The 288,358-nt window shown below is 40.5% G+C and overlaps 6 protein-coding genes and 2 non-coding genes across 26 annotated transcripts; 3 read left to right on the top strand and 5 right to left on the bottom strand.

The window, feature by feature from the left end:
- Window positions 1–15,836: 15,836 nt before the first annotated feature.
- Window positions 15,837–31,762, top strand: TP53INP1 (tumor protein p53 inducible nuclear protein 1). 5 transcript variants are annotated; one of them, XM_061123744.1, is made up of 5 exons: window positions 15,837–15,967; window positions 22,209–22,466; window positions 23,048–23,408; window positions 25,790–25,827; window positions 26,914–27,052. In XM_061123744.1, exons 2-4 carry the CDS (start codon window positions 22,355–22,357, stop codon window positions 25,809–25,811), a joined length of 495 nt encoding a protein of 164 aa, XP_060979727.1. In that variant the 5' UTR covers window positions 15,837–15,967; window positions 22,209–22,354; the 3' UTR covers window positions 25,812–25,827; window positions 26,914–27,052. The 5 variants fall into 5 exon arrangements, with proteins under 5 accessions (XP_060979727.1, XP_060979726.1, XP_060979723.1 ...); XM_061123742.1 differs by lacking the exon at window positions 25,790–25,827 and adding an exon at window positions 18,797–18,939 and having other exon boundaries at window positions 15,862–15,967; window positions 26,914–31,762; XM_061123741.1 differs by lacking the exon at window positions 25,790–25,827 and adding an exon at window positions 18,797–18,918 and having other exon boundaries at window positions 15,862–15,967; window positions 26,914–31,762.
- Window positions 31,763–44,501: 12,739 nt separating this feature from the next.
- TRNAE-UUC (transfer RNA glutamic acid (anticodon UUC)) lies at window positions 44,502–44,574 on the bottom strand. Its single transcript has one exon. It is a non-coding gene; the product is annotated as a tRNA-Glu (tRNA).
- Window positions 44,575–61,187: 16,613 nt separating this feature from the next.
- Window positions 61,188–61,295, bottom strand: LOC133042954 (U6 spliceosomal RNA). Its single transcript, XR_009689648.1, has one exon. It is a non-coding gene; the product is annotated as a U6 spliceosomal RNA (small nuclear RNA).
- Window positions 61,296–70,237: 8,942 nt separating this feature from the next.
- CCNE2 (cyclin E2) lies at window positions 70,238–82,739 on the top strand. Its single transcript, XM_061123754.1, has 12 exons — window positions 70,238–70,305; window positions 71,324–71,363; window positions 71,460–71,556; window positions 71,637–71,690; window positions 72,615–72,766; window positions 73,659–73,794; window positions 75,898–76,044; window positions 77,122–77,217; window positions 78,904–79,038; window positions 80,081–80,192; window positions 80,882–81,039; window positions 81,443–82,739. The coding sequence occupies exons 2-12, from the start codon at window positions 71,350–71,352 to the stop codon at window positions 81,554–81,556; spliced, it is 1,215 nt and encodes a 404-aa protein (XP_060979737.1). The 5' UTR covers window positions 70,238–70,305; window positions 71,324–71,349; the 3' UTR covers window positions 81,557–82,739.
- Window positions 82,740–82,878: 139 nt separating this feature from the next.
- INTS8 (integrator complex subunit 8) lies at window positions 82,879–123,914 on the bottom strand. 10 transcript variants are annotated; one of them, XR_009689586.1, is made up of 28 exons: window positions 123,624–123,914; window positions 121,144–121,318; window positions 119,298–119,438; window positions 118,920–118,991; window positions 118,150–118,201; window positions 117,054–117,236; window positions 113,265–113,372; window positions 111,619–111,774; window positions 108,356–108,456; window positions 107,764–107,905; window positions 104,729–104,799; window positions 104,167–104,342; window positions 102,914–103,047; window positions 101,286–101,396; window positions 100,064–100,265; window positions 99,325–99,446; window positions 96,354–96,538; window positions 95,876–95,909; window positions 95,064–95,120; window positions 94,917–94,978; window positions 91,482–91,600; window positions 90,103–90,206; window positions 89,285–89,335; window positions 86,931–87,004; window positions 86,792–86,856; window positions 86,582–86,625; window positions 84,678–84,765; window positions 82,879–83,073 (listed from the first exon to the last, which is right to left on the bottom strand). XR_009689586.1 is itself a non-coding variant. In XM_061123745.1 (27 exons), the coding sequence occupies exons 1-27, from the start codon at window positions 123,751–123,753 to the stop codon at window positions 82,957–82,959; spliced, it is 2,988 nt and encodes a 995-aa protein (XP_060979728.1). In that variant the 5' UTR covers window positions 123,754–123,914; the 3' UTR covers window positions 82,879–82,956. The 10 variants fall into 10 exon arrangements, 8 of the variants coding, with proteins under 8 accessions (XP_060979728.1, XP_060979730.1, XP_060979729.1 ...); XR_009689587.1 differs by lacking the exon at window positions 86,792–86,856; XM_061123745.1 differs by lacking the exon at window positions 84,678–84,765.
- Window positions 123,915–126,287: 2,373 nt separating this feature from the next.
- LOC133042226 (uncharacterized) lies at window positions 126,288–132,186 on the top strand. Its single transcript, XM_061122764.1, has 2 exons — window positions 126,288–126,302; window positions 131,617–132,186. The coding sequence occupies exons 1-2, from the start codon at window positions 126,288–126,290 to the stop codon at window positions 132,184–132,186; spliced, it is 585 nt and encodes a 194-aa protein (XP_060978747.1).
- Window positions 132,187–143,423: 11,237 nt separating this feature from the next.
- DPY19L4 (dpy-19 like 4) lies at window positions 143,424–200,432 on the bottom strand. Of its 3 annotated transcripts, none has more exons than XM_061123756.1 (19): window positions 200,296–200,432; window positions 194,456–194,566; window positions 185,454–185,578; window positions 182,976–183,066; window positions 182,586–182,707; window positions 182,334–182,479; window positions 174,011–174,134; window positions 169,292–169,426; window positions 166,648–166,779; window positions 166,452–166,550; window positions 165,831–165,904; window positions 162,978–163,136; window positions 162,164–162,283; window positions 159,259–159,379; window positions 153,581–153,637; window positions 152,787–152,869; window positions 149,813–149,945; window positions 146,072–146,230; window positions 143,424–144,074 (listed from the first exon to the last, which is right to left on the bottom strand). In XM_061123756.1, the coding sequence occupies exons 1-19, from the start codon at window positions 200,309–200,311 to the stop codon at window positions 143,910–143,912; spliced, it is 2,172 nt and encodes a 723-aa protein (XP_060979739.1). In that variant the 5' UTR covers window positions 200,312–200,432; the 3' UTR covers window positions 143,424–143,909. The 3 variants fall into 3 exon arrangements, with proteins under 3 accessions (XP_060979739.1, XP_060979738.1, XP_060979740.1); XM_061123755.1 differs by having other exon boundaries at window positions 162,164–162,286; XM_061123757.1 differs by lacking the exon at window positions 162,164–162,283.
- A 13,817-nt stretch (window positions 200,433–214,249) lies between these two features.
- ESRP1 (epithelial splicing regulatory protein 1) lies at window positions 214,250–271,183 on the bottom strand. 4 transcript variants are annotated; one of them, XM_061123761.1, is made up of 16 exons: window positions 270,954–271,183; window positions 270,319–270,447; window positions 268,597–268,710; window positions 265,660–265,774; window positions 252,241–252,339; window positions 252,020–252,074; window positions 250,654–250,764; window positions 250,395–250,527; window positions 250,243–250,285; window positions 247,899–248,200; window positions 244,794–245,012; window positions 242,173–242,371; window positions 239,233–239,401; window positions 227,358–227,508; window positions 224,033–224,142; window positions 214,250–215,774 (listed from the first exon to the last, which is right to left on the bottom strand). In XM_061123761.1, the coding sequence occupies exons 1-15, from the start codon at window positions 271,083–271,085 to the stop codon at window positions 224,068–224,070; spliced, it is 2,046 nt and encodes a 681-aa protein (XP_060979744.1). In that variant the 5' UTR covers window positions 271,086–271,183; the 3' UTR covers window positions 214,250–215,774; window positions 224,033–224,067. The 4 variants fall into 4 exon arrangements, with proteins under 4 accessions (XP_060979744.1, XP_060979741.1, XP_060979742.1 ...); XM_061123758.1 differs by having other exon boundaries at window positions 242,185–242,371; window positions 270,954–271,180; XM_061123759.1 differs by lacking the exon at window positions 227,358–227,508 and having other exon boundaries at window positions 270,954–271,180.
- Window positions 271,184–288,358: the final 17,175 nt, after the last annotated feature.

The following is a 288,358-nucleotide window of genomic DNA, read 5'->3' on the forward strand; positions in this document are numbered from 1 at the left end:
TTAGGACTTTCCTGGTGGTCCATTGGTTAAGAATCCACCTGCCAGTTCAGGGTTTGATTCCTGGCCCCGGAACTAAGATACCACATACCATGGAGCAATTAAGTCCATGCGTCATGGCTACTGAGCCTACGCTCTGGAGCCCGAGAGTCACAACTACGGAAGGCCGCACACCACAGATCCCGTGCTCTGCAACAAAAGAAACTGCAGAAATAAGAAGCCTGAGCACCGCAACTAGAGAAAACCTGCTTGCAACAATGAAGACCCAGCACAGCCAAAAGGGAAAAACAATTTTAAGAAGAACCACAATTTAGTTGGAGCAGTAAGAGGCCTAGCTAAATAACTGCATCACCTAGCCTTCCTTGAAGCTAGGTCAAGTGACTAAATTCTGGCCAATGTAAGCAGAAATTATGGAGTAGGTCTCCTAGAAAGACTTTCTTAAAAGCAGACTCATTTGGCAGGAAGATATACTTTTCTCTTGGCCTCTTCTGTTTTCCCTCTGCCTGAAATGGGATAGTGGGACCTAAAGTGGCCGTTTTGTGATTGAGGTAAATTTGAGAAGGAAATGCACACATCAAATATGGCGAAAAGAAAAACGAGTGCCTGACTCGCTAATGAAGCCAACATACAGAGAGCCCCATCAGAACTTCTGTTATGAGAAAATTAAAATCTGTTGTCTGTAGTGGAGCTGATGTAACCCTTAATTGTGAACTTCCCCAGGGTCTGTCCTTGTCTTCTCTTTTTGTGCCACACACTTCTCCCAGCTGGTCTCATCTGCTCCCACTGTTTCAGGAACCATCTACATCATAAAGACTCCCAAAATGATGCCTGCACCTTCTGCCTATCTCCAAAGCTCCCAAGGGACTCAGATATCCCCACTGGGGGGCACTTAGAAGCAGGTGGGGACAGCATGGATTCTGCAGTCAGGCAGGTGTCATTTCCAGCCCTGACTCTGTTACTCTCCAAGCAAGCTTGGGGGAACAGCAGCACCTCTAAGCCTTAGCCTTCTCACCTGTGAAATGAACATAATACCACTACTTTCATAAGTAGGTTTTTATGACAAAAATATACAGAAACAATGCCTGGCATAAAACCAGTGCTAAAAATGTTTAGTTACCTCCTCCCCGTCACCCTTCCCATCCTCCCCTCTGCCTTCTGTCCTCTCACCATCAGGTAAATGGCTTTACTCTGTCTTCAAAGCTAGAAACCTTGGACTCTCCTTCAACTTCTCTGTTATTCCCCATTATTCCATCAAAGCCCACCAGTGACCAGATTCTGCTGCTTTTATCCCAGAACCGTGGCTGCACTTTTCTGTCTCCCTGGTTTAAACTCTCACTCGCCCTTGTCTGGCTTATTCCTGTGGCCAAGCACAGGCTCTCCACAACTTATCTTCCATCAGAGCTGCCCCTTTAAAACAAACAAGAAAAAAAGATCTTGGTGGTGCAGGGGACACAGGTTTGATCCCTGATTGGGGAAATTTCACATGCTGTGGGCATGATAAAACAAAAACAAAAAGTTTTGGGCCAACACAGCATATTGACCTTCCCTGAATTCTGATGCCTACAAAATAAAATCCAAATTCTACAAACGGTCCTCTAAGGTGTCCCCTCTCCCTTCCCAGGTATTCACCATTCTCCAGACATCTCAGGCTTTCCCTGACTCTGTCACTACACCTCCTGGGATGTGTGTGTGCAGTCCATTAAACCACAGCATCACCATTAATATGTGGCCCAATAATTGAAAACTTAAACTTTTCTCCCTGCATTTCCACTTTTGCCCTCACCCATTCTAAAAGGGTCTGCTCCAGTCTCAGGGGAACAGGGTTGGATTGTATACACTTCCCTTCCTGGCTCATCTTTCCCCAGCCCTAAGTCAGCTGAGCTGAATGGGGTGGGGGTGGGGAGGGTACATCCCTAGTGGAAACTGACCAGAGGGAGATATTTCCCCCAAACCAAGAAGAGATGGCTGGGCCTGGGGAGAGGAAAGAGGGGCTTCTGGGGCCTGCCAGCAGCAGGGACCTGAGCCCTGCTTTCTAGAAGCACTGGAGGATGTACTGGGCAGTTGGTGGAAATAGTCATGATATCTCAGGGCGATGGGGTCCTGCAGCCAGGGTTCGTGTGTCACAGAGACTGCAGCAAAGGGGGATGTAGGGCCCTGCTGGCTGAGTAACAGACCGGGATTTCAGCAGAGCCTGGGGTGCAGGGGGAAGCCACAGGAAAGACTAAGATTGAATTTCCTGCAAGCCTAACAGGATGGGGGCTGAGAGTGAAAATGAAGTTGAATGATAAGAAATCATGAAATGGGGTGTTTGGTGCCCTGAGTTTCTTACCTGCTTGAGAAGCAAATGTCTGCCCATCTTATTGGGTTCCTGCCCTGCCCTTGCCCATGTGCCCTCTGATCTCTTGCTCTGCTCTTTCAGCCCCAGATTTCTGGCTCCCTGAACCGCAACAGGGAGTTCCTGCCAATCCTGATAACTTCACTCCTGGTTCATTGGACTTTGAGTTCCCTGCATAGCTGTGGACTCCGCAGGCAGTTTGTCCCAGTATATCCGCAGCTGGGCCAGCCTCTGGCCTCCGAGGGTAAGGGTGAGAAGCAACACAGTGCATAGAGCTTTTCTTTCCTCCCTCTTCTCTGACAATTTTATTTCTCTTTCAGGACTTTGCTAAAATGTCACTTCCTAGGCACTTTCGCTGACCTCCCTAGGAAACATTCTTTGTCTGGGTTTCCAAAACATTTTGCTTCTATCTTTGTGCTTGTCATATGTTTTTGTTTTTTAAACTTTTCGGGGTATAGTTGCTTTACAGTGTTGTGTTAATTTCTGCTGTACAATGAAATGAAAGTATATATACACATATATGTTTACATACACATATATATCCCCTCCCTCTTGGACCTCCCTCCCACGTCTACCTCCCATCCCACCCCTTTGGCAGCGAACTGAGTGCCCTGTGGTATTCAGCAGGTTCCAACTAGTTAGCTGTCTTACACATGGTAGTGTAGGTATGTCAGCCCCAATCCCCCAATTCATCCCACCTTCCCCTTCCCCTCTGCATGTCTACATGTGTGTTGTCTATACCTTCATCTTCATTCCTGTCCTCGCATATGGGTTCATCTGTACCATTTTTCTAGATGCCACACATATGCGTTAACATGTAATGTTTGTTTTTCTCTTTTTGACTTACTTCGTTCTGTATGACAGACTCTAGATTCATCCACATCTTTACAAATGACCCAACATGGTTCCTTTTCATGGCTGAGTAATACTCACATGTGTTATTACTTGTGTATTTACATGGTGGCGTTTTCAACAGGAACCATGTCTCATTCACCTGGCACAATGTCAGCTACAGAATAGGGCCTCACAAATGCTTGTTAAGTGCCATTTCTCATGCAGTGCCCCAGATTCTCACTCACCCTTCTATCCTTCTTTCTCTGTATTGAGTAGGTATGCTTTTGATTACAAGTAACAGAGAACCTGACTACAGTGGCTTAAACAGAGATTTGTTTTTCTCACTTGAAGAGAAATCTGGAGATAAGCAACCGAGGGCTGTCAGAGACCTAGCCTCTTCCTATCTTCCTGTCCTTCCAGTTTCAGTGTGTTGTTCATAAATGCTGTTGTACCTCCAAGCACTCCATATAAGTTCTAAACAAGAAGTAGGAAGGGTGAAAGGCCAAGTATGTCCCTTTGCATTAGGAAAGCACAGGTTTTCCTCACATCTCATTGGCCAGAATATGTCACATGACCACCCCTAGCTGCAAGGGAAGCTAGAAGAGGAAGGCAGGGGAGAAAGTGGAGGAGCTTGGATGTGAATAACATTCTTGGCTCTCAGCCCAGACCTACTGAATCAGACATGCTGGGGGTGGAGCTCACAATCTTTGTTGTATCAAGACCCCTCAACAATTCTGATTCAGCTGAAGTTGGAGAACCACAGTCATATATGATGGCCAGCGTTCTGGAAGGGGAAAAATCCTAGACTAGAATTCAGATCACCCATTTCTTACTATAACTTTTGTTGCTGACCAGCCAGGAAACCTTGGTTTTCTGACCATTGAGTTGTGGTGAGGATCAACTTAAACAGTGTAGATGGAAACATCTTGAGAGCTGTAAGTCATGGACAGTTATACTGATTTTGAAATTATAAATTTCTTAGTTCACAGTTTATGTAGCTGACACATTCAGCAGATTGCAAATGCTTGGGAAAAGCAAAACTACCCATAAAAGGCATAAAAAGATCGAAAAGTTATGACAGTAAGGGACAAAAATAGAAATTGAAACCACAGACGTTCAAAATACACTGTTATCAAAAACAAATGTTTGCAGCAGTCCCAGTGGTTGCTGCTACAGGTGGTTTCCATGAGAGGAAGGAGGACATACGTAGTTTCAAAACAAATACTTTGGAGGATAATGAAATGGAGCATTTAGGGGAAAGGGTTGGTAAGAAGATGTGGAACAAATGTAAGGGATTTGGTGTCCTGCCGTTTGGATTAAACATACTGAGACCTCATTGTCTGAGTTCCAAGTAGAGTGTCCATGCCTCCCTGTAGTAAAACCTGCTCACTCAATCTATTTATTCCACAACAGTCTCTCATGTAACAGACTCTGAGTGGTCTTTACCAGTGAACCTGGCCAGTTCATCAGCTGCTCACTAGGCACCAGGGAAGTCACAGTCAGATCTACATTTGCCTTCAGATACCGTTCTCAGGGTAGGAACTGGCCATGATTAAAATAGCAGAGGTATACCAACACTGTGTGTGTGTCACACTGGGGGTGTGACCTGTCTGCTCAGGTGAAAACCACAGTGTCAGGAAGGAAGTGCTGACAACTCTGTGAATACAGTAAAAATCAGTGAATGTACAATTTAAATGACGGAAATTTATGACAGTTGAACTATATCTCAATAAAGCAGTTTAAAAAAAAAGAATGAAGTGTTTTCACTCAGAGACCCCGTGACATGGAGGGTATGAGCAGCTTAGAGACTGTGTGTCCATGTGTCAGTTAACTTTGTACAAAATGTGAAGCCAAGGTTTACTTACTGATTGATTTGTTTAACATCTGGACTCCAACACACACATGCTGTGATAAGAGAGCTTGTAAAAGCAAAATCACAAAGCCACCCATTCCTTGGGCTTATGAAAGAGGATAGCAATCTGCATGTGAAAAGCTGATGTTGTAACTGGCTGAAACTGGTGGTGACCTGAAGCCCAGTTCAATTCAAATAAATAGGCCAGTTCTGGGTCACAGATTCCAAATATTCAACCACGGTGAAACTGGACTTTCTGGGGGTGTTTCAGCTCATTGATCAGTCAGACAGAGCCTCACCTACTTCTCCTCCTTCCCCTTCTGTGGACCCAAGACCACTCAGCCAACCCCTGAGTGCAGGGCTAGTAGGTAGCTGGGACAGCTGTAAGTCCATGCATGCTCATGTTTACTCCATCATGATCCTCTGCTCCTTTCCTGGGGAATTCCTACAGTTATTGCTGGTATTGAAATGTAGCTGGCGAGACCATGAGTCTCTGGGTCAAGTGCAAGCCCCACCACTCACAAGTTAGTGACCTGGGTAAGTCAGTTCACACCTCTTGATCCCATCCCCTCTCAGAGCTTTGAGGACTTTGTACTGACCCACTCTCTCCCTCACAGTGGTCTCAGCTTCTCTGTCGTGCCTTTCTCACCAGCAGTACCAGTGGTTGGAACTTCTCCCAGAGTAAAAATCCAAAATAAAGACAAAACCTCCCTGTCTCCCTTGTCACCTCCAGTGCAGCCCTTTGCTCTCCTTCACAGCAAAATTCCTGAAAAGGAATTGCTTAGTGATAAGTGCCCCCTTGCCCTGAAATCCATATGCTGAAGCCATAAACCCTAGCACCTCAGAATGTGACTACATTCGTAAAAGGGCCTTTCAAGAGGTGATTAAACGGAGGCAGTCTGAGTGGGCCTCCGTCCAATATGACTGGTGTCCTCACCAGAAGAGAATATTAGGACACAACACAGAGGGAAGGCCACCACCTGCAAGTCGGGGTGAGAGACCTCAGAAAAAAATCAACCCTGCCTGCCTATACCTTGATCTTGGACTTCCAAGTCTCAAGAACTGTGAGGAAATAAATGTCTAGTGTTTAAGCCACCCAGTGTGTGGCACTTTGTTATGAGCCCTAGCAAATTAATACACTTAGACGTTCTGCCTCTGCTTTCTCCTCTCCTAGTCTCTCTCCGGATTTTCCGTCCTCTTGTGAACCTAGTCCAGTCAGCATTCCGTAGCCACCAACCAATCCGCCAGACCTGCTCACCAGACATTACCGCTGGCGGCCATCTTGCTGGATCCAGACGCCACAACACCGTCCTCATCAGACTCGGCTTCTGGGCAGTTTCTTTCCTTCCGAAGGCACTTTCAGCCCTCGTATTCCAGGTTATTTCACTCTTAAGTTTTCATTCACCCCATCGGCTGCTCCTTCTCAGTCTTCTCGGCTGAATATTCCTTCTTTCTGTCTTCTAAAAGTGAGAGCCCCTGGCCAGGCCTCAGCCCTCTTCTCGGTCTATAATCTTTCCCTCGGTCATTCCATTCAGTTCTTTGGCTTGAAGTATTAATAAAAAGCTGATAAGTCATACATCTGCATGAGCAATCTCTACCTACTTGTTCCTTGAGCTCCAGGCTCAATATTCAATTGCCTGGAACATTTTCCCTGAATATCCAAAGAGCATTTCGGATTCAAGGTGTCTGAAAATCCAGGCTTTAACTTCTCACCATATTTAGAATGAAATCGAGATTTCTCATTCCTGCTTGCAAGTTTCCTCGTTACTCTTTAGACAGCATCTTCTTCCACAGTCCCTTCCCTCACCACACTCCCTGCACTCTGCTGGCCCTCTATGCACACCTGGGGTGGTCTTTACACTTACTGTTCCTTCTGCCTGTACTCTTGAGTCACTGCCTGGAGCATCACAAGGCCTATTTGGTCCTTTGCATCACTCAGGGCTTGACTCAAAATTCACCTTCACCAGAGCCTTTTTTTGACCCATTGTCTCAGTATCACTCTCCTGAAGGTTGCAGAATTCAGTACATTCAGGTTACACTAATAACATTTTAATAAGCTCCTACTATAGTGCTAAGCATTATATTAAATGCTTTATATGCATGATCTCATTTACTTATCAGAACCACCTAATGAGACATTCTTGTCATCCTTACTTTGCAGGTGAGGAAACCAAGGCTAAGAGTGGTTAAACCCAAGGTCAAACAGTTTGCACTAAGGTCTGATTCCAGACCTGGTGCTCTTAACCATGAAGCTCAACTGCTTCTCACTTTAAACACTATTCCTGATTATGGACAATATGGCTTCCAGGAATTTACTTTCCAGGATTAATTCGTTTCCACTGCACTTGTGTTTGAGCTGGTAAAGTAACTCTGCTGTATCAGTGTTTGCCAGGGAGGGGCTTATTTTCCAAACTCTGGTTTTAAACAATCAGAAAATACAAAATGCAGGTTTCATGGGGACAAAGTCAAACATGGGTCCAGACCACCTCTGTGGTTCTTGCTTATAGACTTATTAAAGAAGATAAGGGTATTTTCCTCATCTTTCTTGTTTGGAGGTAGGCTCAAGTTCTCAGAAGCTATTAACACTTTTAAACTTTAGTTTTTTTCTCTTAAAAAACATCCTATTTCCACAAGGTGATTAGAAATAAAATCCTTAAAATAAAACTCTTAGATAAACATCAGTGTTCTGGTGAGAACAAACATTTGTCAAATACCTATATGTCCCAAGCACTTTTCTGCTATCACTGTCTAAGTAGGTATTATTTCCCATCTTTTACAATTAAGGAAACTGAGGCACCAGAAGATAAATGATCCACTATAGCACAGGAACTCTGCAATTCCTATCCCTTCCTTCTTTCCCAGATAGTACATGCTGCAAAGTGGTTTTGCCTTCCCAACATGATACTGAATTGACTCCCTGAAGCCATTGTTCTTGGGACTCTGAAATTTAGTCCCAGGACATAATGATAATCACAAAAGCCACTTCTCAGGGACCTATATGCCTTTGTGGCCAAAACCCAAAGACTAACAGAGGAATTTCAAGATCCGGGCCAGTCCTTTTGAACGCGTGGACTTACGGGGTCTATTCAGGTAACTGTCAGATACCAGGTCCTGCCAAATTCTCAGTGACACTGTTTGGTACGAGAGCAGCGCTATTCCATGAGCACGAGGACCCTTGTGCTTCCGACCTTTGCGCTGGCTCTCCTGGCTGCCTGGGCTGCCTCTTCACCTCATGTCGTTCTGTCCTCAGAGAATTCCATCTGATCATCCTATCTCCCCACCAGTTCAGTTCAGTTCAGTCACTCAGTCATGTCCGACTCTTTGTGACCCCATGGACTGCAGCACCCCAAGCCTCCCTGTCCATCACCAACTTCCAGAGTTTACTCAGACTCGTGTCCATCGAGTCGGTGATGCCATCCAGCCTTCTCATCCTCTGTCGTCCCCTTCTCCTCTCACCTTCAATCTTTCCCAGCATCAGGGTCTTTTCAAATGAGTCAGTTCGTGTCAGGTGGCCAAAGGATTGGAGTTTCAGCTTCAACATCAGTCCCTCCAAGGAATATTCAGGACTGATTTCCTTTAGGATTGACTGGTTGGATCTCCTTGCAATCCAAAGGACTCTCAAGAGTCTTCTCCAACACCACAGTTCAAAAGTATCAATTCTTTGGCACTCAGCATTCTTTATGGTCCAACTTTCACATCCATACATGACCACTGGAAAAACCATAGCTTTGATTATACGGACCTTTGTTGGCAAATTTATTCTCTGCTTTTTATTTATTATTATTTTTTTTTAACCCTCCTCCAGCTTTCCTACTTTTATTAATGGTGCTCCATACAGATTGGAAACTTCAGCCACCTCTGTCAATCATATATTCAAATGATCCTAAGCCTAATCTAGTCTCCCCAATTACACAGCTACCCTTCTAGTTCACTTTCTTACAATCCCCTTATTGGGGAACTTCTCTGAAAATATCTCCTAGTCTCTTCTGCCTCTTATTCCTTCAAACTATCCTGCACCAACCTGCTAAAATAAGCTTTCTAAAAAATCATTATTGTTACACCGATCCTCTGCTAAAATCCATTAAGTCTAACAGCTAAGTGTGAATCAAACTTACTTTGCCTAATAAGCCACTCTTTTACCCTACTCTTCCCATTTCCTACAGTTCCTGTAAAAAAAAAAAAATATATATATATATATATATATATTTCATCTAGAGATGAAACTGACTAGGTGTTTGGGGCACTATTTGGGGGAAAGGCAGCGGAAGGATTTGGGATACAGACCCTCCCCTTGGAGAGCTGACACAGGCGCTGAGTAAATAAAATCAACGAGGAGCTGATGATGAGGAGCCGAAACGCTGGGGAGCCAGAAACACAGGCGCCCGGCGCCCGGCTGTACGCGGTGGCTCTGTGACTGTAGGCCGGCCACTAGCCCGCGGGCCTGGAACAGATCTAAGACAAGGTGACCTTCCAGGAATGAGAGCGGGATGGGGGCGGGGAGGGGCGCGTCCCAGGGTGCCGAACCGAGGAACCCTGCGGTGACTTCGCCGGACCCAAGCTTACACGTTGCGCAAAAGTCTCTCCTGGCGCTTCAACATTTCCCGTAGCTCCGCCAAACTCCGCTGCCCCAAGTCCTCGGGAGTTTGGGGCTCGAAGCCGCGGGGCAGCGAGGACATTCTGCGCGGGCTGAGGCTGGCTAGGCGGTGGGCACTCGGCGTCCTCGGCAGCCCCCGCAGCTGGCGCCAGATCCGCGGCCAGCGGGGACTCCGGCGAACGAGCGGGAGTCCTATTCTCTGCTTTTTAATAAGCTGTCTAGACTGGTCATAACTTTTCTTCCAAGGAGTAAGCGTCTTAATTTCATGGCTGTAGCCACCATCTGCAGTGATTTTGTAGCCCCCCCAAAATAAAGTCTGCCACTGTTTCCACTGTTTCCCCATCTATTTGCCATGAAGTGATGGGACCAGATGCCATGATCTTAGTTTTCTGAATGTTAAGCTTTAAGCCAACTTTTTCACTCTTTTCTTTTACTTTCATTAAGAGGCTCTTTAGTTCTTCACTCTCTGCCATAAGGGTGGTGTCATCTGCATATCTGAGGTTATTGCTATTTCTCCCAGCAATCTTGATTCCAGCTTGTGCTTCATCCAGCTCAGTGTTTCTCATGATGTACCCTGCATACAAGTTAAATAAGCAGGGTGACAATATACAGCCTTGACATACTGCTTTCCCGATTTGGAAGCAGTCTGTTGTTCCATGTCCAGTTCTAACTGTTGCTTCCTGACCTGCATACACATTTCTCAGGAGACAGGTAAGGTGGTCTGGTATTCCCATCTCTTGAAGAATTTTCCACAGTTTGTTGTGATCCACACAGTCAAAGGCTTTGGCATAGTCAATAAAGCAAAAGTAGATGTTTTTCTGGAACTCTCTTGCTTTTTTGATGATCCAATGGATGTTGGCAATTTGATCGTTTCTAAATCCTCTGCCTTTTCTAAATCCAGCTTGAACATCTGAAAGTTCATGGTTCACGTACTATAGAAACCTGGCTTCGGAATTTTGAGCATTACTTTGCTAGTGTGTGAGATAAGTGCAATCGTGCAGTAGTCTGAGCATTCTTTAGCATTGCCTTCCTTTAGGATTGGAATGAAAACTGACCTTATCCAGTCCTGTGACCACTGCTGAGTTTTCCAAATTTGCTGGCATATCGAGTATAGCACTTTCACAGCATCATCTTTTAGGATTTGAAAGAGTTCAACTGGAATTCACCTAGCTAGCTTTGTTCACCTCCACTAGCTTTGTTCGTAGTGATGCTTCCTAAGGCCCACCTGACTTCGCACTCCAGGATGTCTGGCTCTAGGTGAGTGATCACACCATCGTGATTATCTGGGTCATGAAAATCTTTTTTGTATAGTTCTTCTGTGTATTCTTGCCACCTCTTCTTAATATCTTCTGCTTCTGTTAGGTCCCTACCATTTCTGTCCTTTATTGTGGCCATCTTTGCATGAAAATTTCCCTTGGTATCTCTAGTCTACTTGAAGCTATCTCTAGTCTTTCTCATTCTATTGTTTTCCTCTATTTCTTTGCATTGATCACTGAGGAAGGCTTTCTTATCTCTCCTTGCTCTTCTTTGGAACTCTCCATTCAAATGGGTATATCTTTCCTTTTCTCCTTTCCCTTTTGCTTCTCTTCTTTTCATGGCTGTTTGTAAGGCCTTCCCACCAATGTCTGTCTCATCCTGAATCCAGCTTTGTCTTCCTTCACAGCACCCATTACATTCCACACTTATCTGCTCCACTAGAGGGTGGCTTCCTGAGGGCTCAGACTGTTTTGTTCACTGTGGTTATCTCCAGTGCTTAGCATAGAGTAGGTGCTCATTAAATAATTACTGAATGAATGAATGGGTGCTGTAAACACAGCAGGCCTTAAGAAATGAGTGGGTGACGTTCAGTCTTTACAGGCTATATTATTCATATCCTCCTTCTGTCTGAGTTTCAAAGGGAGGGGCATGATGACTCCTACCAGAGGAGTACACAGGGAAAGAGGCCCCCAAGAATAGAAATAAAAAACCCTCCTGCCTCTGATTTCATGGCCAAAGCCTTGAAAAACCTGAACACAAATTAACCTTGCAGAATGTAATGGATATTTAAGGTAGTTAATTCCAGCAAAAAGAATAACCCAGTAAACAAGTTTTCCTCAAACAGGCAGACTGGCAGGCAGAGTGCAGCTTACATAAGGAGCAATCACATTGTCTATGTCACCCTCTTGGAGAAAGGCGGCAAGACACGTTCTGCTCAAGCTGTCCCCATAACCGAGTGATTCATGGTTACAGATCCCACCTGGAGCTGCCTCTGGCACATGTGGGCTGTTGGGCAATGACCCAGAAGTAGCCGTGAGAGTGAAGAGGTAGCTTCCGCACTAGGAGCAACAAAAGACCTTTGCTCACACTCCTCAGATAACAGCTGCCTTACTACTGGGACAGGTCATGTCTGCCCCTCCAGAGTGGGGGACGGGTGTTGTCTTCAGCTTCATGGTGCCCTGGTGTGTGTGCTGTGTATAGAGGGCTACTCTAGATCATGGATCTCGGTCACATCCATGGAGAGATGACTCTCTGCTCTGCTGTAAGGATACATTTTAACATAATTTTAAATAATTGGACACTTTTTGTGCATTCACCTAGAAACCAAAAAGTCTTTCAAGTGGGGACTTTACAGAAACTGGAGAAAGCACACTAGGTCTGGGGGATTGTCGCCAGTCACTCACAATCCACCCCGTGCCACCACAGCTCTTGGGGGCTCTGCTCCTCAAACACTGGCTGCTGAACAAGGTGGTCCCACCTCCCTTCTCCCTCCTGGAGCCTCAGCCAGAACACAGACCCTTTTCATTTTAAGGATTTTATTTTAATCATCATTCATTTTAAAAATGAATCTGCTGGAGTAACAGAGGTTCCAGAGTCTGAAAAGCTAGTACACAATGACTTTAGTATCATTCCTGACTTCTTCCTGAGATGATACCTGGCAGCCTAGTTGCCTGACTTTTTTTGTTTCTTTTCCAGAAAGTGGAGTTCACCAAACCTCTTGCTTCCTTCTGTTCCAGGTTTTCTGAAGACCAAGACAGACCCTTTCTTTCTCTTATGACAACAGATTTCACTGGAATTTCAAGTGATTGTTTCCCCAAAATGCACAAACAAACAAATCTTTCATCTTTCCCAGATACTTGACATCAAGCTGGACAGATAGTAGAAGGCTAGCAGACCCTGTGTTGATGGACAGATTGAAAATTACCTGGGCAGACTTCACTTTGGGAGTCTCCTCACTAAAGACTGAATGACTTGTTGCTTTGTTGTTCTGAGGTTGCCCTGAGCAGCCACCCTATGGGGTTCCCCATCTGCAGCTTGGTAGGAAACAGCATTCTTTAGCAGCCTTGACGCAACTGGCAGGGTAATGGCCGTAGCCTGCCTTTGTTAACAGGAGGCAGGGGCATTAGCTGTATTGTTTCTGGAAGTTGGCAGAAATGTGGCCCTGCCCTGTGGTCCTTCAAAACAAAACTTGAGTTTGAATTTCTTTTGTTGGGGTAGATAAGGCAGTGCATTGAGCTCCATGGAAAACAGACAGGAGGGCTCTGACAGATGGGGAAAGGGTCACCCCCACAGCAGGGGGTCAGCTTGGAAGTGGGTACTATGGCAACCCACTGAGAATTATCCTGTGAATTAAAGGAAGGTTGGATTCACTGGGTCTGCCCAGGCAGGGAACCTGGCTGGGTCTTTGTCAGCCAACAGACAAGAGGCTGGTTTGCAGCTGTGTGATTTGACAGTTTGGTTGTGTTCAGACAGCTCTGTGCTGTGGAGACGACATTACTCTGAGTCTCACTGCGAGTGTGTATGTAAACCAGCGGCACACCAAGGAGGGAGGCAATGGGAGCCACCCGTTCAGGCAACAAGCAGTGGATTTCTGTGTGTGTGAGTGGAGAGAACTTAAAAACAATAATAAAACTGATGAAAATTCTGTTTGCTTTTTATTATTTTCATGCTCTAGCAGTTCCAAACAAGGTACAGTGATAAAATACTCTTCCCTCATTGGGGCAGACTTCTCCTATGTCTCCTCCCCCCACCTTTGGTATAACACTGGGATAAACAAGCACCAGGTGGTACGATTATAAATCAGCAAGAGAGTAAACAGAGAGCAAATAACTCCTGAGATAAGATTAAAAAAAAAAAAAAAAAAAAAGAATTATCCCCCAAACTCTGCCTTGTGGAGTCTACAGAAGGTTGATCTGTATCCTAGGGGACTTTCTCTTGTTTAGCTTTGTCTTGGTTACCTATTGCTGCTTTTAAAACGACCCCAACATTTAGTGCCTTAGAACAACAATCATTTATTTGCTCATGATTCCACAGTTTTGGCAGGGCTCAGTGAGGATGGCTCATCTTTGTTCCATGTGGTATCTGCTGGCCTTGGACCTTCCTAGAGCGGTTTTTCACTCACAAGTCTGGTACCTCAGCTGAGACAGATTGAACAACTAGGGGCCAGTCAGTCATCTCTTTCCAGGTGGCCCCTCCACATAGCTTAGACTTCCTCACAGCATGGTGGGTTCTCCTTATGTGGCGGCTGGTGTTCCCCAGAATGCAAAGCAGAAACCATCAGGTTTGCTTAATGTCTGGTCTTGGAAGAACTCGAACACTATTTTTGCTACATTCTATAGGTCAAAGCAGTCACAGGGCCAGCCCCAATTCAAACGGAAAGAAAAATAGACTTCATGATGGAGATACTGTTGTGACCATCTTTGGAATCAGCATCTACCTCAGGTCTTTTTCTCTGTTGTAACAAGGTATTGTATGCTTCCACATTTTGCCTTTAATGATGATAAATCTTATCACACTGGAAAAAGGTAGGTCTCGCTGTGACCTTTTAAGAAATCAGACTCTTAGAATTACCATCATGCCTGGGTTCTGAATGACAAGACGGTCTCTTGGCAAATTCCTAAGAAGAAACGAGATTTGGGGGCATGTAATATTAGCAATGACAAGCAAGAGAAAATATGAGGATGAGCCTGATTTGCCAAAATCCAAGTTAATGCCTTGATCTACCTTCTGAGAAAAAAAGTCAAGTGGCCCCTGAATTTTGATTATTACTCCCGGGTGTCAGACAGTCCTGTGTCTTACACCCTTTAAAACTAGTATTGCTGGAAACAGACTGGCCACAGGATACCCCTGAGGGTCAGGAGGCCAGAGTCTTTCAGATCCTTCATGTATGACACACCTGTTCGGGGGTCTCTATACAAATTTCACCATGGATCAGAGAACTGCATCTCAGTCGAAACAAAATCCACCTGAGGGTGGAGATATGTCGAAATGACTACTTTGTCTTTGCCAAACAGTGTGAATCCGTCTATACCCCTACAGAGCTTTGGTTTGAAAAATATTTTCAAGCCCCCTAACATTCCACTCACTATAAATAACCGGGTGACCAGGTAGGCTTCTGGTAAACGCCCACGGTTTTGTGCTGTGTAAACACCAGAACAGAAGACTCGGCTCCCTGGGTCAGAGCAGAGCCTGGACCGGGCCCTGTCTCCTTGCCCCGGGTTCTCCTGTCTTCTGGAGCAGAGCCCCTCCAGGCTCCTGGCGTCTCTGCCTTCAAGGTCTGGTCTCATGGCCTCTTCTGCCTTGCCGGCTTGCATCCCGAGCCAATAGACGAGGTCAGTCAGCTCCCAGGGTCAGTGACCACAGCAAGGTGGGCGCCTGGCTCCTGGTCTTAAACAAGGAGGTTGGGTGGGCCTGTACCCACCGGACCCAGCCCTTCCTTCCCACGACGGCCAAGACGTGGTGGGGCTGCCTCACCGTCTTGGGCTCCCATCACTCTCGAGGCCCTTAGCTTTCCTCTCACAGCAACTCTGTGTCCCTGTGTGCCCCCGGACGCTCAGCCAAAGGGCAGCTGGGGTCAGGGTTCTTCCTCTCGGCGGCCAGGTCTGCTTGGTCCTCACCCTCCGGGGCGGGTTTCCGCGTTGGTTCGCCCTCGAACCAGCCCCAGCACCCCCGCCTTCCGCGGGCCCCTGTCTCCTCGCTCGCTGCGCGCCCGGGCGTTGTTGCCCGGGCTTGTTTCTAGCTCCGGAGCGTCGCCCGGCCCGGCCTCAGGTCACGTGCGTTAGTGACAGCCTCTCGCAGGGCGGCCCCGGGGCCCGCGCGTCGCCGATTGGTGGGGCCGGGCCTGGCCCCGCCCTGGGGCGGGGCGTCCGGGCGGGCGGGCCCGACGGGCGGGCGCAGCGGCGGATCAGCTGTTCCGAGGCTGCACAACAACAAAAGGAGCGGGACGCACCGGCGGCGGCCAGCGGCGCGGCCTCAGGAGGGCTGGAGCGGCCCCGCGCCCCCGCGCCCCGCTGTCCGGGTGCCGCAGCTACCTCAGCCGCCCGCGCGCGGGTCCCTGCCAGCTGCCTTTGCCGCCCGTCCGGCCGCGGGTCGGGCCCACGTAAGTGCGGGCGGGGCCGGCGTCCAGGGCCGCTCACTCCGGGTCGCCCCTCGGGCCGCGGTCGGTGCGCTCCCCCAACCCCGCTCTCCGCTCGCCGCCGCGGGCCGGCTGCCCACCGCCTCGGCGGCCCCGGAGGTGGGCGCGGGCGCGGGGCGGCGGTTGGGTGTTTGGTTTCTGCCTCCCCCCACCCCGAGCGCGGCCTGTTTTCTCGGGGCCGCCGCGGGACCGACCTCCTCTTCCCTCTCCTCCTCACTCGGCCTCCTGCCCTCCGCCGTTGGGCTGGGGCTGCCCGCCCGGGAGTGGGCGTCGGGGGCCCCGTGCCCCGGAGGGGCGAGCGCGGCCGCCGCCGCCGCCCCGGGGCGCAGCCCTCCGGGGCTTGCGGCTGCTCGGGCAGCCCTCCCGGCGCGCGGCGGCTCCGCTACCCCGCGACCAGCGCTCTCCCGCCCGTCGGTGGCAGGTTCCTTGACTCCTGCTTTGATCTTACCTATCACTGGTGGAGGTTGCACCTGTGGTAGGCACTTTATCTCCCATCGTAGTTAAAATCCTCATCATTTTAATCGTGCACGCTCATTGGGTGCTTAGCGTGTGCCACAAACTCGGTGAGGATTTTACATGCATTAACTCGATTCCCACAATAATCCTGTGAAGTTAGACTGTATTACAGATAGGAAACCTGAGGGCCCAGAGAGATGGACTTAACTTACTCAAGACCACACAGCCAGTTAGAAGGAAATGGTGTTTTAAGTTGAAGAGTTTTCTGTAGGGATTCTGTGTGTGTGTGTGTTTAATTGTATTTCCTAATTACATCTGCTCATTGTCTCCTGTGTTAATTCCAATTTCGAGGAGATTAAGGAGGAGGGCCTCTCCCCCTTTCCGTCACTGAGACAAGAACCCTTTCTGAGTACAAAGTAGTTTTGAGAAAGGGGAGTGGAAAGAGTCCCCTGGGGTTGTTGAACAGAGGAAATGAGGAGCCCCAAGATCTAGAAATCGCTTGGTAACTGAAACATCTTTTTCACTGCAGATGCAAAAAGCTGTAGGAAGCGTTTGCTTTTAAGGCACAGTCACTATAACCCTGAACTGGCAGCATAATTTTCGCAGGTTCCAGCCTGGAACCAGGACCTTGCTAATTTCTATGACTAAGGTCTGGTTTGTTTTTTTCTTTATCTTTTGTTCTTTTCTGTGAATGCTTCATCGATTGCTCATACTTCTCTTGGGAATGGTCCCACTTTCAAACCTCAGGGTTAACAGGCTCTGAATTACCCTTTATTGCTGTCTTTGTTCACTGTCATTCAAGGCTTCGGAGCCAACCTGGTGGATCCTGGGGAGAATAACCTCCTTGTAGCTGGCTGAGTAGGCTGGATAGAGTGGAACAAGTGAAGACAACTTTCTTAGCTTGGTTTTTCTACAGTTTAAAATTGATGTAAAATTACTTGAGTCAGCACATTTATTCTAAACTAGTGAGAGAGGGTGGGATTAAAGAGATCATTTTGAGCTGCTTTTTGATGATGATGTGTTAGTCTGGCCACCTGATATTTCGAAACTGTCAAGAAGCCACAACTGTACACATAGTTAGGAGTTAAATCATCAAAGTTGTGGGATTTTTTTTTTTTTTTTTTTTAATTTAAAATGTTTTTGGAGCCGCCTACTGGCAGCCAAAACCAACTGAAAAGTGCAGTTCTCCGAAGTTCAGAGAGCCAGAGTTGAGGCTGGAAGGAACCTGAGACATCCCATGCTGGGGATGGGGGGCAAGAGCACAGGGTCCTAGGAACCAGACAGACTTCTGCTCTGACGTGGGCCCCACCCCTGAATAGCTCTGTCACTTTTGAGCAAGTTACTTAATTTCTGAGCCTGTTTCCTTATTAATCAAACGGGACAAATAAGTACCTCAAGTCTGTCGCATACAATAAATCACAGCTCTGATGACTTTATGAACATTTTGCCAATAAAGACACTCAGACCCAAAGATGCTAAGTGACTTGCTCTGGTTTGAAGTGAACTTGGGGTTAATATTTACTGGGTGCCTGCTGTGTGCCTGCTTCTAAGTGATACACACGTATTTGTTGGCCCTATCTCCCCATTTTAGGGATGAGAAAAGTGAGGCACTGAGAAGTTACTATATATATTCTAAATACACACAAGTTCTGAGGAGCAGAGTCAAGATTTCGAACTGAGCAGGCTAACTCCAGAGCCATGTGGCCTCAAGGTTGGTTGCCTGTCTCAAAAATGAGAAAATAAGTCATACCAACAAACTCTTCCCAACCTAGTAACTCCTTTTCTAAGTTCTCAAACTAGAATGCTTTACCCATGAGTATTAAACTCACCCACCTTTCTCTGCTCACAGAGCATTTCTACTCATGTAATATGAAAAATATTGATAACAAAATGTTAAGTAACAAAGCAGGATACAAAATTGGGCATGCATTGGCCTACAATTGTGATAAAAAAGAAACTATTGGTAGAAGAAAATGCACAATGTACTAACAATGATTGCAACAAAGTATGGAGTAACAGTTTCCTTATTTATTTTCTAAACTTTCTGTAATGTGGCTTGGTTCATTTTATAATGAAGGGAGGGAATGGAGGTACTTAGAGCCAAGCAGAAGAGGCCACAGCTGCCCCCTTGAAGTGCTGGGGCACAGACACTTCGTTTCTTTTCTCCACCAGGGTGAGACTGCCAGGCCCGCAGGTGCCGGGGACAACAGCAGCGCCTCCCGCCTTGCCTTCATTCCTCTACCTCTTGGCTAAATTCCAGAGCTGTATTTGTAAATTTGTCCTCTTAGGACACTGGCCTTCTCTGGAATTTTCACCTTAGTTTTATCTTTATCCTAGAGTTGTGAATATCAAAAAGTCTGTGACCTGCTGAGGAGTGCAGTCTGAAGCCCTGCTTTCCGTTTTTTTAGCTGCAGAGGACCAGCCCCAAGGAGAGCCTCCATTCTTGGGCCGAAGCCAAGGTGAAGAGTAGCAGTGACCTGGTAGGGACAGTCTGGGTCATTGGGAAGATAGGCCATCAAGACATTAGAACAGCATTGTCCAATAGTAACATACAGTGTGGGCTATGTATGGAGGTTTGGATTTTTAAGTAGCCACCTTAAATAAGGAAAAAGAAACAGGTGAAATTAGTTTTGTTAATATATTTTATTTAACCTACTATATCCCAAATTAAATTAGGTTAAAAAATTAGTTTCTCAGGGAATTCCCTGACGGTCCAGTGGTTAAGACTCTGAGCTTCCACTGCAGGGAGCGTGATTTCAAATCCTGGTCGGGGATCTAAGATCCCTCAGATCCCACATGCCGTGTGATGGGGCCAAAGAATTTTTTTTTTTTTTTTTTTGTAGTTTTTCAGTCTAATTGCATTTCAAATAATCATTCACCTGATGTGCCCAGAGGCCATCTCACTGAACTGTGTCAGTGTACTGGGGTCTCTCTAGCAGCTCCTTGTCCTTTGTGACAGCTACAGAAGGCAGGGCTGGAGGAACTTGGCAAAGTCAGGCCAACCTCACTTTAGGAAACCAAAAGAGGCTTGACTCGTGCGGTCCTGGGGGAAGCTCCTCCAGAGACGCGCTTCCCCTGGCAGAGCCGTGTGTCCTCCAGGCCCAGGCTGGCTTCCACATTACGGAACAGGGCACAGCCAGAGGGGGCAGTTTGGAACCTGCAGCTGCCCAAGCACAGTGGCCCCAGCATGATTTCTGCCTTGTAGCTGCCGCTTAACTGGCCTGGGCCTCAGTGACTGACCGCATGTGGCACCACAGTTGGAGGATAGGGGCACGTTCAGAACGAGCTAGGGTTCCCGTGGGGTGTTCCCTCCCCACCCAGCGGCTCTTGCTGCTGCAGGGCCTGAGTCCATCCGGGCACTCGGGAGAATTCATCCAGCTAGGTCAGCAGACACAGAACTGTACTTGGGGCCAATAATTTAAGAGAAGTGGGGGAAAGATTAAAAGTATCCTTTCTCCCTCCTAGCTCATATGCTCAAAACTTTTACGTACACATCAGCCCTGGGATAGCTCATCTTTTGGGATAATCAAGTCTAGCCAACTACACAGCCCACTTCTCTTGTAAATTCTCTTACATGCAACATAAAGTTCACTTTGAGTTCTCATCCTCCAGCTCTAGACTACATGATTGGCCAGACTGCTTTCCAGAAGGGTTTTAGGGAGACTGGTTATGCAAGTGACACTTCCTGTTTACCCGTTTTTCATAATTAATGGCTGAAGATGACAGATTGTGACCACAGAAGTATTCCAGTGTCATTTATTTAAACACATACTTGTAGTACTACATGAGTAGTAGCCTGCCAAACAGTCATAGCAGTCCAGAGAACACATAAAGAGTTGAACTAGGAGTCTCATCACCAACAGATTTGAACCACATCATTTATAGCTAAGGATGATTGTTTTGAAAGTGAAATATCCAGAGTCTGAAGTTAGGGATTCAGGGCTGACGCTCCCTGTGTAATCTCACCTACTCTTACGGTTCTTATGGTTCCTGTCACCCGCTTTGTGTTGGTAACTCCCAGATCTGTGCCCTCAGCAGACACCATGCTCTTGGACTGCAAAGCCCTAGATCCAGCTCCTTGCAGACATCCCCAGGACTCATCAACTTCCCTGGTTCCTCGTGTCCAGAGCACATGGCCTACATCTCTGCTGTGTTCCTCTTCCACTGAACTGTCCTACCACCCCCCCCCCCCCCCCCCCAGTTGGCCAGGCCGAAAACCTAGGGCATCCTTGACTTTTCCCCTCCCCTTCACTTCTGGCACACAACACCCTGCAGGATCCAGTCCTCACATAGCCCCCAAGCCTGCTGTCAAGACTGTCCGCCTGGATCGTGAGCCAGATTCTCACTCATCTGCACGTTTCCATAGCATTCTTCCTCCTTCGTCCGTTCTTAAGCTCAGCCATTCACAATTAAGGTCATGATTGCAGGTGTCCTTCTGTGACCCCTGTCTGGGATTTGAGGAACCCCCAGTACTTCTCCTCACGTGACACTCATCACACCGGGTTGGTGGGCTTGCCGTGGGAGGGCCTTGTCCGCTGCTGTCTCTCCTGCCCTGAGCACTAGGCCTGATGCATAACAGGTGCTCAGCAAATATTTGCAGAATGATAGTTGACGCTGACTGAGAACTCTGTACCAAGTACCTTGCTAAGTAGGTTGCCTGCACTATCTCACTGGACAAGAGTAGGATCAGGGGAGCCATCTAGGAGGTGGTGATTGGCAAAGTCAAACCAGTTGGCTTCAACTAGGGTGAGAGAGGTGGAGAGAAGTAGGCGGATTCCAGCCATGTGTGCAGTTTGGGTGAGGGGTGCAGGGGTGAGGATGAAAGGGAGTCCAGGGTGAGGGCTGAGTGTTTGGCCTGAATAACTGCTGCCTCTCTTTCCTGAGAAGAGGGACGGCTGGCAGTGAGCCTGAGTATGTTTGTGGGGGGAAATTAAAAAATCTCCTTGCAGTTTGTTAGGTTTGGTCTGCCCAGCAGGTAACCAGGCAGAAATGGGTATATAAATCTGGAACTCTGGAATAAGATCAGGCGTGGCTGGAGTTCCTCATTAGAACTCACCAGAACTCCATGGGGTAGAACCCTTGGAGTAGTGTGACTTCCTCACCCTGGTAGGAGACACGCCACCTTCAAACCCAGGCACAGCGGTCCTTCTTGGTTCTGGTTGCTGGGCCACCTGAGTTCTCTACAGTGTGACTTTTCCCACACCAGCTGTGGGAATGGTTTTGAAGCTCCAAGTGCACTGTAGTTACAGATTTTAATGGAATTAGGTGTGCTTACAATCATACACAGGAACAGAGCAGGACAGAAAAGGTGCCAGGGGAAGCTGAGGGCTTGGCGCGGCAGTGGACACGTAGCCGGCACGAGTGCTGGGCTCAGTGGGCAGCTTCTGACCAGTTGACCATGAAAACCTAGCTTTCGCTCTACTTACATAAAAGTAGTATTTCAGTTGAAATATGTTACCCAGGGATGTTATTTTATATCCCTTACTATAAAAGCACAGATGTGAAAGAGAACTAACCCCTTCCATTGTGCATTTTGAGATATTTACAGGTTGCATTTGAGTACTCGATTATATGTTTGTAAAAAAGAGATTTTGAAAAAAAAAAAAGAGATTTTGCATCCTTGTGTTTGAAAGAAGGGAAGAACCAAGCTGTAGGCTAAGGCCTGTGCTTTTCTCTAGGGGTGAGCAGATGTACACGTTATATAAGTATGTGCTGATTTGAAATAACCTTTTTTTCTGTTTTATTTTAGGGATAATGATCCCTGCTTCTCGCCTAAGTTGAATAAGCACCTTGTGCACTTTAATCCCCTGTCAGTGGCATCAGGCTGACCGAAGACAGGTTTTGGAAATCTCAGCTACAAAGACATCTAGCCAAAGTCTCAGTCTTGCCTTAACAATGTTCCAGAGATTGAATAAAATGTTTGTGGGTGAAGTCAATACTTCTTCGAACCAAGAACCAGAATTTAGTGAGAAAGAAGATGATGAGTGGATTCTTGTTGACTTCATAGGTAAGGGTATAGTTGTTAATCATCACAGCAAAAGTGAAAACTCTTTTATCGAGATTTTGCATAAGTAAACCAATAATTCTGAAGGTTTTTAAGCCTTAAAAGTAAATAAACAAGAATTTGTCTAAAAAAATTGCAGGAAGCATTCTGTGCCAGATGATCAAGTCAGTGAAACTGATGTCAGCCTCTCCAGTATGGCAGCTCTTATACCCTGATCCAGTTAGAGGCACTTTTATAGGAAAGCCCCATCCCCGACAAGCAGTAACCCATTTGGTGCATTATGTGTGTATGCAGCAGAAGAGAAACCAGTCTTAAAAACTGTTCTGCCAAACCAACATAATCCATCCCATACAATGATACACACCGCCCCCTAACACGCACACATGCACACACACTAGGTGCTCAGAAGTTATTTTATGATCATTGTGAGTGAATATGAATGGTTTTGTGTCTGATCTAAATAAAGGGAGGACTGTGAGCATCAGCTAACAGCATCATCTCTTCTTTTTCTGTGCTCTGATGTGATCTCAATGTGTTACTCATACCCCGCGGGACTTCAACAACGTGTGTGGACTACCATCTAGACACTTGCACGGGTTTCTCAGCAGCAGAGGATGAGGAAGAAGATGACATCAGTGAAGAGTCACCTCCCGAGCACCCTTCAGTCTTTTCCTGTCTCCCTGCGTCTCTCGAGTGCTTGGCTGATACGAGTGACTCCTGCTTCCTCCAGTTTGAGTCCTGTCCAATGGAGGAGAGCTGGTTTATCACCCCTCCCCCATGTTTTACTGCAGGTGGATTAACCACTATCAAGGTGGAAACCAGTCCTATGGAAAACCTTCTCATCGAACACCCCAGCATGTCCGTCTATGCTGTGCATGACCCCTGCCCCAGTCTCGGTGAGGCCCACTGTGGGACTGAGGAATTCCATAACCCAGGCAGTCCCAGGTACGTTACTGTCTCCACCGATGTTCGTGAAAGTAGTGCCTAGTGCATAAGGCGGGTGATGGTATGAAAAGATGAACTCATTTGAGATTTTCAAAATATTAGTTCTAGCATGGTCCCAGTTACGTAATGGAGAGCTGTCTCGTTTGTAATATTCTGCTACTGAATGGAAAGAAAAGACTGGCATTTCTGCTAAGTATCTTAGAATATAACTCTGGCACTTTATAGTCTGGATTATTTGGGGTATCAAATTTGACAGGAATGGTATATCTTAAAATAAATCTCGTGATCTTCGAAGTAGTCCTAACTAGGTCACATCAAATGGTGCTTAGCCTTGAAAACCTGAGGAATCTGAAGCATGAGGTAAAGAAAATGGCAGATTTAACAAAGCATTTTGCTCAGAGAGTTCTCTTCTGCCTTGCAGAGGGAAGCTTTCACATCCAAATACTGTTTTGTGGTTAAATGGGTGCCCCAAGTGGTCTGAAAGGCTCTGCTTGGATGGTGGATGGGTTGAGTGTCTGGAACGGTTCAGGGAGGGTGTCTGGTCAGTAATCCATTCCAGAACAAACTCACAGTCTGGCCTTTATCCTGGGACTACATTCAAGATGGTTCCCACCCACTAAACAAAGCCGGTGGCTGCGTTCAGCAGCTCAAAGTCCAGCTGGTCTGTGATGCATGTTGGTGGGAGGTCCCCTCTAGCATTAAGCTGTTGGTAGGATCCTGGCACTGACTTAATTCCCTTCATACCTGTCAAGGGGACAGGTGAACTGGACTTTGGAGCGGCTCACAGTGTTCTGTGGCTCAGTGCAGTCACCCCGAGGGCCTCTTTTTCAGTTGTCCAGGCTCTGACTCTACTAACCAGGCCACTGTGTGTGTATCTCCTTCTATTTCCTGTTTGCCAAATATAAACAAAGCCCAGGCAGCTCATTAATCTGATAACTTTACCAGAGTTTGCTGCACTTTCAATATTGTAGATGTTCTTGAATGAAGATAAATATACACTTGTGCCAGACTGAGAAACATTTGCTTATATAGTTACCCAAGCTTTGTATTAGGTAGGATCTTTGATCTTTGACTGGCACTTTATTCCATATTATAAATTTATCAAGTGGTTAATGTTTCAGGCATTCCAACAGAAGTTTAAAATACATTTCTTTGAGGTGGTTTAATTAATTTATTTAATTGCTTAGCAGTTGATTCAAATTAATTTCTTCAGTTCTTAGAAATTCTTCTCACCTTATTTTGATCTCATCTCTGAGGAGTTCCACTCGAGAATTTAGAGTGATTAATTACTAGCATTTGTATATTTATGTTTTCAATATTTAAAAGTATGTGTATTTACATATGTATATTTAGCAGCTTCATAGACAATAGAAGCAGTCCATATGCACTGCAGAAAATTAGAAAGGGCAAAAATTTTTAAATTTTAAATGACATTTTTCTCACTACTGAGAGATGAATACTGTCAAGATTCTAGGGCATATCCTTCTGGGTGGTATTTTCTGGATGTGCCCATGCGTGGATATATAACACCATTTTTAACCTAAATGAGATCAAGCTATAGGTACTATTTTATAATCTGCTTTCTTAGGCAATGATCTCTTTTTTTTTCCCCAGTAAAATTTTACTTTGTGAACTATACAAACCATACTCAGATTTGCCCACTAAAGCCCAGAATATTTCATCTAGTTTGTTCAAACCAGGAACCAGTTCAGGACCTTGCATTGAACCTGGTTAAGTGTTTGCAGTTTTGATGCAGTGAGAATGTTCATTTTTTATATTTTGTTTGTCACTGTATCTTGTTATATGTTTTGATATAACACTTAGGGTAGTTAATTATAAATAAAGGATCAAATGGACACACCTAATTTTATATGAATTCTTTCTGAACATAAGAAAGTACTGTAAATTATTATAGTTTTATAATAACTAAAAAATTTTAACACCTTTATATTTGGATTTTAAATTCTTATAAGAAAGGCCCAGTAAATCAAGATAGAAATCAGATGTCACCAAAATTAGGAAGATGGCTATGTAGTAAATATCTGTATTTTCTGAGCAAGAAGTAAATCATATGCTTTTTGAAAGTTAAGATTGTTTTCATCCTGTGTATCCTTGTAGAGATTACCATAAAGTACATAAAAGTAAGGTGCGTAACAGTTAAAGATAGGCTTCAGAGTATGTACTTTATTGCATTTTATCCTTTATAAAATATTGTATGTGAAGGTTTATGTGCTATCATAATCTTAAGTACTACATGTCCCTTTAATGACCCATAGTAACCCAGTTTTAATAAAGAAAAGTTGACCACATCCTAATAGTAAAATTAAATAGCATTTTCAGCTTTACTAGTGATTTAATAGTTCACCATTTAACATTTGTAGGGCCAGGAAAAGCTGCTTATAAGACTCACTGGCACAGAGTAAGTATATTTCATTTGAGACTGTGTGATATGTGTTATCAGTCTGAGCAGGAAGGCAAAGGACTCAAGGCATCCAGCTTTTAAAAACCACTGTCTTTATTTTGTTTTAACTGCTTTCTATTAGTTTCTTAATGTGACCTGCTTTAATTCAACTATTTAACAAAAATAATATATTAAAAACATAACTGTGTTTTCCTCTAGCAGTTGTAGGCAGAATATATAACTGCCTTCCTGTGTAAAATAACCCTTAAAAATCTTAAAGTTCTTCATTACGTGTTAATGTAGTTTAGAACTATCTGATTAGCTTTTAATACAGAAAATATATAGTAATTACATGGTTTGTAGCCATATATTAAGATTATGTGTTCTCCAAGGGTCTTTAGAACATTGCTCTGCAAATGCCATTCCAAAGTGTGCCTGTTGTGATATAAATTTAAAACTTAAGAGTTATGTTTTGTAATAAGCAGATATCTTACCAAGACAAATTTTAGATGAGAATTTCCTTATGCATATTTCTATTAAATTCAGACTTAAAGCTTGTTTTCCTAGAACATTTTGCTTATAGACAGATAAAGTCTGTGAAGCTGCTGTTGGCACAATGCCTCAGTATCAACCCTGCCTCATAATCAAACCTTGGAGTGTGACTTTTGTTACATTCTTGGTTGAGTTAGTTAATGATTGTGACGTTTACCTCTCTGAGCCTGAGTTTTCTGATTAGTAAAATTTAGGAATTAAAATAGTTTTCTTTTAAGGTTATAGTGAGAATCAAAATACGTGTGTGAATGTGTTTGGTGTGTAACTGAAATTCACTCAAAGTATAAAGCATTTTTTTTAAACTACAGTCCACTCAGCTTACCACCTGTGGGTGGATTCTGTCACGTACTTCAGTGAGAGCTGGCTGCCTCTGTCTGCCATTATCAGTCAGAGTGCTCACAAAGTCAGAACTTGTGTGACGGCCCTGAGACCCTGAGCGCTCAGTCAGCCATAGACAAGTCAGTGTGGCGAACTGAATTGCCAAGTAGTTTTCTCAGTTTCCTCGATAACGCATGATGTTCTGTAATACATCCCTAATTTCTTCTGTTGCAGAGTGGAAGCTGAGAATGAGATGGGGCAGCATATTCATTGCTACGTTGCAGCTCTCGCTGCTCATACAGCTTTTCTGGAACAACCCAAGAGCTTTCGCCCTTCGCAGTGGATTAAAGAACACGGTGAAAGACAGTCTCTGAACAGAAATAGCCTTCGTCGCCAAAATCTTACCAGAGATTGCCACTCTCGGCAAGTCAAGCACAGCGGCTGGGCTGTCCATCAGCCCTGCCCACGTCAGTACAATTACTAAGAATCTGAAGCGTGTCTGGTTGGCTTCTCATAGTTTGTGCATATGTGTGGGCATGTGCATGTATGGACGGTGAAGATGCTGTCTCTTTACAGCCAACAGATGACCAATCACATAGTTTTATCGGTGTGTTTAGACACTATCTTGAAAACCAGATTTATATGCTGTGTATCACGTAATGCCTTGCTCTTAACATTTGCTTTTTTGTAAAAATTTTTTCAGAATATTTTTGGAAACATATCAATACAGTTAGTGTTTTGGGAAGGTCTTTAAATCTATTAAGGTGTACATGAGTTAGCAATTTTAAGATGTTTCTTCCCAAGTACGAGAATAGGCATCTTTCAATTTCATTTTATTGGGTATTAATCAGTCTTTTGAGTAAGCAGAAATTTATTCTCAGGGTCAGCCATACACTTTATTGACCAGTACTTGATAATCTTTTCTGTATATAATGAATACATTTTTACACACTAACATGAGCATTAACAGGTGATGTGGTTGCCACAGATATAATGGAATTATGGCTGAACTTTCTTTTGGAAGAAAACTTGATATATTTCTGTGTGTATGGGGTTTTTATTTCCCAGATTAGCCATGCAGTTCATTTTGGAATTCAGGTACATTAAGTGTTAGTGAGCAGTGCATTCAATAATTCCGATGTGACTGTGTAACGTGGTACAGACATTACGGCATCGTGGGACAACAGTGCCCGTCTCACGTGCAGAGGGATTAAATTCAACCTGTGAAATTGTATTTGGGGAAATGTGTATCTGTAAGTAATGCATTGGTCCACTGTTTGTTAGGATTCTTTCCTGCCAGCTCTGCCTACTCGCCACCTCACATCAGCTGTAGATTCAGAAGTCCGTGTCCTGCACTCTAGTGGCTTCCTATTTATATCTGCCCAGGGGAAAAGAGATAGGCTTTGTATTTCTGATACAGTGATAGATCCTCTGCTGTGGAGCCTGTTCCGCCAGCTGGCAAGCAACAGTGAAGGGGATTCCTGGTGACATCTATTCATAGCATCTAAATGAAGAGTGACAGGTTGAGTTTTTCCTTGAGTTTATATATATATATTTTTAACTTGGGCTTCAGGCAAATTCCTTAACCACTTTGGCCTTTGGCCCCTCCACCAAGGGGGGAGTAGTAACACGTACCTCCCTCCCAGTTGTGAGGACCGTATACTGATTGAAGTGGGGCTGTCCTGAACTGATCCTTGGGTGGAATTCCAAGGGCCCCTCTGCTGAGTCTAGTGCAGGGGCGGGGCCGGGGCAGCTCTTCGGCCATAACTCCTCTTCAGAGAGTTGGTGCTTGTGAGGCCAGGGTGCAGGGTTCGGGTCACACCGAGGCCAGTTAGCTCAATGAACGCAGAGAAAACCTATTTCTTTACCTTTAGTCACTTTATTTTTTCGCAGTTGGGATGGGTTTTGCTGAGCCATCTGCACTCTGACCAGTTTCCTCTGAAATTAAGTTGAACACATTTACAACCCAAAGCACATTCTACTGACAGAGCAATAATACTATCACCTTCATAATCAGATAGCTTATTTTTCCAGTCTCCTCTGCAATCCTAATTGAGTACATGACTAGACAGTGTTGTCAAGGAAAAAGCAGCATATAGTTATGTGAAGTATTGTTTTATTCTTCAGCAACCCTGTAGCAGCTGGATGCAGGGAACCATGGGAGACTTTGCAGTGAATTCTGACCAGACTGGGACGTGTGGAGTCGGGAGAGGTGACATAGCTTAGTTAGATGATAGTGGTAGGCTGTTCCTCCACCACTGGCTGTGCTGAAGGGCCAGGAATATCTCTCCAGAACAAGGGTCTAGATCCTCCTTCTCACCTTAGTCCCCTTCTGTTTCGACTACCCCTTTATTTATTTGTTTTCCTCATTAGGGGCCAAGTCTGTTAGGTTTTGTCAAACTGAGCTAGAAGTTGTTTTGTTACTATTTGTGTTTACCAGCATTGGGAGATAGAGTGTTCATGAAAGTGTGTATGTTTTATGCCATGACTGTTAAAGGGCCGTATGTTGCTAACTTGAGCATAGGTGTAAGCCTCTGAATACATGGGGGTCTCTTTTTTTCACATACTAAATGTAAGCTGTTAGTACCTCATGAGCTCCAGAAGTTCAGCCATGAGAATTTGTTTGGCAGCATGAACAGATTTGTATATAAAACTACAATGGTCTTTTTTTTAACTATTATTTTTTCAGATTTCCTGATACCTTAAATACATTTACATTTCTATCAGTTACTGACTTTTCGTTTGCCTTATTTGGGCCAGGTTTTTTATGCTTTGTACCTGGAAAACAATTGACTTCAGTCTTTTCAGTGTTTTTTCAGGGTAAGGCCTACCATACATCTGTGATATCATACTGTGGTTTCTGCATCAGTGTCTTAAGGCTTCTGTCTAAAACTGGCCCATGTAAGAACTGAAGAAAGTGGTCACCTAAGGCAGTTCTTGGTCATCACGTGTTTGTTAAGGATCGACTATGTGCAGGTTCACAAGACCAATAATAACAGAGAGTGCTATTGACCTGTTAAGTATTCTTTGAAACAGGGCTGAAATGCAGCTTATTATAAGTTAATTATTTTTGCTGTTGTAAATATAAATGGTTTACAGTGTGCTTTAGTGCATATTTCTTAAAAATTCCAGCGGTGAGAAATAAGACCCTTTTGAATTTAGCGCTCTGGTTCTAAACTGATAATATAGCATGTTACTTGGAAAAAGTCTGGAATATGTGGTGCACACAGCAGTGCTTCATGAATGAGTTTCTTAGTTATAATGCACCATGTTTCTCAAAGTTTGTGTTTTTCATTTTTAAAACATTTTATGATGTATATCTTATGTTTATTACTTTTCTTCCTCAAATAATTTGATTATGTACTGCACCATAAGTTGAAGATTAACCACCCATTATTTATCTTCTGTGGGACTTTATATGGTTGGGTTGGGGGGAGGGTAGGGAATTTTTTGCAGAAGGTGCAGAGTGATTGGGTTTATTACTCACTATTCCAGGGAGCTTTTTTTACATTGATTTCCTGTGCGTTTTTTCCCAGTTCCGATGCAAACTGTTTCTGTTTACATACCTTCTCTGTTGTATCAGTACTTTGATTCTAGTGAGATTACAGTTTACTTAAAACTTGGGAGGGCCATTCAGCATTGCCTAATGTTTTTGCTTCTCAAATCTGTGTAGTACACTGGTTTGTAATCTTTGTGTCTTCATTGAATCTGAGTATCTTTGCTGTTTCTCTTCCTCAAAGAAATATGTTGTCTTATATACTCTTTTAAGAAAAAAGAGTAAAGAAGGATATCTATCTTTCTCTCATTTTCTTTGAGTTCAAAACAAAAAAGGACTCTAGAAGATAGACATTTAAATTTAAATAGCTTAGTGGAAAAGTTTAAGAGTTTCCAGTTAACAGTCTCTGTCTTTAGAATCAGTTAAGAGACTGCTCCTTGTACTGGAGATACTAGCATGTTTGTGATGTTACCTGAAAATTATCTCTTTATTTTGTAAGTCCCATACGTACTGGTTAAATTCTTTAAAGAGTTGGGCCACTATCATGGATGGTTCACTGCCATCGGCCCTGTTGATGTATTATAAATGGCATTCTTATCTACTTATTTTAATGCTTAAAGTTTTATATAAAATGCTTTATTTAGAAAACTTACATAATATAGTGGTGTCAGCCTTGCCATGTACCAATTTCACTTGAAATTTGACACCAATTGCAGTGGTCTGGGGTGGAGAAGGCAGTCCTGGAAAGCATACAGATAAGGATATCTTTTCCTGTTTGCAACAGTATCCTTTATGTGGGAGGAGAAGTTACTATTCCAAGGAAGGCAGCTTAAGTGGATAATGTTTTGTGTGTCATTGACAATTTTTCTTAAAATATTTTTTAAATTGTGTAATTGCTAAATGCCCAATTTTTCTCTGTATTTGCCTGAAGTTTTAGTATTTGTTTTCTAGGTTGACTTCTAAAAACCAAACCAGCTTGGGGAGGTTAGATGTGTCTGTTTCCAAGCTTGGTGTGTGTGAGTGGTTTTGCTTGCTTTTTGGTTGTGTTTTCCTCCAGAGGTTTGGAAATCTTAATCAGTAATTGTGTGTATTATTTTATTTTAAGTGGCTTTGGTTTTGTTTTTTTTTTTTCCCTCAAGTAAAATTGTGAACACATTTGCTTTTCAAGGGCAGGGCGTCAGTCCTAGAGACTGAAGAGTGTTGTAGGCTGTACTCTGTGCCTTCCTGGTGTGTTTCTGGACACAGTTTTTTTGTGTTTTTTTTTCAACAACTTGAAAACTTAAAAGGGACATTTGGTTAGGTTATATACTGTACATCAATCTATGCATAAATGGCAGCTTGTTTTCTTGAGCCACTGTCTAAATTTTTTTTCTGTTTTTATAGAAAATTTTTGTACTGATTGGTTCATAGATGGTCAGTTTTATACACAGACTAAACAATACAGCACTTTGCCAAAAAATAAGTGTAGCATTGCTTAAACATTGTATATTAACACCAGTTCTTTGTAATTGGGTTCAGTGGTGTATTTTGCACTACCTGGAGTTACGGTTTTTAATCTGTCAATAAATAAAATGTCCTTTACCTTCACATTTGTCAGATTCTTTTATTTTATCTTTATGGTCATTAGCTTTAAAAACTATGTACAACTTACTTAATCAATCAGTCAGTTCAGTCACTCAGTCATGTCTGACTCTTTGCGACCCCATGAACCACAGCATGCCAGGCCTCCCTGCCCGTCACCAACTCCCGGAGTTTACTCAAACTCATGTCCATTGAGTTGGTAATGCCATCCAGCCATCTCAACCTTTGTCATCCCCTTCTCCTCCTGCCTTCAATCTTTCCGAGCATCAGGGTCTTTTCAAATGAGTCAGCTCTTCGCATCACGTGGCCAAAGTATTGGAGTTTCAGCTTCAACATCAGTCCTTCCAATGAACACCCGGGACTGATCTCCTTTAGGATGGACTGGTTGGATCTCCTTGCAGTCCAAGGGACTCTCAAGAGTCTTCTCTAACACCACAGTTCAAACGCATCAGTTCTGTGCTCAGCTTTCTTTATAGTCCAACTCTCACATCCATACATGACCACTGGAAAAACCATAGCCTTGAGTAGACTCACCTTTGTTGACAAAGTAATGTCTCTGCTTCTTAATATGCTGTCTTAAAATGAATGGTTTTTAGTTTTACTTGTCCAAAGGATATATTTAATATGCACTTTACTTTTTTAAAAAACTTGTATAAATTAATGTATTAAAAATTTTCAGCTAAAAGGAATAATCATTTACCTGAACATGAATTTGGGGATGATCCCAGCCAGAACCTTTTCCCTCCAGCCAATCTGCGTTAAAAAAACAAATAGAGAATTTAATGTACTGGTTCTTAGCCTTTTTTAAGCAAGCTTGGTAGGATTCTTCATAGCTCCTCTCCCAGATAAATGCAGACACAGTCTCACGTAAGCATCGCGGGACAGCACCCCTGAGGCCCGCGGACGTCCCGCTGTGGCACGCGCGTCCCCAGTTTTGGTCTCTGTTGCTCTGCCACGCTGCACGCCTTGCAGGCCCTTCGCTTCTCAACCAGGCATTGAACTTGGGCCACAGCAGTGGGGGCACCAAGTCCTAACCACTGGGGCGTCAGTCGTGGCCGACTCTGCCACCTCATGGACTGCAGCCCCCCAGGCTCCTCTGTCCATGGGATTCTCCGGGCAAAGAATACTGGAGTAAGGAGCTATTTCCCTCCTCCAGGGGATCTTCCCGACCCAGGCATCACACCCAGGTCTCCTGCATTGCAGGCTGAGCCTTTACCATCTGAGCCACCAGGGAAGTTCCCTAGGCACTGGACCATGAGGGAATTCCTCTGCCACTAGTTTAAGTACGCCAGTAACATTCAGAATATTTGAATAGGAAGCACAAAGAATAACTCCTGTGTGAAGGGATCTTTGAGGAAGATTGGCATTCTAGAACAGTAGCTTACTGCAGGATACATTTTTGTTATCTCTTGAAACTCTCAGCTGAGATGAAAAGACTGGGGGCAGGGGTGAAGAAAAGGGGTGACCCCAAAGATGAAAATAAGGTCTGTTTGATTTGGGATGGAGCAGCATGAAATGAAAGTGCCTACCTGGGCGGGGCAGGTGGAGGGGCGTTGTTGAGTCTTTGGCAGGCCCACTTCCCGGTGACTGGAATGTCAGGGGAATCCAGCAGCTCCATCACAGCTCAAGGGCAGTGACTGCACGGAGTCTAACGTAGGCGACTCAGAAGCAACACGGGCTTGTGAGGGATGGGTATGTCTGGGTCTCACAGTTTGACATCTGCTAAGATTATCTAGCTCCTTCATTTGAATTTATACTGACCAGAAGACTAGTCACTGCAGCATTGTCTGTAAAATGCTAGGAACAACCTAAATGTTTACACATAGGAGAAGAGTTGAAAATACTGTGGTGCATTGCATAATGGAGGTCAATGCTCATTGGTTTTAAGAAATGAGATCAACTCTATGAACTGATGAGTGATTTCTGAGGCTCTGAAGTGGGAAAAAAGCAAAGTGCAAAAGAGTATTTAAAGTAAGATACCCTCCATGCAAGAAAGAAGGGAATATAAGAAAACACATGTATCTGCTCATTTGTACAAAATACAGGAAGAATAAACCAGCAGCTAAACCTTTAGAAAGAACATGAAGCCGCTCAGTCGTGTCTGACCCTTTGCGACCCCATGGACTGCAGCCCCCCAGGCTCCTCTGTCCATGGGGTTCTCTAGGCAAGAATACTGGGGTGGGTTGCCATTTCCTTCTCCAGGGGATCTTTCCCACCCAGGGATCAGACCTGGGTCTCCTGCATTGCAGGCAGACGCTTTACCCTCTGAACCACCAGGGAAGTTATTAAACCTGCAGAGGGCAGGTAAGAAAGCTGAAGAGAGGGACTGGGACAGGTTCCTTGGGATGAGAAAAGAGCAACATGTCTCTTGAGTGTCCCTTTTGTATAGTTTTGGCTTTTAGAAACCATAGTAATGCTTCCAGCACCCCCACAAAATAAAAGATGAAAATCAACCAGAGTGTGTGAAGGAGGAATCTCAATTGGAACCAATTACAATTGGACCTATTACAAATGAGACTATAACCACACTGAAAGTGTGGTTAAGTAACTTGAAATTAGCATTTTGAATGGTTACCATTAATATAAGGCTAAGATGAAATGAACTGTAGACAAATAAGCCAAGTAGTCATCTGCTGCTCACAAAAGTATCAGTTAGCAATTCCATCATTTTGTGTGTATATTAGGACTGAATATATGAACGGAATATATGGTGGATAATGAGAGCCAGTTTCACACCCCATGACCCAGACACACACTAAGGTGACCCCGAGCAAGGTCACATCTTCTGTAATTCCTTCCCTTCCTTCAGTGAAGGCTTCTAACCAACAGAATATGGCAAAGGTAAAGGGACTTTGTAGATGTAATAAAGTCCCTAATCATCTGATTTTAAGATCAAAAGAGCCTCCTGGATGGACTGAACAATCAGGCAAGCCCTCTGAAGGAGAGTCTAGAGGTCATGGGCTTGAAGCAGTAGAAACTCTCTTTCCATTGCTGGATCTGAAATATAAGCTGCTAGGAATTCAACAGTAACAAAGAAATCAATCTGCCAACAGCCCGGGAGAGCACAGAGGTAGATCCTTCTGATCTACAGAAGCTGAAATAAAATAGGTGGTGTTCTCAGCCACTGAATTTGTGGTAACTTATTATGCGGCATGGAAAACAAACTACAGGGAATTCCCTGGTGGTCCAGTGGTTAGGACTCCACACTTTCACAGCCAAGGGCCCTGGGGTTTGATCCCTTGTGTGGTATGGGCCAAAGAAAAACGAAAACCAATTACACTAGTGGAGAAAGAAGTTACAGCTAAGGAAATGGGGAAGACTAGAATGGGCTTAAGGTGCTAAAATGGAATGAAAGGTGTCAGGGTTAACTAATTTTTAACATGCTGCTGCTACAGCACTGCTGCTAAAGTTGCATCAGTCGTGTCCGACTCTGCGATCCCATAGACTGTAGCCCGCCAGGCTCCTCTGTCCATGGGATTTTCCGGGCAAGAATACTGGAGTAGGTTGCCATGCCCTCCTCCAGAGGATCTTCTCAACCCGGGGACCGAACCCGCATATCTCATGTCTCCTGGATTGGCAGGCGGGTTCTCTACCACGAGCGCCACCTGGGAAGCCCACTTTTTAATATGTGTATAGATAAACATAGTTTACCCTGACACCTTTTCATTCCATTTTAACACCATTAGCCCGTGCTCCACAACAAGAGAAACCACAGCAACGAGAAGCCCGAGCACTTAGAGAGTAACCCCCACTCGCCGCAACTAGAGAAAGCCTGTGCACAGCAACCAAGACCTAGCAAAGCCAAAACTGAGAATTAAAAAAAGAATGTTAAAGACACATTAACATCACGTACTCCTTAGTAAGATATACTGAGAAGGACACTACATCACTTCTGTGACAGTCTTGTCAAAAAGCTAACCTTGATCCATGAGAAAACATCAGACAAATCCAAACTGATGACATTCTACAGAACACATGACCAGTACTCATCGTAAGTGTCAAGGTCATGAAAAAAAAGAAAAGAATGAGGAACTGCCACAGACTGTCAGAGAACTAAGTAGACCCAACAACTAAATGCCATGTGGGGTCCTGGAATAGAAAAAGGACATTAAGTGAGATTCCAATAAAGTTATGACCTTACTATGTTATGGCTGTCCAGTCACTGTCTGTCCAGCTCTTTATGACCCCATGGATTGCAGCACCAGGCTTCCCTGTCTTTCACCATCTCCCGAAATTTGCTCAGACTCATGTCCATTGAGTCGGTGATGCCATCCAATCATCTCATCCTCTGTTGCCCCCTTCTCCTGCCCTCAATCTTTCCCAGCATCAGGGTCTTTTCCAATGAGTGGGCTCTTCGCATCAGGTGGCCAAAGTATTGGAACTTCAGCTCCAACATCAGTCTTTCCAATGAATAGTCAGGGTCGATTTACGTGGTATTAGTGTTTATGTCCTGATTATGTTATGTTTTTAACACTAGGGGAAGTTAAATGAGTGTATTATTTTTGCAACTTTTCTGGAAGTCGTAAGATTACTTCAAAATAAAAAATGCTCCAGTGAGTGAAGAGACAAGCCATAAAGTGGGAAAAGATGTTCACAACACATAATCAACAAAGGACTGGTATCTAGAATACATATAGAAATCTGACAAAACAGTTAAAAGTTCAAAAATGTAGTAGAAAAATGGTTAAAACCCTGAACAGGCACTTCACAGCAGAGGAAACTCAAAGGGCCAATTAATATTTGAAAAGATGCTAAACTTCATTAATTATGATGGGAATGCAAATTAAAAGCATAATGAAATATGATTATATATTCACTTGATTGGCAAAAATCCAACACTGACAATGACAAGTGGAGGTGGGTCTACTGTTGACACAACCACTGTGTCCTGGCAGTTCCGTTCCAGGTGCAGACCACACAGAAATGTGTGCTTCTGTGCGTTAGGACTCACGTCCCAGAACTTTCCTTTCGGCATTTTTTTCCCAACAGCCAGAAACTGGAAACAACCCACATGTCCTCCGATGGCAGACTGGATAAGCTGTGGTGCACTCGTGCAAAACACGGCCGTGCAACAGGGCCAGTGGGCCAGCTGGAGCCACAGACATCAGACAGGAGTGAGTCTTAAAACGTGAAAAAGAGAAATCACAGGAGTGTGGGAGACCTGGGCTCTAGGAGCTGGGCTGGAGAAAGATACACTTTGCACTGTGTACATCCTTTTGTATTTAACACAAACTCAGTGAAACTAAGTAACTTTTTTTCAGCTTCTTGGTTCTATTCCAGACCTACTGAATCAGAATCTCTGGAGGATGCCTGGGAATCTGGGTTCTTCAAGCTCCCTGGGATTTTTAGGCAACTGAAGTTGAGAACCCCTGGTGGCAGAAGAGGGAAGTCAGCTGTCAGGAATCCCAGTCCTCTGTGTCCCTCCCCAGAGGGAGGGAGGCTCCCCTGGGAGCCCTAGCCCTTTCCTTGGGCACAGACATCCCAGGCACAAGATACTGAGCTCTTGAAGGCTGGTTCCCGCTGCTGCCCTGGAAATGAGGCGCTGGCCCACCCACCATAAAGCTCCTTCTTGGTCTCAGGTGACCAGCCAGAGAAGAGTGTGACTGCTCCCTGCCGCATCCTTCTATCTTGATCTCCTTCCTTCCTTTAGTGGTTCTCCCTCTGTTTTATTAGACCATGGATGATAAACAGTTGAGAATTATAGTAAGACTTGAGTTCTGTGTCTTTGGGTTAATTTTAGGTCTAAAATACCGAGGCATCCTTCTTTAGCATGAAAATTTATATTTCAAATAAAAACTTCAGATGGTAGCCCCTAGCCATGTGTGGTTATTTCACTTAGAATCAAATAAAAGTAAGAGTTTAGTCCCTCAGCCACAGCAGTCATATGTCAAGTATTCAATAGCCACATGTGGCCAGGGGATACCATAATAGGCAGTTTCAGATACAGAACATTTCCTCCACCCATAACGATCTCTATGCCTAGCAGCAGTTCCACAGCTCCTATGTAGCAGTCTCGGACCGCCGCTCTGCCAGGCAGTGTTCCCCACTTTACCAGAGAACCTGCTTTGTTCTCAGAACTACACAGGCTGTCATCCTCTCCCTTCACGGCCAACCCCCTTCCCACCCAGCCTCAACGCCATTTTGCACCATCCTTGTGATCGCACACTTAACTCTGCACCTTCTCTCTTTCCCACATGGCTCCTCTGCTGATCCCCAACCTCAGGCCAGTCCAAACGCAGGCCTTTGTTTCTACACACGAGCTGCCTAAGAGCTACTGGAGCGTCACACAGCGGTGGGGCTTGGGGCCATGAGACACTCGGGGGTACAAGCTCGAGCATCAGTGTTGGGCCATCCTATTGTGCCCCTGGTCAACCCAACACAATTCCCTTCTCTGCTCACCTCAAGACCCCTATCCCAGTGCTATCAAGCTTTAATGCATAGGTGAATCATTTGGGAGACCTTATGAAGAATGCAGGTTCTGATCCACTAGGTCCAGGGTGGGGCCAGAGACTCTGCAATTCTAACAGGCTCACCCTAGAGAAGTCTGTGAAACTGAAAAGTGGATTAACAGTTACAGAACTGACCAGGCTTTGCTGATGATAAACGAAGCCTCTAAAATAACAGTAACAGAGGCTGATGTGGTGGCTTCCCTGGACAGCTTCTTTCTCAACCAGCCTTCCCAGAACCCGCTTGTCCCTATTATCTCTGAAACTCCAGGAGGCCCTGGCCAAGGTTTCCTGATTCACACCAAGCCTGGACCGCAGGGGACAAGAACAGCACCTGGCTTTGTCTCCCTGATGAGCCTGGGCTGTGTCGATGGCATGCATCAGTAAGGGAGTCAAACGGATCAGTACATTGCACTTAGAAGTTTCTGAGTTTCACAGGTCAGGCAGTAGTTTTGGGCGGGGGTGGCGGGGGCGGAGGAGAGAAAAATTGCAAATATATACCCAGAAATCCAGAACAAGTTAGAAAGTCTTGGAACTAGGGAACATCTTACAAGAAGTTTTGCTGATCCAAAAATATGTTGCGTTCGGCAACATGTGCTGCAGAATGCATTTGCAGCCCCAGAGTTCTGCAGAAGTAGCTAAGGGATTATTAACACAAAGAAACTTCCGTTAATGCTCTTGCTGTTAAGCAAAATGATGAAGAAATGGATGTATTTCATATACTTAAAGCAATGTAAATAAACTTAAGGATTCTTTCCTGTATACCTTGTCATAAAATTGGGTTGGTAGAACTTGCGCGAGGTTGCAACGTTCAGGGGAGGACTTGACAAATTAAGATGACATCAGTTTCAGGTTCCAACTAAAACTTTGCGCCTCCCTCTTAATAGAGTCCGTACACTTGACATTTTTTCAAATCTGAAGTGCCGACACACTAAATTTCTTTGTGGAAATTCTTTGTGGCTGTATTTTCTACTTTAGGACCATAAAGTGGGGGTGCCATTGCTAAGACACTTCTTGGTAATTCAAATACCTGGTTATTATACAAAAATCACCTATTTCAGACCCAAAGATTTACTATGTTTACTGTCAGTTCTGGCAGAACTGATTTTACATCTATTTTTCAGTTGAAATACCCTCGTCAGATACTGGGAAATGTGAGTTCTAGTCACATCCCATACCAACACCTGTGCTGTGGCTGAAATTCCAGTAAGTGTGTGAAACGATCCCAAGGAAGTAAAGCTGACTTGAAGATGTGACTAAATGCCTCCGTACCTGTAAGCCGGGGACCCTGGGGAACAGGCAGAAAGCAGAGGACTGCACTCCTTGGGGTGTTACTGTAGGATTTTTATTGTAGGAACTTAAATATTGATAGTACCCGTTTCAGTGGTTTGTCTTCTAAATTCATTCTTCTGGCTGTTTTTCTGTTTGTTTCTTTGTTTGTTTGTTTTAATAGGTAAGGTAAGCTAAAATTGGGCCTACTCTGTGGTAATTTCTTTAAATGTAAATGCTAAATACACAGAAGTATCTGACAGGATGACAGCTGGGCTGCCGGAGCCGGGTCATGAACGGGCTGTGAGGGGCAGGGCGCTGGCCTCTCCCCCTCCGACGGAAGGGCCGGGGACAGGGGCTCTCCTGAGGATGTCTCTTGCTGTGGGGTGGTATCGATCCCACGGACCAGCACCTGGCTGGCCTCTGAGTGATGCGTTGTGTTGATTCAGTGTGGAGCTGCTACTGAGAAACAACGGAGGGGGAAAATATTGCGTCGGGCTCTTTCACAAGGCTTTATTTTTCTTTCATGCCATCTTGCTACTTCCCTCAGCTCCTTGAAGACTTACAAACTCACCGCACATTCCTGCCTCACTGCCTGAGCCGTATACACCGTTTCTGCTTACCTGCTGCGGCGAGAATTCCAGTTGGTGGTCTCTACTAGTTGCAAGGGAGAAGGGGAAGGGTACTTGGCCTTTCTTTCAGCGAAATAAGGGGATCTAACTACTGATGAAGAGCGAGGGCACGGACACCAGGGCGGGGTGCCTCCCCACCCGCCCACTGGAAGCCGCTCACCCTACAAGGTCTAGGACAGGCATCACTTACCCCCACAGGTCTTTCTGTTTCTTCCTAGTCCCCCTCAGCAGACTCCCAGCCACTCATTTCTCTGAAGCCCCAATTCTACTTCTGCTTGCTTTTGTGCTTTGAGAACAACGATCTATGAACCTTCTCAGGGCTCATGCTAAGTTTAAGTCCTGAGCCCTGGACACCTGTGGCTCAGCTTCATATGGGGGCTCCACATGTTAGCCACTCCGTGCTTCTAAGAACCATATGTTCACTTCTGTGTGGAGAACCTGGGACATGTGTGGCAGTTTGCAGCCTGAGACCCCGGATTTGTGGGAAAACCAGTAAAAAATCTAAGCCATTTTCAATATAAATACCGAGGCTGCAATATATATTAAGCTGACAAATCTTATGCATGGCCTGAATTGTATGCTGTTGTTCAGTCTCACAGCCATGTCTGACTCTTTCAGATGCCGTGGACTGCAGCACGCCTTCCCTGTCCTTCACCATCTTCCAGAGCTTGCCCAAACTCACATCCATTGAGTCGGTGATGCCATCCAACCATCTCATCCTCTGTCATCTCCTTCTGCTGCCCTCAATCTTTGCCAGCATCAGGGTCTTTTCAAATGAGTCAGCTCTTCGCATCAGGTGGCCAAAGTATTGGAGTTTCAGCTTCAGCATCAGTCCTTCCAATGAATATTAAGGACTGATTTCCTTTAGGATGGACTGATTAGATCTCCTTGCAGTCCAAGGGACTCTCAAGAGGCTTCTCCAACACCACAGTTCAAAAGCATCAATTCTTTGGCACTCAGCTTTCTTTATAGCCCAACTCTCACATCCATACATGACCACTGGAAAAACCATAGCCTTGACTATATGGACCTTTGTTGGCAAAGTAATGTCTCTGCTTTTTAATATGCTGTCTAGGTTTGTCATAGCTTTCCTTCCAAGGAACAAGTGTTTTTTTAATTTCATAGCTGCAGTCATCATCGGCAGTGATTTTGGAGCCCAAGAAAATCAAGTCTCTCACTGTTTCCATTCTTTCCCCATCTACTATTTGTCATGAAGTGGTGGGACTGGATGCCATGATCTTTGTTTTTAAATGCTGAGTTTTAAGCCAGCTTTTTCACTCTCCTCTTTCACCTTCCTCAAGAGGCTCTTTAGTTCCTTGCTTTCTGCCATAAGGGTGGTGTCATCTGCATATCTGAGGTCACTGATGTTTCTCCCAGCAGTCTTTATTCCGGCTTGGACCTCACGCAGCCCAGCGCTGCGCATAACGCGCTCTGCATGGAAGTTAAATAAACAGGTGACAGCGCATAGCTTCGATGCACTCCTTTCTCAATGTTGAACCAGTCTGTTGTTTCAAGTCTGGTTCTAACTGTTGCTTCCTGACCTGCACGCAGATTTCTCAACAGGCAGGTCAGGTGGTCTCGTATTCCCATCTTTTTAAGAATTTTCCACAGTTTGTTATGAGCCACACAGTCAAAGGCTTTAGCATAGTCAGTGAAGCAGAAGTAGATGTTTTTCTGGAATTCCCTTGCTTTTTCTATGATCCAGCGGATGTTTGCAATTTGACCTCTGGTTCCTCTCCTTTTTCTAAATCCAGCTTGAACACCTGGAGTTCTTGGTTCACATACTGTTGAAGCCTAGCTTGGAGAATTTTGAGTATTACTTTGTATACAAGTCAAAATATTTGTTGTTTCTATAAATGAAATTTCAGTGCCAATCAGAACCTTTGTTTGGCAGTTAGAGCTCCAAGGCTAAAGGGGTCTCTGGTTAAAAACAAACAAACAAAAATGCATTCTCACTGTCCTAGGTACTCAAGAAACATTGTTTAATGAAGGGAACTGTTATATCTTTCACTACATGAAAAATATCTTCCAAAAAAAGTAGGCCCATGGGATGTCCCTGGTATGGACAGGGACATAATGATGGACATTAAGGATGTCCCTTAATCCAACGGTTAAGACTCTGTACTGCCAATGCAGGGGGCACAGGTTCAATCCCTAGTCAGGAACTAAGATCTCACGTGATATGAGGCATGGGCAAAAGACTTTTTAAATGGGTCCATAGTTGCTTATCGGCAATTCTGAAGTATAAGAGCTCTTAAAACCAAAAGTTACTTCATAGCTTTGGCACAAAACTTATTTTGAAGCAAAACCTGGCTTGAACTGACCTAAGACTCAATTGTGTCATAACAATCCTCCTAAAATATCTGCTGAATACTGGGGTTTTGTTGCTTTTTTTGTTGGTTCTTTTGTAACTGTAAAAACGTCAAACAGAGTCAAAGATACCCTGTGGCAATAGTGAGAAGATAAAAAGAAGAAAAGAAGTGTTTCTCATTAACAACAGCACAGCACAGTGACGTCATTACAGAAGCTTGATCCTGCAGTCTGTGAGGCATCTTACTGGAGATTATGAAGTAGAATAATTATTAAATATGACTTAAAGAAGCAGGTGCTGTTTAAGGTATATAGTGATGATGGACAAAAATTAGTAAAAATAAAAAAACAGAAAACGTTGAATAGAACATAAAAGTTAAGACCTTGACCAAGTTTTGGCTCAGTGGATTCCACAAGAAGGGAATGTGTATCTGGAATATATGCCACGAAGAACAGAACCTGAAGGTATGTGTGAACATTTATTAGAACTGGCTATAGATACTGAAGAAGCGGGGAAGAGCCCTCAGAGGAAGGCAAGGCAACCACGCCAGTATTCTTACCTGGAGAATCCCGTGCACAGCGGAGCTTGGCAGGCCACAGTCCATGGGGTCGCAAAGAGTTGGATCCAACTGAAGTGACTTAGCAGGCACATTGAAGAAGCATCATTGTGTGAATGATCTGGAAATCAAGTGGAAAAAGCTTCTAATGATCAGAAAATTATACGGGTGAATCTGATAAAATCCTGCCTGGTGAAAACCTTATTCTTGAACAAATTGACAGTGTAGACAAAACAGCTCTTTCCTGGAGATACAATCTCAGAAAGACACGCACAACACCGCAGAGTGACCATAGGTTGTGGGTGTGCTGTGACCGCTGCCCCAGTAGACAACCAGCAGTGCCTGGGGGGAGCAGCGCCTCAGATGCCGGAAAGGTGCGTGTGATTTACCTGGGCTGCATGACACAAAGAGGACATAGGTAACCGGAAATGCGGTGGTGGGTCAGTGAGGATTCACAGGGGGCATTCCCTGCAGGCAGGCTGCCTGGGAAGGACTGCAAGACTTTACTTTTCCTAGAGAAGTGCTCCACAACGCCACCCTGAATTTCCTGCGATGCCGATGTGGACTTATCCTTGGTGAAGAACACGTAAAATCATTTAACAAGTAAGATAAATACTGTCCTAGATGCTTGCTTGCTGAAGTTAACAAGGACCTCAGAATCAAAGACTTTCTGAAAAATTCAATCTTCAGGATGCCATTAGGTGCTCAGGCTTGGAATTACAGTGATACATCAACATTAAAAGTGCGTGCCATCACTAATCATGAGAAAACTCAGACAAACTCAATTCGAGGGACATTTTTCAAAATACCTCACCAACACTTCTCAAGAGGTTTAAAGTTGTGAAAAACAAGGAAACAGCCACAGATTCAAGGAGAAACCAGGGAGACATGAAGATGAAAGGCACTGGGGTAAACTGAATTGGATCCCAGACCAGGAAAAAAAAAAAGGCCATTAATGAGAAAACTGGTGAAATCTGATAAAATGTGGGCTTTAAGGAATACTATGATACCATCATTAATTTCTTACTTTTGGCAAATATGCCATGGTTATTTAACATTAGTGGAAGATGGGCTCAGGGTATATGGGAACTCCATACTATCTTTGCAATTTTTCTGAAAATCTAAGATTATTCAAAATTAAAAGTCTATTTTTAATAATGCTTGTATTTTTTGGTCTACAGTGATGTTTGAAGCAAAATCCAGCGACGAATACTTTAAAGGATTTCCTATCACTAATGAGAAGACTACTTTTTGCTCAAAGTTTATGAGCTAAAAGTATGAACTGACATCAAAGAAACACTCCACGTTGATGACGATACTTCCGTTGGGCATGTCGTGAGTGAGAAAACGCTGAAGCGGCTTTGTGTGTGTGTGTGTGAATGCATTTTTTTGTGTGTGTGGTAAAATTACACATCATAAAATTTATCATCTTAACTATTTTTTTGTAAGTGAATATTTGCTAAATCTTTTTTTTTTTTAAGGACTGGTGTTTTGTTTATTTGGCTGCACCACACAGCATGCAGGATCTTAATTCCCTGACCAGGGACTGAACCTGTGTCCCCTGCGATGAAAGCACAGAGTCCTAACCACTGGACCACCAGGGAATTTCCATCTTAACCATTTTTAAGTGTACAATTCAGTGGTATTAAAATACAGTTACACTGCTGCACAGCCATCACCATATCATCCATCCCCAAAACTCTTTTCATCTTGTAAAACTTAAACTCTTTACCTACAAACACTAACTCCCCAGACTTCCCTCCTCTCAGCCCCTGGTAACCACCATTATAATTTCTGTGTTTATGATTTGGACTACTCTAAGTATCTCAAGGAATTAAAGAGTCTCTTGATGAAGTTGAAAGAGGAGAGTGAAAAAAAGCTGGCCTAGAACTCAACAATCAAAAAACGAAGATGGCAGCCAGTCCCATCACTTCATGGCAAATACATGGGAAAACAATGGAAACAGTGACAGACTTTGTTTTCTTGGGCTCCAAAATCACTGTGGACAGTGGCTGCAGCCATGAAATTAAAAGATGCTTGCTCCTTGGAAGAAAAGCAATAACAAACCTAGATGGGGTATTAAAAAGCAAAGACATTACTTTGCCGACAAAGGTCTGTATAGTCAAAGCTGTGATTTTTTCAGTAGTCATGTACAGATGTGAGTTGGACAATAAAAAAAGGCTGAGCGCCGAAGAAATCGATACCTTCGAACTATGGTTTTGGAGAAGACATTGAGAATCCCATGAACTGCAAGGAGGTGAAATCAGTCAATCTTAAAGGAAATCAATTCTGAATATTCATTGGAAGGACTGATGCTGAAGCTGAAGCTCCAATACTTTAGCCACCGGATGTGAAGATCTGACTCATTAGAAAAGACCCTGATGCTGGGAAAGATTGACGGCAGGAGGAGAAGGGGACAACAGAGGATGAGATGGTTGGATGGCATCACTGACTTGATGGACATGAGTTAGAGCAAGCTCTGGGAGGTAGTGAAGGACAGGGAAGCCTGTCATGCTGCAGTCCATGGGGTTGCGAGAGTTGGACATGACTAAGCGACTGAACAACAACAAGTACCTCAAGTGAGTGGAATCATATAGTATTTGTCTTTTTTGTGGCTGGCATATTTCATTTAGCCTAATGTCCTCAAAGTTCATGCATACTGTAGCATATTGCAGAATTTCCTTCTTTTTTTAAGGCTGACTTGTATGTATATACTACAATTTGCTTATCCATGCATCAGTGACAGATACTTGAGTTGCTTCCATGTCTTAGCTAATGAAAATAGTGCTGCCATGAAAATGGGGGTACAAATACCTCTGAGACCCAGTTTTAAATTCTTTTTAGTATACAGCCAGAAGTAGGATTGCTGGATTATATAGTAATTCTATTTTTAATTTTTTGAGCAACTGTCACACACTTTTGCAGTGATGACACCATTTTACATTCCCACCAGCAGTGCACAGGTGTTCCAATCTCTCTGCATCCTTTCCAATACCTGTCATTTGGTTTTCTGATAGTAGCTATCCTAATGACCGTGTGAAATGGCTTTAAATATAGATAATCATGAGGATAACAGTGATGATGGAGATGAATTTGTAAACACAGGTGGAAAAAAACAGCCCTACATGAGATGGTGAAAATGTGTGATTAGTCAGGGGCTAGCCTTGAACCATGCCGCATTTATCAATGAGCGTGAGCTTATGGTGGTTTTCACAATTTAAGAGGGACTGCTAAGATGGAAACCTAAATTAACAAAGCATTTGACCTGAAGAAAAGTACTTAAAATGGCCCTTAGTTCTGCTCCTGCCATCAGGGGGCGCTCCGGCTGCTGCTGGTGACAGGCACTGAGGTTCCTCCCCTAAGACGCTCAAGCAACCAGGGGCGACGGATGTTCACGTTTGTCTTTGCACAGGCATATTTAGCTGAATTCAAACCTGTGTATATTGAAAGATTTATAAAATGTTTTCTTAGAAATAAGACTACTAGAGTATTTACATTCTGTATTCATCCCACTATTTCATGTTGGTGATTTTGTTATTTAAATAAGCTACCCACTATTTGTCCTAATAAATACTTCACTACAGAAATATTAACATATTTGACCATCGTTTGCTACGTCAGACTCTGCCTCTAATTAGGGGCCTTTACAAGATTATATGAAGCATGAATTAATTTCTCCCTAATAATTCAGCATCGTCATTATGAAGACCAGTTATTCATTGTGAAAACAGGGCCTAGCCCCAGACCATCTGGCTTCCTGAGTACTTGTGTTCGCATTTTAGTCTTCCATGCACGCCTGGGCTCAGACCCTCCTGTCTGCTCTCAGGGTAACTGCCATAGCATCATTACTGGCAAAGCTTGTTCGGGTTATCTAAAGTAAGAATAAATGATCGCATAGGAGCCTGACTGTCAGACATCTGTTTTGGCTATTCAGAGGCCCTCTTCCTTCCTCTCTAGGTTGCAGCTGGGTTACTTGTAACTGAGGCACCAGGTAAATAACACCAGAGAGGCATGGCGCCATTGTACATTATTCTTCATCTCTATAAGGACTAAGGGGAGCAAGCAGAGCCACTGTATCACCCCTTTGGTAGGCCAATGCCACATCGCGCACATCAGGATAACACACACTGGTACCATAGCCAACATATTTTGCTTGTGTTTCAATATTCTACTATAAATTGTGTGTATAGAGGGAAAAACAAACTAACATTTACAGAGGGATTACAGTCTGCTTTGCATATGTTACTGCCTTTAATCACACAAGGAGATGTAGGTATTACTCCCCTTTTACAGATGAGTGAAAGGCAAAGTTGCTCGGTCGTGTCCAACTCTTTGAGAACGCCATGGACTGTGTAGCCTGCCAGGCTTCTCTGTCCATGGAATTTTCCAGGCCAGAATACAGGAGTGGGTAGTTGTTCGCTTCTCCAGGGGATCTTCCCAACCCAGGGATCAAACCCAGGTCTTCCGTGTTGCAGGTGGATTCTTTATTGTCTGAGCCACCAGGGAAGTCCTTTACAGATGAGGACTGAGGTTAAATACTTTACCTAATCTCTCACAACTATTAAGTGACAAAAACTAGATTATAAGCCATCTGTCTATGTCTCAAACCTATTCTCTCAAAATTTTTTTCACTTTATTAAAAAAAATCATAAACTCATTGCATGCTTGTTATAACAAGACAAACAACACAGATATGCTGATGTCTCCTTCCACTTTCTGTCTGCCCTCGAAGCATAAGTTTCATTAGCAGAGTTGGTATCCTGCCATCTCCCTCTCCATAGTCACCTACTGATGGTGCCTGACTTACTACGGCTCCACTGCCAACTTTAGACTTTACAGTACGGCTCAAGAGTGATAAGCATTCAGTAGAGTCTCTACTCAAATGCTGAAGGTTGATCTTTTCTCAGGTTCACGACATGCGATCTGATACTCTCAAACCACAGACCACAGCTAGTCACACCATTAGGAGGGTAAACAGCCAATGCCCTTACAATCATCCTGTACCCAGAAAACTATTCCAGTGGTCACTTTCAGTATTTAGTAAATTACATGGACATTCAACACTTTATTATAAAATAGGGTTTATATCAACTTTGCCCAACTGTAGGCTAATGGCAGTGTTCTGAGCATGTTTCAGGTAGGCGACATGAAGCTATGAAGTTCAGAAGACTCAGTTCAGTGGCTCAGTTGTGTCTGACTCTTTGTGACTCCATGGACTGCAGCACCCCAGGCTTCCCTGTCCATCATAAACTCTCAGAGCTTGTTCAAACTCATGTCCATTGAGTCGGTGATGCCATTCAACCATCTTATCCTCTTTCGGACTCTTCTCCTCCTGCCTTCAATCTTTCCTAGCATCAGGGTCTTTTCCAATGAGTCAGTTCTTTGCATCAGTTGGCCAAAGTATTGGACTTTCAGCTTCAGCATCAGTCCTTCCAATGAATATTCAGGATGGATTTCCTTTAGGATGGACTGGTTTGATCTCCTTGCAGTCCAAGGGACTATCAAGAGTCTTTTCCAACACCACAGTTCAAAAGCATCAATTCTTTGGTACTCAGCTTTCTTTATAGTCCAACTCTCACATCCATACATGACTATTGGAAAAAACTATAGCTTTGACTATACAGAACTTTGTCGGCAAAGTAATGTCTCTGCTTTTTAACATGCTATCTAGGTATGTCATTGCTTTTCTTCCAAGGAGCAAGCATCTTTTAATTTCATGGCTGCAATCACCATCTGTGGTGATCGTGGAACCCCCAAAAATAAAGTCACTGTTTCCATTGTTTCCCCATGTATTTCCCATGAAGTGATGGGACCAGATGCCATGATCTTAGTTTTCTGAATGTTGAGTTTTAAGCCAACTTTTTCACTCTCTGTTTTCACCTTCATCAAGAGGCTCTTTAGTTCTTCTCCACTCTGCCATAAGGGTGGTGTCATCTGCATATCTGAGGTTATTGATATTCTCCTGGCAATCTTGATTCCAGCTTGTAGTTCATCCAGCCTGGCATTTCACATGATGTACTCTCCAGGAGTTGGTGATGGATAGGGAGGGCTGGCACGCTGCGGTTCATGGGGTCGCAAAGAGTTGGACATGACTGAGTGACTGAACTGAACTGACTCTGCATATAAGTTAAATAAGCAGGGTGACAATATACAGCCTTGACGTACTTCTTTCCCAATTTTCAAATAGTCTGTTGTTCCATGTCCAGTTCTAACTGTTGCTTCTTGACCTGCTTACAGATTCCTCAGGAGGCAGGTCAGGTGGTCTGGTATTCCCATCTCTTGAAGAATTTTCCACAGTTTGTTGTGATCCACACAGTCAAAACTTTTGGCGTAGTCAATAAAGCACAGGTAGATATTTTTCTGGAACTCCCTTGCTTTTTTCGATGATCCAATGGATATTGGCAATTTGATCTCTGGTTCCTCTACCTTTTCTAAATCCAGCTTGAACATCTGAAAGTTCCCAGTTCACGTAATGTTGAAGTCTGGCTTCGAGAATTTTGAGCATTACTTTACTAGTGTGTGAGATGAGTGTGGTAGTTTGAGAATTCTTTGGGATTGCCTTTCTTTGGGATTGGAATGAAAACTGACCTTTTCCAGTCCTGTGGCCACTGCTGACTTTTCCAAATTTGCTGGCATATTGAGTGTAGTACTTTCACAGCATCATTTTTAAGGATTTGAAAGAGCTCAACTGGAATTCTATCACCTCTACTAGCTTTGTTCATAGTGATGCTCCCTAAGGCCCACTTGACTTCACACTCCAGGATGTCTGAGTCTAGGTGAGTGATCACACCATTGTGGTTATCTGGGTCATGAAGATCTTTTTTGTATAGTTCTTCTGTGTATTCTTGCCACCTCTTCTTAATATCTTCTGCTTCTGTTAGATCTATACCATTTCTGTCCTTTATTTCTGTCCTGAAGCTATGAAGTTCAGAAGATTAGGTGTATTAAATGTATTTTTAACTTTTTATGATGGGTTTATTGGGATGCATCATTAATCTGTCCATTTCATCATAGGTGATTAGGATGCAAAACTAGGAAGTCACAAGATATCTGGAATAACAGGTAAGTTTGGCCTTAGACCACAAAATGAACCAGGAGAAAGGCTAACAGAGTTTTGTTAAGAGAACACACTGGTCATAGCAAACCTTTTCCAACAACACAAGAGACTCCACACATGAACATCACCAGATGGTCAATACTGAAATCAGACTGATTATGTCTTTTGCAGCTAAAGATGGAGAAGCTCTGTACAGTGAGTAAAGACAAGAACTGGACCTGACTGTAACTCATATTATCAGCTCCTTATTGCAAAAGTCGGGGTTAAATTGAAGAAAGTAGGGAAAACCACTAGGTCACTCAGGTATGACCTAAATCATTCCTTATGATTATATAATGGCGGTGATGAATAGATTCAAGGGGTTGGACTCTGGTAGACAGAGTGCCTAAAGAACTATGGATGGGAGTTTGTAACATTATATAGGAGGCAGTGACCAAAACAATCCCAAAGGAAAAGAAATTCAAGAAGGCAACGCGGTTGTTCAAAGAGGCTTTACAAATAATTGAGAAAGGAAGAGAAGTAGAAGGCAAGAGAGAAAGGGAAACATATACCCAACTGAATAGCAAGGAGAGAAAAGAAGGCCTTCTTAAATAAATAGTGAAAAGAAATAGAGGAACACAATGGAATGGGAAAGACAAGAGGTCTCTTCAAGAAAACTGGAGATATCAAGGGAACATTTCATGCAAGGATGGGCATGATAAAGGACAGGACCTAACAGAAGCAGAAGAGATTAGAAAGAGGTGGCATGAATACACAGAAAAACTAAAAAAGAAAGGTCTTAATAACTTGGATAACCACAATGGTGTAGCCACTCACCTAGAGCCAGACATCTTGGAGTGTGAAGTCAAGTGGGCTTTAGGAAGCATTACTAAGAACAAAGCTAGTGGAGGTGACAGAATTCCAGCTGAGCTATTTAAAATGTTGAAAGATGATGCTATTGAAGTGTTATACTCAATACGTCAGCAAATTTGGAAAACTCAGCAGTGACCACAAAACTGGAAAGGTCAGCTTTCACTCCACTTCCAAAGAAGGGCAATGCCAAAGAATGTCCAAAGGGTGAAAGTGTTAGTTGTTCAGTCATGTCTGACTCTTTGTGACCCCATATACTGTAGCCTGCCAGGCTCCTCTGTGCATGGAATTTTCCAAGCAAGAATACTGCAGTGGGTTGCCATTTCCATTTCCAGGGGATCTTCCTGCCCCAGAGATAGGAACCAAGTCTCCTGCAGTGCCGTCAGAATCTTTACCGTCTGAGCCACCAACTACCACACAACTGTGCTCATTTCACATGCTAGCAAGATGATGCTCAAAATCTTTCAAGCTGAGATTCAACAATATGTGCACTGAGAACTTCCAAGTGTACAAGCTGGGTGTCTAAAAGGCAGATGAACTAGAGATCAAACTGCCAACATTCATTGGATTATGGAGAAAGCAAGGGGGTTCCAGAAAAATATCTACTTCTGCTTCACTGACTATACTAAAGCCTTTGTCTGTGTGGATCACAAAAACTATGGAAAATTCTTAAGAGATGGGAATATCAAATCAACTTACCTGTCTCCTGGGAAACCTGTGTGCAGGTCAATAAGCCACAGTTAGAACCAGATGTGGAACAATGGACTGGTTTAAATTGGGAAAGGAATGAGTCAAAGCTGTACATCATCACCCTGCTTATTTAACTTATATGCAGAGCACATCCTGAGAAACGCTGGGCTGAATGAATCACAAGCTGGAATCAGGATTGCTGGGAGAAATATCAACAACCTCAGATATACAAATGATAACACTAATGGCAAAAAACAAAGAGGAACTAAAAGAGCCTCTTGATGAAGGTGAAAGAGAAGAGTGAAAAAGCTGGCTTGAAACTCCACATTAAAAAAACTAAGATCACAGCATCTGGTCCCATCACTTCTTGGCAAATAGAAGAAAAAGTAGAAACAGTGACAGACTTTATTTTCCCTGGCTCCAAAATCACTGCAGATGATGACTACAGCCATCAAGTTAAAAGGTGTTTGCTCCTTGGAAGGAAAGCTATGACAAATCAAACCTAGATAGCATATTAAAAAGCAGACATGACTTGGCTGACAAAAGTTTGTATAAACAAAGCTATGGTTTTTCCATTAGTCATGTACAGATGTGAGAGTTGGAACATAAAGAGGCTGAGTGCCGAAGAATTGAAGTTTTCACATTGTGGTGCTAGAAATGACTCTTGAGAGTCCCTTACTCTGCAAGATCAAACCAACTAATCCTAAAGGAAATCAACCCTGAATGTTCATTGGAAGGATTGATGTTGAAGCTAAAGCGCCAATACTTTGGCTACCTGATGCAAAGAGCTGACTTACTAGAAAAGACTCTGATGCTGGGAAAGATTGAAAGCAAAAGAAGGGGGCGGCAGAGGATGAGAAAGTTAGGATCACTAACTCAATGGACGTGAATTTGAGCAAAGTTTGAGCAAAGTCAGGAAAACAGTGGAAGACAGAGGAGCCTGGCCTGCTACAGTGCATGCGGTCACAGAGTCGGACACAGCTTAGTGACTGATGACCACAGCAGCAACAATACACACACACAGAGATTTGGTTTTTTCCAAAGGTAAGATCAACCCATTAATGTTACTCCATTACTTTATGTCTATATTTATGTAATATAGACAGTTTTACAAGAGTATACATATAATCCTAACTCATTAAAAAATAACTGCATGCTATATTCTGTATTACAGATAAACCATAATTTATTCAACATCTTCTGACAGAAATTCAAACTGTCTTTAGTTTTTTTGCAGTCACAAAAAACTGAGCTTTAGTAAACTTCCTCGGACATAGAACCTTACAAACTGGACCCTTGATTTCCACAGGATAAATGAAACAAAAATGACATTACTGGATGTAATCTCTGTATTTTTTAATAGGTAGCTGGCTGTATGCCCCAAAAGGAACAGCAATTCATACTTAAAGCAGCAATGGATGAGCGCTCATTTTCTCACCTCTTGCCAGATACACTACCAAGGTCTCTGATATAATATTTTGCCTATTTGATAGTCAAAAATGGTATTTCATTGCATTTGTTTGATTACTGGTAAAATTTAGATCTGTGCTCTTCTGTTATCAGGGTTTGACTCATAAAAAAGAGTGACGTGCAAGGCCAAACAATGCAATCTGCCTTGAAGGCTGGTAGTTATCCCTGCAAGACAGGGGCAAGGTCTGTTGGATTCTGGGCAAAGCCCACCCACAGTTAAGACAGTAGGGTCTATACCCAGGGCATCAGAGAAAGAAAGGAAGACACAAATGGACTCTGAGGTGTGAATGGTTCAATAATAACACTAAATAAATGAAGAGGTAAGTGGGGTCATTCTTATCAACTCTCAAAGGCTGTATCAAAACCAGGTCTTACGGGGGAGGGGGTAAGGAACACTGAAGACCAGATGCCTCTTTTACAGCCTTCGCCCCTCACCTGCAGGGTAAATAAGAAAGAAGAAAAAGAAATGACAAAATAGGAAAAAAAAAAACAGTTTCCTCCAGCGAGGGCCAGGCTCCTGTAAGAGAGGGCGGGGTGTCTGGAGCCTCTGATACAAGAAAGCAGACAGAGCTCGGCCTCCCGCAGCTGGGCCCACCGTCTCCAACTGCGAGAGAAATCTGACGACCAGCCGGAGGCCAGTGTGGAGGGGCTGCCATCCGCTGAATCACGGCTCAAACCGGAGGCGTGCCTCTGGACAGCTCACAAAAGTTCTCCAAAACTTCTTTTTCCATTTTGAAAAACGAGAGAGGGGTTTGGAATTTCTGATGTGGAAGGCCACTTCCGACTCTAAGATTCTATAATTCCAATGATAAAATGTTGATAGTTTTCTGATAATTTCATCTCATCTCTAAGTGGTATCTATGAAAAAGTTGAAAGGTCGTACAATTTGCAGTCTAGGGTTCAGGTCCCAACCTGCCAGCTATGTGATCTTAGACAAGTGCTGTGATTCCTCTGAGACTTCCCTTATGTATAAAACTGACAAAATAAACCTCACAGTGTTGCTGTAAGATTTAAGCATTTGAGAGGGTACTTTTAAACTGCACAGGTTAAAACAAACCCAGCAGAACATTCTTACTAAGTCTGAGCCACTTGTTCACATTTCTTCCCTTAGTTTAAACTTCACTAATCAGATACTTAGATCATTCTTTCTGAAAATATTAAAAGAATGTCTTCTGTTTTAAGCACTGGAGATACTTTAGTGAAATGCTGGAGGTCACTGACATGACAGGACTTGGACCTGAAGATGTTCTTTTAACATCTGCATCAGACAAGGAAATCTGGACATGTAAACATTTTAACAAGATACATAAAAGGCAAACAAGCTGTGTCCAGTATTGTAGATATGAATTCAAAAAATATGTACGGAGCTCCTACTATAGCCCCAGACCTATGGACCAGGCACTGTTCTAGGTGTTGGGAGGCTGAGCTCTGCACTAGACAGACCAGGTCTCTGGCCTTCTGAAGCTTACAATCCACCAGAAGAGTTGAATCAACCAGACTATCACTAATTATATGAGTACATATGACTTCCCTGGTGGCTCAGATGGTGAAGAATCTGCCTGCAATTTGGGAGATCCAGGTTTGATCCCTGGGTTCGGACGATCCCCTGGAGAAGGAAATGGCAACCCACTCCAGTGTTCTTGCCTGGAGAATTCCACGGACAGAGAAGCCTGGCGGGCTACAGTCCATGGGGTTGCAGAGTTGGACACAACTGAGCGACTAACATATATATATATATATATATGTTTTAATTACATATGTAAGACACAGTCAGAGAGAAGTATGAGGCTGCTGTGAGAGGTATGAACATGTTCTGGACCCAGGGCTGCGGGCCTCTTCTTGGGCTACACTCAGGATGGGAGACATCATGAACTCTGCCATGTCCCCCTCATGTCTCATTTCTCCTTCCAACTATTGAGCCTGGACGAGTTAACCGCCTTTACTAAGGAATGAGATGTCTGGGTGGAGAAAATAACCGCAACTATTTTTCAGCTGTGGTCAGTTGTTCTGGCTTAATTAGATTTTCAAACAGCTTTCACCCATTCTGCTAAAGTGTGACTCAGCTTCATCCTTCTTTCAGGCTCCTCTGAATTTACCCGGTGACTCACTTGACAAAACGACTCCACAGCCAATAACACTACCAGCTGCCCTCTGACCTCTGAAGTATTGATCACTGCGCTGCACGCAGCTCTTCATTCAATAACTGTGGATTCTTTTACATGTAACACGGTACCAGGTCCTTGCTTCTGGCATCTACAATCACACTTGAAAACTTATATCAGCTACAGGTCATTTGCATCTCTCTTTGAAGACAGTGTGAGTGGATACCATTTAATTAAAGGAGATACAGGATGACATCACTTCTGGCTCGAGTTAACTAGGGAAGGGGAGGCTGCAGCTCTGATGAGAACCTGCTTCATCCGGGACATTTTACGTAGATTCTTGGATTTGATGTGTAATGCTGCACAAAGAACTCGGAGGCGGAGACCGTGAGTAACAGGAAGAATTAGGAAAGGCAAAAATGAAGTTTCAACTGAGTATTTATTGACGGCCCAATGCTGGTCAGGCACCCAGGTGAGCAGTGTGGAGCTTGCAGCAAAGGGCTTTCGGTGGGAGACACACACAAATAAACAGGCAATTACAACTATGATACGGTGTAATGTGTGCTACGATAGATAAAAACACCAGGACAATGGGAGAACACAATAAGGCATATTTGTCAGGATTCGTTCAGCTGCACTTAAGCTAAACTGTGGCGGCCTGGCTTATGTCACCAGGAACCTCGGTGGATCCAGGACTTAAGGAAGCTCTCCCTGTGTGTCACCACGTCCTGTAATTTTGCAGATGGTGTGTTCTTCCAGATGAACGTTCTTTGACACAGTGACCCCAGAGGCAAGAGGCAGGCGTCAGCTAGCTCCAGCGAAAGGAAGTCAGGGAGGGACTTTGGCCCTGTGTGGGCCATTCAGCTTTCCCTTAGACTGCTGCCCAGGGAAAGGGAACTATGATTAACATACTGGGTTTACACATCTATCCCTGTTAGTGGGTACATAGAGAGGGGGAAGAAATAACATGCTGGGACACCAAAAACAACAGCTACCATGAAGAGGTCCTGAAGGGAACATGGGCTGGAACAGAGAGCAAGGCATGTGCGCCGTGAGTTCCTGGGTTGGTGGGAGATGAGTCTGCCCAGAGCCGGGGTCACATCCAAGAGCACGGAGGGAAACTAGGCCAGACTGGGCAGGGCTTTGAATGCCTGGCCAAGGATGCTAGGTCAGCCTGATGGGTACATGGTGACAGTTTTGTGCAGAATCTTTCCCACTTTTCTGAAAATCATTCCGAGCAAGAAGAACAGAGGTGTGAAACACCAACAAGTTTACATCTTTAGTAAAACAAGGAGATGAGAAATTTCACAGACTTCGTATGGTGTGCGGTGTCGCCCCAGCCCCCAACAAACACGGGAAACTATAACGGGAGGTTCAGCAGGTGCCCCAGGGAAGGGCAGAAGCGGTCCAAGCGTCCTGCGGTCCCAGCAATGCCCAGCAAAAACTTCAGCCCAGGAGAGGGCTCGGCCTGGGGGCGGGGGGAACAGCTGGGTGAGCCGGACTAAGGAGGAAGAGGGCAGGGACGCTGGGGAGGAAGAAATAAATCTGTGAGTGACTGGGGCAGCCACAGTTGCAGCTCAGGAAAGCGAGGAGAGCAGGCGGGCAGGAAGGGGCAGGATGCCTGGGAATCAGAGGCTGGGGGAGGACCCAGGGGCGCCCCGGACTAACGACAGGAACTCAGCTGGGCCAGGTTACAGCTCTGAACTGAGAGGACGCCCCGATACACGAAGGTGCCACAAAGTCAGGATACGCTACACGACAGAGGCGACAGAGGCAGGAAGCCTTAAGCTGAGAAATGCGGAAAGCTCCCTCATTCCCGTCAAGGGATTCTCTCGCTAACAGTCATTTTAGAAAATTCTGACTCATTCCAAAATGATAAAAAGTTAGAAGTCAACATTCAATCAAAGGCACTGCCAGGAACACATCTCTACAAAGGTACCGTCACAAGAAAAATCTGAAGAGGAGCAACGAAACTTCCCTGAAGGCTAAGAAAACTCAACAGAAAAATGTGGCCGCAAAGCAGAAGCAAGTTTTATCCCAAAGTCCCACGATGAATTTTTAGAAATGTAACGAGGCAGGGGCAGCTAAGCAGGGAGCTGACAAAGCAGAAATGGTTCAAGGAGGGGATGGTCAGGTCAAGGACAGAGAGTGGGCAGGTTTAGGGAGTAAGTGTAAGAAAAATAAATACCAGACGTTTCAGAACAAAAACCAAGTTACCAGGAACACAAGAGAGAGGAGACATCACTCTGAAGGACACCGTGGAAGATACAGAGAAATAAAAGTGAAGATAAAATGGAAATGAATAAAAATCATTAGAGAGGGAGAGTGGGGAAGACAGGCTAAGGGAAACTGCACAAATGTCAGGTTAGGGTAACTGAGGGAAAAACCCAAAACAACCCAACAGAACGGATACTTTAAAATGAGCTCAATTTTAAGTACGGATTGGAGGGAGAGCTAGGCCCAGGTCACAGGCCTAAATTTAGGAGCGAGGAGGGGAGAGCAGGCCTGGCAGTCTTCCGCAAGGCTGAATTCCTGGGGGCAGGTCAGAGGCATCTTCCCTGGGGGCTCTGAGGCGCTTCCCCTGAACTGCGGGGCGCAGTAGGGACACAGTGGGAGTGGACCGAGCGTCTCTGCTCCCCTGTCCTGGCTCAGCCCCTTAGAGGTGCGCAGCGACTTAGATACAAGTTAGCAACCAGAGAACCAAAAACTACAGCGATTAATGTAATAAACATGTATCCAGCACCCAGCTTTATAAAATCTTAACACTTTACCATATTTGCTTCAGATGTTTTTAAGGAGAAAAACAAGTTTACTCATAGAGCTGAAGCCAATTATGAACCCCTGCGATCTCATTCATCTTTGCAACACCCCGTGAGATACCAGTAGCCTGAAATTGATCATTGCTTGCTGGCTTTTATGCTACTGCCGTGTAAGTGTCCATAACGATATATAATATGTCTTTCACAAGCTTTCAAGTTTGATATAAAGGTATCATACTGAACGTTTCGATCTAAAATTGGCTTCCCCTCACACCAAACATTATGTTTTTGAAATTTATATATGTCGACATATGTGGTTCTACTTCATTTTAACCATAACACAATATATCACAATGTATCCATGCATTCTTTTGTCAATGAACCTCTGGAAGAACGTCTGATGGTTATTTTATAAAACTGAAGCATATACCCAGCAATTCACCTCTTAGGTACTACTAAAAAGAAATGAATATGCTTATCCACAAAAAAGAAAGAAACCAGACACAAAATAGTGTATATGCAAGATTCCATTTCTGCGTATAATATATACAAACACATATACATTCATAGTATATATATTCATAGTATATATTCATAGTATGACCAATCTATGGTGGAAAAAAGAACAGTGGCTGCCTGTAAAATGGTGAAAATGGGAATTAACAAGAAAAGGAAACTGCAGAAGTGACAGTTATAGTCTATAATTTGTCAGGAGTTTGGGTTACACAAGTGTATCTGTTAACAATGTATACTTAATATTTGTATTTTTCACTGAAATTTTATCAAAGAAAAAACTAAACAAATATTGAACAATGGAGAAAAGACGATCTCTTCAATAAGTAGTACTGGGAAAACTGGACAACAGTATATAAAAGAATAACTTTTAAAAAATGTATTAAAAGCCTAAATATAAGATCTAAATACCTAAAACTCCTAGAAGAGAATACAGGCGGAATGCTCTTTGACATAAATCGCAGCGATATTTTTTTGGATCTCTCGCCTGAGGCAAAAGAAACAAAAGCAAAAATAAACAAGAGGGGCCTAATTAAGTTTAAAAGGTTTTGCACAGAAAAGGAAACAATCAACAAAATGAAAAGACAACCTACTGAATGGGAGAAAATATTTGCAAATGATATGACCGATAAGGGGTTAATAACCAAAATATATAAACAGCTCATACAACTCAATATAAAAACAAACAAACCAAAAAAAAAAAAAAAAAAAACACACACACACACACACACAATTAAAAATGAGCAGAAGGCTGAAAAGACACTTTTCCAAAGAAGACAGACAGACGGCCACAAGCACATGAAAAGATGCTCAAACCGCTAATCATCAGAGAAATGCAAATCAAAAATCACAATGAGATGGCAACTCACACCTGTCAGAGTGGCTGTCATTAAAATGTCTACAAATAACAAAACGCTGGTGAGGGTGTAGAGGAAAGGTAACCTAGTACATGGTTGGTGGGAATGTAAATGGGTGCGGCCACTACAGAAAACAGCATGGAGTTTCCTCCATAAACTGAAAACAGGACTAACACATGATCCAGCAATTCCACTGCTGGGGATAGACCCAAAGAAAACAAAAATACTAATTCAAAAAAGGTACAGGCAACTCCAAGTTCATAGCAGCATTATTCACAATAGCCAACATATGGAAGCAACCTAAGTGCCCATCAATAGATGAATGAAGATGGATATCTATATATACTACTACCCAGACATAAAAAAAGAATGAAATGCTGCCATTTGCAACAATGTGAATGGACCTACAGGGTATTATGCTTAGTGAAACACACCAGAGAAAGACTTATGTGGAGGAATCTTAAAAAAACAAAACAACTGAATGTGACAAAACAGAAACAGTCTGTTATATTCTTTCAGATACAGAGAACTAGTGGATACCAGAGGGGAGGCGGGAGGGTAGCGGGGCAAGATAGGGGTAGGGAATTAGTAGGTACAAACTACCATTATAAAATAAATAAAACACAATGTTATATCCCCTGTGCCCTATTGTACAGCACAGGGGATATAACAAAGGTTGCATAATAAATTTAAATGGAGTATAAGCTATAAAGAGTCAGGCATGACTGACTGAACAACAGGTTTTATTTATTTATTTTTTCATTTATTTTTATTAGTTGGAGGCTAATTACTTTACAATATTGTAGTGGGTTTTGTCATACATTGACATGAATCAGCCATGGATTTACATGTATTCCCCATCCTGATCCCCCTGCCCACCTCCCTCTCTACCCGATCCCTCTGGGTCTTCCCAGTGCACCAGGCCCGAGCACTTGTCTCATGCATCCAACCTGGGCTGGTGATCTGTTTCACTATAGATAACATACATGTTTCGATGCTGTTCTCTCGAAACATCCCACCCTCGCCTTCTCCCACAGAGTCCAAAGGTCTGTTCTGTACATCTGTGTCTCTTTTTCTGTTTTGCATTTAGGGTTATCATTACCATCTTTCTAAATTCCATATATATGTGTTAGTATGCTGTAATGGTCTTTATCTTTCTGGCTTACTTCACTCTGTATAATAGGCTCCAGTTTCATCCATCTCATTAGAACTGATTCAAATGAATTCTTTTTAATGGCTGAGTAATATTCCATGGTGTATATGTACCACAGCTTCCTTATCCATTCGTCTGCTGATGGGCATCTAGGTTGCTTCCATGTCCTAGCTATTATAAACAGTGCTGCGATGAACACTGGGGTGCACGTGTCTCTTTCAGATCTGGTTTCCTCAGTGTGTATGCCCAGAAGTGGGATTGCTGGGTCATATGGCAGTTCTATTTCCAGTTTTTTAAGAGATCTCCACACTGCTTTCCATAGCGGCTGTACTAGTTTGCATTCCCACCAACAGTGTAAGAGGGTTCCCTTTTCTCCACACCCTCTCCAGCATTTATTGCTTGTAGACTTTTGGACAGCAGCCATCCTGACTGGCGTGTAATGGTACCTCATTGTGGTTTTGATTTGCATTTCTCTGATGATGAGTGATGTTGAGCATCTTTTCATGTGTTTGTTAGCCATCTGTATGTCTTCTTTGGAGAAATGTCTGTTTAGTTCTTTGGCCCATTTTTTGATTGGGTCATTTATTTTTCTGGAATTGAGCTTCAGGAGTTGCTTGTATATTTTTGAGATTAATCCTTTGTCTGTTTCTTCATTTGCTATTATTTTCTCCCAATCTGAGGGCTGTCTTTTCACCTTGCTTATAGTTTCCTTTGTTTTGCAAAATCTTTTAAGTTTCATTAGGTCCCATTTGTTTATTTTTGCTTTTAAAAATATGGAACGCTTCACGAATTTGCGTGTCATCCTTGCGGAGGGGCCATGCTAATCTTCTCTGTATCGTTCCAATTTTTAGTATATGTGCTGCCGAAGCGAGCACTGAACAACAGGTTTTAAAAATATTGAGTCACTATGTTGTACACCACAAACTGATACTAGAAATCAACTATATTTCAATTAAAACAAAAAACAAATATTGACGTCTGTTAATGCTATGCATGCTGAAGTATTTGGGGGAAGTAAGTAAGTAAGTGTGAGTCACTCAGTTGTGTCTGACTCTTTGTGACCCCATGGACTGTAGCCCGCCAGGCTCCTGTGGGTTGTATCCAAGCAAGTATCCAGGCAAGAATACTGGAGTGGGTTGCCATTTCCTTCTCCAGGGGATTGTCCTTACCCAGGGATCGAACCCAGGTCTCCTGCATTGCAGGCAGATTCTTTACCATCTGAGCCACCAGGGAAAATGTATCCTAAATACTAAAACTATCCCAAATTGATATCCCCCATTTTTTTTTTTTTTTTTGAAAAGCATCAAAAAACAATATGGAATGATAGATAGAAGAGGCATGGAAAGACCAAGCCTAGCAAAATGTTGATGAAATTTAGGCAGTGAGTATATGAGTGTTTATTATAAAATCCTTTCAACTGAACATTTGCTGAACATTTAAAGTTTTCCTATTAAAATTTCCTCCCACATTTTAACATTTAGCTTGTCTAAAACCAACTCTTGATTTCATCCTTCCCTGAAGCCACTTTTCCCTTCACCTTCCCCATTCCAGTAAGTGACAAACATTCATCTAGCTGCTCACCTTTGGGTTGTCCTGTCCCACACATCTAATCCATCAGCATATCCTTTCAGCTCTACCTTCAGCATATGCCCTGAATGCAACCACTTCTCCACAAGCCTGCCACAATAGCCCTGTTCCAGTCCACCATCATCTTTCACCTGGACCTACTGGTCTACTAACTGGACTCCCTGCTTCCACTCTCCCCCTTAGAATCTTTTCTCCACACAGCAGTTGCGCTGATCACTTTAAAATGCATCCTCCTGCTGTCTCTTCTCCCACTCACTCTATTCCAGCCATCCTGATCTCCTCAATGTCTGTTAACTATGCCAATGTTCCTCTGCTTGGAATTTTTTCCCTCCTCATCCACAGGGCTTGTTCTCTCACTTCATGGTTCTCCGCTCATGTCACACCAGACAGGTTCCTGAGGATCTATCTAATGCAGTATTTCCCATCACATCCCCCATGCTGCCTGTATTTTTCCTCTGAGTTTTTACTACTATCCAACATGTTTGTTTCCTATGTGCCCCCACTAGAATTAACCTCCGAAGGACAGCAATTTTTATGTTATTACATATTATGTCTGCAGTTCAGTCGCTCATTGCAACCCCATGGACTGCAGCACACCAGGCCTCCCTGTCCATCACCAACTCCCAGAGCTTTCTCAAACTCACGTCCATGGAGTCGGTGACGCCATCCAATCATCTCATCCTCTGTCCTCCCCTTCTCCTCCCTCCTTCAATCTTTCCCAGCATCAGGGTATTTCCTAATGAGTCAGTTCTTCACATCAGATGGCCTACTGTTTGTTGAATATATGAAATAGATAAAATAGCACCTTCTCTGAGTCTATCCCATATCCCTCCCCATCTTCTACTGCTAAAGTAGTCCCCTCTCTCATATTAGAATATTTTACTTTTTCCATATAGCTTATTTTTTTCCACAATGTTTTAAAAAATTTTTTTATTTTTTTTATTTTTAAAAAATTTATTTTTAATTGGAGAACAATTGATCACAATATTATGCTGATTTCTGTCATACATCAACATGAATCAGTCATAGGCATACATCTGTCCCCTCCCTCCCCCAGCCCACCCCCGTATGTTGTCACAGAGCACTGGGTTTGAGCTCCCAGTATAGCAAATTTCCACTGGCTATGTTTTACATACGGTAATATATATATTTCCGTGATACTATCTCAATTTGTCCCACCCTTTCCTTCCCACACTGTGTCCACAAGTCTTTTTCTGTCTGCGTCCCCATTGCCGCTCTGCAAATAGGTTCATCTGAACCTCTTTCTAGATTTCATATATATGCATTTATAAGCGATATTCGTTTTTCTCTGACTTATTTCACTCTGTATAATAGGCTCTAGGTTCATCTACCTCAACCTAAAAATATTTATTTGGCTACATCCAGTAATTAGTTGCTGCTAAAGTACCTGAGGCTACAGGGAAGTCCCCATGGTGCTTAGTAACAGTTACTTGTTACACATGTATTCTCAGTCCCTGAGTTCAGTGCTCAGTCACGTCCAACTCCTTGCGACCCCATGGACTGCAGCACGCCAGGCCTCCCTGTCCATCACCAACTCCCAGAGCTTCCTCAAACCCATGTCCATTGAGTCAGTGATGCCATCCAACCATCTCATTATCTGTCGTTCCCTTCTGCCCTCAATCTTTCCCAGCATCAGGGTCTTTTCAAATGAGTCACTTCTTCGCATCAGGTGGACAAAGTACTGGAGTTTCAGCTTCAGCATCAGTCCTTCCGATGAATACTCGGGCCTTATTTCCTTTAGGATGGACCGGCTGGATCTTCTTGCAGTGCAAGGGACTCTCAAGAGTCTTCTCCAACACCACAGTTCAAGCTCTCTGTCCCCAACTCCCCAAAACGTAAGCTCTTGTGGACAGTTCAGGTCCTGCAGTTAACAGCGCCTGGCCCAGAGGGGGCCAATCCAACCCTCACCCTCCTGCCTGTTTCAACCTCCACGCAGAGCCTCTGGATTTCCAAGGCTGCCGTTTACCCCTGGTCTTTCCCTGCACTGGGAGGGGGGCCGGCCCGCCGGCTTCAGAGCTTGCTCGCGGTCTCACCCCCTAGAGGCCGTCCTCCCCACGGCCTGCCTCCCAGATAACAGCCGCGGGCAGTGCGACCGAACGGGCGCCCTGGGCTCTGACCCCGCGGGGCTGCAGGGCCCCCGAGCCCGGGAGCAGCTCCGCCTCTACAGGGCGGTGCTCAGCCGCGGCCCCGCCGGCCCTCCCAGCTGCCCGCGGCGAAGCGCTTCCCCCGGGCGTCCGCCGGAGTCTCGGGAGGAGGGCCGCCCCGGGCGAGCACAGAGGCCGCGGTCGGCCAGGCCCCCGGCCCAGCGTGAGGGGCCCCCAGAGGCAGCCTCCGTCCCCGCAGCCCCCTGTAGCCTGGGAAGGGCCGTGGGGGAGGCCGAAGGCCGAGGGTTGAAGGGGCGCCCTGCCTCCGGCCGCTGGGACACCTTCTAGAGGAGGCGTCTCTGCGTCTGCACGGATTCCTGGGAGGTAGCTGGGGAAGACCGTGGAGGTGGGGGGAGAGGTGCAGGCGCAAAGGTCGGAAGTGAAAGAGGCAGGGCTGTGCAGGACGGCACCCCGTTGAACTTCCTGGGTTCGAGAGGCTGTGTGTGTTAAGTAGGGGCCTTGGCCTTTAACCCAAAGTGATCCACAACAGGCCCTTGGCTGGGTGGTTAGATCTATGCTTTAGAGAGCCTGGGAGATACACTGGAACACAAAATAGAAGGGGCCACACATGTCAGGAAAACCAGTTAGGAGATTACCGCAGTATTTAAGGAAAGAATGGAGTCCTGAACTAAGGAGGTGGGGGAAAGAGAATTTGGAAATGATGCGATGGTCAGTTCAGTTCAGTTCAGTCGCTCAGTCGTGTCCGACTCTTTGTGACCCCATGGACTGCAGCACGCCAGGCCTCCCGGTCCATCACCAACTCCCAGAGCTTGCTCAAACTCACGTCCATTGAGTCAGTGATACCATCCAAACCATCTCATCCTCTGTCGTCCCCTGCTCCTCCCACCTTCAATCTTTCCCAGCATCAAGGTCTTTTCCAATGAGTCAGTTCTTAGCATCAGGCGGCCAAAGTACTGGGGTTTCAGCTTCAACATCAGTCCTTCCAGTGAACACTCAGGACTGATCTCCTTTAGAAATGCAATGGTAATTAGAAGACAATACAGCACAGCGGGGCTGGAATCAGACTCCACTACAGGACTAAGATGACGCTCAGCATTCTGATTTGGAAACTAGGTCTGCTGTTTTCAAAGTGTGTTCCATAGATGTCTGCAGGGGTGGGGATCCCGAAGACCCTTTCAGAAGGACCAAAAAGTCACAACTATTTTCACAAAAAAATTACGATTACGACATTTGTCTTTTTCAACACATTACTGTTGGCTCTGATGATGCAAATGCAACGTCAGTTAAAACCCCTGGTGCCCTAAAACAAATCAAGGCAGCAGCAGCAAACTCTACTAGCAGTCCTTGTATCACCACTCCCCGGGTCAAAAATAAAGCCGGCGTACTGAAAAATGTCTATAATGAATAAATATAAAGAACAGTCTGATGGGTAATCCAGTATTGCAATCTGGAAGGATTGCTCTTCTATAGTTTCACTTTGGCTAATACAGATAATAAGGAAATGGCAACCCACTCCAGTACTCTTGCCTGGAAAATCCCATGGACAGAGGAGCCTGGTAGGCCTCAAAAAGTCGGACAAGACCGAGCGACTTTACTTTAATGAAATGGGGGGGGGGGAGTTTTATTCCTCTCTTATGTGAGAAACGCTGATTATCATTTAGCCACATTCATTGTTGTTTAACTTCAAATCAGCCCTATAACAATAAAAAGGTATTACCCTGACCAAAGTTAGAACTTGAGCAACAAGATATAAAGAAATCATTGGATGACTTAATAAATCAGGAGACAAATTTCCTACATGGAAGAATTCCAAATGAACCATGTAGGTACTTTACCGTGAAGGAGGGGGGCATAAGGACCTACTCCTTAGGTGTGGGCTGCATACCTGCTTCCCAAGAGTAGGTACATAGTGGGGTGTGGGGGGCAACTTTACAGTGGGGAAGCCTGACAAACATGACCAGGTGATCAAGGTCAACATCAGCAGTTCATAAACCATGATGATCGCATGGAGCTTTGATATGATGTGATGAAAATGACACTTTACCTCTGTGATCATCTTCCTCCAAACCCGTAAACATCTAACCATGAGAAAAACATCAGCTAAATTCCCATAGAGACATCCTCCAACATACTTGATCAGCACGCCTAAAAACTGTCAAGATCATCAAGAACAAGAAGAGTCTGAGAAACAGTCACAGCCAAGAGGAACCCTAAGAAGACATGACTTCTAAACGTGAGGTGTGCATCCTGCCACAGTGAAAAGATATTAGGGTAAACTAAGGAAACCTGAATGAAACACAGACTTTAATTGTTCTTAACTTTGCATTATAATAATAATATAATGCATCAATGCACCACAGTAAAGTGAGATGTCAATAATAGGGGAAACTGCCATGGTGGGGGAGGGTGGAGGAAAGCAGAGGAGTTTATGGAAGCTCTGTTCTACCTGCTCGATTTTTCTGTAAAACTTTTCTAAAAGATAGTTTATTAATTTTAAAAATCCTAATATTAATTGGGAATAATTCTACCATCCATCACTCTAACCTTACAGAATTTAAGTTCTATAATGAGGTATCCTATCCATAATTCAATTCAGTATTTACCACGCTCCTATCAAGCATGCCTCTGAACAGGTGGGTACTGGCTGTTTAAAAAAAAAAACAAAAAAAAAAAAACAAGGCTCACCACCTAGTTGAAGACAAAAGACATTTTAATTGGTAATTACTATCCTGAGAGGTGAGTATAACTGAAGAGCACAGAGGAATGGCATAGAAAAAGTGCAGAAGCAAAAAATAATTGGGCTGGGCCTAATTTTTTTTTTTGCAAATCTGTCCTTCTAAGAATCTTCCCCCCCCCTTTTTTTTCCTTTTTGCTGAAAATGAAAGCACTGTAGAGGCAACAGTTTATTTACCATGGTGTTTTAACGTTGCATGTACAATGGACAAAATATACTTTAGAAAATGCCAAAGTTTCTAAAACTGTTACAAGTATAAAGGAATTTCATACATTTCAAAGGAAGTGAATATTAAAACTGGGATAAGTAGAAAAAGTAGGGAGCTGAAGATGAACATATACAAATACAAAACAAAGATAACATATTGAAAGATGATACCTAAAATAGGTACCCAAAAGGACGAGTACAAGGACAAAACTTTGGGAAACAGCAGTTTTATAATCTGCATGTCTCTGAGTATAAACTGGTAAGGGGGGTGGATGGAGAGTGAAGACAGCACGTAGCATCTGCTCTCTGACAGGTACACATGCAAGAGAGGGTCTCTATTGTTGTCGTTGGTCAGTGGCCAAGTCGTGTCTGACGCTGCAACCCCATGGACCGAACCACACCAGGTTCTTCTGTTCTCCACTGACTCCAGGAGTTTGCTCAAATTAACGTCCATTGTGTATACGGAGGGTGTCTATACACATTATAAAATTTAATCTGAAACAGCCCTTGAAACGAGGGTCTGTTATCTTTTCTCCACAAAACTCAGGTTTACAGAGATTAAGATGACTTACAGCAGAGCAAGATTCCACACTCTGTCCACCTGAAAGGTAAGCCCTGTTCATTTTGGTCCCACCTGACCAGTGACCGGGTCCTGGTAATATGGCAGAATTCACCCTGTCCCTTTCCACACGAAGCAGTCTTAGGATTTTAATGTCTCCTCTACTAGGATTCCACAGTGTTCACTTCATAGTCAACCGCATGGTCCACAGAACACTTCTAATTATGGTATCTCATTTACTAGTTGGCCCGGCGTTGGGCTTCCAAACTCCCGAGAGTGCTTTTCAGTGTCACTACCAAATTCACTCACGGAGGCCACCAGTTTTGCTTACGTTCCAGTCATAAGCTTGTTGGAAGGCCTCCCATTTCTTACCATCACGCTATTAGCTCCCTAAGCTTTATACTGGAACAGCACAGCGTTTTGAGGTGACTACAAAAAGGAGCCAACTCCCCCCTCATCGAGAAAGCCATCATAAACCATCCTAAGTGGTATGAAGTTTCCTGGGCCTCTTCTGATTCAATGACACCTTTTGTGCACTAAGTCACTTCAGTCTTGTCCGACTCTGTGCGATCCTACGGACTGTAGCCCAAGAGGCTCCTCTGTCCGTGAGGACTTTCCAGGCAAGAAGACAGGAGCAGGCTGCCATTTTCTCCTCCAGGGCATCTTCCCGACCCAGGGATCGAACCCGTGTCTCTCATGTCTCCCGCACTGACAGGCGTGTTCTTTACCACTTGGCGCCACCTGGGAAGCCCGTGTCACCTTAGACAAGACCCTTATTTCCTCACGGGTAAATTTGGGAGGGAAACAAACAAATTATTTGCCGGCGTCCGGAGACTGTGGCGAGAAAACGGTGAAGGAGGGTTTTGCCTGAAGCGCAGGCGTGATTTCGAGACCCCGCGAGCCGCACGGCACAAAAGGCGCGGAGCCGAGAGCCCGGGGCTGCCGCCTCCCGGTGCATCTCGGGAAGGCCCCGGGCCGCGCCGCCGCGCCGGGGCTCCCGGCCTCCCCCGGTGGCTCCACTCGGGCCCGGGCAGACAGGCGAACACTGCCTGCCGGCGTCCGGCGCGAGCCGCCGCGGGGCCCAGGAAGCTTCCGCACGGCTCCTCCCGCTCCGGGGGTCTTTGTTCCCGCAGCACGTCCCCCACCCCACTTTCTCGCCCCGCAAATCCGGGCTGCGGGAGGGTCCACGGCTGGTCCTACTTGGAGACACCCCGATCTTGGGGGCGCTCCAGGGCGGGACGTTAGCAGAGGCAGCGAAGGGAACCCCAAACCTGGATGCTAGGGGAAAAGGAGGGAAACACGCGCCGGACCGCCTCCTCGCCTGACCGCTCGGAGGCGGGCGGCGATCTCCCGCGCTGGCGGCTGGCGCGGGCTCCGCAGGGCGCGCTGGCGGCTGCAGCGGCGGGGCGGGGCGCGGCGGGCCGGCCCTGGGCCTGCACGTGGTGGAACCGCTGTCCCCGTCGGGCATGGCCCCCGGAGAGCCACCGTTCTCTTGGGGAAAGAGGCAATGCCACCCACCCACCCACCCTCGGCCCCGCTCCAGAGAGATGTCTACGCTTCCTCTTGAAGGGCTCCAGAACTGGAGATTGGGAGGAGAGAGGGACCGCGCGGCTCGGCGCGAGCGTTTTGTTTCCTGCGCTCCGACCACCTGAATGGGGAAGCTGCCAGGCAGCGGCTGGGTGACATGGGGTAGAGGGACCCACCCCCACGAAGAGTCGTGACCAAGTCCGCATAGCAGAGGGCAGGGGAAATAAGAGGGTTGATGCATACCTCGGCGGGCGCGCTGGAGCAAAGTGCAAGACAGGCATCCCTGAGAGTGGCCGTCGTGGGGCTCCAAGGGTCCCAGCAGGCCCGGGTGGGGCGCGCGGCGGTACACGCGGTCCCCGGCGCGCCGCGCTGTGTTTACATTCTGCAGCATCTCCACGTTGTGCCGCCATCCCCGCCTCCCATTGGCCAGCTCGCCAGGCGGCTCCATGCTGTGCCGCCGTCCCCGTCTCTCATTGGCCAGCTCGCCAGGCGGCTCCACGCTGTGCCGCTGTCCCCGCCTCCCATTGGCCAGCTCGCCAGTCCCCGGCGCCGCGCCCCGCCCGCAGGGGGCGGGCCCTTGGGGTCCGCGCGTCTCCTCAGAAAACCCGGGTTCCTGGAGGCCTAGGCGGGACAGCCAACCTCCGCCACAGGATGGCCACTTCCTAGCCGCTCTGTGCCTCCTGCCCCCCACCCCCACCCCCGAGCCGCCTCCACAGGGCCATACGCCGGGGCCGGGGTCTGCGGCCTCACACCCCCGGCCTTCGAGAGTTGAGAGAGGAGGGAGGGAACAGAAACGTACTGGCGGGAGATGACGAAGTCGAGCGGCGGGGAGCAGGGCTGAGGCGGCGGTGGAGGAGCGGAGCCCTCTTGAAAGGCTCCCTCCTGCCGCCGGGCCGCGCGGGCAGGGGCAAGGCAGGGGGCCGCGGTGAGCCAGCCCTGCGGGCCCTCGAGCCCGGCGAGCGCGGACAGAGGCCAGGGCGCGGCGCTGCGCGCGCGGGTGGGCGGGCGGCGGGCGCGCGGGGGAGGGGAGCGCGCTGTCCGGAGGTGTCAGTCTGCGGCGCATGCGCGCGGGGCGGGCCCGGCCCGGCCTATATATTGGGTTGGCGCCGGCGCCAGCTGAGAGCCGAGCGGTAGCGGGTCTGGCGGTGAGGAGGTGCTGGGCGCAGGGCGGGATGCGGGAGGAAAGAAACCCCCCACCCCTTCCCCACTCCTCACCCCCGGGTCGATCCATCTCGCGGGCGGGAGCCTGGGGGGCAGGGAAAGCGGGCAGGGCTGAGAAGCAGGCGTCTGGGGACGCCGGGTTCCCGCGTTCCCCGTCCCTGTCAGGACCCTTGGCAGGGGACCTGGGAGGTGGCAGGGGATGGAGGGCTGCCCCTAAGCGGGAGGCCCGCGGAGCAGCCCCTCATTCTTGGGGCTTCTCTGTGCCGCCCCCATTGGGGGAGCTATCCCCTCAGGAAAGAGGGTTGAGGGTCAGGGTCTCCTTCACCGGGAGAAAAGTTCCCAGAGCCGACCGGTTTCCCCACACCACCACGGTTTCCCCTCCACCCCGACCCCCACTTTTTAAATGGAACTGCCTTTTCTTCGTCCTCATCTCCCATCTGGAGTCGGGGTCGCAGTGCCCCTCCAGGCGGTGGGCAGGGGCCGGCAGGGCCGGGAAGGAGGGAAAGGAGACTGAAGGACGTGACACAAGTTCCCTCCTCCCCCTGCTCCCCCGCCACCGCCGCTCTCCAAATTGGCGCGGAACCGGCTTCTCCTCAGCGTCTCGCCTCCACAACCCCCCTCTCCCCGCGACTTGTGCAGGGTGGGAGGTGGGGGAAAGTGGGGGCGCTGCCCAGGCCCCGCTCGGGGTTGGGGGTGGGGGTCCGGGGGAGAGGGGTACAGGACGCAGAAAAGATCCCATCTGCTTCCCTGCGCGTTCTGAGGGAGCTTTGCAAAATGTTTTTGAAGACACTCCCGTCCGGGCTGTACCTTGAGTTGAGGGAATACAGGCATGTGTCTAATAAATCATGCGCTAATATAGTGCAGAAGTCAACGCGGTAAAATGGCTCGGGTCATCTGAGGAACCTAGGTGTAAACCTCTGACTGGACTTGGAGAGTATGAATGACCACGTATTTGACTCTGGTTTTTCCCTGCCCCCCTTCCCCCCCCCCCCCCGCCCCCAGAGGTTTCCTTCACCTGAAAGAAGAGAATGTCAAGACGCAGGTAACATTATTTATCTTGGAAATATGCTTCAAAATTAGTTGCTGCCTTTGAGATGAATCACTTTCTAATTAAACTTCCTTCTTAAAAACTCTATAGTAGCCGTTTACAAGCTAAACAGCAGCCCCAGGCCAGTCAGACGGATTCCCCGCAAGAAGCCCAAGTAATTCAGGCCAAGAAGAGGAAAACGGCCCAAGTGAGTTAAGGAGGGGAAGAGAGGAGAAAGAAAATTCCTTGCTGGGACCTTAGTGTAACCATGACGTTTTTATTTTCCAGGATGTCAAAAAAAGAAAAGAGGAGGTCACCAAGAAACATCAGTATGAAATTAGGGTAATGCAGAACTGGGCTGGGTTTGGGGGGCACAAATGCGGGACAAAAAAAAAATTGTGTTATTGTTTTGCGGTAGGAAGATTCCTCTGACACTTTTAATGCCCCTAGGGGTCAGCAGGAAGGCGCTTGTCTTTGGGTGGTTTTTATGTCCCTGAATCCTACTACAGCTGCAGAGTAAGTTTGCCTTGACGCAGCTGGTTCCTCTTTGTAAATCCCTCCCTCCAGGAGCTGCCTGGTGCACCAGGGCCCGCCTAATCTGTCCAATGCAGTGCTCTTTGTTCCCTCTCTGACTATAGTGGAGGGTCCTAATAGCTGCTCCTAGGGCATAAAGAGGATGTAAAGTCGGTGACACACTGGCACCCAGCCCTTTGCTATCTACTCTGCCTATGTGTTGTAGAGAAAACACTGTAGAAATAGTGGTTCTCTTTGAAGCCCTCTGACTGGAGAAAGGGCCCTTTAGATATTTAAGTAATTGTTTGCACATTCAAGGTTTTGCCTTCGTGTATTCTAAAGTTTAAGGCCTGAAACAGGCCTTAAAGGAGTGGAGAGGGTGGGGAAGTGCCCTGGACACTATTGCTAAATATAGAGGAAGAATTTTACAATACTGAAAGTGCTATTTGACTACTGATGCATTTTGTTGTTCTTTCTACTCTCCCTCAATACCTAATGTCTTGTATTGCCAGAACTGTAATTTGTTGTCTAAAACATCCTACCTGTTACTATTTATGAACAGTGATATGAGTTACAGGACTAACTATTAAATATGAATGTCAGCTTAAATTAACTAGACTGTCAGCACTGTTAGCTAATGATGGTGTTTGGGGGAAACTATAGACTGTTTAGAAGTATTAGCTTTCATTTAGAAAAGATCTCAGACAAAAGCTGGTTTCTTACTGTACAAATATATTGTTTTTTAAATGACAGAATTGTTGGCCACCTGTATTATCCGGGGGGATCAGTCCTTGCATTATCATTGAAACACCCCACAAAGAAATAGGAACAAGTGACTTCTCCAGATTCACAAATTATAGATTTAAAAATCTTTTTATTAATCCTTCACCTTTACCTGATTTAAGGTAAGAAAAATTTCAGTAATTTAATGTCAAAGATTAAAATTTACTGATGTAATACATGGTGCTATTTTGACTTATTTTTTGCCTTCACTATAAGATAGAAACTTGTAAAAACTGCTTTTTTAAAAACTAGTCTTTAAGCATGTTTTCTGGCAGTAGTGCTATTGCAGATGACATAGGTATTTAAAACATTGATTGTATAACATTATTTTCATTTGCTTGCTGAAGACTGTAAGCCTTATCAGAACTGAATCACCTTTTTAATAGAGTTTAAGTAATTTATGTACATTGTTAAGCTGGAAGTATTTTAACATGTACAGCATTTTGATTTGATAGATTAGCTCCTCTTATTTCTTACCAAGATTAGTTATTAAGGTCTATACTTCTTTTTTATAGTTAATGAATGACTAAGAGGTACAGCTTATATAAAATGTGTAGTAATTTATATTTGGCTTTAATAAGCAAATTAATGGACTCAAATGTTTAAACTCACCCATCTTCCTTTTGTCCTGTCCCACCTAACTCCTACAGCAAAGTACTGACAGTCTGTTTGGAGGTGATTGAGACTGTGTCTACTGGGATCATACGTTCTAAATATTTACTTTTTTAGTATTGTTCTCGAGAAGACATGGTTATCTTAAATCGGTGCCTTTGTAAAACATAAGTAAATGGGGACTAGAAGGCATTCTTGAAATCTGTCAATTTAGATTATCATAGTTCAAGTTCTTTGTATAATTTCACATTAAAGAAATGGTTTCTTAAAGTAGCAGTTTTTCCTAATTTAAGAGTTATTCCTTCCAAATTCTAATTCAGTGTTTGGAAGCTGAGTTTACTCAATGTGAAACAGGTAGCTGTATATTATGTAGATCAGACAATATTTTTCGCTTTTCCATAGCTGGGGATGTTCACAAGATGTTTGGCTAAACATGTTAAAAAAAGAGACCAGGTATGTTCACGACAAACATTTTGAAGTTCTGCATTCTGAGTTGGAACCACAGATGAGGTCAATACTTCTAGACTGGCTTTTAGAGGTATGTTCTAGCAGTACAAATTTCTTTTTTCTCTGTATGACGGGAAAGTATTTAAACATAATATGCTTTCCATGTGCCCTCATGGTATATTACCTATTGCCAGGAGCCTTTTTGTTGTTGTTGTTTAGTACTTATTTGGCTGTACTGGGTCTTAGTTTTGGCATGTAGATCTTCAGTTGCAGTATGTGAACTCTTAGTTGCAGCATGTGGGACCTAGTTCCCTCAAATCCCTGCATTAGGAGCACAGACTCTTAGCCATTGGACCACCAGGAAAGACCCCAGGAGGCATTTTTTGGGTGCTGTTCACCAGCAGATGATACCAAATGATAAGAGTAAAATCTTGACACAGCCACTATATCCCACATAAGCCAAACGCAATTTAGAAATCCTGGTATCTGGGTATTGCTGTGTACTAGGCACTGTTCTAGGTGCCAAGGATACTCGAAATGAACAGAATTTGACAAGATTTTGCATTCTGCCGTGCAAAGTGAAGAACCAGGACTAGGCTTCAGGACCCTCGGAAGTCCTTCGTCACCAAAATCAAATTATGATTTGGAATCCTAATTTCTATATCCTAAATGATAAGGAGGTTTAGAATATCCAGTAGCCCTAAGCCCTCAAGGCTCCATGTAACTTTTATTATATCCCTCTGTTCCTTTCAGAAATAAACTGTACCATTAAAGAAATAATTAGTGATCCAGAAGTCCCTAAAAAATCTGTGCCAGAATGTCTGCTCTCGTTTAGGCACCATATCCTTTCTGGATAATAATTCTGAAAGAATCTCAAATTATTATTGAGAAAATGATTACCTGTATTGATAACAAACTGATTTTCCCACAATCCTTGGATACTTGCTCTGTAATTTCCCTGTTTTGTATAGAGACAGTGAACTTTAAGGGGGAAGTACCACATGGCAGAATAGATCCCAGGAGCTATCAGAAAAGTTCTTATGAGTACAAAATATTGTCCTTCTGAAAGTCATCTTATTCCTTATTCTGACTAGAAGGGAAGATTATATTTCAATCATATGTGTACAAGACTGTAGTTGATTACTGACTTTTTCTGAATGTCTAGTGATCATGAATGCAACTTTTCAGCATAATTATGTTGATTTTATTTTTCCTTTTTATGTTAAATTGATTTTTATTCAGTGGCTGTCTATCAAATTTATCCCTATTTTCCCTTAAATATATGATTACATATACAAAACCAAATAGAATATATAGTAAGTCAAATCCAGCAGAGCACTAATCTCTACTTTGTCTTACTATAGTCTTTCAGTTTAGGAATGCAAAAATGGTTCAACATTTGAAACTCTATTTATAGTTTAAGGAAGAAAAATCATAAGGTTATATATCATGGATGTAAAAGGTGTTTTTTTAAATTCAATATACATTCCTGATTTTAAAATGTGTAATAAGCTAGGAATAAATTTCCTTAACACATTAAATGTTTATTAGTAACACATTGATGTCTATCCCTCTGTTTCCTCCCTGCTTCATGAAATTATTTTGAGAATTAAAAGCTTTCCCTATATTGTGGAAATGACAGATACTACTTATTAGTAATAGTAACAGTGTAACATTAGGGGAACTCCCATTACAGTCAGAAACAAGGAATACAATAAAAATTTTGACCATCACCAGTGTTATCCATTCAGTTTTCTTCTTTAGTTCTTAAATGAGGTAATAACACTGAAGAAACACAGTTGTCATTTTGTAGTTAAATGTATATCTAAAATAATGAAAGGAATCACTTGGAACTATCAGAAGACAAACTAAGGATCATGAAAACACCCACCCATTTATCATCAATAAAAATTAAAAAGTTAATAGGAAAAAGTTCTCATCCATAGTTAGCAAAATGAACCTGGGAATAAACACATTAAATCCATGTGGAAAAAACCTATGAAACTAATTAAGAGTCAGTGAGGATGGTAATAGATTAATTTATTCTATTAGCACATGTTACTTTTTCCTGCATTTGTGATTTGGTATCCTAAAAAAGTTGGGCTTCAGAAAACTGTTCTTTAGTATGCTAAGAGGAACTTTGTAATTTGGAGAAATTAATGGAATAATATTTAATGTTTGGATTCTTCTCTAGGTATGTGAAGTATACACACTTCATAGGGAAACATTTTATCTTGCACAAGACTTTTTTGATAGATTTATGTTGACACAAAAGGATATAAATAAAAATATGCTTCAACTGATTGGAATTACCTCATTATTCATTGCTTCCAAACTTGAGGTAAGCTCTCTAGATATATTTACCCCAAACTCTTAAATTATAAGTCTCTGGTTTGATTCTGGAACTAGAATCTAGATGAAATGTTCCATGACTCACTGTGCCAAACAAAACCACCAATGCTGTCTCTATATACCTAGTTATGGTGCTTGGATTCAATAGAATGGTCTTTGAGACCTACTCAACCAATCAAATGCAATAAATGCTATCTTGGGTTAGAATAATGATCTATATCCAGCCTAGTATTTCTGTATCTGATAACAGTGCCAGGATAGAAGGAAATAACTTTTCTGCCTGAAATCTTTTTTCACATAGTTTCAATCTACTTTTCTTAAATTCAACACAGATCATTAGTAACTTCATCTGATGTTTTCAAAGCCTGTACAGTTTTGAGTACAGGAGGGACTGAACCATGCATTAATTTCCTGAAGTGTATTTTTCTTCCACATTTTTGTCTTTTGAGGTTTATGGGCTATCCCCAAATTTTATAAGTTTCTATTCAGTATCTCCTTACCTGAAATAATACTTTATGTTTCAAATATTTTTCTAGACTGAATCTTAATCTTTAGCCTGTTCTCACCTGTGGCAGGCATCTCTTCGACTCCTCTCATCATTCTGGTTCTTGTTCTCTGAATTAAGACAGATCAACAAACTGCACAAATTATTGTTTGACTAACCATACTTTTGTACTAGGGTAAGGTTAACATTTTCAGTTTCTAGACTTTGTTGAGTATCCTGTTTTAGTCTAGTATACCAAGCAGTCCTAAAACAAGTTTGGCTTTTTGTTTTAACCAGTCACTGAAATCACTGGTTAAAATACTCCTAATTGTTTATTAACTAAGATTTTAAATCACTTCTATAAAAATGTTTCAGTCAATACAAGTTGGCTAATTTAGATACCTAGATGTGAAAAATATTAAATGTAAGGTTGCTTTGGCTGCCACAGAATTATTTTATAAAAATTTATAATCACTTTGTGATGCTGTCTTTTAAAAACAAAGCCGAGATGTGGTTTGTATATGTGGTTTGTTTTAGTCTCAGTCTCAGCTGTGCTTGATATTAATTAAATCCATTTTAAAGGAAATCTACGCTCCTAAGCTCCAAGAGTTTGCTTATGTCACTGATGGTGCTTGCAGTGAAGAGGATATCTTAAGTATGGAACTTGCTATATTAAAGGTAATAGTATCTTTATTATTTCTACTTGCAATTTAGTAACTATAGTTTACTAAATCTCAAAGACTACAATGTAAGTAGTGAAAACTGAGGTTTTAGTATTAGGATCCAATTCTAAGATGGGAGGGGAATTTTCTTAACCTGTAAACTATTTTTCTGCATCTTTCAAATTTTCCTATATTGAGAATATTTGTTAATTTTAAAGTGTTTAACAACACTTAAAACTTAAAAAAGAGGTAGTTAGCACAGTATGTGTACTAAATGAATTTCAACAATGATTCTCAAATCTTAGTTGTTTTTCCACTTCCAGCAGATAGAGAATGAGAAATATTTCACTGCTTTTTTCTTCTTCTCTATATGTATGGCAAGGGCTATTAATAGAAGGGTAGAGGAGAGAAGTATAAAGGTATTTAATTGGGCTTTGAATTAGAAATTAAAGGGTGAATGTTAGCTACTAGAAAGTATGCTATGAAATCTGAGCATCATGGCTTTATAAATAGGACACAGAGAACACAATATGACTTTCATTTGTAAGTTATCTATAAACTATATGCATTAAAATATAAATTAAAAACTTGTAAAATATTTATAAACATTCAGATTGATAGCTCTATGTTAGAATGTGATCTTGTTGGCATGCTGATACTGTTCTTTTTAAAAAAATTTTTATTGAAGTATAGTTGATTTTCAGTGTTGTTAGTTTTAGCTGTACAGCAAAGATGATTCAGCTTATATATATATATATAAGCTGTATATATATATATATACATATATTATTTTTCAGATTTTTTACCATTATAGGTTATTATATTTAGTATAGTTCTGATATGTTCTAATAATGTTATTTAGATTCAGACTTCAAGTATAATGTATGCATGCATGTATGCTAAGTCACTTTAGTCATGTCTAACTCTTTACAACCCTATGGACTGTAGCCCCCCAGGCTCCTCTGTCCATGAGATTCTCCAGGCAAGAATACTGGAGTGGGTTACCATGCCCTCCTCCAAGGGATCTTCCCAACCCAGGTCTCTTGCATCTCCTGCATTGGCAGGTGGATTCTTTACCACTAGCGCCACCTGGGAAGCCTGAAGTATACTGTAAGGATATATAAAGAGAAGATGGAATTTTCTGGGTGGTCCTACAGGGATTAAGACTCTCTGTTCTATCCTAATTTTTGTAGACTTATAAATGGTAAAGTCCCAGGGCTTCGTGGAGGGAAAGATATCATAAATTAGGATTTGGCTTTTTTATTTTTATAACTTTTACATTTTGAATAGAAGCCACTAGAGATCATAGAAAGAAAGAAAAAGTGTAGAATCAGTTCTTGGAAGATTTAAATGGAATTAGCTGTGGAGTCATTGAATACAATTAAAAGGGCAGTTTCAATAAAGTAGAGAACACTTTTGGAAGAGAAGGGGCTGCAGGAAATGAGAAAAATAGGAATGAAAAATAGGCCCAATGAACTTTGTAAATAAAGCTAACTAGAGTATAATAAAGGGGTCTATATCAACAATAGACTAAAACACAAGCCACTTTAGATGGTGATACCTATAAATATTTTCATTAAAATAAGAAGAAATAAGCCTAAAGCAGAAAGTTTCTTAAAACAGCTATTTAAGGAACTATCCATATAATGTGGTGTGTATATATAACTACACTTATTAACAGGCATTTTAATTTCATTAACAGGCTTTAAAATGGGAACTTTGTCCTGTAACGGTCATCTCCTGGCTCAATCTTTTCCTCCAAGTTGATGCTCTTAAAGATGCTCCTAAAGTTCTTCTACCTCAGTATTCTCAGGAAAAGTTCATTCAAATTGCTCAGGTATTGATATTTTTATTGTATATATGCTAATGTTATTAATTACAGGTTTTGTTTAGTATATTTCTTTAGTGTTAAATAGGCTGTACAACCAAATGACAGCATACTGAATTAAATTCACTCCTTAACTGACTAGAACAAAGCTCCTGATGTATAAAATTCTGTCCCAGTATTTACATTGCTAACTGAAAATTCTAGAAAAGTTTTTAAACTTGAGTTTAAATATATCATGAGCACTCTTCACTAGGAGTATGAATGAGGTAGACAGTTAAATACCTCTTTTTGATTTAACACAGAAAGGTATTTTTCAGCCAGTTGTTTTAGGTTTTAAATGGTATAAAATCATTGCAATATAATTATCTTACCATCTTATATTTGAATACATATGGAACCTATTTTACATATTGGAATTAAAATCAACTAATTTAGTTATAACATTATTTAAAAATTTTAAGTTTAAACTTTCCTAGGCCAGTATGTAACAAATATTCTAAGAAAGTACAGGAGGAGGGTACTATTCTTTCCTGCCTGCTTCTCATAAGTAGAATAATCAGAACTATAAAGGTCTGACTTCAACTTAAAGACCCTTTCTAGGCCAACACTCTCTAGCAGCTCCCTTTTTAAAAACATGAGGGAAAGATATTCCTTATTTCATATTTTTTGTGTTCTGAAATACTGGAGTTCCACAGAAAAGTAATACTTTCTCACTTAATATTTGTAAATTCTGTTTCCTGTATCCAGAACATTCTCCACCCCCCAGTCTCTCTGGCTGCCTCCTGGGTTAGGGCTGATTTAAGCAGAGTCTTCCCTGCTCTGGATCAGGGCACTTCCTAATAGGATATGCATGCTACATTGTAACAGTCCTTTACTTGTCTGTTAACAAGACTGGAACTTCCTTTGGATGGCAGTTTACTTCTCTTTGGATCCCTGCAATTTTAGCAATTCTTGGCATATGGTCCACATCGTAAGCACTCTAAAATGCTAGCTGACTAATGACATGTAGTACTCATTCTTTCCTAAATTCTTACACTTTTTCCTCTGTTAGCTTTTAGATCTGTGTATTTTAGCCATCGATTCATTAGAGTTCCAGTACAGAATACTGGCTGCTGCTGCCTTGTGCCACTTTACCTCTATTGAAGTGGTTAAGAAAGCCTCAGGTAAGACCGTGTATTTTGTTCTTTCCTTACACATTTACAACTCTTGAAGGGTCTATTTATGAACTTAGCATCCTGCTACACAAGACTTTAAAATTTTAATGAAAAAAAGCAGTTTAACAATTATCTTCCCTTCTATTATAAGTAGTTTCTAACCCAGTGTATATCCACAAATAAAAATTAAGGTTGGGACTTCCCTCGTGGTCCAGTGGCTAAGATTCCACGTTCCTGATGCAGGGGCCCAGGTGCCTCCCTGGTCAGGGATCTAGATCCCACATGCTGCAACTAAGACCCGGGGCAGCCAAATAAGTATTTTCTTTAAAAATGAAGTCAAATGGAATTTAAATCCATTTGAAGTTAGTCAGTGTGATTATAGCTCTGCCTTAGGTTTTTGGTTTTTGACAGTTTCAATTCCCTATGTAGCATGTACTGGCTAAAAAGCTCTAAGTCTTTTTCTCCCTCAAAATAGTCACATTATAAACAGTTTGAGAGGAATAATCTGTTTTGACTTGCTAAACTTATTGATTTTGGTTTATTTTATGTGCTTGTTTTGGTTTCCTTTTTACATGAGTTTTTAATTATCTTTAAATTTTCAAGCACAAGCAAATACAGTAATCATGTTTCTGATATAACAGAAACATGTATGTATTTTTCTAATGATACATGTATTTTTCTAACTTTTCTTTATCTAGGTTTGGAATGGGACAACATTTCTGAATGTGTAGACTGGATGGTACCTTTTGTCAGTGTAGTAAAAAGTACTAGCCCAGCGAAGCTTAAGATTTTTAAGAAGATTTCTATGGAAGACAGACACAACATACAGACACATACAAATTATCTGGCTATGCTGGTATGTTTCTTGTATTTTTTGGTCTATTTGATAAGGCACTGAAACTGACAGTAAGGATACTAATGGAGTAATATTTGAGGCAGTTATATAAGATAGTGAGGGGATAGAAAGTTCCAGTGAGGACACAGATTTCAAATGTAGAAAACCTAATAAAAATTAACTTTGAAGTCAAATCAAGATTTGACTTAAGTGTCTCAAGATTAATACCAGTACTCCAGGTAGAGTTTAAAAATACAAGTTGCAGGCAGTTAATATCATTGAACCTCTAGAATATGACTACTCACAGTTGTAAAGACATAAAGAGACCATTATATTAAGCCTAAGAGTCTGGTCTGACTTTGTTTTATCATGTCAATGTTTCATCTTAGCTGTTAATCTCTGCATGATTTCTTCACATGTATAGGATGAAGTAAATTATGCAAACACCTTCAGGAAGGAGGGACAGTTGTCACCAGTGTACAATGGAGGCATTATGACACCACCGAAGAGCACTGAAAAACCACCAGGAAAACACTAAGAAAGTTAACTGAGCAAACAACTTGGAACTGATGAAGTGCTGCACAGCATTTCATGGAACTTAAGTTTTACAGGAAAATAGTGCTGTGACTGTCCTGCCAATTCAGAAGTTTCACTGCCATTCTTTGATTTAAAAACCACTTAAAATTGGCACTAAGGAGGAAATGTATTTAATTCCCATGTTAGCTGTTTAAAGAAACAGCAGTACTTGTTTACAAAGATGACTTCATTCCCAATACTGGCTGGATAAAAGCCAGCCACGATTTATGCCATAACAAGTCTTTTGACCCAGTGTTGCTATGTTTATCTTGATAAACTAGGAATTTCATCATTGGAATTTTCAACTAGATAACTGTTACCTTAAAGGGTATATTAAATGATACAGTACTTTGAATCTAGTTTTTAGATTCTCAAAATTTATAAACTCTTAACTAGTGCAATTTGGTTCTTGAAAATAAAATTTAAACTTGTTTACAAAGGTTTAGTTTTTTAATAAGGTGACTAATTTATCTATAGCTGCTGTAGCAAGCAAGCTATTATAAAACTTGAATTTTTAAAAAACGGTGAACTTTCATCTTTTTGACTATTTTTATTTGCCTTGCTATATAAAACATTTTTAACCAGTAAAGCTTAGATGAACATGGTGTTTAAACTGTACTCTGAACAGTGGGAATACCAAAGAAATTATAAACAAGATAAAAGCTGTGGCTCCTACTTGGGGCTTTGACATAAAGGTTGCTTTATAATAACTCTTTGTACATCACAATTGGGGCGAAAAACTTAAGTACCCTTTCAAACTATTTATATGACAAAGTCACTTTATTACTCTAAAAAAAATCTTTAGAGTTATCTTAATTTAGTGTGACTAAGGCTTTATTTATATTTACAAAACTGCTAAGGTCCTTTTTAAATTCTTACATTATGAGTTAAGGACAGTGTCAAAGTGATAAAGCTTAACACTTGACCTAAACTTCTATTTTCTTAAGGCAGAAAAGCAGTAAATGTATACTGACTCCTAGAAATCTATTTATTTAAAAAAAAAAAGCAACAAAACCTTGACATAAGAACTTACTGTATATAGCTACTCCTACATAAATATTCTAGTTTTTTTTAAAAATGAAATGTCAGCCTCAAAAGTAGATTAGAAAATTATCCTAGATTTACTAGTTTATTGTTATTGAACATGTGACTCTTTCCTTTGAAGAAATTATAAATTTAAGCTATTGTTATGGTATGAAGTCTTCTGTATAGTTTTCATTTTTAAACTAATATGTTTCAGTATTCTGTCTGAAAAGAAAACGCCACTAAATATGTACATATGTATATAAACTTAATCTTTTAATACTGTTTATTTTTAGCCCATCATTTAAAAAATAAAAGTTAAAAATTGTAACTAACTGCTTAAAAGTAAAGTTTCGCCATTGCCTGGAGAAACTTTTTTTTCCTTCTCTGCGCTGCCAGCTGTAACACTTCTTCTGGGTTGCTCGCATTCAGTTCTGTCTGGCCGATGGCTTTGATCTTCCAAAACAGAAAAGTGATGTTGTTAGAGGTCTGGTCAAAAACAAAGCTTTGCTAGTATACATAATATAAAACTACCTACTTGCTAACAACAATAACTGAACCTCTAATTGTAGATGCTAAGAGATGTAGAAGAAATTAACATAAAGACTGGAAGCACTCAAGGAAAAGACCAATTACCGTAGTTTGTGGAATTATCTTCAGAATATTAAGTAAATTCATTTATGTTTATCTGACTAAAAATATCACTAAATAAAGTCTGCATGTAATCTGACACATTTTTAAGATTATAAAAAATTCAAAAAAATAAAAATTCATATTTTGGGGTTTCACTTTTTATATATGTAAAAATAGCTAGTTGCTCAGCACCATATATAGTGACCCACCTCTTTCATGATTAGAAAGAAATACTTCAGCCTGATAAAAATCTATAGTAGTATTCTGCCATGGAATGTTTTGTGAAAGCATGTTTTAAGACCTTAAAATTACCTTTAAAGAAGCTGTTTTTTTTTTTTTTAAAACAACAGACTATTTGAAAGGTAGCCTGAAGGAAGCTAAGACTATTCAGAAATGATCAGGTTAGTGGGTAGGAGGACTTGCTGATAATGCTATTTCAATATGAAAGAATGCATGTGAAAAAACCTAGTAGTGGGGAATAACTAGAGTTATTTTGAACAAAATATCCTGAAGACAGCTGGCTAAAAAAATCCAAAGTATAAGACAGAAATTGGACAGAGAACAAACTTATGGATAACAGTGTGGGGGGATGAATTTGGGATTGACATATATACACTACTACATATAAAAAAAATAACTAATAAGAACCTACTGAATAGCAAGGAAACTACTCAGTGCTCTGTGATGACCTAAATGGAAAAGAAATCTAAAAAAGAAGGAATACACACATATATATGTATATAACTGATTGACTCTGCTGTATGGCAAAAACTAACAGAACACTGTAAAGCAATTATATCCCAATAAAAATTTTAAGAAGACAGAAATTGGAGTAGGAGGCAGATATTTGAGAGAAATAACACACCCTAAGTGGGTAGTGGTCAAAACCGTAAGTGGGTGAGGTTACCTAGGGAGAATGAAGGGCAATCATGAAATACGCAAGGACTAACTTCTTGACAAAAACCAAGGTTCGGGGTAGATGTGGAAATAGCCACAAAGAAGAGAAGGCAGAAGAGTCAGGGAGAAGAACTGAGTATAAATGATGTCAAGGAAGCCAAAGGAATAATTTCAAAGAACGAAGGAGATGTAAACAGTAAAGACTGAAAACAGTGAGGGACAGGAGAAATCAAACTGTACTGGGTAAAAGCGCCCAAAAAACTAGGCAGAGGGGACAGAAAGAGGTAGAGGCACAGTCAAGATAAGTTTTTATTAAGGATGAAATAGTTTTTAGGTTTAATGGGAGTGCTTGACAATATAAGAGAGGAGATAACCAACTCAAAGGGATAGAATGACTGAAGGGATAGAATCAAAAGCATAAAAATGTATCTTCATAAAGGGGTAGCATAAACTTATACTGAGTACAGTTGGCAATTATTTCAAAGGTGGAAAGCAGGTATCTGAAACAGGAATTTGAAGCTGGCACTCACAGGGCCGTAACTCCCAAGACTATAACTTTCACCAGGACAGGAACTGATCAGTCTTTTTTTCTTGTCTACTTCAAACACAAGGAAGTTACTGAAAATGGAAAAAGGAGAGAGAGGACAGGGCTTAATAGGGCAAAAGTCTAAAATATTCCCTAAAAAGAAGGCACACCATTGACTAGTGGCAGGTAGACAAAAGAAATCAGGGGCCAACTAAGGTTGCAGGCCATGGAGTCCACAGGCCAGTGTCTGCTGTACTCCAGGCCAGGAGGAAAGACGGCAAAGGGAAAGGGGTGAGAGATTGGGGAATACTTGGTCATGAACTTGAACATCCCGTGATGATGAGAAATATGAAAGGCAAGAGCTAAGAAAGGGACAGATTATTGGCAGAGAGATCTTCATAGAGCAATTCTGTCAAAAAGGCCTGGCTATGGATACTGGAGGCTGATGAAGAGTAAAGATGACAATGGAACTTGGAATGTTGGGGAGCTGGATAAGTCGATTATACATTTTTTGATACATGCAGAGGAACAACTAGGTTAGTGTCTACATGAGCTAGTAAGGAGGCAGGTTTAAGCTCCCAAGAAGGGGCTTAAAAAATGATACAAGTAGAGGTAGTCTGGAAATCTCATCAGGGTACTGAGAAATTTTCAGCATTACCTTGCAACCCTGGTTAAGTTATAAACGAAAGAATGAGTAGCTTCCAATAAAGTGGAACTGGTACTATATTCTCTTGTCTCTCTTTTTTTTTAAGATGCTGTTGTCACTCTGTCGCCTCTAAATAATGGCCATACAGTTTAGTCCAAACAGAAAGTTTTAACAAATCAACAACCTCAGATACGCAGATGATACCATTCTAATGGCAGAAAGTGAAGAGGAACTAGATGGCCTCTTGATGAGGGTGAAAGAGGAGAATGAAAAAGCCAGCTTAAAACTCAACATTCAAAAAACTAACCTCATAACATCCAATCCCAACACTTCAGGGCAAACAGAAAGGGAAAACATGGAAGCAGTGAAATTTCATTTTCTTGGGCTTCAAAATTACTGTGGATGGTGACTGCAGCCATGAAATTAAAAGACCCTTGCTTCTTGGAAGAAAAGCTATGACAAACCTGGGTAATGTATTAAAGAGCAGAGACATCACTTTGCCAACAAAGGTCCTCATAGTCAAAGCTGTAGTTTTTCCAACAGTCGCATATGGATGTGAGAGTTGGACCGTAAAGAAGGCTGAGTGCTGAAGAACTGATGCTTTCAAACTGTGGTGTTGGAGAAGACTCTTGAGAGTCCCTTGGACTGCAAGGAGATCAAACCAGTCAATCCTAGATGAAATCAACCCTGAATATTCATTGAAAGGACTGATCTGAAGCTCTAGTACTTTGGCCACCTGATGGGAAGAGCCAACTCATTAGAAAAGACCCTGATGCTGGGAAAGACTGAAGACAAAAGGAGAAGGGGGCAGAGGATGAGATGATTGGATGGCATCACCGACTCAATGGACATGAACCTGAGCAAATTCCAGGAGACAGTGAAGGACGGAGGAGCCTGGCATGCTGCAATCCATGGGGTCGCAAAGAGTGGGACACAACTCAGCGATTGAACAACAGGAAAGTAATGATTTCTAAGAAGGTGACATCTGAGGAGAAACCTGAGCAAAGTTAAAAAAGAATGTTCCTGAAAGAGAAAATGTGACAGACACTTCGGTGGTGAATGTTCTTGGGATGCTCAAAGAACAGTAGGGGTACTGGGGTAGCAGAACTTAGCAAAGGGGAATCAAGTGACTAGCTGGAGGTCAGGTCACTCTCGACCTTGCAGACCACTGTAAGGACACCAACACGGTATGAGACAAGAAATGGTTTAGTATTAGGGAAATTAAGTATATCATTGAAGAATCAAAGCACAAAATAACTTACTGCAATTTGTCTTTTATCTGTTTCTCCTCTTTTATGATGAAGATCTAAATGAATCAGTTAAGAATAATAAATTTAATACTATTACATATCATGGTAAGAGTCTCTATTCTGTTCTTCATTTTTTATTTAGAACATACACAATATTAAATACTTTAATTTACAGAAAATGAACTGTTCTAGTAACACACATATATGTTAATGAAAGGATACAAGTCAAATATTCCAAAATGGTAACATCCCATATATAGTCATAGTAGGAGTCCATTGCATCATGACTGAAAAACAGAATTCAGTTATTTCATCTTTCTTAAGCAGAAAATTTCAACTTTATTTTAAAAACCACTCATACCTGTTTTGTTCCTGCAGTGATTTAAAGGCTGTTTTGTAGTCAATCTCTCTGAGGAACTGACATAAAATTGCCACCTACGTAAACAAAGAATTAAAAATGGTTTCACATATTGAACTTATGGTTGCTGTGGGGAAGGGATAGTTAGGGATTTAGGGAAGGTCATGTACACACTGCTGTATTTAAAATGGATAACTAACTAACAAGGACCTACTGTATAGCACATGGAACTCTGCTCAATGTTACGTGCCAGTCTGGATGGGTGGGGGCTTTAGGGGAGAATATATGTATGACTGAGTCCCTTCACTGTTCATTTGAAATTACCACAACACTGTTAATCAGCTATACCCCAATACAAAATAAAAAGTTTAAAGTTTGGGGAAAAAGATAAAATAAAAATGGTTTCATATAATTAGTGTCAACAATGACTCCTGGTTTTGCAGGGATAGTTTTTAATGACTCTTATGTCAAGAATGTGTGCTTTGTCGCTCAGTTGTGTCCAGTTCTTGGTGACCCCATGGTCTGTAGCCTGCCAGGCTCCTTCCATGGAATTCTCTAGACAACAATACTGGAGTGGGTTGTCATGCCCTCCTCCAGGGGATATTCCCAACCCAGGGATTGAATCCTGGTCTCCCACAATGCAGGCAGATTCTTTACCATCTGAGCCACCAGGGAAGCCCTATGTCAAGAATATACTCTATAACTTAAGAGGTCTTGCAGATCAGGCTGAATGAATTAGCTCCTATGTATGGAATCCATCCAATTTTAATGGTAAAAATCCTTACACAAGTGTCTGTCTGCCCAATATCTTCTTCACCAGTGACTTAAATCATAAAATTTTTAGAGATTTACTTGAATGAGAGGCTGGCAAAAAGCCGGTTTAGAAAATCAAAGGGAATGAAAAACTGACAAAAGTGTTAAGTGTTCAAGGACATACAGAACATCCAATTAAACCTTCCACAGCTGGCAAGTGCAGAAGCTCATTCTGGCAAAATGTAAGCTGCCAGTCTGCTTAAGATTAACGACAGATCCATTTCAATTGGGTACGTAGGTCATAATGCTGATCTCTTTCTTAAATATTTATAGAAATTTTAAAATTATTATTCACATACCAAAATATGAACCCTTTCAGAGTATAAAATTCAGTGGTTTTTACTATATTCACAAAATTGTACAACCATCACCACTATCTAATTCCGAAACATTTCATTACCCTACCACAGGGAAAAAACTCCATATCCATTAGCAGTCCCTCTCCTACCTCCTCATCTCCCAGTCTCTGACAACCACTAACCTACACTGACTCTACAGATTTGCTTATTCTGGACATTTCATATAAAGGGGATCATACAAATCAAAGCTTTTTGTATCTGGCTTTTTTTTTACTCGACATGAAACTTAACAGGATTCATCCCTGTTGTAGCATGTATCAGTACTTCAACCCTGTTCACGGCTGAATAATATTCCACTATAAAATATGCCAGATTTTGTGTATCCATTCATCAGCAAATGAACATTTGGGTTGTTTCTACTTTTTGTCTATTATGAATAATGAATGCTGCTATGCTATAAATATTTCACATATAAATTCTTCTATGGACATATGTTTTCAGTTTTGCTGGTTATATACTTATGAGTGAAACTCCCGGGTCATATAGTAGGGAATTTGATGTTTACTTTCTTGAGTAGGCAGCAAATTGTTTTCCAAAAACGTCTGTCCCATTGTATACCCCTTCCAGCCACATGAGGGTTCTAATTTCTCCACAGCTTCACCAATACTTGTTTCTGTCTTTCAGTTATTGCCTCCTCATAAGTGTGAAGTGGTATCTCACTGTGGTGCTGATTTACGTTTCCCTGATGATTAATGTGGAACTTCCCTGGTGGCTCAGATGGTGAAGAATTGGCCTGCAATGCAAGAGACCCGGGTTCAATCCTTGGGTCAGGAAGATCACTGGAGAAGGCAATGGTTATCCACTCCAGTATTCTTGCCTAGAGAATCCCATGGAGAGAGGAGCCTGGCAAGCTATAGTCCATGGGGTCACAAAGAGTCAGACATGACTGAGACACTAACACACACCCAATGATTAAAGCACATCTCTACTCTTAAATATAAGACATACTTGAGAATGCCTTTTCTATTTATAAGGTTCAAAGGCCAATGTTCTGTAAGCCATACTTTCATTTTCATTAAAATTCTGTAAACTATTTTAAAAAATTTAAAGATCATGCCAAATTCTTAAATGCTATAAACTTAAGGAATTATGACATGGAAAATACTTCCCAGTGCAATGCCTTGTATTTACTATAAACTCTAACTCACATGACAATAGACGAATATCATAATTTTGTAAACTAACCTGTGTGTGGCAATTCAGCAAAGAACAGCACTTTATCATTCGTTTTATTACCTACAAAAACAAAATTCTGATTATTTAAAAAAACTAATTGATAACAATTATAAAAAACATACCACTCTGACGTGGGATGTCAATCATAAGGTAGGTTGTACATGTGCAGGGATAGGAAGAATAGAAGAACTCTACTATTTTTCACTCAATTTTGTTGTGAATCTGAAACTGCTCTAAAAAATAGAACTTTTAATTTTAAAAACCTAATTATTAAAATACTTTAAATCCTATTTCAAATCCTTATTGTAAGTATTAAAAAATGCCATTTATTAATTATGATATTGGCAGCCTAAACCAGAGGACAGAGTAGAGCATTTTGGGAGAAAATGAATAAAATTTGAGATTGAGGAGACAGAATCAACATGCCTTAAAGGTTTGAGTGGATATTGCTGGAAGGATTAGAAAAGAAAAGAGGATGACACTCAGGATTTATGCCTGGTCAACTCAAAGGGCAAAACAAAGTTGACTGATATTTCAGTGGGGATTTATGTTTTTGTTCTGGTGTGGGAAGGTCATCAGGAGCAGAGACTGGTAGAGTAAGATGCTGAACCAGCTGTGGAGAGGTTGAGTTTGAGGTGTTTGGGGAAATCAAATCAGCAATGGCTGTGGGCACTGGAACTATGAAGCGTGGTCTGACCTAGAGCAATCACTCCATTTGGGAGTTACCACCACATTTATGGAAAGGAAGAAACTCAGGCAAAAAGAGGCCCAGGAAAAAGAACGTTTTCAGACACACAAGAAGAAAGCAAGTGCACAACAACTTTTACCTGGTCTGTATAAACATCCGGGGGCACAGCCTTGTTAAAGAAATCAGAGCACACAGCTCCTGCCTGGAGGTAATAGTGAAGAGCTGCCGAATACTGATTTGTTGCTTGAAGCAGAAAACAGAGATAAAGATTATCTGTCATTAAATATGCAGCTAGAAAGACAGGGCCTCTTTTGTGAACAGTCAGCTATTATTACTTCATGTATGACAAAGTAGATTCCAACCACAGACCTAGGGGTAACGCTTAGCCAGGGCAAGAATGAGAAAAATTGGCTTTATTATTTCAACCACTTTAAAGAAGCCCTATATAAATTGTTTCCTTCTAGGACTGATTAGGCAAAGTTTTACCTCAGATTTCTTGTCAAACTTACTAGTACATAACTTAGTACTTGGAGGCATTTATTCTCCAAATGCCTATACTAGAAACAGACCTTATTTTTCTGAGATCGTTTAGAATCAGAAAATTTACTCTGAATAAAGATATTAAGATCCTGATAATAAATTATTTGTGGGGCTAGGGTAAACATAAGCATCAAAACTGGCAATTATTGGGCTTCCCTGGTGGTCCAGTAGTTAAGATTCAGCCTTGAAATAATGCAGGGGACACCCGTTCCATCCCTGATCCAGGAAGATCCCACATGCCTGGGGGCGACTACGCCCAGGCCCCACACCCACTGAGCCTGCCCCCAGTGGCAGAGGCTGAGCCCAGCAGCTACTGAAGCCCACACACTCGGGAGCCTGCGCTCTGTTAGGAGAGAAGCCACCACAGTGAGAAGCCTGAGCACTCCAAGTGCAGAGCAGCCTCTGCTCTTTGCAAATAGAGAAAAGCCCTCAGGCAGCAATGAAGACCCAGCACAGCCAAAAATAAAGACATATTTTTTAGTTGGCCATGGTTTGTTTCAAAAAATAATCCAGAAGAGAGCAGGATGATGTAGGTGAAGGTACATATGAAATAAGACTGGCCCTGAGTTAATTACTGCTAAAACTGGGTGGCAACAAATCTCTTCCCATGAACTCAAATAATTATCAAGAGTGCCTGGATATATTTTAGAACCTTTAAAATAGCAATTTTGCAAACTAAACTTTAACCTCCTAAGAATGTTTTACCAACTGTTCAGATGATCACTTACTATGGGAAAAAAAAAAAAACAGAAAAAAAGGTGGTCAACATAAAATTAAAAACATCTGAATCTAAGGCTCAGAAAAATGCATACATATAACAGTAACAATTACTCTCAATTTCATCTTGGAAGAAGAGTTAGAGAATTTCAAAAACAAGACAGTTTAATAAAGTACTGTAAGAGTAAGTGTAACATATTTATTTTCACTTCTAAAAGAGCTACAAAAACAAAACACAAAGCAGTGATACATGTCACTTACCAAAATAAATGTCCGCCTGAATAATTAACCAGGAGTGGTTGTTTGGGTTTATACTAAGGGCATACCGAACTAGCTCTTTCACTGTGATCGCTACAGCTTCAAAATCCACTGACTGGAGGCTACAGCAAAGACAATAAACATAATTTAGGAGTCAACTTCACATTCAACACACACATTTATTAAAACAAACAAACAAACAAAAGAGTCAAAATTTAAGTGATCATAAATACAATGCTAAATATTACTAGCAGTAAATATTTTTAACTATCAAAACAACTAAATCGGAGGATGTGTGATAAGCTTTTTACACGAGGCTGAAAACAATCTGATTTTTGTTTCCTTTCCCCAAAATGCCAAATAAAGTAAACTAGGCCACTCTAAGAGTATCTTTAAACATTTTACAATGTAAAGCACAAAAAGGTGGTATGATATAACCCTATCTCCACTTTTTATGCGTAACTTACAGGAAACAAAATTATAAAGAGATACACTCATAAAAATTTTCCAAATGATTTTTAAGTTCCGTAATCTAGAGAAAGCTACAAAAAACAAGGGTTTAAACACCAACAATACTGCTACATGTGGCCTTAAATCCATCTTGTGGCTTCTTGTAAGAGTAACTAACTCCTGGATTAGATGTTTCACTGGGTTAGGAATGAGATATGGCAAGTGTCATCTCTGCAATGCATTTGGAAGCAATGAAGAATCCAAAAAACGAGGGGAATGGGGCCAGCTGCTCTGAGCCCTGTTAAACCTGGAAATTCTGAGACACAGAATAGGGAGACAGAAGTGTGAGGATGAAAGCCAGGCCAGCACCCAAGAAACACAACCACAGCTCCTACCTCCCAGAAGCAGTGAGACCCAATGTTAGGGAAAACAGGCTTTTGATTCAGAAGCATACCACAGTTCAAGTCCTGGCTCTATTATTTACAAGATGAACCTGGACAAGGGCAATTTCTGTTGCCCTGAGCTAAATTTTACCAAAATTCACCACTGTTCCCAGTGTAGCAGGAAAGTATTGTGGTGCTACTAGCAAACATCCAACTGTTTATAGCCTATTCATTTTTGCGAGTGGGCTTTATTTAACTGCAGTGAGTGGGAGTTGCTCTGGAGTCGAGGTGCGCAGGCTTCTTCTCATTGTGCTGGCTTCTCCTGTTGCCTCTTGCAGGCCCTAGAGCACACAGCCTTTCAGTAGTTGCAGCTCGCAGGCTCAGTAGTTTTGGCACACTGGCTTAGTTGCCCTTGGCATGGGGGCTCTTCTGGGACCAGGGACCCTTCCTGAACCTTGTCCCCTGCACTGGCAGGCTCACCAGGGAACTCCCTGTGCTAAGTCACTGCCGTCGTGTCCGACTCTTTGCGACCATATGGACTGAGCCCGCCGAGCTCCTCTGTCCATGGGATTCTCTAGGCAAGAGTACCGGAGTGGATTGCCATGCCCTCCTCCAGGGGATCTTCCCGACCCAGGAGTCGAACCCGTGTCTCCTGCAGCTCCTGCATTGCATGCATTCCTGACCGCTCAGCCACCAGGAAAGCCTACAACTTATTTACAATTATTTAAATAAGATAAGGGCGTCCTTGGTGGGTCAGACAATAAAGAATCTGCCTGCAACGCGGAGACCTGTGTTCAATCCCTGGGTTGGGAAGATCCCCTAGAGAAGGGCATGGCAACCCACTTCAGTATTCCTGCCTGGAGAATCCCATGGACAGAGGAGCCTGGTGGGCTACAGTCCAAGGGGTCGCAAAGAGTTGGACACGACTGAGCGACTAAGCACAGCACAAATAAGTTTAGCTAGTTTATAATTTCTAGAAATTTGTAAAATGTTAAGTTTAAGAATTGGTTCTATATATCAAACAATTTTAATAAAGCAGTAATATTTAATCTATGCCATCCTCACACTATTCTTGGACTCAATAAAGACTCTTGCTCAAGAGAAAAGTCTCTGGTCAAACATTTAGTCACATTTTATTTTCTCCATGTTAATTTACATTAAAATAATTTTATCATGAAAATAAAAATAGTTAAGCCTACTATGTAGCAGTAATGATTGTAAACACCTACCTTAGAACATGTATTATCCTCACGGGGTAGCTACTATTCTTATCTCCATTTTACAGATGAGGACACTGACACAGAAAGCAACTAACCCAAGGTCATATACCTGGTAAGTGGACAGGCTGGGACTCAGGCTCTCTGAGTCTGGCTCGGAACCTCTATGACAAACCACTGCCTCATTTATAAACACATACTGAAGAAAATCAATCAGTATTTTACAATCTAAACTTAGGCTGAAGAAGTAACACCTAAGACTTATCATAACCAACAGGAAATGGGGATTTCCCCAGCGCCCTAAAGCAGGGGACATGGGTTCGATCCCTGGTTGGGGAAGGAACTAAGATCCCACATAACACAGCATAACTGAGCCCCCACGCCACAACTGGTGAGCCCGCAGCTCGAGCCCACACTTTGCAAAAAGAGCTCCTGCACCACTGGAGAAAGCCTGTGCACCACAGTGAAGACTCAGCACAGTCAAAAAGAAAAAAAAGGCAAAATGATCTCTACCTGATTAATGGACTGTTATCTAATATACCAAATTTTACACAAAAAATCTGCAGTTATTCGAAGGAAGCACGGTGCTGCTCTGGGAACCAGGACTCGTAAGTGGTGGCAAGGGTCACTCACCACTTTGGATCCTCCAAAATCCCTGTCCGAGAGAGCTTCCAATCTCTAAGACTGCTTACCTACCTACTACAATCTTTTCTTCTTCAGAGATGCCTTCATTAAGAGCAATAACATATGGCCTAGATTTCTGTGCCTGCCCTTCAGGCACAAGAAGATGACTACAGGCTAGGGGAGAAAAGGAAGCGTAACTTCTGTGAGGAAACAAATGGACTCTCCTGAGTAAGAAGCTGCTATCTGTGGGAAGAGGAAAATGTAAATGGTTTCTTCCTCCAGAAAAGGAAGAACACTTTCTTCTCCCCTTAGTTGTCCTTAGTCGTCCAGCTCTTTCTGTGGTTCTCAGGTGATAAAAGAAAGAAGAGTTCTTAAAGTAACTAAAGAATTTCTAAGGTAACTAAAAAGAGTTGGGGACCTCTGACAATCAGTATCAGAAAAACCAGCTAGAAAGTCATCCTTTTATAAGCCTCCATTTTCTAATTCCACCACTTACAAGAAATCGGGACTACTGAGAGTCAGTCTAGATTCAACCTGAGGCTAGTACTCTTCAGCTCCTACTTAGTTATGCCTGATGCGTAATTTTTAGGAAGATCATTACTGTAATAGAGAAATATGAAGTTGGCTATAGAGTTGCAACAAATTTCAGTCTTTTAATCAAATTATTCAAGGTTATCTATACCAGTCAGGATAGTTTATATATATATATATATATATAAAATATATCAACAATTTAATAAAATGTAAGCTGTAGTGCTTCTTACTTGGGGATGGAGGATGGCCAGATAGAAATATGTTCAGCTGTAATATCATTCACAATGTCCTCCTTATTTAAAAAAAAAAAAGAAAAAAAACTGTGATTTAAAAAGAACTTTCAAAGATTTTTTTAGATGAAATTATGAAATACTGACCCGAACGTTATGAAGTTTCACAAAGAGTGACAAAATAATAGTCAAAACCAATGGTTCCTATGAGAAAGAAAACAGAGAATCCTTAAATATTACATATCTTAGTATTTCTCTACCAGCTTCAAGGATACCAAGTACTTTCCTTCAAAAGATTCTTACACTTTTGAAAGTTATCACCTACTTTAGTTAAGAGTACACTAGAGATTAACATTAATCTCATGAAAGAAATCACAACACACAACACAAAAATGATCAAATTTAGGTGTCTGTCCTCCCCTGTCTTTTGAAATTGAATAAATAAAACTCCTTCCCACTAGTACTTCCAGCTACCTCTAAAAAAATTGACTTTTTAATCCTCAAACTAATATTCAGGGACTTTCCTGGTGGTCCAGTGGTTAAGACTTAACACTTCCACCGCAGGGGCACAGGTTTGATCCCTGGTGGGAGAACTAAGATCCCACAAGCTGTGTGGCACAGTTAATAATAATATTTACAGAATGGATTTTAAAGAGTGGAATCTATGTTCAATAAACAAATATGATATTAATCCTATCAAGAATTAAAGTTAGGATTTACACATCTAGCCCTATTATGAAGACTTCTTTAAAATTCAAAAACACCTATTCTACTCACTAAAACAGAGTAAGGTAAATGCAAAATAAACTTCTCCATTCAGACTATCCCATCCTCAAAAAATGATCACCGAAGATAAAAAGCACATTAACAGATTAAATAATCATCATTTTAACACTCAATATTTTATCATATCCTCAGAAATCAGCAATAGTAGTTAGACCCACTTTTACAAAACTTACCCTTAATCTTTTGAGGAAAGAAAGAAGTTCACTCCTACAAAAACACAAATTTTTGTATATACATTTAATACCAGAAACTCAAAATGAAAACAAAAAAGTAAATTCTAGGCAAAGGTCTATTCCTAACTTTCCAGTTCTGCATGTATAAAAGAGTGTAATATTTTATTGTCATACTAACCTAATAAAATGTCTTTCCTGTTTTAATTACATGTGACATCTTCAGTACTATCCAACCAGGCACTGTTGGTTTTGAATTCAGGTTTGATTATATTAGATGATTAACAGGTAGTTCTTTAAAGTAACTATATATAAACAGTTATTTCCTAAGGTGGTGCTATTAGACAAGACCATGGGAGATTAGCACCAGAGAATTCTTACATTGTCCATTTTTATGATACACAATGATAATGACAGATGTTCTGAAAATAGTACAAAATAGTATATAGATAACTTAAAAAACAAACTGATAGAAACATACCGATACATTATGCCTAATGTAGATTCCCTCTGCTTTATTAAACTAACTCTGCCATCATTTCCTCGTTTGTGCTGACTGGACACACTACAGATCTGAACCACAACTTCCCAAAGGTCTTTAGCAGTCCGTCTACTTTCTTTAGGGCCTGGAAGTTCTTTGCATGTAGCTGCTAAAAGCTGTCCAAGCTGTAACATGAAAAACAGAAAACACACAAAATATACTCTGTAATGTCATACATGCTATTTCTATCACTGAGGAACATTTGAAGAAAGATAAAAACTGCCCACACATACAAAGCACAGTTATTTGATGCTGGCCTCTATCCGACCACCAAGGAATTTAAAGGTCACTGTCCACTGACAGATCTGAGTCAGATCTGGGAAGAGGATCCTCTGGTTCCACCACATTACAAACCTTCTTGTTTCTAAACAACCAGTCTAAGGAGAACAAAAACAGCATAGTCTAATGAGAATAAAACTGAAACAATTCAGAGATATGCTATTAAGTCGGGGGGCGGGGGGCGGGGGGTGGGGGGGGAGTTGCTAAATACACTTACTATGATCCCATTTGGAAAAGAAACAAAAAGCCTGTAATGGAATATATACATGACAGTGTTAACTGTAAAAGCCCAGAGATGAGATTAAAATAGTGGTTAAATTTCACTCACACCCACACATTATTTTTTTTTTTTTAATGAAAAAAAATGAGGAAAAAATATGGACACTGAAGTTGGCAGAACAGAGGAACAAGATTTAGAGCAACTTTTCTCTAAGGAAAAGGGTAGCGACTAGGGATGTAAGTACTGTTGATGTGAGGAGGCAGAATTAAGGAAGCACAGATTACTGAAAGGGACTGATCTGAACAAAGGCAGCCTTCAGGACATAAGGTGGAGGAAGGATCCAGAATGAACACGCAGCACACACCCCCGCAGAAGTGCAGGACGGCGCTGGAGGCACACCGGCACCGCCAAAGGGTGTGGGCCAAGGAGGAAGGAGAGGCCCCCGTGCCGTAAGAGGCCGGGCAGGCTCGGTCAAAGCCAGGGCCTTCGTCCTGCTCCACTGCGACCTAAGTGAGCACCAACCTCTCCCCTCCTCCCACCGGCCAGTCTCCTATAATCCAAGAGCCCATCAATGCTGTACATTTTCCTAGACTACACTACCCCCACCCTGATCTGCGAGGGAGACTAGACAGCTTTTACTATTTCAAAAGGTCATCTTTAGTCACATGCTTAAGAGCTTCTTCTTTCCTTTTTGTGATAAACGGATATTTAAAGAAAGAAAATACGTAACAGAATGGAAAATCAAATTGATTTAAATCACTTACTGTTTCACTACCTAGGGATAATGACTACTAATACCCTTCCAAACTCTTCCCTGTGCATGTGTATTTATATTCCACATGAAATTCAAAATCTGAAAGGTGGTCTACACTGTATAATTTTTAATACAATCCCACACTCTAGACTTCTCTACTTTCTCCTCTATGCTAACAAGGGAACAAGGGGCCAGCTAAGGAAGGAGGCAGGCAAAACCCTAACCCAGATGAGACAACAAGAGGCCTGAGTGGCCCTGCAGCAAGGTCACCCCTTACTCTGCCTCCTCTGCAGCCAGATGAGGGGCAAGTGCAGGAAGCAGGGGCTAGGTAACCAACAGCACAACCCTCTGCACTGCGGGCCCTCAAACACGCGGCCAACCTCTCTGGAGCACGGCTCCACCGAGTTAACTGCTCAGATGAACAGAGAGAAGCCACGCACCATCTTAACACCAAGCCGCCATTCTAAGCAGACGTGACAACCTTGAAACAAAACGGTTCTTTCATCGGAGGGCTCACTAAAGCCTAAGAGGCAGCTGGGCATAATCAGAAAAATTCCCTAAATATGAGGAACTCCCATCTCACAAAGTTGACTAAAAACACAGATATAATCCAAAGTCTGAAATTACAAAGAGAAGGATAATTCAGGGACAACAATATATTTTTATCAACAATCAGAAAGAAAACAAAAAAGGAGGGAAAACCAAAAAAATCAGTAAGTCTCCAAAGGGCTGAAATAAAATGGGCTCAGTTTTCCAAAGGACATACATGAAATAAGAAGGAAGAAACAAATAACCGAAGACAAATGTAAAAAACTAGTACAATCTTGCAAGGTTCCCAGATAGCCATCGATTTAAGGGACTATGTACTAAGGATGAGATGAGGGCAGATAAGAACAAAAGGTAATACAAGCATTAAGAAAAGAATAAGGGCTTCCCTGTGGTCCAGAGGTTAAGAATCTGCCTTGCAATGCGGGGATACCAGTACAATCTCTGGTCAGGGAAGATCCCACATGCCGCAGGGCACCTGAGCCCACGAGCTGCAGGTACAGAAGCCGTGCGCCCTAGAACCTGTGCTCCACAACAAGAGAAGCAATCCACTCCAGTATTCTTGCCTGGAGAACCCCCACGGACAGAGGAGCCTGGCTGTCTATAGTCCACAGGGTCACAAAGAGTCAGACACGACTAAAGCGACTTTGCACACACACTAATAAGAATCAGGCATCAACTTAAGAGAGTTTAATAGGCTTCAAAGAAGGGTAAGGTGCTCACATGGAAATGGGTGCAGTTCATCCCTGGGGGTTTCCTCGGGTCTACCCCAGGTACTCCAGAGTTAAAGTCAGGGTCTGACTACATCGATCAAAGCAAGAACAACTAACTAACTTCTCACTAGTTTAGGATTATTCCAAAATGATGTCTGTTAACTAAGTAATTTTTGCTTACATTTTCATAACTATATGGTACTAGGAAAAAAAAATTGAGAGGACAAACTCAAGTGCCTTAATTATCAAAAACTATATGTTTACCTACAAACCAACAGGCATTTGTCCAAACTTATATTCAATCTTAGAAACTGGACAAGTTTCCTAAGGAGTACAGATCTAAAGAAACTAGTCCAATAATCCCACCTTAATAATTCATTTAGATTAAACATGAATTACCTTCACAAACGGATTACTCTGAAGTAGAAATGCAGGAACTTGCAGAGTAAGGTATTCATTTTCCCTCCAGTTTAACATAAAAGCCACACACTCCTCAGAAATAACTTGACGAAAAGGAATATCTAAAAATCAAAGAAGAAAGTGGTTGGAATTACTATCATAACATTAAAAGAACAAAGCAAATAGTTGCTCAGATTCCAGCTGAGTAAATTAAAAACAATAGTTACAGGTGGAAAAAATAGAAAAACACTAACATTTTATACTTTTCTTCTAGAAAGTCTAATATTTTCCAATAACAGATTGCCACAGTTTCCACTGCTGCTGCTAAGTCGCTTCAGTCAAGTCCAACTCTGTGCGACCCCACAGACGGCAGCCCACCAGGCTCCGCCATCCCTGGGATTCTCCAGGCAAGAACACTGGAGTGGGTTGCCATTGCCTTCTCTGTACAGAGGAGCAACAGCCTTCAGAGGAAGCATGGCCCTGCAGACCCCCTGATTTCAGACATCTCATCGCCAGAACTGTAAACGAATATATTTTCGGTACTAATATATGGCAGTCCTAGAACAGTTTTCTACACCTCCCCCAATGTTCTTGAGTGAACTCCACATCTGAATTGTTTTAAAAGAAAATTAATTTTTTCACTGATGGTTAAAAAGTCCTGTAAATATTCTTTTAGAATCTTCCCCACAGTTATTTGAGTACTAAAGTCCTGAAATTTGACTTTGTGAAAGTGTCTTACCAGGAAGCCTCATTTCCAGATATCCTCGCACCCTACTAATAAGATCAGAAGGAGGTCTCTCTCCTGACTGCCCTGTTCCAGCTTCATGCGTATAAATATCCAAAAGCAGCATCTCATTCAGCATGACCTGACGAAGTTTTGGTGAGAATTCTGTAACCAACTCCAAACAAGCAGCAAACAGCTGTTTAGCATGGGAAAAGTCCTATAAAAAGAATAGCAGAATGGTCTGAATCACCTTTCCTCTGAAGTGAGAAAAATGTCTTTATAAGTACAGAACAAAGAGAAGAATTAATTTAAATGGTGAACACTGGTTATCTCGAGGCGTGAGGCTAGATTACACCTTTTTACTTATCATCTCTGCATTATTGATTTAATCCAATAAATATTTCTTTTATTTATATATATATATACATCCTAAAATTCTGCACACAACCCTATTAGCCTATATAACTAATTAATAAAACAAATCAGCTATGATCTAAGCCCTTTCCTACAAATTTCCTTCTAATTTTTCCAAAACACAGTCTTCGCTCATTCTCTCTCTCCACATGCTCTTATAATCTGGTTTCTATCCCGCATGTCATGAAGAAGAAATGGCTCTTACTAAATAAAAAACTCCTAATGGCACACTCTACTGAGTACTTTCCAGTTACCTAACTGGACTTCAGGGCTACAGCCCAGTACTGTCCATTCCCTCTAGCTGACATCCTCTATCCCCTTAGCTATCATGACTCCATGAGTCTGGTTCTCACACCAGACTCTTCCATGCCACTGTTTCTTGGACACAATGCCAGACACCCTAGTATATCCTCCTAGCGTGATCTATGATGATTCCCAAATCTGTACTTCCAACCCAGACTACTTCCCAAACAGATTACAAATTCCTTATGTAAAATCTACAGAAGTGATTTTAAGGATCTTTGTTTTGTTTTTAGCTTGAAATACAATCTTTTACTAACGTAATAATAAATACAAATAAGAACTATTCATGTTCTCTAATTTTTTGAAAGAAATAGAGAAGCAACCATATGTCCAAGACCATTTTTGTACAGTTATGAGGATAAAGGGAAAAGAATAAACCGAGATGCCTTTTCAGATATCCTTTCAGACCTACAATGATGATTTTTAAGATCAGAAAAACAAAACTGATCCTGATTCCTGATTTCATCCTAAATTAATAGAGCATATTCTTAACCAGAGGTCCATGTATACTTTTACTCACCTTAACAGTACTGCAGTGCAGACCTTTGGCCATTAGAATGTAAACCAAATCTCTTGTTAAATTGTCTTTAATTCCCAGGATGACACTACTATAGACAAGAGGTAATTCCCACTAGAAGAAATAAAAACACATAAACACACACACACAAAGCCAAATCTAGATAACAATCCTTCAGTAACAGTCAACTCCATTTAATAAAATTATTCAAAGGTCATTTTTTAAATAGAAAGGAAAATGATAGTTGCAATGAACGGCTAATCAAGATGAACATATTCATTATAATAACCTAGTAATAAATAATTAAATGGATTGGAACTTTCTGAAGGATAGCCTATAGAAATAAAGAAAAATTCTAGGAGTTTAGTATGTATTAATCCATATGATCCTCACAACAGTTACTATTAAATAGGTATTATATCTCCATTTCACAAATGAGAAAACGGAGGCACACAGATGTTAAATAACTTGCTGAAGACTATACAGCTAATTAAGTATAGCACTGGGATTCACACTCAGGTACCTAGTACCAGAACTCTGGCTCATAACTCTCAGGCTGTACACTTTCTCATCCATATAAATGAACACAAATAATGACTTCAATGCTATGGAAACCCAAATAAGATTCAGACCAATTTTTCATTTCACTTCACTTGTATGTTCAAATCCCACAGAATATACATCAATTCTAGCTGCTTTTTATCACATTCAGCAGAGAGGTAGTATGCAGCTATACTAGAAACACATTCATATTATTATAGGGGTTTCCCTGTGGCTCAACAAGTAAAGAATCCTCCTGCAATGGTGGAGACCTGGGTTCAATCCCTGGGTCAGGAAGATCCCCTGGAGAAGGAAATGGCAACCCATTCCAGTATTCTTGCCCGGGAAATCCCATGGACAGAAGAGCCTGGCAGGCTGCAGTCCATGGTGTTGCAGAGTTGGGATATGACAGCATGGATGTACTACGACTACACCTGATGAATAAGATGCACGTGCTAAAGGCAAGTTCCCCATGTTATTATACTTTAACTTTACCTGCATCTGTGAACTATTTCCCTTGTATCTCTAGTTATATTCCACTGAAAGTTTAAAAAGCGGTTTCGTTTGCACTTTCCATGTAGGAAAACTTAAGACAACTTCAGAAACATTATCTTGGTATTTTTTGGGGGGTGAGGGGGGCATTTTAAAAAAATTATCTAAAGATTAAAATGTTCTATAAAGAAGTTTTAATGAGGTGGTTCTAACCTGCAGGCTTCAGTCTTAGAGAGGACATGAAAAAACTAAACCAAAAATACTCTGTATGGCAAGTATTAGCTACAGACTGCACAAATATCACACCTTATACACATATTTACAGCTATACTGAAAATGCATGTAGATGCTCTAACAACAAATGAAATATAAACTCATTTTGTTACTGATTTAGTATTTTTTTTTTGCCTATTTCATATTTTCTCTGTCAATAGATGTTCAAAATACAATGTCGTGTGACAGTCTTTCGCATTACTGATGAACTATTAACAAATAAAAGGGCTTCTTATTCCCAAAAAGGTCAAGCAACAGCTCTTCTATTAAATTACATCAGAAAACAAGGGTAATTTTCTTATCTGTTCTTAACAGAGGTTTCTTACCTTATTAGACACTGTCCAGAATTCACGCTCTGAAGTCATACCATGTAATTCAATTAAAATCTGTCGAATCCTCCATGGATCCACTGACAGTATCAGCTGATGTTCCAACTGGCCAATGCTGACACTTGCTGAGGCTAAGAAAGGAAGAAGAGATTTTCATTTAAATAATTATCTGATATGGTATTCATTTGTTACTCATTCATAATCGTACAAACATGAGAATGGTAATTTACGGACAGAAACTGTGCACGTTTATAAATATTAGGAGTCTCTCGCATCTTGAAAACTGATTTATCCAACTTAATGCAAATTATGTTTTAACTTCACTCTCATATAAAAAGCCCAACACAACCTGTGTTATGTCTTCATTTAACAAATAAAGATAACGAAAATATAAACCAATAAAAATCAGTAACTTTACATGGAAAGAATTATATGGGATATATGGAAAAATTTAACTTACACAGACAGTCTCCTATTTTTGAACATCCTGTGTTAAAAGCACTTCTAAAATGTTTTGAATAGTAAACATTAAGAATGTTTTTCGAAGGGAGAGAATGAGAAGGTAGAGGCATTGCCTTCCCAGAGAACCAAGAACTGATCATTAAAACTCCTAATTACAACTCAGCTTTCACATATAGTCTTCAATAATGCATTTCCGACATTTTATCTGTGATAATATTTTTCTTTTCCTTTACGACCGACAGTCAAAGCAGCTTAAATCTAGTGAGGTCCGAAGTAGCTACAAGTTCACTCAGTCAACTGAATTCTGTCTCCCCTGCATGTTGAAGTGTTGAAGCTTGTATTTCTTCTTAACAAGCAGCACTATACTTTCCTATTACATTTAAAAAATAAGAGAAAACGATGGAAGAAAATCATCAAATAAGGCAAAAATGGCATGTTGCCAAAGCTGAATGTTTAGCAGCAGACAGTGATACAAAGGCTGAAATGCATGCAAGCCTGCACCACTTAACCACTCCTCTTCCCTCTTGGTGTACACCTTCAAGAACACAGCAGCAGAGTTACATGGATCTATTTCCCCAGCTAAAATCTTTTATGTATCTAGGCCTACATCTCCATTAACCATAGACTCAGCAGATTCCCAAAACTTAACTGCTTACAGAAATATGACCTCAAAAGACAGGTTTTCTATTAGTTACCAGCATTAGTGTAAATAGAAAAAAAAATTAAGACGACGGCCTCAAATATACTGAGGGGCAAAATGTGCCAAAACCTGAGCCCGGAACTCTCACCTGGGATGTCGTAAAATGAAGTCACGGGTTTGATGCACAGGTTGACTCTGGGGGACCGCTTCCTCATCTGGTCGACAAGCAGCTGCCGCTCTTCGTCTTTCAGCAACGTGATGGAGAGCTCGTGTGAAGAGATCATGAACACGTACTGCAGGTCTTCCAACCCCAGACACACATTCCTACATCAGGAAGAAATATTACAAAACAAACAGGTGTATAATTTTAGTTTGGGAAAAACAATCATATTAACCAATTTTTATTAATAAACTGTTTAAGAGCCACCATTCAATAATTGCAAAATAATAATTTGGAACAGTTTTTAAAATTTCCCTTTGGTCCTTATCTAAAGTTATGATTTCAATGCCATAATATACAAAGAGAGTAACAGCAAGAATCCTGTTTTATGTGGCTACACAAATTTAAACCATAAGTATTCTCAGCTACCAATTACCGCCTGGTTATAAGAAGACAGGCAAGGTAAATGTAAAATGATAAGGAATAAAAGATATTTTTCTCACAGACCTAAGTTCAAAATTAAGAAGAAGAAGAAAAGAAAGGCACTTACTTCAAAAAAGCAGCCATGTTTCCTTTCAAAGGTTCTGAAGCTTTTTCTAAATTTATTGATCTTGAACAAACCTAGGAAGTTGAGTAATTTTTATTTGAATATGGGTACTTCAAAATAATTATAACAGCTTAAAAGTTTAGATTTAAAAACAAATTGTTCTTTCAAACATGGATCAGTCACAGATTTGGTTAAGAAATTTAAGAAATGAGACCAAAGAATAAGACTGCATTATGTGAAGAGGGAGTGGAATGTGACCATTTCAAGAACTGCAGGTATTTATATGCAGTAAAGAATAATCTATTTAGCATATGAACAAATCCTGCCCAACAAATCCTTGGGTACAAAGTATGTACCCAAATTAAATGGAGTGATAAAACTTTTAAGAATCAGTAGTTCCTGTCAGAAAAGTGAGAGAAAAGACTCAACTTGGACAGCTGAAAAGAATGATCGATAATGGCTAAAGAACACAGAACCAACAGTTAGGGAGGTAACCAAGGTTTAAAAAATAAACAATGAAAATAAAGAGCAACTTAGCTATAAAAATATTAGTTATCTAAAAATAATACTCTTTAAATATCATTCTGAATTTATTAGGTTGGGCTTCCCACATATTATTTACAAGAAGTCAAAAAAATACATTATTAAAGAGCCTAAACCCATGAAATTGTCAGTATTCTCTAATACGTTGACACAAAAGCTAAATTATATAATGTGTACAGCGGTACTACTCACAAGAGCCAAAAAGTAGAAACAATCCTAATGTCCATCAGGTGATGAACGGACCCTCAAAACAGACACTGAAGAGTAAATATATCCACTCAGTAGGACACTATTCAGCTATAAAAAGGAATGAAGTATTGATGGACACTCCAACATGGATGATATGGCTTCAGTACCAAGTGAAAGGAGTCAGTTACAAAAGACCGTATGTTTTATGATTTCATTTATATGACATGTCCAGAATAGGCAAATCTAGACACAAAAAACAGATCAACAGTTGCCTGGGGTTGCAGTGATTGAGAGGAAAATGAGACGTGATTGCTAACGGTTCAGAAGCTTTCCTGCAGGGGCAGAGAGGAATGAAACGCTGGCAAACTGGCTGAGGTGATAGCTGCACAACGCTACAGACAGACTAAAAATTACACTGGACTGCACACTTGAAATGGGTGAATTGTATATTACTAGCTGGAAACAAAGGCAATTATACAAATTCAATTATAGTTCATTAAAAAAAAAAAGACTTCTATGGAAAAATTATAAAGCTTAAAAGGACATTAAAGAGGCCAAAATAAATCAAGAGCCATACCAGTTCATGGATTAGGATACTCAATCTGGTAATGATACTAATTTTTCACAAACTGGCTTTTAAATGTAATGTAATTTCAAACAAATCCAACAGGCTTACTTCTGAAATTTGACAATCTGAGTCTACTGTCTACAAGAAAATGTAAAAAGATAAGCAGAACCAATACAACTTTGGAAAACAAGGTTTGTACTTCAGATGATACCAAGACAGGGTATGGGGATGACTGACGGGTAAACAAACAGAAAAGCTGCTACAGAATAGAGCAGAGACAGGCCCACACACGTGTGTATGTCTGACACTTGGCATTCAACAGAGGCAGCACTAGAGACCAGGAGAAAAAAGACAAAACTTCCAACAACTGGTACTGAAACAAGTGAGGAAAAAAATGACACCAGATTCCCTACTTCCCATGATATACAAAATTCAATCATAGGTGGATTAAAGACCTAAATGTGAAACAAAGGCTAAGCTCTGGAGTTTTTAGAAGATAAAATACAGGAAAATTTTCACAACTACAGGATATAAAAAGCTTTCTTAAGACACAGGCGAAATTCACTAATCTCTTCCTTTATGAGAAAGACTGATAAATTTTATTATCTTAAAATTAAGAACTTTCAAAATAATAAAAGTTAAAAGTGAAACTCAGAAAACATAGTTGCAATACTTAAAATTAGTAAAGGACAGAACACAGTGACCCAGACAGGAAATCTGACAGTGAGATCCTGATGGACAAAAACTCTCATACATGTAGTGGCAAAAACACTTTGAAACTTTATGTTAAAATTGCAGATATACTTTCTCCAGGAATATAACAGACAAATGGTATGTGGGTGCACCAGGATATAAGTACAAGAATGTTCAAGCAGAATAACCCCAAATTGTAAATAATACAAATGTCCATCATCATAAGAATAAATAAACTGTGGCATGGTTATATAATGTTGTAACATCTTACAGCAATGGGGAAAAAAAAAACTATATCTGCATATAGTTTTGTGACTTGAAAAAACGTCGCATAAATATGTTCCCTGAAAGACAATTTATTTTATATGATTACACTTATGTGGAGATCAAAACAGGTAAATTTAAGAATATTCATTAAGAGGACATACAAAGGGGATACAACTGTAATGAGAAACGAGGAAATAACTATCACAAAAAAGCAGGGCACTGATTTCTTCAAGGAAAAGCAGAGAGGGTGCGGGAAGACACATTAAGGACTTCGAGAGCATTGGCAGTGTCCTATTTTTGGAACAAAATGGTATTAACTGCATTCTATGTACTTCTCTCAAGGTCTGTTACATTAAGACTATTAAAGAGACAGACAGGTCCAGTGGAAACACAAAATTATGGAGCTCACATGAGAGGCAAGAAGTACGATTTAAGCGTTTTTAGAGAGCAGGTGACTGAAGTTTTGGAAGAGAATAAAAGTGGTGAAGAATAATAGAAGTTGAGTGAGCCAAAGACAAAACTTTTGTAAGTATAAACATTAAAGGGAGATCAAGAGAGAAGTCAATGGAGGACTAAGGAAAACCCAGTGATGGCAGAGAACCAGAAGAGCTCCAGCAGCAGACACGGCAGGCAAGCGCGGTCTGTCGGCCGTACCACCCCTGAGCCGGAGAGGCAAGTCGGATGAAGACAGTAAAGAGGGCTCCGGATGTGGCAGCTAAGAAGTCACTGGTAAACTTAAAGCAAAATTATAAATCAAAGGGGGAAACAAATGTCTTACCTCAAGAAGAAAGTCTATTTTCTCTTTATTAGGTCTAAGAAATAGCTGGTTAAATTGAACACTAATCGTTCTACCTTCTAATACATCACGGACTGTGTTACAGGCACAGACTTTAAAACAGATTTCATCCAGGGCTTCATTTCTGTCGAATACAAAAGTAGATACACTCATTTATTTTTTAATAGAAAGGCATATATTGTAAAACTAAAATTACAAGAATGGGTCATTTATTCTTGAGAGGTAAGATTTTTACAATATTCAGGCACAGTAGTAAATAACTAAGTCAATGGGGGAAAAAAATAAACAGGAAAGTTTTGAATTTACCAAGGGATAATTTAGGTATACAGATTAATCTGAATCAAACTAACAGAATCAAACTCCGCTGTGTAAATTTTTTCACCCAAGCACTTTGAAAAAAAGGATTAGATGAAAATTAAAGTGGCTCCTCTGATCATGTTAATTTTCCATACAGTAAAAATAAAGTAAAAGAATTGTGACAGACATACGGGTAATCTGGAGGGATGTTTTTGATAAGTCGGAAATGCACACTTACTCTTTTACATAAAAATCAAAAAGTAATTCACTTACTTACCCCTGTTGAGCTTTCTGAAAGAGTTCCCTTAGGACCGACTGCCGGAACCGGACAGGTAAACTGAAGGTTAAGTTGTCTTCAACAAAGATCTTTATTACCTCCTAGAACACAGACAAAAAATTGCAACTATTTCAAAAATCTTGAAAGTCTCTTTTAAAAAAAAAGTTTTTTTAATAAAATTTTAAGTCTTTCTGTAATAGAAATTACAAAGTGGAGAAAATCATTAAAATATCTTGCTAGGAAAACCTCTTCCGAAAATTTTAAAATTACATTAAGGGTAAAAATAGCACTCCCCTCAGTTCAATTCAATGGCTCAAGTCATGTCCTACTCTTTGCGACCCCATGGACTGCAGCACACAAGGACTCCCTGTCCATCACCAACTCCCAGAGCTTGCTCAAACTCATGTCCATTGAGTCGGTGATGCCATCCAACCTGTAATTCCATCCAACCTATCTGTTGACCCCTTCTCCTCCCGCCCTCAATCTTTCCCAGCATCAGGGTCTTTTCCAATGAGTCAGTTCTTCGCATCAGGTGGCCAAAGTATGGGAGTTTCAGCTTCAGCATCAGTCCTTGCAATGAGTATTCAGGACTGATTTCCTTTAGGATTGACAGGTTTTATCTCCTTGCAGTCCAGGGGACTCTCAAGAGTCTTCTCCAACACCACAGTTCAAAAGCATCAATTCTTCAGCGCTCAGCTTTCTTTATGGTCCAACTCTCACACGCATACATGACTATGTGAGGAGCAGTGTTCCCCCAAGAGACTAAGCTAGACTTGCCTGTGAGTGTCCCGGAGTCTCTGGTGGAGGTGTGGGTCAACAGTCTGGCCTCAGGCCAAACAACAGGGAAGGAACACAGCCCCGCCCATCAACAGAAAATTGGATTAAAGGTTTACTTAGCATGGCCCCGCCCATCAGAACAAGACCCAGTTATCCCCCCAGTCTGTCTCTCCCATCAGGAAGCTTCCATAAGCCTCTTATTCTTATTCATCAGAAGGCAGACAGAATGAAAACCAAAATCACAGAACACTAACCAAACTGATCACATGGACCACAGCCTTGTCTAACTCAATGAAACTATGAGCCATGCCGTGTAGGGCCACCCAAGACGGATGGGTCATGGTGCAGAGTTCTGACAAAATGTGATCCACTGGAGAAGGGAATGGCAAACCACTTCAGTATTTTTGCCTTCAGAACCCCATGAACAGTATGAAAAGGCAAAAGAACCCCCCTACCCTTCTTTAAAATTGGAGATCATGGGCCAAAAGTGAGAGGTGAGAAAAGAATCATCAAGTAGTAATTCAGCTATGTTATTAGATAGAGACTTTAAAAATTCCTCTCCTCTACTTTAAACATGATTTCATACAACAAACTTTTTAAAATGTTAAAGAGAAATATTTCAGCTAGAAAAAACATGTGCTAAGAAACTAGTCTAATCAAGTTAAATGGTTTAAAATATATTAGTGAACTGTAGACAATTTGTCATTCTGATAAATGATATTACCACAGTCTTTTTATAGTCTTTTTTCTCAGTTGTTTATCAGCTCCTTATCAAACAATGGAAGAAAGTAGGGATGACAGTGTGGGGATTTCTGGAAACAGCTAAATCAGCTCTACAACAAGAGCACTGACAAAAATGGTTTCAAACTACAGAGCAACCACTATTTCACTTCCATAGCAAAACATGAGCTACATGGGAGCAAGCAAGTCACTTCCCAATGTTGGAAGACCTATTTGTTACAGCTGTTCAATAACTCATCAGCCACAGAGAGAATCCTATCCCCCCACCCCCAAAAAAGCTAAATATGATTTCTAAGACACTCCTGTATATATAGCTAAAGTGATAAATTCCAGAGTTGCAACAAAATCGCTCTTTCCCCTTTCCTAGCTATCCATTACACTACTTCCTGAGTTAAACATTTGGTCCTTTATTATATCTATGGTAACATGTGGGCTTCCCTGATGGCTCAGCTGGTAAAGAATCCACCTGCAATGCAGGAGCCCTGGGTTCAATCCCTGGGCTGGGAAGATCCCCTGGATAAGGGCATGGCAACCCACTCCAGTATCCTTGCCTGGAGAATCCCCATAGACCAAAGAGCCTGGCGGGCTACAGCCCATGGAGTCGCAAAGAGTCAGACATGACTGAGTGACCAAGCACGGCCCACATGGCAACATGTGCCAATCTGACTAACATTCTCGCCTGCACAGGTCTCACTATGCCAGGAACCTTCTTAAAGATTCTATATCTTATCATAATTGATTACTACTCCCCATAAGCCTGTACTAGGGATATGTAACTGAAAGATCTCTTGTGTTTGAGAACTTCATCTATATCTGAAACCTACCTTCAAGAAAGTTTACTTTTCTTCCCTAGGGCAAATTAGAATTGGCAAAAAGGGGGCCAGAGGAGAGAGAGGGAGCACTGTCCCCTCCCTTCTTCTATTTTCTCTGAGGAAAAAAAAAAAAAACCTAAAACCCTAGCTGAGAAAAGAGAACTAAAAACCTAGGCTAAAAGTCCATTGTGAAAAAAAAAAGTCCACTGTGGAGACACAAAACTTAAAGGCATGTTAGAGCACTGTCATTTCATAATTTCTGTTTTGAATTTAATAAGATGAAGGTACTATTCACTTTCTAGAATGAAGGCTTTCTGAAAAAGATTTTAAAAGTACAAATCCTAACTCCCAGTGATTTTCATTACAAAGCTACAGATATATACTCAGAGAGGGCAACAAAAAATCTCAACAGACTAATTTAAGCTCTTTTCATGAGTAAAACTGAGATGACAACCAGCCTCCCTGGAAAAGGGGGCTATTGTAATAGACTATCCAAACCAACCAAAAACGCTCTGCTCACCCTCTCCTTCAGTCTTACTGTTCACAGTGGCTAATAAGGTCAGGCTGGAAGACCGTACTTCCAGATCTTTAGCCTCCATAAAACCAAAAGTTCTCTACCTGTAATTTTAAAAGTTAAAAAGTTCTGCCTACAGAGTTTCTTACAGAATGTACTTAAAATGGGCCAATTTTATACCTTCAAGAAAGGATAATTATCAGCAATATGAGTCAACATCTATCCAGTGCTCTGCCTTAAGAGTTTATAAACTATAACTTTTCATTTGATTCTCATAAAAAGCTTTATTATTACAACTATTTTATAGACCAGTCTGTTTGACGTGCCCCAAATGGGACAACTGTAAATGGTGATGTCAGGATTTGAACTCGGTTGTCTGGTTTCCAATGACACTACTGTATCCCTGTCATACATCTTACCTGATAGTTGCCAGATCTCAAACAAATATGGACCTGACTATATGGAGTCAATTGTTGAGTTGTACTATCAGAGGAAGGTACGAGAACATCACATGCTTGACAATAGCCAGCTAACCGCTTCTCATCTATGGTACAATGAAGAGATAATGAACCTATCTGTAAAGTAAGAGGTATACACCATTATCCATCAGTGTAACAGAAAGAATAGCCTAGCACCCATTTATTGCATTTTAACAGTATAAGAAAATGCCAATGGAAAACAGGAACCATAAAAAATGAAGTTAAAGGTTTAGAGCAGGGGTCAGCAAACTATTGCTAATAGGCCAAAACCAGCCCATGTCCTGTTTTTATAGATTCCATGACCTAAGAATAATCCTTAGTGTCATAAAGGGAGGAAAAACAAAAATTAGGACTATGCCACAGAAACTGTATATGGCCCACAAAGCCTAAAGTATTTATTATTTACCCCTTTACAAAAAAATTTACTGACTGCTGGCTTAGTTTTCAGGCCAACATAAAAAGGTAGACATTATTATCACTCTCTGTAGGTATAACAACAATTAAGATACTAACAAAGAATGAAAACTGTTTAAAAAAAAAGATTAAAATACTTTAAAATGTTGATACATACACTTGGCAGAGATTTAAAGGGGGACAACAAAGAAAACTCAATCTTCACTCAACCAGAAAAAATAGACATGCTTCCACCGAAACAGAAAAATTTTTAAGACATACTTTTTTTAAAAAATTAAAGCTTTAAAAAAAGAAAAATTGAAGCTTTAAATTACTATACCCATAATGCCATAAAATTAGAAATCTGATGAGTTCCCCAGGCAAATTAAAATGAGAATTCCCAACAAAGTATATCTCTAGTGCATTTATTCAATGTTTCTGGTGAAGAAAGGAAAGGTTGAAACGGGAATTTTTCTGGCCACCAGGCATATAAAAACCTAGTTATACACTTTAAAATTCAGTTGTGTGAATCATAAAAAGAAAAATGCAAACAATAAACACATGAAAACATTTGCCCTACTAGGAATTAAGGAAACACAACTATTTTAAAGGTATTCTAGATAAATATAAAATTAGCAATTTAAAAAATTTCACTCTGATAGCAGAGCCCTCAGAGAAATGTACCTAGAAATCAATTTGGCTTTGTATATTACATCCTTTAAAAAAATTAATGGCCACTGACATGGTTAATTCTACTTGCAGGAATTTAACTTTATCTAAAATTCAAACAAAAATTTATGCTTGGAGATATAAATTTTGCAACTTTATAATAAATAAGAACAGCAAACTATCTAAATGCTCAAACATTAGGAAAATCATAGCACATCTATATACAACAGAAAAGGATAGATACATTTAAAATATCTAACATTTTAGCAAGATACAAAATAGCATGAGCTTAACTATATAAAAACATAAAGAACAAAAACTGGGGGAAAAAAAAAGCTAAAACCATAAAAGGAAGGGGTTATTTCCAGGCAGTAGTATTACAGATTTTTAAAAATATTTCCATTAGTTTTTTGATCAAATTTACTACAATGAACAATTTTTTAATCATCAGAAAAATGAAAGCCAAAAAATATATAGCTGTTTTAAAGGATTGAAAATCATGTGAGTGTTATGACTGTATTTACCTCTGCAATTAGTTCTTTGGTTCTAAAAAATTTTTCTCTGGCATTTTCATAGACAGCTGGATTTGTAGAGCCTTGCTGGAAGTATGCTGCACCCAAATCATAACACACCTAAAATGGTAATGAATACCAATTTGCTCAGTGATTTTCCATGAACTTAAGAGCTAACAAAACTCAAAATCACCTTTATCTCAGCAACATAGTTACACATGTAGCAAATAAGGAAACAATGTTTTAATGAGCAGTAAAACAGTCAATGTTCTTAGTCACAAGCAACAGAAATCAACTCTGACTGACTTAAGGGGACTTAACTACAGAATTATTGGGAAAGCCAAAGAATCAGGCCTGGAAAACAAATGGGGGATGGAAGATAAGCAGCCAGAACAAGAGCCGCAACTGATGCAGTGAACCAGCACACAGCCACCTCAACAGCCAACTCCACAGATCTGGCAACTGTGGCCACCACGACCAGACACTGAAGGCAGCGCTCCACTCCTGCCAGGGCTGCCCCGGGAGCTAGACTTCCCTGTCACTGCTGCAGTTACTCACCATCACAGTGGATTCTCCATCATCCCACTTCACTGACTGACTAGCGAGCTCCCACGTGCGTGCTAAGTCACTTCAGTCATGTCTGACTCTTTGCGACCCCATGGACTGTAGCCCGCCAGGCTCCTCTGTCCCTGGGATTCTCCAGGCAAGAGCACTGGAGTGGGTAGTCATGCCCTTCTCCAGAGGATCTTCCCAACCCAGGGATCGAACTCGCATCTGCTGTGCCTTCTGCATTTGCAGGCAGATTCTCTACTGCTGAGCCACCGGGCGAGCCCAGCTAGCTCCTAATTCAGTCTGAATGTCTCTGTCACACCACTGTGACGTGCCTGCCCTCCAGCAGGATAAGGCTAGAGAACACTAATATTTGGAGTTGTCAGTTTTATTATAGGAAACAGGCTCTCCCTCCCATCAAGTCTCAGAAGGTAGGGGATTCTTCTAACAATGAAAAAGGGGACAGCCACGGGAGTGTCTCCAAAAGGGTAGGAGGGGCAAATGTCTACTATCAAAGAACTGGCCAGAATAAAATACTGAGAAATCTGAACGAATGAGTATAACATGACAGTGCATTTCCAGTTGTCTTTTTCTAACAGAATCTGCATATTTTTCCAGGAGCATTCCTAAACAGACACCTCAGTTCAGTTCAGTTCAATTCAGTTGCTAGTCATGTCCAACTCTTTGCGACCCCATGAAGTGCAGCACGCCAGGCCTCCCTGTCCATCACCAACTCCCAGAGTCCACCCAAACCCATGTCCATTGAGTCGGTGATGCCATCCAGCCATCTCATCCTCTGTCATCTCCTTCTCCTCCTGCCCTCAATCTTTCCCAGCATCAGGGTCTTTTCCAATGAGTCAGCTCTTCGCATCAGGTGGCCTAGATTTACCCAATGCAGAATTCAAATACTGAGTTGAACTTGGCCATTTTATGAATAAGAATACTAAGGCCCAGAAAATGACATTTCTACTTGAAAGCATATAACTAAGCACTGGCGGAGTCCAAACCTGAAGCCAGACCCTTAGGTTCCTAATATTCTATCACAGATTTACTCCTCACAAGGCCGACTGGTCTGCCTTCTCAATCTGACTCTTTTAAAAAGCCTTCAACTTATTCCCCCAAGTAGGAGAAAGTTCAAACCCCACGGCCTGATTTTCAAGGATCTCAGAATCTGGACTGCCTTTTTTTTTTTTTTTTTATTAGTTGGAGGCTAATTACTTCACAACATTTCAGTGGGTTTTGTCATACATTGATATGAATCAGCCATAGATTTACACGTATTCCCCATCCCGATCCCCCCTCCCACCTCCCTCTCCACCCGATTCCTCTGGGTCTTCCCAGTGCACCAGGCCCGAGCACTTGTCTCATGCATCCCACCTGGGCTGTGGACTGCCTTTTCTCTCCAAACCTCTATTCTTCTCTATTTCAATCACACCAGTTTTCTCAACTCCCCATACACATCAGATGTAGAAATAAATTTCATTCCACACCATTTATTTCCATTTGCACCAAACCAACCTGAGCCAACAGATACTCATTCCTCTTTCAAACTCCTAAGCTGTAAGTCTCTGATATTCCTGACCAAACTACTCTTCACTGATACGGACTACAGATACTATTCTGTCCTGTTCAACAAATCAAGATTAATTCTTCCTCAGCCTCTAGAATACTGCTTTATAGTATTTAATCCACACTTAATGTTGGGCAGATTTCCATTCTAAAGTGCTTCCTTCCATCTAGGATAAAGCAGTGCTAAAGTTTAAAATAAAGTATGTGTGTGTATATAACAGAGAAAGATTTATATACACACAAGCACACCTATATTTGCACACATTATTACAGACACATATAATTCCCCTTTCCAGGCAAAGACAGAGTTGTTGTTGTTGTATAGTTGCTAAGTTGTGTCCAACTCTGTCACAACCCCATGGACTGTAGCCCACCAAGCTCCTCTGTTCATGGGATTCTCCAGGCAAGAATACTGGAGTGGGTTGCCATTTCCTTCTCCAGGGGATCTTCCTACCCAGAGATGGAACCTGCGTCTCCTGCACTGGCAGACAGATTCCTTACTGCTGAGCCACCTGGGGAGCCCTTGAGGTGGTTACCAACTGCCAATGCCTCATGACTCCGACTCCGACTCCTACTCTATGAGACGCCATCTCAGCAAGTCTTGAGAAGGGATTATCTTTAACTCCAGAATCTGAAAAGGTACCTCTCAACCCTTTTAAAAGTCAGAGCTATTTCAGCTCTTTCAAGATTGGGAAATAATGATAAAAGAAGTCATGCCAGACATCCCTGGTGGCCCAGTGGTTAAGTACCTGTCTGCCCATGCAGGGGATGTGGGTTGGACCCCAGTTCAGGAAGATTTCACATGCCTTGGGGCAACTAAGCCCATGTGCCACAACTACTGAGCCTGTGCTCTAGAGTCTATGAGCCGCAACCACCAAAGCCCACGATCCTGTGCTCCACAAGGAGAGAGTAGCCTCCACTCGGCATAACTAGAGGAGGCCCGCAAGCAGCTACAATGAACCAGTGCAGCCAAAAAGATTAGTTTTTTAAAATGTTATGCCAATTCACACAATGAAGAAAATATAGAACATAGAAGGCTCTACTGTAGTGGCAATCATTAATTCTTTTAAAATTTCTATTATACTCAAGATTTTGGGCTAGAAAGTAAGGAAGATGCAAATACAAATATATTTTAAAAAAGAGAGACCTCAAAGAGTTTATAATCAAGCAAGGAAAAAGAAGCTATCAATACATAAAATATCTAACAACAAAAAACAACTGAAAGCAACAAAGGAACTAGGGTACAGAGTTACAGAGAGCAGGCAGACTTAAATTAAGATCCTTGAAAACCTAGTTATTTCTCTAGGAGCCTTACATTTTTCAAAATCTAGCACAATATTAGTTTTGTTTTTTCAGTCTGATTAGATTTTTTTATAATGTAAATGAATTGTTAGTCAGTTCATTCATATTATTACTCCCTGCATTCTCAGTCTCTTAAATATAACCAGGAAACTAGTTTGGAGACAAAAGATCATAAGAAATTTTCCTTCCATTTCTTTCAGAAAAATTTCAAGAGAGGTCTTATAAAATTCACAATTAAATAGAATGCAAAGTTTTAATAACATCAGAAGTAAAATCAAAGGGACAAGGGCAGAAATAAACTCTAATTAAAAATACAAGGATGATTTTATGTAAGATTTTCCAAAATTTTGCCATGCATTGATTAAACACTGAAATAAATACCTGGCACTGCATCTCCTCGGTTTTGATTTTCAATCCAGCAGTGGAACTCTCAGTTTCTCCATTGACCATGCCTGGCTCCACAGCCAGTAAGTCTAATGTTCTCATTGTGTGGACATAAAGATCGTTGTTTAACTTAAGGGCTGCCTCTAGTACCAGGATAGAATCAGAAGCTTGTTCTTTTAGCTACAAAAGTTCAATAAACAAAATTTTAAAACACAAAAATGGCAGTACTGGACTACAGCAACCAAAAATATTTACAGGATACTTAGCAGCTTAATGTACTAGTAGTCTGTTTTAAAAATGCATCTAACATAGCAAGAGTGAAATTATATTTGTTAAAATTATCTTTAAGATTTTAAAATTCAGAAGGTTCCTATTGTGAAATTGAAAACACAAATTGGAAAAGATTGATATCTTTCTTTTATATAAAAGTTACTGATGAAAAATGCTTACAATTTTACACCATTTCATTGATGTATTCAAGAAATGTTTTGTATGCTTCAATGTGCCAGTCATTTTTACTAGGCATTAAATAATAACAACAACACAGGTTTTTTGCTTCCACATTCAAAATACATTATCTGTTGAATATAGATACAGACAGTCTGTTATCTTCCTTCTCCTTTCCCAGTCTCTGCACTTTGGGTGGTATCTCTGGTACATTGTAGGTATTAAATAAAGAATTAAAGAGATCATTTTTAAATTATGATTTCTACTTTTATGTTGACTATGCTATGTTGACTATGTTATGTTAAAAGCAATCTTAAAAATAACTATTTTTCTGAATATAAAAGTAGTTTTAGGGAATTTCTGGCAGTCCAGTGGTTAGCAGTTGGCACTTTCACTGTAGTGGCCTGGATTCAATCTGATTGGGAAACTGGAGATCCCAAAAGCCACACAGCATGGCCCAAAAAAAAAAAAAAGGAACGTGTCAATTTAGAATATTATCAAATTACCTTCTAACAGTCAAAGTCTAAATGTCATCACATCAAGACCATGCCAAGTCTTAATATATAAGATTAGAAGAAGCACCTATACATGCTCTAAATATAATACATCCCAGAAAGGTTACAGTGTAACCGATACCAATACTCACCACTTTCAAAATATTTTCTGTTAGCTCTTTCTCCTGTTGCATCTGATTCATACTAAAAGAGAAATGATAGAAGAGTATCACCTATTACTTGAAAGACTGAAAATTCAAAACTTAAAGATCATTCTTGACAGTGAGGCTGAATTTAAATAAATAAAAATGCTTTTAATACTACTTCTTTTCATGCTTAAAAAATAAACTCAATTATGATCATGCTCCTTTACCATTATTTTTTCATTTGCTTTGCATTAAAAAAAAAACCCTCAATTTCAAAATAAAACTTTCTGGCAGCAAAAGCTCATTTATATCAAGTTAGAAACTACACTCTAGCTCCAAATTTGGGTAAGTTGCTACTACTTGGAATTTAAGAACTAGGTTTAAAACTCCAGACCTGATCAAACTATTGTACTTAACTTTTGCACTCTAAATTAAAATTTCCCACATACAGAACAAACATATCTCTTTCAAGTAAATTTAATTAAATGAGAACAATCTTAATTCCCGGAAGCAGGTCAGCTAACATTCAGATGAAAGGCACAGTTTACAAACTGCTCCCCTCCTTTTTCAGAGCTCTCTACTCTAGTTATCCAAAGCCCTGTCTGAGTCTCACCCTTCTAACCCCTCCAAACCTACCTGCATGCAGGCCTTCTGCCCTCTGATTTCTGCTTTATTCCTTCTGTACCAAGAGTTCTTAAAAACTTGCAAAATTAAAAAAAAAAAAAAAAAAACCTGAAAAAAAAGTGCCAAGTACGGGTCTTTATTGGCCAACTTACACACTTAACTGAGGAGGTCCAGGTTTTGCCTGTTTAACAGGAAAACTACTTTGAACAATTGTCCTAATTGCCCTTAAAAAAAAAAAAGACAAATAAAAACAAAATTTAATACATTATAAATGTCACTTCAAGTATTTTTTAGTACTTCCTAGAAAACTTATAAACTATCCAAAATTCTGACATATAATAAAAACTTTATAAGTCATCCACGTCTCTATCAGAATGCTTTTCGTCTATGCAGTCATAATTTTCTCCACCATCTCACTATTCCCAAGACCCTCTGAGAGATCCCTAGAATGACTTAAAAGCACACCCCTGAAGTCAGAATGCAATTAAAGCCAGGCTGCCCAGCATATTTTAGGTTTACGAAAAATTTACCATCTATTGTAGAGAAGGATGGCCATGGCAGTGGTTGGAGGTAAGGTGGCCAGGTCCATGTCTACGTGCTTTGTCCCTGGAGGAACTTTACTGATGCACAGCAGTTCATTCAACAACATATTCAATACTGGAACAGACAAACTTAAAAGGGAAGAATCAGAAGACATATAAGTTGTGCAAGTACACAATGCACAATTCAGTGTCTTTGCTAAAAATAATTAAATCGTTTAAGTAGTAAATCCACAGGGCCATTCTATTAATCTGTCTCAACAACATAACTGAAAATTTACCAAAAGATCTTTTAAGCTTTTATTATGAAAAGAATTTAAATACATACAAAAGTAGACAGAATAATATAATACACACCAAAATGTGCCCATCATCCAGCCTCAACAGTTATCAACTGATGGCCAATCTTGTTTCCTCTCTACTCTCACCCACTTCCCTCCTTTCCATATTACTGTAAAGCAAATTCCCAATAGTAAATCATTTCTTCCCAAGTATTTCAGAACGTATCTCCAAAAAATTACCTCCTAACATAATGACAGTATAAATTTCACATCTAAGAAATTATTGTTTATCATCAAATATCCAGTCAAGTGCTCAATTTTCCAACTCTATCATATACATCATACTGTTCTGCACACATTGCTATCTGCTGCTAAGCCTATTAACAGATAAGCTCCCCCTTAGAGAGGAAACCGTTTTTTTAATCCTACTATTCAATGCTGGAAAATATATGGTGAAAAAAGTGTTCAAATACTACTAGTGTTAGTATAAACGAATACAACTCTCTGGAAATGCAATCCAGTATATGCATAATGCACTTTAACAATGTTTACACCGCTTGACCTGGCAATTTAACAATCTATACTAAGGACGCAACTCGAAATTTATATAAAGCTTATGGACAAAGACATTTTAAAGCTCTATGATTTATAAAAATGAAAAACTAGAGAAAAACTAAAAAAACTGTCAATAGAGGAACAATTTAATAAATTATCTATACAATGGATAATCTCCAAAAACCAAACTGGGGAAATGCTCATGATATCCTGCTATATGAAATAAAATTAAAATAAAAACAAAACAAAAAATCAAAACAGTATACAAGGTATGTTCACAACTTTGTTTAAAAATATAGGGAGGAAAACCAAAATAAAATATATATATATATAGGGAGGAAAACAACAAAAATTACACAAAAATGTTAAAAACACTTCTTTCCCCTTCCCTATTATTTCCTATTTTCTGAATTTCTCCAAATATTCTATAAGGTATTTCTCTTTAAATTGTGAGAAGGAGGTGAAAACAAATTATTATACAACTATGCATTTGAAATATTTATTTATAAACAAATAACCACTGATTCTAATAAGATAGTTTAAAAGTTTAAGAGACAGTGATTGATTTATGACCAGTAAAATTAAATGAATTATTTAACAAAGATAATATGTACCATAGTATTATGTACAATTCATCATTAATTTTTATTTATTTTCCTCAGATATGCAAAAGTAAAATGAAGATTTAAAACTGTTCAGGCGTGGATTTTCTCTACTTAGCACATCAAAAAAATAAAAATAATAAACTGGCTCATTATTGATAACACCAAGTTTATACTCTAAAGGTAATTTAAATTCATTCAACAGTCAAATATTTTCTTATACTTTTTGAAAAATACTTGCATATTTTACCAAGAATACACAGAAAAGTAGTTTTCACTACTAAAAGTAGTTTAAAGACCAGTATTGTAAGAACACATACTGAAATAAACCAAAATATCTAACAGTTCTCAAAATAAATTCATTTACATCTTTTTTAAATTCATTTAAATCTTGTATACCTTTTCTCTAATACGTCTAAGTCCCATTTCAAATGTGCAGCAACTTTAAGAGCAAGTAGCTTTAAAACACGATTTCTCTTGTTATCAGGCGGAGGTTGAACTTGGTTCTGCTCATTAACTGAAGGTTTGGAAGCCTGTTCCAAAAACTGGACTATAAGCTGAACTGGTGCAGGATCTAGGATTTAAAAGAAAGCAATTCTTGAACTTAAGGTCTAATTATGAAGATGCAAAAGGATTCACCATATTGGATTCTGGCCACAAAAGGAACCCAAATAAGCCAATAGGCACATGAAAAGATGCTCCGAATCACTATTTGAGAACTGCAAATCAAACTACAGTGAGGAATCAATCACTTCACAATGGTAAGAATGGCCATCATCTAAAAGTCTACAAATATGAAAAATACAGACGTTAGTTTAAAAAATTAATTTTTAGTAATTATTGGAATGGAAATAATAACAACCTATAATGGAAAATAATCTTAATTAATATTATCCAGCAATCTCACTCCTGGGCATATGTCCAGAAAAGATGAAAACTAATTCAAAAAGATACATGCACACCAGTGTTCATAGTGGCACTACTTAACAATAGCCAGTACATTGAAGAAACCTGTATGTCCACCAACAGATGAATGGATAAAGAATGTGCAGTACATACACACAGTGAAACAATACTTGGTCATAAAAAAGAAAGAGATTATACCATTTGCAGCAACATGGATAGACCTAGAGATTATCATACTAAGTAAAGTAAGTCAGAGAAAAAGAAATGTCATGTGACATCACTTTTATGTGGAATCAAAAATAATAATACAAATGAACTTACTCACAAAATAGAAATAGAGTCAGAAAGAAAACAAATTGATGGTTACCAAAGGGGTTGGGGGTTAAGGATAAATCAGGAACTTGGGACTAAGAGATACACACTACTATACATGAGATAGACAATAAGGACCTACTATATAGCACAGGGAACTATATTCAACATCAACATATTGAACTGTATTACCTATCAATATATCAAAACTACATAGCACAGGGAACTATACTCGATATTGAACTATATTCAAATAGGTTATTTTAATAACCTGTAACAACCCACTCCAGTATTCTGGCCTGGAGAATCCCATGGACAGAGGCGCCTGGTAGGCTATAGTTCATGGGGTCGCAAGAGTCCAACACGACTGAGTGACTAACCACATGCACAATGGAAAACAATCTGAAAAGGAACAGGTGTATACATGTAACTGAACCACTTTACTGTACACCCAAATCATCATAAATCAACTAGTCTTCAACTTTTTTGAAAGTTAAGGGGTAAAAAAGGGGATCCAAACAGTTGTGTAGTTACAATGACTAAGGATTATGATTCACAAGAAGTGCGCCTGGCTATTAAAACGAAAGACCAGGAAGGATGTAAGAAGGAAAGATAACAGATTCTTGCAGAGGAAAGCACTTTAGAGGACAGAACATAATAGTTACAAATTCCAGTTCAGCAAACAACAATTGTCAATTAGGGGAAAGAAATGCCATGTTTAAAATTATTCCCTTAACGCTTAATTAGTGGGACCTACCTCAAGTTACCTCTCTGCACCTGTTTCTGTCGATGCAAAATAGAGGATCACCTACCTGTCATGAAGACGGAATTACACAAGAATGCAGATATGAAGCACCCAGAAACACTCAGCCAACGTTCATCAAAAGCACTGAATTAAAAGCACATTAATACAATATAGTGGTAAAACCGCCCACGTGAAGTACACCAACTTCTCGCCCAGGAGTCTCCATCAGTTCTGGCCAGCGGATTAGACTGAACAAGCCACATCTGGATTCGAACTCTGTCAGCAAAATTTCATCCAAGGAATTCACCTTTTCAGGCCAATACCTCTTTCCAGAAATATCCGTTATTTCCCACCTTCCCTAAACGGCACTCCTGAACTGCGGCATCAATCATGAACATCATTATAGAATAACCATCTTGCAACTGTGATAGCATTTTCTGCTTTCAGAAGTTTTCGCTTTGATTTACAGCCCAACTTTGGAATAATTGAGTCAGCAGAATCCCCTCGTTGAGGAATAAAACAGTTAAAATAGGGACCTAAGATAGTTATTAAGAGTCAGGACCAGCCTCTGAACAGCTGATGTCTCCGCAGACCGCATTCCCTGCCCAAACTGTCCGGGTTTCAGCCCCAGGGGAGGGTTGAGGCCCCAAGCCGAGTACGGTCACAAGGCCACCTGAGAGGCGACAAGACGGCAAACATGAAAAGAGGGAGGGCGCGGGAGAGTCTGTTTCCCGCTATTCTTATGCCTCCCGCAGCTGCGCCCCGCGCGGGCCTGTGTGATGCCCAGTCAGAGACGGGGCGGCGCCAGGGCTCGGCCCCGAGGCCCGCCTCCCCGGGCCGCGGAGTCGCGGCTGAGGAAGGCGCGGAGCGGTGGGAGCCCCGAGGGCAGTCCCCGGGCCGCGGGCGCCGCGCTTACCCGGGCAGGGCTTGCGCAGGTGTTTCTCCAACAGCGACTCCTGCAGCAGGAACTCGAACCAGGAGGTCTGCGGCGGGGTGCAGGGGCGGCTGGAGGTGGCCGCCTCCCGGTCCGCCGCCTCCGCGCTCATCCTGCCCCCGCCGCCGCTACCCCCAGGGACGCTTCCTGGCTCCAACCTGACGCTCGGACGCGGGACCCAGGGGCCCCTGACGTGCGGAACTGCCCGGAAGCGAGGAGGCACGCGGAACGTCCCGGAAACCCACACAACCCAAAATGGCGGCCTGACCCCCTACCGGGTCTGGGCGTTCTGGATCCGCCTCCACCCCACCCCCGCCGCGCTTCCAGACCAATCGTTATTCGAGTTGGACGAGGAGGGCGTGGCCTATGCCCAGGCCACGCCTCCTCCCAGTTACCCTGGGAGACGGCTTTAGGGTGAACTGCGTCGCTCTGTTGGCTTTCCCTGTTTCCTAGGCGTTTCTTGGCCAGCCGACAGAACAACCTCATCGGCAGGCCTCAGAGTCTTCGGAAACGTTAGTGAACGCTACAGGTTCAGACTGTGATCTAGGCACATCTGTTTTTGTTTATTTCAATTTTCCGACTTCCATTTCTGAGATTTCAGTTCAGTTCAGTCGCTCAGTCGTGTCCGACTCTTTGCGACCCCATGGACTGCAGCACACCAGGCCTCCCTGTCCATCACCAACTCCTGGAGTTTACTCAAACTCATATGCATGGAGTCAGTGAGGCCATCCAATCATCTCATTCTCTGTCATCCCCTTCTCCTGCCTTCAATCTTTCCCAGCATCAGGGTCTTTTCAAATAAGTCAGTTCTTCCCATTAGGTGCCAAAATATTGGAGTTTCAGCTTCAACATCAGTCCTTCCAATGAATATTCAGGACTGATTTCCTTTAGGATGGACTGGTTAGATCTCCTTGCAGTCCAAGGGGCTCTCAAGAGTCTTCTCCAACACCACAGTTAAAAAGCATCAAGTCTTCGGCGCTCAGTTTTCTTTACACTCCAACTCTCACATGCATTCATGACTACTGGAAAAGCCATAGCCTTGACTAGATGGACATTTGTTGGCAAAGTAATGTCTCTGCTTTTTAATATGCTGTCTAGGTTGGTCATAACTTTTCTTCCAAGGAACAAGCATCCTTTAATTTCATGGCTGCAGTCACCATGCAGTGATTTTGTTTTTGTTTTTTTCCATTTATTTTTATTAGTTGGAGGCTAATTACTTTACAATATTGTAGTGGTTTTTGCATGCAGTGATTTTGGAGCCCCCCCAAATTAAAGTCAGTCACCGTTTCCACTGTTTCCCCATCTATTTGCCATGAAGTGATGGGACCAGATGCCATGATCTTTGTTTTCTGAATGTTGAGCTTTAAACCAACTTTTTCACTCTCCTCTTTCACTTTCATCAAGAGGCTCTTTAGTTCTTCACTTTCTGCCATAAGGGTGGTGTTGTCTGCATATCTGAGGTTATTGGTATTTCTCCCGGCAATCTTGATTCCAGCTTGTGCTTCATCCAGCCCAGCATTTCTCATGATGTGCTCTGCATATAAGTTAAAATAAGCAGGGCTACAATATACAGCCTTGATGTACTCCTTTTCCTATTTGGAACCAGGCTGTTGTTCCATGTCCAGTTGTAACTGTTGCTTGTTGACCTGCATACACATTTCTCAGGAGGCAGGTCAGGTGGTCTGGTATTCCCATCTCTTTCAGAATTTTCCACAGTTTATTGTGATCCACACAGTCAAAGGCTTTGACACAGTCAATACAGCAGAAATAGATGTTTTTCTGGAACTCTCTTGCTTTTTCGATAATCCAACGGATGTTGGCAATCACACATCTAGTTAGTATTAAAATAGGGACTTGGGTTTCCATTTTATCTGATCCCAGAGGCCAAACTTAGCATTCTGCTTCATAAAGAAGACACCTGGCATGCTGCGGTTCATGGGGGTTGCAAAGAGTCAGACACGACCGAGCGACTGAATTGAACTGCAGGAATTACCTGGCAGCTCAGTGGTTAAGGCTCAGCACTTTCATCGCTGTGTGCCACGAGCCCAGGGTTTAACCCCTGGTCAAATAACTAAGATCCCACAAGCCGCACAGCATGGCCAAGAAGAAGATACCTTGCTGTTGGTTTTTTTTTGTTTTTTTAATAGTTATAAACCTACAGGATGGTTGCAAGAACAGTGTACAGACCTCTCACACTCCTTTTGCCCAGATGCCTCGATTGTGAATATTTTGCCACACTTCCTCCATCATTCTCTCTCCACAACAGGAGAATCCTGTTTCCTTTGGACACCAGTAGAGGGACCAGCTTCTCCTGGTTTGGCCAGGACTGTCCCAGTTTTAAAGTGAAGTCCGGAAACCTAACAAGGCCCACCGCCTTCCCGGCAAACCCTAACAGTAGGATAGTCGACGGGCAGCAACAGCGCCTCACTTTGCCCGGATACTGGATGCTACATCTCCCCTTGGAGAAGGAGTATGGGAAGGGAAAGGAAGATGGGACGGGAAGTGTAATTGTCAATCAAACGGCCTGAAGGCTGTCACAGGGCCTGAGAGGCACTGGAGTGCTTAACTTTATGTCAAGAAAAAAATTCACAAAAGAGATGGCACCAGATGTAGCAATATCATGAGAGTAAGTGGAATCTAGCAAACATGTTTACGATGATGGTATGTGTTGCAGAGTATCTTGCAAGGGTAGCCTTCTGTGTGTGCGCAACAGTGACTCAAGCAGGAGTTTCTGTTTTATGCTGATCGTAGTAGCTGGTCATAGTCTCCCCACGATAGCTTCATGATATATCCTCCCAGCATTCTTGGTTTTCCAGTAAGTTGTTAACTTTTCCCTTCTGAAATCAGTTCTCCACACTACGAAAATAGAGTTATAATGGAAACAAAATGCATAGAGATATTATTACTATTATGTACCCAGGCGGCACTAGTGGTAAACAGTCAGCCTGCCAATTTAGGAGACGCAAGAGACATGGGTTCAATCCCTGGGTGGGGAAGATGCCTTGGAGGAGGAAATGGCAACCCACTCCAGTATTCTTGCCAGGAGAATCCCATGGACACAGGAGGCCTGGGTTCGCTTCCTGGGTTGGGAAGATCCCCTGGAGGAGGAAGAAATGGCAACCCACTTCCAGTACTCTTGCCTGGAGAATCCCATGGACAGTCCATGGGGTCCCAAAGAGTCAGACACAACTGAGCACACACGCAGTGTACCCTAAAGATTTTTTCATAAAAGGGTCTCTGAAAAATCATATAAATATAAATAAATTTAAATTCAGTTCATTTATCTGAAAATTTTTAAAAAGCCAACACAATATGGTTCAATTATGAATGCATATTTAAGTATTGTCAAGTATTTTGCTGATATCTGCAGTGCCATCTTGTGGCCTTTTGTGTGTAGTACATCTAACAGTCGCCTAGAATCCCCCCTCTTATGCTTTGCGGTGAGGAAGAAGGCATGTAACAGGAGGCTGGCGATTGGAGGTCATCTGTTCTTTACATAAGCTATCCGGTTACAATTAACTGAATCACATCTTCATAGAGGCTTCCAAAAACAGAACTCTGGAGAGATAAGAAGTGAGTCCTATAGTTACCAAACAAATTCCTGATGCTTACACTGACTTTCTCCGAGGCCTTCCCTGAGCCTTGTTCCCTGCTGCCTTAGCACTGTGCATCCCCATCGGGGCACTCATCTCATCTCCTTGCAATTCCTGAACAGGCTAACTTCACTGCTAAGACTCTATGCTCCTGAGGGTAGGCGGGAAGGAGCAGGACAGTGGTTGCACTGCTTACCTAGTACAGTCCCTGGCACATAACAGTCACCCAATAAATACTTGCTAGCTAAATAATCAAATAACCTCAGATATGCAGATGACACCACCCTTATGGCAGAAAGTGAAGAACTAAAGAGCCTTTTGATGAAAGCGAAAGAGGAGAGTGGAAAAGTTGGCTTAAAGCTCAACATTCAGAAAACTAAGATCACGGCATCCGGTCCCATCACTTCATGGCAAATAGATAGGGAAATAGTGTAAACAGTGGCTGACTTTATTTTTGGGGGCTCCAAAATCACTGCAGATGGTGATTGCAGCCATGAAATTAAAAGACACTTACTCCTTGGAAGACAAGTTATGACTGACCTAGACAGCAGATTAAAAAGCAGAGACATTACTTTGCCAACAAAGGTCCGTCTGGTCAAGGCTATGGTTTTTCCAGTGGTCATGTATGGATGTGAGAGTTGGACTATAAAGAAAGCTGAGCACCAAAGAACTGATGATTTTGAACTGTGGTGTTGGAGAAGACTCTTGAGAGTTCCTTGGACTGCAAGGAGTCCATCCTTGCATCCTAAAGGAGTCCATCCTAAAGGAGATCAGTCCTGGGTGCTCATCGGAAGGACTGATGCTGAAGCTGAAACTCCAGTACTTTGGCCACCTGATGTGAAGAGTTGACTCATTGGAAAAGACCCTGATGCTGGGAAAGATTGAGGGCAGGAGGATAAGGTGATGACAGAGGATGAGATGGCTGGATGGCATCACCGACTCAGTGGACATGAGTTTGAGTAAACTCCGGGAGTTGGTGATGGACAGGGAGGCCTGGAGTGCTGCGGATCATGGGGTTGCAAAGAGTTGAACACGACTGAGCGACTGAACTGAACTAAACTGATAGAATTATACACAGTGCAAACATGTCTAAAAATGGGAGTGAGAAAACAACAAGGGCAAAAAAATTTTGAATCAAGTTAGAGAAAAAGACTAAATGGGGCACCAGAGATGAAAACAATTTACCTGCCTCTCACTGGCTCCAGGGCTGCCTGCGCTACAGGAATGCCCCCATCACCACCACCACCACCACCACGATACCACCCGGAGGATCCCTTGTGTTCAAGGGGACTGACCACCAGGGTCTGAGAGATCATCAGCAATATTGAGCTCATTGCTGCCATTTCCAGGTCAATATCCCTCTTGCAAGTGGTGCTTTACATTTCATTCAATTATAGGAGCTGGCTTTTCTTACACAGGGTAACAGGTTGCCTAGCAACAGCATACTGTCAGGAACTCACACTGCCTGAGAAAAGATTGTATTTCATCATCTACATTGGCCTAACAGAACTGGTAGGAGATGGTTCCTATCTGTGCGGGGTGGGGGTGGGGGTGCACTGGTCCATCACTAAGACAACAAACTAAGTGCTAAGGGGCTGGTTTCGACCTGGGTGCCCTTGCCTTTGGCTTCCAGTTAGATTCACTCAATGGGAAGCTGGGAAGGAGAGGGGAGAGGTCAAGAACCCCCTTCCTGCCCATACTCACGGAACCTCACTTTGGGCAGTGCTCCTGTCCAGTGACCCCTCTTCAAGGGTATAGCTCTCCCCTGATTCCAATAAATCCCCTGCCCATTTGGCCTCTTCAGGACTAACAGCAGCAGCCCTGGGTGATTTCCCATCTTTTGTGGACCCCTTGCGGCCGCCCACACCTCCCGGAGTGTGCCGCTCATCTGTTTGTCTGTTTCCTGCTGGGATCTTGACGGCCCCTCTGCTGGAGTGCTTTCTGGAGGAAGGACTCTGTGAACCACACTCTTAAATGGGGAAGCCTGGGCGGAGAGGGCTGCAATTGGGCCTCTGCTGCCGATCTTCTCAGTGGCCCGGCTGCCAGCCACTCACTCCACGCTCCAAAAATAGCAGCCAGTCAGTGATGACGATGGCACTGGGGCAGCCAGTCACTTTCAATCATACCTGCCCCCCCAGGAGGAAGTCAGAACCCAGAATAAACTACCCCCACAGACTTAAAAAGGATGGGTTTAGTTGTGGAATCATAGCTGTTAATTATAACTTTCCTATTTTTCAGCAGTTCTCAGAGTTGTCTTTTTTTTGAAGACAAAAACATTTAACACTTAATGTTTAGAGACAGTGCAATAGAAGAGTCTCAGGAATGCAAAATACAGATATGTTTATTTTCTGTGGGTTCTTCTCAGTTACACCACGCTGGCTTTTTTTCCCTCCAGCTTTGAGATATAACTGACAAAACTGTATAAATTTAAAATGTATAATATGATGATCTGATCCATATATATTTGTGAAATGATTACCACAGTGAAGTTAGTTGACACATCCGTTAGCTCACATAGTTAACTTTTCGGTGTATGGGGTTTTAAGACTTAGTCTCTTAGCAAATTTCAAGAACATATATAATATATAATTTTGAGGAAATATTGTTAGTTGCAGTCACTATGCTGTAATAAGATCCTCAGAGCTTATTTATCTTCTGATGAAAATTTGATCAACATTTCCTCATTTCTCTCACCCACCCCATTCCTGGCAACCACAATTCTATTGTTTCTAAGAGTACGACTTTTGAAGATTCCACATATAAGAACTGAAGAACCTCATGATGAAAGAGGAGAGTGAAAAAGTCGGCTTAAAGCTCAACATTCAGAAAACTAAGATCATGGCATCCGGTCCCATCACTTCATGGCAAATAGATGGGGAAACAGTGTAAACAGTGGCTGACTTTATTTTTGGGGGCTCCAAAATCACTGCAGATGGTGATTGCAGCCATGAAATTAAAAGACACTTACTCCTTGGAAGACAAGTTATGACCAACCTAGACAGCATATTAAAAAGCAGAGACAGGGACTTCCCTGGTGGTCCAGTGGCTAAGACTCTGAGCTCCCAGTGCAGGAGGCCCAGGTTCGCCCCCTGGTCAGGGAGCTAGATCCCACATGCTACAACTAAGACCCAGAGCAGCCAAATAAATAAATAAATAAAATTTAAAAAAAATTAAAAAAAGCAGAGACATTACTTTGCCAACAAAGGTCCATCTAGTCAAGGCTATGGTTTTTCCAGTGGTCATGTATGGACGTGAGAGTTGGACTATAAAGAAAGCTGAGCACCAAAGAATTGATGCTTTTGAACTGTGGTGTTGGAGAAGACTCTCGAGAGTCCCTTGGACTACAAGGAGATCCCACCAGTCCATCCTAAAGGAGATCAGTCCTGGGTGTTCACTGGAAGGACTGATGCTGAAGCTGAAACTCCAATACTTTGGCCACCTGATGTGAAGAACTGACTCATTTGAAAAGACCCTAATGCTGGAAAAGATTGAGGACAGGAGGAGAAGGGGACAATAGAGGATGAGATGGTTGGATGGCATCACCGACTCAATGGACAAGGGTTTGAGTGGACTCCAGGAGTTGGTGATGGACAGGGAGGCCTGGAGTGCTGCGGTTCATGGGGTCACAAAGAGTCGGACACGACTGAGTGACTGAACTGAACTGAACATACAAGTGAGATCCTGCAGTATTTGTCTATCTTTGTATGACTTATTTCACTCAGCATAATGCCCTCAAGGTTGTTCCATGTTGTCAAAAGTGGCAGGATTCCCTTCTTTTCATGGCTGAATAATATTCAATTGTATGTATACACCACATGATGGACAGTTAGACTGTTTCAATGTCTTGACTATTGTGAATAAGGCTGCAATAGACATGGGGGTGCAGATATCTCTTCCACATACGGATTTCTTTCACATTAGCTACACTGACCATATGCTGGCCAAAAATTAAAAATTAAAATAAGAGATTTAATAAAAGAGAGATGAAGTCCATATAGCTCTTGCAGGAAAGAGACCCAGAGGTTAATATGTCAGAAGCCCAGATTTCTTTTGTCTTTGTAGCTCTGCTTATCCTCAGCAGCTGGTATTCACCTCATGGTACAAAATGGCTGCTCCATCTCCAACCATGTGTTCACATTCCAGCTACCAGATATGGGAAGGGGGCGCAGGAAGTGGGACACAGCAGGGTGCATTCCACTTCATTTGAAGACATACTAATAAGTTGCACACACCACTTCTGCTCATATCGCATTGGCCAGCACTTAGTTATTTGACTGCTGTGCCTGGCTGCAAGGGAGGCTGGAAAATGTAGTCATGTTTGTGGGTAACCATGTGCCCAGCTAAAGCACTCGTATCTGATATCTCTGCTTTTTAATACGCAGTCTGGGTTTGTCATAGCAATAAATAAGTGCACCCAGGAGCCAGAGTCCCTGACGCCTCCTGCTCCATTTGTGTTTGCAGCTCTGCCCCGAATTGCTGGCTACTTGCATCTGCCACACACAATTAAAAAACAAGGCGAGCGAACATTAGTGCCTCCGGGCGGACTCGAGAAAGGGCACGAGCATCACCCACAGGACCCCAGAACCCTCGGGCTTCCCCAAGGGCCGTGTACCCCGAGACTCCAGGCTCTCTCCCTCTCGGCATCCCCGGCGCCCCGACGTCGAGCTACACCGTCAACCACCTCCACTCCCTGGGCGGCGGCGGCGCAGGCTGCAGCCAGGGAGACCGACCGGAGCCGCGGAGCTGGGTCGCCGGTGCCCGCGCGGGGAACGGCGCACCGTCTGCTCCGCCCGCCCGCGGGATTACACCGTCCACCGGGCGGGGGCACCTCCACGCGCACCTGGGCGCCCCCAGGGCCGCCGCGGAGCAGCTGCCGACCAAGCAATTCAAACCCGTTGCGCTCCGAACAGCGCGGACCTGGGGGCACCGCGAGCAGCTGGTCACCAGGCTGAACTCCGGAGGCTATCAGCACGCCCTCCAAGGGTTCCGCGGAGGCGACGAGGAGGCGCAGGGCCGCGGCCCTGCGAAGCCTTCTGGGCGGGGGCGCGGGGGTCTCTGAAGCCCGGGTGGGAAGGAAGCAGCCGCGGCGCTCGGGCCCGGGGCCCGGGGGGCGGCAGGCTGGGAAGCCTCAGTCCGAGGCCGTGAAGCCGCGCCTCCCGGGCGCCAGGAGAGGACTCCGCCCCGACCCTCAGCAGCCAGTCCGCCCCCCTCTGATAGTTCAGTTCAGTCCCTGTCGTGTCTGACTCTTTGCGACCCAATGAACTGCAGCACGCTAGGCCTCCCTGTCCATCAGCAACTCCCGGAGTTTACTCAAACTCATGTCCGTGATGCCATCCAACCCTCTCATCCTCTGTCGTCCCCTTCTCCTCCTGCCTTCAATCTTTCCCAGCATCAGGGTCTTTTCAGATGAGTCAGTTCTTCACATCAGGTGGCCAAAGTATTGGAGTTTCAGCTTCAGCATCAGTCCCTCCAATGAATATTCAGGACTGATCTCCTTTAGGATAGACTGGTTGGATCTCCTTGCAGTCCAAGGGGCTTTCTTTCTTTCTTTTTTTTTTTTAAATTTATTTTTTTTTATTAGTTGGAGGCTAATTACTTCACAACATTTCAGTGGGTCCAAGGGGCTTTCAAGAGTCTTCTCTAACACCATAGTTCAAAAGCATCAATTCTTCGGTGCTCAGCTTTCTTTATAGCCCAACTCTCACATCCATGCATGACTACTGGAAAATTCATCATTTTGACTACAAGGACCTTTGTTGGCAAAGTAATGTCTCTGCTTTTTAATATGCTGTCTAGGTTGGTCATAACTTTCCTTCCAAGGAGCAAGTGTCTTTTAATTGCATGGCTGCAGTCACCATCTGCAGTGATTTTGGAGCCCCCAAAATCAAGTCTATCACTGTTTCTATTGCTTCCCCATCTCTTTGCCATGAAGTGATGGGACCGGATGTCATGATCTTAGTTTTCTGAATGTTGAGTTTTAAGCCAACTTTTTCACTCTCCTCTTTCACTTTCAATGGAGAGGCAAAACAAGAGTTTGTAAGACAGTTTCAAATTGGGAAAGGCATGTCAAGAAGACCAGACCATCCCCACCCAGAAGCCTGCTCCTAAAGAGTTTCATTCAGACACATACCTCTGTCTCCACTCCCAGCTCCACAACTATAGCTCAGTAATTTTTGCCTAAGGGACAGAACCAGGATATGAAACAGCTTCAAAGCTATCCCTGAAATAACTGACATTATATGAAACAGACTGTAGGAAAGTTCAAGTTTAAGGGTACTCAAAACAAGAGATTTTGATGGAAAGCAATTAAGCAGGTAGCTTTGTAAGAGATACAAGCTAAACGATAGGCCATCTAGCTCACCAGAGGGAACCAGGGAAAGAGATAGCTAAGAAGAACTCCCCTACCTTTAGAACAAACCACAGGACTTCCTTGGGGATCCAATGGTAGTGAATCCACCTACCAATGAAGAGCACACGAGTTTGATCCCTGTTCCAGAAAGACCCACATGTCAAGGAGCAACTACGCCCATGCACCTCAACTACTGAACCCGTGCTCTAGAGCTGATAAGCCTCAACTACTGATACCCTTGTGGCTCAGCTGGGAAACAATCTGCCTGCAATGCGGGAGACCTGGGTTTGATCCCTGGGTTGGGAAGATCACCTGGAGGAGGGAAAGGCTACCCACTCCAGTATTCTAGCCTGGAGAATTCCATGTATAGTCCATGGGGTCGCAAAGAGTCAGACACGACTGAGCGATTTTCACTCACTGAAGCCACACATCCTAAAGCCTGTGCTCTGCAACAAGAGAAGCCACCGCAGAGAGAAAGAAGCCCATGCACAGCAACTAGAGAGTAGCCCCTTCTTGCCACAACTAGAGAAAGCCTGTGTGGAGCATTGAAGACTCCGTGCAGCCAAAAATAAAAATAAATAAATAAAAGAACAAACTCACCTTGTCCTCTGACACTGTCCTTCAAAAAGCCAGGATTTAATCAATGAATACAGTAAAGTTGCAGGATATAAAATTAACACACAGAAATCCCTTGCATTCCTATATACTAACAATGAAAAAACAGAAAGAGAAATTAAGGAAACAATACCATTCACCACTGCAACAAAAAGAATAAAATACTTAGGAGTATATCTACCTAAAGAAACAAAAGACCTATACATAGAAAACTATAAAACACTGATGAAAGAAATCAAAGAGGACACAAACAGATGGAGAAACATACCATGTTCATGGATTGGAAGAATCAATATTGTCAAAATGGCTATTCTACCCAAAGCAATCTATAGATTCAATGCAATCCCTATCAAGCTACCAACGGTATTTTTCACAGAACTAGACCAAAGAATTTCACAATTTGTATGGAAATACAAAAAACCTCGAATAGCCAAAGTAATCTTGAGAAAGAAGAATGGAACTGGAGGAATCAACCTGCCTGACTTCAGACTCTACTACAAAGCCACAGTCATCAAGACAGTATGGTACTGGCACAAAGACAGAAATATAGATCAATGGAACAGAATAGAAAGCCCAGAGATAAATCCACGAACCTAATGACACCTTATCTTTGACAAAGGAGGCAAGGATATACAATGGAAAAAAGACAACCTCTTTAACAAGTGGTGCTGGGAAAACTGGTCAACCACTTGTAAAAGAATGAAACTAGAACACTTTCTAACACCATACACAAAAATAAACTCAAAATGGATTAAAGATCTAAATGTAAGACCAGAAACTATAAAACTCCTAGAGGAGAACATAGGCAAAACACTCTCCGACATAAATCACAGCAAGATCCTCTATGACCCACCTCCCAGAACATTGGAAATAAAGGCAAAACTAAACAAATGGGACCTAATGAAACTTAAAAGCTTTTGCACTACAAAGGAAACTGTAAGTAAGGTGAAAAGACAGCCCTCAGATTGGGAGAAAATAATAGCAAATGAAGAAACAGACAAAGGATTAATCTCAAAAATATACAAGCAACTCCTGCAGCTCAATTCCAGAAAAATAAATGACCCAATCAAAAAATGGGCCAAAGAACTAAACAGACATTTCTCCAAAGAAGACATACTGATGGCTAACAAACACATGAAAAGATGCTCAACATCACTCATTATCAGAGAAATGCAAATCAAAACCACAATGAGGTACCATTACACACCAGTCAGGATGGCTGCTATCCAAAAGTCTACAAGCAATAAATGCTGGAGAGGGTGTGGAGAAAAGGGAACCCTCTTACACTGTTGGTGGGAATGCAAACTAGTACAGCCACTGTGGAAAGCAGTGTGGAGATCTCTTAAAAAACTGGAAATAGAACTGCCATATGACCCAGCAATCCCACTTCTGGGCATACACACTGAGGAAACCAGATCTGAAAGAGACACGTGCACCCCAATGTTCATCGCAGCACTGTTTATAATAGCCAGGACATGGAAGCAACCTAGATGCCCATCAGCAGATGAATGGATAAGGAAGCTGTGGTACATATACACCATGGAATATTACTCAGCCGTTAAAAAGAATTCATTTGAATCAGTCCTAATGAGATGGATGAAACTGGAGCCCCTTATACAGAGTGAAGTAAGCCAGAAAGATAAAGAACATTACAGCATACTAACACATATATATGGAATTTAGAAAGATGGTAACGATAACCCTATATGCAAAACAGAAAAAGAGACACAGAAATACAGAACAGACTTTTGAACTCTGTGGGAGAAGGTGAGGGTGGGATATTTCAAAAGAACAGCATGTATACTATCTACGGTGAAACAGATCACCAGCCCAGGTTGGATGCATGAGACAAGTGCTCGGGCCTGGTGCACTGGGAAGACCCAGAGGAATCGGGTGGAGAGGGAGGTGGGAGAGGGGATCGGGATGGGGAAAACGTGTAAATCTATGGCTGATTCATATCAATGTATGACAAAACCCACTGAAATGTTGTGAAGTAATTAGCCTCCAACTAATAAAAAAAATAAGTAAAAAAAAAAAACAAAAAGCCAGGATTTAATTGGATCAGATTGTGGAGATTTATACCCCAGGGATTGTTGAAAAATAAACAGAGCAGTCAGCTGATGACTAAGGGAACTTGGTAGCTGGATACGGTCAAGGAAAGAGATGGCAAGGAGCCCTACAAAAATCACTGTCATACAAGACTATCTGTGTACATGCTCAAGGCAGTGACATGTGAGACCAGGAACAGAGACTCTACTATGTGGAGGAAATAGACATCACTAAAACAGTCCAGCTAACACTAAAGAAATAAACAAGCCATTTATAATTAACACGCTCCAAGGGACAGTGAGTGAGGTGAAAGTCACTCAGTCGTGTCTGACTCTTTGCGACCCCATGGACTGTGTAGTCCATGGAAATTTCCAGGCCAGGATACTGGAGTGGGTAGCCTATCCCTTCTCCAGGGGATCTTCCCAACCCAGGGATTGAATCCAGGCCTCCCACATTGCAGGCAGATTCTTTACCAGCTGAGCCTTTACCAGGGGAGAGGGGGATGTCAATTTCCAGAGTTGCTATAAACAAAGCATATAAAGGGAAAGAAGTTACTTTTAAAGAGGACCAAATGAAAATTCTGAAGTTGAAAAATTCAATAACTGAGATGAAAAACACAGCAGAGGGGCTCACAGTAGATTTGAACTGACAGAAAAATTAACAAATGATAGAGATTATGCAATCCAAAGAACAGAGAGAAAAAAAATTGAAGAAAATTGAACAGAACCTCAGAGAAACATAGATCATCATTAAACACACCAACATATGTATAATGGGAGTATAAGAAGTTCCAACTTTGATTTTTTTTTTCCTCCTAGCTTTATTGAGATGTAATTGACAACACTGTGTGAGTTTAAAGTGCATAATGTAGTGATTTTATATAAGTACACATTGCAAAAATGATTACCACAGTAAGGTTAGTTAACATCTCCACCACCTCAAAGAGTTTCAATTTTTTTTAGCTTCATCTTAACAACTTTGATTTAAAACAAAACAAAACTCTTAATGTATATAACCAAGAAGCTCAACAAATTCCAAATAAGATACATGTAAGGAGATTTACTTCAAACACATCAAAGTAAAAATGCTATTATCAATAACATCAAGCGTGAAAATAATGCAATCAAAATGAAAAGCATTTGTGCACTGTCAGTGTAGTGAAATGAACCCACTGATTGGAAGGAAATACAATTGGCCCTCCATATCCACAGGCTCCTCATCCCTGGATTCAACCAAGCCATGATTGATTGGTATGCAGATGCTGGGTCCACAGATACACAAGGCTGACTGTTTGATGCTATTTTATACAAGGGACTTACGTGAACATCTGTGGATTCGGGTATCTGCATGGTTCCTGGAACCAATTCCCCAGTGGATATCAAGCAACAACTATACAGTCGACCCTTGAAAACATGAGTTTGAACTATGCAGGTCCATTTATATGCAGATTTTATTTTCAGTAAACATAGTACTATGTTTATGTTCTGCAGCTGGCTGAATCCATAAATGCAGAACCTGAGGATAAGCAGACCTTCTATGGGTCTCCTGGATCTGTCCACAGATTCAGATATACATGGGCAATGAGGGGAGAGGGTGAGGTCCTGGCACAAAATCCTCATGGATATCAAGGGACAACTGTATTTCCAAATTACATATCTGTTAAGGGATTCATAATCTAGAATTATAAACACCTTTACAATTCAATAATAAAGAGACAACCCAATTTAAAAACGGGCAATTTCTAAATAAACATTACTCCAAAGAAGATATTCAAACGGCCAGTAAACACAAGATGTTCAAAATCATTAGCTATGATGAAAATGCAGATTAAAAACAGAATGATATGCCCCACTTCAGATCTTACTAGAATGCCTATAAATCAAGAAGAAAGATAATAGCAAGTGATGGCGAGGATGCAGAGAAATCGGAAACCTTATACATTATCAGAATTGTAAAATAATACAGCCACTTTGATAAATCTGGCAGTTCCTCAGTTATCACAGTTATCATATGACTAAAAAATTCTAGACATATATCCAAAAAAGTGAAAATGTATGTCCACCTAAAAACTTGTATATGAACATTCATAGAGCATAATTCATAACAGCCAAAAAAGTGGGAACAACCCAAATGTCATCAACGGATGGGTGCACAGAATGGATAAATGTATGCCCATACAATGGAGTATTACTTAGCAAGGAAAAGGGATACATGCAACAACATGAATTAACTTAGAAAACACTATGTTAAAGGAAAGAAGTCACAAAAGATCATATATTGTGTGATTCCATTTATGTGAAATGTTAAAAGTAGAACATTTTGTCCAGAGACAGAAAGTAAATTAGTAGAAGTTACCTGAGGATGAGGTAGTTGGGGGTGGCAGACAGAAGGTGTGAGATTTCTTTTTGGGGTGATGAAAATATTCTAAAATTGATCGTGATGACAGTTGCACAACTCGGTGATTATACTAAAAACTGTTCAATGGTACATTTTAAATGGTGAACTGTATGGTATATAAATTATGTCTCAATAAAGCTGTAACCAAAAAAGATTCATGTATAAATAAAAGACAACTTAACATTCTAAGAATTTTATTATAGAAACAAAACAAGGAGTATAATTAAGCATGAAATAAATAATTTCATTCTTGATAAAAGTACATTTAATATTATAAACTAGTTTATAACCCAACTTTTTTAAAGGATTTCTGTTTACTGAAATTAACTTTTATTCTTTTGTGAAGATGTATCCTTAGTTACAGGAAGAACACAATCTAAATATACATTGTTGTAGATACCATTCAAAAGTCAACATACATAAAATCAATTGTATTAGATGGCTAACAAACACATGAAAGAATGCTGAACAATGCTGATTACTAGAGAAATGCAAATCAAAATGACAATGAGCTATCACCTCAGACTGGTCAGAATGACTATCATCAAAAAATCAACAAACAATAAATGCTGAGGAGGATGTGGAGAAAAGGGAACTCTTGCACTGCTGCAGGAATGTAAATTGATACAGCCATTATGGAGAACAGTGGCTATACAGAACAGTGTGGAGATTTCTTAAAAAACTAGGAATGACCAGAAATGACTCAGAAATCCCAGTCCTGGGCATCTACCCTGAGAAAACCACAATTCTCAAGGACACATGTACCCCAAGGTTCACTGCAGCACTATATACATTAGCTGGGACATGGAAGCAACCTAGAAGTTCATTGAGAGATGAATAGAGAAAGAAGTTGTAAAAAAAAAAAAAAAGAAGTTGTGATACATATATATATAATGGGTAATTACTCAGCCATAAAAAGGAACAAATTTGAGTTTGTTCTAGAGAGGTGGATGAACCTAGAGCCTGCTATACAGAGTGAATATAAGTCAGAGAGAGAAAAACAAATATAGTACATGAATGTACATACAGGGAATCTAGAAAGATGGTACTGATGAACCTGTTTGTAGTGCAGCAGTAGAGGTCAGACATAGAGAACAGATGTGTGGACACAGCATGGGAAGGAGGGTGGGACAAACTGACAGAAGCACTGAAACACATACATCACCACATGTGAAACAGACCAAAAGTGAGAGTGAAAGTTGCTCAGTAACGTCTGACTTTTGGCCACACCATGGACTATACAGTCCGTGGAATTCTCCAGGCCAGAATACTGGAGTGGGTAGCCGTTCCCTTCTCCAGGGGATTTTCCCAACCTAGGTCTCCCGCATTTTAAGCAGATTCTTCACCAGCTGAGCCATCAAAACAGACAGCCAGTGGGAATTTGCTGTATGATGCAGGGAGTTCACCCCAATGCTCTGTGACAACCCAGAGGGGTGGGATGGGCCGAAGTTGGAGGGCAGTTTAAGAAGGAGATGTATGTGTACCTACGGTTGATTCATGATACTGTACAGCAGAAACCAACACAGTATTCTAAAGCAATTATCCTTCAACTAAAAGTAAATTTAAAAAAAAGAAAATTCAGTTGTATTCATCTTTGTTAAATAGCTGTACAAAAGCTATTAATTTAAAATATGAAAGGGTTATTTATTAGATATCATACATTAGAAGTATGGAATATATGTTTCTTTTTGATGCTATTATTCCACTATTGTAGTCAAATGTTCAATGTATCTCTTATAAAACTGCACATAAGATTATATTTGCCAAAATTAGAATGTGCTAATTCTAAGAGACTTACAAAACAGAAATGACTCAGAAAGTCCTTTATGCTAAATTCAGCAAATCTGGTTCTAAAATGTCCTTTTTTAAAAATTATGGAAAACAAATATATTGTTTAGAAATCTTAATGGATGGAAAATAGTTGAATCAAATATATTCCTTTGCAATTTTCACATCTAATTTTATTTAAATTGCTAATTTTATACATTCAAAAACTAAACAATGAGCTCTTATTTCAATAAGAAATTGTTCAGTTTTAATTGCAACTTTTCAGGCTGTAATTTTAATATATATTGGGATCTAAAACTATCAGCAAACAGTAATAATAAAGTATATTTTAAAAACTAGACAAAAAAAAATAAAAAATGGACAAATGAGAAAATAGATTGAGATGCAGTAGCGATTTTGTTTTACAATAGGTTCTTAAATGCACAGAACAGTTCATTTAAATACCCTTTAAATATTCATGCACATAAAGTATATTTACAAATAAAACTGATTTACCTACAACTTTTAAAAACCCAATAATTTTATAAAGAGAGATACTAAAAAAAAAAAAAAGAGAAAGAGAGAGAGAGAGATACTACTTTTACCCCCAAAAGGCATCAAAATGTTTTAACAGCTCAAAAATAGAAAAAGGCAAAAAGCAATTGATTTCCCTCAAACAACAAAGTTTAATAAGATGGCTGTTTGCTATTCAATAAATTAATACCCTATCTTTTAAAACATATTTTTCAGCCCCAACTTGTAACAGACTTTGACCTCCATCTCTACTTTTCCTTTAGTCAATCTAGATTGTATGGAAGAGTGTCATATTAGGCTTTTAGCAATATGAGTTAATGTCCCCAAAAAACATGCTGTCTATATACTCAGAAAGTAATGAAGAAAAAAATTTATAAGTGCAATGCATACTCCCTAGGTTGTAAAACTCTACCAGTCTAACCCAGATGCCAAAGTCAGAAAACATATAAACCAGCACAGTCAATATCATACATCTTATCAAGTAAATTTTATCTGTTGGATTGTTTGGCATTTGGGAAGCTAAATAAATTAATTTAGCAGGCTAGAAATCCCATCACTACCTTTAACAAAGATTTGGTTACTAACGAATTAAAGTTAACAGTGAAAATAGTATACTGAGGATTCTTTCTCTGTGCTTAATGATGAGGGAAAAGTTATCAAATTTTTCTTATGAAAATGAAAGAAATGGATACTTTTTTAATAATAAAAAGTAAACTTTGAAATAAGGAGGTTAAGGCACTTATTTCCATGGTGTTGCAACATCAAGGGCAAAGTATGTATTGTATTTCTTTGAGAAATTCCTTCCACCCCAAGCCCACAAACTTTGCCCCTTTCACAGTACATCTCTACTGTCAAACCTAACCCAAATAGAATTACTTGCAGAATTCTTAATCATTTTAGTCTACAAATAAGTAAGGAAATTAAATGCTCAAGTTTTCTAGCACTATTGTTTTAACTAGAGCTAAAATAGAAGTAAATAAGTTTATCTTCCATACCTAGTATTATTATTTCTATAAAAAAGCTCACATTTTTCTTTTCAACTGACGCTAAATGAAAAATTCATTATTTAAAAAAATCAATTAAAAGCTGCTCCAAACCTGTTTTATTTAAGAAATAAGTTGATAGAAGCAAAAGCAACTTACTAATATGTCAAAAACAAAAAACACACAACAATCAAAATTCAGCGTATTTGATCATAAAATAAATCAGTAAAAATTCAATTAAATATTTCATGCTACATAGAAAGTAGGTTGTTCTATTTCCCTTTCAAAATATGCAAGCCATCTTTTCAATTACATTGTTTTACATGCTGCATCTAATCATAAGTACTACCATGTACTTCTTTCTGTACACTGCGTACTTAGGTAACTATGGTAATATTTTTATAAGGCTTGAAGCTAAATACTAGTGACTCACTATTAAGATGTACAGAGAAGCTGAAATAGCCTGCCTGTAGCTATCTTAATATTAATTGCTAAACATTACATAAAAGCATGACATGAGAACCAATAAAACTAATGCACCAGACATACGATACTGCCATCAAACAATTCTTAAGCTCCAAAAGAACAAAACATCTGAGTTAGTCTAAGAATGCATGAGCTCTTGTACTTTTAAAAGATATATTACAGAACATAAAGATAATGGAAAGATGCTCCTTTCTAATATAGAAATTTAGAGTGATGAAATTGCAATTTTTGCAGCACTCTAACCAGTGAAAAAATTTTAAATCTTTTCACTTAACAGGTGTGTAAGGTAAAACTAAACATGCATCCCATCTTATTAAAGTCATACACCCATCCTGAAACTCTTTATAAGGCCACATTAATCATTATAGAATTTCTTTTAAATATAATTAAAAAGGTAAAAAGGAACACAGACTGTGGAACTGTGCTGTGAATTTTATGGTAATTGTCATTTTGTTCTTAATGAAAACCGTACCACCATTTCACAAGGAACAGTACTTGTGTTTTACCACAAATGCTTGTCTATGCAGAGGCATGTTGAACAGCATCTACACATATCTCCAGAAATTGCTGCTCACTTTAGTGGATATATTCTCATTCTGATAAAGATTTAAGTTTTTACTTCATACTTCAATAGAAAAAACATGAATACATTATATACTCCATATCCATATTTTTAAAAACCTTGAACGTTCTTTTATTTTTTAACTTAGAGCAACATTCTTTTAAATATCTGTTTTAAAAAATACATAGGTAACAAGAGTTAACTGTTTTATCATGATTAAATTGGTATCAAATTTATGGGTGTAAGTGAAAAAACTAACCACTTAATAGTCACAATGTAGTGAAATGCAGTACCAAGCACTATATGTTATTAAGAAAGTGCTCACATATAAGCAGCAGATGATGAGAGCTATATCATGGAAAATCTGGATATATCAACGTATATCCTTAAAAATCATTTTCCTTTATATAATTTCCATTTTAATTTAAACGCCACAAATTCTCAGTGAACATTTATATTAGTTTTTTATTTCAGCTCTATTATACATCATGAAAAACCTTCAGAGACTGCCTTGAGGGTAAGGATAATTCTTTCCTTCTAGTCTATAATTATATCACATTAAGTATTTGTTAAATGTTATGTTTGAGACATACTCTGACCTTGAACATATTCAAACTCAAGACTAATGTTATGATGGAAAGAAGATTTATGAGGAAAATTTTACAACAGTTTGGAAGGTAAAATCATAGCAATAACGAAAACACCTGGCTGGAATACTGCAGTGTGGCAGATTTTACATTTTACTGAAGCACAGTAATGTTTGATCTTCTTTCCCCCACAGAACTCTAGATCCAGTTAATAGCAGGAGGGAAAATCAGCAGCAACATTTCAACGTCCACACTCTGATTTCCAAAAGATACCACGTACGTAGAAGAAAATTGCATTTTACTTCAGGTGATATATAAGTCTTTGAAATGAAGGCTCTGCTATTTTTCAAGACTGAAAGGATATCACAGTGTTGATTTTATATACAAAGTAGGATCTGTTCCAGTATACTCTAGTGAAATAATTCACATAGGGAGAATAGTTAATTTTGACCTCATGACAAAATCGTCCATGTTTTGAGTAGGTCAACTTGTCACCTTCTTCACAAACCACCTATCAAATGATATGAAACATAATGTTAAAAAGGTTATAGGAGAAATGCAATTAAGGTACAAGTGACTATATTTATATAAAATATATATATATTTGTTAAATATGGAGTATCTCACAGTGGTTAGCAAACATCTCATATTATTCAGCAAATAAAAGCCTCTTCATAAGAGTTACCATGTTCAGTAAATTCTTGAACTTCCCACTGAGATTGAGAAACCAGCATAGAGTCTTTTCCAATTTTTAAAAGATTTAATCCTAAAATTTAGAAGGCTATGTCCCCATAGTCTATTATCATTCATCTGAAGAATCTTATCAGGGAGCCTACCGAAGCTAAGAAATGGACATATATTCTTAATGTACATTCATATTTTCCTTGTGCAGGACTGACTCAACAGTACGTTTCTGTGACTAATCAGTAAATCCTTTACATTTTCACTTTAATGAGGTTCACTGAGATAACTTAGCTAGCTCAAAGAGTTTCCTACAATAAAAACACTAAATATCCTAATGCCTTGGAGAGATGTCAGAGAATCAACTTTAAGAATAAAAGAAGAGATTAGCTTTAAGCCTGTGCCTGGAATTACATGAAAGAAGTAACCTGACCTTCAAAATGGAGCAAGAAGGGGTCCAAGAGCAAAATAAAACTCTAGACAGCAATACAGCAGTAATTACTAAATGCGTGCGTGCTCAGTCACTCAGCCGTGTCTGACTCTTTGCGACCCCATGGAGCCTGCCAGGCTCCTCTGTCCATGGGATTATCAGGCAAGGATACTGGAGTGGGTTGCCATCTCCTACTCTTATTACCAAATACCTGATGTTTAATAAAATTCCATTCTGTCACCAATTAGCCAAAGATCACAGACATCAAGTACCAAGAGAGAAAATTCAAAATACATGCAGCAGAAAACAGAATAAGTTTATAAGATTAAGAGGTCATGAGGTCAATTTCTCTGGACTCTCCTGGCAAGGGCACAGGTTTGGTATGTGGGGAACTAAGATCCCACATGACTCGCAGCATGGCCAAAAAAACCCCCAAAGCAACAAACTAATTTCTCACCTCCAAACTGGTCTGGGATGATTATGACAAAGCTATTAAATTAGGAAGAGACAGAGAAGTCTTGGCTGCAGTCTGAATAGAATATGCAATCTAAGTAAGAATGACCTACTAAACTTTAAGATCCTCCACCCCCAACTTTCCCAGGAGTAAAGGTACCCTTTCTAGTGCCTAATTACCAGATATACAAACACTAATTACTAAACATTGACAAACTCCCCTGTCAAGTCTTAGTTGCCAGGTATATAGTATATACACTTCAGGCTGAGAAGTAACGCAGCATGGTAAAAGAGCAAAATCAATGAAAACTGAAAATACAGTTAAATCCTAACAACTAAAGTAGTTCTGAATACACTAATTTTGTGGATAATAGGGGCTCAATGTACAAGACTATGTTAATTTAATAAACAATTTTTCTAGATATGAACCAAATTATAAGAAATTTCTCAACATAAGAATATAACAAAACAAACAGCTGCTCTTTATATTACAATGTTAAAATAAAATCATAATTCAAAACAAATTATCTTTTGTTCATAAATGTATAACATGTACAAGTACAGGCAACTATTATGAGTCCCGGTATTGATAAAAATTTTTTTTTTTTTTTGCAAAATTGTCCAACTTTTCTTTCGTACATTGCAAAAACACTTCAAACTACTTTTAATAAGCTCCCCCACTGTTACATCTCTAGAGAAGGAAATGGCAACCCACTCCAGTATTCTTGCCTGGAAATCCCATGGACAGAGGAGCGTGGCGGGCTGCAGTCCACAGGGTTGCAAAAAGTCGGTCACAACTGAGCACATGCACACACTATTACATAATTTTTAATCATATTCTTAGTTAAGTTCCAAAAAATAAAGTTTGAAGATACTATTACAAGTTTAAATAGTCATTTTTCTCAAAAAAAAAAATAATTAAAACTTTACAAATGGTTACTTACATGGCCATTTGCAATGTCTAATAAATCTTTAACCCGACAGCCTCTCGTGGTTCCCACTTCATTGCAGATAGCATCTTCTATTATTAGGTAACTAGCCTTGTACGATGTCAGTATTTTATAAATATCCTCAGCAGATCGCTTTGAATAGATTTGATAGATCTGAAAGAAAATAATTAAAACAACAACTTTAAAAGACATTTAAAACTTCTTTTTATCAAACACTGAGCATCTACTATGTTCTTAGTACTATCTGTGGAAAATAAAGATATTCACTAAGACTTGATTCCTGTCCTCAATAAGCTTAAGTTCATCTGCTCTTGGCTACTTGCATATCTTCTTTAGAGAAATATCCATTCAAGTCCTTTGTCCATTCCTTCAATGCTATTGAGATATAACTGACATACAGTATTGTGTATGAGTTTAAGGTGTACAACATGTTTATTTGATAAGCTCATATGCTGCAAAATAATTTAGCACCATAGCTTTAGCTAATATTTGCATCATGTTACATAATCACCATTTTTTGTATGTGTGTGGAAAACATCTAAGATCTATTCCCAAAAACTTTCAAATCTACAATACAGTATTAACTTCAATCACCATGCTGTACATTAAATCCCTAGAATTTATTCATCTTATAACTAGAAGTTTGTACTCTTTAACCAGTATCTCCTCATTTCTCGAGGTCTCTCAACCCCTGGCAACCACAACTCTTCTGTTTCTATGAGGTCAGCTTTTTTAGATTCCATAAGTAAGTGATATCATACAGTATTTGTCTTTTTCTATGACTTACTTCACTTAGCATAATGCCCTCAATGTTTATCTACATTTTTGCAAATGGCCTTTGTCCATTTTTTAATTGGGTGGTCTTTTTATTAGTGAGTTGTAATAGTTCCTTTAATATTTTTATTACCATGTACCAAAGTATTTAATACTCATTTTATACATGAGATAAAGTCAGTGAGGTTAAAAATAATTTGACCCTTGTCACAATACTTAAAGAACAGGCATGCTTAAAACCCATGCCTTGATTACATGGTGTTTTTTCATTATAATTTTGCTGACCTTATTAGATAATAAGCTCTGGATCTTATTACAATAGATAATATATTTTTTTTCAGTTTTTCTGAAATGCTAAACTTGGAAAAGCCATAAAAGTTAGGCCAAAAGTATCAGACTGTCCTGAAAATCCTGAGGTTTGTAATCTAGACTGGACAAGATCCCAGTCTATCTGCAGGATATTCAGCAGCTGCTGACGACATGTTCTGGTTGCTGTCTATTCAGCAACTTCAGGTCCAATATCCACTGACATGCTAGATACTCATTCTGTGGGATACAGAATGTGACTACAACAAGAGGAAGTTTCTCACTCACTTCACCTGCTAAGTAAGTTCATGTGAATGGTTCTATCCTATCCAGTTTATACTTATTTGTGTATTTTATACACATTTTTATTTATTTTCAAGTCTGGGACAACTGTAACATACTACTGGGGCATGTTAAAAAAAAATGACTTCGATGCAATAGCAATAACATTACTGTTAGACTAGGGTGTGACTTCTCAACCTCAGTGCTATTAACATTTTGGGGCATATAATTCTCTGTTGGGACCAAACAGAGGCCGTTCTGCACACTGAAGGATGTTTAGGCATTCCCTGGTCTCCACCCTCTAGGTGCCTGTAGAACCCCTTCTCCAGCTGTAACAACAGAAAATGTCTCCAGACATTGCCAAATGTCCTCTGGGGGCACCGTCATTCCAGGTTTGAGAATCATTGGCCTAGGAGATTATACAAAGATTAGTCACATGTTATGAATTATAGATTGTGGTGTCTAATTCAAATGAAATGATATCATTTATGGACTTCAATTTGAATTTTAATTTAAAAACAAATTTATTCAGTACTTTATTAGACACCACAGAGAAAGATGAAGATTTTGGGAAAAAATTGGTTCCTATTCATATAAAACTGAAAACTCTAAAATGTTTAAATTTAACTAGAATGTAATTAGAAGTCTGACCTAATTACATGTGATTTTGAAATTCTATATTAGAATTCAAAAAACAAAATTATTAAAAAACAATAAAAAAATAACAAAGAAAACAAAGACATGTCAGAGTCCGTTGGTTTAAATCCACCAAAAATACAGTTTAGGAAGGAGCTTCCCAGGTGGCACTAGTAGTAAAGAATCTGCCTGCCAATACAGGAGACCTAAGAGATGCAGGTTTAATCCCTGGAGTAGGAAATGGCAACCCACTCCAGTATTCTTGCCTGGAAAAATTCCATGGACAGAGGAGCCTGGCAGGCCCCAGTCCATGGGGCTGCAAAGAGTCGGACATGACAGAGTGACTGAACATAAACTAGGTTTAGGAATACGCTGTGATATATCTTCTAAGCAGTGCTACCTTTCCAAGTGCAGCGAATATTAATCAGAGGTGACTGTTGTCTCCTAGATGAATCACTCCCAGGTAGACCTCCCCATCTCTGACCTCTCCCTCGCTTCAGCTGTTCTATAACCTTAATAACTCCTAAGCATTCCTAGGTTTATACAAGGTCTTTGATAACTCCCAAATGCCTTGAAGGGTAAGTCTAAATACTTAAGTATGACCTTCCAGGTCCTTCAGAATTTGGTCTCTTATTTTCTAGTTTCATGGCCAAACAAATTTCATGGCTCTTGGGACTTTTTCAATCTGGAATCACTGTATTCTTTTGCCAAACAAGTAAGTCATCCTTCAAATCTGTGATCAAAGGAATGCCCCTTATGAAGACTTGGATTTTTGTAGGCAGAATTGACTTGCTTCTGCTTTTGAACTCCTCTCTGTACTGTCTGTGATTATATGTGAATGTGTGTGTACACAAAGAATTATAATATTAATAGTACATAATTATAATAATAGCTAACATTTAAATTTTACTGTTTCAGACAGAGTGTATTATCTTATTTAATTCTCCTAAGTAGAATTAGGGTCAGAACTATTATTTCCAGATTCAGAAACTTGCTCAAGGTCACAAGCTAGTACCTGGCAGAGGTATCATTTGAGTCCAGATACTCTAATTCTAGAGTCTGGACTCTTAAGAGTCTAACCTCTGTATTACAGTCTAATTTCTATGCTGCTATACTTTCTACTTAGCATAGAGTATACTTAAAAACTATATGAAATTCTCTCCAATTGAAAAACAGAATATTTAGAACTCAGGTTCAATTGGTCATTACTTCAGATATGAAGTTACATTTACATCTAAACCAAACATTCAAAATTATAAATTCTCTGATAGAGAAGCAATTAGATACCATACAAATGTTACACATACTAAGTTATTAACAATAGCCCATACTGAAAACTAAATCAGTGCTTTATAAGCAATAATAGAATTTTGGCTTAGAAATACAAAGTGTATAAAGACATTAACTGAAAGCCTTCCTTCAATAATTTGAGAACAATGATATTCTCAAACATGTTTCCCTTTGTAAACTATTACACATTAGTCCCTTGGAGCCTTGTGGGAAATGAAATGTTTCTCCTAGAAACATATCAATACTTTTCATAAAAGAACTTCATATTCTAATGTTGGTCCCTCTTGGTTAAATGTACCATACAGCTTTTTAAAAAATTAAAACTAATTAAGTCTTCTGAAATTGTCTGGATTTTCCTAGCTAACCCAAGGAACATATACATCATTATAAAACTATACTAAAACGTCTTATAAAAAAGATTCCAATGTAGAATATAAAATGCCTTACGTTTTCATTTCTCTTGAGAAGATCATCATCATTGTAAAGAGGCAAGCTTGTCACCATCCATCCAGTGCATAATTTAATCACACCCATTAATTGTGGACTTCCTGCAAACACAGCTGCAACTGGAGCTTGCCTTCTGCAAAGAACCACAAAGATTCACACATTGAAAAGGTAAGTATACTATTTAGTTTACCAATCTATATCAATTCTGAAATACCAAGCAACTTAAAATGGATTGTATACTTAAGTTTTAATGTCAGTTTTAATTTCATTTCATTTTTTGATTCATTAAAAAAAATGAGCAGCTATTATGTGTCAGAAATTGTTTAAAAAGAGAAGTGGGAGGACAAGGTCACTGCTTTCAAGACAGAGCAGGGGAGAGGATAAATACATCTATTGCCATCTAGGTCACGTGGCGATAATGCAGGGTAATGCAACAGTGACAGTTCAATGGTGATGCTGTGAATTCTCAAATTCATCTTTGGCAAATACTAACCACCATAACCCAGCTCCTTCCAGATGCACCTATCCTCCTGCTCCTTCCCTGCCTTTACCCGTGTGTCTGGCTCCAGTTAACACATGAAGGACTTCTCTCCTCTAAATCATAATTCCAAAGTCCCAGATGGATGCCCCTCACAAGACAGATCCCAAAGGGCTGCTCTAATGTCCCGACTTATTTATTCCCTCCCTGTATTCAACAATCAGCTTCCACCTACTGTATAAAACTCTGAAAGTAAAGAGGACACAGCCAGTGTCCTCAAGGAGCACCTGGTAATGGGGAAACAAAAATGAAACAGAAAAATCACATCACAGTAACATAAACGCTCAATCATTTGATGTAAAAGGTCCAATGTTTAGGCCTTTGCTGTTTTTAAAAATATTGTGGTAAATCATACATGTAAATATGACTTACTTTTTTTTTTTTTTACTTACTCTTTTGTTAACAACAGAAGGCTATACAGTCAGTGTTCCACAAAGGTAAATACAATTCACAAAAAAATATTAACGGGCAGTAGTTAAGGATGATCTAAAATAATAATCTTTATACATACAAAAGGTGTCGTCATAATAATGAGACCTTACATATAAGACCTATTCTCACTTTCAAACTGTGGTGCTGGAGAAGCTCTTCAGAGTCCCCTGGGCTGCAAGGAGATCAAACTAGTCAAGCCTAAAGGAAATCAACCCTGAATATTCACTGAAGGACTGATGCTGAAGCTCCAATACTTTGGCCATGAGCTAAGAGCCTGAAAAGACCCTGATGCTGGGAAAGTTGAGGGCAAGAGGAGAATAGTGTGACAGAGGATGAGATGGTTGGATGGCATTACTGACTCAATGGACATGAGTTTGAGGAAACTCAGGGAGATAGTGATGGACAGAGAAGCCTGGCGTGCTGCAGTCCATGGGGTCGCAAAAAGTTGGACACGACTTAGCAGCTGAACAACAACAACAATTCTCACTTCTATTCACCTATTCTATAAAATTAATTCTTCATTTTTAGAAACAGTTTCAATCTTTTTCTCCATTTTATCCTGGTCTTTTTCTGATAGTATTTTGTTCCTTTTTCAAGTATTAATTTCCTTATCTATATGTTTAAAATTTTTCATACTTTTCATCAGTCTCTATTCGTGGGGTAGACTGGTTGAAAAAAATGGTTGCAATGATTCTTTCCCCATAGTTATGCTCTTGGAGGAAACTCTAGTTTCCATCATGTGACTTGCTTTGGCCAATAGGACATTAGCAAACACAACGTGAGCAGACTTAAAACATGCTGCTCTAGGGAGCTCTACAACCACCATCTTGTGAATCAGTCCAGTCTCACCTGGGCTGGATGATGAGAAGTAAGTGGCTAAGTCAATTCCATGCCCTCAGCTGACACTACCCAGCCACAGACACGTGAGAGGGGCCAGGCCAGACTAACCAATTCCACATGAGCTGGCCCAGACCAGAAGCCTACCTATTGCTTCCACTCAGTTGATCACGGAAGTGGTGCAAAATAACAAATGTTTATTGCTTGTAAGTCACCAACTTTTATGAGAGTCCACTGTGCCGCAAAACCTGACACAAATTTTATTATCAGAAATTGCTAGAGGTCTAGTTCTATTGCTTATCATAAATGACAGCAATATGTCTTGCTGTGTCTAAGTGTTTCTTCATGTGTTTTGTAACTTTAGAACTTATCTCCATGAAGCTTTATTTGTGAAATCCTGGGTAGCCTGGGTTGAGGATTTTATTAGGCACTCCAGACCATCCCAGAAATATTTTGATGCTAATTTCTTGATACAGGGTTCCCTGGATTAAACAAGTATAATTTCAAGCTACAGACATGTGAATTCAGATGGACCGCTACAAATTCAGAGGAAACACTTTATTTTTGACCAAGAGCTGAGGCCAAGGAAGACATGCTTTCTTACCATCTTTTTCTACCACTTGCTGGATATTTTGAATTCATCCCTTCACTGACAGTATGACCCTCTGAGGATCCCTTGGTTCTGTATGTATTAATATGTTAGGGGACGGAATAGGGTGTTTCAATTACAATTCCCCACTTGCATAGGTCCAAGAGCACATCTCCTGTCACCTTAAAATCTGCATGAGTATCAAAGTTAAAAATGTTGTTAACTTTGGTTATCAACACTAGAAACCCACCGTTCATTCACCTCCAACCCTGGTTAAAAGAAGCATCTCTTGATTATCTAAATAAAAGGACATTGATTCCTTTTTAGTCCACATTTCTAGATGCTTAATAGCTAGAGCTTCACATCTCAACTTATCAATACTGTACTTTTGATGGAAACGAGTTCAATTAGAAAATTAGAATTATATGTCTAATTAAAAAACTGTCCCTAAAAATATAGGGTAAAATTCCTGAGTTTCATGGAAAAAGGATTACCTTATTATTCCCCCTGAATCTATTAAATAGCATGCAACGATTAATTAATAGCTCAACAATAATCTCAGGTAATTCAGTTCTTACTTTATCCAGGTCATAAGTTCCACCGTATCTGGGTCATAAAATTCTTGTAGTTCCATTAGTTCTGTCATTAATCTTGGAAAAAACTAAAATACAAAACAAAATCCCCGAAACCTGTGTGTAAGTATTTAGAAAGTTTGAAGCTTTTTCAAAGTATTTCCAAAGACTAAGAGGCCTACTTGTGACAAACAATATTACAACACTGTTCTCACAGAAAAAAGGGCACAGAGCACTTTACTTTCTCTTAGTTTCTTGTTCACTCTTCTCAGTCCAAATAATCTACCATTTGGTTAATTTACTACCTATACTCAATACATAATTTTAGCATCACCAATTAATCATCAGTTGTATCTTTCATGCACATCACACTGAAAAAATAAGTAAACAAATAAATTTCAGGTTAAGTCAAATAATTCACAGGTTTACTGGCAATTAATTTCATGTCACATTATGGTAAGGTAAAGAATTTATATTACTTTGTAAATATTTAAATTTTGGGGTTGCCAAAATGCTTTTTACTCTTTACTAGTAAATACTATTTATTCAGCTATTTCCTTTGTCAATTTTAATAGTCTAACAATATTAGACTATAGAAAATTGCATCAGATGGCACTCTAAAAATGTTTTAACTCTTCTATCATGGTCCTATTGGTAGAAAATTCAGTATTATTTAGTATATCACATTTTATTTTGTTAAAATACTGTCCCAATATAAGTATCCTACACACACATAAAAATTTATCACTACCTTATAAACAACATATATTTTAACCTTATGAAAAATCTAACTTTCTTACCTCTTTCCATAAGCTGAGACCTATTATAGTGGGCACAGCCATGCTCAAAATAAGAGCCTAAAATGTTAAAGCAAAAAGGGTTATGGATAAATACACTTCAGAATATACTTCAGAGGTACTAGACAATGACTCTATGACCAATCAAATATTCTTACAGTTATAACAATTTCAGAGAAATTGGGAGTCAGCATGGAACCTAGTTCATAGAGTAAGATGGTGATGACTACTGGTGGCTCAGACGGTAAAGCCTCTGCCTTCAGTGCAGGAGACCTGGGTTTGATCCCTGGGTCGGGAAGATCCCCTGGAGAAGGGAATGGCAACCCACTCCAGCAATCTTGCCTGAAGAGTTCCATGGACAGAGGAGCCTGGTGGGCTACAGTCCATGGGTCACAAAGAGTCGGACACAACTGAATGACTACCACATAAACAATGGATTTAAGATATAACAAGCTGGAGGTAAAGTGAGACATACATATTTACTGTATAAATTTAAGGCAGAACATAATGCTCATCACAACATTTCAAATAGCAAGTGAGTATCTGATTTTCCCAGGACTCTAACTTAGGAAGTTTACAAAAAACACTGGATTGTAAATAAATAAACAGCTATGTGAATAGCTAACAGCAGCAAAAAGACAATGAATTAACACAGGAAAAACAGTCAGTACATACCAGTATGTGTGTGTGCTCAGTCGTGTCCAAGTCTTCGCAACCCCATGGACTGTAGCCCGCCAGGCTCCTCTGTCCATGGGATTCCCCAGGCAAGGATACTGGAGTGGGTTGCCATTTCCTTCTCCAGGGCATTTTCCTGACCCAGGGATTGAACTTGCATCTTCTATGTCTCTAGCCCGCACTGGCAGGCTGGTTCTTTAATACCAGTATACTACTATGCTAAGAATATATAAATTCCTCTGGAAAAAGGTTGGCAAAATACAAGAAGACTATTATTAGAGATAATAATTTATCAGCTTTCACCAAAACCTGTTCTTCGTACTCTCCCATGGCAACTGGTGACCCCACAACCTAGTCATTCAAATGCCAAACCTAGGAAACATCTATGATTTCTCCCTATTCTTCATTCATCCATACTTTATGAAGCACCAAATCTTCTATTTTTTTCACTTCAGTATAGAACAGTATTAATTAAATGGGCTTTGGAGCTAGGAGAACTCCAAAGTGGGTGTGAATCATGATTTTATTACAATTATAAGTTATACGATATTGGGCAAGTTAATTAATCACTTTAAGCCTTCGTGTCCTTGTCTATAAAATACAGATAATGAAACTTGCCAACAAGGTCTTTGTAAGCTTTGAATAGCCTATGAAATGCTTCAAACAGTACCTGACACATAGTAAGCTCTCATCGCTTCCTCCTCCATGGCCTGTACCTGGTTTAAGGAGGTTCAACCTCCTTCCTGGTTCAAGTCTATCACCCTTAAGCCTATTCTTCATGGAACTTTAAGGGTGGGCTGACAGAAAAGGTAAGGCTGACTTTCTCCCACCTCTGCATAAACATGTCAATGTGTTCTGAATGCCTGTGGGATAACACCAAGTTCAGCAGAACACTCAAAAGACCTCACTGACCTTACCCTCCTTGATTCCTCCAGTCTCATTTCTTCACCCTTACCTCACATTTTATGTGCCAACAAAATTAAATGTATCATGCTTTTTCTTTGCCTCTGATTTTACTCCCTTTGCATATATCATGTACTTTGCAACCGGTGTTTCTTCCCTCTACCATGAATACCGCTTTTACCCTCATCTTTCAAACCTCAGAACTGAAGTCCTCTTTTAGGGATTAAAAAAAAAACTGAATTAAGCAGGCCTTCTCTGTTCCAACAGCACCCTATTAATACTTCTTATTATCTCTTTTTATGACCAGGAAATGGTAATCCACTTAATGAAATTAACCTTTTTTAACTATACTGCACACTATGCGAAATCTTAGTCCCCCAACGAGCAATCAAACCCATGCCCCCAACAGTGAAAGCTTGGGGTCCTAACCACTGAACCACCAGGGAAGGCCCCAAATCATGTTTTATCTTTTTATTTCAAGCACATTATTCATAGCAGGTGATTGTGGTTTTCACACAATCACAGAAAGCTAATCTAATCACATGGACCACAGCCCTGTCTAACTCAATGAACCTATGAGCCAGGCTGTGTAGGGCCACCCAAGACAGACGGGTCATGGTGGAGAGTTCTGACAAAACGTGGTCCACTGGAGAAGGGAATGGCAAACCAATTCAGTATTCTTGCCTTGAGAACTCCATGAACAGTATGAAAAGGCAAAAAGACAGGACACTGAAAGATGAACTCCCCAGGCCGGTAGGTGCCCAATATGCTACTGGAGATCAGTGGAGAAGTAACTCCAGAAAGAATGAAGAGATGGAGCCAAAGTAAAACCAACACGCAGTTGTGGATGTGACTGGTGATGGAAGCAAGGTCCGATGCTGTAAAGAGCAATACTGCATAAGAAACTGAAATGTTAGGTCCATGAATCAAGGCAAATTGGAAGTGGTCAAACAGGAGATGGCAAGAGTGAACATCAACATTTTAGGAATCAGCGAACTAAAATGAACTGGAATGGATGAATTTAACTCAGATGACCATTGTATCTACTCCTGTGGGCAAGAATCGCTTAGAAGAAATGGAGTAGCCATCACAGCCAACAAAAGAGTCCAAAATGCAGTACTTGGATGCAATCTCAAAAATGACAGAATGATTTCTGTTCATTTTCAATGCAAACCATTCAATATCACGGTAATCCAAGTCTATGCCCCAACCAGTAATGCTGAAGAAGCTGACGTTGAACAGTTTTATGAAGACCTACAAGACCTTCTAGAATTAACACCCAAAAAAGATGTCCTTTTCATTATAGGGGACTGGAATGCAAAAACAGGAAGTCAAGAAACACCTGAAGTAACAGGCAAATTTGGCCTTGGAGTACAGAATGAAAAAGGGAAAAGACTAATAGAGTTTTGCCAAGAGAACGCACTGGTCATAGCAAACACCTTCTTCCAACAACACAAGAGAAGACTCTATACATGGACATCACCAGATGGTCAACACTGAAATCAGATTGATTATATTCTTTGCAGCCGAAGATGGAGAAGCTCTATATAATCAGCAAAAACAAGACCAAGAGCTGACTGTGGCTCAGATCATGAACTCCTTATTGCTGAATTCAAATTTAAATTGAAGAAAGTAGGGAAAACCACCAGACCATTCAGGTATGACCTAACTCAAATCCCTAACAATTATACAGTAGAAGTGAGAAACAGACTTAAGGGACTGGATCTGATAGACAAAGAGTGCCTAATGAACTATGTATGGACAGAGGTTCGTGACACTGTACAGGAGACAGGGAGCAAGACCATCCCCAAGAAAAAGAAATGCAAAAAAGGCAAAATAGTTGTCTGAGGAGGCCTTACAAATAGCTGTGAAAAGAAGAGAAGCAAAAACCAAAGGAGGAAAGGAAAGATATACCCATTTGAATGCAGAGTTCCAAAGAACTGCAGAGAGAGATAAGAAAGCCTTCCTCAGTGATTAGTGCAAAGAAATAGAGGAAAACAGCAGAATGGGAAAGACCAGAGATCACTTCAAGAAAATTAGAGATACCAAGGGAACATTTCATGCAATGATGGGCTCAATAAAGGACAGAAATGGTATGGACCTAATAGAAGCAGAAGATTGAAAAGAGGTAGCAAGAATACACAAGAGCTATACAAAAAAGATCTTCATGACCCAGATAATCACAATGGTGTGATCACTCACCTAGAACCAGACATCCTGGAAGTCTGGTGAAGTCTATGTGAAGCTATGTGAAGTCAAGTGGGCCTTAGGAAGCATCACTACAAACAAAGCTAGTGGAGGTGATAGAATTCCAGTTGAGCTATTTCAAATCCTAAAAGATGATGCTGTGAAAGTGCTGCACTCAATGTGCCAGCAAATGTGGAAAACTCAGCAGTGGCCACAGGACTGGAAAAGGTCAGTTTCATTACAATCCCTAAGAAAGGCAATGCCAAAGAATGCTCAAACTACTGCACAATTGCACTCATCTCACACACTAGTAAAGTAATGTTCAAAATTCTCCAAGCCAGGCTTCAACAATATGTGAACCATGAACTTCCAGATGTTCAAGCTGGTTTTAGAAAAGGCAAAGGAACCAGAGATCAAACTGCCAACATCTGATGGATCATTGGAAAAGCAAGAGAGTTCCAGAAAAACATCTATTTCTGCTCTATTGACTATGCCAAAGCCTTTCACTGTGTGGATCACAATAAACTCTGGAAAATTCTGAAAGAGATCAGAATACCACACCACCTGACCTGCCTCTTGAGAAATGTGTATGCAGGTCAGGAAGCAACAGTTAGAACTGAACATGGAACAACGGACTGGTTCAAAGTTGTGAAAGGAGTACATCAAGGCTGTATATTGTCACCGTGCTTATTTAACTTAAATGCAGAGTAAGTACATCAATGAGAAACGCTGGGCTAGATGAAGCACAAGCTGCAATCAAGATTGCCGGGAGAAATATCAATAATTTCAGATATGCAGATGACACCACCCTTACGGCAAAAGCGAAGAAAAACTAAAGAGCCTTTTAATGAAGGTGAAAGAGAAGAGTGAAAAAGTTGGCTTAAAGCTCAACGTTCAGAAAACAAAGATTATGGCATCTGGTCCCACTACTTCATGGCAAATAGATAGAGAAACAGTGGAAATAGTGGCAGACTTTATTTTTGGGAGTTCCAAAATCACTGCAGATGGTGACTGTAGCCATGAAATTAAAAGACACTTACTCCTTGGAAGAAAAGTTACGACCAACCTAGGTAGCATATTAAAAAGCAGAGACATTACTTTACCAACAAAGGTTCGTTTAGTAAAGGCTGTGGTTTTTCCAGTGGTCATGTATGGATGTGAGAGTTGGACTATAAAGAAAGTTGAGTGCCAAAGAATTGATGTTTTTGAACTGTGGTGTTGGAGAAGACTCTTGAGAGTCCCTTGGACTGCAAGGAGAGCCAACCAGTCCAGCCTAAAGGAATCAATCCTGAGTTCATTGGAAGGACTGATGCTGAAGCTGAAACTCCAATACTTTGGCCACCAGATGCAAAGAACTGACTCATTTGAAAAGACCCTGATGCTGGGAAAGATTGAAGGCAGGAGCAGAAGGAGACAACAGAGGATGAGATGGTTGGATGGCATCACCGCCTCAATGGACATGAGTTTGAGTAAACTGTGGGAGTTGGTGATGGGACAGGGAAGCCTGGCGTGCTGCAGTCCATGGGGTCGCAAAGACTCAGACAAGACTGAGTGACTAAACTGAACTGAACTGATTCATAGCAGGTACAGTGTAAACGTTCCATTCACACTGAAAACATACCATAGTTCTAAGTCAAACCAAGAAAAATGTTATAAAACTTAATTTTTGATAGCCTCTCAAATTATTGATTCACTTAATTTTTTTTACCTTCTATTTTTTAAGGATTTTGCATTGAAACACACTACTTTTATAATCAGAAATTATGGAAAAAATATTTTCCTCAGAATCTCTTTCTCTTTTTCTCTACCTATAAATCATAAAATGATTTACTCATGCTATTTCAATTATATTCAACATGATTTCCATTAATATACTTGAAAGAGAAACAAGAACTTAACACAAAATAATGACTCACCAACAACACTGGGTGTACAGTTCGTAATCGAAGCCACTTGAAAAGTGTCATCCAAAGTTCAGGAGAACATACACCAAACGCTGCTAACATGCACACATAAGGAGTCCACAGGTATTTCAAGCTGGAAAAGACAAAAAAGAGTCATACATTAGCTATTCTATGAACATCATTATTATATGATTTCTCTATTCTGAGTTGTTTCCTAACATTCATGAAAACACCACAATGTTAAGGGAGAGTGAAAAAGCTTACCCTCTAATTTTCAGTGACAGATAGTTACTTCTTAAATAATCAAGAGACATGTGGGTTACTAAAATGAGGATTAGGCATTAATATAGATGAGGTGTAGTAAAACTGTACTCTTGGAGAGAATATAAACTGTTTCTCCTTTTCAGAAGGCAATTTGGCAGAACCTATAAAAATTTTAAATAGCACAAGACAATGCCATTTCTAGTAATCTAGCTTACAGATATAATAGCATAAATATTAAAAATATGTTGTTTTAATTACAAAATAGAAACCTAACTATCCTTTAATAGGTACTGATTAAACAAATCCTTATGAAAAACAAAAAAGCAAACTGCAAAATCTTACGTATATTGTTACCCTAGTTTTTTGGTGACTTTTTCCCCCTAATGTACCTATATACAGTATAGTCAAAAGATAACATCTAGAAAGATACGGCTGACAGTTGTGGCCTTTGAGGAGTGAGATGGAAGGATTTTAATTTTTTACTTCATACATTTCTACACTGTGTTTGTTACACGGTCTGAAGTGTATTACTTTTGAGATTAACTTTTTAAAAGCAGAATTGAAAAACTGGGGCTCTTAAAAAGATTAAAATTCCAGGTGTACAGAAAAATCAACTTGTATAAATAAAAGACAGAACATTACTGTAAGTTGTAACTTGTAGCTGTAAGAGTTGATGGTAAAAGCTGAAGACAGAAGAGGAAGAGTGAGAAAAATTTGTGGACGCATTGCTTCACACAGATTAACAAAGAAAAACAACATCTAAAAGGATAACTTTTGTAGTTAATACTAAGAAAACAAAAAGACCTTTCCAAGCAATATTCTTTGATGACAAACTCTACAGAGACTAGAAGAATATGAGGCCAGAGTATAAATGTGAACTATTTTGGTTTTATAAAATTAGGAAAGTTATGAAATGGGGAAAGCAAAGTAACATTCATTCATCTGATAAGTTATTGATCATGCACTTCAGGGTGACCAAAGTATTACAGAGGAAAAAGACAAGACGTGGCTACAGCTCTCAAGGAAGTCTTTATCAAGATGGAATAAAACCGAACACATGCATTTCCTGCATGCATGCTTGGCTGTGTCTGACTCTTTGTGACACCATGGATTGTAGCCTGCCAGGCTCCTCTGTCCATGGAATTTTCCAGGCAAGAATACTGGAGTAGGTAGCCATTTCCTACTCCAGGGGGCCTTCCTGACCCAGGGATCAAACCCACATTTCTTGCATCTCCTGCATTGGCAGGTGCATTCTTTTCCACTGCGCCACCTGGGAAGCAGCTAATGTGGCACTTGAACACATGGGAAACCATTAGAAAATAAGTACTAAAAAGCATTTTCATAAGGTCAAGGGTTATGTGAAAGCAAAATATCGATTCGAGACTGTATTGTATTTAAGGTTTAAAAAAATGAATACTGAATCAGGCTCTGAGAGAAGTAGTGGACGCACACAGAATACATTTTATTAAGACAGAGGACTCGCATTAGTTTCCCCGGTTAACTAATATCTCCTCCTAACACCCCCATTTCAGAATACCAAACCAGTTGTTCCAGTCAGCCGGAATCAACACTAAACTCTAATTTGTAACTTGAAGAGACATCAATTCACGCTAAATTACATGTATATGACATCCCTTGGAACATAAACTCTACTGGAGACACTGGACCATTATGCCAATCCACTGACTTCTTAGTATCCAACCCTTCCTTACCATTTATTTCACCTAGCCAGCTAATCAACATTTCAACCTTTAAATTCTCTTCCAATTCAAAGAGATGCCAGATGAATCCTTTTCAAACATAACCATGAGAAGACATGCTCTGTTTAAAAATCTTTAGTTTCCCAGTACCTACAGAAATAAATGGAAACTCATCTAAATGGTTTTCAAGGCCCTCTAAGATATGGCCCTGACACACCTTTTCAGTTCTTCTCCTACTACTTCTTGAAGTGACTAGTGTTCCAGCCAGAGTTTGGGACACTCTGGTCAGTTCATCAGAAACAGGTAATAACCTGGACTTGTAATCGGTGTCTGAAGAGGTATCAAGGGAGTCTTGTAGGACTGAACCCTATGCCTATGGATTCTGATGGTCCTGGCAGACAAGTGTCAAAACTGAGTTGAATTGTAGGATACCCAGCTGGCATCCAGAGAATTGTCTGTTGGTAAAAAGAAACCTCCTACCTTCATTAAAACCGAGTACTCAGAACACTTTTATATTCCTATGTCTTATTTCTCACCTAAGTCAAACTTCAAAGAAAAGGGTATCATTTATTGAACCCTCACTCTCAAAACACCATTTACCTCTCCTTCACTTAGCAAAGTTGTGATTTTATTTTTGTGTGGTTAGTGTCTGTCACCTTTATAGGCCATAAATCACATAAGGTTAGACTTTTGCTGTCCACTTTTGTTCACCAGTGTACCCCCAGCAGTGAGCACAATGCTGGACCCTTTGAAGACATTCAACAGTTTTTGAACAAATAAAAGCATAAGTAAATACTGGTTCATTATATTATAAATACCTCTCTAAACCCCACTTATATTAAGGTTTTTTGAGTTTTTGTAGTGTTTTATAAATGTATTCTGGAAAGTAAACACTACCTACCATCATAAAGGACAATTCTTTGTTAAAACAAATGGATCAAATATACACTTACCCTTCTATAATCATTGCAAGAGAACCCAGTAAAATAGTGTGAATCACATGATAAATTATTTCTGGCCTTTCTCCAATTCGTCCATCTTCAAGTGCAACAGTTTCTTTCAGGGACTTATCACTACTGAAAGAAATGTTTTTGACTACTTTGAAAAATCAAAGATCTTTAGTATCCTCATAAAAAATACATAGGTAGTTTTTAAAATTTGAAAGTACTTTCTGCTGGTCAAATACCTAACTTATATATCTCCAAGTCTTTGAAAGAGGCTTTTCAACTTTGGAAGACAACTGACTCAATGAAGATGAAACATGAAAGTAAAAGAGACTTAGATACTTATGTTCCTTGTCCATTATAACTGAACTAGTGGTTGCTAAATCAATATAGTTAAATCATAATTAGAGTAAGTTCTCAAAATTAAGATACTATATACAACCTCCTTTCAAACATTATAAAAATATTTTTAAATAGTCAAACTTTATAGTTTAAAATAACTTTTACTACTAGTTTCATTTAAGTAGAAGAGATTCTTCTTACAATAAATAAAAATCCTCAGTAAATTACTGAATGAATCTTTAAAAGTTTAACTGATTATTTAATATTATTCCTGCATTAAAAATGGACGTTACATATTTTAGATATATATGCTTAAATCTGAATTTTATCTGGTCAACTTATAACAATATTTTACATACCAATGAAAAGAATTAAATTAGAAGCTATAAAACAAATACATAAATATTGGAAAGATATTAAATGTTTTATGTATTTCATAATTTACTAATTAGTAATACAATTGGTTTTCTTAGGTACTTACTTAATTCTCCTAAAAATAACTTGAATCATAGAAAGAAAACAAATAATTAACACCAAAATATAGAAAGGTAGTAAAGAAGACTGTGTCAATCGCAAAAAAAAATCTTGAGATGGTGCCTGAAGGGATTCTTGACACAGGAGCCAATTCATTGTAAAATTCCTACAGAAAACAAAAAGCATGATACTAAAATTACAGATGTTTTAAAACACTGAACATAAAAGTTATTTTTTATCTCAGTAAAAACTAAGACAAAACACATTTCTTTAATCTATTAACTTACGACAGCAAGGTCATACCCTTTACAAATGAAAATAATAGCATTAGTAACCCTCCTCAACAAGCTGCCCTAATAAATTTAAAACTGCTACTTTTTTATGATATAGCAATGTGACAATATATATATACAGTCCAATATATATAGGACTCAATATAGTTTTAAGGTAGTTTTACTTTCTATTTTTACCTGGAAGAAAACAAAAAATTCAGCTGTGTAGCCTCAACCAGCACAGTCCAATATGATAGTCACTAGTTACATATAGCTGTCAGCACATGCAATGTGGCAAGTGGAAATATTCTTAGGGCACAAAATATACACTGGACTTCAAAGATAAAAACAGCTGAAGAAAGGAATTTTAGAAATACAAAATATATCTCAGTAATTTTATATTGTTTACACATTAAATTCACTTGTTTCTTTTTACTGTTTTTTTAATATGACTACTAAAAAATTACATATGCGACTAAAGTTACATTGTTATTGGACACTCTTGTTTTATATTAGACAGTCCTATCAGATAAACTGCTTTTTTTAACCCACACTAAATATAACCAAGACTCCTAGTTATAGGTAGATTAATCGGCATTCTCACTCCCAAACCATCTTTAACTTCCATTTAATCCTTAAATTTCCAGCCCTGGGGAAAGAGATAAGTGAAAAAGTGATGTTCAGGAGTGCTCATGGAGGGACCAAGAATGCATCACAAATCACCGGGTTTAAACTAAAAGGTTCAAGTTTCTCAATGTGCCAAACAGCAATAAAACTGTATCAAAGAGGCTGTCATCGAAATCTTTGTCCCCAGGACAAATGCATCTTGTTTTTAAATACACCTATTAAACCTACTAATTCTTTAAGGTCTAATTCAAATTCCCAATTTAATGATCTTTCCATAATCCTAATCTCAATCTTTCCTTCCCCATATTCCCATGGCACTTTAATTATCGCTTTATTATAGTGCTTAATGCAATCCGCTATGTGCCAGATTGGCTTCCCAGGTGGCACTAGTGATAAAGAACCCACCTGCCAATGCAGGAGACTAAGAGACACTGTTTGATCCCTGAGTCAGGAAGATCCCCTGGAGAAGGAAATGGCAACCCACTCCAGTATTCTTGCCTGGGGAATCCCATGGACAGAGGAGCCTGGAGGGCTACAGCTCATAGGGTCACAAGGAGTCAGACATGACTGAAGCAACTTAGCATGCATGTGTCAGACTGTAGACATTTTTGTATCCCAAAGAGTACCTGGCCCAGTATCTTGCACATTAAATAAATATTAACACTTCTTTAGTGATTCTTAAAAGTTTCTCTCAACAGAAATGCTCCCTGAAATTCTGAAGAACATTACAAACCCTGATATCCAACTGATACATCTGAATATATATCCCTGGGTCAGGAAGATTCCCTGGACAAGGAAATGGCAAACCATTGCTGTATCCTTGCCTGGAAAATCCCATGGACAGAAGAGCCTGGTGGGCCGCAGCTCACGGGTTGCAAAGAGTCAGGCACGACTGAGCAACTAACACTCTGATAGGTAAATATATGTTTTCTGCTATGCAAATGAATTCTATCAGTATATAAAATCATTTATTTCATTTTAGATTTTAAAACATGCACTTAACCAACAAACAAAAGTACACTATTTTTGGATTTAAAAAGTCAGCTTCTGGCCCAATCCACTATTATGACCAAAGATGAGAGTCTTTGCTATGAAATAAATATCTTACTGACTACCTCATTTTTATGCCATACCCCGCTTTTATTAAGGCACAGATGTGTAATATACCGGGAACCTTTTTCACTTGAATTATAGCTGACCTCATCCCCTTTTCTGGCTGCACTGGGTCTGCGTTGCTTTGTGAGGGCGATCTCTAGTTGCGTGAGCAGGGGCTACCCTGCTGCAGCGTGCGGTCTTCTCCCTGGGGGCGTTTCTCTCATTGCGGAGCACAGGCTCCAGGTGTGAGGGCTTCAGCAGCTGCAGCACACAGGCTCAGGAGTCGGAGCTCACGGGTTCCAGAGTGCAGGCTCAGGAGCTGTGGCAGGTGGGCTTAGCTGCTCTGCAACATGTGGGATCTTCCTGGGCCAGGGATCAAACCCGTGTACCCTACACTGGCAGGCAAATTCCTATCCATTGTGCCACCAAGGAAATCCCCATGTTCTTTTTTTTTTTTTTTCCAGTGGGTTTTGTCATACATTGATATGAATCAGCCATGGATTTACATGTATTCCCAATCCTGATCTTTTGCTGGTTAGAGGTTAGTTTCCTTGCTTCTTTATTCATTTTAAATCTTTAGTTTATCCTGACCTTAGGTTGTATCATCCTTCCTCATTAAGGGAGAAAGTGACCTAACACGCTGTGATGCTACTGAGGTTTAAGTACACCTAATTTTAAAAGACCTAAATGAGGTATTTTTTAAAATAAGAAAAGTATGAATGTCATATTTCTTCTAGCTATTATAATATCCCAGATTATTTTCTGAGTGGTATGTAATTAGGTGCATACAACATCCTTTGATTATTTTTGCTCTTTATCTTATAAGTGGTATAGAGTTAGGTAAACTTACATAATCCAAAACTTACTTAGTCATATTTAGTCCAAATTTTACTTCAAGGAACTTCAGCATATGTCCATTTTCTTTGTGTGGGACAAACATCTGGAGGATAAAAACACTAGTTAGAACTATTAGTTGTAGAACTATTAGTTATGCTTATAGCAATATGCTTTTGTCCAATACTAGAACTAGACAACACAGCAAGATTATGAAACAAAAAATGTGAATTAAAAATGCCAGGTATAACTATGAAGCAAGGAGATTTACTGGCATAAGTCAATCACATTACCTTATAGTTAAGCATAAAAGTATAATGGGGTAGTTAGAAAATTTTAACCTTTTCCCACCTAGCATAAACAACTTACCCCACTCTTTTGAATGTCTTTTACTCATCTGAATTTATTCTACATATTACTTTATGCTAATTGGGGTAATGATGACATTTTAAATTAAATGAAAAATAAAGTAGAATTTTAAAAAGTATATTTAGAAAAAATTCAGAATCCTATTTTCCCACCTAATACACTAGGTATGATTACAGTTCAGCTAAAAATATTACTGTATAAACTCCATTGTTATCCCATTATTCTCATTAAAATTAAATTATTCAAACTGTTCTACTACACGAATCTCCAGCAGAGTCACTTACCTTCATTATAACAGTCAGTGTCACTGTCAGAGCGCACACCAAGTAAAAATTAATCACTTTCATTATTTTAGCCACAAAAGTTCCTTTCTTCACATTCAGCTATGGGAAGGAGGAACCATATGAACAAATAAGTGAGATTTTAAAAAAATTAACAATTTAAAAATTCACCCCAAGAATGACAGTCAATTCTACTCACCTGAAGGCACTTAGCAAGCATTAAGGCTACTACTAAACTTAATAAAGGAGACACCAATAAAGCTGAATTCTCAAACTGCAGTAAATATCCCAGAAAGAGAGAAAATATATAGATTTTATAAACTTCATGAACCTGTTGGGACAAAAATGAGAACAAAATTAATTTTATTGTACATTTTTTCATTAGATAAAATTTGACTACAATTATAAAGTAAATGCTCTACTATAATTTTGGACAGTATTGTACAACCATTCAACTTGTATTTTGAATGTCATGGAATATAGGTAATTTATCACTTTCTTTTTAGAAAGAACTCTCCAGAAACAAAGTAAAAAGCTTTGAAACCATGGATGTCTAAATCAGACTAGAAAAACCATCTTTAATCCCAGGCTCTGACTTCATTTCACTTGCTTTGTCTTGTCCACCTGAGCAACATGAAGCTATGTAAGTAAAAAGTCATAATTTTTACAGGAGTTCCCAAAACCTACCCAAGGAAAATATATTGCCATGAAACATAGCACCAGAGAAAAGTATTTTTGCACTTGGTCCATTTAACAGTGACATTAAGAAAGTTAAATTTAATTTCCTAATAGAAGACCTCCTAGTTCTTCTAGAAAGTTATGTCTTACTAGGTTTCTTTTCTAAACTTCAATAGTATAACTTAATCTACCATAAAATAGATTCCTTTTATTGAATAGAGAGGGGCGAACTAAGATGAAATATAGACATTAGTTGGCCGGGGGCGGGGTGGGGGGTGGAATCAAAATGCAGAGTGATGTTAAAAAAAAAAAAAAAAAAACCAGAAAGAAAAAACATCCCTAAAAGGCCAGAACCGTTTTTTAAAAAGATACCTCACTGTTGGGAGGCTGACACAATCACAAGGAGAGGGCTCTACTGATCTTCTGGGTGCTAGTAATATCCTATTTTTTTCATTTTGACTGCTGGTTCTCTTAGTCCAAACCTATGTCTCTATCCCAGATTCATAATGCTGGGGCCAACCTCTAAAATCTACATTTCTGCTCTTCCATTTGGCTCCCTATTAAGCTCTTCCAATCTGTGTTCCTGAGAGGTAAGGTTGGAGGACAGAGCAGGGATGTATTCCTTCCTGCAGCCTGCAGTTCCTGGGTGGATCACCTTAGCGAGGCTTCTTCACTCCAACAGAGTAATTCTTTCCTGTAACAGCAGTTGCATGCAGCTGCAGTTTTCTTAAGCTTCAAGAATCATCTTTGTCATGTCTTCTTACCCCAGAGACCATGGGATCAGCTGGCCAGAGTACCATTCTCAGAAGTCTGGGTCCCATTTCCAGAGAGCCCTTCTTTCCAGTACAGGGATACCAGCAAAGTGGAGCAGTGGCTCTTTATCAGAGGCCTGTTTCAGCTCCATGGGGGTCCCTCCTCTAAACTTCTAAGTTTTAATAATTCCCAGTTCTTCCACAGCTTCTAGAGTGGTAGCTGCTTCCTGAAGCTTTACCTCTGTAATACTTTTAGGTACTTATTACCCTTTCACTTCACAAGTTAACAACTTTATACTTGGTTAATGATTATTTAAATAACCTAATTACCAGGATTCTGGACCAAGCGGAAGAAAAAGAATGAGCATGAAGATTCCCAAATTTCTAGATAAGACAATATATTACATACTCAATAAATGTTTATAAGTAAGGAAAAGGAAGATAACAAGGCAAAAAAATAAAAAGATAAAGGAACAGAATGTCTATGGGCAACTACTGCTGACAGGAGTATAAATCAATATAACTATTTTGGGGAAAGGCTTGGTATCTCTAGTTAGATTGAATATGCACTTATCCTTTGACTTCTAATTCCACTATGAGGTATATATTCTAGAAAAATCTGAGCCAGGTGACATGTATATGAATGCTTATAGCAGCACTGGTCATATGAACAATAAACTGGAAAAAAGCTTAAATGTTATTTAGCAGCAGAATACATTAATAAAAATGAATGAAATATAACTATATATCACCATGGATGAATCTCAAAAGCAAATCAGGCAAAAGTAAACAATACATTATCATTTAACAATGTATTTTTAGGAATACATAGATAGGTGGTAAAAAAACATAAAGAAAAAGAAGGAAAGGATTAACAAAATTCAGGACAGTTAGCCTCTGTTGGAGAGGAGTAGGATATGACTGGGAAAAAGGGGCTTCCAGGGTACTGAAATGCTCCAATTCTTGGCCTGGGTGTTCAATTACTCATATTTTTTCTATACACTATATGTGTGCTCAGTTGCTCAGTCATGTCCAACTCTTTATGACCCCACGGCCTGGATACTCAGCCCATGGGATATAGATATCATACACAGACTCTTTTGCACATGTCCTATATTTCACTCTTTTTTTTTTTTTTTAAGAAACAGGGAAGAGAGAGAAATGACTAGAAATAAGAGAGGAAGCACAGGGGTGACTTTGGTTAAACGGCCCATGCTTAAGGGAATTTCAAAGTGCTTCTAAAAGGACTAGGGAAGAATGAGTTTAACAACCTTTTGAGTAGAAGTATAAATCAGAGCCTATTAAAGTATTTCAAAATAAGTTTAAAAGCTAAATGGTTTTTATACAATCCTATAGATACTAGATTTAAAATTCTGCAGATTTAAAGTCATAGTTTTGAAATGCCATTAATACCTTGTCACTCTGCTCCAGTGAAAAACTATCTAGCAAGAAGAGAGATATTGCTTGAAGAAACAAGAGATAGTGGCTGTACTCCCACACCATCATAAAGGTGTAAGTTGAAGCACTCATCAACAAGTAGCAAAACCTCTAGGGAAAACAAAAGAAAGAAACTAAGTATTAACAGCTTTGTTACTATACAAACCCATCAAGTTGTTACCTGAACTTCTGTGGCTGTTACTGGTTCCATTTTAAAGCAACTCTTAAAACTTTGTTTTAAAAATCACATAATTATTACTAAATCCTTACATAAACAGTAAGATCTTAAACCAAACATTCTACAAAGAAATCAACCACTTGCCCTTCAGTGTTCAGCACAATACTGAGAATCTCAGGAAGACAAAAGAAAAGGAAGAAAATTCAGTAAATTTTTCTTTCATTCTAAGAGATAAAGTAGTAAGTATTTTTTAATGGTGGCTTTTACTAGACTTGACTGCTGGGTGGTCAATACTACTGATTCAGGTTGATTCAGGTGCAAATCTTCTTTCAATTCACACACACACACACACAAAGATGTGTATGTATACGGTGAATTCCAGGGGAAGCAAACATAATGGAAGGACAGTTTATATATATATATATACATATATATATATATTTGGTTTCTAAATTTTAGTGAAGAACTCATACAAAATTGGGCTTTCCAGGTGACTGGGTGGTAAAGAATCCACCTGCCAATGCAGAAGATACAGTTTCAATCCCTGGGCCAGGAAGTTCCCCTGGAGAAGGAAATGGCAACCCACTCCAGTATTCTTGCCTGGAGAATCCCACAGAGGAGCCTGGCAGGCAGGGCTACAGTCAATGGGGTCACAAAGAATCTGACACAACTACTAAAGAGCAATAACATACAAAATATTCCAGATAACTGAATTTTAATCTTTATCTTCCTCCTCCTCATCTTGATTGATTACTTAGCAGTAACACAATTTGTAACTTTTTTTTGCTCTTAGCAACTACACAGGTTATTCTTCAAATATTTTTTGGTGAGATATTTCAAATACCTTTTGGAAAAAGGTACCTCAGACGTCACAGTAATCTTGCTTTTGCTTCTTTCAATTATTACACCACCTCCAAGATTCCCAGCTTTTCTATTCACTTTAATTCTCTCCTGAAGAGACTGCTCAAAATCGGCAGCACCCAAGATTCCATCTTCTGCAGGGTGGGTATAGTGAAGTGAAAGTCACTCAGTCGTGTCTGACTCTTTGCAACCCCATGGACTATACAGTCCATGGAATTCTCCAGGCCAGAATACTGTAGTGGGTAGCTGTTTCCTTCTCCAGGGGATCTTCCCAACCCAGGAACTGAACCCAGGTCTCCCGCATTGCAGGCAGCTTCTTTACCAACTGAGCTACGAGGGAAGCCCTACAGGGTGGGTACAGTCGCGAGTAATCTTCAGGCCCTGTTTCTCTTTCTTTGCTCCCCCCATGCCACAGGCTTTTTCACGGGCATCACGGCAGCAGAAAGTGCAGTTTCGTTTTCTTAAAAAACTGAGTTTTTAGCTGAAGGGTTGAGAATACACCACCGTAAAACCTTGCTCTTTTTTAACCCATGTTTTTATACAATCCTTAATATTGCTACCGCTTTAACATTTGAATTGATATTTTGCTCTTGCTGTGTATTGTTGAGTACCAGATATGTCAGTTGCTTAGTCGTGTCCAACTCTTTCTGACCTTATAGACTGTAGCCCACCAGGTTCCTCTCTCTGTGGCATTTCCCAGGCAAGAACACTGGAGGGGTTTGCCATTCCCTCCTCTAGCAGATCTTCCTGACCCAGAGAGCAAACTCTGGTCTCCTGCCCTGCAGGGTGGACTCTATCATCTGGGCCACCAGGGAAGCCCAGGACCAGATGAGTAGTTAAAGCCAAGTGAAGTCGCTCAGTCGTGTCTGACTCTTTGCGACCCCATGGACAGTAGCCTACCAGGCTCCTTGGTCCATGGGATTTTTCCAGTCAAGAATACTGGAGTGGGTGGGTTGCCATTTCCTTCTGCAAGAGAGCTTTCCAACACAGGGATTGAACCCGAGTCCCCCACATTGTAGGCAGATACCTCACCGTCTGAGCCACCAGGGAAGTGGTTACAAATAATCAAAAAACTGCTAAACATAATTTACTTCCTTTACCTTAATATTGAGAGGAAAAAAATGAAAGAGGATGGAAGAGGAGTGAGAAACTCATGGAATACTTTCAAAATACAGAAAAATAACTGTGCTTAAATAAAAAAGGAGAAAAAAATGTAAACAAAAATAGGAGTATAAGCTATTCTTAGATCCCTTCAAAAAGCACCAGGTCTTTGGTAAACAATAGTGAACTGAAGGGAAATATACTTTTAACTGTGTATCTATCCATTTACACTTTTTTTTTTACCATCTGCATAATGCACATGTATTTATTACTTTTTACAGTATGTATTTTATTATTACTGTATATACAAGTGCATTTCGGCTGCACTGGGTCCCCGAGGCCTCTGCGCAGGCCTCCCCCGTGTGCAGCGAGCCGGGGCTGCTCGCGAGCTGCAGCGCACAGGCGTCTCTTCGGGGTGGTCCCCCCTCTCGCAGCATGCGGGCTCTACAGCACAGGCTCAGGAGCTGTGCGGCACGGGCTTAGTTGCCCCACACCCTGTGGAATCCTCCTGGACCAGGGATTGAACCCGTATCCTCTGCCTTGGCAGGTGGACTCTTAACCACTGGACCACCAGGGAAGTCCTCTTTTAAATTAAAAAAAAATTTTTTTTTAAAGTACTAGAAAGAATACATAACATGGCAATGAAACAAAGATATTCAGAAAGATGTAGAATGTGGTATAGAAGGAAAAAAATAAGTTAACACTTCATTCTACCTCTTCTAAAACTCCTCTTAAAATAATAATTTTATTTTTTAAAGAAACTTTTGACATGGGCTATTTCTTAAAATTTTTATTGTTTATTAGTAATGCACTTCCTGATGATTTTTTAAAATTTTTATTGACTTTTTTTGGCTGCACTGGGTCTTTGTGGCTGTGTGTGGGCTTTCTCTGGTTTCAGAGAACAGGGGCTGCTCTTCCTTGCGGAGTCTCGGCGTCTCATCGCAGTCGTTTCTCTTGTTGCAGCATTCAGGTTCTCAGGTGCACAGGCCTGGTTGTTCCAAGGCACGTGGGATCTTTCTGGACCAAGGATCAAACCCACGTCTCTTGCTTGGCAGGCAGATTCTTAACCACTAGACTACCAGGGAAGCCCTGATGTGGACTATTTTTAAAGTCTTTTATTGAATTTGTTACAATATTGCTTGTGTTTTATATTTTCATATTTTTGGCTGCAAAGCATGTGGGATCTTAGCTCCTGGACCAGGGATCGAACCCATGCACCCTGCCTTGGAAGACGAAGTCTAAACCACTGCACCACCAGGGAAGTCCCAGAAGAATGATTTTATTAAAAATCATTTTATCTTTGATAGGGAACTCCCTGCAGTCTAGTGGTTAAGACTGCACTTCTACTAAAGAAGGCACAGGTTTGATCCCCGGTTAGGGAACCTAAGATGCCTCAAGGCCTGGCCAAAAAACACCCAAACACATCTTTTTTTGTGGCAACAAAATTTTCACTTTAATTCAAAATAATGGTAAATACACAGAAGCTTAGGCAGTTCATTTTGCTATGTTACACTTTTATACAAAAACTGAAGAACTATTCTTCCCTAGGAGAAGGCTGCACGATCTAACAGGAAAACTCAATTAAAGACTTTCTATTGTAGAAAATATTCCTCCTCAGAAAGGTCTTTTTTTTCCCCCTCCTCAGAAAGGTCTTTACATAAACCCAGCAGAAGAAAAATTACAAATCTCAAATGTGTTATTATTTTAGATAAAAAAGGAAATTCTAGATAAATAGAAAAAGAAAACAAAAACAAAGGAAATTCTAGTACCATCAAAAATGAAATAAAGTTTGCTATGCTCAGGACATCTGACATCCCTGAAAGAATAGAGTATTTTTCAGAGATTTCACAAAGGAACCATAAGTGAATCCTATTTCCTAGCCAACCAGGTCCCTGTAGTCAGTCCCTTTTTCAGGCTGAGAATTCTTGATCCAAGACAGGCAGGCAGACTGTCAAAAGATTACTACATCGAAGTCAATTTCAATGTTATCGGTTGCCTTTTATAATCACATTTATTTTATGCATTTAAAATCATCATTCTGAGATGGAGTCTCTAAGCTTCATCTGATCCCTGAAAGGGCTTATGGCAGTAACAACAAGTTAAGAATCTACACCACCCAGGACAGTCTCCTGAACTTTACCTCCCTCAGGCACAGAAAGCGTGAGGGCAAACAACACGTAACTGTAAACAGAATGTGCACTGCGACCACTGCCGTCACTCGCAGTCACTTTCTATCTTCACTAATATTCTTCAACTCATGATGATTAGAGGCCATGAATGTCCCAAAAGTGAGAGAAGTAGTAAAATAACGAGACATTCATTTTCATAGTAAAATATTCTTCATATTTGTCAAGTAACTGCACTGAAATGAGGTAACATCTCCCTTCTCCTAAATATAATTTACTGCCAATCAGACTACAGGAAAAGTTATAACAAGATTATCTATCATGTAGTAACTAGGTTTCACTGAATATAACTTTTCATATGAATAGCTTTAAAATTATATACCACATTTGCAATACATCAGAATTGTGACAAATAAATTTGCATCTTACCTCTCCATAAGAATTTAAGTTGCTTTTTAAATAGCCTGTAAGTGCGGCAACTTGGCATGCAAAATATGGTAGTGCCCAGTTTTCTCTTAAAGGAATGGAGTGTTCAATTCTTGTTGTATCTACCCTAAAATAAACCACAGATGAACAGCAAAAGAGCAAGACATTATATTTGTGTAACACTACACTCTTCAAGACACTTTCACACACATCTCATTGTTCTCCATATCCTGTGAGGTAGGCATGGACAAAGCCACCATTACCTATACAACATCCTACAACAAATTCAGTGTTTCACTACTACCTTACCTCCCACCTGGGAAGACTCATTGCTGCTGTGTCTGCTTAATGAATAGATGGGCCTTTGTGAGAATTTGAAAAAGGCATCTCTGCTCTGGGCAAATACAGCCTCATGCTACAACACACAACTTGTTGTGAGTATACTGGAGTTCAACCCCCATCTTCCCTTCCCTTTGAAAAGACATGGTTATCCCTCTCTAGAGGGATATCTCTAGACATGGTTATCGCTCTAGAGCACAGTGTGCACTATGGAATTAGCAGTTCTAATACTAACTCTTACGTAAAAGGAATAAGAAACTCAGATAAGTGGTGACTTAATCAAGTCATATAGCTAGAAGATGACACAATTAGAATTACAATGCGTATCTTCTAATATCTACTTAATACTGCTTTCAATCAGCAGGTTATCCAGAATTAACATTATAGTAGCCCTGTATATGATAGATATAGAGAGCTCTGAAAATTTCCAGAATCACAAACACAGAATGCTTTTGGAGGTGCCTCATAAGTTTCTCCTCTATCAATCTTCATTGAGTGTTATCTCCTATGCATATCCTCTACCACAACAGACTCCCTTCTCAACAATTAAATTTGGATCTCCATAAATTCAATGGCTACTTCACACACACACACACACACACACACACACACACACACACAAAAACACAATGGTGCTACTGCTTTAAAATACTTCATGAAAATTGCTGCATAATTCTCCTAATGGAGACAAACATGCTTGCATTTATTCTGGTCCAATCAAACTGTGGTACAGGGGCTTCCCTGGTGGCACAGCGCTTAGGAACCCACCTGCCAATGCAGCGGACAGGGGTTCAATCCCTGGTCCGGGAAGATCCCATGTGCTGCAGAGCAACTAAACCTGTGCACCTCAGCTACTGAGCCTGTGAGCCTCAACTACTGGGCCCAAGTGCTCTCGGGGCCCCAAGCAACTACTGAGCCTGTGGGCTGCAACGACTGAAGCCCACGCGCCTAGAGCCTGTGCTCCACAACTAGAGAAGCCACCGCAACGAGAAGCCTTAGCACCACAATGAAGAGGAGCCGCCTCTCGACGCAACTAGAGAAAAGCTGCGCAAAGCAATGAAGACCCAGCACAGCCATAAATAAGGAAGTAAAATTATTATTTTTTAAATTGTGGTACAGGGGAACTCCCTGGCAGTCCAGTGGTTGGGACGCTGCAGCCTCACTGCCAAGTGTGCAGGTTCAGTCCCTGGCTGGGGAACATCCTTTTAATGTGGCACAGCCATACAATAGGCTACTACTTAGCAATAAAAAGGCACAAACTATTGATACACTCAACATATGTGATTCTCAAAATGACTCTGCTGACTGGAAGAAAAAAACAAAAAATTATATGCCGCATGACTCCATTTATATAAAATTCTAGAAACTGCAAACTAATTTACAGTGACAGAAAGCAAATCATCAGTTTCCTGAAGACAGTGGAACAGTGGTAGAGGTGGGATAAGAGGAACAAGGGAGAAATTACCAGACAGCACAACTAAACTCGGTGGTGATAACATTATACTGATTTTGTTGATGGTTTCACAAGTGTGTCTAAACATCTAAAATTATCAACTGGTACATTTTAAATATGTACAGTTTGTTCTATGTCAATTATACCTCAAAACTGCTAAGAAGTTTTAGAAAATAACCTGCGTTCTATGAATGCATATGTAATTGAAAATATATATATACACATATATTAAAAACATGAAGATCAAATGAAATACAAGCTGAAAAACACTTACTACAGTTTCTAGAACTTAGTAAACAGTATTAGATCTTTCCTCTTTTATAACTCTGTATGATCTATTTTTACTTAACAATATATTATGAGCATCCTTCTATAATATATACACCCATAAACTTCAAGAACATTGAAAGGTCATGGTACATAACTATACATATTTATCATAACCTAACCACTTCCTTCCTATTGTTATATACTTACCTTGTTTTTGACTTTACCTACAACAGTTTTTAAAAACAGGAACCAGTGTTTTTGTATAGTGATCATTGGTCTCATTGTTTACTTTTAATTCTTTAATCCAATTGGAATTTATTTTATTGTGTATGCAGTAAGTATTTCTTCTCCAAATGTGATTGCTGCAACACCATTTTGTGAATATCACGTATTCTAAAGACCACCTATTCTCATACAATATTACTTCTGGAAATTTGTTGTGAAAGTTAGCTTTCTAAAACAAAACAAGATACTCATATGTCATTAGTCAGCAAACAGGAAGGAGAGGATGTCGAGTCTCAAGTCAGGACTTTGCCAACCACTCTACCAGCCCAGAATTGGGAAGCTGAACCTGTAATCCTCATTCCAAAGACTCATTCACTACCCCTACCCAATGCACAGATCAAACCTACAAAACTGTGCACCAGAAACACTGTCTGGGAAGGGATGAGGGAACCTTCTTAGTCACTGCAGCAAAAACTGAGTAACTCTGCCAGTTATTCTCTCCATGAACAAGCCTCCTCACAGCCCCAGTCCTGAATGCCTGTGCTACTCAACGCTCTTCCCCACACCACCATGCCTGGTGGCTGTAAGAACCAGAAGGGTGACAGTGGGATGTGACAAAATCCAGTGAGACTGACTTTTTCTCCCCAGTGGCAGAGTCGAGCAGAGAGCAGCACAAACCAGCAGTTCAAATAATAACTACTGTCTTCAACTGGGCCTATGGATATATTCCCAGAGATCAGCCAACTCTGAGTTTTTGTGTTTTCATTTCAAATACATCATAGCATAAACATAACCTGAATCAACTAGATGACCACTTTGTAACCCATTATTGCCAAAAGATTTCAGAACTCACTTTCATGCTTGTTAATTATCCAATTGGTTACACAGTACTACTTCAACTGCCTTGGGTTAATCAGAAAAAAAACATGAGATGGTTTTCTTAACGCTAAGTGATGTATTGCCAAGTAAAAACAAAATGTACAGATCACTATGGTTAAAAAAAAAAAAAAAGATTTCATAATGGATAACAAGCAACATGAGATCTGAGTCATCTCACAGTACCCAGTTATGTAGGTTTGCCATACTCAAAAGAACCTAGTGGAGTGGTATATGTTATTCAGTCGTTAAGTCATGTCTGACTCTTTGTAACCCCATGGACCGTAGACTGCCAGGCTACTCTGTCCATGGGATTTCCCAGGCAAGAATACTGGCCTGAACTGTCATTTCTTTCTCCAGAGGATCTTCCTGACCCACAGATCAAACCCGTGTCTCCTACATAAGCAGGCAGATTCTTCACCACTGAGCCACCAGGGAAGCCCTGGTACTATATACACGCTGAGTAGAAATTAGGCTTTAGCAAAATATAATTTTTCACATTAAAGTTTCTAGTTAATATTTTACTAGTTTGTTACTTCATTAGTAAATTGGTTTCAATACTAGCATAAATGTTTTCAGCACAAGGAGCTTGAAAACATAGTTTTATGTTTTCTATTTAAGTAACATTATCATTCAAATTGGGCTTCCCAGTGGTGCTAGTGATAAAGAACCCACCTGCCAATGCAGAAGACGTGGGTTCAATCCCTGGGTCGAGAAGATCCCCTAGAGGAGGGCATGGCAACCCAGTCCAGTATCCTTGCCTGGAGAGTCCTACAGACAGAGGAGCCTGGTGGGCTGGGGTCACAGAGTTGGACACAAACGAAGCAACTGAGCACACATGCACACATGATTCAGATTATTTAAGTCAACACACGAAATCCATGATGATAAAGTTTTCAATATACATTTGTGAGGTTTGAGAAACACTGACTTTTTTATTTATTTGCTTTTGGCCGTGCTGGGTCTCTGTCTGCATGGGCTTTTCTCTAGTCGTGGGGGCTACTGTCCAGTTGTGTGTGGACTTCTCATTGCGGGGGCTTCTTGTTACAGAGCACAGGCTCTAGAATGAACAGGCTTCAGTGGTTCCAGCAGGTGGGCTCACTAGCTGTGGCTCCCAGGCTCTGGAGCACAGGCCCAACAGCTGTGGCCCATGGGCTCTGCTGTTCCACAGCATGTGGGATCTTCCCGGGTCAGGGATGGAACCCATGTCTCCTGCACTGGCAGGTGGATTCTTTACCACTGAGCAAACAGGGAAGCTCACAAACATTGATTTAGATTAAATGTGAAAAGCAGCTTGGCATGTCTATGTATCATGTGTGAAAGCTGAAAAATACCTATGCAATATTAGTATCATTTCAAATAGCTATATGTTCTCTTGCATCGACATTATAGTTTACCTATTAGTTCCCTTATATTTAGGTTGTTTTCTAATCTTTCATTTTATTACAAATATTACTACTGAGGCAGTGATATCTTCCCTTATTTTTAAAATTACTTTTTTGGATAAAATGAAATTCCTGGGAAAAACTGGAATCTAAAATTGAAAAACCTTATAATTCCACAAGTATCTGCAGTGTACCAATATGATTATTATAGATCCAGCACCACGTGTTACCACTGTTTCCTGTTAACTCCGCAACATATGCATTCCTTGTATTTTACCTTTTATTAACCACCAATGTGTTTTGGTAACCTTTTTTTGGCCAAAGATTAAACTTAATATAGACTTTTAATCAGAGATAATTTTTTTGCTCTTCAAATACAAAGTTGGGTCCACTGAAAGTGATTTTCTGGTATATTTGTAAATGAGAAGATCAGTGAGGGACCAAGAGCAATTTCTGTATTGTTTATACATGAAGACTGGACACAGATTACCCCATTTTGGTGATAAGACTATTCAGAGGGAATCATCTTACTTCTCCCCACTACTGTATACACAGTGCTATTTCCTGAAATTTTCTTGAATTCTCTAGTATGCCTACATCCTTCAATTTGAACAAACAGGAGCTATTTTACTATCCTGCTTTCTAATTCTAATATTAAGGAACACAAAATGTCATTAATAACACAACTAATACTCATAATACAATGGAATAACTAATATCTTTTTATACTTTTCCAGGCTATCATATATAAACCAAAACTGATGAATAAAAAAGATGGCATATCTTTTCTTGGCATTAAAATATATTTTGCCATATAAAATATATACCAATCTGGGACTTCCCTGGTGGTCCAGTGGTTAAGACTCTGCTTCCACTGCAGGGGATGTGGGTTCAATCTCTGGTCAGGGAACTAAGATCCCAAAGCCACGCAACAAGTGGTCAAAAAAACAAAAGAAAAATATATACCAAAAAATAAACAACCCAAAACAAACATATAAATTTAAAAAACTACTTGCTAAGAATTTCTAAATTGCTAAAAGATACATTTTAACAGAATATATCAGATTAATTTTTCTACCTAACTCCTATTCCAGCCACCCAGGATATATTGTGTCATTAAACAAGGCAACTTAATAAGGCAACTGAATTATAATAAGGCAATTTTGTTACAATTCTAAGATCTTTAAAATATTTTATTTGACAGGGAGTCTTATTTATTTTTTAATGCTGTTATTTTTACATGGAAAAGTTGCCTGGTCTCTCTCTTTGAACTTCTGATGAAGAAAGATCTAGGGATTAAATGAAATTAGTATTAAAGCCAGCCTCCAACATGGTTCAGAAAAGCCCCTGCCTCCTGGGCCAGGAAGATCCCCTGGAGAAGGAAATGGCAACCTTCTCCAGTATTCTTGCCTGGGAAATCCCATGGACAGAGGAGCCTGGCAGGCTGCAGTCCATGGTGTCGCAAGAGTCAGACACAACTTAGCGACTAAACAGCAACCCGGTATTAACAACCCATGTAGCCAATTCCCACTTTGTGCCATGGTTAGTCTATATGACCAACAGAATATGGCAGAACAATGCTCTATCATTTGTGAGGTTAGGTTATAAAAGATATCTGGCTTCCACTATGACACATTCACCCCAGCCTTTCTTGCATCATTCACTTTAAACCAAGCAGCACTCTGCAGAGGTCCACATGATGAGAAACTAAGGCCTTCCAAGACAATACCCAGTGAGGAACTGAGGCTTCCTGCAAAAGCTACATGAGTGAAGAGGAAAAATGGGCCAGGCTGCTCAAACCTTCAGATGACTATAGCCCCAAACAACTACTGACTCAATTTCACACGAAACCCTGAGCCAGAACCACCCCGATAAGCCACTCTGGATTCCTGACCCTCAGAAATGGTGAGACAGAATGTCTGTTGTTCTAAGTTAAGTTTGGGGCTAATCTATTATACATCAGATAGTCTACAAAGCAATCCTTCTAGAAGGTCTCTATTTTAAATAATTGTTGTTTTGTTGCTAAGTTGTGTCCAACTATTCAATTCTTTTGCAACACCAAGGACTATAGGCCACCAGGCTCCTCTGTCCATGGGATTTCCCAGGCAAGGATACTGTCATGGGTTACCATTTCCTTCTCCAGGGGATCTTCCCGACCTAGAGATCAAACCCCCGACTCCAGCATTAATAGGTGGGTCCTTACTACTGAGCCACCAGGAAAGCCCCCCATCCCTGTACTTTAAAAAAAAACATACCTGACTCATAAAAGCTGGCAAGCTATACTCGAAAACTTCTAAGGAAGTTTGTTTTGTTTTCTTTTTGACTATGCTGGGTTTTCATTGCTGCGTGGGCTTTTTCTAGCTGTGGTGAGCAGGGGCCGCTCTCTACTTGTGGTGCACGGGCTTCGCACTGCGGTAGCTTCCTTGTGGTGGAGCATGGACACATGGGCTCAGCAGTGTCAGCTCCTGGCCCAGAGCGCAAACTCGGTAGCTGCAGTGCAACGGATTAGCTGCCCAGCAGCATGTGCGATCTTCCCAGATCAGGGATCAAACCTCTGTCTCCTGCACTGGTAGACAGATTCTTTACCACTGAGCCACCAGGGAAGGCCCTAAGCAAGATTTTCCAAATCCCTTACATCAAATGTTGCCAGCATATGACCCTAAACAAAGCCCAGTTAGAAATATAGCCCTAAATCTGAATCTCAGTAACGTGGAAGTATCATATTTTTCATTTGGCAGTTGCCAAAAGAAAATGTATAACAAAAGAAATGTCTCATATTCTAAAATTTAATCACATTAAGTGTTATGGAGAGAAAGTGCTGTGTAGAAGTACTTTTCAAAAGCAAAACCCAGATCATTGAAAAAACAAGTTTTTGACACTGACCAATGCCACAAAAACTTCAGCCCTCTAATTCAAAAATGCCCCATCCCCTTCTCTCTTTGTACTTCACTATTAAAGAAGTGGTACTCCTCTGATCACCAAAAGGAATAGATTTATTAATCTAAAGCACACATTAATCCAAATTAATGGATTTATTAATGCATAAATAAAGTGGTTGGCTTAAAACTGATACAGCTGATGCCTCTTCCTTCTTTTCATGAAGCTATGTCATCAATTTTATTTTTATTTCTTTTTTTTATCAATTTTAAATAAATGAGGAAAGATGAGGTGTATCCATGTACGCCAATGTTGCTATGTTTGAAAAAAAAGAGAGGCAGAGGTGAGTGTTTTATTTTTCAGGTGTTGTGTGACAAATGACCACAAATGTAGTGGCTTGAAAGAACACAAATTTATTAGCTCACAAACCCAGCACAGTATGACTAGATTGATTCTCTGTTCTCCTAAGGCTAAGGCTAAGGCTACTGTCTCCTAAGGCTAAAATCAAAGCAGCAACTGGGGCTGTAGTTCTCATCCAGGCCTTGTAGTCCTCCTACAAGCTTACTGGTTGTTAGCAGAATTCATTTCCTCCTCACTTCAATCCAGCAACAAGGCACCAAATTCTTCTCACGTTTCAAGTATCTCTGACTTCCCTTCTCTACCAGCTACAGAAAGCTGCTCACTTTTAAGGGCTCACACGATTAGAACAGGCCCACCAAGTAATCATCCCACCTTAAGGTCAACTCTGCCATACAACATAACACAACCACAGGAATGATATCTCATATTCACAGGTAGGAATTAGGGGCATGGAAAGTTTGGAGGGGGGGAGCTATTTTTAGAACTCTGACTACAGCAGTCACAAAAAGTTGTAAAGTTTCATTAAAAACACCTTTCTTACCTGTTAATAATGAACCATGCAACTGTTAGCATTCCTGCTAGCCAAGTTCCACTCATAAGCCAACTTGTAACAAATAAAGCAATAACATATATTCCTTGCAATCCAAAAACAATGCCAATATAGAAATATACTGGCTCAATAATCTCCTAATTGGGGGAAAAAAGAGGAGGAGACAATAGGATGACAGTATATAATTTTGAATATTCATAAATATGTGAGAAAATGAATATTAAAGTCAAAAGAGACACATACATTGCTACCAGTTGCCTGATATAAAACGCTGGCCATAAGTTCTGGATATAGAGACATTTGCTGAACTGCATTTATAGTCTTCAGGGATACGGTTTTGTTATTGTGCATCAGTTCGTACACACCTACAGTCAGAAACATTTTTTTCCAGGTTATTTATTCTGCTTTTATGAAAATTGAACATGTTATTCAGAGGTCATTAAATACTTTATAATCAAGAAGGATGTAAAAATATAATACTCTATGCCTTCTTTTTCCAATTTTTAAATTAACTACATGAAAAGAACAATATCTATATTCTGAGACAAACCTCCACATTCAAGAGCTCCCACACAGACAATGCTTTATTTTAGGAAAATATTGTTATTAAATACACAAATGTAGTTATCATACCTCTTTCAAATGAAGGTGCCTTTAACATATCTTTATAATAAGCGTAATAAATGGCACTATCACCCTGAAATGTGATTTCCCGTTCAAGCTCCTAAAAGAAAATTAAATGATTATTGAAATACTCAGTGACTTCAATTTCAACTGCTATCTTTTTCTCTCCTCATATTCCAAATTAATGTTATTTATTTATTCTTTTATCCAAAGACATATTTGAATTTTCCTTTAATCACTAGTGGCCATATTAATAAGGTTAAATTTTTCCATAATCTGGCAAGCACTTAAATGAAACACCTAAGGTTTAAACTGGATTGTAACTCATAAGTTATCTGCCTATTATATATAAGAAAAATCAAGAAGGAAAACCCAAAGTATTATCATAGGAGCACAAGAATGGTATGGCAGGTAATAAAAAATGACAGCTGAAGTGTCACAAGTCCATAATAAAAATATAAGTTTAAGAAGAAAGTATTATTTTTCTATTGCTATTCCATTTCCCTATGTATCCAGAAAAGCAAGCCTATAATTAGGGATTTAGAAGAGCAGCAGATAACTAATCTGTGGTTTTCAAATGAACTTCCAGAAAAGTAAATAAATCTTAAAATTCCTAAACTGGGCTATAACAAACCAAGAATATAGATATTCAGAAACACTGAAATCTGTGCTTTTCATGCTGAATCAAACTTTCACAAATCAATAATTTTTAAAAACGAAAGTTATTTTCACACATGATTTTATCATAACTTGATAAAATTGTACCCTATCATTTGTATGATACAAATGATATCAGAGCAGTTTCCCCAAAGTTTGATCAATAGAACTTATTAAGATTAAAGGGGTGTTATCTACAAAGAGTTCTGTAGTTAAATAAGCTGTGTAAAGGGTAGATTAAAGAAAGTTAAATGAATTTCTTAATTGCAAGACTCTTCAGAATTTAGGTAGTCATTATGCACTGTGAATCTCATATAGTCTTTTCTAGATCTGTCTGACCAGATCTAGAGCCCTTTTTTTGAGCCCCTTTTTTCTCATTTAAAGTTTACTAGTTTAAATAAATTTCCTGAAAATCATTTTTTATGAATGAATACAGGATTTTCTTTCTACAGTTTCAAAGATGTAAACTCTTAATCAGTGCTTCTCAAATTAAATGTGCAAATAAATTCCTAAAGATCTTATTCAAACACAGATTCTGATTCTAAAGTATGGCCTGAGAATACGCAACTCTGAAAAAGCTCCCAGATGATGCCAATACCCCTGACTCATCACAATGCTCTGGAAAACAAAGTTCTTCATGAATGTCTTCTAGATTACCAAACCTTTGTTGTTCTCAATTCTGCCTACATAACAGAATCATGTGGAAAGACTCTGTACAATACTGACCCCAGATTCCCTCTGCTTCACCTAAGAATCTGTGAGTTAGTTTTTAAATCATCCCAGATGAATCTACTGCACATCCAGTGTTGAGAACTACTATTTTCAAGGAAAAATAGGCTATGCAAAAGTCTTGGTCAAATCAACACAGATGAGTAACTATTCAGTTAAATGTTCAGGTGTTGTTAGATAAACCAATGTCTGAAAAACATATAGTCAGCTTGACTATTTGCTCAAAAATAAGAACACCAACAATGAGTTTCCCCTAAAACAAAAACAAAAAATCTTTAAAGTCAAGTAGTAACACTGTGAACTTTGCCAGTGCATATTACAGATATATGTGACTGCAAAGATAAGTCTGAAAACAAACTTATTCAAAGGCCAAATGAATTATGAATATAACCACAGCAAACATCTGTGGGTTACACATGATTTAAAACCAAACATGAAACATACTAATATGAGTCAACATTTTAATAAATACCATTATGTCTGCTCATCATTTTCAGCAACTCCAGACATTCTAATCATGTAATCCAAAAGTTAAAATATTTTGATGCTGAAACATCCACATAATATTTCATAAATGTAAACTACCAAAACTACTAAAAAGCTGACTAGACTTTATAACATTTCACTGTCATCAAAAGTTCCTGATAAATTTGCTGTGTGACTCAGGATCAGGGGCTCTGTGACAGGCTGAAGGGTGGGATGGGGAGGGAGATGGGAGGGAGGTCTAGGAGGGAGGGGACATGGGTGTACCTACGGCTGATTCTTGTTGATGTATGACAGAAAACAACACAATTCTGTAAAGCAATTATCATTTAATTAAAAAAAAATTTTGTTTAAGTCCCAGATAAATCAATTGCATGAAGAAAAGCACCCTCATTGTTTCTATTCTATGACCTTGAAATACAATCTATTATACCTTTCAGGTTGATACCATGACTCAAAATAGCTTCTATACCATTTTGTTCCTAATGGCTTACAGCCACAACATAAGAAAACACCTGTCATATTACCATGTGCTTTTATGTTTTGGCTCCCTGGAAAACACATTTTTAAAATTAGTATTAAATATTGAAGCATATGCTCAAAATTCTTTCTTCTTACCTGCCTGTTGGAAAACCAGAATTTCCGTTCATGATATGCTGATAAATAGAGAGCATACATCATACCACTAGTAACTGCTGCAAGACAGCCAATGAATATCTTTGCAAAGCGCTGAAATAATATATCTGAAAAGGCATATTAAAAGTAATCAGTGATGGATGACATTTAAATGTATGCAATTCTATTAAAAAGAAAAAGTAATCAAAGGTAGTATGCATCCTTGACGTGGTTTGACGAAAATGGCATTGTAACTCTGTGGTCTTCCTACCCAAAATATATAATCCCAGTCTAATCACCAGAAAAACAGCAGTCAAATTCCAATAGAGCGGTATCCTACAATAAACCTGATCCGTACTCTGCCAAACTGTCAAGGTCATCAAAAATAAGGGAAGTCTGAGAAATTGTCACAGCTAAGAAAAGTCTACGGAGACATTATAACTACAAGTAATGTAGTATCCTGGATGTGATCCCCCTATTTTTTTTTTTAACAGAAAAGGACATTAGATGAACACTAAAGAAAGTATGGACTTTAGTTAAAAAAATAATGTATTGAGGGCTTCCCAGGTGGCGCAGTGGTAAAGAATCCACCTGCTGACGCGAGAGAGGCGGGTTGGATCCCTTGGGTGGGAATATCTCCTAGAAGAGGAAATAGCAACCCACTCCAGTATTCTTGCCTGGGAAATCTCATGGACAGAAGAGCCTGGTGGGTTACAGTCCATGGGGTTGCAGAGAGTCAGACATGACTGAGCAACTGAGCACACAAGACAGTATATGGAGTATTCTAGCAACTACTTAAAAAAAAATGTATCTAAAGCAACTGAAAGCAACTATACTCTAATAAAATTAATAATATATATTATTGATGCTAAAACAAAAATGATGTATCAATAAAATGGTTCATTATTTGTAGCAAATGAACCATACTAATATAAAATGTTACTAATAGGGAAAATTCTTACAGGGGGGTGTGCAAGATAGGAACTCTTATTATACTATCTACTCAATTCTTCTATAAATTAAAAATAGTTTTTAAAATTAAAGTCTATCAGGGTAGAATAGATACATGTATATTATATATATTGTATATATATATGTATATGGATATACATAATATACAATGGATTCATGTATATTATGGCTGAATTCCTTCAGTTTCCACCTATCACAATATTGTTTGTTAATTGGCTATATTCCAATACAAAAGAAAAAGTTTAAAAAAATAAATAAAATAAAAGTCTATCAATTTAAAAAAAGGAATAAAAGAAATGTACTACCAAATATCTAGAGAAAAAAATACAGGTTCATTTAGAATTACTATTATTTTTTTTCCTTATCAAGTAATTTTTTATTGAGGAATACTTTACACACTACAAATTATAGCTCTTTGAATTATACAAGGTAATGACTGTTGATGATTATATATTTAAAACATCATACACAACTGTTACATATATATATGTATGTAAATACTTCTTGTCAAAAGCATAGAACACATTTGAATTTTCTACACACAGGATGGTTTAGCCCTTCTACAGCTATTAAGATTCAGTATAATAATAATAAATACCGTATGATTTCACCTATTATGTGTTATCTAAAATAACCAAATAAACACGTAACAAAGCAGAAAGAGTCAAGTACAGAGAACAAACAGGTGGTTGCCAGACAGCAGAGAGGTGGGGAGATGAAGAAATAGGTGAAGAAGATTATGACGTACAAACTTCTAGCTGCAAAATAAATGAATCACAGGTAAGAAATGTACAGTGTGGGGACTATAGTCAATAATTATATATCTTTTTAAAAGAACTTTTACTTTGGAATATAGGCAATTAACCATGCTTTGACGGTTTCAGGTACACAGCAAAGCAACTCAGCCACACATACATGCATCTGCCCTTCCCCAAACCCTCCTCCCCTTCTGGCTGCCACCTGACACTGAGCAGCGTTCCCAGTGATATGCAGCAGGTCTTTGTTGGCTATCCATTTTAAACACAGCAGTGTGTACACATCAATCTCAAACTCGCTAACAATTCCTCCCCGTGACAGAACACGTCTTTATAAGGTAACAGATGGCAAGGTGACTTACTGTGGTCATCATTTAGAAATCTATAGAAATATCGATTCACTATGTTGTTTAACAGGAACTGACATAGTGTTGTAGGTCAATTATACTTCAAAAACAAACTCAGAGAGAAAAAGATCAGACTTGAGGTGACAGGTGGGAAAGAGGGAACTGAATGAACGCAGTCAAAATGTACAAACTTCCACCTATAAGATAAATAAGTACTAGGGATGCAATGTACTATATGGTAGATATAATTAATACTGCTATATTACATATGAAAGCTGTTAAGAAAGTAAAGCTTAAGAGTTTTCAAGGAAAAAAAATTTTTATATATCTTTAATTCTGTAATTTCTATTCTTTAATTCTGTATCTAATGAACTTTTGTGATAATTATTCCATGATCTATGCAAGTTAAATATTATGCCTGTACAGTGCTGTATATCATTTATATCTCAATAAAACTATGGGGGGGCGGGGAAGATTCAGTAAATTAAGCCCAGGCCTCAAGGTCCAATGCCCAGTGTTATGTTACTCAATGATTGACAGGTTTGTAAAAACAAACCTGTTGACTTACTAATTTAGCTAAACTAAAACTGCAGCTTAATAAATCATTTAATAAATACTGGTATGCATAGCACGTATTTCCTGGTGATTCAGTGGTTAGGACTCTGTTTTTACTGCCAACAGTGGGGGTTCAATCCCCGGTCAGGGAACCAAGATCCCCCAAGTCATTTGACTTGGCCAAAGATGAAAATAAATATATAAATAAATATTTTAAAAACAGAATCAGCGTGACACAAATATTTTACAATTACTGTTTCCAATAGCAAATGGAAAGCATTTGCCCTGGCACAAAGCTCAGAGACCAGTAAATAATAGTTATTTTTATTGGGCTACAAAAGCATATTTGCAAAAATATATACAATAGATAGTTAAAGCAGTGTTGACACAATGTAACCTATAAAAAGACTACAAGAAAACTTACCTAACATGGTAATTTGGTAAAAGTGCTATACAGTTTTTAAATATGTATCTTTTCCTGTATCTTTTAAAGTAATTCCTGGACAATGAAAATTAATCCTGATAATCAAGGGCTATTACAAAAAATACATTCAACCAAATCCTACATATAAATGCCTTGAGAGAGAGAGAGAGAGAATGAAGTCGCTTAGTCGTGTCCGACTCTTTGCGACCCCGTGGACTGGAGCTTACCAGGCTCCTCTCTCTCTCTCTCCATGGGATTCTCCAGACAAGAATACCGGAGTAGGTTGCCATTTCAAGAATACTGGAGTGGGTTGCCATTTCCTTCTCCAGGGAATCTTCCCGAACCATGGATCAAACCCAGGTCTCCTGCATTACAGGCAGACGTTTTAACCTCTGAGCCACCAGGGAAGCCCATAAATGCCTTACCTTAGTACTATTTTGTTTGTGAAGATTCTGCAGAGTCAAGGCTGGAATCAAGCTATCAGTGTTCAGTGTGTAAGTATATATATTTTAGAGAAAATAAGGAGCTCTGGATCCTGGAAATTATTTATTTAAAAATTATCATGAGAGTTCCCTGGTGGTCTAGTGGTTAGAATTACGGGCTTTCACTGCCATGGCCCAACCAGAGCTCAATTCCTGGTTAGAGAACTGAGATCCTGCAAGCTGTGCAGCATGGCCACAAAAAAAATTACCATTTAAATGGGAAACTGGAAAATAAAGGATTGATTTCCAGTTAAGTTACATTAGTCACAAACAGGCCTAATCAAAAAACTTCTGTATGTTTCAGTCCCAAGTTAACTCCCTTGTCGGGAAACTGAGATGCCACAAGCCACATAGCCAAAAAAAAAAAGAAAGAAACATAGTATTCAATTTCACAAAAAGTAAAATAAACAAAAGAAAAAGGTATAAATACATTGAAAAAATATAAGCAATACTTGTCAAAATTATAATAGCTATTCAGTTCAGTTGCTCAGTCGTATCCGACTCTTTGCGACCCTATGGACTGCAGCACGCCAGGCCTCCCTGTCCATCACCAACTTCCAGAGTCTACCCAAACCCATTTCCATTGAGTCAGTGATGCCATCCAATCATCTCATCCTCTGTCATCCCCTTCTCCTGCCCTCAATCTTTCCCAGCAGCAGGGTCTTTTCAAATGAGTCAGCTGTTCGCATCAGGTGGCCAAAGTATTGGAGTTTCAGCTTCAACATCAGTCCTTCCAGTGAACACCCAGAACTGATCTCCTTTAGGATGGACTGGTTGGATCTCCTTGCAGTCCAAGGGATTCTCAAGAGTCTTCTCCAACACCACAGTTCAAAAGCATCAACTAATAGCTATTATCTAGTAGATAATAATAGCTATTATCTAGTAGAATTACACATATATTTTATTTTTATTATACTTTTCTCTATTTTCACATTTTCGATTCTAAAAATATATTTTTGTAGTTGGGGGAAAATATTGTTTTATAGTAGCTATCTCTAAATTGCTTAATGGAACAATTGCTTATACTGTATTTTCCAAAACATTTAAATGATCACTGTATTAGTTGGCTTTGCTATAGTGAAAAAGTGACCCCCATACTTCCAATGGCTTAGAAAATAAATATTTGTTTCTCACTCATGTTACTATGGATTTTGGATCAGCAGTCACTCTCCACTCAATTCCAGATTTTAGATTAGCTGTGGCTCTTCTTGTATCTTCAGAGTTCCAGAACGGAATCAGTCCCTATTTGGGACATGCTGTTCTCATTACAGAGGAAAAGAACAGAACAGGCAAAACATATAATTCCTCTTCCAATTTCTGATTAGAACAAGTACACTGCTACTTTAACTCACACTCCATGGGCTCAGGCAAGTCACATATATAAATCTGACAACAGGGTAGGGAAGTACATTTGCTTCAGAGAGGCACTCCAAATCAACACAGTAATGGCAAAGAATGCGTAACGCATTTTCAGGGAAGGGAGAAAATATCTGAGAACAATTGAAGAATCCACCAGGGTTTGCCCCATTCATCACAAATATCTACTTCCCTTCAAAGGCAAAAAACACTCGCTCCTCAAGAAAGATACCCTAAGAGCAGCCTACTCGGCCTACTTCCTGAGCATAGAAAGTTAGGGATTCAAACATCATTTCAAGACATGAATAGTTGGGTTCTTCTTAACCTAGGCTGGCAGCTCTGTTGACAGTATGTCTCTCTCTAAGCTTAGCTGACAATTTGCCTAGGTATTTACCTAAGAGAAATAAAAATTGCTGTTGCTGTTATTTAGTCACTAAGTCATGTCTGAATCTTTGTGACCTCATGGTCTATAACCCACCAGGCTACTCTGTCCATGGGATTTCCCAGACAATACTGGAGTAGCTTGACACTTCTCTAAGAGAAATAAAAATAGATGTCCACAAAAAGACCAGTACAAGTATTCATAGCAGCCTTATTCATAATAGCTAAATCCTGGAAATTACTCAAATATCAAACTAGAAAAGCCAGAATAAACTCTTATAGCAAGATGAATGAATCTCAAAATTATTACATTTTAAGGAAAACATACTGAACTAATCCAAAGAATCCAGACACAAAGGCATATATGTTGTTTGATTCCATTTACATGAAATTCTACAACATGCAAAATTAATCAATATTGAAAAATATCAGAAGAGTGGTTGTTTTAAGGGGCACAGGGGAACTCTGCTGGAAAGGGATACAAAAGAACTTTCTGGGATAAGGGACATGTTACATATCTTAATTGTATTCAAGTACCAAAATTCACTTAATACTGATGATTCTGTGCATTTTATTGTAAGTTGTACCTTAATTTTACAAAATTAAATCATTCATTTTTGCAAAGAAAAAAACAATTTTATTGGTTTTTTACCTACTTGATTCCAGTCAGCTCTGTTCTCCAATAACTATACCCCAAATTTTTCTTCTAGATATGCCTCTCTCAGAGATTTAACTACATGTATTTTGAGCTAATCCAGCTTTGCTTATCTGTCACAAAAGCCACACCCTTTTTTCTTTTCCCGAGTGCTTTATTCAACTGGAAGGAGTTACTAGGAACTATACAGTACATCATGAGAAACACTGGGCTGGAGGAAGCACAAGCTGGAATCAAGATTGCTGGGAGAAATATCAATAACCTCAGATATGCAGATGACACCACCCTTATGTCAGAAATTGAAGGAGAACTGAAGAGCCTCTTGATGAAAGTGAAAGAGGAGAGTGAAGAAGTTGGCTTAAAGCTCAACATTCAGAAAACTAACATCATGGCATCCGCCATCACTTCATGGCAAATAGATGGGGCAACAGTGTAAACAGTGGCTGACTTTATTTTTCGGGGCTCCAAAATCACTGCAGATGGTGACTGCAGCCATGAAATTAAAAGATGCTTACTACCTGGAAGGAAAGTTATGACCAACCTAGACAGCATATTAAAAAGCAGACACAAAAAAAATAAAATAAAAAATAAAAAGCAGAGACGTTACTTTGTCAACAAAGGTCCATCTAGTCAAGGCTATGATTTTTCCAGTGCTCATGTATGGATGTGAGAGTTGGACTATAAAGAAAGCTGAGCGCAGAAGAATTGATGCTTTTGAACTGTGGTGTTGGAGAAGACTCTTGAGAGTCCCTTGGACTGCAAGGAGATCCAACCAGTCCATCCTAAAGGAGATCAGTCCTGCGTGTTCATTGGAAGGACTGATTCTGAAGCTGAAACTCCAATACTTTGGCCACCTGATGTGAAGAGCTGACTCATTTGAAAAGACCCTGCTGCTGGGAAAGATTAAGGGCAGGAGGAGAAGGGGACAACAGAGGATGAGATGGTTAGATGGCATCACTGACTCAATGGACATGGGTTTGGGTGGACTCCGGGAGTTGGTGATGGACAGGGAGGCCTGGTGTGCTACGGTTCATGGGGTCGCAGAGAGTTGGACACAACTGAGAGACTGAACTGAACTTTAAACCTCATACATTTTAACAGACTATGTGACCAGTCATGCCCTTGATTTGGTCATTGCCCTAAGGATTCATCTTTATCAGCCTTTGTTACTTAAATTATTTCTCAATTTTATGTTTTACTAGTTGAAAAGATAAATAATACTAACTTCTACACTACAAGTCTCAGAAATTTTGGACTCCTGATTTTCTCTTCATGTCTGCTGGCAAATGGGCCAGTTCTGTTCTAATGGATCTCTTTCCTGCAATCAAAGCAGTTCATAATCAACGTACTCTAGTTATAATCTCTTTTGTGATCTTGTTATCTAAAGGAATAAAAACAAAAGTCTGTACTAAAATTGCAACTATTCACAGGAAACTGTTTTATAAAATGATTTATCACACATATGATGGATTATTATTTTCCATCTCCTAAAATGTTTATCTTATTTGAACAAATTTACATAAATTGGCTTTGAACTTCCTTTGGGAACAATCTATTTGTAAAAGCTGTTCAGCTCCTAAGGATGGCATATTCTCCAAAGCCACTTTCAGATATGGTTCAGGAGGATAATGGAAAAGGAAGGACCTTCAGAGGATAAAGCCAAGGACCACAAAGAACAATGAACTGGGAAACTATCCCCAAGGAAAACAGCTAGTGCCTAATCAAGAAACATTCCCTTCCCCAGAGGAGGAAGACCTCATATTTACCTAGTAGGATTTCAAAATTGCTGTGGACCAGTGTTTAATGTGTCTCTCACCCTTCCTCTTTCTGAATGGAAGCATTTATTTTGGTTATCCTGTCTCCAACCAAAAATGTCTAACAGAAGAGGAGACATGTACAGAAAAGATTACCATTGCAGGCTTATAACTGCTTTGCTAAGAAAAGCCTGCTTAACAGCTAGGCTCTTGGTAGGTCTCTGGAAACCTGGATTTCATACGGTTTCCCATCATTCTCTAATTAGTGGTTTACTGTGTCTAACTTATTTGTGCAAACAGTAAGCTTCACACCTACTGCTTTCTTTCTAGGAGTCTAGAACTTTTGCATGCATTAAGCAGAGGTTACATGATCAGCCACCACTAAAAATCCCGAGCAAAGTTGTTAACAAGCTTCCCAGGGAGACAAAACTACAAATGCCACAAATTGAGGCTGAAGGAATTATGCATGTCCTATGCGTCCTGGAAGATTTTGCCTAGTTTCTTGCAGACTTTAGCCCATATGCCTTTTCCCTTTGCTGATTTTGTTTTGTATTGTTCAATCTCTGAACATAGGACTGGGTTTGGGGAACCCTGACACAGAGCAAGTAACTTTTTTCATTCTTCAGACTCTGGATCAGAATGAGTCAAAGCTGACCCTGAATAGACCCTGATAAGATGACCTTAGGCTTCAAGACTGATGCCCTCACTAGGTAAGACTGAGCATCTTCCTTGGAGTTGGGAAAGTACCAACTGTATTTTATCTGAGGGAGAGAAGTACATATTTATGACCAAAAGGCCAGAATGTGGTAGACTATTATTATTACTTCCAACTACCTTGTCCTTTCCTGTAAAGATTTTTCATCCCTGCCCATTACCACGTGACTTGCCATGCATCCTTGTAGTCAGAATAAACTTCTCCATCCCACTGCCTGGATTGATTGGAAGACTTCTTTGGGCCAACAGCATGCAAGTACAAGTGACAGTGTGCAATTCAGCAAAACCTTTAAGAGGTACTGCATGACTCTGCCTGTCTCCTGCTCTTTTTCTCTGCCACAAGAACATATCCCAAATAGAGACTGTTCCTTCAGAACACATGAAACTTCATCAGCCAACTGACAGTCACAATATGCAAGTTAATCAGAAATAAATGCTTTTTGTAAGCCAGTGACACTTAGGAATTATTCCATAGCAAAACCTAATGAAAGCTGACTGATATCACCACATACTTAAGCCAAAATATATTTATAATTTAAAATATTACTGTAAAAATGATACCTAATATAACTATTTTTATAATAGTAAAAAAACTCCAAATCTAACTTACGTTTTGGAGCTCTTTCAGGAACTGGAGTGTCATTGATTTTCTCTTCTTTGGCAGATTCTTTATTTTCTGAAGACTTTGGCTTTTTTCTTTGGCGCAGTTCTATGGTAGGTCCTTAAAAGATTTGAGAAGTTATTGTCATGTGTGTAACAAATTATTCTGTCTATATCTTGAACTGATTTACCTTTATTATACTAAGGCAAAAGTCCCATGAAGAACTATTAGTACCAAAGATAATTCTTTTCATAATTATTTTAGCACTCCCTGCAAACCATACATTCCTACAAACCAAAAGACAATATAAGTTCTGCCTCCAATCCATGCTTTCAAAGTCTTATTGATAAACTGAGCTCTTCTCTTGAGATGATGCTATTTTCAAAACATCCTAAAATAAGTAAACTCTTTTCCAGAATGACTGGAGAACAAAGTGCTATTTAATAAATTGGCTTATTTTTCAAGTTACCTGAGAGTATCATATGCATTATTCATGAAATAACAATTTTTTTAAATAAAAAAATAATAAAGTGATCATAAAATTATACTTAATCTTTTTTAAATCCTGAAGGTTTTACAGAATTTCACAGTGCTGTGTTATCATTATCATTCAACAGTCTTAGAGGTTTGGGTATCAGAAAATAGGCTGAGAAGTAAGCCAGAAAGATAAAGACCAATACAGTATACTAACGCATATATATGGAATTTTAAAAGATGGTAATGATAACCCTATATGCAAAACAGAAAAAGAGACACAGATGTACAGAACAGACTTTTAGACTCTGTGGGAGAAGGCGAGGGTGAGATGTTCAGAGAGAACAGCATTGAAACAAGTATACTATCAAGGGTGAAACAGATCACCAGCCCAGGCTGGATGCATGAGACAAGTGCTCAGGGCTGGTGCACTGGGAAGACCCAGAGGGATAGGATGGGGAATGAGGTGGGAGGGGGGATCGGGATGGGGGACACATGTAAATCCATGGCTGATTCATGTCAATGTATGGCAAAAACCACTATAATATTGTAAAGTAATTAGCCTCCAACTAATAAAAATAAATGGAAAATAAATAAATAAATAAAAGAAAATAGGCTGAACCTATAAAAATCCCTGGATTTGGGAAGCTCTAAGAAATTTTTCCAATATTACACTATCTACTATTTCTACAACCAATTAAAAAAAATGTAATGCAGAAAGTACTTTCAAATCAGTAAACCAGATTCCAAATTAAACAAGAACTTACTATATTCTCCGTAATTACTCTTCCTCCCTAGTTAATTATGAGGTAGACCATGTCATGTAGATATAGGACACTATCATGGGCTGTCAAGGCTTAAGGTGGTACAAGAATTTATCTCTTTCCTACAGAAGCAGGGTTTTTTTTCTTTTCTCTTCATAATAGCTTAAGGATAGAAAAATGAGTCTAAAAAGAGAAGTCAAAAAAGGACAAATGAATCAGCTACTATTGCTGATTATCAGATGGCTAATTCTAACTTTACTGTGGAAAATGAATAAAATTTATTTTAAAAGAGCTTCAAAGCAAATTTGTATGTTTGTTAAAATGTCTTTCAACACTGACATACTGAGGGAAAAAAATACCATATACTTAGTGGATTCTGTCTGACTAGGCTAAATTTTAACCATTTTTATATCATTTATTCTTTATTTTATAATCATGTTAAGTAGCAAAGTCAGTGAACAGATTAGAAAATGACATTATTAGAAAAGTCATACCATGGATATCCAGCATTTTTACATACAGATCTGGGACAACTAATAAATGTTATTATATTCCTCATTTATGATTTCCTTTTAATTTTCCTATGGGTTAAAGCAAAAGTTAGAAGCAGTCAACAAGAATGAAAATTTATGTAAAGCCAAACAAAGTCTTCTGATGCAAGCGATCATTTTAAATTTTATTGAAAAAGAACACAGGGCTTCCCTGGTGATCCAGTGGTTAAGAATCTGCCTGCCAATGCAGGAGACATGGGTTCGGTCCCTGGTCCAGGAAGATCCCACATGCCGTGAGGCAACTAAGGCCGTGCACAACTACTGAAGCCCGGGCATCCTAGAGCCTATGCCCCACAACAAGAGAAGCCACCACAATGAGAGGCCCGTGCACCACAACTAGAGAGTAGCCCTGCACCCCACAACCACAGAAAGCCCTCGCCCAGCAACGAAGAACCCACACAGTCAAAAATAAAATAAATACACAAAAAATTTTAAAAAGAATATAAGAAAAAAATTTAACCACAAGACATTTACTTAGTAGACACACATCCACGGTTAAACACGTTAATAGTATTAGATTTTTAAAAAAAAAGTAATTGGGTAATTTCAGAAATCAAGTAAACAAATCTACTGAAAGTTAAAGTGTTAGTAGCTCGGTTGTACCCAATGCTTTGCGGCCTGGTGGACTACAGCCCGCCAGGCTCCTCTGTCCGTGGGATTCTCCGGGCAAGAATACTGGAGTGCTTATTTCCTTCTCCAGGGGATCTTCCTGACCCAGGGATCAAACTCAGGTCTCCTGCACTGCAGGCTGATTCTTTACTATCTGAGCAACCAGGCAAGACAAACAAAATATGTGACCAATGGGTTAAAGTGAAAAAGTGAAGTGGCTCAGTTGTGTCCGACTCTTTGCAACTCCATGGACTATAGCCTACCACGCTTCTCCGTCCATGGGATTTTCCAGGCTAGAGTACTGTTGTGGGTTGCCATAGGGCTTTTTTAATTACACAGAGTCTAAAAGTATGCATTTAAGATAACGATAACTTGGGAAGGATGAGGATATTCACAGAAAAGCGTTCTTCACAAAAAGTTATCATTTTTCTTTTCAAAAAAATGTCTCTATACAGTGAATCACTTTACAGAGATTTTAATAGAGTGTGCACACACATGGATTTCTTTGTTTTGTTTTTTGCATCCATGCTGCACAGGCTGCGGGATCTTAGTTCTCTGATCAGAGATCAAACCCATGCCCCTTGCAGTGGACACTCGGAGTCCTGAGCAATGGACCTCCAAGGAATTCCATTACTATTTTCTTGATTCTAAAGTGTCATATATTTTAAGACACTATTTAATAACAGTTTTTCAAGAGGAAAAAAAAAAACACTACCATATTTAATACGTGCACTGATTCTAAGACATGCCAATTTCAGTGGCATTAAACTGTGGGAGCAAAAAGTACTACTTAGGAAACAGAGTAAGCTTTTTAACCAATCTTCAATCTTGTTCCTAAACTTGTTGCCTGTGACTATAAAACAAAACTGACTGGATGCAAGTTTTACCTCATTTTCTTTATGTTGATCTTTTAAGTTCATAATTGACAAACAAAGCCAGAATCTCTAGGTGGATAAGCAACAAAGACCAAAGCAGTGGATAAACCAGATTATTCATCCTGATAGGAAAGCTCTGGGATAGAATTCAAGTTTTCTTTTCGCTATCTTATAATTTTAGCATTGTAAAGAAAAAGTCCAGTAAATAAAAATGATAACACAGCCACAGGAACAACCTACTATTTCAGTCTCTGCCTCTGTGATCTTCACATCATACAGTTAACAGGACTACAAATAGGCTTTCAAGTGTCCATCTAGACTATACATAGCAATTCCCAAGAGAAGTGTGAATACTGCTCTACTCAAGGCTGTCACTTTCTTTGCTCTAACATTTCGTCCAGGAAATACAAATATAATACCATGACTCTCTACAGCATAAAGAGAAGATGAGATTCCCAAAGAGTATTTACTTAGAAAAAAGGTGGGACAAAGAAAAGGGTCCAAGTGAAGTGAATGATAAGCTAAAAGGCAATATAGAGAAGGTATGGATACAAGTAAAACAGACTAGTCAAATTTTAATAGAGTGAATACAAATAACATGCATTTTGAAAAAAACTATGGAGTGCCTAATAAACACAAAGTACTCAAAAAAATGCCTAGCATATAGACATGCTTACTATAAATATCATTACTAGATTACAATAAATAAAAATTTAATTACTAGTTGTTGCTGTGCTGAGTCATGTCTGACTCTCTGGGACCCTTTGGGCTGTAGCCCTCCAGGCTCCTCTGTCCACGGGATTTTTCAGGCAAGAATACTGGAATGGGTTGTCATATCCTCCTCCAGGGGATCTTCCCAACCCAGAGATCAAACCCCTATCTCCTGTGTCTCTTGCATTGCAGACATATTCTTTACGTGCTGAGCCATTGGGGAAGCACACCTAACATATTAGACAGCCAAATATTTCTGGAATTAAAAGTCTTGTTGAATGAAACTATAACTTAACAAAACTTCAATGCATTTATTATTCCAAGTAAGATGTATTTCACTCCTTTGGATTATCTGTTGTTCTACAAACAAAAGTCATTTTTCACTTTGTATCATGGAAGTAAATTTCACAAACTTGTATGGCTTATGAAACCATAACTGGTTCCACATATCTGTTTAGTTAGGTCTAACTTTAACCTCTTAAAACAATTCCTTATTAGCATGATATATAATATTAAAGACTTTTAATACTGCAGTTTCAAATTTTTTATGCTTTAAGTGCTCATGGAAACATGTAAGTGAGCTTATCAACCCACCCCCCAGAGATCTGCAGGTAGTTAGAAAAGTAAAAAATATAAAAAAATGTATCACATATACTGGAACCAAAGACAAAACCAAGGCAACAGACAGAAACACATTCCTCCTTACCAACTACAAAGAGTTTAGTTTTGAAGCTGTTCTTAGGTACAGTGTCTTAAATTAGACCAGTTTTAACCCAGAAAACTTGAGGAGGAGGAGGCAAATATGAAGAAAGAGTGAGTGCAGGAACAGAGCCGCAAGTCACAGAGCAAACAATTAAAATTATTTTTTTAAACTGTTTTCCACTGAATTCTTCAGACTCCCTTCTTGCATTCCTGGTTTGGCAAGGCTTCAGTCTAAACAGATCACGTTCACAACCCTCCTCAACAGGGTTAATAAGTCATGTTTTTCAGGAGAATGAAAAGCCTAACTGCTCAATCAGGCGATACCATTATTATCTATGCCTGAAAGCACCATGCCTATTATGAACATGTGACACAAATGTTTCCTAGAACACCTCTCGCTGGCGAAGCTCCGCCTCAGCTCCCCATTTTTCTCTCATACCTATCAACTTCTGTGAATCAATACTGAGTGAGTTGTCTTGGCAGTGGCCCCGAGGACATGAAAAGCTTTCTCCAGCCCACCTTCTTTCACCGTCAAAGCACTCCGGGCTCCGGATCCCCCCCAAAGCCACTCACTCCTTCTCCCTGGGCCGTCGCCCCTTAACCCGCAAATGAAATTGGTGATCTTCTCTTCCGTTTCTGCTTCTTCGTCTCCTCCCATCCACCTCACTTACCCCTTTCATCCCAAACCCTTGCCTCTTTCAGTCCTCCGCCTTGGCGTGCGGCTCCTCTTATCCGGGGGTGACCTGGTCAGCACCCACAGACCTGTCAGGAGCGCACTCAGACTGAGGGGCACTCGGCTACAAGACTTTCACTCCGGCAGAGACACTCAGCACTCGCACCGACATCTTCTCAACCCGAGTCCGTCCCCCGCTCCGCTCACCAGCAGCTCCCGGCCCTTCCTCTCAGCCACTCCCCCCACGGCGTTCTCTCCCGCGACCCGATTTTCAACTTCAAGCTCCACTTCTGCCTCCCACTCGAGCCGGCACGACTTCAGGCCGTCCACTCCGCTCCCTCTCGATGTCTCCGCACACCTCCCGCCCCCCTCGCCGCGGTCCCGCTCCTTCCCGCCGGACAGCCGCGGCCACCCGCCGCCCCGGTCTCTCGGCCCTCATTTCCCGAGACCTCTGGCGGCCGTACGCCCGCCGGACCCCGGGGCCGGTCACCTTCTTCCTCCGCCATGGTCCCCGCGGAGGCCGGGGGGGCTCCCCTCGGAGCTCCCGCGCCGCCCGGCGTCTCCAGCCTCCGCGTAGCCGAACCCCGCGGCTCTCCTCAGGCCCGCTCCCGGGCCGCCGCGCCCCCACTTCCTGACCCGCCCACCCGGCCCCCCTCCGGTGTCGCCGCCAACCGCGTCCCCCGCCCCGGGCCGCCCTGGAACCAGAGTGCTGGGAGCGGAGGGCTGGCCGGAGTGTTTGGCGAGCGCGCCTGGGACTGCGCGGGCAGGAAGGAAGGCGGCTCAGGCAGGGGTGGCTCCGCCCACGGCTGGCGCTCCGGGCCCTCCGCCCGCCCCCCAGGAGACAAATCCCGGGGGTTCCCGCTGGGGCACTTCCCCCAATCCTCAGCGGTAAAGGTGGGTGTCTGAGGGCCTTTCTGGCACTTTTGTGACTGGACTCAGGTATACCCTGGTGGCTCAGACGGTAAAGACTGCGACTGCAATGAGGGAGACCTGGGTTCGATCCCTGGGTCTGGAAGATCCCCTGGAGAAGTCCATAGAGACCCACCCCAGCATTCTTGCCTGGATAATCCCATGGACATTGGAGCCTGGTAGGCTTCAGTCCATGGGGTCACAGAGAATCGCACACGACTGAGTGACTAAGGCACAGTCCAGAGAATATCCAGATCCAGAGAATGTCCAGACCTTCCCCATTTTACAGAGAGGAAAAGGAGGTCCAGCGAGTGTAGGTCACCAGGCTAATCTGAGCCAGGGCCCCTGCATCCTCACAGTGCCTTCAGAGCGCGGCAAAAACCCTTTGGGTTGTTGCCACATTGAGTTAGTAGCCCGCTTGACATTTACAAGAAAGAAGCTTGTACTTGCAACTTGTGTCTTAACCGCCCAAAGTGGTTAAACAAATGTATCTGCATTTCATAATATTATTTTACAAACAATAATACTATGGCCAGTGCAGAGGAGAGGGTGCAGTTTAGATATTCCACAGCAATGAAACAGTTTTAACTTGTCATACCGTTTGTCTTCACTTTTATTGTATCAGGCATTCTCCAAACATACCTGGATCTTTCCCCCTCAACAGTGTTGTCCTTCAGTGGTTAAGTCTTGTGTTTGTGTTCCCTTGGACTATAGCATGACAGGCTCTTCTGTCCTTCACTATCTCCTGGAGTTTACTCAGATTCATGGCCATTGAGTCAGTGATACTTTCTAACCATCTTATCCTCTGATGCAGCCCTTCTCCTTTCACCTTCAGTCTTTCCCAGAGTCAGAGTCTTACCCAGTGAGTCAGCTCTTCACATCAGGTGGCCAAACTATTGGAGCTTCAGCTTTAGCAACAGTCCTTCAAATGAATATTTCAGGTTGATTTCCTTTAGGTTTAGGTTTAAGCTCCTTGTTCTCCAAGGGATTCTCAAGAGTCTTCTCTAGCACCACAGTTCAAAACCATCAATTCTTTGGCACTCAGCCTTCTTTCCAGTCCACCTGTCACATCCGTACATGACTACATAAAACCATAGCTTTGACTTTGTCACATATGAAAAAGATGCCTCTGCTTTTGAATACACTGTCTGGGTTTGTCATAGCTTTCCTTCCAAGGAGCAAGCATCTTTTAATTGCATGGCTGCAATCATTGTCTGCAGTGATTTTGGAGCCCAAGAAAATAAAATCTGTCACTGCTTCCACTTTTTCCCCTTCTATTTGCCATGAACTGATGGGACTGGATGCCATGATCTTAGGTTTTTGACTGTTGCGTTTTAAGTAAGCTTTTCACACTCATCAAAGAGGCTCTTTTGTTCCTCTTCACTTTCTGCCATTAGAGTGCTATTATCTGCATATCTAAGGTGGTTGAAATTTCTCCCAGCACTTGATTTCAGCTTGTGAGTCACCCAGGCTGCATTTTGCATGATGTACTCTGCATATAAGCGAGATAAGCAGGATGACAATACACAGCCTTGTCATACTCCTTTTCCCATTTTGAACCAGTCAGCTGTTCCATGTCCGATTCTAACTGTTGCTTCTTGACCTACCTACAGATTTCTCAGGAGACAGGCAGGGTAACCCAGTACTCCCATCTCTTTAAGAAATTTCCACAGTTTATTGTGATCCACTCAGTCAAAGGCTTTAGCATAGTCAATGAAAGATATCTTTCTGGAACTCCCTTGCTTTCTCTATGATCTGATGAATGTAGGCAATTTGATCTCTAGTTCCTCTGCCTCTTGAAAACTCGGCTTGTACATCTGGAAGTTCTCAGTTCACATACTGCTGAAGCCTGTGTGCTATGCTAAGTCGCTTCAGTGGTCTCTGAATCTTTGCGACCCCATGAACTGAGACCCATCGAGCTCCTCTGTCCATGGGATTTCCCAGGCAAGCATACTGGAGTGGGTTGTCCTTTCCTTCTCCAGGGGATCTTCCCCCACCTAGGAATCAAACTTGCATCCCTTGCAACTCTGGGATTGGCAGATGGTTTCTTTACCACTAGCACCACCTAGCTTGAAGGATTTTGAGCATCACATTGCTAGCATGTGAAATGAGTGCAATTGTATGGTAATTTGAACATACTTTGGCATTGCCCTTCTTTGGGATTGAAATGAAAGCTGACATTTTCCAATCCTGTGATCACTGCTGAGTTTTCCAAATTTCCTGACATATTAAGAGCAGCACTTTAAGAGCATCATCCTTTAGAATTTTAAATAGCTCAGCTGGAATTCCTTGGCCCCCACTAGCTTTGTAGTAAGGCTTCCTAAGGCCTACTTGACTTCGCACTCCAGGATGTCTGGTTCTAGGTGAGTGACCACACTATTGTGGTTATCCATGTCTTACCACTTTGCATTCATGCATTTCAACAGTAGGAAGAAGTACATTTAGGAACTGATAAAATGCCCATTATAGAATGAGAGAAAAAAAGCACAGGAACTCACTGAAGTCACGGGGTAATGATGGTCGTCCCATTTTTAGCAGACAGCAAGAGTCTCCTTCCTAATAACACCTATATTAAGTCAGTACATTTGGGGAGAAGCTATCAGCTTTCAGTGCTATGCAAGAACAGTTCCAGGAACTCTTTTTATGCCTTTGGTCACCTGTAAATATTTTTTGCCTGACAAGTAACATTGGAAAAGGAGTTAGAAACATGGGTGGAAGACGCTAGTTGCCCAAAAAAGGCCTGAGTCAAAACTAAGAACAAAACTGTTGGTCATTGGAAACTGCAAGAGCCCATGTACACAAGCAGCAGATTTCAGTGCCCAGCTTATCAGATGAGAAGCAAGCAGAGCTCCAGCTCATGAGGACCACTGTTTTCCATGTCAAGGGTCTTGAGGTGATGACCATTCCTCAATTCCTACATGCTCTACACAGAAGTAGAAAAAGAGAAAAAATATTGATTCTTGAAATCAAATGGGAATATGAAAGGAGAGATACTTTTTCAATCTTTAGATACAAATCAGTGGAATTGTGATTGTGTTCCCTAAGAGGAGCATTCTTCCCTTGAACCCTAAACCTTCCCATAAGACTGAGAATTAATCATTTCATCCCTGAACCAGTGTAATTTTCCTATGAGAAAAATAAGACATTTTTTATTCCAAATATCAACTTCATCCAAAAAGACGTACCCCCTAACTGCTCAGGATGTCGCCATTCACCTGGCAGTATAGCTGAGCTTTCATTAGGTCACTCCATAACTCGATAAGACCAGGTGATTCCAGATGGTACTACACACAACCAGGCACACACGTGGTCCTAATATGTGTGATAATCAGAATGATAACTTCTGATCCTGACTTCATTGACCATTTTATGACTACAGACCATGGACTGCTAGTTTCCCATCCAGAATGTGAAGGGTCATTTCATTAGCCTTTGCCTCATCTTGACCACAGAGAAGGCAATGGCAACCCACTCCAGTACTTTTGCCTGGAAAATCTCATGGACAGAGGAGCCTGGTAGGCTGCAGTCCATGGAGTCGCTAAGAGTCAGACACGACTGAGCGACTTCACTTTCACTTTTCACTTTCATGCATTGGAGAAGGAAATGGCAACCCACTCCAGTGTTCTTGCCTGGAGAATCCCAGGGACGGGGGAGCCTGGTGGGCTGCCGGCTATGGGGCCGCACAGGGTTGGACACAACTGAAGCGACTTAGCAGCAGCAGCAGCATCTTGACCAATCCTAAACACTTCAGATTTTCTCAAATGGTCTTTTATTTACAGTCTACACTCAAAGAACAGTATGATTTGCTGCCTCCTCTAGAAGTTTGGCTTCCCCGGTGGCTCAGTTGGTAAAGAATCTGCCTGCAATGCAAGAGACCCTGGTTCCATCTCTGGGTCGGGAAGATCGCCTGGAGAAGGAAATGGCAACCCACTCCAGTATTCTTGCCTGGGAAATCCCATGAACAGAGGAGCCCGGCAGGATACAGTCCATGGGGTTGCAAGAGTTGGATACGATTTAGAGACTAAACCACCACCTAGAAGTTTAAGGACCCTTTTCATATGCAATGGATATTTTTAGGGATTGATGTGAAATGCTTTGTTTAAGAACTTAAGTCTTTTAAGAAAAGGTAGATTAGAAGGGTATTGTATTAACTGGGTTAAAAAATAAAGACTTGAAATAAGGCAATGGAAATAAAAGTGTTCAAAGAGAACGGATTCAAAAGATGCTGGAGGTAAAATCTACAGGGCCTAGTGACAAATTGGATGTGATAAATGATGAGTTGAGAATGACTCTTAAGGTTTCTATCTTAAAATTGATCATGTGCCTTCTGTGTGCCAAGTACTGTTTGTTACCAGGATATGAGACAAATACAAAACAAAAGCCCCTGAAGACTTACCTACTTGAAACCAAAAAAATATGAGTAAAGTCTATTTTAAAAGATACTCTTCTAAAAAAAAAAAAAAGATCCTCTTCTATCCAATTCTCCATCTTAGCATATAGAATAATTAGTGTGAAATCTTTGCATTAGTTCAGCTTTTCTTCTATTAAAGATATGGAGCTCTTTCTCACCCTTATTATGTCATAAATTTGTAATTACCCATTAAGTAACATATTTAAGTTATTCTCAATACCATCTCCTGTGTGAAGTCTGAACCAGGTATGATCAATTAGTCCTTGAAAACACATAACACTCTTACCAGCACTATATTCTGACTTGTACTTTGGTCATGTTTTATCCTGTTCTTTCAACTCTTCGAAACATGTTGTAGACTATGTTGGTAATTAATTTAAAAGTTGCTGATAATAGTATGAGCTGTGGATGTCTTAGATAAGTTGTATATTTCACACTAACCATGAAAACTATGATTAGATGCTGTTTTGTCTTAGCTTGTTGTTAGTTCTTCTTGTGACTATGGATTAATTTTTTTCTGTGCTTTTTCTGTAAAAGAGGAAATAAAGGGCTATATTGTCAGTTGCTCCTGCGGTTGTTTCTCAAGCAGACCTCACTTTTTCCTCATTGTTCGAAACTGTACTTTGGTGTCTCCTGAATATATTTGCTTTGTTATCACTCACAAGGATCGGTTGTCTTCCTCTTCCACTGACTGGAAGAATTACAATCATACAAAGCAACAGTCAAACTGGGAAACTGTATGAGCCTCCCCAGTGGGAAAACATTAAACAATGTGTATTCTATTTAAATATTTTTATTTATTATTATTATTTTTTTAGTTCTACCACTTTATTGCTACCAACCCATCTCCCTCCAACCTCATGCACACGTGCTCAGTCATGTAATCCCATGGACTTCAGCCCTCCAGGCTCCTCTGTCCATGGACTTTTCCAGGCAAGAATACTGGAGTGGGTTGCCATTTCCTTCTCCATATTTAAATATTTTTAAATTGAACATAGGACATTTGAACACAGACAATTGAACTCAAGGACATTTTCTAAAGTATAGTTTTTTCCTCCAGTTAAAACTCCTCCAGGAAGAGACTTTTATTTAACCAAATTAGTCATAGGAAAGCAATAGTTCATTAAACACATTTTTTTCATTCATTAATAAAAAAAATTAGTGGTACTAAGTGGCTTATTATTAAGATTTTCCCAGGCAAAGCTTCTATTTTAGTAGACCAAGATTTCATCCTCTCTTCTTTCAGGTAAGTAAGTAAGAAAATATTTGTGAAATTTAGTTGAATTGAATATTAGAATTGCCAGATAATATAGGACACTTTAGTATAATATGCTCCATGCAATATTTGGGCCAGCTTAAGCTAAAAATTACTTGTTGTTTATTTGAAATTTCCATTAATTAAGTATCCTGCTTTTGGTTTGGTTTGGTTTGGCCTTTCGATCCTTTGTCGAACCTATTTATGGATTGAGACTGCCCCATGAGGAGCTCCCTAGCATTGGTTACTCTCCGGCATTCTGGACCCATGTAAATAACAGATTAAATTCTTTCTCATGATAGAGGGAAGGCAGTTAGATAGCAGGTGGGTTCTGAGTACCTCGATTATTGATTCAGAAAAGAACCTGCCATTCCTCAAGCCCTGATACATGAAACTGCTGATGCTGTCATCCCACCCTGAAAATGCTCCCAGCTAGACCTTGGATAGGCTTGGTGCCTCCTAGAGCTACCATCGATCTACTTCTCAGCCAGCCAATCAGTGCAGATGACTGGTCGGGTGTATCTAGACCAGCTGTGTGGAGGACTAGTCACACTTCCAAAGTACAGATATATCTTAAAGCCAAAAGCATACAGTGATTGTAGGGGGAAAAGTTTTCCCAGCAAAATTACGATGTATCACCATAACAATTTAAGTGTAACAGGGTAATTGCTGTGGTATTTTTTTCATAATACAGTAAAAGAAAAAACAACAACAACAAAGACAAGAAAAAAATCTGTTCACCAATTATGACTTGATTTAAACATAGATAAATTTTAAAAATCTTATTATAATTCTGCATGAGCACTCTGGTTGAGAATAGGACCCTGAAAAGTCACTGTGAGTCCTGGAGATGGCAGAAGCAGCCAAAATCATGTTTGGGTGAATTTCATACCAAACTTTCTCTTTGGATGTGTACATCAATGTGAAAGGTGACTCTGACTTTACACTTTAGTGTAAAAAGCATACTGTTAATAACTAGGTAATACTAACATTTTAAATGGTGCTAAAGAAAAATGATTTTTTACTTTTAACATTTACATTTATAGACAACTTTAAAGGAAAACTGCATAAAGCACGTTCCTTTTCACCTGCATGAATGAACATACACTTATTCATTCAACAGATACTTATAGTATATATCCCAAGTGCTGCCTAGTCACTAAGGATTCAGTGGGGAAGAAGATACACTTTACCTTGATTGAAGTTACAATCTGGGGGGCAGATTATAGGGAGATTTACAGTCTAGTGAGTCAGGAAAGGCCTTCCTTAGGAAGGGTAAGAATTCTGCATAGCAGTTAGTCAGTGAAGAGAAAGATAACAGAAAAAAACAGTGCATCACTCCTGTAACAAACAGGAAAAAAGACAACAAATGTAGAGCATGAGGGTAAGGGTGCCTTGAATAAAACTCAAGAGGTAGGCAGAAGTCAGCTCACCCAATAGCATGCAGTAATACGTTTGGGTATCTTAAACAGCAAATGGAAACCTTTAGTAGAAAACATGTTAAGAACACATTATCACTTTGTTGTGTTTTTATCACACACCCACACAAAAAGAGGGTGGGAGGAAATTTTTGGAGGTAATAGATACTTGTGGCATTGATTGTGGTGATGGTTTCACTAATATGCTTACCTAGTATGCTATTAAGTTGCTCAGTCTTGTCTGACTCTGCGACCACATGGGCTGCAGCACGCCAGGTATCCCTGTCCACCATCTCTCGGAGCTTGCTCAAACTCATGTCCATTGAGTCGGGGATGCCATCCAACCACCTTGTCCTCTGTTGACCCCTTCTCCTCCTGCCCTCAATCTTTCCCAACATCAGGATCTTTTCCAATGAGATGGCTCTTCACATCAGATGGCCAAAGTATTGGAGTTTCAGCTTCAGCATCAATCTTCCAATGAATATTCAGGGTTGATTTCCTTTAGGACTCACTGCTTTGATCTCCTTGTAGTCCACGGGACCCTCAAGGGTCTTCTTCAACACCACAGCACAAAAGCATCAATTCTTCAGCGCTCAGCCTTCTTTATGGTCCAGCTCTCACATCCATACATGACTACTGGAAAAACCATAGCTCTTAGTATACAGACCTTTGTCGGCAAAGTGATGTTTCTGCTTTTAAATACACTGTCTAGGTTTGTCATAGCTTTTCTTCCAAGGAGCAAGCATCTTTTATTTTCATGGCTGCAGTCACCATCTGCAGTTGATTTTGGAGACCAAGAAAATAAAGTCTGTCACTGTTTCCATTGTTCCCCCGTCTCTTTGCCATGACGTGATGGGACTGGATGCCATGATCTCAGTTTTTTGAATGTTGAGTTTTAAGCCAAAATTTTCACTCTCCTTTCACTTTCATCAAGAGGCTCTTTAGTTCCTCTTCACTTTCTGCCATAAGGGTGGTGTCATCTGCATATCTGAGATTATTGATATTTCTCCCGGCAATCTTGATTCCAGCTTGTGCTTCATCCAGTCTGGCATTTCTCATGATATACTCTGCATTTAAGTTAAATAAGCTGGTTAACAATATTCAGCTTTGACACACTCCTTTCCCAATTTTTAACCAGTCCATTGTTCCATGTCTGGTTCTAACTGTTGCTTCTTGACCTGCATATAGGTTTCTCAGGAGGCAGGTGAGGTACTCTGGTATTCCCATCTCTTTAAGAATTTTCCACAGTTTGTAGTGATCTACAGAGTCAAAGGCTTTGGCATAGTCAATAAAGCAGAAGCAGATGTTTTTCTGGAACTCCCTTGCTTTTTCTATGATCCAGCTCACCAAATTGCAAATATTAAGTACAGTCTTTATATCTCAATAATACTTCAATGAAGTGGTTTCAAAACATGTAATCAGGGACTTCCCAGGTGGTCCAGTGGCTAAGACTCCGCACTCCCAATGCCCAGGGCCAGGGTTTGATCCCTGGTTAGGGAACTAGATACTACAACTATGAGTTCATATGCTGAAGCTAAGGATTCTGCCTGCTGCAACTAAAGATCAGTGCAGCCAAATAAATAAACATTTTTATTTTAAAATGTAATAATTTGAAATATTATTCTTATAAAAAAGCATTCTGGCAATAGAGGAAAGCAGAATTTGATGCATGGATTCAATACTGAGGCAAAGAACTGGTGAGAGATACTGATGATGAGGTTGGTGAGGTGAGGAAGTTACAAATGGCTTTCTTAACTTTAATACCTGGTACTATGTGGTGCTGGTTCCTGAAGTAGAGAAAACATGAGTAGCAGGTTTTCAGACCTGCTAACATAGAAAGATATGTTTGCTTTTAGCATGTTGTGTTTGAAATGCCCAGAGAGATGTTTAAATGGAAATAAATGTCCATTGAATTGTTGGGTTTAGAAGCTGGTAGCTCCAAAGAAGAATGCAGAAGTAAGTTAGTGAATTTGCCCAGAAAATTGACAGAGAAAGTGGCTAAGGCAGAAACCATGAGAAACACCATCAGGGAAGGAAGCATGAATCTCTCTCACTTCCTGTCTCTCTCTGTCACACACACACACACACACACACACATACACACGCGCGCGCGCGCACACACGCACATACACAGAGGCTGAGAACCGAAGGATGATTCTCTCTGTCACACACACACACACACACACACACACACACGCTCAGAACCATCCAGAAGAACATGAGAATTCCACATTGATTTTTAAAAATACGTTTCTAGTGTTTAACTCCACTATCATATTGGTTTCATATGGGTTAAAAAACACTGGCTCAGATTTGAGTGTGTAATCAGCAGCTTTGTTACTCATGTATCAACACTGCCTTTTAGCACAGCAACAGTATGTAGCTGCTGAATAATTCAGCAGCTGAACTGATGGCACATTGGTAATAACGTGAAAAGGCAGGCCAAAGGAACATTTTGAAGCCCAACTCTACGACTCTGTAATGATGGACTGTATTTGTGCAATGCTAGGAAAAGAGCCAGAACTGCTAAGAAGCAGTTATGAGAGCACTAATCACATCAACTAGACTCCAAATCTTTATCTTCTAGATCCTTTCCTGTACTTTCTGTGCAGCCATGACAGATATTACTTAACCTACACTTAATTTCCTGGTCAATAAAAATAATAATAGTGTTGTGTGCATGCTAAATTGCTTCAACAGTGTCTGGTTCTTTGCGACCCCATGGACTGTAGCCTGCCGGTCTCCTCTGTCCATGGGATTCTTCAGACAGGAATACTGGAGTGGGTTGCCATGCCCTCCTGCAGGGGATCTTCCTGACCGAGGGATAAAACCTGAGTCTCATGTCTCCTGCATTGGCAGGCGGTTCTTTACCACCCAGAGCCACCTGATAGGTTGTTGGGAAGATTCATTTAACCTACACAGTGCTTTTCATTGTGGACCATACATATTCTCAGCGCTTTTTTGGTTGTGTACTCTTCCAAAGTAATGATTATCAGCATGGTTTTGGCTTGAAATATCCCTCCACTTTCCACATAAAGTAACTGAGGGGAAGTACACTGAAATATGGACATTTCCCTTTAATTTATTTAAGTTAGGAGCAAGTCATTTGTTTTTGAAACTTTGATCCCTTAGGATCTTGGCCTCAAAACTCACTTAAAGAAGGCAGCAGAAATGTAGAAAAACAGTTTCTCCCTATAGTACTCATTCAGAGCTCTCTTGTCCCTGAATTCCATCCTGGTGGCCTGCCAGTCCTCAGTTTACACCGTCTCCTGTCTAGTCTGTCTCATACTGGCATATGGGATAGGGAATGGATTACAAAGCACAATTGCAGAAATTCAGAAACTGAATTATTTCCACCAGCTCAGTCCTATTTAGCTTTTGCCTCTTCTCACTAAGAAGCTTTCCAGGTAGTACAGTGGTAAAGAATCTGTCTGCCAATGCAGGAGATGCAAGAGACAGTTTCTATCCCTGGGGCAGAAATGGCAACCTGCTCCAGTATTCTTGCCTGGAAAATTCCCTGGACAGAGGAGCCTTTGAGCTACCATTCATGGGGTCACAAAGGGTCAGACATGACTGAGCACACACACTTTTCATTAAAACACTTCCTACCATGGCCCAGTTTTATAATTGGAGCTCCATTTTCATATTGGTCCAAAGCATTTGCTTCAAAAGAATACAACAGTGGGAAAAGTGGAAAGAAATATGGATAATCTATATAATCTGGAAAAGGTCAGTTTTCATTCCAATTCCAAAGAAAGGCAATACTAAAGAATATTCAAATTACTGAACAGTTGCACTCATTTCACATGCTAGCAAGATTATGCTCAAATTCCTGCAAGCTAGGCTTCAGCAGCATGTGAACTGAGAACTTCCAGATATATAAGCTGGATTTAGAAAAGGCAGAGGAACCAGAAATCAAATTGCCAACATACAGTGGATGATGGAAAAGGAGAGGAATTCCAAAAAATCATCTGTTTCTGCTTTATGGACTATGCTAAAGCCTTTGGCTGTGCAGATCAAAACAAACTGTGGAATATTCTTAATGAGATGGGAATACCAGACCACATTACCTGCTTCCTGAGAAACCGGTATACAGGATGAGAAGCAACAGTTAGAACTGGACATGGACCAACAGACTGGTTCAAAACTGGGAGAGGATACTTCAAGGATGTATATTGTCACCCTGCTTATTTAACTTACATGCAGAGAACATAATGAAAAATGCTGGGCTGGATGAATCACAAGCTGGACTCAAAATTGCTAGGAGAAATATCAACAACCTCAGCTATGCAGATGATGCCACTTTAATGGCAGAAGGTGAAGAGGAACTAAAGAGATTCTTGATGAAGGTGAAAGAGGAGAGTGAAAAAGCTGGCTTAAAACTCAACATTCAAAAAACTAAGATCATGGCATCCAATGCCATCACTTCATTGCAAACAGATGGGGAAAATGTGGAAACAGTGTCAGATTTCATTTTGGGCTCCAAAGTCAATGTGGATGGTGACTGCAGCCATGCAATTAAAAGACACTTGCTCCTTGGAAGAATAGCTATGACAAACCTAGACAGTATTAAAAAGTAGAGATCACTTTGCCGACAAAGGTTTGTATGGTCAAAGCTATGGTTTTTTCAATAGTCATGTATGGATGTGAGAGTTGGACCATAAAGCTGTGTGCCAAAGAACTGATACTTTCAATCTGTGGTGCTGGAGAAGACTCTTGAGAGTCCCTTGGACAGCAAGAAGATCAAATCAGTCAATCCTAAAGGAAATCAACCCTGAATATTCATTGGAAGGACTGATGCTGAAGCTCCAATTCTTTGACCACCTTATACGAAGAGCTGACACATTAGAAAAAACCCTGACACTGGGAAAGATTGAGGGAAAGAGAAGGAAGCCACAGAGATGAGATGGTTGAATGGCCTCACTGACTCATAGACATGAGTCTGAACAAACTCAGGGAGGTAATGAAGGTCAGAGAAGCCTGGCGTGCTGCAGTTCATGGGGTCACAGAGTCGGACACGACGTAGTATCTGAACAACAATATGACTACATATAATCCTATATGTAATAGATTTTACAACTGATGATATAATCCACCTATAGGAAAGACTGGTTTTGAGTTTGTAATTGTTGAAGCTGGATAGAGGCTTGGTGGCCATTATTCTATTTTTGTAGATGTTAAAATCATTTTCCCCAAAGAGCTGGGGGAAGCAGAGAGAGGAAGAGAAATTATGTAACCAACTATAAACCTAAGAGATGGACTTTTAAGATTTTTTTTTATATATTCTTCGGTCCTCTCTATTCTTAACTCTTTCCCCACCGGCCTTTCTTAATCTCATACCATCGTGACTGCCTATGTTCTTTTTCTGCCTTAGGAGCAACTGAATGAGGTACTATTTCAAGGAGGCAAATAGCTAACTCCTTAGTGCAGGCAACCTGTTTTTCTTTAAGGCAAGGAATAGGACATTAAATGCCTACCAGAGACATAAAGGTACAGGAACCTGGAGCAGAACCTTTGGTTGACCAGAGGGCTGTGCTCCCTCCTCACAGACCCAAAGCTAAAGCACAAACCTGAGAGCAATTGTTTCATTCTTTTGTTGTTGTTTCATTCTTATAAATGATGTTGGCAAGGACTGAGACTGCAAAAGTGTCCCAGGTGAACTAAACTTCATTTGCTGAGTGCTTAACAAGATCATGGGTGTAAAAAGGTACTAGATCTGGTATTGAACTCCATAAAGAGTATATAATGGTATGGTCAATATATGCAACTCTAAAATGATGGAAGTCAGGCAAGTCTTAACCTGGCTCCTAAAAAATGGATAAAATTTGGATTAGAGAGAATATTGGACAACTCAGAATTAGCAAAGAGAGAAATTGGAATAAAGAAGTACGTGGGATTCAGAAACACTAGAGTTCTAGCTTTTATTATATGGCTTTTAAGAAATGTCTTACGTGACTCCTGTAGGTTTTCAAATTGTCAAGCAAACAGAGCTCTAATAATAAGATGCAAGGACCACATATTAATAACTATGACTACAGTTTTAAGAATTTTGGGATCAAAGTCTCAATGATTTATAGTCTAAGGCTGGTTGTTTAATCTGTATCTGGAGTGCATTAATCATTGATAGCTTCCCTTGTGTTTCAGCAGTAAAGCATCTGCCTGCAATGCAGGAAGTACGGGATATGCAGGTTCGATTCCCTGGGTCAGGAGGATCCCCTGGAACAGGAAATGGCAACCCAATCCGGTACTCTTGTCTGGAAAATTCCATGGACAGAGGAGCCTGGCGGGCTACAGTCCATGGGGTCGCAGAGTCAGACACGACAGAGGACACCTACAAATACTCACAGTAACTTAGGGAAATATCCTACCACCACAGGAAAAGATGGCTCTACCCACCACACCCTTCATCTATTACCCTTAACTCTTCTAATTACAAAACAGAATGCAAACATTGAGATTAAACAGGCAAGTTTTATTATCAAATGTAACAATTCTACAAAAATTCAGTAGTATTGTAGTATTACCGCCTATCTTAAAGTCTTTCAGAGCTCTGGGCAAACAGCATCTTAAGGCAGCCAAGGATAAAGAACTATTTTTATGATCTTAAGTGCCAGTTATCACCAATTTTCACACAACATGGTTTTTCTTATTTTTCCTACTGCAGTTAAAGGGCCATTACTGGTCAGTGAAAAGGGAATGTTTGGCTTTCCATTCAAGGTATTAATCAAAATAATGCAAAGTAAATAAAAATAGCAGCCACATAAATCTGTATGGCATTGCATTCAAGCTAAGGACATTAAGAGTAACTTAAAGGAACATGTGCACTCGGTTAATCAAATTCTGTTTTTCTCTTTGGAGTTACCACGAGGCAGCAGTACTATCTAGCTAGTGTCTGATATTGCACTTCTGGAGCATAAACACAGCTAAACATAGTGCTAAACACTGACAACATCAGTACCTGTTCTCATCACATCAGTGCTTACCTCTCAGTCTAGCATGCTGACTATAACCCTAGGCTTTTTAAAAGTTTTCATTATTTGACAGTTAAGGCATTAGAGAAAAAGGATTAAGGCTATCTCATTATATACAAGCATTCACTTTAGTTAGTATATTGCTTTCTAGAATACATTGTTCAAATATTCTCATTTGTGATATTAAAAACTATGGAATTTCTTATTAAAGTCCGAACCAACAATAATGGAAAAAGTACAGTATAAAATAATACATACGAAGCCACAGTATTCAGTTACAGTTCAAACTAGAAATTAATAACTACACGTAGCTGCTTCATTTTTGGTTTTACATTTTGGCCCCTAGTTCATTTTTATTTACAACTGATACCCACTGAGAAAAAACGCAACTGTTAAACTATGTATGTTTTGTGATGGGTGTGCCATTTCTTCTCACTTATTCCAAGGTGTTCTAAAAAGAGTTTTTGGTGGCTTTTAACTGTAAGACATTGTGATGGCCAAGACACTGGGGAAATAATAGCTTTATTTCTTTTTGTAAGTCTGGGAGTTACATACTCCAAGACCTTATTCTTACTTCAGAAGAGCATGTGATTGTGCAGAAGATGGGGAGACGGGGAGAAGAGTGGGAACACACAAAAATGGAGCTTCCATAAGAGTTCCTGTTGGAGATGGCAGATGCTAGTGGAGTATTTTTTTCCCGCAAGACTTAAAACTTAGGAAACACCTATGATGCCACATTAGCTGGTAGTAATGGAGACACCCAATTTCAAATTCACATTTTAAATGCCTGTTTGCAACGATCAAGGAGCCAAGCATACTGCTTGCAATGAGAATTTGGCTTCACTGGCTCAAATTTTTCATTCCACCAAAAGATAGGGCACTGGCCCACCGTCCAATGATGTTTGCTGAAAATACTGCAGCCTGAGTGTAGACAAACTTCTCCTGAAGTTGCTGGAAGTTGTCTTATGTCTGAAGGTTTCAGGATCTCCATACATCTTTCAAACACTGAAAAAAACAAAAGAACAAAAGGAAAAATCACAGTCTCTCAATTTTGCTATTCTTAGTCACCATAAAAAAGATTCTGAATTCTAAAAGGCCTAAAAGTCTTAAAAGGATTCAAAATTTTTATTTTACACAGACATAATTGGTATTTACGCAGCCAATTCTCAGGGAATACACTGCTAACAAGTGAGGTTTATGTGATAACTGGCATTTCCCCAATACCCTAGCCATATTATCATGCATGGGATAACGTATGTTTTTACCTCCCCACTTAAATCTTTTGTGAAGAGACTATTCTCTTCATTCCTTATTCTGGGTCCCCAAGTTATCCGAGCATTTTAGTGATAGTGGCAGTTCAATACCACTTTTTAAATAAATCAAGCCATTAAGACAAAAATTTAATATTAAATTCTAGTATGAGAAATTAAAAAAAAAAAAAATTCAAACAAGAATATTTGTATCAGTAAGAAGCACTGAGAGGGGACTTCCCTGGTGGTCCAGTGGTTAAGACTCCATGCTTTCAAAGCAGGGGGCACAAGTTTCATAGCTGGTGGGAGAATTAACCACACATGCCACGTGGTGCAGGCAAAAAAAAAAAAAAAGCACTAAATAATGACACTGTAGCAAGAGTTCTATATGTCAGTGACCAATCTATAAAAACCACCTTGATGTGGACTATTTCATCCTTACAACCACCCTATTATACGCCATGTCACCCCCATTTTACAGATGGGAAACCTGAGGCACAGTGCAATTAAGCCAATAACTGGAAGATCTAGAATGTGAATGCAAATTGGTTCTTCTGTGCTATTTACTTATATCCCACATACAATCTTTAAAATGAAAACTAACTAGGCATGTGTATACTTTCACATGTAAATGAGAAATAGAAATGAAGATAGAAATATAGTTCTTCAGAGTTTAATTCTGTTCTATGGCCAATTTGTAATTGTGGTTAATACTAGATTTGCTTTAAAAGCAGATTCTGGGACTTCCATGGTAGTCCAATGGCTAAGACTCTGTGCTCCCAATGCAGAGGGCCCTGGGTTCGATCCCTGGTCAGGGAACCAGGTCCCACATGCCACAACTAGGAGTTTGCACGCTGCAATGAAAATAAAAATCCTGTGTGCCACAACTAAGACTCAGCATATAGCCAAAAAAACCAAATAAGATTTCAAAACCGGAATACAGATTTAGATTCAGGTACTCTAAGAATAGAGAAACATTTGTTTCTTTGTTAGAATTCATTTTTAAATGTGGTTTTCAAAGGGACCATAATTTAGCACTTAGCTTTAAAATACTATGCATTGAAACCTGCTCTTTGGATACTAAATTTTGATAAGAAAATCTCTATCAATGAACCAACATTATTACTGTTGTCCAATATCTATTTTGTCTATCTTTTGGCAATAGCACCTGATTTTCCTTAAATGACCGCCCCGCCCCCAATCTCAAGGCCATAAAGAGGCAACTTTAAGACCACTGAGCCCAAAAAGTGACCCAGATATAGCCAATTAGAGCCCTGTGTGTCCTTGGCCACAGTGGTTTCAGAGATGGACTTAAAGTGAGGCCAGTGACACTGAAGTCCTGGCTTCCTCTGGACTTGGCAATGGAAGGGCGGCAAGCCAGGATTTGCTGGGAGTATGGCACAAACAGAGTTGGGCTGAGAGTGCGGCCTTGGATGCAGCCAAGTTGGTCAACTATGGACCTGTCTTTATCAGAGTCAATAAATTCCACCTTCCTCATTCTCAGCCCAGACTACTAGTATTCCAGTAGGAAATCACTGTAGATGCTGAAAGTTATACCTTCATGTTTTGAGAAAATGTGGACAAGTTCTGAAAAACTTAAAAGCTTAACCTTCTCAGACCTGCCTTTTAATCCCCATGGTATCCAATGCAACTTTAGAATTTAGCAATGCAACTGTAGATTCCTAGCTGTCAACAGCAACAAAAAAGAAAACCTCAGGTGGATAAGGAGAAAATGTTTCATATTCCCCTACAGCTGCAGAAAAGCAAACACTATTATGCAAGGATGATTTTTAAGGTACAACTGCAAATATCCACAAATTTGTCTTTCCTTTCTAGTAAGATCTGAGTCAAAACATACAATGCTGTATTTTGCACTAAGCTATCATTAAAAGTTCTATGTACATTTACAAAGAATTCTTTTAAGAGATCTGGTTTCACTAACTGGTGTTCTGTCCTATGGAATGAACCTACGCCCCTTAAAAAGAAAAAAATGCCTGCTACTCTGATTACAGTAAGTCCCCTACATACGAACCTTCAAGTTGCGAACTTTCAAAGATGCAAATGCGTGTTAGAGACCTGATGGCACTGGAGGCCCAGGGAAAGGACAGAGACAAGAGGAAGAAATAAGCGGAGAACTGAAGAGATTCACGACGCAGGAGATGGCGAGGGGATTTTGTTTATTTGAGGAGGTACTATTAGCCTTGGAGGTTGCAGCAGCCATTCAGAATGCGATCCAGTGCTACTGTGTCATCTATGACAAGTAAAAAACAGCTACTACCCAGATATCGCTGGATCGTTTTTTTTTCAAGAGGGTAGACAGAAGCTAATCCAGCAAAGAACCAGAACCCGTGCCATCAGCGTCAGGTGTACGAGGGGCGGTGCAGCCTGCCCCGCGTCTCCTATCGCCGACGGTCCTTCAGCTCTTCCACCTCCCTTCCCTCCTCTAGTCAGAAGCTGCTCTTGCCTGCTCACTCCATGCCAGCCCCTGTGTGCCGGCTGTCGTATTGTACTACTGTACTTTTCAAGGTACTGTATGGTAAGATGGAAAATGTTTTATTTCTCAGCTTTGATCTTATGTATTATTTGTGTGAAAAGCATTATAAACCTATTACAGTACAGTACTATATAGCGATTTGTGTTAGTTGGGTATCTAGGCTGACTTTGTTGGACTTACTAACAAACTGGACTTAGAAAGTACTCTCAGAACAGAACTTGATCATATGTAGGGGACTTTCTGTATTTGTAATATTTCATTTCCTCCCAGTGATTTTGACATCTCTTTTCTGAAAAGTATAATTCATAGGTGGGATGTTTTATTGGACAGAAGAACAGATTCTTCTTCCTTTAAGATAAAACAAAACCCGTAACTCAAATTCTTTAATCGAAGAAAAGCTGTTTGTCAGTTAAATCAAAAGAATCAATATTTATTTGTCATTCTGGCCCATTTAAAAAATCTTAATTGGAGGAGAAAGAGAGAAGTTTTGCCCAATTTTCAAAGCTGCTCTTTTTAGTCAAAAGATACCTTGAATTTGGGGGCCGGAAACTAAAATATTAGTCACTATATTGATCCAAAAGAAAAAAACTTTTTTTTCAATCCACAAAGTAATCCAAACTATACACTTAAGAGCCCAAGAATAAAAAAATACCCATCAGGACTTCCTGGAGGCCCCGTGGTTAAGAACTCACCAGCTAAAGCAGGAGACGCGAGTTCGATCCCTGCTGCGGAAGATCCCACATTCTGCAGGGCTTCTAAGCCCATGTGCCACAAATACAGCCCGCCAGCCGCCTACTGCTGAGTTTGCCTATTGCAACTACTGAAGCCCAAACGCATGGAGCCTGTGCTCAGCACCGGAGAAGCCACCGAAATGAGAAGTGTGAGCAGCACAACTGGCAAGTAGCCTCTAATCACTGCAACCAGAGAAAGCCTGAGTACGGCAACAGAGACCCAGTGCAGCCAAAAAGAGAAAAAAGACACCTATTCAAATGAGAGCTACATAGAGATTTGCTTTGTTTTCCATAAAACTTAGGTGCTGGGACAATACCAGGCTTAATACGTTATAAGAGCTTCCAAAAATACCTAGTATACAGACAAACCTTTTCACACACACACACACAAAAGGAAACTAGAAACACTTAATCTTGGACTTTCCAGCTTTCAGAACCCTGTGAGAGTAAATGTTTGTCGTTTATAAGCCAGCCAAGTCCACAGAATTGTGTTAAGACAGCCTGAATGGATGAAGCCATTTACCCAGAGATCAAAATTGATACCACCAGGGAAGTCACGTGGGTACAAACACAACAGATGATATATATCACGAAACTTCATGAGAGGGGCTCTTCACCTCCATGTACTCTTTCTTAACACCTACTACTCTAGTTTAACCACAAGAAAAAAATTAAACAAATCCAGCTAAAGGACAGCACACAAGACATCAGGAACAGTATAATGCAGAATTGTCAAGGTCAAGAAAACAAGCAAAGACTGAGAAGCTAACAGGCCAGAGGACACTAAGGAGACAAACCAAGTAAATGTGAAATCTTAGACTGGATCCTGGAATAGAAAAAGAAAACACTGGTGAAATCTGAATAAGTCTGGAATGCAGATAGTGGTCTGCTCCTGTTATGATTATTGTGATCATAGCAACAAAATAGTTACTTGTATACAGAAAGAACTTTAGTTTGTGTAACTTCATTAATCCACCTGATTCTTAACACCCAAAAATGTTTCATATGTAGAAGTTACTTTTTCCCTCATTTTTTACAGAGAAGGGAAGTGTCCCCTCTAAAGGATTACCATCTCCTTATGTATGCAAAATATAGCTGTAAATACAGTTAGGAAGCACTTGTTGACAAATTTAAATTTATGAGCTGACCCCGCCCTTTGAGAGCCTAAGAGTAGGAGACTTGGAGCTCACAGTGAAAATTGAGGCGACAAGAACTCTGGCCATGTGAGGAGGCATTTTTCCAGCCAGTCATCACAACCTCCTCCTCTGAAGGGCCCCTTGGGCATCTTTAATAGCCTGTGAGCTGTCCTTAGGGGTTTCTTATGACCAAAAAATCAGGCATTATCTTTTTGGGGGCAGTCTGCAAATATAGGCTCCTTTGAGGGGACAAGGCTACAGGAAAAGACACAGTGTGACTTCTTTACCAGACCTCACCATGGGCTCTGGTTACCTTGACCAGATTCTATAACCAGCAGTGACGTTGTTTTTTCAGTGACTTTTTAGAGCAACATATTAGGTTCCTGTGGCTATTGTAACAAATCACTACAAACTAGTTACTTAAGACAAGGGGAAATTTATTCTTTTTTTTTTTGGGAAATTTATTCTTAACAATTCTGGAGGCCACGGGTCAAAAATGAAGGTGTCAACCAGGCTGCACACCCTCCAGAGGGTAGGGTGGAGGAAAAAATCTACTTTTGGCCTTTTCCAAGTGTTGGCGGCTACAGGTGTTCCTTGCCTTGCATCCACCTGATAGCAATCTCTCATAATTATACCTCCACCTCCTCTCTTATGTGTCTACCTGATCTCTTTCTCTTTCTTATAATCTCGCTTAGGAGCCACCCAGGTAATCCAAAATAAACTCCTCCTCTCGAGATCCTTAATTTACATCTTTTAGTAGGTAAGGCAAAAGACACGGGTTCCAGGAATCAGGATGTAGACGTTCTGGGTCACTGTTCAGTTCAAACACTTACTGCTGTGCTCCCATTTGCCCAAAGGAAAGAGCACCAAGAGTGAAGCTGGAAGCTATGGGTCTCTGATCAGCTTGGTCACTAGTTGTATGACTTGTGAAAATTGTCTAAGCCCTCTGGATTTCATCTCCTCTGACAAATGGAGCCAAGGTACATGTCCTGAGACCTCACAGGGCTGTGCTGAAACTCCAATGAGACTGCAGATATACAAGTGCTCTCAGAGCACAAGCCACTCCATTGGTGTCAAAGATGACTAATGATAATGAATTTAATGCGCATGTGGATGAGGAGGAAAATATACAAATATACAGTCACAGTAAAAGGTTAAGGGGAAAGAAAAAGGTTCAAAATTCCTAGAGGGCATGTAAAAAAAGAAGTTGAAAAGAACCATTCACTGTAGCTATTTCTAGATGGTGGGATGATTACTGATTTTCTTGTAACTGTCTATATGTTTCAAATTCTTTACCAAGAGCACAAATACTCTTATGATCCTTACTTCCCAAGGTTGTTGATATAATTGAATGAGATAACTTATGCCAAGTACTTCATACAGTACTCCATGTGAGTTTTTAAAAATGCTCAATATAAAGGCAGATTAATCTGATGTTAAATGCAAAAACCTGGATTTTAACAAAGGACCTGACTTGTTATCCTACCATGACCCCAAATATACAAACGTTAAGATAGAATTAGAGGTACTGAGGAATGGTCATAGTCAATTTAGGATATTTCAAAACTTCCCACTTCTAGTCAGTTTTTTTCTGGTCATGAGGCTTCTGGGATCTAGCTCCCTGACCAGGGATCAAACTCGGGTCCTGGCAGTGAAAGTGCCAACTCCTAACCATTAGACGACCAGGGAATTCCCAATTCTAGTCATTTCCTTATTCAAAACACATATTTCACTATGTGCACAGTATGCTTGTCAAGTTTATAGGCAGCATCAAGGGGCTGAACAAAGAACATCTGAGGCGCTTTCATCACCGTGCACGAGAAAGTGCACACTGGACTAGTCTGTGGACTAGAAAATTCTCCACTCACATGACCATGGATGTGGGCGTGATGCCCTTTGACAGCATCTGGAAACCTCACTGAAAATGGCAGAGAATCAACACTTCCAACCTAGAACTGGGGCTTCTACAACTTCGGAATGATAGACTAAGACCCCCAACTGTCATTTTCTCAAAGACAGCATTGCAATGACAACCTCTTTTCTAATTTAGAATCCATGTGATTGAAGCCCACACAGTCGTTGTCCATGAAAATGGTTACCAAAATTTGAAAATGACATGCCAACAAACCAATTTCAGCAACCCAATTGAAAAAAAAGAGAGAAAGAGAGAGAAAGAAATAAGAAACACCAATTCCTGACCATGTCCTTATAATTAGCTCTTTTGAGGAGATTCATACACAATGTTAATATTCTTTAGGGGAAGGTTATCAATTAGTAGGGGAAAAAATTATTCAAAAAGCTATCAGAATCCTTTTCCTCTAGGTTTAGTTTTAGAAGAGGAGAAAGACACGCAACAAAAACCTTACAATCATTTTGGAATGAAGCATATTTAAAAGTATACCCAGATAAACTTTAAAAAGCATTAGGTTAAGTGAAATAAGTCAGCCACGAAAGATAACTACAATAGTGAAATGCACAGAAACATAAAAGAGAATAATGGTTTCCCGGGGGCTGGGGAAAGAGGGATAGGAGATTGTTTAATGTTATTTAAAGTTTCAGCATGAGAAGGTAAAAAGTTCAGGAGCTAGAGGGTGGTGATGGTTGCAAACAATGTGGATGTACTTAGTGCCATGAACTGTACACTTAAAAATGATTAAAATCGTATTATGTTATATATTATTTTACCACAATTTTAGAAAAGAGAAACTAGGAAAAAAGGTATAACCAACTTAATAGAGTTACCATATGACTCAGTGTTTCTATTCCTAAATATACACCCAAAATAATTTAAAATATTCAAATATTTGTACATAATTATTCATATCAGCACTATTTATAATACCCAGAAGGTGGAAACAGTCCACAAGACCATCAATAGATATATGGGGGAAAAAAAACATCTCACATAGCCATACAATGGAATATTTAGTTCACTCACTCAGTCATGTCTGACTTTTTGCGACCCCATGGACTACAGCATGCCAGGCTTCCCTGTCCATCACCAACTCCTGGAGCTCACTCAAACTCATGTCCATTGAGTCAAAATATTAATTCCGACTTGATACAATGGAATATTAATCAGTCACAAAAAAAGGAATGAAGTACCGATACATACTATAACATGGATAAACCTCAAAAACATGTGGAATGAAGCAGATTGGTTGCCTGGGTCTATTGGGAGGGAAAACTGGGAGCTACTGCTTAATGGGTATGGGATTTTCTTTTGGAGTTGATAAAAATGTTTTGGAACTAGATAGAAATAGTGGTCGCACAATATTGCAAATACACTAAATATCATTTAACTGTATACTTTAAAATGATTTATGTGATTCTAACTCAACTTAAAAAAACAAAAGGAAAAAAGAAAGAAAACATACCCAACCTGTATTCTGCATGACATTGCAAATAATTTCCAAATGGAAAAGTTTTCCCTTACGCCAAAGTAACATACAACTGTTTCCATATATATATTGCTTAGATACTATACTTAGATGACAATCTTAATTTCAGTCTCCACTCCTTCCAAGATTTCTGTCATTTCTTATATCACATAAAGGGAAGGGAAGTCCCACCTGACCTAAAAAACACCGAGATTCTTGATCTCTATTTGTTAGGCCCTTTACAATTTAACTTCCACAGCATAGAGCCTTACCTTCTTTTCTGAGGATGATCTAACTGCTGGGGCCCTTAAATACAAACCCATTCTTTGGATAGAGTCCTGGCCTGGTCACTTGTGTGTACAAGTCCATCCTCGGTTGCATACTAAAATGCAAGTTAAAACAAACAGGATCAAAAGATGGACAAACTATCACTACAGACGGTTAATATTTCAACTGAATAGTTCTACCAACTGAATTATATACAGGACATTAAAACCACAGGAAACAAGTTAACGCCGATAGTAGCCATATATGAAACTGCGAATCTCAAATCATCGTTTCTTACTTAACATGTCTAAATACCATAAAAATCTCTTCTAAGCAAGAAGTTGGATGAACATGCAGAGATAGAAAAAGAACAGTGTACTACAACATCACCAAACAATTCAGATCTTGCTAAGAATACAGTTTCCATGACACCACAAACATTAGCTATATTTGTAATATCAATCTAGTTGATATTATAAAATTACAACTAGATTGTAATATCAATCTAGTTCTCTCAGCAGTGCAGCAAGTTAAGAGCAGTGAGAGGCCCAAAGAGATAATGATTAAAGTCAGTACTTGGAGGAGAAAAAAAAGTTAGCACTATTGAAAATGCAAAGCCACTGACAGCAAAGGTTAATGCAAAGAGCAAATGAAAAAGTCAAAGGACTAATATAAGGATACCTAAGAGCCCATTTCAGAGTAAGAGGTTCATCAACTAAAATAAAGACAAAGATTTATTTCCACGACCAGAATGACATCCTCATCACTAAATATTTTTATAGTAGCTTGCCTTCATAAATTCAATTCTCATTCTATTAATTTCATTTATCAAAATGGGCCTCATTCAGGTTAATTTACAAAAATGCAGATTTGATAGCAGAACCTATATCCTACATCTTGCTTTAGTATCACAATTCTTCTCTTTTTGTAAATCAGCCCTTTCCAGCCCCCTCAACCCCAAATCAAATATGGAAAATTTAAGTGGGAGTAGTTTTATAGAAAGAATTTTGCTGAGGAAAGGGGAACTATACATCTAAAAATTAAAAGTAACATTTATAAAAATGACATATGCCATATATGTATGTTTTAAAAGACAGAATCAGAAACCATAAAGAGATTTTATTCATTCATTCAAACAATTATTACCAAGGATTTGGTACTATTACCTACATAAATTATGTAATTATGTAGGATAAATTATAAGTAACCAGAAATTAAATGAAAACCTCCCAATAAATAAGCAACAGCAATAAAGGCCCCATATATAAAGATCACAAATATTACACCTCAGAACAATTTTTTTTTAAAGTCATCCATTGATTTTTTTATCTTGTGACAAAGCCATATCTAAAAGAATCTAGAGCTTCATGGTTAGTGGCCATTACTAAAATAACTGAGAATAGGCAAAAATAAATAAGGCAAGGACTCTTAAAGACAGCAGAAAATATAAACTTTTATGTAGGAGTGACATGAAATTAGGTTATATACAAAAGATTTTGAATGTATGCATTTTAACTACCTTAAAACTATTCAAGAATAATTTGATATGCTGAATTAGATCACTGAGGTTCCTATGTAATCCTAATTTATTAATCCAGTTTATAAATTCCAAGCACTTCAGAAATGAAGGCAAATGCCTTGAGACAAAATAGTTTTGCAGAATGTTTTTGCTTCTCATTATACTAGGTCTGCTCCAACACTGAATAATTCCCTAGAAGCTACCAGAAGATAAAATAACTTCAATCTGTAGTAGTTCATCTTAATTTTGAAGCCTGTAAATCTTTTAGCCATAAATCTAGAAATAACTGCTATTATGTGTTTGTGGTTTAATAAATACCCGTAAGAAGAGCAGTTTTGTTTACTCATATACGGTTTATATGTATGATCACTTAATGCTGTTCAGTTTGAATGTAATAAAAATTAATTAGTCAAAACAACTGGAAAATCATGGGAGAAAACACAAAACTCAAATGTATTCTCCGTGTGATTTTATCTTTTCAATAGCCTTTGGTAAAATTCTCTCTTCATAATCTAGTGAATCAGATATGAAGTTTGGGAAGTAACTTTTTACCACTCGAAGGGATTCCAACAGGTAGCAATTGTTTAGGGAAGAAGCAAAGTATCTGCTGATCTCTGAAAAATAGTTTATGTCTGCAAAGAATGTGCTAAGCCAAGCAGTAACAAAACATAACTTTTGTCCAATTTTAGTCTTTCACTTATCAGACATAGATTTTCTTCAATTGTCAAAAAATATCCCATGATGGTAACTTGGTAGGTTTGGGGCATCCCCACTGACATTGCTTTAGCTGAGCTCCACAATCCTCCACGATTTATGGATTTGTTGTTGTTCAGTCGCCAAGTCGTGTCCAACTCTTTGCGACTCCACAGCTCATGGATACCAACCTTGTAAACCTATTCTAAGAGTGCGGGCGCAACTGCACCTGCGGGTGAAACACTTAACGTGTCGTGTGGTTAATGCTTTAGGACTTGATGGTGAGGCCTACAACTGCTTCTCGACTACACACTTGATCTTAGCCAAAAGGCCGAGAAGCGATGCTTCTCGACTCTGATGACTCAAGCAAGGCTCAGCTCCAAGAGGAAAGACCATTTTTGCTTTTAGTGCAAGTAAAAGACTGCAAGATACTGATTTTTAGACATTGTAGGGAAGAAGGAGTTTGGGTCTAACCATGTGATTTAAGGAAGCAAAAGTATCCTCTCAGGTGAGATGAGAATGAGAAGACTTTGCTTGCTTTAAAGGAGCTCCTACCAAAAGTCAAAGAACAAGTGATGGACACAGGTAGTGTTAGGAAAATGGAAAAGAGTAAAAATCAGTTTCATTAGAGTTATCCTACAGCTCTTTTCAAAAGAGTTACCATCTAAAGATTCACTGAGTCATCCTTGTTTCTTCCATATCAGGCAGAAAGGACTCAGACTACTTTTTAAATACTCAAACTCTGTATTTCATTAGTCAACAATTTGACTTTGAAGAAAATTCCTTCTTAGCCTATCTTATTCTAGATGGAAAGACCCACACCACTGTGTGCCTAAAGAGCTTTCTCAAAGTAGCCCAACTGAAAGAGAGAAAAAGAAAAGCCCCTAAGATTAAGTGGAAGCAATTAAAACAGCATGGAAGAGCCCTAATCCTTCCAAAGGGATGAGTGTGAAGTAAGCACTCAGATAACAAATCCCCGACTCTGGTTCTTCCTAAAGCAAATCTGTTTAAAAGCACTTATACACATGAGTTTCAGAGAATATTCCTGGCTGCATTCTTTAGGCACATCAGCTTAAGTAAGAAGGGCACTGAGTAATTTTCTTCTTCAAGGTACTGACCTGGTAACCTTGGAAGAAGTTAAGAATTTCCTTAACTCCAGTATTGTAGGCCAGGCCCTGCATTCTGACCACCGCGCCAGGCTGTGGAGGGACACCGCTAAGATTAGCAGCTGTAGGGAAGTAGCCAAGACTATTGGGCGAACCTGGGGGGCTAAAGGGAGAGAAAGCACAATGAACCAATAGAAATAGACAGTGTCTAATATTTACTCTAAAAACAACAGTTACTTAAAGAAACACTTTCTCAAGGTGACCTTTCTTAGAATTCTCAGTTCTCTCTCCCAAGGCAGGTAAGTATACCACAGCTATTCTGTTCCCCATTTCTACAAAGGCCCAAAGTTGGAAAGACAGAAAGGTTAACGCGGAGTTAAATGCAGGGTGTCCCCAAAGATCCGGTTCTATCCGAGATTCTTAAGTGAAGGAAGGAGAGAAGGAAACTTCTGCAGCCACTCAACCACAAAGCACCGCTTCCAAAGCCCAGATCATTGATGATTAACTGGCTCGTTACTAGGAATACTAAGGCAAGGAAAGTCATGAACACAAAGGAATAACAGAAAGCATAGCCACAGAGACCAAAAGGTATACAAAACGATTGCTCCAAAGAACACACTGTTCTATCCCTGTAGACAAGCAAATGCACAACACAGTTAAGTACAGAACAATATGAGAGCAAAGTACTATAGCACCCATGAGTTGTTTCTTCCAACCTAACTGAAAAAAAAAAAAAAAAGTGTGTATTGGGGGAGGGGACAAGGAAACTGGAAGGGATGCATAACAAATTACATGACCCACCAATAACATGAGGGGAAACTGATGGTGGGTCCTTTTAGTGTACCTGCAAAAATTACCTCCAAGAAACACAAGCCACATGAATAACTAATCATTCTTTATGTAGTAACTCAAGTGATGACCATATCATGAAATTAGTTTCACCATGTCCCATACCAATCTGTTTTTCACAATTAGTTGCTCGATACTCATATATGCATAGGGATTTTTTTTAAGTCATTAGCTTAAAAGAGCAATAAAGATCCACAGCTTTAGATTATTAACACAAATCATTCTAAGTAGGTAATTATCCCACTTCAAAGACAAGTAAACATAATGAAAGGGACTAAAAATTTTTGAGATTATCTATCCTACATAGTCCTAACTGGTGGGTTAACAGGAATGATACCAGATGGTGAAGCCAATCCTAGCTTCCATTTTATTATTAGCACAGTAACCTCGAACAAGTCACTTAATTTCTCGGAACTCCAATTTTATCATTTCTTAAACGGGAATGAAAACACATCCTAGTTTCACAGAATTTTTCAGCATCAATGATTTAATGTATCTAATTACTCCACAAACATTAAAATGCAGTAATTTGCTATTCTGTTATTATTCTCACTCTTGCTATTTCCATCACCATTCTTCCATTTCATCATCTCTAAAATATGGAAGCCTGAAAATATTACTTGACATCAAGCTGTCCATAATCTAAGTCTCTAAAACAGTTAATTCTCAACTCATCTGCATATTTGAGTTACTTGGAGAGATTTTTTACAACTCTCTCCAAGGAGAGAGTGTCTAGAGACCAAAAGTCAATCTATGTGTAACTGTGAGAGCAAGAGAGAATGCTGATCTTTAGGGCTGAGAGGGACTTTAGCCATTGTTCAGCCACACCTGCTTGTTTTCACAGAGGTAGAAACAGAAACTAAGAGTTAAATAATTTCCCGAAGGTCAACCAGTTAGCTCTTCACAAAACCAAAGAACTACCCAGATTTCTCAACTCCTAGCTCAATGCTTCCCCCCACACAGCAGCATTCACTCAAAGCAGCAAGGTTACAAATATAAGATCAATGCACAAAATAAATCAATTACTTTTCTGTATACTACAATAGGTCTTCCCTTGTGGCTCAGCTGGTAAAGAATCCACCTGCAATATGGGAGACCTGGGTTCGATCCCTGGGTTGGGAAGACGCCCTGGAGAAGGGAAAGGCTACCCACTCCAGTATTCTGGCCTGGAGAATTCCGTGGACTATTATATACAGTCTATGGCGTCGCAAAGAGTTGGACACGACTGATCGACTTTTACATACATACATACACTACAATGAACAACCCAAAAATGAAATAAGGAAAGCAATCATTTACAATAGCATTAAAAGAACAAAATATTACAAAAAAATGTGACAAAGGAAGAGCAAGACTTACACACTAAAAACTATGAAACATTGTTAAAAAATAGAAGTCATCTAAATAAATGGAAAGACAGTCCATGTTCATAAACAATTTAATTTTGTTAAAATGGCAACATTCTAAATTGCCTAGATTTGATGCAATAGCTATCATTCTTTTTCTCCCCCCAAACATCAACAAAACTGAAGCTAAAACATATATGGAATTACAAATGACCAAGAACAGCCAAACTTTCTTGAAAAAGAACAAAGTATTTTGAATTTCCCAGAAACTTTACTATAAAAGTACAGTAATTTTGGTGTGGTACTTCCATAATGGTAGGCAAAGATCAATGGAACAGAATTTGAGAGGCCAGAAATAAACCCTTATATTTATGGTCAATTTATTTGCTTGTTTGTTAGCCCATGGGATCCCAGTTCCCAGGCCAGGGATCGAACCCAGTCTCTCAGCAATGAAAGCATAGAGTCCAAACCATAGGACTCATGGAAGTCCCTGGTCAACTGATTTTTGACAACAGTTCCAAGACAATTTGATGAGAAAATAAGTCTCTTCAGTAAATGGTGCTGAAAGTGAAATGTCCACATACAAAAGGGTGAATTTAGACTTCTACCTTACTCTGTATAAAAAACTAAATCAAGATAGATAATATACTTAAGTATAAGCGCTAACACTACAAAACTCTTAAAAGAATATGTAGTAATACATTTTCATGACCTTGCATTCTATATGACAAAAGTATAAGTGGGAAAAGAAGAAATAGGTAAGTTGAACTGCATCAAAATTTAAAACTTTTGAGGAATTACTCCCTAGTAGCTCAGATGGTAAAGAATATGCCTGCAGTGTAGGAGACTTCAGTTCGATCCCTGAGTTGGGAAGATCCCCTGGAGAAGGGAAAGGCTACCCACTCCAGTATTCTGGCCTGGAGAGTTCCCATGGACATACCAAGGGGTCGCAAAGAGTCAGACACGACTGAGCAACTAACACTTTCTACTTTCACTTTTTTCTTCTGGTGATCCAATGGTTAGGAATCCCTGCTTTTACTATGTGGCACGGCCAAAAACAAAACCCACCAAAACTTAAAAACTTTTGTGCTTTAAAGAACATAATTAAGAAAATGAAAAGACAACCCACAGACTGGGAGAAAATATTTGTAAGTCATATTAGATGTCCTAGTTAGAATATATACAGAAACTTTACAACTAAAAAACAGTAAGAAAAATTGCTCAATTAAAAAGTGTGCAAAAAAAAAAAAATATGCAAAGGACTTCAATAAACCTTTCTCCAAAGAAAACATGTGAATGGCTAGTAAGCACATATAAAATTGCTCAAAATCAATAATTAAATAAATGTAACTTAAAACCACAATGAGACAGCAAATCCATACCCATGAAAATTAGTTAAAAGAGCTGAAAAGGATGTAAAGAAAGGAAAAATGCCAAAACATTGTTAATGGGAATATTAAGATGGTGAAGCCCCTTTGGAAAATAGTGGCTGTTTCTGAAAAGTTAAACATAAAGTTACCATATGACCCAGCAATTCTATTCCTACGTATATACCTAACTAAAGAAAGCTGAAAATCTAGGTCCACACAAAAACTTGAATGCAGATGTATATAGCATTATTGACAGAATAAACAAGTCCAAGTGTCTGACAGCTGATGATAAACTAAATGTTGTATACTCCTACAATGGAATATTGTTTAACCATAAAAAGGAATGAAAACTGTTGATCCATATTACAACGTGAATGAACCTCAAAAACAAGCTAAATCAAAGAAATTAGTCATGAAAGACCACAAACGGTGTTATTCTGTTTATATGAAACATCTAGACAGGCAAATCTATAGAAACAGAAAATAGAATAATAGTTATTTAGGGATAAGGAAGGGGCAAGTAAAGTGGGTAGAAGGGAAGTGAATTGGAGTTGCTACTAACGGACACCGTGGTTCTAGTGGTTACTGTAAAATTAAATTGTTAGAAGCACTTCCCTAGTGGTTCAGTGGTCAAGACTGTGTTTTCATTGCAGGGGGTGTGGGATCAATCCCTTGGTTGGGAAACTTAAGATCCCAACACTCTGCAAAAAAAAAAAAAAAAACAAAAACATCTCAGATGGACATAGTACCAATAATGTAACCAGTACTCAAAAGCTGCAAAGATTCAAAAACTGATAGAACCACAAAGGAACCCAAGGGTTAGGGTCCAAATGAATGAGTCGACCTAACACTGAACCCTGAGTTCCTACAGGGCATGGAAAGACTGTATCAACTAACAAGGAGACTGCCCTTGAACTGTTAAGAAACCCTGTTGCCTGACCAGCAAAAGACCTGAGGGGAGGTGAGACGAAATGAAGAGAAAAAGAAAACAGCATGGTGGGGGATGTTCTCCCCAAAGGTTTATTTTCAAAAGACTGCTAGAGCATCACAGTTATGCAGACACTGCTGCTGAGACTCATTCAGCAAGTGACCCTGAGATCGTGTTAAGAAACTTCTGGAGCAAGGCTCACGAGGGAGGGGATATATGTATACTTGTGGCTGGATTCAAACACATGAGTTAAAAAGCTGAAGATCTCCATGCGAGTACTCCACGTTCTCTCTATGGATTTGAGTAATAACTCTCAATGAGGAGAAAAACTGGATTTCCCTGAGAAATTTATGACTTCCTTTCCTTTGAAATTATGAGTGTGCAATTCAAGTTTCCTCCTGCCCAAAGCCCATGATTGTTATGCCAATATTAATTGCCTAAGATTAACTTAATTGCCAGACTATTTAACATTTCCTATCTTATATTTTTATCAAGTCTTAATTAGTATCACAATTTTTTTTAAATACTCTGTATCATAATACATCACTGCAAATTCTTTTTCAGAACAGGGAAAGATATATGAAAACACTGAAAGCCAAGGTGTCTAACAACCAAGAAAACTAACTATATATTTTCAAAAACAGCTCTCATAATACAATACTCTTTCATTTAACAATTATAAATTACTAAACACTGGCAACACAGATAGCATTCCAAGGTAGAAGCAGTTATAGCATGACAAAGCAATGTGATGACTTGTCATATTTCTCTAGAGGACAGAGATCAAAAGCATTATCCACTTTATTAGAGAAAGAGGTTAAGGGAAAAGAAAATTAGAGGAGAGAATATACTCTTCTCTGAATGAGTCACAATACATCAACAACACATTAACACAGTAAACATCCTGAGAAGTCTTACAAAAAGAAATCTGGTTTCTACTTCCTTGAGAAATTACTGCAAAATTACTTTGTTTACCAGTTATTAACACCCCATAAAGACCCTATATTTGGAAAGTGACTGGAGAAATGATGCTTTAATCCTAGCAAGTGTAAAGGCTGGAATCAACTTTCATTTGGAAATTTCTGAACTAACTTGTTCATCTGAAGTGAACAATCTCAAGAAGGCTGACGTTGCAACATTCTTTTGAGTTTAATACTGATGTAGATGGACTGGTTAGTACACGTGGATCCTCCATTTCTGTTAGCTCTTCTTAAAGGCTACAAGTCTCTCTTTCCAAGTGCATCTACCCCCTAGAGAAAGTTTAAGTAACCAACAAATACAAAAACATTTTGGAAGAAATAAAGAAATCTTTTGAGAACCTATTTCACTAAAATAGTAACCAAATTTAGGTACTGTCAAAATTGTTTGGTAGCTAAATTTACTCCAATTATGCTAAAGATTGCAAAAATTTAAACCCCCTACTACATTTATCATATGTTCCAAATACATAGTAAAGTTACAAACTGCTTACTCAAAACAAGAATTGTCCCCACAAAGCTTCATTTTACATTTGAAAACCACATCCAACACCAAAAATTATTTCAAAAGTAATCTTTTTGCTTGATTTAAAGCACAAAATGATAACTGATCTTCTTAAATATTTTGAGAACAATGACATTTTAAATAGTATTTTGATGAAAAGCTATAGCTGAAGAAGCAAGCAAAATACACTGTGATCCATGCTATGTTACAACAATTTCCAAAGAGGTACATTTACAAAAGCTATTATTTTGGAAACTACTTTTGGGTTTTCACTTTTTAAACACACTTTTTTCTTATTTTTGAATAGGAATTGAGGACAACATTGAAAGGCATCAATTTTTAAAAGGCAAGCAGGATGACTCCATCACATTCTTTCCCCTCAAATCAGACCCTGTCTAGAAGCAATCCCATTCTAGTTTTGTGGTTTAATTATGGTTTATTTTTAACTTAAATAAACAAAATAAAAAGCATTACTCTATTATTAAATAAAATTCATAGACATGTGTCAGTTTTTCCTTTAAACCTACTTCAGTTCAATAAATCTATACAAAGGAAATGCTTAAATAGGGTAATAACGGAGGCAAAAGGGCTTATCTGGTTTACCAAGATAGGCATACGTGTTCTACTTAAGTCTATCTGCTTTAACTAAAGTTATCAACACTTAAGGGCTTCCCAGGTGGCACAGTAATAAAGAATCCGCCTGCCAATGCAGGAGACGCGAGAGATGTGGGTTCGGGCCCTGGGTCAGGAAGATCCCCTGGAGTAGGAACTGCAACCCACTCCAGGATTCTTGCCTGGAGACTCCCATGGACAGCAGGGCTGAGAAGAGTCGAACCCAACTGAGCACGCGTGCAGCAACAGCACTGATGCTTCAGAGTAAGGTGCTTAAACATACACCGGGCACATAAACAGCAACACAGGAAAGAAATGATGTCTAGGTTTTTGTGCTTTAACATGTCCTCAGTATGACGACACCAGATTAGCAAAATATTGAGTAATAGATATATTCCCAAACTGCTTGTTTGGAAATTTCTGTAATAGGTTTTTTTAAAAGCTATGCTTGAAAATAACATTTTTAAGAAAAAGAATAGGGGGGAAAAAACCTTATATATTGAAATCAATTAAGTGTTTTGAGTAAAGTTTTTTTCTTGAAGTCTGTTGCACTTAATACTTTTCTACCATGTTAAAAAGAATTTTAAGTATATTTTAAATTCCCTGAGTTACTCATTATATAAGGTCTTTAGTAAACAACTATTTCTTCCATGAAACTACACTGAATTCTCAGGCACTGACAGTATAGTCTGTTGCCCACAACAGTTCTTATGTAATTTAGAAATGACACTCAAACTGGAGAAGAAAAAGAAAGTTGTTTCCACCAACAAAAATTATCTGGTGCTTCTTCATTATTACATTGTCTGATATTGCATTAATATCACATTTTACAACATTCTAGTGTCATTTTACTGCATGCTGAGTTCCAGCTTGCATTTGTGACACTAAGTATTTGTTATAAAATAAAAAGAAAAATTTAAAACAATTTTTAAACAATTCTTTCTTTTTCTTGGTCCTATCAGAAAGCTTTCAGCAAGTAAATCTGGCTTCCCCAGTGGCTCAGTGGAGAAGAATCCACCTGCCAAGCGGGAGACATGGCTCAGTCCCTGGGTCAGGAAGATCCCCTGGAGAAGGAAACGGCAACCCATTCCAGTGTTCTTTCCTGAGAAATCCCAGGGACAGAGGAGCCCTGTGGGCTACAGTCCATGGGGTCACAAACAGTTGGACACAACTTAGTGACTAAACAAGGTAAAGTGTATATAGAATGCCTCTTACTGCTTATTACATGGCGTGTGAACCTATACTTATCTCAATAAAACAAAGGAGACTGGAGCAAGTAAGTCAAGTGTTCCAAAACAGCAGATGCAAGCATCTCTCAGAGGGTTGGTATTCTTTTGGTTCAAGTGCAAAGAATTTCAGAAGAGAATACAAAAATGACATGACAAACCAAGCACTGCAGAATGTTTCACTTTTACTAAATTCATGTATTTAATGCTTGGGTAGAAAAGAGCTGATTTCACATAATGGTTATCCCAAGAAATAAAAGGATCCCCCATCCCACCCCCAACCTTTTTCGTGGGCATGCAAATAAAGCATTCCTCATTAAAAATGTCAAGCATACCCTTGCCCTCTACTTTGGTTCAAGGTGAAGATGTTATTACTTATATGTCCTACAAAAGGTGAGGCAATGGATATACATAAGACATTTATGCTAATCCATCTTTCTTTAAATTATATGACATTTAGCTGAAGACCTAGCATGTTTCTTACCTGTGCTTATAGCTCTGATGCAAAAGAGAATATTCTTTTCTAAGAAAAATGAGACGTCAGAACAAAAGGCAGGACTTTATGCAATGGGAGAGAAAAGGTATAATGGGAGAGAAGTTTTGAGTGATAAGCAGGGTAGGCATCAACATTTCTTCTGTATCCCAGGCTAAGCTCTGGCATACCGGGTACCTGAAACCTTCTTTCAAGTGGAGAAAGTAAAAAACCAATGTTCTTAAGCAGAAAATAGAACCACTTGTTTTAATTTCACTAGCTCTTCAAGATGCTGTTGTCACAGCCATACATTTAGACTGCTAAAAACTCATCTAGTAATAAACAAAAAGCAATTCACTGATTCATTGCTTTTTTCCTTACATGTTCCTCAAATAATCCAAATCCTTATGGTGAGAGATGCTATCAATATATTCTCAGAGCAACACCCACTGGAAGATATACCAAGTAGGAGGAAATAAAATAAGAACAAATGCCCTCTAGCGGAAGGAGCCCTTTGAAGTCACTGACTTTGCACAGGGATGAATTCTGTCAGCTACCCTATGGCAGAAAGGGTTCATTTTCTTTTGGGGGGGGGGGGGCTTCATATTTTATTAATCCTAATATTCCAAATGTGCTGCACACAGAGGTACTGAATAAAAGCTTGCCCAGATAAATTTAAAATTATAAACAAAAAAAATAAAAAAATAAAATTATAAACAGGTAAAAATCAGTATCATTTTCTGAGGGGCCTGCTTTTAAGTTTGCAAAATATGTTAGCATCTTTAAAGTAATGAACACACACACACACAAAAAAAGTAATGAACATATGACATTAATCTGAAGTCAGACAGACAGCTTTCATTTAAAAAGCGGAGAGACAAAAAAATAAAATAAAATAAAAAATGGAGGGACAATATCCTATGATAAACCGTAATGGAAAAGAATAAGAAAATGTGTATAGCTAATCACCTTGTACAGCAGAAATAAACACAATTTTGTAAATCAACTATACTTCAATAAAGTATTTTAAGTGGAGGGAATTTAAACTTATTTCTAATTTGAAAAGAGACAAACTCCAGACTTCCAATTTAATATCTTGTTTTAGCCTGAAGTATGCTATCTCCCATTTTCCTACACATCAGTAAATAAGCCAAAATATACTTTCAACATTTACATTACAGAGTCTCAAATGCCTTACAGTCATGTGAGGTTAAAAATTAATGGTGTTCTCCCAAAACTATGAAATATTTTATGGCTTCTGGAATATTTTTTTAGATTATATCAGACTTTAAGTCTGGTTAACAGAACATTCCAATGTTTGAACACTTTGTGTGTATAATTCCCTAGAATGAGGGAAATGAAAATTCAAATAATGAAACATACTAGGAGTTATTTGGAAATATTAATTTAAATACAACACACAAGCATGATTTAAAAATCCCACTTTTGTGAAATTGTTCCATAGAAGTATTTAACGATCAGTATGAGGTTTAACAGAGAAAGATACAATTAGATGTCTATAAAAATAAAGGAATTTAAAAATTATGACATATTTTCATTCTTAGAAAGTTACATGAATGGGAAGTAACTTGTTAGTTATCATGGGGAGTTATAAGAGTGAGCTACATTTACAGATATTCCTTAGGCAAGAAGTCAGTGACATACTGGCAAGTTGAAAAAACATACCAAGCGTATGTTAGTATGTCACATTATTTACAAGCACACAGATGTGTATGTTCTCAAATTGATAATTGAGGTTACTTTTGAACTTAGAGTTGTGTAAAATCTGAATCTACTTTTACTCACTACCTCTATCCTCTTAGACTTAATAAGGAGGACATTACAAACTTTAAAACTACTAGTAGAAAAAAATTACAGGAACTATTAAGCCATAAATCAGTTTCTCTTACCTTTGGGGCTTTAGTTCCAGACTTAAGCTCCCAACTCACTATGATGGGAAATTATTTCTAAGAGATTCCTTCTTTTAACAGTGTCCAGAGAGTAAGGCAATGATGGAATTGGATACTCTGCAAGTGTATTACAGGCACAAGAAACTGCCCCCGACACCCAGGGGCACAGAGCATTCCACTTTGGCATTCTGATGGCATAAGAAAGGAAGACCAAGCTCTTTCTTATAACCAGAGCCGCTACCAGCAAGTGACTGTCACAGGGTCCAGAGAAGGTGACAGATTGGGACTGGAGTGGGTGCCTGACACAGTCTCAACCAAGAACAATTACTCACGCTTCTGAGCCTTTTCAAACTTTCAAAAGCTGATGATTATCATGGCTTTCTCACTATTCTTCTTCCCCAACAGAATAAAGAACATTTTCAATATTTTCCACTTAAAAACCAAAATGAATGTTTTTAAAATTCCCCCAAAAAACAAATTTATTGGCTAGAAGCTTCACTGCTACCAAGATCTCAACGCTCTTGCTCCCTATAAGGAAACTGTAGATGGAGAGGGTACAGAAATACAGTGTGACAGGGAATTCCCTGGTGGTCCAGTGGTTAGGACTCCATACCTTATTGCAGGGGACTCAGGTTTGATCCCTAGTCAGGAAACTAAGATCCCGAAAGCCATGCAAGCAAGGCCAAAAAAACTCCCCAGCCAAACAAACAAGCAACAAAAATAAAAAACCAGTGTGACATAACTCTAGAGATCAGACAGGTAAGCCAAAACCTCACATGGACATTGGTGGATGTGTTCAAAACATCTACATTAAATAGCTTCAGAAGGAAAAAACAAGGCCCTCGTGTACTTTAAAAAAAATTTTAAGCAATATTGCTTGTGCCAAAGTAAAATTTTTATTTTAATAAAGTGAACTGGTTAGTAACTAAACAAAGACTTATAAAAAAAATTTTTTTTTTTAAAGAAAATTGAGAATGAGAGGACATTATGCATCCAAGTTAGAATCACAGGCAATCAGACCTGGGAGGGATTCAGGGACTCCAGAAACATGGCTGATCCCATCACTGCGTAAGAACCAGAAAGGTTAAGTGAACTGCTGTAGGCAGAAGAAGAGATGAGACTGACAAATTTCTCTCCGTTATATCCTGTTGCCTCCAAGAAACAGGATACAACTTTTAGTTGAGAACAACTAAAAGTAATCAGATTTAAAATACGGAAGAAAGTACTGAAAAATCTCATTCTGGACTTGTTAGTAAAGACTTAGAGGGGAAAGAATACAAGCCCTGTAAAATTTAAAACAGTCTTTATCTCTTTCGGGCTGACATGAATTCTTAAAAATTAATTGCCCTCACCACAGATTTTCTCATTTTGTAATTCATTCACATGATACTGTCCCTCTTTTATAATGATTACTGGGCTAACTCACAAGCAGCCCTAAAACAGAAGGAAAAAAGGAAAGTTGTATACACAAGTAAGCTAAAAGACTATGCTGTCAATAAGAGATGGATAAAAAAAATAAACATTCTGGTTGTCTTGAAGCAAGCTTCTTGGACAGAGATATTTATGACCAGAAACTGCAGCCTGCATGCTAACCTGCCACGTGGCGGGCGACGCTCTGCTGCGGACTCAGGCAGCGGCCATCACCGGAGTCCTTAGCTCCTGCCCGTCACCTCCTCTCCCCCAGAGCCTTACCTGGGGTAGTAGGCCGTGTAGTTCATGAAGAGCTGGGTGCCCGCGGGGTAGTACGCCGTGGAGGGCTGCAGTGCTCGTGGGTTCAGGAGCACTGAGGGCTGGTAAATGGCAGCTTCAGTAGGAATAACTGCTGCAGGCGCTGGAAATGTGTAGGAGGGAGGAGACAGGCCTAAACAAACAGAGAGAGAGACCTTGAGATACATTAGTAACAGTGACACGGGCAAGCGCTGAAGCCACGAGCTCGCCCTTCCACACACACATTCGAAAGAGAGACCAGTTCCCTATACCGTCCCAAGCAACTGCCTTTTGATTACATAGATAATACCTACAAGCAATCTCAAATCTCACACACTTCATCTACCTAAAGAATGGTTCTTCGTTTGAACTTTGAAAAAAAAAAAACAGTACCAAGTGGACTTTCAAGTCTTCTCAAAATTTCATGACACATGGTTTTTATCTTCCCTGCTCCTAAGTGCAAGATACCACAAACTAACTCTTTGAGGAAAGAAACATGTGACAGACTGACATTTCGTGTAACTTCAAACTAAAAGCTTTCTTTTTCCCCCCTTTGAGAGCTATACTACCAGTCCATCTTGTTATCGACTCTACAGCACAGCATGAGGACAGTTACGGTAAAATACTATTCACCAGGACCATGTACTATGCCAAAGCAGAGACTTTGACAGAGTGAACTAACCTAAAAGAAGCAGATTATCTCTGTATTGTGCACACTTCAAGGCAACCCAGAAGATGGGTTTTCAAAGCTAATCGACATCTTCAGACCAGTGCAAAAAAAGAAAAAAAGTCAGATTCCTTGAAAAAGAACCCTGAAGAAATAATATGTGCATGTCTTCCTGAGAGTCAGCTGATGAAAAGTGGATTCAGATTAAATTAGAAAGGACTGGATTTTCTGTCTTCTCGTGATGCAAAGTCTTTGAGGACAGCAACTCACTTAAGTCAGACCCCGTGCTGGTCACTAGCTCTAAGGTGTGGGATGAACACAGCTCTCCAGGACATCTGTGCCCGATAGGAGAGATGAGGAGAGGTGGCCTGAATGTGGGCTCCCAGACTTCAGTTTTCAAACCCAGGAGGCCCAGTGGGTAACATTTCACAGGAAAACCTCCTTCGTATCCATCAAAAACTGTTACATGTTAGATACCTGATGTGTAGATAGTTTTAAAATTATGATCTCTGGCCTGAAAAAGTCCAGAGAAAGGGCAAACAGAACTGAGGCACCTAAGTCATAAAGACAGGGTCACCTGAAGTAAGTTGGCAGAAAAAAATAAGTGCAGTAGAACAAGCATCCCTGAAGAGGGAAATGGCAACCCACCCCAGTATTCTTGCCTGGAGAATTTCCATGGACAGAGGAGCCTGGCAGGCTACAGTCCAAGGGGTCACAAGAATCAGACACGACTAAGCAACTAAACCACCAGAACAAGCATAACAGAAAATGCACAAATTGGTTCTGATTTTTTTAAATGAGCAAACTCTTCCATTAAAATGACAAACAGCTGAATTTTAATTAACATTTTTAGAAGGTAATAAAAATATGGAATTAAGTTTTTATGTAAAACTGCATTTAAATTTTGAAAAATTATTATTTTAGGGTTTGTGATGGGGGGAAGAGAAATACAAGTCTTATAAAGCCTGTAATGACCATTTTTTTCCACTAGGAAGAGAAAAATAAAAAGGTATCACAGTAAAAGAACTGCGGTTATACATGATGGAGAAATCCCCTATCTTACAATGCTTGATAGATTATCAGTAAAGGAAATTGTAAAAGTTACTGATATTATCAGTGGTTTATGGACAGGAAACACACAACAGATTGCATTAAGATATCCACTTGAGCCCAGTAAGAATGTTTTAAACTTTATAGTCATTAGTGATCAACTCTTAGATATTCACCAACAGCAAGCAGCAGATAAATGGAATATTAGCATTTAGGAATTCCAAGGGCAATAAAGGATTAAGCCCTACCAAATGTTCTATGAATAATACTTTATCAAATAGGTTTATTGGTATGGATTCCTCTTTACTAGAAAGTGATGTCTTAATTCTCCACATTTTATTGGAATCAAGCACACCATCCAGTTCACTTTCTTAGTTATCTTTGGACTATACTTTGAGTGCTACATTCTTTAAACATACCCAACATACTTACTAAGAAAATGTCTTATTCAAAACTGAAAACTTTGTCACGAAATTGAAGTTTTGAACATCAGATCCCCAAATGTTCCTTAGTCGTGAACAAGAACTTGGTCTCCATGCTAAAGGGCTTATTCCTCTCAAACAGGATTCCAGATGGCTTGCACCCAGGTGCCAATGAGCAACAGCACGGCTTGATTTAAGCACTGATCCTGTGATCCAATGGTAACTTTGGCTAATTTATTTACGCATTTTAGTTTTTACCAACTTGCTCATTCTAGATATCCTAGAGAGCAAGAGAGATGCTCTTCAGGTTATCCTTCCCCCCAAATACTTAATGCTCAAAAAATTAAAAATGCAAAATGGGCATCGAATCACCCTTTGCTTTAAAAAAAAAAAAAGAAAGAAACCCGCAATATGTTGCAGGAAAAAAACAAAAAGGATCTGTCATACTTATTTTACCTTTAAATGCGTAATAAAATATCTACATAGCCAGGTTGCCTCCCAGAGTCAGTGCTTATCTTGAGCACACTAAGCTTCAGAAATCAAGTGCTTATCACTGGAAAAGCAAGAATATAATTTGAAAGGAGGTATTTGTAGCATCTCTAATTATGGGTGTCCACAACCAAGGTCTTAAATGATTATCAGATACTACCGATTTCAGATGGGAAAGCCTTATGTAACCACCTCACCTGCCTTAGAAAGAACCAGGGGCACAGAAAGTTATGAAAGCAGCTTAAGCACCTACCAGCATATAGCGTAGAATAGCGCCAAGACCCAAGAAAAACTTACATGGTAACTTACATGGCGGTGGGGATAAGCCATTTCGATTTAAAGTGCCCCCCATTAACACAAAGTTCATCTCCTCAGCTGAACACTGAAAGACTTCAACATATCTGTCCTTCATGGTTTTTTTATGACACTTCTGTGCAGCCATAAATGCTCTGTCCGCAGACTTCATCTGGATAAAGGCATCTCCTGACGGGCGGCCCTGAGCGCGTAAGGAAGAATAAAAACAAAAGGAGACTGTCTCCTTCAACAAGGAAGTGGTTGCTTACAAAACATGCACAGTGACAATCACCCATGGTACAGACATTTTAGCCACAAAATCTGGGTGACAGTAAGATCTACTGAAACCTGGCTTATGTTTCATCACCTAATCAACAGAATTGCCCACAAAACCTTGAAGAAATAAGTTTTGAGAGCTCATAGCTGAAAGCAATCCTTTTCGGGCTTTTAATAAACTAGAAATGGATTTATGTGTTTTTGAAAGGGTCTCCTTGTGACTGTGGTTTCAAAATATAGGATTGTACACTGGGTTTTTTCCCCCTTTCTGAAAAATCTGATTAAATCTCACTCAACTGAGAAAAGCTAGTAACAGAACCAGTATTAGAGCTTTACCCATCCTCCTACGTGAAAATGAACAAACCAGTGTTCTCTATGGGCTCCCCAGTCTGCCCCTCACTGACGTGTAACATCCCTCTTCCTCCTCCCTGAAGCCTACCTAGACTGGGGTGTGGCCTGCAGGCGGGGAAGGAGGGGAGGAGCTGGGACTGCAGAGCATGGTGAAGGCGGCGGGAGCTGGAGCACCAGCTGCGTGGGAGCCCTTCTCATCTCTCCCTTGGCATCTCCATTTTAAACCTTGGCCAACAGGTGCCTATAGACATTGCCCCTGTTACTAACAGCTTGCTAAAAATCCTACTTAAAACAAAGCTGGTGGATCTCTGCTACCCAGGACCAGAATGCCTTAGTCTTATTTAACATAGACATTTTATGGGAGAGAAAAAAAAAAGATACAACTGGCTTATAAGACTCCTTTTTTTATTTTATGGGTTTCTTGAAAGTCTCTAAGGGACTAGTTATGGCAAATGATTACCATGCAAGTTACCATCAGAGTTACCATACCAGGGAAATTAAGGACACCAGGGAAACCCAGTCCAAGATGGAAAACTAACATCTTTGAGGCAGCTAAGAGCTTATCCATCATCAAAGAAGCACTTCTCCCAGGTGCAATCACAGTAGGTCACAAGGGTCAATGAGAGGCAAATCTGTCCACAGTTGTTAATCAAAGAGTAATAATAGCCCCTAGATTACTAGAAATGGTGACTCAGAACCCAAACAATTCCCTGGTGATGCTGGCTTGTGGGGAATTTGATTCAAAAGGACTGCCATCAGTGAAGCATGCCGAGAGGAGTCCTAGCTGGATAAAAAGTCACACAGCTCAAAAGTGTTGTGAGAGTGAGCACGTGTGAGTGTGGAGCATCCACCAGGGACTTCTGGTTCCCTATACCCAGTGGCATGCAGTTTCCAGTGAGACAGGATTATGGCTATGAATGTGACCCACCTTCACAAGAAAATAGAAAGTGGGAAACTCGCAGTTTAGGAAAAGTGGGTATTTCTAATACAAACCTATATTCAGACTATAATGCACAGAAAACATCTTTTCAAAAATAATACAACTTGGCTTTTTAATAAACAGTTCCAAAATTTTAATTAGAATTACATGCTATATGGGTATTTAGAGTTCTGTCCTGCTTATGATAACACAACATACTGGCAAATTGCCCAGCAACTAATATAAATTAACTTTATTTAAAAGAGCAAGAGATACCAAGTTGAGACCTATTTTTAATATGCTTAGAATATATATTGCAAACTATAAGAATCTGGTTAGATTTTCACAGAGGATTCTCAACAACTAGGGCACTAATGGTAAAGACCAGCCTGCCAAAGCAGGAGACGTAAGAGACACGGGTTTGACCTCTGGTTCAGGAAGATCCCCTGGAGAAGAGCATGGCAACTCGATCCAGTATTCCTGACTGGAGAATCCCATGGAAAGAGGAACCTGGAGGGCTGAGGTCCGGTGGGTTACAAAGAGTCGGACACGACTAAAATGACTTGGCACGCGCACAAATACACTAATACATTTGAATGTCTTTTATGATCACATACTATTCCAAGTGGTATAGATACAAGTTCTATCTGAGTTTGCACTCTACTAAAATGTGATTTGATAGCTACATGAAATAAGCCATTTCTAAATCATCTATGGATACAAAATACTTGGGAGCACAGACATGCTCATTGCTTTTAAATGTTGTCTATGACGGCTTTCTCACTCCAGCAGAATTCAGCAGTTGCAGTAGTAAAATGCTGATAACGTCTTTTTCTCCGACCTGATGCTACTGATGACTTGGTGGATGTATGTGATAATGGAATCAGAGCTGAATCTGAATTACTGTACCAACTCCAGCATTCTTTCTGGAGCTCATCTTAGAAGATCTCTTGCATTTATAGTTAAATTGTTCCTGCAAAGCTTACTATACAAACGGATGAACACTTGTTACTTGTTTACTGAGGAGTGTCTTTAAAAAGCAACAGCAGATCGGTTTCCCTGTAAGTGGTTTTCTTACCTGGTGATTCAGTACCATGTGGACCCCATGAGTTCGGATATCGGTGGAAAACTCCCCCAGGAAGTCGAGGATATCCTCAATTGTGGCCGCATAGGGAAGACCTCGAAGGCGTATACAGTCTCTAACGTTTGTAGGGGGCACAAACTGCTGAGGTAGTACTGGAATAATGGGAGGGGTTGGAAGTGGAATGAGAGGAGCCGAGGAGAATCGATTCAGCACCTGTGCTCGAAGCAAAACAGAAGTGATTTAGAGCTTTGCTACTGCAATGCTGCCTGCAGGCCAGGGCAGGCGTCCCTGGGGAACGACTAGAAATGCATCCTCTCAGCTCCACCCCGACCCAGTCCAGATGAGTCTTCAGTTTAACAAGATCCCTCGGTGATCAACCAGCATAATAAAGTTTGAGAAGCACTCATGCAGAAAGTCGTTCATGCTTTTCAGCTGGGAGAGCATGAACCCACTTTTATTAGAGGCATTGTGAGGTATACACCACATACAACACAAGGAACTTAGATTAAGGACTTATTGACCTGGACAAATGCATCACTATCTGCTTTGAGAAAGTACTCAAGTCTGCTGCTTTTCAGGACATATTGTTAAAATGTGGACTTACGGACAACCTATTAGATTTTATTTCATTAAATAGTGCTTCTCTCAATAGTATCTTCACATTCCACCTCCAAACTCAAGAAATATAAAGAAAACGACACAGTAAAGGAACCACAGGTCAAATAGTGACTCTCAATTATATTAAAATATGTCACATTTATAATGATATATAAAGCAGAATGCCTGGATCACATAAACCTGAAAAGAAAAATCCATTAGTGAAAATAAAAATCAATTTCCATGTGAATTTGAGACAGTGGCAAAAAAGAGGATCCTATCTTTTAAATTTACGGAATTCAGCTCTCTTGAGAATGGATAGAGGTCAGGTACATTTTGGAATGGAGAAAGAATTGCTCCCAGGCAAAATTCACGTTACATGGTTGTTGTCTACTTCTGTTGTAGTTTAGAGTACGCCTGTTAGTTGATAATACGAGCAGGTCCTTGTGCAAATGCCATGTGTGGAATCCCCAGGATTTCTGAACCATTTACCACTGTAACCTTTATCAGCTCATGTGGTGGTGGTCTATTCGCTAAGTCATTCCCGACTCTTGGGACCCCAAGGACTGTAGCCTACCAGGCTCCTCTGCCCATGAGATTCTCCAGGCAAGAATACTGGAGTGGGTTGCCATTTCCCTCTCCAGGGGATCTTCCCAACCCGGGAATCGAACCCAGGTCCCCTGCATTGCAGGCAGATTCTTTACCGACTGAGCTATGAGGGAAGGCCAACTAGTTAACAGCTCGTAACTAAAAATATAAGACAATCCATAAATTCCCCCCAAACTGCCCTAACTTCCTCACTCACAGCCTGTCCAATTGCTAGGTGAATAAGAGGTGACAACGATAAAAAGTAAACACAACACAGCCAAAGAGAAAGGAAGACTTTGAGAAAATACACAAATAATCCAGACACAGTACAAACATCAGGGGAAAGAACATGAATAGAAAACAAATGCAGTTATAAACAAACTTGGGACAGGAAATGATCTAGCACCTACAGTACCTGCCAAATAGAAGGTGAGTAAAAAGTTCCTGAGTTAAGTGATTATTAGTAACAAAGACAGCGGAAAGTCTAAGACTACTTCAGTGCTTATTAAATAAATTATTAGAGGTGGGAGGCAGGAAAGGGAAAACTCCCCCCTACACTCAAACCACCTACGGCAGAGTCATAGACACAGCGTACTCTACATCCAAGCCAATAAATACACAGCAGCCAAGGCTCTGGGGTAATACATTCTAGGGAATGATTTCCATGAAACAGGTCTTTTGAATTAAAGATCTAAAATAAAGATTTCACCCCCCACCTCTAGTTTGGGAAGGATGTTTTAAGCCTTAAGCATGCTCAGCATATTTTAGAGATTCAGAATTTATGATACTCACTTCCAACAAGTACAGAATTGTTTATACTACAAGTATGCTCATAGTTTAAGATTCAAGAGCACCAGTACAATAGAGCACAGAATAAATGTAGCATTTCATTTACATTTATTTGAGGCATAAAAATCAATCTGATATTATAGCAGGTGATGGTTCTATTTAACTTTGGAGAATTATTTTAAATCATTACAATGGGCTTTGCAGAAGCGAAACAAAATCATTCTAGGAACTCACTGAAATAACGGTAGAGTCAGTGTCTGAACTGCTTGCAAAAAAGACCAAAGAAAATCACTGAAATAACTATATCCTACGATCGAATCAAGTAGAGTAAGTTGAAGAGCCATGTGAAACAGTCTATAATGATCGCAGGTGGAAGCTAACTAATCCCTGAAGTGAAATGATCAGCTTGTAAGTCAAGAAGAACAGCTGAAAGGCTTGAGACCCTAGAGATGGTTTTATGCTTGGATCTTGGCATGTTTTCAGGAATTGACATCCGCGTCTCAAAAAGAGTGCTCAATTCTGAAAGGGATGAACAGCAGCAGGACAAAAGGTCACTTTGCACTCTCCCAGCAGTATGAAACTGATCAAGCCTTTGGGGAAATATATTTGGCAAGACATTAAAACCCTATATCCCTGTATCCAGTTCTAAAGAAATCAATCAGAAACTGACCGTTTTATTAGCATGTTAACCAAGAAATTTCTACTGATAGCAAAAAAAGAAAAAAAAAAAAAACCCCGGCACAGTAGACTTTCTAAATGAATTATATGCTACTGTTAGACATAGAATTAAAGATTGACTTTTTTTCTGTGTGTACATTAAGATAATAGTGGCTCTCATTTAGTTACAGATTAAGATTTTTTTCACGTGCTTATACTTTCTGTAATGTCCAAATTTTATTTCCAAGGTTTATTTTAGCACACTGTAGGATCAGAAATAACGAATAGGAACTATATTCAATATCTTGTAATACCTTATAATGGAAAAAATCTGAAAAAGAATATACATATATATATATAACTGAATTGCTTTGCTATATACCTAAAACATTGCAAACGAACTATATTTTAATTAAAAAATAAATTAGTTAAACAAAAAGAGGATAGAAATAACGCAAAGCCACCAACCTGCTGAACTTCAGCTGCTGTGCTCCTGAAGAGTTCGATGTATCTTTTACCCAACAGGTCTTTATGCTTCCTCAGTGCATTCTGGGCGTATTCCTCGCAAGCAAAGAGGACAAAAGCATCCCCCGTGGGCCTACCATCTGGGTAGGTAACAAAGAGGATGCCTTCCTTCCCCCCAGTGATGGGGCAATGCTGTCCAAAGAAGGCCACCACTTCATCAGCCGTGGCCGTGAAGGGGAGACCCCGCATGCGGACAATGACTTGGTTTTCCTTGGAGAGAAACTGGGCCACCTCATTGGATGTACCTGGGAACACCAACAGCAGGAGGCACAGGGAGAAACGGTTAAGACATCAACTCCACCAAAATTAAAATGGTGAGATCTTTGGCAATGTCCTGAATTTATAATTAAGACCTGCACTACCAAATGAATTCATAGTAATATCCCAGGAATCAGAACTCTCTTCCAACTAATTTGCAACTTCCACCCTACCATTTTCATAAAATACCTCTCTTAATTTAGGAAAGCAGCCATACAGTTAAATCATGGACTAACAATCACATTCTTGGAGGAAAAGCAACTAGTCATAATGGTTAAGGGCACAGATCCTGAAGCTCGAATGCCTGGGTGCAACTGTGGCTCTTTATCATTTTCCAGGCTGTGATCTCAGTCAAGTTTAATCTCTGTACCTCAGTTTGCTCATCTGTAAAATGGGAGTAAAATTACCTACCTCATAAATTATGAGAATAAGTGATTACATACAAAGCACTTAGTGATTTTTGTTATTATTTTCCTAATTACTTTTTATTAGGAAAGGTCCAAACATACTCAAGTAGAGAGGATAATGAATATATTTGCCAGCTAGTTTCAACATTTATCAATACTCTGCTGAACATGAAGCATTTTGTCCAGTGCTGCCTTGCAGCAAATACTCAAACACTCGGTCAACTTTGCCACCTGTGATGTACAATGTTATCTACCATGGAACCTCAAGACCGTAGCACTTCAAAATATACTTTATCCCCAGTGAATATCAAACATCGGAAACCCTATTAAACTTGAAGTTTTGAATTTGGAAGCCTTGGTTCATTTCAAGAAATAAGTGCAAGAAATATACCAGCAGATTGTATTAACAGAATGTTGTTACTACAAGTTTTACAGTTGTAAAGATTTTTATAAGAGATAAATAATAACATGATAATGAAGGGGTATAAAAGTTCTCTGTATTTAAGTGAAAGCCACCTTGGCATATTTTGGCAATATGTGTCAAAAACGCCTTAAGATGTCCATATTCTTTGATCTAGTTATCTCGTTTTTAGGAATTTATCCTAATGAGTGGCACATACAGAGATACAAAAGTATTCACTGCAACATATAGAGTGAAAAGTTGGGCAATTGGAGCTTGTTTCCAACACGATTGTTTTTATAAAAAATTATGGTAAATTGCATGTGTGTGCTAAAGTGAAAGTGAAGTCGCTCGGTCGTGTCCAACTCGTAGCGACCCCATGGACTGCAGCCTACCAGGCTTCTCTGTCCATGAGATTTTCTGGGCAAGAGTACTGGAGTTGGTTGCCATTTCCTTCTCCAGGGGACCTTCCTGACCCAGGGATTGAACCCTCATCTCGTGCCTCTTCTTATTGGCAGGTGGATTCTTTACCACTAGCGCCACCTGGGAAGCCCAGCAATGAGCACTGAGGAAAATTGAGATATTTAAGAAGATATTCACAATATACTAAAAGGAGAAAGGAAATTAAAGCAGAGGAAAGAAAAACATCTGTTGGACAAACCACAGTTGACATTTTTTTATGCATCTGTTAAAGTTACAAATCACTCTAGAATTAGATAAAGACTTCCTATTCCTACTTCTTTTTGACCATACTACTTCAAACATCACACATTCTAAAACACTAGAAGCCAGAAAGCTACCATGTTCCTGGCCACTAATGAGTTATGAAGTTGAGAGAAAAATTAGAAGCAGATATGCAACGATTCCAGGTATTTAGGTATGGCCGTTATGGCTGTTTGAAAGTTTTCAGACTATTTAATTTCTTTCATCAACTACTCTTTCCCTTTATACATGACTTTACATGCACCCTTTGGCCTTTGTATACAAGTATCTTTAATTGCTATTTAACTACAGTTGGTTGACTTAAGCCTTAGGACAAGTGTTACACAGTACACGACCTGATACCACTAGATAGTTCTTCCTCCTATCGAAAGAATAAAAGTCAATTCCTATGTTTCATTGGGAGTAAAAAAACAATCATGAGTGTATTTATCTGCCTTTGGTATAGAAGTAAAATTTTAGATCCTTCTCAATATAGCCACATTGTATGGAAGGTACTCACCGCCAGCAATTTTAAGAAAATCTTCACCGGTTGCTTTGTAAACCTAAGGAAAGACAAAGGGAAATGAAATGCAGTTTCTGAGCCTTCTGATGTGCACCCTCGTGCAGGACGCCAGGCTTGTCAGGACGTCGCCGGTCAGGCCGAGCACCTACCTCGATGTACCGGCTCCCCATGTGATGCTTGTGTCTCTGCAGAGCTAGGTCTCTGTGCTCCTCGCTCACAAACCTAACCAGGGCTTCTCCGTTCCTCCGCCCCTGGGCATTCAGACAAAGTGCGGCACCGCCCCTTTGAAAAATAACCAAACAGAAAACAATGGGGGAGACAAATAACAGTAAGGAGGAAAAAAATGACACAACATCTATGTATCCCCTTTGGGACTATTAAGTCAAATAGAGATTAAGGAAAACCAACTTGGCAATGTTGAGTCCTTTGAAGAATCTTGCAATATCTTGATCTGAAGACTGCCATGGTAAACCTCGCGCCCTGACCACCGTGTTGTCATCGATAAGTTCCATCTTGCTGCTGTGGATCAAGCAAAACTTCAGCTTATGTGATTAATGCTAGGCAGTCTGACCTGTTACCCCCTCCTAAGACAACTGGCCTATTTGCACTTGAGCTATTCTTCATTTGGAGTTCAGACAGACTTGTCATGCTGCCCAGTGTACTTCGTAACTTCAAAAATTCTGTGGGTATATAGTTCAAAGTATTCTTTAGGGGGTAACTAACTATACAAAGGCAATTGCCTATGCAAGTTCAGCACAGCTTGCTCACCCAGCAAACCACCTATCAGCTAAGCTGCTGCTTCCTTGCTCTCACAAGAACCCAAGATCAATTCATAGGAAGAAAAATCCTCCCATCAGCCTGATGGCCTGTAAGTTCCTAGAGCTGAGAAGGGTAGGTTTAAACTCATTCTCTGATCTGGCCAGTACATCAGTGGGGTTTAGATCCAGCTTGACCGCAAAAACTTAAGATTCCCATAAAGCTGGTAATTAACCCACATCAGGAATGCGTGCACGTGGTCAGAAGTCTGCCATTAAAATATCTCCCCTATCAAACAGGGAGGCATCACAGAGTGTTTATGGAAATGCTTGGGAGTTCCCACACCTTAATGAGTCATTTGTAAATCACCTATTCTATATTTTGACATCTTTTGATGTTCTATTCCTCCCATATTTTTATTTTCAGTACTCTGAGGACATTTTCTTAATGAGTCACTTTTCCCACAACTAAACAGGCCTCAGTGTCTCTCTAATGGGCAAAGATGTCAGAAGTTTCTGTTCACTTCAGGCACCAAGTAATCTCATGCAAGCCACTGCAGTGATGTACAAACACGTCTACCTGTGATCACAAACAGAGATACTACCATCTCATACTTCTCCCCAGTTATTTCCCGTGCTTCAAAGTAGGACCTGATAGAACATACTTAAAATTATCTCCGTAAAAACCTTGTGAACTCTTTTAGGCCCTGTGATTTTTCCCCCTTGGAAGTTTTCCAGGGAGGATGGACAGTTCAGAGAGGCTAAAATCAAAATCACAGATAGGAACACAAGATGTCCCTAAGGTCATAGTGACTAAGGATACAAATATTTCATTAAATGTTAATTCCAACATCCAAGCTCACTTTAAATCACAATCTCCCTTAATGAATGACGTACTAGTAAAAAAATGGATAGCCAAAAGGGTCAGTAAAGTCACTAAAATATAAGGGGAGTTAAATACCACAATATGAATAAAAACACATAGAAAGACTCAAATGGAGTAGTATGCAAGTACTTACCAAGTGCCACTTTCAAATTTGTAATTTACTCTCTCTGGATCTGAAAACCTGTGATCTAAAATGAGAACATACAAGTCATCCTTTTAGCTGGAAAGAAAGCTGTGAGTGTGTGTGGGTGTGGGTATGGGTGGGGTGGGGCAGAACGGGACTCAGCAGCTTAGGTGACGGAAAGTGGATGGGACCAGATTCTAGGTCCCCACTGTTATAACACCAGTACTTACTGTAAGGGTCTGAAATCATTGCCAAGATTATATTTCCCATATCTTCAACGTGAGATGCTCCATACCGGGAGGCTGAACTATTCTTCTCAAAATTTAAACCTGGGAAATTAAGTTGAGGAAATATTTTGGGGAGGTAAAATGAGCTTGCTTTTAACCCCAAGTTAAACTGTCATGGAGCCAAGAAGAAGTCAAGTAAAATGCATCTAGACTGAAAATTCTTTGAACTCTCAGAACAGTTGCTTCCCATCAGTCTGGATTTTACCCACAGTTCCTGAAGTATCCAATTGCCCCTTTGGACTAAGATGGCCAAATCAATCCTGTCCTGAGGAATAATACCAGGAATAAAATGTTTATTGAGGGGTAGCAAATGCATGAATAATGAGCACTTTACTGTCAAACCATGAAGTATACAGCGAAATTAACAGAATCCCTACCTTACCTTCATAGCACACGCAGGCAATGACCATGCTGACCTAAAGATATAGTTATATCTACCAAAATCACAAGGTATTAAATGGCTTTAAGCCTAACGTTCAAAAACTTTTTGGAATAGATAACATTGTATCTCTGATATTATTTTTATCCTGAACTCCTTTTTACAAGATTTTTGGAGTCCCATAACCCAGTTATCTTGGATGGCAACAAATGCTTGTCTTTTCAGAGTAGATGTATAGAAACAACTCAAGTACTCAGGGCCAAGAGTGACCAATGTGACTTCTGATCAAGTGAGTACACTGTCTGGATAAGCCAGAAAACATGGCTTTTAAGAAACGCTGGGCTCAAGTTGTGTTGAGGGTGCAACCAAAAGAGGTTTCTGCCAGGTTTTATCAATTTGCAGTCTAAAGCATGTGACTTTGTCAAAATAGTCACCTTAGAAAGCCAACAGTCATTAAAATGGTTCATTTCTTTATTTTCAAGCTTCAGTGCTATAGTCACTTTGTCATAAATTCATTTTGTTATAAGTTTTATAGTGTAGTACAATGCACATAACAAATAATACAATAGGACTACCTTTTCTTGAGTTTAAAATGTAAACAGCCATTTGCATGGTGGTTGTTAAAATGTTTGCCTCATTTTATAAAAATGTTTTGTGATTGGTATTTTGTAATATGGGTAAAAAAATGAAGACAAATATTAATAAAAGTAGGTAACATTTAACTGCAAATAAAGAGGATACAACGTAAAAACAACTCAGAGATCTCCCCACCAAGAATTACAGCCAGTCTTCTGAATGAGTAATATTCTTTTCTATTCTCAATTCAAAATCCCTTTCTATTTCATACCCATTGGCTTCCTCTCTCCCTTCTCCAATAAACAGACATTGCATTGCTTTCCCCCACGCTAGGCAAATTTATTTTTCTGTTGTCCTTCAACCAGTTCCATTTCTCTGTAGTTAAATATACTACACGTAGAAAGGCAGCCATATGTTCCTTGGCAAATTACTTAACCCCACTAAACTTTATGCTATTTGTAAAACCAAAGCTGTGATCATCTTTACCTTCCTGGACTTTTGTGAAGATTAAATGAGATAAAACAAGCTGAGGACACAAAGCAGGCATTTAATACTTGAAGCTCCCTGCTTTTCGGTGACCAACTTTCATAACCCATGATAAGGACACTTTAAGAGGGTCACATTTATGACTAAAAAAAATCTGAGCTCACCAGATGCCTATTTGCATACTCATAGGATAATCATCAAGCTAAAATGGTGGATAATTTCTGCATTCCCCCTGTAGCCTCACCCTTTACATTAATCACCAAGTGAAGAAATAAATGTGCTGCCCACTGAGGGATTAGAAAATCAATCCCAGGAGATGTTCAAGCAACCGAGTAATGACCGCTGACCGGGGTCATTAAAATGATTGTCCTTGGTCAATCTATGACAAAGGAGGCAAGACTACACGATGTTGGAAACAGTCTCTTCAACAGATGGTGCTGGGAAAACTGGACAACTACTTGTAAAAAAAAAAAAAAAAATGAAATTATATCATTCTTTGACACGATACACAAAAAGAAGCCCAAAATGGATTAATGACCTAAATATAAGACTAGACACAATAAAACTCTTAGAGGAAAACATTGGCAGAACACTTTCTGACATAAACTGCAGCAGTATCTTTTTAGAACCCATCTACCAGAATAATGAAAATAAAAACAAAAGTAAACAAATGGGACCTGCTGCTGCTAAGTCGCTTCAGTCGTGTCCGACCCCCTAGACGGCAGCCCACCAGGCTCCCCCGTCCCTGGGATTCTCCAGGCAAGAACACTGGAGTGGGTTGCCATTTCCTTCTCCAATGCATGAAAGTGAAAAGTGAAAGGGAAGTTGCTCAGTCGTGTCTGACTCTTCGCAACCCCATAGACTGCAGCCCACCAGGCTCCTCCGTCCATGGGATTTTCCAGGCAAGAGTACTGGAGTGGGGTGCCATTGCCTTCTCCGCAAATGGGACCTACTTCAACTCAAAAGCTTTTGCACAGCAAAAGAAACAACAAATCAAAAAGACAACCCACAGACTGGGAGAAAATATTTGCAAATGAAATGACTGTCAACAGATTAGTTTCCAAAATTTACAAACAGCTCATGATGCTTAACAACATCAAAACAAACAAGTCAATCAACAAATGGGCAGAAGACCTAAATAGACATTTCACCAAAGGAAACATACAGATGGCCAAGAGACACATGAAAGATGTTCAACGTCACTAATGATTGGAGAAATGTGAATCAAAACTACAATGAGATATCACCTCACACCAGCTAGAATGGGTATCATCAAAAAAAATCCAGAAACAATAAATGCTGGAGAGGGCGGAGACAGAAGAACCCTCCTACACTGTTGGTGGGAATGTAAATTGATACAGTCACTATGGAGAACAGTAGGGAGACTCCTTAAAAAACTAAGAAACAGTGCTACCATGTGACCCTGCAATCCCACAACTGGGCATATGTTCGTGCTTCTGCGTGCTCAGCCTGACTCTGTGTGACCCTATGGATTGTAGCCTCCCAGGCTCCTCTGTCCCTGGGATCCTCCCGGCGAGAATACTGGAGTGGGTTGCCATGCCTTTCTGCAGGGGATCTCCCCAACCGAGGGATCAAACCCGAGTCTGTCTCCTGCATTGGCAGGCGGGTTCTTTACCACCAGCACCACCCGGGAAGAATGTGCAGAACGTGCCAAAACAGAACGTGCTCAGTCGAAACGCTGAGCATGTATATTCGAAGAAAAACATGATCTGAAAGGATACATGAGCCCCAATGCTCACTGCAGCACTGCTGACAACAGCAACCTGATGGCGTGGAAGCAGCCTAAATGTTCCTTAACAGAGGAAGGGATAAGGAGGATGTGGTACATATACACAATATCACTCAGCCGTTAAAAAGAATGAAATAATGCCATTTGCAGCAACATGGATGGGCCTAAAGACTGTCATACTGAATGAAGTCAGAGGAAGGAGAAATACTGTGTGATATCCCTTATATGCAGAATCTAAACAGAAACGATACAAATGAACTTACCAAACAGAAAAGACTCACACACTTAAGAGAATGAACTTAATAGTTCCCTGGACACACTACTATATTTTAAGTGGATAACCAACAAGGACCTACTGTATAGCATAGGGAACTCTGCTCCATGTTATGTGGAAGCTGGATGGGAGGGCAGTTTGGGGAAGAATGGATCCATGTATATGTATGACTGAGTCCCTTCCCTGCTACCTGAAACTATCATAACATTGTCTATGCCCCAATACAAAATAAGAAGCTTTTAAAAAAATGATCATCATTGGAAGACTGTACTGTATTTATGAATTCAGGGCCATTTTCAAAGAATGTAATGACAGGACAGAAAAACTAGAGCCAAAAGATGAAGATGCTTTAGGAAGACAACTGCCCTAAGTTTTCTGGGGAGATGGGAGGGACTTTAAGGGCCTTCACAGAACTAAGAGCTGTGACTAGCCATAATGTATCATGTAAACTATGCCACCAATCGTCTAGAACCCTGCAATTCTTATAACACTTTCCCTGTTGTAAGGGCCTACAATGAAGTAAAGAGAAGGATATCCAAGAAACAGAGACCAATCCCATCCATCATAAAGGCAAGGTTTCTTAACCTCAGCATCAGTGGCATGTAGGGCAGATAAATCTTTGTTGGGAGTGGGGGTGGTGGCTTGTGTACTACAGGATTTTTAGTACCATGCTAACCTCTACCTACTACTAGTTTTAACAATTAAAAACGTCTCCTCCCACCCCCAAAAAAAGTCTCCAGATCTTTGCCAAGTGTCCCCAAGCAGGCAAAATCTAGCCCAGGTTGAGAAACACCATTAAAAGCTAACAGCTCCAAAGAGTGGCAACTTAACCCCTTACTACAGATTCAGAGAAAAGTTTTATATGTAGATCATTATTGGACAGAAAGTTTGAAGATATCTGACCAAGGAAACACTGCATAAGGCAATTTGATGCTTTGGCAAAACTCCGATCAGGAGAGACACATAGACACACACCCTACACCTTAAGGAACATGGATGAAAACACAGCATAAGGCAACCCTTGACCCTCACTCAATTTTTGGGCAGCCCAGAGAAAAGTATGGCTTTCCTGTTTTTAAAAGGATTGTAAAGAATGAATGAGAAGCGATTGTATGTGGCCTGCAAAATCTAAAACATTGATTCTCTAGCCCTATAGTGAATAGGATTGCTAACTTCTGATTTGGAAGAATAAAATTGCCAAAAATAGAGAATGCTACAGAAATATTTGCCACATTGTAACTTTCTATCCCAAAATAGAATCTTGGGGGGAACTTAAACTTTGAAGGAACTGGATGGGGAGAGTATGCTCCATTCAAACCAGTTTTTTCTCTTCTGTAAATGACAAGAGGCATAAGCCTTCTCACCTCTGCTCAGGTAACTCCCCTATAAAATCCTCTTATCTTCATAATCCCTTAACCAAATTAGACCATGGGTCACTCCCACTCAGCACCAAAGCCTCCCCTAACTGCCTGAGGTCACAACCATCAATCTGCGTTGATGAGATACTATTTCTATACAATATTAATATGACTCTCGTCAACTCTACTTTGCATTTCCTGAGCACAGGTTCCCTTTCCTCTGATCTCTTTCCATCTACCACAGCACCTATTAACTCAGATTCTACTGACATAAATGGTGATATTTATTACACACCATTCTGTGCCAAACACTATTTCCTCCTATACTATGCAGTAGTCCTGCCAGGTGGATAACAGTGAAATCAAACAGATGAAGAACCTCTGATGGAGAGAAGGTGTGTAACTCACTCAAGTTCCCCGGCTGGTAGGTAATGGAGCTGGAATTATCATACAGTTCTGATCCGACTATGTGTATGCAATTCGCCGCCCCGAGATAAGCAGCTCTGTTTGTTCTGAGCAACCGTTTGTGAGAAGCTTTCTAAATGTATACACGACACGTGTACGTATGGCTGAGTCCCTTCACTGTCCACCTGAAACTACCACAACACTGTTGATTGGCTATACTCCAATACGAAATTAAAAGTTTAAAATGTGAAAACCAATGAACAGAAAAGAGGACCAAGTGACTAAACTCTCTAGCATGCGTCATGATCCCGTCTGAACTACAGTCTGAACCTGAGAATACTCGGATTACATGTTAAGCAGACATCCTCTCCGTTGTACTCAAGCCAAGAAGGCATTCTATCTAGTTTAACTCTAAAACCAACCTATGGAAACTACTTTTGGAATAATGCATGTAATAAAATAATAATTAGCACATAAATATATGAAAGCCAAGTGAAAAAGATGGATCAGAAGTAACAACGTGAAGTACCCTGTTTGTGTAGAATGGATCTGCACCTGAAGAATTATTTTACTGAACTCAACTTTTTGAATTAAGACTCTGTTGTAGACATTTGGCTAACCTGGTTCCACATAACAGGTCCCAACATGTTTCCCTTCAAGTCATCACACACCAGTAAGATCAGCAGCTCTGAGCTCCTAGCAACTTTTAAAAGTCACCCAACCTCCTGCATGCCCAAACCACCCATCACCCACACCACTCTCTTCGGAAGATGCATTCAGTTTTGAGTAATTCTTACCGGAATGTAACATGAACAACACATAGAGGAGAGTTTAGTACCGATTCTTTCTCCTATCAATTCATAATTATATACTGAATGACCTGCTACGCGCCTGATCTTGAGGGAAGGAAAGATGAGCCTGTGTCTCCTGATTTATGGTTTGTCCTGCAACTTAGTCATTCTGCCCTCGAGGCGGCCACAACAGCACCAACAGGCTGGGCCAGCTCTACAGATGAGACACGCCGTGAGGAAACGCAGAAGGTAAAGCCAGACATGTGGGAACAAAACGAGCGTTCCAGGCTGCAACTGAGCTAAGGGCTGCATTTACACAGGGCTCGGACACGGCCGGAGGCCTCGTTGGTAGTTGAACAGAGGGTGCCACGTCGGTGAAACAGATTTCAGGACTTAACCCATGCTTATACTCTCTGAAGGCAGAATTTAGAGAGAAATTTTTCAGAACACATCAGTATCAACTGATCCATTCAAAAGAAGTTCCCTTTTCTCACGGCCTGAAAAGCGACACGTTTCACTTCAGAACACTCAATTTTCCCTGGTAAACAGCATCTTTTTAAAACTAGTTTAAAACAAGTTTTTAGTTTCGAGGAGAAAGCACACATATAAAACAAAGGCATTGTGGAGCAACTAAATTTAAACTATGTTAAAATTGTATCACAATTGAAAATTCCAACTCAAAGCCATTTTTCATTGCCATTAAACAGCAGCCCCCCACCTCTCACCAAAGACAAGTTTGCTTTTTCCCTTCTACTGTTTCCTTTTTTATAGTCTAACACGGCTGCCTATATTGCCAGACAGACATTTTTCAATAAAATTCCTGTGCTAAAGGAACAAAGGAATAGCAAGCATAAAAGACCACACCAAAAAGTTGAAACAATGCTCCAAATAAGAACAGAATTTCCTACAATTATGTGAAGGAAAAAAGGGGAAGTGATAAATTACCCTTATATGAGTTGCATAATTCAAAAAACAGGTTCTAGGGAATTCTCTGGCAATCCAGTGGACAGGACTCCGTGCTTCCACTGCAGGGGGCACAGTTCGATCCCCAGTCAGGGAACTAAGATCCCTCAAGCTACGCTGAGTGGCCAAAAATAAAATAAAAAAATGAAACAGGTTGTATACATAATCTGCTATATTTTAAAGTAAGCTTTGAAAGAATCAAATAAGAATGCCACTATAAAAGAATGTAACTAAGATTCAAAGCAGCAAAAACTTTTTTTATAATAAATGCGGGGGAACATATATCCGTAGTTTGAACTTTTCTGCAGAAGCCTACACTTTCTAAGAGGGAGGGAAAAATGAGATTCATCCTAACAACTACTACTTCAGGAGGTATTATTAACAAAAGCACAGAACTGACAAGTCAATTATACCTCCGAAGAAATAAGCTGGAAGTGGGGGCCAATGCAAAATAAAACTTTCTACCTTAGAAAAAGATATTTATATGGGATAAACAAATTAGGAAAGAGAGACTGCATGATAATGTTTTCCAAAGCCTTCTACAACAAAACAACTATCCTAGAACTCCCAAACTCACATTTTAAAAGTAAACTATTTTGTAATCAAAATAAACCACATAAAATTAACATAACAACTCTTGAGTGCTGGCCAAGAATATACAGAATTTCTAGTCACAAAAAAAAAAAAAAAAAAGAATTTCTAGTTACGTTAACTTACTACACACCACAAACCAGACTACTAGCTGATTTGGCTCACTTGATGGCTGTGTGGTACCAAAGATAATTTCTTCTCCACTCCAGCTAACAAGGTCAATTAGTAACCCGGCTTATCTTGGTTATATTTTAAATCTCTTTCATATACAAAAAGATACCAGGGAGGATTCAGCATCTGCCTCTGTTTTTTAAGAAGGGCAATGAAGGTGTGTGCGACCACAAAGATCCAGTTCAACTAATCATAACAAACAAGTGGACTTCCCAGGCAGTCCAGTGGTTAAGAATCTGCCTGCCAATGCAGGGGACGCAGGTTCTGCTCCAGGAAGATGCCACATGCTTCAGAGTAACTAAGCCCCCAAGCCTCTACCAAGCCTGTGCTCCAGAGGCCACACTCTCTAACAAGAGAAGCGACCACAAGGAGAAGTCCAGACACCGCAACTAGAGAAAGACTTCTGGCAGCAACAAAGACCCAGCGAAACCAAAACAACATTTTTTAAAATAAAAAACCAAATGAGCCACCATATTACCCAGCAATACCACTTCTAGGCATATACTCTGAAGAAACCAAAACTGAAAAAGATACGTATATTCCAACGTTCACTGCAGCACTATTTACGATAGCTAGAACACGGAAGCAACCTAGATGTCCATCACCAGATGAATGGATAAAGAAGCTGTGGTACATATACACAAGAGAGTATCACTCAGCCAAAAAAGGAATGCACTTGAGTCAGTTCTAATGAGGTGGAGGAACCTAGAGCCTATTATACAGAGTGAAGTTAAATCAAGAAAACAAATATCATATATTAATGCATATGTATGGAATCTAAAAGGATGGTACTGACGAATCTGTTCGAAGAGCAACAGCGGATATACAGACTAGGAACAGACTTACGGACAGAGGGTGGGGGAGGAGAGGGAGAGAGAAATGGAGAGAGGAGCATGGCTGCACATACATTAACATAAGGAAATACAGAGCCAATGGGAATTTGCTGGGAACTCAGACTGGGGCTCTGCGATAACCTAGAGGGGTGGGGATGGGCGGGAGGGAGACTCAAGAGAGGGGGGACACATGCACACCTATTCATGTTGACATATGACAGAAATCAATATTGCAAACCAATCAATTAAAAATAAATATAAAAACAAGCACATAAGCGCAGAATGAACCACATTCACACAATTTTACAATGGAGAAGCTAAATTAACCCTTAAGTTTACCTGTACTAACATGTAGCTGACATGTTAAAACGTCTATACCCAGTCTCACACAAGGTTAGAAAAAATTTAGGTGTAAAATAGTTTAGAGAAGGTCCTAAATCAATAAGGAAGTCCTTTCAGTCATCGGCAGCTGGCTGTCTTTCTCCATGACACTCAACAACCCAGTCTACACTGGAGAGCGCACAGTAGGGAAGGCGGTGGCTGAGCAGCCGCATGAACCACATCATTATTCCTTACAATAGTTACGCCCATTTCCAGATGGGGAAACCGAGGCTGGAAGGTCCAGTAAATTCACCCCCAGTAAATCTGACCCCAAAGCTCATGTTCTTACCACTCTGCCAGTAAGGCTATGATGTCCGTCTTTAATACATGGGAAAAATAGGCCACTGTTGCCGTGTTAGTAGCACACCCACACAAACATGTATTGTTTACCCCTGTCATGAAGTGGTGAAACCAACACAGACACACTCCTACTAACACTCGGATGAACAGACAAGTGTGGTTCAGTGACTTTTTTTTTTTAACTGTGATACTGTAAAGCTGCACTAGTGAAATGGCATTTGGTAGTAATGTCAAACAGCATATATGGATGGAATACCCTACAACTGGGTTGAAAGTTTACAAAATTAACTTCCCTTTCCCCCTAAATATTATAGTCTCAGGAAACAGAATATAAATTTATAAGGGAGATAATCTGTTTAAATAGGCAACCCCATGCTCAAATAATCTTTACAAATTCTAGAATTTTATCCCCTAGTTAACAAGCAGGATGTTGGCAATCAGACTCAGGTTCAAATGCTGCCATTTCTAACTCAAGACAAAAACCTCGAAGCCTCAGTTTCCCTAGCTATAAAAAGGGGGCAATACTTCCTCCACTGGGCTCTTGGGAGGCTATTACTGGGATAAATAATAAACTCCCAATGGACAGTTCTCTACTTTCACGAGCTCTCTGGATAAGGCCATACTTCATTTAAAATGAGTTCTCAGTAAAGGCTTGGTAAAATGAAATAAACAGTGGTAAAGGTCTTGATTAAGGAGAATAAATCAGCCCATGGATAACAAAGCTAACAAACAAATAGGTTAAGAAACCAGGAGGAAGTAATTCCACGCAACACTGTGGGAGAAACAGATTTGCTCTTAAAAAAACAGGTAAGTCATACAAACAGCCTCATAATCAAAATGGACTTTCAGCTGGGGACAAGTAGAATTCATTTCCCCCAAGGGATCTATGCTAAATTTCTTCCTTTAAAAAAAAAAAAAAATTACATGGCCCCAATTCCTATCATCACACCCTTACCACTTCACCTGATTACAAAATGCCAGCCATAGTTCACTTGCTAACTAGGACTGCATAACTCAAAAAAGCAGGTAACAAAACTGCAGCTGGAATAAGTCAGAGAGGCTCAACATTAACCCCAGCAGTGGTTTTAGAACCAACACAAAGACAAAAGAGGAAAATAAGTGCTAATGTAAGAACCAGGATTGCATGCAAGAAATGCCTAAACCTTTTCTTTTAAAAGCGGTCATACTGCTTCATTTACATCCAGTGTTCACAAAGCTTTCACTGGGAAATACCATAAGCAAAAGTGAGGCTTGAGGAACCTTCCCTGGTGGCCCAGTGGCTAAGACCCCACACTCCTAGGTTTGATCTGTGGTTGAGGAACTAGAGAAGGACCTCCCAGGCAGCTCAGTGGAAAAGAAACCACCTGCCAATGCAGGAGGCTGGGTTTTGATCCATCGGTCAGAAAGATTCCCCTGGAGTAGGAAATGGGCACCTCTCCAGTATGTTTGCCTGGAAAATTCCAGGGACAGAGGAGCCTGGCAGCCTACAGGCTATGGGGTCGCAAAAGGGTCTGACACAGCTGAGCACACGCACATGCCTGAAACGGAGCCTAACTTAGCTTTATTCATAATTCACCTGTTTATTGTAGTCAAATATTTCCGATTTTCAGTTCTAGGGTATTTGGGGGAAAAAAAAACACAAAACTGCCAACGAATAGTTATGGAACTAGAATGAAAAGGAATGACAGAAAAAAAAATAGCATAGCATATTACCCATTTACCTAAAGGTCAGATAATACAAAAATTATATAAAGGTGATAGTAATTTTAACGCGTACAGAGCATAATGTGTAGGTAATACAGTATGAAGTGAAAAGTGAACGTGTTAGTTGCTCAGTGGTGTCTGATGCTTTGCAACCCATGAACTGTAGCTCAGCAGGCTCCTCTGTCCATGGAGCTCTCCAGGTAAGAATACTGGAGTGGGTAGCCATTCCCTTCTCCAGGGGATCTTCCCAATCCAAGAATCGAGCACAGGTTTTCTGCATTGCAGGCAGATTCTTTACCATCTGAGCCACCAGGGAAGCCCAGATGATACAGCACAGAGCAAGTAAAAACATACTGAAGATGTTTACTAATACCCCAAATCTTGTATATGTTAAGCTCTTAAGAAACCAACGTGAAAAAATGGGTAAGCTTTTAACAAGTTATCTCTGAACTGAAAACACATTGAAAAAAAACAGAATACCTAAATGTAAGAACCTCTTGTTTGTAGTTATGCAAATTTTTACTAATATCTGACTTATTACTAGACAAAGATTTTCTTTGCTAAAAGAGAAAACTGGGTGATCAGGAATAAACCTGAATACTGCCTTTCCTATTCAAATTATTTTTCTATTAGACTTTCCCTCCACTATCTATTAATACTTTGCAAAAGTTTTTGATTCTTTATTTTGTACCAGCACATTAAATGGTTTAGCATTTGCTGTCAATGGAATTGTGTCCTTCCCCAAACTTCATGTGTTGAAGCCCTAGCTGCTAAATGCGACTATCTGGGGATAGATTTAGGAGATAATTAAGGTTAAATGAGGCCACAAGGAAAGGCCTCCAGCCTTATAAAGAAAGGAAAGAACCACCTCATTCCTGGCTGTGCCAGGCCCCCACCCCACCCCATTGTGAGACGCAAGGAGGAGGCAGCTATCTGAAAGCCAGAAAGAGTCCTCACCAGAGGTGAACCACGATGGCACCCTAATCTGGGACTTCCCACACTCCAGAACTGTGAGAAAATAAATTTCTGTTGGTATTAAACCACCAGTCTAGGGTATTTGTTATGGCAGCCTGAGCTAACTAATACAGCATTCTAACTAACAAATCACATAACAAATGTTTTCCTACTGTCCCAACCTTCTAATGAAAACTCTTGTTTAGAATTCCTTCAAATGAGCTTATTCTACCCTTCTCCCAGAACTGCTGGGAGGTAAACCAGTAACTTAGTGAAGGTCCCTCAGTCGTGTCCTACTCTTTACGACCCCGTGGACCGTAGCCTGCCAGGCTCCTCTGTCCATAGAATTCTCCAGGCCAAGAATACTGGAGTAGGTAGCCATTCCCTTCGCCAGGGGATCTTCCCAACCCAGGGATTGAACCCAGGTCTCCTGCATGGCAGGCAGATTCTTTATCGCCTGAGCAGCTAATCAGTTACACCAAAATTCTAGCTATCTAATTCCAAGAAAGCAAATAAATGAGTTTGATCTGCTTACAAATGGTTAGGAAAAATATCCAAACCATCTTTTTCATCAAGAAATTTTGAAATAAAAATCAGGCTTTAGCTCCTGAAAAAGAATGATAAAGTTTAAGAATAAACATCTGTAACTTACAAGTTCCTGAAAATAACTTTGAATCTGACTTCATGATGATTCTCATAGTGGCTTTGGGTGGGTCCCCAACAACTCTATTACTCAGTGTTACATCTGATAGTTAGCACATAATTGCTTATTAGTTAGCACTTTAAAGACCTACTGTATGAAAGATGATGGGTCATTCATGACAAGATTTGTGATTATAAAATTTACTTTTACAGTACATGATGCATCAGATATATTAGCTTGGTAATGAAATAATTTGGGGTAAAATCTCAACCTCATTTTATCATCTCAACAGATAGGTTATAGTAACCACCACAATCTACATGTATTTGAAAAACAGAGATTAAAAGTGGTGCCAATGATGAACAGCTGTTTGTAAAGAGTATATATACATCCACAATTAAAAAAAAACCAAAACACCCTTATCCACCAAAAGCAGTAGAAATAAACACCAAAACCAAGATAATCAAGAATAAGTGGCCTTAGAATTGGCAAAAAAATTGTTTTTCACATTCATCAATTCATCAACTGAAAAAACAAAATAAACAAAATCAAGCCACTCCTATAAATCCAAAATTGAATTCTATTTTATATGTTCACCTCACAAAAACCAATGTCTAAAGCCATGTAGATCACCATTCCAATTCACTCAATTATAACTACTTTGATTGTACTGTTTTCCCCTAGCACAATAGACAAATTTTGGACAAGTGAATTTTCATACAATGTTTTAAAGTTTCTTGAATTGCCATGTTTTCCTAGAGCTGTCTTCTCAAATGATTCCTGAGTCATCAGTTAAAGGATACACTCTGTCATTGCTGCAACATCCAGTTTATCAATATCAGGTGAACCAGGGCAACACTTCTTGAATTCTTTTCGAAGATCAAAGAAGGAATAGAAGCATTCAGGCAATAATACATTCTGAGGAAGGACAAGGTAGATACTGTTAACTAGACACATTTAGTTCAGTAATTCCCTAACAATTAGGAACCTAAGAACTGAATGTAATTATATTTTACCACAATTAAAAAATTTTTTTTTAATTTGAACATTAGAGTGTCTTCATTTTCTGTTAAAGTATTACATCCTATAAAAAAAGTGTCATGAAAAAATAATTCATTTTATTTTAAGGCAATGGATTATACATGTGTGCTCCACTATGTATTCTTCTAAAACAGTTCTGAAGCTATAAAACATTTAGGCTACTATACTTTATATTTCCTGTCTGATAATACAATGTACTTTTTCTAGCCACAATTATGTTAGACCATCTATATTTTTAGGAAGCGATATTAGTCCTCTCAGTTTTCATACAGATGCATATGTTTACAATATATGTCTAGATCTGGGATCCAAAGTTTTTATCAAAATTTAGTTTTCTATTAAAACATAGCTTAAAATACTGGGTTCTGACAAAGCATACTCCACACACTAAAATTAGAATAACATAGTAAATTCCTGATTACCTGAAGAGGATTATTTTTCTGCCAAATTACAGTCCCACATTAGTTTTCCAGACCACTATTATTCTAGCTAAACCCTGAGAACTCAAATTAGACTTAAAAGAATATATCACAAATCTCAGTGGTAAAGAAGACATGGTTCCTATTGACTAGCATCACTCTTGTAGTCAAACAAAGCTCAACTGTCAGAGCAAATATCACACTATTGTGTCACTTTTCTGAAAGAAAAAAAAAAATCCTCATTGAATAATTATCAAAGTTTAGTTTTGTTACAGTGAATTGAGATTTGTCTTAAAACTTCCAGACAGTCTATGTTCACTTATTGGGAACTTGTACATTATAAAGTCAAGGATATAAAGACTTTTTAATGTTTGTGACCCATAATATTTATGCAATAATGTCTCTAAATTTCCTCTATTGGATTCTATTAGATGTGGTTTGTTCATGCTATATTTGAAACAAGTATCAGTATATCATGGTGATGTTTTCAAAATAGGTAATCTTGAATTGTGAATCTTTTAAGATTAGCTACAAAAATGCTTATTTAAAAGCTGTTTATAATGACAATAACTCAAAAGTCCAACAATAAAAGTTTGGTTTAAATAGGTATATCCATTTAAGACAGTGAATTTTTTTTTTTTTTACTGCTTACACAAAATATTGATGTTATATTAAATTCAAAATAGGTTAAAAGATTTATGTAGTATGAATGCTCCGTGTAAAAGTAAGGCTTTTTTATAAAAATCTGAAAGAACACATTCAGTTACGTTCACATTCAAAAAGCCACTTTGTTTTCTGACTAGAAGGATTATTTTGTTTTACCATGTCCTTATTTTTCTATAATGAATAGAATTATTTTCATTATGATGCTAAATTAATTGTTTTAGTTTTATCAAAATCTTAACAGAAGTTACTCAGGAAAAATTTTTCTCTGGAGGTTGTCTCACATCCAAAGCAGTGTATCTAAAATAACAAAAACTGCTGCTTTACTCCAGCCCAATAGAGAAAAATTTAATTTTATCCCTTATATGAGTATGAAGGGAAAAAAAAATTCCCATATATGTATCTTTTTTCTGGATTGAGGGTATAGCAATTATGTTTGGCATTTATTTAACAAAAAACCCTTCTCTTTTCATCAATTACTAAGGTGCTGTAAAAAGAGGAGTTTTTAATCCAACTCTCAAGATACAGGAACTTGAGTTTCTCCTTTAAACTTTTAAAGTTGTCATTATCCATTTAATTCATTTCTCTCCTTTCCCTATTGGAGTAAAAAGAAAAAGTCTGCACTGACTGCTCACTTGTGACATCAATCGCCAGTCTAAACTTTTTATTGCAAGATTTACCTCACATACCTTTCCTTAGGAAAATATTTTACTTCCATCTTTTCAAGTTCAGTATCTGCCTATCACAATAAAAAGTTACAGCTCTAACTAATTAAGTTGATAAGATCAACTACATTAACAATAATTGGTCACACTGGGTCTGCTGTCTATGGGTACTATTTTTTCTCAATCCCTCAGTATTCTCCCCCAGAAGGGAAATCACATCTACATAAGATAGTATCTTTCTCATTTCATACTTTTTTCTATACCAGAAAGATGAGTAAAGGTAAAAGATGAGGCTGACCCCATTATTTTGATACAAAATTCAATCAATTGCACATTTACTTAAAGTCAGACAAAACACATATGCTATAATTAACATTTAACTAGTTACTTAAGAGTACAAAGCTTTTTAATGAAATCATTAGAATTACACTCTAATTTGAAAGATTTTTCTTTGCTCCCTCCTTTCTAGGATAAGGCATTTGTTACACAGATGGGCATATCACGACGTATTAAACTACAGTTTTTACCACTTTAAATGTCAAAAATTCAGCTCATATGCTTTGGGAAAGAGAGGATGTCAAGCCCCTCTAAAACTTAACATACACAAAAAACAAACTTTTAAATCACCAAAGGGTATCTACAAAATTACTGTTACCTCAAATATTTCTACAAAAGTGCTGCAAATTTTTTATTGTGGTAAAATATACATAATACATTACTTACTATTTGATGATTTTTAAGTGTATAATTTAGTGGCATTAAGTACACCCACATTGTTGTGGAACCGTCACCACCATCCCCTTGTCATCTTCTCAAACGGAAATTCTGTACCCATAAAATACTAACTCCTCATTTGCATATTTTTAAAATAGAGAAAACTGGATAAACCGTTGCTTAAGCCTCCAGTCACCCTTAAGGTCTAATCATCTTTTTCCGAAACCGGCATGCTTACCTTCTTAGAAGCCTCAGGATGCAGAATTTGCCTGACGTGAAGCTGCCCGTCAGTACAGAGACAGAAGGAGGTTCCTACCCCAATGTTCAGTTCATTGCTCACTGACTGGTTAAACTGAAAAGAACAGAACACACCCAGGGATGCAAAGGATGCAGGATTCACAAACTCTGAAAAGTGGCCCTCTTGTTTAAAACCAGAAAAAAAAAACCCGGCTTACAGCTGCAAAGACCACCACTACTGGGGGCAACATTAGAAGGACCCAGTCCCTCCAAACGGTCCAGCTTCCTTTAGTCAAGGGAGTTTTCCAGTCAATCCTCAGTTAACCCACAGAAGAATTTAGTAAATGCATCCTTCAACATCCCTCCTCCTTGCATTTTTGTAATAAATCCATTCAAGACTTTTAAGTCAGAGGTCTCATTTCATCAGCAAATTGCCTTCTGATTACATCATTCTATGGTGTTTTTTTTTTTTTCCTGTTAAGATGCTCTAGACTTAAAGAAAGATGCCAGTTTCTGAAGTAAATGTGGCAAATAGGTATACAGAAGGCTTCCCTGGTGTCTCGGTGGTAAAGAATTCGTCTGCTAATGCAGGAGACGCAGATTGGATTCCTGGGTCGGGAAGATCCCCGGGAGAAGGAAATGACAACCCTCTCCAGTATTCTTGTCTGGAAAACCCCATGGACAGAGGAGCCTAGTGGGCTACAGTCCATGGGGTCGCAAAGAGTCGGACACGACTTAGAGACCAGACAACAAATGGGTACATCGAACTCTGTTAAACGTAGTACCACGTTTCCTGTAACACACCCCAGCAACGGTAACTTTCCCCTGTAATTAGCAGCTCTTGTTCTAGGGCAGAAGCCGGGAGCACGCTGGACACTCACCTGCGCACAGGTGTTCAGCGCCCCGCCCTAGCCGCGGTCCAGTACCCGTCAGCATCCTGGTTTTCAGGTCACCTCAACCCCAGCTAAGGGGATTCCACTACTTTCGTGGCCACCCAAGGGGCAACCCCACCTGGTCGGGCCCACAAACCCTCCCGGCGCTGGGCCCAAGGTCACTAAAGAGGTAAACGGAACCGAAACCGGGCCCTTGGTGGGAATTCAGGAGCCTGAAACCAAGCAGCAACCCCCCGCCCGCCCGGTTCTAACCCAGCGAGGGCCCCCCTCTAGCTCTCCGCGCGAGGCCCGCCCGCCGGCACCGCAGCGCCCCCTGCCCCGGGGGCAGAGCCGCTGACCACAGCGGGGTCTCGGCCTGGGGTTGGGGGTGCTCGGATTCCAACTCCGGTCGACACATGACTGGTGAATAACCCGGCGGATCCCGGGCCCAAGGAGCGAGTCAGGAAACAGCCCGAAAACTAACAAGTTTTGGCTCAAAGACTCCGGGGGCTGGGCTTCCCCATCTCAGACCCAGGTTCGATCCCTGGGCCGGGAAGATCTCCTGGAGAAGGGAATGGCTACCCACTCCAGTATTCTGGCCTGGAGAATCCCACGCACTGAAGAGCTTTGCCAGGCTACAATTGATGGGGTCGCAAGAGTCGGACATGACTGAGCGACTAGACCATCACCACCACCACCCCGGGGGGCTGGGAGGCTTCAAAGAACAGCGACTTTGCCGCCCAGAGTCCACCGAGGGCTCCCAGCCCGGGTCTCGCCACCCCGCACCGGGGGCCAGCGCGCGCCGCCCGGACGCCGCGGATGGGGTGGGCGGCGCGGCCCCGCGCTGTCACCTGTCGGAGCGCTTGGTCCAGCTGCGGCGCCGAGGACAGGCTCTCGGCGTCGAGCTTCGTTTCTTCTTTGCAGTCCTCCGTCAGCTCCAAGTGATCCGGTCTAACTAGTACTTCGTGCAACTGTCCCACCTCCGGGAAAAAAGAAAGAAAACAAACAAGAAGCAGGGGGTCAGTTTCCCCACCCTGAACGCGGGGACCTCCATCCTCACCCTCCTCCCTCGCTCCCCTGTGGCGAAGGCCCACTCCTCCCGGCGCCTGCGGCTCCGGTAGCCGAGAGGTCGGTGCAGCCCTGCCCCCCAGCCCCACCCCCACCCGGATCAGGTCCGAAAAAGCCCTGGAAGTCCGCGCTCGGGCCCCCCAGGGACCCCACCCCGCCTCCGCCGGGTGGCCCCCGACGGGAGGAGAACAGAGCTTCGCGGCGTCCGGACTCCCCACCTGGGCCAGATTTTGGAGAGCTGAAAGGGCTGGTTCTAAAGCGGCTGGAAGAGAAGTCTGGTTTTCTCCTTGGAGTCTCCAGACCTCGGGTCCAGCCTCACAAGTGGGCAAACGAGAGCAGTTGTTTACCCACTTCCTCTCAACTCAGACCAGCTTCTGCCCCCACGCCTATCCCTTGGACAGAAACCGTGGAGAAATACCTTCTTGTTGGCCAGATCCACGACTTTCCATAAGAGCAGGATTAGCTCCTTCTCGTCCGAGCCCAACTTGGCCCCGGTGGCCCCAGCCGTGATTCCGAAGAGCACCACCAAATAATCCGGAGACGCCGTCATGACGATGGGTGGGGAGGGGGAGAAGGGGGGTCGGGAGGCGGCGAGGTGGGGCGGCCGTGAGAACGAGGGGAAAACCTGTGCTAAAACCTCTCCGAAGGAAAAAAAAAAAAAGAGCGCCCACCCACCCCCCCTCCTCCTCCACCTCGCCGCCGCCGGTGCAAAAGGCGGTAACCAACCACCCGAGCCCTCACCTGGCCCGAGCTCCACGCCCTGGGCAGGAAGGGGGGTGGGAAGAAGGGCGAAGGAGGCCTGCCCTTTTTGTATTCAATGGCCCCGTGCGTCTATGCAAAAAGCTCGGAGCCGAGGCTGCACCCCCGGGAGGCGCGCAATGGCTGAAAAGCTTTTCTGTTTTGGGATGTGGCCCTACCTGCCCGCCCCCTCCCCCTCCCCCACGTGGTGCAGGTAAGAGACACCTGGCGGCGCTGGCCCATTGGCTCCTTCAAACCACGACGTGGCAGAGGCGCGGGGGGAGGAGGCCGCCCGGGGCGGGGGGGTAAGGGGAGGAGGGGGCGGGAGACAATGGCTGGCTGATTGCGGAGGGGAGGGGGAGACGCTAGGGGCGGGGAAGAGGCGGCGGCCGCCCAGAGGGGGAGCCGAGGCCGGACCGGGAAAGGGTGAGGCGTCGAGGGCGCGGAGGGACGGGTCCCCCGTGTGGAAGGACCCGAGAGATTGTGGGGGGCGAGGGGGGTGTGCTTGGAGAAAGGCCGGCTGTGGGGAACGAAGCTGCAGGTTCTAAAGGGTCAAGCGCAAAGGCCTGGCGCGGGGAGGCGAAAGCAGGACAGAGGTGAGGCCCAGGTGCGGAGCTGCCCGGGGCGCGGCGCCCGGAGAGGGCGAACCGCGGAGGGAGGGACCGGCCAACAGCGGCCGGGAGGTGGCGGGCGCGCTGGCCAAGCCCCGGAAAAGCCGCTCCCGAGCCCAACACACCTTTAAGTGCAAACAGCCGGCGAAAGCCTGCCGGCCCTCCCCCTCTCGGGGCGCACGCCCCTCGGTCCCCGAGTCACTCGCTGCCCACCTTGCGGAGTGAAACTTCCGCGCGCGGTTGCGCGGGTCTCGGGGGCGGAGGGGGCTGGACGCTCGGCCACCAAATGACGCGGTCGCCCCATGCACGCTTTCGGGCACCGGTGACCCCCACGCCCCTTGCTCTCAACTGCTCCCTTAATTGCTCCTCCTTGTTCGGTGCTGGCTGCTCGCTGGAGACTGCAGCCTCCGGTCCAGGGGCCCACTTCCTTTGCTTTGCCCTGGGCCGTAAATAAAATGTATCGAATACCGTACCTGATGTTTTCCTAAATCAAGCCAAAGCTAAGCTTTTTGCACAGTTCGTGGCTCAGATCTCCCGCCCTCCACCTCGTACCATCGCCTTTGTACTTCTGTGTCGATTTGGCCAAGTTCCCCGAGCCATCTCCCTACCCTTGTCCAGCTTAACCTGCCCGGAGCTTGGGCGCCCATCTTCGCGCCCCTCCCATCGCCCTGCCCCCTGGTCGGATGGCAGTGTGGTGGGTTCTGTCGCCGTTTTCCAGAGAAAAGCGCTGGAGATGAAGTTTCCTTGGGTTTTTATGTTTGAACTCGATCTCTTATTGGGAACACAACGCCGTCTGAAGTATTACTCATTTGGCTCCAAGTATCCAGCCCTTGATTGATAGTGGGAGAACCGGTAACCGTACCCCAATCACTACAGTAACCCGCGCCAGGTACAAATCTGAGCCCCTTTCAGGATGCTCCGGGGACGCTGGAGATAGGGCTTTGCCGCCCGGGAGGAAGCGCGGACCGAGAGGGCAGGTGGGTGGGAGGGTTTCAGGAGCCCGAGGCCGCGTGGAGAGTCGCCGCGCAGGTAACCGCAGAGCGCGCCCCGGGAGAGCGGGAGAATGAATGCCAGGCCCGCCGGGGGCCCCCGACCCAGCCTTGTCGGCAGCCGGAGCCCCAGCGTCCAGCGCTTTCAGGTGCGGGATCCGGAAGGGCGCCCACAGCCCCTTCGCGGGCTCCGCGGCGGCAGCCTCGCCCCACCCGGGCCGCGCGTCCCCGCGCGCTCTCCCAGGCCCGCAGGCGCCGCGGGGGCAGGGACTGGGCGCGGAAGGCGGCAGGGAGGGACCTGGAAAAACCACCCAGATTGCATTGCAGTGGGCGAGGCCGCTGGAGGAGCCGGTTCCGCCGAGCAGCCTGCCCGCGGGGCGTTCTCCGCGCGCGGTTCCCAGGCGCACGGCCCTGCGGGGCGCGGGGCCTGGTGCGGGGTCCCCGCGCGGCGGCGGCTGGAGGTGGGGAACAACCGGTCCTCCCCACACACACACCGGGTGGGAGACTGTTGCTGAGAAAGTGTTACAACTGCCCAGGGAGTCCTGCCCCGCCCGTCCTTTGAGGCCTTTGCTGTCGGGATCTGAGGAGTGCGTTTTGGGTAAACGCAGAACTTGATTACCTGCGCGTTTGCCGGGGGGTCGGCGGCGTTGGGCGCGTTAGGATCGAACCTCAGAGTTAACCCCCTTTCTCAGAGCCTTGCCTGTTTCCTCTTTAAGGAAGTCGGTTTCCTAGTGTCCGATTCTTTTTAATCTGAATTTTAGTTCGTCCAACTACACAGACAGGAGTTTTTTTGTCTTACTTTGTTCTAGAATTGATTCCGAGGACTTGGAGCGGAGCTAGACATCCACGAAGTACTCCACAAATACTTGTTGAAAGATTTTAGCGAGTAACAACACCCACCCGTTTTTGCAGCTGTTTGTCTCCTGAGCCACGGCACAGTTCACGACTGCAGCGGTGAGATTATGAAGAGGCGAGTTTATAGGTAATTCAAGTCTCAAGTGTTTTTTAAAAGAGTAGTTGCTAATTATTCACAAACAAATCTGTTGAAATCAAGATATTGTAAAAAAAAAATTAAACTCGTGAAATGCAGGAATATCGAGCAAACTATGTAATACAAAAACGATGAGTTCTGAATACAAAGACGTTTTATTGTCTATCCCACCATTTACAAATGGTTCGATTATAATAGGAATAGTCCTTGTGAGAGAGGAACCTTCTACCTTTGGTCTTAATTCAGGACACCCCTAAAACTCCCCAAACAGAAGCGAACCTTTGTTAAAAGCAGCAGAGACCCAAATTGAGGGACAGGCAGCAAAGTAACTGGCCTGGATTCTTAAAATTTTTAAAGACCTTAAAATTATTTTCTGAAGAACTGTTCCAGAATTAAGAAGATATGACAACTCAATGCAATATGGATCCTGTACCAGAAAAAAACTTTTTTTTCCCCTCTAAAGGACATTATTGGAACAAAAGGAAAAATTTGAATAAGGTCTGAAAATTAGAGAGTAGTGTTGTATCACTGTTAATTTACGAACTTTTGTAATCTTACTGTAATTCAACAGGAAAATGGCCTTTGCTTTAGGAACTACCCAGTAATTAGTGATAAAGGGAAATCATTGTGTGTAACTTATTCTCAAAGGATTCTGACCAAAAATATATATATATATACACACGTGTATATACACATATATGAAGAGAAAGAGAATGATACAGAAAAAGTATAAAATGTTAATGTAGAATCTGAGTGAACAAATTATAATATTCTTTGCAACCTAAAAAAAAAGGTTTTTTTAAAATAAATTAAAAATTTTTTTCTTAGTGTCAGAGGACTGTTTGCTGCCACCATCATTTGGTGTTTAAGAAGGGTCTATCTCCTGACTTTCTAAGTTAACCTAATCCTCCATGGATTAGGAGGATTCATACTGTGGAATGAATTCATACTATGGAAATTCATTCATTCCATTCATACTATGGAATGAATCCATTTTGTCTTTTCCCTAGTGAAAGAAGGACAAAGAAAGGTCACATTTTCTGTGTAAACATCCTTTCATATCTTTTAGGGTTTTCTTAAATAACTTTACTAGACTAAATTACTGCAAGCTCTTTAAAGGTTTCATCATGAATCTTACTTGCCTGCTCTTTATCTTCATCACGCTCCTTGGACCCTTCTCCTCTTACCACTTTTAGAGAGCAGCTCTTGTAGTAGACAGAAAACAAATGTGTCCTCGTGGAGTAGTACCTAGATGTCATAGTCTTGTCTTTTTTTTTTCTTCTCTGCGGCTGTGGGATCTCAGTTCCCTGACCAGGAATTAAACCCAGGCCTGACAGTGAAAGCCCAGAGTCCTAACCCAGGGAACTCCCTAGATGCATCTTCTTATTACTTACAATGCAGTTCCCTTTTTAAGACTACATAGCAGCATTGCATTCGCAGGCTCCAGTCTTGCTCTGAGGTCTCCAGATCTTTCTTGGAGTTTTCACTTGCACATATTCAGTGGTTCTCTTGTACCTGTAAGAAAAGAGCCTTCAAAAGTGAATCAAAGTGTTCTCAAATTAGATAGTGGTGATAATTGCACGAACATGTAAATAGACTAAAAACTACTGAAATGTACAGTTTCAAAAGTTTATATTATGGTATATGAATTATATTTCCATTTTTAAAAGAGCAAATCAAAGTATTATAAAAACCTTGTGTTCTGAGGCTACCACAAACCATTGTTATTTCTTAGTTATCTGTACCAGATAAAGTTGTAAAAGAGATCACATTTTATACTCCCTAGACAAATCCAGTCTCTCTGAAGTGAAAAAGTAGGGGGATAGTCAGGATGGTCAGGATAATGAAATACATTATAATTTTCTATGAATTACTCTGTGCATTACACATTTAAACAAATTACTGGTCTGAACCTTTATTATGGCAATTATTGGAGATGATCTGTGTGTAAAAAGTGTGGGTTTAATAATTGGCCCTGTCTTGTGCTACCTTCATGGCTGTGGGTGTGCTCCTTAACCTTACCAGGACTCAGCTTCTCATCCATATAATTGGGCATGATGATAATGTGTATGTCATAGATCTTCAGGGGAGAGGAAATACGTAAAGAAGTGTCTTCTTCAAAGAAAAAAAAACCTTGAGAACCAAGAAGTTTACTACAAAATTGGAACCTTCTCTTGGGGAGGGGTCTTTCCTGGTGGCTCAGACTGCAAAGAATCTGCCTGCAATGCAGAAGACCCAGGTTCAGTCCCTGCATTGGGAAGATCCCCTGGAGAAGGGAATGGCTACCCACTCTGGTGTTCTTGTCTGGAGAATTCCAAGGACAGAGGAGCCTGGCAGGCTACAGTTCATGGGGCTGCAAAAGAGTTGGACACAACTGAGTGACTGTTACTTTTACTTTTCTCTCTAGACAACAACCACAAAGGCTCTCACCTTAGATTAGATTAAAGACACCATCAAGGCAGGGTGAAACATTAAAGAAGATCTTACTATCTGTGGAAGGAAAATGTACAGAAAAACTTCACCTGGGGAAATGTGTCATGTATCTGGGCAAGATATGACTTCTCCTTGGGGACCAAGGGAATGGCAACCCACTCCAGTATTCTTGCCTGGAGAATTCCATGGACAGAGGAGCCTGGCAGGCTACAGTCCATGGGGTCGAAAAAAGTTGGACACGACTGAGCGACTATCACTCATTGGGGACCACAGAACTTATCCATTTAAACTGGGCATCCAGGGAGAAGATGCCAGTTAGGGAATTCCTCCCTCCAGGCTCAACATCCTTTGCTCAGGAGTATAGTCAGACCTCCATATCTGTGATTCTGCATCTGAAGGCAGATTTAATCAACTGAGAACTGAAAATATTAGGGAAAAATTTTCAAAAAGTTGATGGGAGTGAGTGTTTAAAGATTTTTAGGAAGGAAAAAAAGTTTTGTTACTCTTATTTCCTAAGTTCCTCTGGTTTCCCTGTACTTCGCCTACTCATCTATTTGGTTGATAAATAGCCAGTCTTGTTACTCTAATAAAATGTAACCCAAAGACTCCAAAATCATCATTGCCCTGTTTTGTGTCTTTTTGAAGTATTCAAAGTGCTGTTGAGATAGGTTATTTGCTGGACACTGCCATTTGGAGACAATGGTGATAGTTTTATGGCAGGACTGTATCTCTTCATTTGCATGTCAGTGCATTCTCGTTTAGAGATTCCTAATGAGTGTAACAGTCTATATAAAGTGTCAGTCCTGGTGGACATGTTCAGTCATTTATTTAAAAAGTACGTACTGACAGCAGACTGTATACCAGGCAAGACAGGTATTAGGCACCGAACACACACAATATATAGGAAATAAATACAAATAAGGTCCTTACCCTTATTAAGTGTGGGATGCAAATAACCACAAAAGCAAATGCACCATTGCCACAGTGATTTGCAACCCGAAAGGTACACAGTGCTCTCCAATTGCACAAGAGGACGTAAATACTACCAGGGAGACCAAGAAGAGGCCAGTGAGCAGCAGTATTTGAACTGAAATCCAGAAAGAAGTGAAATAGGCAGAGGTAGGAGCAGGTAAGGAAGAGGGAATGAGATGTCTCAGCAGCAGGGTGTGCAGAGCCTATGATAGGAGGTGCTGGAGCAGAAGGCAAGGCCTCGGGCATCCCAGCTGCTCCCCCAGCCCCGTCCTCATTTTCATCAAGTCCCTTGAAGTTTCCTTGGTCACTCCTTCTACATTACTCAGGTGACCTTTCTGGGCCAAAACTGGAATCTTTCTAACGGCTGCAACTTGTCTGCTGTGTGCTCTAACCTTTCCCACACATTCAGTGGTTTCTAGAAATAAATTTTGCAGACCAATTAAGTCAAAACGGAGGGAAGGGTGACTGCCACAGAAAGCATTTCAATTTTTAATTTTGCTAAGGATTTGTGAGATCTTAGTTTCCCAACCAGGGACTGAACCTGGGCCCACAGCAGTGAAAGCACAAATGGAGCACCCGGGAATTCCCAAGAAGGGTATTTTTAAATGAAACCAATTATCATTTACTGTCTCCTTTATTTCATAAAAGAAAGGCTAATCTCAGAATAAAGGACCATCTTCATATTAGTTGCATGAATCAGCTTTATGAAAAATTTGCCACATTGTCCTTTTCTGTCTGATTCAACTTCACATTGGAAAAAAATTATATGCTACAGTTTTGGAGCGAGTACCTTGACCCCTTCTGAAAATTACCAACAAATTGATTTTCCTAAAACTCACTTATTTTAAACATTAATATATATTTATTTAAATCAATATAAATATATCACTTTGTAAATCTAGTAGTTGCACATGGCTTATAATAACATAATACCCCTGAACTCTGATTCCTGCTTCCAAGAGGCAGCTACTGTCCACTTCAACCTTTTTCTGTTTTTGTAGTTACCATCTCATTTGTAAATATGTAATTCTAAACACCATTTTTTAAAGTGTAAAAGTCAACTTTGATTGTGTTGCTCCCCTTCTCAAATTGAACTGGAGCTATGGAATAAAGTATATCCTCTATATAAAATCTCAAATCCATCGATGATGCTTCTCAGATACAGCTCTTAGTGGTTACTATGGTAGACTGTACACTTAAAATGCTGCCCTGTATTATCTACTTCAAGTAGACAGCAGCTTTCTTTTATTAAAATTCTAGACTCAATTATTGATCACTGTCCTCATGGCTGGTTTCATTCCCATTGTTAAATTCTCTTTGTATGCATATAACAACCAGTAGAACTTGTTCATGCTTAAAACTTGGGAAAGAAATCTGGTGAGGGTACCTATCAGTTTTGCTGGCCTGAGAGGGAAGAGTAAACACTTCTGAAATAGAACTGCTGCCAATAAGAGGACCTCCCTTTCTTGTCCAGACTGGTGTCCCTGCTTTAGCTGGTAGGGAAAATATCTGATTTTAATCAGAATTCATTTCTGCAAATAGCATATTAATCAGCTCATCATTCTGGAAGGCAACACAAAAAAATCATTGGATCTACTCTCTGTAAGTTGATGGAGAGAGAGCAGAAAGATCTTTCTCCTTACATATATATAAATAACAACAATAAAATAGCTTTTATTTATTGAATCAACGTTACATACCACTCACCATTAGGAGCATAATCTCATTTTTTCTTACAAGTAGTTAAAACTACTGTGTTTTTGTTTTTTTTTTTTTAACCCCTGCTTTACAACTGAGGAAACTGGAGGTAAAGAATAACTTGGTGAAAATGACGGGTGGTACTGATGGCGTTGGGAATTATACCTGAGGATTCTGACTCCAGAAACTGTGTTTAGCTGCTGTACTATACTGAACATGAGCCACTTTTGTACTATAGAAATCTTTTCTCAAAAATGAAAGGCAAATTATCACAAAGGCAAACCTATCTCCCTGCGAGAGCTGAGCTCCACCATGTACACACGACCAGTAACAGCCCTGAAAGCAAAGCTACAGTAAACTGACTTAACAGATTAGTAATGTCACACCTTGTGAGGGTTGTTCAGTCATGTCCAGCTCTGCGGCCCCATGGACTGTAGAGTCCATGGAATTCTCCAGGCCAGAATACTGGAGTGGGTTGCCTTTCCTTTCTCCAGGGGATCTTCCCAACCCAGGGATCGAACCCAGGTCTCCTGCAAGGCAGGCAGATTCTTTAGCAGCTGAGCCACAAGAGAAGCCCAATATCGCACCTTAAATTGTATAAAATAATCTGCATTGGATACCTCCACTTGTTTACAAGAGAACCATGGATTATAAATTATACTTGAGAATTACTAGAAGTAACGTTCTAGAACAGTTATCAGTAGCATGGTGGTGAAAATACCAAGTGTGTCATCAAAGCTTACTGCTTTCATACTTGAAAGAGACTTTTGTAAATTATATTCCAACTTCCTTGTTTCACAAGCAGCCAAAGAAGTTAAGTGACCTGCCCAACCAAGGCGACACAGCTAATTAGCAGCAGGGACTGAACTAGGAGCTCAGGTCTCCTGGCTCCCAACCCAGTGCTCTTTCCCTGTCGTGTCCATGACTACCCAGACAGCGTGCTCCCTCTGAGACTGTGATAGTGTTTCTAGATGGGACTTGGAGATGTCTGTGTAGCTGGTTTGGGTTAAGGTTTTCCCTTTTGGTAAAATGTATTTGGAAAATACATTTTTGGTGGAGAGCTCTTTGCTGCAACTTAGGGGATGGAGCTATCACTTGGGAGTCCACCTCTGAGGCTGACACGCTGCTTCTTGCTCCCCTGGAGTCTGAGTCTGGAACCAGTGCCTCACATGCTGAGAATTTAGAAGGGTCTGGTGGTGAGACTTCCCTGGTGGCTCAGATGGTAAAGCATCTGGCTACAATGCGGGAGACCTGGGTTCAATCCCTGGGTCGGGAAGATTTCCTGGAGAAGGAAGTGGCAACCCACTCCAGTATTCTTGTCTGGAAAAATTCCATGGACGGAGGAACCTGGTGGGCTACAGTCCATGGGGTCTCAAAGAGTCAGACACGACTGGGCGACTTCACTTTCACTTTTGGTGGTGGGGCAGAAGGTGGGAGGTGGACTGTAAAGATTCATTTTGAAGAGAAACAAGAGTAAGAATAGGAAGTGGACCTTTGGTGAGCCTTTAAAAAAAAATGTATCCAAAGAAATTTTAATGGATGAATTCTTTTTTTTTTCACTATAGTGTACAACACGTGGAATCTTAGTTCCCCAAACAGGGTCAGATCTGCACTCCTTGGTTGGAAGTGTGGAGTCTTAACCCCTGGACTGCCAGGGAAGTCGCTGGGTGCATTCTTCTGAGTTTAATGAATCTCTGTGTAGATGGTGGACACACAGGACATGATCTCTGCTGTTAAGAAGATTGAAATCCGATAAAAGAGGCAAAGTTCAAAGAGCTTGGTGAGGTGTGGACTCCATGAGAGAATGGCCCTGGCCCAGAGAAAGCCCCAGGACGCTGGAGCAGATGGTGTGAGCAGGAACGCTCCTCTGAACCCCTCGGTCACCAGCATGGCTAGCCCGCTTTCTACCCTCACCTTTTTCCATCCTCCAGCTTGGGCTGCCTGTTCTCTCAGCTCTCCACCTTCCTTACTGAGCACTCAGGCTTCAACTTCTCTCTTCCCCTTGAAGTGTGATCTTTACGGACAGAGTCTGCTTGCTAAATTTCCACCATCACTTGCTCAGTGGCTCTATTCTTTTGTAAAAAGCCCTCAGCTAACCTCCCTACATCCCCTGCCCTCAAAACAATGGCAGCATCAACCAGATAGAAGTAGCAGGTTATGTCTGGTGGGGGTCCGGATCACACGTTCCTGTCCTGCTTCCTGGTCTCCAGCTTGTCTTTCCAGCCCCTTTCCTCTCATCCTCCTTACCCCTAACATCCAGCTATAGAAATAAAACTCTTATTATTTCCTCTTTTTCCAGCTTCCATTCTTCTGGTCAGAGTTGGTCACTTGCTCCTCCAGCCTCCCCAAATTCTCCAAGCTTCCTATCATATAGTATTTAAGAACTCATCACAGGTGATTCTACCAAACATTTAAAGAAGACACTAAAAAAATAAATAAATAAAGAAGACACTAATCCTTCACAAACTTTCCCAAAAATGAAAAAAAGGGAATACTTTCTGACTGGTAATACCAGTATTACCCTAATACCAAAGTCAGACAAAGATATCACAAGAAAACAAAGCTACAGACCAATATCTTTTATGAATACAGAAAACAAAGCAAACTGAATCCAGCAACATGTTAAGCAACTATACACTATGATCAAAAGGAATTTATCCCAGGAATGTAAGGTTGCCTCAATATATAAAAGTCAGTGTTAGTCACCAAATGAATAGAATAAAGGCTGAGAACCATATGATCATCACAATTAACACAGGAAAAGCATTTGAAAGACTCCAACACCCTTTTCTCTTCTCCAGGGGGTCTTCCCAACCCAGGGATCAAACCCAGGCCTCCTGCATTGCAGGCCAATTCTTTACCAGCTGAGCTGCCAGGGAAACCCCTTGGAGAAAGGAAAGACTACCTACTCCAGTATCTGGCCTGGAGAATTCTGTATAGTCCATGCAGTATAGTCTGTATAGTCAATGGAGTCACAAAGAATCGGACACAACTGAGCGACTTTCCCTTCATTAGGGTTTCCCTCATAGTTCAGTTGGTAAAGACTCTGCCTGCAATGCAGGAGACTTGGGTTTGATTCCTGGGTCAGGAAGCTCCCCTGGAGAAGGAAATGGCAACCCACTTCAGTATTCTTGCCTGGAGAATCCCATGGATGGAGGAGCCTGGCAGGCTACTCCATAGGGTCGCAAGAGTTGGACACGACTTAGCGACTATACCACCACAAACACCCTTTTATGACCACCAGGCTCCTCTGTCCATGGAATTCTCCAGGCAAGAATACTGGAGTGGGTAGCCATTTCCTTCTTCAGGGGATCTTCCCGACTCAGGAATTGAACCTGGGTCTCCCACATCACAGGCAGATTCTTTACCGTCTGAGCCACCAGGGAAGCCCATTTTATGATAAAAATTCTCAAGAAACTAGGAACAGAAGGAAACTTCCTCAACTTGATCAACAGCATCTATGAAAAACCCACAGCTAACCTCACATTTAATGGTGAAAAACAGGATACTTTCTCCCTAAGATTAGGAACAAGACTGGAATGTCTGCTCTTGCCATTTCTATTCAACATTAAACTGGAAAGATCTAGCCCAAGTAATTAGAAAAGAAAATAAAAGGCATCCAGGAAGAAAAAGAAGAAATAAAACAATTCACAGATGACATGATATAACAGAACATCAAAAGGAATCCACACATAAAAATATTGAATTAAAATACTGTCAGGCTTACAGGATACAAGGTTAATGTACAAAAATCAATTGTGGTGCCCACTTCAGCAGCTCATATACTAAAAATAATCGTATTTTTACACAGTAGCAATGAATGGCCCATAAATGAAATTAAAAAGCAGTTTTATTCACAGTCTCATCACAAGGAATAAAATAGAAATGAGCTTAACAAAAGCGTAAGATGAGTACACTGGAAACTACAAAGTGTTGGAAGAAACTAAAGAAGACCTAAACAGTAAGTCATCCCATGTTTATAGACTGGAAGACTTAATGTTGTTAAGATGATAGAACTTCTCAAATTGATATATGGATTAAATCCCAATCAAAATCCCAGTGGCCTTATTTTTTGCAGAAAATGACAGCCTGATCCTATAATTCATATTAAAAGCTGAAGGAACCAGAATAGTTAAAAGAATTTTGAAGAAGAAGAAAATAGTTTGAGTACTCTCACTTCCTAATTTCAAAACTTACTACTAAGCTATAGTAACCAAGACAATGTAGTATATGGATAGACATATAGATCAATAGAATACAATTGAGAATCAAAAAGGAAATTCTTAGTTGCCATATGATTCTGCAATCCCACTACTTGGGCAGATAGCTGGAGAAAATGATAATTTGAAAAAATACATGTACCCCTATGTTTATGGCAGCATTATTTACAATAGCCAAGACATGGAAGCCACCTATATGTCTATCTACAGATGAATGGATAAAGATGTGGTACATATATACAATGGAATACTACTCAGCCATAAAAAAGAATGATGTAATACCACTTGCAATAGCAAATGACCTAGAGATTATCATACTAAGTGAAATAAACCAGACAGAAAAAGACAAATATATAATAACACTTATAGGTAGAATCTAAAATATGACACAAATGAACTTTTTATTTATGAAACAGAAACAGACTTACATAGAGAACAGATTTGTGGTTGACAGGGGGGAGGGGTGTGGAGAGGAAAAGATTGAGAGTTTGGGATTAGCAGATGCAACTATTATATACAGAATGGATAAACAATAAGATCCAACTGTATTCAATATCCTGTGATAAACCATAATGGAAAAGAATATGAAAAAGAATGTATAAATATGTATAACTAAATCACTTTGCTCAAAAAAACTGTACGGTAGAATTTAACACATTGTAAATGAACTATACCTCAATAAATTTTTTAAAAAAGCTCTTAATCTTACACTTAATTGATCTTCTACAAGCATGTCAAGACCACCTAATAGGGAAAAGATAGTCTTTTCAAAAGTGGTTCTAAGACAATGGGATGGCCATATGCAAAAGAATGAAGTTAGATTCTTGCATTATATTGTAGCCAAAGCTAACTCAAAATGGATCATAGACCTAACTGTAAGAAATATGGTATATTTCTGCTATGAAATATTATTCAGCTATAAAGAAGAATGAAATACTGATACATGCTTGTAAATGTGGGTGAAACTTGAAAACATTACAGTAAGTAAAAGAAGCTGGTCACAAAAGGCCGTATAATGTATATTTCCATTTGCATGAAATGGCCAGAACAGACAAATCCATAGACACAGAAAGTGGTGGTTTAGTGGTTGCCAGGAGCTGGGAGGGAGAGGGGAATCGGGGATTCCTGCTAATAGACATGGAATTTCTTTGGGGGTGACGAAATGTTCTAACTTTAGGGTGTGATGTGCACTTCACAACTCTGCTATGCTGAAAACCACTGGACTGTACCCTGTGAAAGTAAGAATTTTATGGTGTGTGAATTGTATGTCAATAAAGCTGTTGTATAAGAAGTTCTTATCATACAGCATTTAAACAATGTGTCCATATGTATTTCTTCTTCTACTAGAATTAGACTATGGACTCCCTTCATCCTTACGCATTGTACATAGTCAGTGAACACAATAAATACTTGTTGATCCAGTAAGTAATTCTTTGAAATCTTTGAAAGAAGTTTTAAGGCTTGAGCAGGCAGTTGGAAGGAAAGATTATTGGTGTCAGAGCAGAGGTATGAGGAAGGGAAAGTGTGAGGTTGGAAGCAGTCAGCGTTTCCCTAGGCTGGGAGACACAGGAGAGGTAGCAGTCTAGATATGGGAGGTAAGGGCAGTACTGGTCCATTCTTAATTGTTGTTAAATATTGTTAACTGACGGTGTTTCACTAACAATATTTTCAGGGGAAAAAAAATGCTAATTCAACCCCTCTCCTTTATGCCTGTTCCTAACTCCTTAGATTAGTCAAAGGCACAGAGGAGACGGCTTCAGTGGGAACAAAACAGAGAAAGGAAATAGTTTCATCGTTGTCTGCCACAAAAAGCTCTGCTCACTCTGGAAATCCTGCCTAAAAAGCCTAAGGTAGGAATTCCCTGGTGGTCCAGTGGTTAGGACTCTGCACCTTCTTTGCTGAGGGCGTGGTTCAATCCCTGGTCAGGGAGCAAAGATCACCCAAGCGGAGCAATGCAGCAAAAAAAAAAACACAAAAACACCTAAGGGGATCGGTCTGCTTCCTTCACAGCTACTCGGCCTGCTTTCATGCAGTTTAAAGCCAGAAACCTACTCTTCGTACCTACTTGCCCAGCTTTACTTCTGTCTTTCATTCAATACATATTTATCAAACACTTACTTTTTGCTAATATTGTGCCACACTGGATATGGCAGCCAGTTAATAAACTGCTCTCAATGTATGTCGCAGCGTCCAATGTTGAGCTGAAGCATTTTCACAGCATTATTAGTAGTACCATTTTAGAAAGAGCTTAAAAACCAGGCTCTAGTGACTGTGTGATAACACTGTCTTGCATTTAAATAAAAGAGAACTATGCAGTATTCAGGAGCTTCCCAGCAGCTCATCAATAGAAGAATCTGCCTGCAAGGCAGGAGACTTGGGGAGAGATGCTTCGATCTCTGGGTGGGGAAGAACTGGAGGAGAAAATGGCAATCTACTCCAACATTCTTGCCTGGAAAATCAGGTGGACAGTGGAGCCTGGTGGGCCGTGGGGTTGCAAAGTCAGACACAACTGAGCGGCTATGAACGTTTGCAGTATTCAAGGATTTCACATGCAATATTCCATGTTTTTTGTTGTTCAGTTGCTCAGTCGTGTCCGACTCTGTGACCCCATGGACTGCGGCACGCCAGGCTTCCCTGTCCTTCACTAACTCCCGGAGCTTGCTCAAACTCATGTCCATTGAGTTGGTGATGCCATCCAATCCTCTCATCCTCTGTCGCCTCCTTCTCCTCCTGCTGTCAATCTTTCCAAGTGCTCAAACCTGTTAAAAAGAAAAAGGGTAGGACAAGGATTATTTTCATTTTGCAGTTGAGACAAGTGAGATTTGGGTAGATTCACTGATTCCTTCAATTCACACAGGAAGTAAGCAGCAAAAGCAGCTTGGGAACCCAGCTGTTACTTCTAATTGGCTGCTTTTTCTATTAGCCCTTCCCCAGGCAGGAAGGTCTGACTTCACAGGGGGCAGCTATCTCTGCCTGCGTAAACAATAAGGCAGCAGAGGTTTGCTCTTTTTAAATTTTTAATAAATCACCACTGTGCTTATTATCAATTTTATAAACAGGCAGCAAGAAGCCAAGTAATGAACACAACAGATGGCAACATTGTGAAAATATGTTTCTGTGAGACTTGTAAGTGCACAGTTAATGAGAAGAGAAATCAAATCTGTAGACTGCTAGTCTCTAGCAAAGTGTGTAGTTCCTGACCCAAAGTTCCCTCCTGGAGATCTTTCTCCTTTACCTCAGTCATCTGCCTCTGTGGGAATGATTTCCAAAATCAATTCAACAAATGCAGTGGGCTGACAAAATGCCTGGTGCACTGAGAACATAACCAAAATCAGGCCCACCCCAGCTTTCAGAGTCCCTGGTTTATGTTAGGGAAGCAAATAATTAAAATGCAGTGTGAATACATGTATAATGGGCAAGTGATGTAATAATATGGAAATTTCCTTAAGAAATAAAATTAGGAAACACTTGTGTGTAGGAAACAATTACTTATACTTAAGGATAATTCTGGGACTTCCCTGGCAGTCCAGTGGTTAAGACTCTGCTTTCACTGCACGGGTCGTGGGTTTGATCCCTGGTCAGAGAACGAGGATCCCACATGCCACACAGTGTGGTCAAAGAGAAAAAAAAAGAATAATTCTGCATCTGAAATCTTAAACCTTAGACAACCTCCAAGCTTTCCAGCTTCCTTAATGAAAATAACATTTTTATTGATTAGCTACTGTGGACATTATGTTAACTGCTTTATAGGGAGTACATTTTTAATCCTCATGACCACCCTATGATTATTTTTCCACTTACAGGTGAGAATTTGCCAGGTGGCACTAGTGGTAAAGAACCCACCTGCCAATGCAGGAGACATAAGAGACACTGTTCAATCCCTAAGTTGGGAAGATCCCCTGGAGGAGGGCATGGCAATAACACTCCAGGAGTCTTGCTTGGAGAATCCCCATGGACAGAGGAGCCTGGCTTAGCACGCATGCACAGATGAGGAATCTGAAGCTCAGAGAGGGTGGGTGACTTGTTCAAGGTCCCACAGCTTCTGCGTGAATAGAGCCAGTTTAGGCTCCCAAGCACATCCTCTTAAATCAAGACTCTACCAGGCCTCTTTTCCTCCTAAGGCAGCTGTTCTTTGATCTTCCTGAGGCCTTGGCCTCCTTTTTCTCCTCATTCTCTTGGCCATCTCCCCGCCTTCCTTTACACTTTATCCTCTAGCCCCACCAAACCACTTAGTTACCCCCAGTGTGTGGTCTGGCATTTCGTTTCCTTAGCACAAGTTGTTTCCACTGCCTGGATGGGCCAGATCACAGAGCCACCCAGCCCACTTGAAATCTGGCAGAGTGAAAGATAAAAAGGAATCATGATAGGACAGTATATGTGAAAAGTTAATATGTCACTCTCCTCATACTGGAAAAGTTAAAGAAATTACAGAACTGGAAAACTCACTGTAAACTTTCATGTGGAAAGATCTTACTGGTAGAATATGGGGAATACACTCTCTGCAAGTGTAGTTGTGAGATTCATGGAATGTGATCTTGTATTACAGGACAAAGATACAGTTAATATCTCAAGATTTTATCTCTATATATGATATTCTTGTGTGTTAAATCACCAGTCATGTCTGACTCTATGCGACCCTAGGGACTGTAGCCCGCCAGGCTCCTCTGTCCATGGGATTCTCCAGGCAAGAATACTGGAGTGGGTTGCCATGTCCTCTTCCAGGGAATATTCCTGACTCGGGGATCGAACCAGTGGCTCCTACATTGCAGGCAGATTCGTTACCACTGAGTCACCGGGGAAGCCCCATTTGATATTCTAGACGGTGACACAACAAAAATTTAAATATGTTTTTAGTACAGTGTCTTTTGAAATAAATATATTCATACGTGTATCTGTAATGTGTGTGCATGGGTATGTATACATATAGTCTCTTAAATAAAACCCAAGTCATAAAGCCATGAAAATACCAGCTTTCTCAACAAGAACACAACAAAATACAAGGTACTTATCAGATAATAAGTATTTAGAAGAAAACCTCTTTGCCCTTAAATAATTTCTTAAAATATTCACAGGGGCTTCCCTGGTTGCCCAGTGGTCAAAGAATCTACCTGCCGGTGCAGCGGACTTGAGTTTGACCCCTGGCCCACGCCAGATGCTTCGGGGCAGCTAAC

The sequence above is a fragment of the Dama dama genome, chromosome 21, assembly GCF_033118175.1.
Source record: "Dama dama isolate Ldn47 chromosome 21, ASM3311817v1, whole genome shotgun sequence".
Lineage (NCBI taxonomy): Eukaryota > Metazoa > Chordata > Mammalia > Artiodactyla > Cervidae > Dama > Dama dama.

What these genes read in the sequence shown, in the direction of transcription:
- TP53INP1 (XM_061123740.1), top strand. Translation starts at nt 22,355, where the DNA reads ATGTTCCAGAGATTGAATAAAATGTTTGTGGGTGAAGTCAATACTTCT. An exon ending in GATTCTTGTTGACTTCATAG is followed by an intron (nt 22,467 to 23,047) that starts GTAAGGGTATAG and finishes ACTACCATCTAG; the next exon opens with ACACTTGCACGGGTTTCTCA. An exon ending in CATAACCCAGGCAGTCCCAG is followed by an intron (nt 23,409 to 26,913) that starts GTACGTTACTGT and finishes CTTCTGTTGCAG; the next exon opens with AGTGGAAGCTGAGAATGAGA.
- CCNE2 (XM_061123754.1), top strand. An exon ending in AGTTCATTCAAATTGCTCAG is followed by an intron (nt 79,039 to 80,080) that starts GTATTGATATTT and finishes TTCCTCTGTTAG; the next exon opens with CTTTTAGATCTGTGTATTTT. An exon ending in CAAATTATCTGGCTATGCTG is followed by an intron (nt 81,040 to 81,442) that starts GTATGTTTCTTG and finishes TCACATGTATAG; the next exon opens with GATGAAGTAAATTATGCAAA.
- INTS8 (XM_061123745.1), bottom strand. Translation starts at nt 123,753, where the DNA reads ATGAGCGCGGAGGCGGCGGACCGGGAGGCGGCCACCTCCAGCCGCCCC. An exon ending in GGACCTCCTCAGTTAAGTGT is followed by an intron (nt 118,202 to 118,919) that starts GTAAGTTGGCCA and finishes TTTCTCTTTTAG; the next exon opens with TATGAATCAGATGCAACAGG. An exon ending in ACATTAGGCATAATGTATCG is followed by an intron (nt 95,910 to 96,353) that starts GTATGTTTCTAT and finishes GTGTTTTTGTAG; the next exon opens with GAGTGAACTTCTTTCTTTCC.
- DPY19L4 (XM_061123755.1), bottom strand. An exon ending in GCATGGTTCATTATTAACAG is followed by an intron (nt 174,135 to 182,333) that starts GTAAGAAAGGTG and finishes GGTTTATTTTAG; the next exon opens with GGTAGATACAACAAGAATTG. An exon ending in TAGACATTGCAAATGGCCAT is followed by an intron (nt 144,075 to 146,071) that starts GTAAGTAACCAT and finishes ATCATTTGATAG; the next exon opens with GTGGTTTGTGAAGAAGGTGA.
- ESRP1 (XM_061123761.1), bottom strand. Translation starts at nt 271,085, where the DNA reads ATGACGGCGTCTCCGGATTATTTGGTGGTGCTCTTCGGAATCACGGCT. An exon ending in TGGATCTGGCCAACAAGAAG is followed by an intron (nt 270,448 to 270,953) that starts GTATTTCTCCAC and finishes TTTTTCCCGGAG; the next exon opens with GTGGGACAGTTGCACGAAGT. An exon ending in ACCGCCATGTAAGTTACCAT is followed by an intron (nt 239,402 to 242,172) that starts GTAAGTTTTTCT and finishes CTGTTTGTTTAG; the next exon opens with GCCTGTCTCCTCCCTCCTAC.